Raw genomic sequence first — 288,358 nt, forward strand, 5'->3', positions numbered from 1 at the left:
GGGGGGTGGGGGTGGTGGGAGACATGGGTGGGGGCCTGGTGGAGGCTGCCCCTGGTGGCTGGGGGGTGGGGGTGGTGGGGAACATGAGTTGGACATGGGTGGGGGGCCTGCTGGCAGGTGCCCCACAGTGCTGGGGGGTGGGGGTGGTGGGGAACATGAGTTGGACATGGGTGGGGGCCTGCTGGCAGGTGCCCCACAGTGCTGGGGGGTGGGGGTGGTAGGGAACATGAGTTGGACATGGGTGGGGGCCTGCTGGCAGGTGCAGCACAGTGCTGGGGGGTGGGGGTGGTGGGAGACATGAGTTGGAAATGGGTGGGGGCCTGGTGGAGGCTGCCCCTGCACTGCTGGGGGGTGGGGGTGGTGGGAGACATGGGTGGGGGCCTGGTGGAGGCTGCCCCTGCACTGCTGGGGGGTGGGGGTGGTGGGAGACATGGGTGGGGGCCTGGTGGAGGCTGCCCCTGGTGGCTGGGAGGTGGGGGTGGTGGGAGACATGGGTGGGGGCCTGGTGGAGGCTGCCCCTGCACTGCTGGGGGGTGGGGGTGGTGGGAGACATGGGTGGGGGCCTGGTGGAGGCTGCCCCTGGTGGCTGGGGGGTGGGGGTGGTGGGGAACATGAGTTGGACATGGGTGGGGGCCTGCTGGCAGGTGCCCCACAGTGCTGGGGGGTGGGGGTGGTGGAGAACATGAGTTGGACATGGGTGGGGGCCTGCTGGCAGGTGCACCACAGTGCTGGGGGGTGGGGGTGGTGGGAGACATGAGTTGGAAATGGGTGGGGGCCTGGTGGAGGCTGCCCCTGCACTGCTGGGGGGTGGGGGTGGTGGGAGACATGGGTGGGGGCCTGGTGGAGGCTGCCCCTGCACTGCTGGGGGGTGGGGGTGGTGGGAGAAATGGGTGGGGGCCTGGTGGAGGCCTGGTGGCTGGGGGGTGGGGGTGGTGGGAGACATGGGTGGGGGCCTTGTGGAGGCTGCCCCTGCACTGCTGGGGGGTGGGGGTGGTGGGAGACATGGGTGGGGGCCTGCTGGAGGCTGCCCCTGGTGGCTGGGGTGTGGGGGTGGTGGGGAACATGAGTTGTACATGGGTGGGGGCCTGCTGGCAGGTGCCCCACAGTGCTGGGGGGTGGGGGTGGTGGGGAACATGAGTTGGACATGGGTGGGGGCCTGCTGGCAGGTGCACCACAGTGCTGGGGGGTGGGGGTGGTGGGAGACATGAGTTGGAAATGGGTGGGGGCCTGGTGGAGGCTGCCCCTGCACTGCTGGGGGGTGGAGGGGGTGGGAGACATGGGTGGGGGCCTGGTGGAGGCTGCCCCTGCACTGCTGGGGGGTGGGGGTGGTGGGAGACATGGGTTGGGCCTGGTGGAGGCTGCCCCTGGTGGCTGGGGGGTGGGGGTGGTGGGAGACATGGGTGGGGGCCTGGTGGAGGCTGCCCCTGCACTGCTGGGGGGTGGGGGTGGTGGGAGACATGGGTGGGGGCCTGGTGGAGGCTGCCCCTGGTGGCTGGGGGGTGGGGGTGGTGGGGAACATGAGTTGGACATGGGTGGGGGCCTGCTGGCAGGTGCCCCACAGTGCTGGGGGGTGGGGGTGGCGGGGAACATGAGTTGGACATGGGTGGGGGCCTACTGGCAGGTGCCCCACAGTGCTGGGGGGTGGGGGTGGTGGGGAACATGAGTTGGACATGGGTGGGGGCCTGCTGGCAGGTGCCCCACAGTGCTGGGGGGTGGGGGTGCTAGGAGACATGGGTGGGGGCCTGGTGGAGGCTGCCCCTGGTGGCTGGGGGGTGGGGGTGGTCGGGAACATGAGTTGGACATGGGTGGGGGCCTGCTGGCAGGTGCCCCACAGTGCTGGGAGCTGGGGGTGGTGGGAGACATGGGTGGGGGCCTGGTGGTGGGTGCTCCTAGTGGCTGGGGGGTGGTGGTGGTGGGAGACATGGCTGAGGGCCTGGTGGTGGGCGCCCCTGCACTGCTGGCGGGTGGGGGTGCTGGGAGACATGGGTGGGGCCTGGTGGAGGGTGCCCCTGGTGACTGGGGGTGCAGGGGGACATGCGTTGGTGGGCAGTAGTGCAAGTTGACATGTGGGTTGGCTGGGGGTCATGGCCATGGTGGATGGTGTGCCTGCAGGACATGTGCAGGGTAGGCCCCTGTGGTGTGAGCCACCTGCAGGGACCGTGGAGGGTGTAGAGGGAACACCTGGGAGGACCCACACGTGCAATTCACGTGAGGTGCTCCCCGCGCACCCCTGTAATACACGTACCCTGATGGAATCGCGTGTGGAACTTCCCACGCACCCCTGGAATACACGTACCCTGCTGAAATCGCGTGTGGCACTTCCTGTGCACCCCTGAGATACGCGTACCCTGCTCGCACGGGCCCAATCGCGTGTGGAAATTCCCGCGCATCCCTGAGATACGCGTACCCTGTGGAAATCGCGTGTGGCACTTCTCGCGCACCCCTGAGATACGCGTACCCCCAATTGCGTGTGGAAATTCCTGCGCACCCCTGAAATACACGTACCCTGCTGAAATCGCGTGTGGCCCTTCCTGCGCACCCCTGAAATACACGTACCCTGCTGAAATCGCGTGTGGCACTTCCTGCGCACCCCTGAGACACGCGTACCCCCAATCGCGTGTGGAAATTCCCCCGCACCCCTGAAATACACATACCCTGCTGAAATCGCGTGTGGCACTTCCTGCGCACCCCTGAGATACGCGTACCCTGCTCGCACAGGGCCAATCACGTGTGGAAATTCCCGCGCACCCCTGAAATACACGTACCCTGCTGAAATCGCGTGTGGCACTTCCTGCGCACCCCTGAGATACGCGTACCCCCAATCGCATGTGGAAATTCCTGCGCACCCCTGAAATACGCGTACCCTGCTCGCACAGGGCCAATCGCGGGTGGAAATTCCCGCGCACCCCTGAAATACACGTACCCTGCTGAAATCGCGTGTGGTACTTCCTGCGCACCCCTGAGATACGCGTACCCCCAATCGCGTGTGGAAATTCCCGCGCACCCCTGAAATACACGTACCCTGCTGAAATCGCGTGTGGCACTTCCTGCGCACCCCTGAGATACGCGTACCCTGCTGAAATCGCGTGTGGCACTTCCTGCGCACCCCTGAAATACACGTACCCTGCTGAAATCGCGTGTGGCACTTCCTGCGCACCCCTGAGATACGCGTACCCCCAATCGCATGTGGAAATTCCCGCGCACCCCTGAAATACACGTACCCTGCTGAAATTGCGTGTGGTACTTCCCGCGCACCCCTGAGATCCACGTACCCAGACAAATCGCGTGTGGAAATTCCCACGCAGGTACCCGGCCAAATCGCGTGTGGAACTTCCCGCGCACCCCTAAAATCCACATACCCTGCCAAATCGCGTGTGAAACTTCCCGCGCACCCCTGAGATCCACGTACCCAGACAAATCGCTAGTGGAAATTCCCGCGCACCCCTGAGATACACGTACCCTGCTCGCACGGGCCCAATCGCGTGTGGAAATTCCCGCACACCCCTGAAATGCACGTACCATGCTGAAATCGCGTGTGGAACGTCCCCCGCACCCATAAATACACGTACCCTGCTGAGATCGCGTGTGGAACTTCCCGCGCACCCCTGAAATATGCGTACCCTGCTCGCACAGGGCCAATCGCGTGAGGTACATCCCGCGCACCCCAGTGATACACGTAGCCCGCTTGCCGTGCTGGTACATGGTTAGCGCAGCCCTTTGCGCTGGATTGGGTATATTGATGGCTTTTCCCTGCGCGAGAAGCGTTCTTGGGGGCATAACTGGCGCTGCTGCAGGGTCGCTGCGCCACTGTGCGCCACGGCTGGTTTTGGTGGCTGGAATCCATGAATACGCTGTGCGCGGAAATGGATTTTGGCGCACGCGGCTGGCGCAGGGATTCGCACGCGCACACTGTGCGCCTGCCGCGTGCGCCACTTGTGCGCTGAATTCTATGAATTACCCCCTAAATGGGTTTTGTCAAGTGGGGGCTAGGTTGTGCATACATTTGACACTTTTGAAAAATAACACATGGGTGGATTTCCACAAACTTGTGTAAGGAGCATTGGCAAGGACCTGAAAGCATGGTTTTGCAAATGTGCCAGTGTTTTGTTTTTTGACAAGAGTCATAGGGCCTCATTACACGTTGTGCGCTAAAATCCGCATATTAGCGGCATGGCGCTATTAACGTGTCCGCCCTCGTAAGAGGGCGCTAATTACGCACCATTACGAGTACGCGGACACGAGCATAGCGCCATGCCGGTAATGACCCTACCGCCATGGCGCAAAAGTCCCCAAAAAGTCCCTTACCGGCATTGACGAAAGTGCAGATAGCACCTCCGCCCTCACGCTACATGCAAATTGCGGTCACCGCTATTAGCGGTCATCACTATTAGCGGTCATCGTTATTAGCGGTGACCGTAAAATAGCGGAAGCGGAAATAGCGTCATCGCGCCGGAACGGGAAAGAGCCCGGCGGCCATCTTCAAAAACACAATCCATTGCCATCCACTGCCCCCTGGACCTGTTTGGAGTGGCCTGCAGTTCGAAATCATCAGGGACACCCTCAACATGCCCAAGGCACTGAAGAAATCGAGTGACAGGCTGCGCAAAGAAAAATACACCAATGAGGAATTGGTGATGCTGACACAGACCCTTGCGGAGAATGCTGAGGTGGTCTTCGCAAATGACATGCGCCGGCCAACCCTGTTGAGGAAGAAAGCCATCTGGGAGGAGGTCGCAGCCAAAGTCAGTGCAGTGGGCACCAGCACGCGCACTGTGCGCGAATGCAGGAAGAGGTGGGACGACCTCAGGCTGCGGGTGAGGGGCATCCTGGCGGAGAACCACCGCATTGCCAGTGCTGGTGGAGATGGATCCCCAATCCTGATGAAGGAATGGGAGGAGACGTGCGCCAACATGATTGCCGTCGAGTCGATAGAGGGAGTAGGCAGCATGGAGCTCGGCGTGGGAACCACTTCTGATGGAGGTGAGTGTACACATGACAGGATGCGACGTGAATGTACTGTACCCCCCCATATGCAAGCACAGGCTCCTCTCATGCATGGACACACATCCACACATGCATCCATCCATCACCATGCCTGTGTCAGACAGACACACACACACACACACACACACACACATGCACACAACACCACAGACAAGTCCCAAACACTACCATGCATGGATGAGGCACTGAACTGGCACATCACCTGCATCCACAACCACTAAGTCCCAATTGCCACAACTGCATTAATAATGTAATCTGCATTAAGTAAATTGAAACGCAACCAATGCCATCCCCCATCTCGCCCCTGACAGGCTCACATACAGATGGGGAGGATGCCGCTGATGCAACACAGGCAACTGCTACATGCAAGAGGCCAAGGGCACATGAGCCGGCGGATACACCAACGACATCAAGGGGCAAGGGGGGCAGGCCGCACCAGACGAGTGCCAAACTACGTCGGAGTGCCACTGCCACGGCAGTAATAGCTGCACCACCAACTGCGGCCCCACCACCGGTGGTGAACCCACCCGCACCGATGCCAGCCACCGAGGGCCCACCTTCAGCTGCGGCAAGCTCCACTGGTGAGGCTGCCGCCACTGCCCCCCTATCCGATCTGGAGGACACCCTAGACCACGCCATGGAGATGCACACCCCAAGCCCCCCTGGATCACCAGAGCCAGTGCCATTCCACACCCCTGCATCTGATACCACAGTTGAGGACACCGTCCCTGCAATCATGTCCCCCATGTTGCCATCACCTGCTGTGGTGGATGCATCCGGGGGAACAGCCTCAAGTGCACACTCACCCAGCACTACCCACCAATTGTCCACCATCCTGCAGCGCCAACAAGACCTGTCTGTGCTGGTTGGGCAGCATGTTGAGGAGGCTGCCAATCGCAGTGACAACATCGTGGAGGCGCTGAGGCACTCCACAGAGCGGATGGATGCCAACACCAACAGGCTGTGCGATGAGATAGGGAGGCTCAGGGAGGTCCTGGTACGCATGGCTGACACTATGGACCGCCACATTTCCCAACAAGGCCAGTCTGCCCCATCCTCATCCTCTGGGTCGAGGCAAACAAGCCCCCTCCGGCGCTCATCGCGCACCACCAGGCGCACATCTGCCAACCCTCTGAATCCCCCTGAGGACAATTGAAAATAGGGGGTCGATAGGGATCCCTATGTGTGCATAGGCCAGGGCAAACCTGGCAAACACATGAGGGACTGTTGTGGGGGGTGTGGGGAAGGGTGTTATGGGTCTGTTGTGGGGGTGGGGGGAAGGGTGTTATGGGTCTGTTGTGGGGGTGGGGGGAAGGGTGGTGGGATGTTTTTTGACTTGCACTTTCACACCTTAATGTTACTCAATACACTGGTTTCCGATCTAAACACTGGCCTGGACAACTTCATTGTGTGTGTGTACTTTATTGGGGACAGGGTCCATTGTGTGCTCGTAATCATACACCAGTGCATGACTCCCCATTACCATGTGACAGTACGGAAACATGTTCCTCAGGATATTTGGTTGATCTGATACTGTCTCACAGCACGTCCCTCCTGCCCATCCCCTCTTGCAAGACCTGCATCCCCTTCACCTCCGTCCTCATCACCATCATCGTCCTCATCAGGTGCCTCTATTACTACGTCAGGGGGCAGTGGCACATTCCGTCTGATACACATATTGTGCAGCATGACACATGCCAAGGTGATCTTGGCCACCTTCTCATGTCCATACAGGAGAGCACCACCAGACCTGCTAATGCACCTAAAACGTGACTTCAAAAGTCCTGAAGTCTGCTGGATCACGATGCGGGTACGTGTATGTGCACGATTGTATTCCTCCTCGTGCCTGTTCTGTGGGTTCCGTACAGGTGTTGAGGAGCCAGCTCTTCAGGGGATAGCCCGCATCACCTGTATGGGGGAATGAACAGGGTCCTGTTACTGTTCACCTCATGAGCGGCCTGTTCACATCACGTTAATTGACATTGCATTGTGATTCAAGTACTGAATTGACAGCATACATGCAGATGGTCTGTGTGGCAGCTGCGTGCAAGGGGGAGGTTGACCCTGCAAGTAGTAAGGCAACATTAATGCCTCCACCAGCATTTGACATGTCCTGGGTGAGGCCAGGTCTTAGGTGTCCCTGTCCCAGGCAAATTTGGTACCACACTGCGAGTGTACTGTCATTCTGACACCAATGTGGCCATGCTGTGAGGCATCACTTCAGTGGCGCTATAGGTGTGTGGTTCAGTGCTATGTCTAGGGGTGATCCCTTTGCATTCATTCAAGGGCGCATTGCTGGATTGATGTTGTGCTGCGCTGATTGTGTATTACTATCTTGACGCCATGTTGCAGATTCTTGTGAGAAGTGGCGTGGTGGGATGTTCAATGTGGATGGATGTGTGATATTTTGCAACCTGCATTATTGTCGATGTTGTGCAGCTTCAAATTGCATGTGGGTTCATTCCAAGTACATCGTGGCCTTCCCAGATGCACATTGGTGTACATCTGTATGTCCTTTTCTCCTACGGACGACAGTCGACACCCTGTTGCAGTATGTTTCTCTCCCTCCCCCCCCCCCAATCACGTTGCCATGTGCTTGCCCTGCTACTCACCGAGTAGCCACAAACGTTGTCCAGGGTTTCGCTCCATGTAGCGTGGGATAGTTGAGTTCCGCTGGACCATGAATTCATGTGTTGATCCTGGAAATCTGGCACAGCAATGTGTGATCATCTTGTTGGCGTCACATACCATTTGGACATTGATAGAGTGGAATTGCTTCCTGTTCCGGTAGACTACTTCATTGTGATGTGGGACCACCAATTCCACATGTGTACAGTCGATGGCCCCAATGCAACTTGGGATGCCTGCCAGTGAATTGAAGCCAACTTTTGTGTTTGCATTCTCCTGGCCAGTCCGTGGCATGGATATGTGTTCAGGTGCATGCTTCAGGAGGGCATCGAGTACCTGGTTCACCGTGCGTGTGAATACTGGTTGTGAGATGCCATGCATCTGTCCCACTGTATGCTAGTAGGTGCCTGTGGCCAGGAAGTGGAGCACACTCACCACCTTCAGTTGCGGGGGGATGGCAGTTCTGATGTCTATGTGGCTCACGATGTCGTCGTGGATCATGTCCGGGATGCTGGTGATGGTAACCCTGTCCAGACGGTACAGGGTGTGTATCTGCTCAGGGGTTAGGTTGAATGGACTGGCTCTGACCCTGGGGATTGGTGGGTGCCTCTGTGGTATGCATAGGTGCCGTTGTGGTGCTTGCTGTGCCTGTCTTGCCCTCCTCCTCCTCCTCCTCCTCCTCCTCCTGCGTCTCCTTTGTGCTGCCTGTTGTAGTAGCAGCTGCGCTGCAATGAGGTCCCCCAGGCCATTTACTGCTGCCAGTATTGGGACCATCTTTGTGTGGGAAGGGGTGTGGGAAGGGGTGTGGTGTGCTCCTTTTGAGCTGCCACAGTCTCCATTGCCTCCACCTGTGCTGATTGTGTCCACCTGTGGCAGGTGGGAACACTGCTCATTCCTCTTAACGGGTGGTCCGCGATGCCGGTATTAGCACCATGGCGGTAAGGGGTTTGGGTGGATTTCCCATGCCGCTATTGGCATGTCCACTGGCCTTCTGATGCTGTGCTAATAGCGGCATGGCGTAATTTACGGGATGGAGGGTCGCGCGCACACGGACTGCCCGCTATTAGTGGCACCGTAATTTGCGATGCCGCTAATAGCGGTGTGCCGGGTCGTGATCCGCATGGGGATTTAACGTTACCGGTATTCCTTTACCGGTAACGGTAAATCCCTACCGCCATCCGTGTAATGAGGCCCATAATTTAGGTACAAAAAATTGTGATATACCTTTGGTGACTGAGGTGTAGCCTGTGGCCATGGGCAGTGGCCAGATTGTCTGAGTCATGGAATAAGGTCATGATCCTGACAATGTGGCTACTGGCCATGACCATGAGAGACAAAACATGGGGTTAAAGTGGCCATGTCCACCTGAGACTGGCTTTGTGGTAAAGTTATTCGAAATTAGGATAGATTTGAAAGGGAAGAAAAATGTGCTCGTGGTAATATGGTCATGGGGTTCTCTTTTTGCCTTCCGCAGGCTGCCATGGAAAGCGAAGAGGGGCCCTGTATGGAACCACGCCTTCCCTTTCCATGGTGGAAATCTTGGAAAAGGATTTTCCTTCCTGCGGCGTCCCGGTGTAGGAAGAAAAATCCTTTTTTTAGCATCCCAGGTTCCCGCTTTGGGAACCTAGGGTGCTAATGGCCTTCATCCCCCATAACAGGGGCTGGAATGGGGGGATAATGGCCCAGGCACCTCGTTATCCACTCTCACTTCACTTGGGCTGATAACTTGGGATGCCGGGCATCCAGGGTTCCAGTCCCTGGAACGGAAGATGAACGCCACAATATTCACATTAGCATAACACAAAATGCAAATGGAAATGCTGGAAAATCTTATTGAGTCTACGTACTTTACTGAGCAATATAAAGTAGATGGAGTATATACATTTTTTTTAGTTCTATTGTTTAACTGTGCAAGGTGGTTCTTAAAAGAAAATTTCTTTTGTTGTTTTTTTATGTATTTTTTTTTTTGGCAGGAGAGCTAAGAATAAAAGGTGGGGAAGGACATGAGGGAAGAGGCACCAAACACTAATATGGTGGGGGGGTAGGTAGAGAGGGGAACATGTTGCGCATGTGTTATTTCTAAGGTTCCTCAGTGTTTCTCAAGCTCCTTGATTACAGGACTGGTGGTGGCTCTTGGGGAAAAGGGAGGGCATTAGCTGATGCCATTTTAAGATAAATAGCAGTTTTGCTAAAAGTATGCACTGTGTACTAGATTGTTCTAGATGTTCTGTGTACTAGATTGTTAATGGATAATGAGTAGGAGGAATTGGTGTAGGAGCTGTGCATGGGAAATGTCCTAGATCAGTAGAAAATGCAGTTCCGAACTGTCCGCGAAGCACAGATCTTATCGTGAAGTGCGGATGGGTTCTCGGACACATCATCATGACACGCGCCAGTGATGGCACTGTATGGAAGGTCTGCAATGAAGTCAGATGGTCGTAGACGTCTACGGATGCAAAACTAGTTGAAATAGTTGCAAAAAGTGTATAAAAGTGTTAAAAATGATTCTTGAAGGTGGGAAATGGCAGAGTTTTAAAGTGACACTTTGTAAATTGGACACAAATATTGTTATATTGGGTAAGTATGATATTAGTAAGTTGTAGGAAAATAGCATGCACTGGTAAAAACCCATGAAATTCACTGAAAAAACTTTGTTAAAGGGACGTTCTGGTTAAGTTGGACTAATAAAAACCTATGCAGTTCAATGAAAAAACTTTGTTAAAGGGACGTTATGGTTAAGTTGCAGTAATAAAAACCCATGAAATTCACTGAAAAAACTTTGTTAAAGAGACGTTATGGTTAAGTTGGACTAATAAAAACCTATTAAATTGAATGAAAAAAACTTTGTTAAAGGGACGTTATGGTTACAAGTAAAACCGAAAACCCCCAGAAATTCGCCAGTTATGTTAAGCTAAGCAACCATAACTTCTGCCACCACCGTGCACTGCTAAGACTAACACCCAGGACATCGAAGATGACATTACAAATGTCATTAATGACATCACATGTGAAATACTCTTAGATGAAAAGTCCCTACAAGGAGTTGTGTTTATATTGTTGGTAAGAAGATGTCAGGGTTGATCGGGAGAACTATCATGAACTACTTCATCTATTAAATAATTTACTCATTTAAAATCATTGTATTGGAGTATTGTTGTTAATACAGAAACCTAATCATATATAAACAAAGGCAATGACTGCAGCAAACACCATAGAAGTACACTATTTATAATCTTGTTATTTTGGATAGTACAATAACAAATGCTACCTTATCAGAGTTTTGAGTAATGTTAAACATGTAATAACTAGCTAACAGTTCATGACTTACAACACTTGAGCTGGTACAAACAATACATATGAAGAACCACAATGCATACAAATCAGAGGCACATACAGGGAAACTAAAGTAAGGAAGAAAGAAACAGCATCATCAGAATATGTTAATGACATTAAAGTTTATCTTCATGTTTACAAATGAATTGTGTGTTTGAGGCCTGCTCATTTCCCTGTGTATATGCACCATGAGCTGAGACCAAACGCCAAGGAAAGTACTTAAAGAACATATTTATTTATTTATTGCATTTTTTTAAAGCGCTCACACAGCCCGCGGGCATCGAGGCGCTGTTACAGGAATTGTTTGTTTTTCAGTTGCAAATGTTTTTTTTTTGTCTTAGTTGAATGTTTATAATGTGCTTAAATAGCCAGAGGTTTCTAAGCGCGGACCAAACCTGTGTTGCTTCGTGTCGTCTTGCTTCCAAGGAGAGCATGTTGCCGCTGAGCTACCCTCCCGGGATATGACAAGGTTAACGTCTAGATATATAGCACCTTTTTCCATGTTAATATTCTGAATGTCAGTGAACAAAACCACCTGGCCTATATAGGTCAGTGAACAAAAACAAGTGTCCCAGATATGTGATGTCATCAGTGATGTCATCAATGACATTTGTGATGTCATCTTTGATGTCCTGGGTGTTAGTCTTAGCAGTGCACGGTGGTGGCGCGAGTTATGGTTGCTTAGCTTACCTGGTTTCAGTTTTACTTGTAACCATAATGTCCCTTTAACAAATATATATTGGCGTCACCACCAGCAGTCTATTCACTACATATAGCCAGCCTTATGATTACTTTGTCTACTTGTGTTACTGCATCTGTACATTAGTGAAATGTCTTTGCATTTTCTTCAGTGCTTCTCCGCATGTGCAATCTTAATTTCACTAACAAAATGTTGCTTAATTCGCTATTTCACCATCAGATTCTATAATTTCTATTTACTTTCTTCATTGGCATCTCTTCTGGGTGTGTTATCTCTACTTCATGTGATGTCACCAGTCTCCTCTTTCATTCATCTTCACACTTCTTCCAGAACCTCCTTCAGAAGACTGTCATTTCATTGCGGATATATATATATATATATAGTGTTTTCCCAATGGATACCTTGTTTCATGTACTCTTCGCGGTATAGGTATCATTACCGGCTTTACGCATTTCGCAATTTCCGGCTGCCAACATAAAGGCAAAATGGGTGTAGGACTTCCGGTAGAGGTTCTTTGCTCCTCCTCTACACTCCCCCCTCTGGTTGGTTTATCGACCACTCTCCCATCAGTCTTCACATCTAGACATCCTCCTCTGAAGAAGTGCTTCTTTGGAGTCCATATCTTTATTACTCCTTTCAGACATCCTGCTAATTTCATATGTTCATCAACACTCCAGGTCATAGGTCTACATTGTCCATTCGGGCTGCAGTAGATCCACCTTCCCACATACTTCGTGTGGCTTTTCAGATACAGGAATTTTATTCCCTCAGTTGCATGAATACTGGCCTATACATAGTTTCTGATTTCTTCATCTGTCAGCTCTTTCAGTCCAAATCCTGACTCGACATCTATCATGATCTTCATTCCTGTTACTTTCTTTGCCGTCTTCTTGCACTGTGTGATTATTATTCTGATCACACAGAATCCAAACATGATCATCAACAAACAAGGCTCCAAGAAAGTTGGAAATATTTGCCATCTATTGTGGAATACATGAGAAGATCGATTCAAACCAGCTGACGTCAGAAATGTCTTTTACTTCATCTTCCATCTTGACATGCAATTTCGTGAGCATTCTTATGGCCTCTGTCAAGGTGTCATTGTTAGGGAGAATTCTCTGTTTAGGCTGAATTTCCTAACCTAGTGAGTGCCCCAGCAGCTTTGCTGGATTTCTGGAGTTTGTTTTTTTCCATCCTGCCAAGAGTGAGACTCTTTTTCTCCCACTCTTGGACATGAGAGTGTGTAATTCATTTGAATGTCAATGTGTTCTATGGGCTATGGGGTCTTTTACTCCATAGGGTCTCATATGTTTTGCTATGTGTGTTACACTGCACCCTCCGTGCCATAGCACTGGGGCATCCTAGCGGACCTCCATCATAGACTCCATACCCGGGGACTGACTACTGTCTCCCCGGGCATGTAAAGTCACCATTGGCTTTACTAGACCTAAATTTACTAACAGAACTAGTACAAACCATCGTATTGTGGACGTACTAGTAGGGGTAATTCGATTACTCCTGGGTCTGTTATTCGAGGGGGCACTGTCCCGTCCCCCCTCGTCGAGTTTTGGCTGGTGGCAGTGGAAACTACTTGTTATGTTCGACCCCGAATATAACCCTATGGGATTCTTCCCATTGTTGGAGATTGATACTTTTCCTTGTTAATCTCTAACATACCACCGGTTTACTTATCTTAAATAAGTCTATCAATGGTATTTTCTGCCAGAACTCGGTTTTTAAAATGGCATCTGTGTTCGTCTCTGTGACTCCTAAACCAAAGGTTGAGCCCTTTGTTCCACTTTTGGCAGGCTTCTGTACAGAGACCCTCCAAAGTGGTGCCATTCTGTCTGGGTTACCACAGGGGTGTGGGAGGGGGTTTAGGCACCCTGGACTGAGTTGCCTTGCCAACTCCAGTCGCACTCTGGTGTGATTGGCCCAAGTGGTGAGCCACCCCGCTCACCACTTAGCGTGTTTTGATTGACAGCTATGCTGAATGAATGGGGGTTTTCTGCATAAAAGCAGGGCTTTTGGGACTGGATCTTCAGAAGTCGCCACAGGACCTAAGAATCCGACGAGGGTAAAGCTGAGCCGACCTGCAACGACGACACTTCCGGTGGAGCCCTGCGGAACCGACTCACCACTTCCCGACGATAGAGGAGATCTCCCTGCCGGAGAGTCTCTTCCCCTGACTGGTGAGAACAACCAGTCCCCTTTGCTTTTTATTCGCTCCAGGACGCAGTGGTCGAATTGCCCGTGCAGAGCACCTCGGCAACCGGATAGCCACTACCCCTGTACCGTGACCAAAAGGTGGTGCCTTGTGACGGAGCACTCGGCGGCTGGTCTCTTCCCTGGTGGTGCCTCGGACTTCACTTTTCTTCGACGACGAGATCATCTCTACTCTTAGCAAAGACCCGACATGCATCCACCACCAGGAACAACTGCCCCCGTCTCTCCGGTCCTAACGAATACTAGAGTACCATCTAGGTTAAAGCATACACCTCTGTCTGCAAATAAGTGATGCCGGTGTACCTAGACTTGTCAAACTATTGTTAGGGGATTGATCTTTTTCTTCGTATAGTAATTGTGATTGAAGTTGTTTGCCGTATTAGTGCCAGAGTGTTTTCCATAGATGTGTTGTTATAAATAAATACCTTTATATCTTTACACCGAAGCCTTGTTCCGTGTTTGCTTGTTCTACTGTGTAGATTGCCCTATATTGTATACTCCACATACTGCCTAACTCTTCTTGAGGGAAGTCTGACTGCTCAGCCACAGCTACCAAGTGAATCTGTGTGGTACAGACTGCTACCAAGTGGGTTTACTGCCAAACACCTGTAGTCCTAAATCTTTTGCAGTGGTCCCAGAGGGAACTGCACAGGTTTCCGCCTAACAGTCATTTAAATCATCATTAGAAGGTATGAATGTGCAACATGATTCTTCGATTTTGGCACAAACCCCTCCATCCATAGCCGTAATCATATCTAGGACATATCTTTTCTGAAGAGTCATCAGTCTTATCGCTCTCAGCTCTTCCTTGATAGCATTGAATCCCTTTATGGTAGTGTTAATTGTCTGCAGGAACTCCCATCTGGTTATCTGTAACCATCTGGCAATTGCCAGTGTCTGGATCCCCGGCAAGAAGATTGTCATGAATATTGCTGAAGTCTGGCTGCACAACTTGTGTTCATACGGAATGTCATTGAAAGGTTCTATCGATTTAACTGAAACGTAGTTCTCGCTCTTTGTTCGATTAAGAAACCCAACTGATTTTGGAAGCATCTGCTTTTGGAAATTCTCCAATGTTCAGGTCACTCTTCGGTATCACCAGTGCTGTATAATATGAACAATCACTATGGAACACAGCCCTCCTCAGTCTCTGGGCAGCTTAACGTATGCTCTGAACCCACAGGCAGCAATTTTTCAAGCTTTGGCCATAGAGGTTTGCATCCTTTTTCCACACAATCTATAACTGCTTTATGGTGTCCTGTTACTGCCACAGCTCTGCATGCCTTCATCCCAGCCATCTGGAGAAAGTACTGTTCACCAGATCTGCATTTGGCCTTTCTCCTTGCATCTTTGTATTTCTTCATTAGTGTTTCCTTGGCAATGGACTTTCTTATTTATCTCCCATCTGATTCCAGCTCATTTTTTTCCAGGCTGCTCATATATTGTCACTCTTGCTTTCGTCTTTAAATCTTGAACATAATCATCTTCTTCTGGAGCTCACCATTCAGTCACCCATACCAAGGATACTATTCGACCCTGGAATTGACCTCTTGTATAGCAGAGTGCAAGGTGGGTCAGGCAATGAGCTGTCTGGATGTCTATTTCTATAGCTATGAATATTTTGCATTTCCCCATAACATAAGGTAGGATTGCACAAAAATAGCAATCCTCCTCAGAGGTCCTCTTTCCTACCTCCTTCATGTGTTGATACCACATGCTGTTCCCCAAATATGCTGCACCGTCTAAATAATTATTTAACTCATAATCATCTTCCCGTGCACTTCTCTTGGGTCTCTTTCTTGCAAGGAGAATGCGTGCATAGCATTCATAATGTTCATGGAGTACATAAAAAAAGGACCATCCTACAGGGGGAATCATAGGAACATTTGTCAGAGAAATAGGTGAACTTACATGCGTCACTGGTGGTGGGATAATCACATATGGCATTGGACTCTTTGCAACATCTAACTCTGCATAGGTCACTGGAGTGGGACAAATCAAAGGGACTCCTACCATTCTAGGACCAGCAAGGTAAGCAGTGTGGATTAGCAAAACAGAAAAACAATGATAGATGCAGAGCATACATATATTATGCACCAATACATAAGAATGCACCACTGGCATCTTTTCACACATCGTTGAGTCTACTCACTTTCTGGAACTGCATTATTCTCAACGGTCCACATTGTGCCTGTGTACTACTTTTAAGGAAGGAAAACATGTTTTAATTAGGAAGCCTTATTAGATGCTCAGGTAGCTGCTGAAGTTTCTCAATTATCGCTGCATGTAGTCTTCTAATCGCAGGCCGATTCTTAGGATCCTGCACAAAAGTATGTATGTCAGTTCTACGCCCAAAAAGAGAAAGGTAAGCTTGGAGTATAAAAACAAAGACAGCGAGAAGGAGTCTATGGATATAACATCAGATAGGACCATGACTATACCCAAAGAGAAACTCATTGAGTAACGAATCAGGGAACTGCTCCCTTTTTCCAGTCGTCGTATATGAAATCAAGATCTGGCATTTTTTGCACACTAGCACTTTCTAAAAGTCCAATTAAAATGATTCCTATGGCTCAAGAATATTGATTTTGCACTCTGGCTAAAACATCTATAAAGAGTGTCTGAGGTGAGCCACAGTCCAAATGCACACTTGCATTTATTTAATCAGCAATCTTAGCACCCTTCTTCCTTGTTATCAATCAAGTCTGGAAGTGCTGAACTGCTTCTTCTTGTCTTGCTTCCGAATCAACGGGTGGGGGTGTATCGGTCTCACCTGCATACAGCTTCACATCGCCGAGGTGAACCCAGGTGCACCTTTCTTATACCTTTACTGCTGAGGGAGTGACATTCTCGACGATATATGGTTCACTAAAATGGGGCTTGTGCCACTTCCTTCAGAAGTTACACACTAAAACGGGGTCTCCAATGAACAACTTGTGTATAGATAGTATTTTCTCACGTCCGGTCACTAAATGGTCTTCATCTGTGTCCTGAGATCGACACCCCTTATGCTTCAGTTGATCTGAAATGGCAGAGATACTAGCGGTCATACATGTTATAGATGCACGTAGCTCATTTCATAATAATTCTGCAGTCGTCTGGGAATCACTTCTACTCATTGACGGAGGGGACAGGGGCATTCACATTCACCTTCCTGTCACTAACGCATGGGGTGTGAAGTAGTGATCTGACCCGGGCTGATTCCTTAATCCATATAATGCAAGCTGCACGCAGAACAGCCACCCCTGCTTCAATCTCAATTTGAGTTTAGCGATTCTTTCTTTGGGAAGACTGCTGAGTCTCTCAAATTTCCCGTTCACTTGGAGGTGATAAGCAGATGAAAACTTGTGTTTTATACTTAGCACTAGGCTGATCTGTTCCAATTCAACAATCTGTTCATTGACAAAATGGGGCCCAGTGTCGGATCTCAGTACCTCACATACTCCCCATCTAGGAAAGATTTATCAGACTAAAAACATTGTAGTGCAAGTGGCATCAGGGTGTGTACATGGACCAGCTTCAATCCATCTAAAAAAGGGGCACACCACCACTATCATATACCTATATCCACTACATACTTGCAACATATCAACATAGTCGATATGTAAAACCTGAAAAGCACTGCTTGGATGAAGAATCACTCTTCTGATTGTTCGCAGTGTGTGCCCAGTGGTAAACTTTTGACATATGATACAATTTACTACATAAAAGGCAACGTGTTCTAACAGGGTTGTTACAAACCAGTCCTCTGCAATAGATGCTGTAAGGCTTTCCCTAGTTACGAGCGCAGGGTAGTGCAGCTGTTCAAGCACTATCCTTATAAGGCTAGAGGCATCACCAGCTTTCCAGTGCTGTCCTGCCACTACAATGCTTCAGAGGGGGATAAAGAACCCCCTTCCCCTTCCGTAACTCGTTCTCTTCCTGTGGAGCACTATCTTGAACTTCCATTAGCTGTGTTCTGGACAAATGATTAAACCCTTAATTAACAATCATAATCATGAACACTGTTTCTTTTACATCTGGAGTATTAAAACTTGAAATATCTGGCAAATATGCAACCTTTAGGCCTCTTCGTCTGCGGCTTTGTTCCCACATGAAATAAAATTAGTTTTCTTCATATGTGCTGTGCATTTAACTATTGCAATAGCTACTGGGAGTTGTAGTGCTTTAATAAGACTGTCAATAATGCAGTGTGTTGCACTGCAGTGTCGTCCACTCAGAGGTAGCCCTGTGTGCACGGTTGATGACTGTACACTGCTGCTTCCTGCCCTGTGTGTTTCTCGAGTGTGACAATAAGCGCCACCAATTCTGCAGTCTTAGCCGAAAAGTGAGACGGTAGTCTTGCACTTGCTACCACTTCAAATTCCCCATTAGCTCTGTGCCTTACCACAGCTGAACCTGAATGCCTTTCCCCATCAGTTTGATACATTTTTGACAACCCGTTAATAAGGAGAAATCCCCCCCCCCCCCGGCTAGAGCATTCTCCTTCACCCTTAGGATCTCGTCATAGTACTCCTTGTAATTAGAGCAATCATGCACTTTCTCATCCTTTGTCACATGTTCGGCTACTAACGTGGGAGTGTTCACTATTTTACAACTGACTATTTTGATTGCTGGTTTCGATATAACTACCTCATATGCAGAAGCCCTCTGAGATGTCAGTGTACCTCTCCAAAACAGCAAACAAAGCATGCTCTCCAAATAAAGTCATGGAACACCCCATCAGAGTGCTTGTAGACTTCTCAATGGCAAACTTGGCTGCTGCCAGCAATTGTTTGCAAGGAAAGTGTCCTCTCATCACTGGATCTAAAATCCCACTATAATATGCCAGAAGTCTGTACCCAAGTGTAGTCCTCTTTGTAAGCACCACTGTCATAACTGTCCCATTCATGTGCGAAAACAGGAAGAACTCCTCAGAATAACTGGGAATTCCTAAAACTGGAGCTGTACAAATAGCTTTTTTCAATTCCTCAAACACTCCCTCCATTTCCTCAGTCCATTCAACTTTTTCCTTCTTCACTTGGGCTTTCTTTAAAGTCTGCAAAAGGGGTCTCGTGTATGAACTATAATCAAATACCCATGCTCTAACATAGTTGCACAATCCCAGAAACTGCTGCATTTGCTTGATCATGTGTGGTTTTGGTGTTTTCATAATCGCCTCAGCTTTTTCAGCTGTCACTTTCTTTCCTTCATGCGAGATTAACTGGCATATGTATAACACCTCTTCCTGACAATATTGCAATTTCCTCTTGTCTACTTTATATCCCTTGTCTGCTAGGATAGTCATAAACTGAATTGAATCTCGCCTACACTCATCTTCTGTCATGCTACAAACTAAAATGTCATCTACGTACTGCAGCACAACACTTTGCAAATCAATATTGGTTAGGTCCATCTGCAGAACCCTATTAAAGATTGATGGAGACTCACAATACCCTTGTGGTAAACGAGTACTCTTCAGCTTAGTCTGGTGAAACGTGAATGACGTAAGGTCTTGAGAGTCATTATCCAACAAGATTGAGAAAAATGCATTTTTCAAGACAATCACTGTGAAATATCATGCCTCTGTGTGGATACTACATACAAATGTCAGAAGATTCTGAACTAGAGGAAACTCTGCCTCTAAAATATGGTTATTTGGCCTCATGTCCTGAATTAATCTCCACGACCCTCCTTTCGATTTTTTCACAGGATTCACAGCAGTATTACACAGTGACTTTGATTTAACTAAGATACACTGCTCCATCATAGCTGATATAGTCTTAAAGATACCCTTATCCGCCTCTTGAGGCATCGGGTACTGTCTTGCTTGAGGTAAAATTGCTCCTGGTTTCAGCTTAATCTTAACTTCTCTCACCCCCCTCAATAGGCCTATGACATAGGTACCTGTAGTCCACAAAGAGGGTGGCATTTTTTCAATGTCCTCATCAAAAAATGCTGGGTGCTGCCGCACTATCACCATTTGCTGTGGGATTTCACTTCTCTCTATTCTGATCCAATATGTAATACACATCTCAAATACTACTTCATCATCTGACGGATCATCTCTAAACATATCTTTGTCTGTGACGTCAGTCAATCTATACCCTTCCCCAATGGCAATAACCATTCTCCATGGCCTGCCCTCATCATCGGTTCCCATGGCCAATTCCCCTTGCACTATGGCTACATGTAACTGTAGGGGAATCATCTGTCCCCCCTCTTTGTCCATAGGTACTTGTGGCCTGAACAAGAACTCATCAGGTATCCTCATAATTCTGCCACTGAGCTGGGTAGCCATGTCAACAAAATGTGCACAAAAGACTTCTGGCTCTAATGGCATCCCTTGCAGAGCTATTTGCTGTGTAAATGCCATTATAAATACGCCCATGTTTAGATAATGTATCCCTGTAGTGGAACACACTGTGGGCCTCATTACAGGTCGGGTGGTCCAGAAATAAAAGTGGCGGTAAAACCGCCGCCACTGTTAATTCCGGACCGCCCGATCCCGAGTCCTGCAGGCGGGAGGTGGCGTTGCAGCCAGGTCTGACCTGGCTGGTTTACCACCGCCCGCCTGCAGGCGGACGAGGAAACACTGGCACCATCACGAGATGGTGCCGGTGTTTCCATGATCCCCATTCCCATTGAGTCCCATAGGACTCAATGGGAATGGGGATTTACACCATTCCGCCTCCGGAATTCCTGGGAACCCGAGGTTGTAATGCCCCAGTAATTCCGGGAATCATAGAGGCAGAATGGTAATACGAGTCCGGCGGTAACAAGGCGGTTTTAGCACCTCGGTTACCGCTGGACTCACAATGCGGCCCTATACCTTCATCAGTAAAGGACATCTTCATATTTAGCTTTGTCATTAAATCCCGGCCCAAAATATTAACCGGTGTCTGCCTTGAATACAATAATGGAACAAACAAGACACACTCTCCTATAGAGACTGGTAATTTATTAGTGAAAGGAACTCTACTTGTAGCTCCAGAGAAGCCCTCAGCATTCATGGCATTTCCCAATAACAGAAATGTTCCCTCTCGTATACAAGAGCAAGTTGCCTCAGTGTCTACTAAAAATACAAAGTTGTGCCTCCTATAGTAACATCAACCCATCGTGCCTCTTAGGGGTCCGGTGTCACCGATAGTACTGAAAACATCAAGTCACCCTGTGAGCTGTCCTATTGTGGGTACATGCTTATCCACGTACCTGTAAAAGGACTTCCTCCTGCGAGAGTGACACCCCCTACTCTAGGTGTCAACAACTGTCCCGTGTTTGCACTCTGTTGTATCTGCATTGGTGAATGCTGTGACTGTCCTTTTGGCGGATTCAATGGTGCTTGCTGTGGTTTCAAATCCTTTTGAATTTGCAACGCTTGTGCTTGATACACTGTCTGATCTTGGGCAGACCCATCTCTATTTTGTGAGCTATATGCTGGAGGATAAACTGTCCCCATTCTTGAGAATTGCCCATTCTGTGCATACCCTTGGATCCCACATGTTCACATGATGTGCCCTGTCATGACACATGTCCAACATATAGAGCTTGTCTGATCAGAACCCCTTGATTAAAACCTCCTTGCACATTTTGGTTATCATTATGCATATTCTGAAACCTGCCTTGGTTATTTTGAAACCCACCCTGATTATTTTGGAAACCACCTCTTCCTCTGAAACCCATTCCTCTGCCTTGTGGCTTGATCTAAATGGCATTGATTATTTGCCTGTGATGTACCCACTGTTTGCTGCATTCGCAGCCATTCTCCGCTTTCAGTACCGCCCCTTCTATGGCTTACTTTGACAATTTCTTCTGTACTAACTTAGCCTCCTCAAGTTTCATAGCATCTTCCTTCTTCTTATTTTTCTCTTGTAGCAATCGGCAATGATGGGCAATAGTCAACTGCATCTCTGTCCATGGCTCCGCTTCCATTCCCACTAATTTCTTAAGTTGTCTCTGTACCTCCTCTGGCAATCACTGACACACAAAGTGGTAAAATACTGCCATTGATTTCCCCCAAGGCTCCCTCGTTTCCAAAGTCCACCATTCTTGAATACTTTGAATATAAGCAAGCAGATCTTGGTCATCTTTCATTTTACGTGCCATAATTGCACCCATATATGACGTATCAGGATACTGTACCCTGAGCGCTCTCCAAACATCCATTCTGCAATTATTAAATGGTGCTCCATCATGAGCTGTGTTCTGTGCCGTGACACTTGAATAACCTGCTCTTGTCCAAATGTCATCAGCCCTTTTCGCAAGAATGGCTGCTAGGAGACCTTTAATGTCCCCATTTGCTAGAATATTTCCTCCTGTCATCTTCTCTAGCTCATAAATTCATTTTCCTGCACCCACCGTTAAACTAGGGAGTTTACATCTAAAATTATCCTTATCCGTTTGGGGCCAGAGCATATACTGCGGTTTGGCCCCTCCTTTCTCCAATAAGGAGAACTGTGTCAACTCAAATCTGCAATTGCCTCCCATCGTCTGCCTATACATAGTGGGGAAAATGGTTCCTGATTGCCATCTACCTGGCAATGACCTCAACCTGTTCACACATGGTGGTGAGTCCCCCCTCGCGCAATGCGATCGTCCTTTAGGTCGTTTTGGGTGTGCCATGGGATCTGGCATCCTATCTTTAGGTTGCTTAAGATCAGACAATCTCACTTCCTTGTCTGTCTGCAGACGCCACTTGGGACTGCATGCACTTTCTCCCTCCTCCCCAAGGAAGGTTTCTCTGTCTTCGTCTGACATATCTAGTCCCCAGCTAGTCCTTTACCAGCTTTATCCTTTTCTCCTTTCCATCTCTTAATTTCATGCTCTATATCTAGAGTCACATTTGGTAGTTCTCTTTTCTCCTCTTTGTCGTGTAAGATCTTAAAGGTCTCTTCTTTTCCTTTAGTGTTTTCTGAACTATCATCACAGCTATAAGCAGGCAGTTCATGTATCGGATTTCTATATTCTGTCGCTGCCTTTAATTCCATTAATGGATACAACCCTTCATCTTTTGTACTATCGCCATTTACTTCAGGCGAGGTACCTTCCTCCCTTCACTGATTACGAATCCAGTGTTCAGGAGGAGGATCTTCCCGTTCCTTCTGGTATATTTTCCAGAGCTCTAAACTAGTTAGCCTGTTTTCCAATTTCTTCCCTGTGTATGCAGCATGCAAGTATGTGGTATTATGTTGCAAAACCGCTTTTGACAGCGAACCCCCTTGCAGCCATGACATGAATATTTTATCTGCTGTACCATTGACCAAATCCACACTATACTGTTTGAGCTTGGGTGCGTGTTTTGGAAGTTGCTTGCACAAGTGCATCAGTGGAGTAACATCCCCCATTGTGACAAGTCTTATTGACTGTCAATACTTACTGTTGATTTACACAAAATACGTTTCAGAAAAATATCAAATATGAGCGTGCACCACTCTCACTGCTCAAAGCCTCCATTTCTAAATTTACTCCAATCTACCTGTTCAGTCAGCGCCGAAAATTACTAAAAAGATAGATAACAACTTTTCATCTCTATTTCACACAGCCTGTCTTTGTCACTGTTTGACACTTCACTTTTTCAATACACAAACAGACAAACTAGTTGACTTTTACATATCTTGTCATGACACTCCTTTTCTCTCAGCACCTGAAATACTCCCACTGGAGTTTGAATCATTTCCTCTCATAGATCTATCTATGTGCCGCCTAAGCACCCACTTGGGGTTTGAAATGACTCCTTCTAAAGCTCCTTGAGCTAGGACTCTGGGCTCCTTTTTGATGCTCCTAGTCATATGTCTGTGACACTCCTTGTCATATATCGCTGACACTCCTCGTCATATATTAACCAAACCCCCTGTTACTTTATTCTTTTACCAAAATAACATTCCCTTATTTTTCTAGTCCCCTCTATCTACTCTCCATTCGCCTTTCAGTTCCAGACCCTCGGGATCGTCTCCTCCAATCAGCCACCATCGCCTCCAGTGCCTGTGGAAACCAGGAGGGATTTCGTGAAAGAGGGACTTGTCCCACCTGTATCTTTCTTTTCTTCCAAGATTTCTATATCGGCAGCTCTCCACAGGAAGCCTTGCGATCCTCTTGCACATTACACATTAAGCAGGAGCTCAGCTCGCTTCTCACGTTCATTGTATCTTCTCAAGTAGATTACCTTGTTCTTGGCGGCCCAGACTCTTGACACTGGGCCAGGCAACCCTTCTCGAATCTTCCTTCGCCTTCAGCTATTTTATTCTGCTGCACCTCACTTTCAGCCCTTCCATTCACGGGGTCCAAATTTGCTAAAATGTGTCATGGAACATCCAGATTCAATACGCACATATACATATTGGCGGCACCGCCTGCAGTCTATTCACTACATACAGTCTCATGATTACTTTGGGCCTCATCACAAGTTGGGCTGTATTCCCGGCTGTAATACCACCGACTGTAATATCCCTAGCACCGACCAGTCCGGTGGTATTACCACCGGATCATGGGTTGGGCCTTAACGGTAAATCCCCATTCCTGATTGGGTCCATTGGATCCAATGGGGAATTTTCGCTGCTAATACTTCAGGCTAATACAGCCGGCTGTAATACAGCCGAAAACAGGGATTTTCACCTCCAGAAAAAAGCTGGAGGTAAAACAGCCAATTTAGCGCCCAACTCGTCATAGGGCTAGCCCTTAAATGTGGTGTTAATACTGTTACCAACGCATTTAAGGGCTACAGCCCAACTCGTGATGAGGCCCTTTGTCTACTTCCGTTACTGCATCTGTACATTTGTGAAATGTCTTTCCAGTTTCTTCAGTGCTTCTCCGCACATGAAATCTTCATTTCACCCCCGAAATGTTGCTTAATTCGCTATTTCACCATCAGTTTCTATAAGATCTATATATTTTCTTCATTGGCATCTCACCTGTGTGCGTAATCTCTACTTCATGTGACGTCACCAGTCTCATCTTTCATTCATCTTCACACTTATTCCGGAACTTCCTTCAGAAGACCATCATTTCTTCATGGATACATATAGGGTTTTCTCAATGGATACCTTGTTTCAAGGACTCTTCGCGGTATATGTGTCATTACTGGCTTTGTGCATGTCGCAATTTCCGGCTGCCAACATATAGGCAAAATGGGGGTGGGACTTCTGGTAGAGGTACTTGGCTCCTCCTCTACAACTAAATAATGGGAAAGAAAGAAACCTTGTACAGTTCATTAACTTCAATCCCCTATTGGTCATCTATGGCATTCAATATCAATCTGGCCTTCTATACATTGGCAGCAAAATATGATAATGTAAACTGAGAATTATGGAACAACTATGGGCCATCAAGAACAAGGAGCCTAAATACTCATTGGCAATCCACTTTACCAAGGAACATCCAGATTGCAACCCTGATGAAATCTCTTTTTTGGCATAGAGAAAGTAACCTTGCCAGCCAGTGGTGGAAACAAAGAAGAAGTACTGAGAAGGAAAGAAGCCAAATGGATACATCTAATGGACACTTGCTATACTGGTTTAAATGAGGACAATGAAATGTACAATTACCTATAATTAGCAAAAGACAGACCATTGATCCCCAATTCCGTCATACACACAGCTGTAACATAAACAGCAGCACACCTATCCTCTAATCTTGTAGGACAGTCACTATTGAGTACAAATTATTCAAATGTTCTACAATACTCAACAGCAAGGACAACTATCGGTTATAATTTTACAGAAAAATATATTCATTAATAACACTAACTATTAACACACAATGAGTGCAATTAGTCACGCAATTACCTTTCTGCCTCTTAGTATAAGCATCATACAAAGATAGACAGGAGAGGATAAAATAGTAATGATTCAGATGTATTGTAGATCTAGATACAAGCTTTTATGATGACAGCTGAACCTTATCCATGTCCCCAACCCAAGTTGGCCGACTCATGCTAAAAAGTGATGACGTCACCGCGCAACGTAGCGTGATGATAACAACTCGCAGTGCAAATAAATACAGTTGCCATTTTGGATTTTCCTATCCAGAACGTGGATCGCATACTTTTTTGAAACTTTGACAATTAAATCCAAAACAGCCTAAAACCCTGCAACGGTAAAGAAAATGACCGCCCATCCTTGCTGTTCCATTGCTTCTTCATTATTGCAACTCTAATCTGCATCCCACACATGATTTAAAACCCTAATATTAAAGATACTTCTCCTTACTTACAGGACAATACATCCCTAATATAAGCAACAATAATTTCTACAGACTTACAAGAAACCTAGAAACAGGGTGAGTGTTCCTCAGCTTTATTTGTAAAAAATGTAATTCTTTGCACTGTACCAACAGTAAACAAGTGGAAATACATGCTTGCTATTACCAAACATTTAGTAGTATTATTACCACTAAAACCAGACCATTTTCTTTTTACTTTAGAAATTCTCTACAAATCCTCTTGATGATCCACTTTAGTTATAGTTGTGAAACACATGTTGGGGTTGAAATATATAAAGGAATGAATTGACAGAAAATGTTTTGAATACAACAGAGTTTGAAATAATTAGAGGAATGTATTGACATAATAGGTTTTGAATACAACATGTATGAGAAATAATCTATAGGATTACAAAGGATCAAAAGAGAAAAGAGATTCCGCTAAATCAAAATCAGAGACTACTCAAACACAATTTGAGAAAATATCAAATTGAATCAAATTACTGTATAGAATACAGAAGACGTTTTTTGAACCCAAGGAAATTCTGATTATTAAAAAAACTCTTTCATTTTTCAAAACAAACTACAATAAATAATAGTTCTTAACACTCCTAAAGATTGTATGAGCTTTATTTACAATACTTATAGTTTGCGCAATTTGGATGACCTAACCAACTAACAGCCAGGATTACACCTTGTCATTTCAGAAGCGGCAGGGCCAAACCTTCCCCCTGCCATGACCAGCCTAATTAACTAACAAAGGCTCCATGGATCCACTGTGTCCTTTTGTTTAGCTTTGTTGCTGGTAGCAGCTTTGCATACTAATCAGAGTTTAATTCAAAGAGGCCCACATGGGGACTGACTGAAGAGGTTAATTACAGAGACAGGACCTCCCCAACCCCCTTTCATATGCACTGTGGCAAACTGATGTCAGCTCTCGCCATCAGTATTGATTGACAGGGAAATGTCATGTCTGGGACTGCACGTTACAGCAGTCATCCCCACAGGAAGATCACATTCAGAAGGTACGAGTATGAGGATTGACAAAGATAGAAAGTCTTGTCTCACCGCAGCTTTAAGGGAGACCTGACGCTTTAATCGAGAACCACTGAGAGCTCCTTTGACCAAAGTGACCCTTTGATCCACAACAGACAAGTCGATGGGTGGGACTTAGTATTACATGTTTTCACCCCTTTACGTTTTCTGCTGCAAAGCACTCTGGTTATGACCTCATACATACAGGAGATTGTTGGTGGGGACCCATGATTGGTTCATTAAGGTAGCTTAGCCTACACCAATCCCTGTGGTCCACTTGGCTTTAAAAGATGGCAATTGGGCAGAACCTCTGAAGACCTTGCAACGAGTAGCCAGAGGAACTAACCATGGGGCCATGGCTGAAGGTACAGTCTGCCTTACATCTTCACATCTTCCGCCAGTGAAGGCCAGGACCTCCAAGAGGGAAGCAAAATCCCTCCCCTAAACATCTCCCAGGGAACAGAGGAAGAAACTGAATGCACAGGACCTTCCATCAGCTCCATAACCAGTACCCAACCAGCACACAACGGGCCCTACTAGGCTCTGCTGCAAGCTTCCTAGATGGGAAGTGCCAGAGAGTCTGAACCAGGACAAGGCAGCTGTCTGCAACACTCTAATCAGCTTTGAGCCATCTACCTTAAAGGATGACATGAGCCCAGTGAAGAAGCTTGGAGAAGTGCATCGACAAGCATCTACCAACATCCACCTTAAAGGACATTTTCTCGAGCCAGTCGAGCCCCTCCAGTGGCAACCGACTGCACCGCTGACTACAAGACTACAAGTGACAGTACACATTCACCTTTGGTACAAGCCTGTACTACACAGTAAAAGTGCTAGCGATGGCTGAGCAGCCAGACCTATCTCAAGTGCAAGTGAGCAGTATCAATAATTACACAAAGAACAGCGATTACTATGATTCAAACAAACACTGACTCAAGGTTTCTGAGTAAAAGAATATACATATATTTACACATTAGTTGTATAACATCTCACTAAAGTAAAGCAGTTTAAAAAAATCACACTCTTAATACACCACACCACTCCCAATAGTTTCCAGACAAGTTAAACTCACAAAATGAAGTGTGAGCAAAAAGGCACTCTAGTAATTAAAAAGGGAGGAAAAGACAAAGTTAGACAGAATTTGAGCAGCATCAAGAGGTAAGTAAGCAGGGCAATCTAGAAAGAGGAACTACAGTGATGGAATCAAATCAAATAGGCTTAGGGCCAAAGTCAATAGGAAAAAAGTATTTTGCTCAAGATCACACAGTTCAGGGTAGTTCGCGCTTAAGCCTTTGCCAAGAGTTCCGGAGGAAGTTGTTCGGCCGAAAAGTTAGTTTAAAGAGTAGAGAAGGACAAGCCCTCGGATTGACGAAAGGTGTCACACACCTTCACCGCAGCTGGACGAAACAAACAACCGGATTTGCACAGTACCTTTAATTGGAGAAGAAGCTATAGCTGAGACGGATGTTCCTGGCAGTTCCTGCAGACTCACGGTTCCTGAAGCGACTGTCAGACTGACATGAAGTAGGAAGACTGGAGGGTCCTGCAATGCTGAGGGAAGAAACCAGCAGCAGAGCAAAGCAACAAATAAAAGGTGTACTCCTTAAAACCCAAGCAGGTTCCGACGTTCCTGGCTATCCGGCCCACCGTAGCTCTGTACAGCGAATTCAACCAGAGGAGGGAGTCCTGGCTTGTAGTTTGGGTGAACTGGTTAGTCCCACCAGCTCAGGAGAAGAAGATTCCGGGAGGATCTTCTCTGTCGTTGGAGTTCGAGTATTCGGACCTGTGGCAGGGCTTGACCGGGCATTTCAGTCGTGGTAGGGGCCCTCTTCCGTCAGCTCCTTATTGGTTCTTTCGTTCCAGTGGCGACTCTGCCTTTCCAGACCAAAAGACCTGCTTTTTATGCAGTTTTCCCACATTCACACAGCCTGGCTGTCAATCACACAGCAGGGTGGCTGCCCTGTCCGGACAGTCACCTAGCCAATCAAACAGGAGTGCGCCTTGGGTTACCAAGGGAACCCATGGCAGGGGTCCTAAAACCCTCCCTCACATCCTGCCTACCCAGACTTTCAGGTGCCTAAGGAGGTCTTCTGTGCAGAAGCCTGCGAAGAGACAGTGAACAAAGGAACCAAACCTGGTTTGGCACGTAGAGAAAAACACCAGAAAGACATTTTCAAAAAGAACTGGCAAATAAACCCAGCCGGAACCGTATAAAAACATATATGGTCTAGCGGGCTTAAGTTCGAGGATAGCAAGATAGCCTAAAACAATGCCAAGGTTATTTCAGATAACCATGGTAGGAAAAATAGGGTAGTTACCACTGCCACCAGCCAAGTCTTGATGAAAAGGTAGCAAAACAATGCTCCAAGAGAAACAGACACAAAGGTATAAGTATTAACCCATTCAAGTACTCCATGTAAGGTGGTTTGTACTGGGTCTGTGGATTTAAAAAGACTAATAAAGTCAATGACAACTTTACATGTTCTGCGAGACAGTAGTCAGTCCCAGAAAATGGAGTCTGAGTTGGGAAGCCTGTCACTGCACTGAAGGTTCTGTGTAACACACAGCAAAAAGATGATGCCAGTGGAGTAGGTGAGGCTCCACAGTCTATGAACACAATCATGTTAAACACACACAGCAGATCGCATGTAAGAGTGCGAAAAAAGGGCTCACACTCTTACCAGGTGAAAAAATAAATCCTAGAAATCCAGCAAAGCTGCTGAGGGACTCAATAAGTAAGGGAAATTAGCCATTCCTGAGAATTCTCCCTAACACCCTGCAGCACCAATTCCCTTTCACTTCCGTGACCGGGAACTGGCTCTGCAGGATCCTTCTTTTTTTTACTTTTGACCGGATGAGCTGCGGGGGTGACCCCCGCAACCCCCGCTCACTATACTGTTATACTGTATAGTTTAGTGAGCGGTATGTTGCGGGGACAGCCCTGCAGCCCCCAGATTTTTTTTCAGTCGTGTAAGCTGCGGGGAGTCCCCCGCAATCCCTGCTCCCTAGACTGTATAGTGTAGTGAGCGGGTGTTGCAAGGGATACCCCCGCACCCCCCAGCATTTTTATTTTTATTTGTATTTTTATTTTCAGCGGGTCAACTGCAAGGGTGTCCCCGCAACGCCCACTCAATATACTAGACAGTATAGTGAGCAGGGTGTTGCGGGGGACACCCCCACAGCCCCGGCAGCCTTTTTGTTCATCTTTTTACCAACCCCACCAAAAAAAAAATACCACAAAAAGTTTAGGTAGTTCAAACTTTTCGTGGTATGCATTTTAGTATTTTGGTGGGGTTGATAATTTGGATACGGTCATTTTGACCTATTCTGTTATTTACATTATCATACGTGTTTGCAATAAAGTTTATATTGGTCCGACTATCAGAGAGCTACGCTTCTACATCAGAGAGCATTTAAATATGTCAACGACAACAGGGAGAAGACTGCCCCTACAAGAACATTGGGACAAGAGACATCAGATGGACAACAAGTAAGAAATGAAATTCACTGGAGTGAAATATATCCGTTCAAGCTACAGGCTCGGAGATTGTGAAAGAATTCTCAGGCAGGAAGAGGCCAGACTAATTTGCGTTTCAGACTACAGAGTACTATTAATGGGTTGAATCAGGATACCAAAATTGAAATATTCCTATAAGTAATTTCATAACTGCAAATCCCTATATCTCATAAGGAGCATCTCAAATGTAAAATTAATTGAATATATTTTATGTAAGGATCTGGTTCTGGTTGTGCCCTTTGACTGCGTCCAGACAGTAGGTGATATCACATTTTTTGATTCCTCAAATACTGGAATTAGGCCTTAACCGGATTGCATGTAGAAAGGTGGATGGTATTATACCAAGATGTGACAACTATCCCCCATATGTAGGAAAGGATTGTCTAGGATTCTCTTTCTACCAAATTCCTATATGAATCAAGCTTCATCTAAATCATTACAGTGCTAACACTAAGCAGGTTGCTAATATCACAAAATGGACAAGGTTCAACTCTCCTCCATATCGAGGAACTCTACTCAAGGGTTTGCATACGAATCAGGATGGTTCCTAAATAGAACCATTATGAAGCCTAAACCAAGTTTTCAGTTACTTAATCACTATTGTAAATACATATCCTTATAAAGCAATTAAGGCAGTTTATAGCACACATGCAGTTATTCTTACGATTATGCATATTTATATTCAAGACTTGTCAAGAGTCTTACTTCATAATTCGAAATCCATGCAGGGACAAGCTGGTATATTATGAGCATCCCACGTCCATGCACATGATGACGTCATGATGGCAATAATGTGATGACGTCATGACGCTCTCGGCGTCATGGCATCACAATGCGTAATGATGCGCTTAAATACAATTGCTAAATGGCAATAAAGCGCCAGAATAAAGGTGGCCACCGCGAGGAGCCCTAACTTACTGCTAAACAGGTATGAACTATAATAAGGCTGTAATTTCGGAGTTGTTTTGCACTGTATACATGCGTACAAATACTAGCTATTGTACTTTTACTTCACTCTTTTTTCAGCCATCCTAATTAGGAGAAAATGGAAATACCCATATAGTGCATGTGAACCACTAGGAATACTTTTGAAACAACATCAGTAGTACCTCTAATGTTTAAGCTTACAATTACTGACTATAGGTAATTACTATTTACCAAACAGCGTGACAGACCTGATCTAGGTAATCTACTCCAAATAGTTACCTTAGTGTTTGCTTCTTATAATTTTAGAAATCATAATTATGAAATATCACAAACCAATTCACAAGGAGTATCAACCTTCAAGAGGAATTTTGTCACAACAGTATTGTGAAAGATTATACCTATGGTGGAAACCCTATGACCAAAGGTAATTTCACTTATTAAGTACTTTAACCTGAATTCTAAAATAGGCAACAGAATTGGTAATGATCATATTTCTAACATAAGCATGCCATGCAGGTTCAGAGGGCTCCTGAATGGTACAGAGAGATAAATCCATAAATGAGGACTGTAAATGATGACTATTAGGTAGGAACCCAATCATAAGAGTTGCATTATTTGAAAACAGAATGTTAACAGTGACCAGTGTGGTCAGTAGACTTTAGGATATCCTGACTCTGGGCGTGGGGGTGTGGGTATGGGCCGAGCGTCTCCGTCTAAACCCAGATCCTCAGAAGCAAATGGCAGTTTAGAGGCAGATGTATCTGTATTTTTTATTGTTCAAATATGGAAAATATACTTTCATGTGTTTGTAGTTTTTGGTAGTAATAGGCTTAATGATGTTTTTCATTTTCTCATCCTCACTCCCCTTTTCCCCATTGTCTTCCTTCTTCTCAGACATCAGATAATTATCTGGATTATGCACCTAAGTGCTAATATGTATTTTACTTTGTATTAGGAAACTAGTTCTGTTAATAACCTAGACAAAGCCGGGAGGGGACAAAATATTGGCACATGCTTTACAATGAGTTATTGTTGGGTTTGCCTTGCTCAGGGGAATCTAATTTGTTTGATGCTTGGTTTCCTTTGTCTATGAGAATATCTTCCCAGTTATGGGGGTGTTTCTCGCTATGCCAATGAATGGTTTTTGATTATGGTTTTTGGATGAATATACATCCTTTACAGGGTTGTTTGTATTTCATAGTGTGCTAGAACTGTCTGTTTTGATAATAATAACATAGAAATGTGTATACAACCTTGACTGGACAGTCCCTTTTATCTTTGGGGAATAATTGTATTTTCACTATGTTGCAACCAACAAACGATTATTGACCTTTCAGAGATAAGCCTGCCGTTCCATCCACATTACAAAAATTGGGCAAGGAGGTTTACAATTTGCTTGTGTTTCCAATCTGTTTGGATCCATCTGGTGTACTAGAGGTATGGGGCTGATTAAAGGTTTAGAAACCATTATTCATCCCTGGACAACTGGTGCCCTAGAAGTTGATTAATCACAACCGGAAAAATGGCCATTCCATCAATGCACAGTCCATGCACAGGTCATCTGTGATGCCAAGAGAGTCATCATGCATGTGAATGCCAATTACCCTGGTAGCACTCATGATAACTACATTTCACCACTTTCTGCACTATACCAGGCCCTGGCTTCATGAACCTTCAGAAACACCTGGCTCATCGGTGTGTATCAACAATCACGCACATGTGGCACTCACATGACACACAGAAAAACAAGCAAGGACAATAAATGATAACAACAACCATCACCACCTTTATAGGGGACAGTGCCTACCTGCTCTCACCATTCCTGCTCACACCAGTCAAGAATCCTGCAACCTCAAATGAGGTAAGGTTTAAAACAGCACACATATCTACTAGGGGCATAGTGGAGTGCCCTTTTGGGGTGCTTAAGTCACTCTTCCACTCCCTTGACCACTCTGGTGGCACATTGAAATATACTCCTCCCACAGTATGCCACATCAACATGACATGTTGTGTACTGCGCAATGCTGCCACACGTCGGGGCATTTCAGTAGAGCTACAGGAGGTACATCGACCTTAGCCACAGGCACTACAGATCCCCTTAGCAGGCCAAAGGGCAGAGGGACATGAGACATGCAATCAGGTCATGAAAACATACTTCACCTGAATTGCAGCCCCTTTGGAGCACACACAGTGAAGCAACATATCTAATGCCCTTCAGAGATGAAATAGGGCTCATCCACATGTGCCATAACACCCTGAGAATGTGCGACTGGCAGTGGCAAACTGTGTGTGTCCATGCCCATCAAATCAAGTTCACAATCCACCAATACAATGATAATAATTTCCCTCTTCCAGGTTGTCCTGCTCCCCACCAATGGTTGTGCTTTCAGACACCCAATATGACACAGGAGACCAGAATTTGAAAGACACAGCATATAATTCAATCAGGAACCAACGCCTGGGAGGACTGCTCTGCCCACCTTTGGCGTGTCTCACCCTTATATACAGGTGGAGTGGCTACTACATTATCCACCAATAATCCAACTCATGAAACACATCACCATATGAAGAGCCACACAGACAGCGAAAAAGATAAGTTTGCCCCTGATAACTTGCTTCAGCTGTCCTCAGTCATGTAGCAATGTACTTTTCTGGAGATGCTGATGCCAGCCGAGACTGCCTAAGGTGTGGCATGCAGGCATTTTACAGCCCTATGTCCTTGCTCAGAGGCAACTGTCTTCCTGTGCCGAGTGCCACAGAAGAAAGAAAACCACAAGGCCAAATCTGGAAACACATCCCTGCACCCAATGACACCCAATGACACAGTGCCCTGTTCTCCCCTAAGTGTCGTGCAACAACTGCAACAAATAACTCACCTGCCTCCCATCTTCATCATGTCCCCCTGTGCAGTGATGCTGGTGGATCTGCTAATTTCAGGCCAATGCACATGAATACACCCAACACAGTGAACACAAGCCTGCCACCAATTTCATCCCGGAGTGTCCTGCAACAACTGCAACAACTCACTCACTTGCCTCTCATCTCCATGTCTCCCTCCACACCAGTGCTGCTAGACCTGCTCACCCCAGGCCAATGCACTGCAAAATACCACACAGTGACTACATCCCTGCCCACAACATCACCACAGTGTGCACCGCTGAGTGTCATGCAACACGTGCTCAAATTGACTCACCTGGCTCACATCATCATCTGCACTTGTCAATGTTTCTTAATGTTTTTAATTTACTGAGCATTTGTTAGGCATCCAAACAGCAAAATGGTGTCTCCAGTCACCACAAGACAAAATGAGAAGGGGACAAGGAGAATAAATAATAATGGCAAAACACAGTAAATATACAATTGTGGTCCTACTAGGCCTTGTGACATTCAGAGGTGCAAGTGCATTGAAGAGAAGTGCAGGAGCTGGGGGTGAGAAGGGGGAACAGCAAAGTATGGGTAAGTACTGGTGAGAGCTCGGGAGGGAAGTGAAGAGGGGTGCCAGGGAGGAGGCTGCTGGCAAAGTGCTAGGGTGGAGTTGTTCCAAGGGTGGGAGGCAGGCCGCCAAATAGGGGGCCGACAAGGGCAGTGTTGGGGGGTGTTGGTGTCGAGTGGACAGGGTAACCTGTGAGATTCATGAATATCCAGGTCGTCAGTCTCAGTGCCAGTGGGGTGATTAGCAGGTAAGGGAAAGCGGGAAACAGGTAGAGAAAAGCAGAATTATGAGACATTTCTGCAACTGAAGGAGGTCACGCTCAAGTCTGGGAGGGGCAGGGAGGCTGTTCCAAATAGAGGCACCAGCTGAAGAGAGAGATCTGCCCCCCACTCTCTGCTTGGAGAAGCATTAGACAAGCAGAGAGTTGGAGTTAGAGGAGCAGGGGGCTCTAGCAGGGAACTATTTAGGGAGAGAAATTTGGAGATAGCATGGTTTCAGACCCGGGAAAGTCTTGTGGATGATGCATAGGGTCTTGAATTTGATCCTAAGTGGAGAGATCTTAGGGCTGGAGAGATACAGCTCCTGGGCTTGAGGTCAAGGTTAAGATTTGCAGCTCTATTCTTGATTAGCTGAAGAGGGCATAGGAAGGAAAGGTGGAGATTGAGGAAGAGGGTGTTGCTATAGTCAGCCCTAGGGAGGTCCAGAGCTCAGGAAACATTGAGCTTCTGGGGAAAGGTGAGAAAAGGGAAAATGCATCAGAGGAGATGAAGCTGGAAGTGGGCCTTCTTGGCAAGGTCCAAGATGTGAGGGCTGAAGGAGAGAGACGAGTTGAAGATGACCCAGAGGTTTTCAGCCTCACAGGATGGAGAGGGTAGAGGGCCCAAGAAAGGCCACCAGAAGGTAGGAGGGAAGCAGGGCACAGGTGTCCCAATAAGAAGGATTTCTGTCTTACTGGTACTTAGACAGAGGTCATTCACCACACACCATGCCTGGACAGCAATCAGACAGTCGGGGATGAGAGAGTAGGAAGAGGAGGTAGGAGAGGGAAGTTTGAAGGAAAGCTGAGTGTCATCAGCATAACACTGGTAATGAGGAGAGAAGGAGGAGATCAGGTGAGCAAGAGGGGCGAGGTAGATATTGAAGATCCATGGTGCTAGGATAGAGTCCTTGGTGGCGCTACAGGTAGAGAGTGAAGTGGTGGAGGAGAAAGAGCCCACGTGAAACTGGGAAGGGCGGTTAGTGAGAAAATAGGTCAGCCAATCCAGTGCCCTGTCCATGATGCTGAGGGAATCACAAAGCCATTTTATGAGGATAGAATGGTTGACCATGTCAAAGGCAGAGGAGAGATCAAGGAGAATGAGAACAGCAGGAGAGTTGGAGTCAAGATTTGCAAGCATGTCTTCACAGATGTTCAGGAGAGCAGTTTCTGTGCCTCTGGATGCCCATAATCCAGGTTGATGTTCATGGAGGCAACCATAAAGTTCAGTACGAAGGATAAATTGGGGGAAGACCAACTTCTCTAAGAGTTTATCCGGGAAAGGGGTGGAGGAGATAGGGCGATAGTTAGCCAGGCAAGAGGGGTCAGCAAATGGCTTTTTTAGGAGAGGGTGCACAAGTGAGTGCTTGAGTGATAGAGGGAAAGTGCCAGTGGTGAAGGAGTGGTTACAGAAATCAGCAAGAGCTGGGGTGAGAGAGAAAGCTCTGTCCTTAATGGTTCAAGAAAAGCAGGGGAGCCCCTGTTTGGGTGAGACCTTCATAGAGCGGACAACTTTAGAGACCTCATCAGGTGCTATGGGCATGAGGGAGGAGAGTGCAGGGCTTGAAGGAAGGGGAGATATGGGAGGAAGGAGATCAGGAGTGGGAGTGGAGGTAGGGTGGTGGAGCGTGAGGACAGTATGTCTTGAGTTTCAGATGTGAAATGGGAGGCTAAAGCAGTGCAGAGAGCCCAGGAAGGAAGGAAAGAGGTGGAGACTGCAGTTAGATTGGCGAGTTCCTTACAGATTTTAAAATGTTCATCCTTGCTGTTAGTGGCTCCAGAGATGGAGGCTTAAATGTGTGGCCTCTTCTTGGAGCAGATAGAAAAACAATATTGCCTTTGGAGTAGGCAACAGGCCAGTTTGTCAGAGGATGAACCTGAGGTCTGCCACTTCCATTCAGCAACTCTGCACTTATGTCTCAGAAATGCTAGATCTGAGTCATACCAGCCATTGCAAATGGAGGGGGGCTTCAGGCAGATCCTCATGACACGGGGAAGGATGTCGAGGGTGTTGGAGTTGGAGAGGTGAAAGTTAGCAAGGACAGAGTAAGAGGGACAGTCAGAAGCAGGGGTGAGAGGGGGATGAAAGTGGAAGCAAAAGCAGCAACTAACACTTGCTTCATATGTCGAATGAAGGCGAAGGAGGCTGGCAGTGCGGGGGGAGGCTCAGACAGAGAGCAAGTGGAAGGAGAGGAGAGAGTGGTCAGACCAGAAGAGGGCGGTTGAGACTAGGTTAGAGATATGGATGTCTCTGGAGTTGAAGGCATGCAGAGTGTGTCCAGCTGAGTGGGCCGGGCTGTAAGGAAGAATAATGAAAGAGGGAGTCACAGAGGTCAAGGTACAGTGAGGTGGATATTGAAGTCACTAAGGAGGAGGAGTTTGGAAGAGGAGGTCAAGAGGGAGGAGGTGAGGTCAGCCCATTCAGAGAGGAAGAGAGAGATAGGGCTGGGGGCCTGTAGATTGTAGCGGGGGTAAGTGAGAGAGTAGGAGAGATCCCTAGCCTACAGACAAGGCATTCAAAAGAGGAGTATTAGCGATGATAGAGGCAGAGACCCACTCAGGGAAAATCAGGGCCACTCCACCTCTGGGCCGGTTGGGCCTGGGTTAGGAGAGGAGTTTGAAGCTCTCAGGAAGCAGAGTGTCAAGTGAAGTGACAGAGCTGCTATTGAACCACCTTTTGGTAAGAGCAAGGACATCAAGGTCAAAGTCTTCAAGAAGGAGCCAGATGTCAAAGGAGGGTTTTACACCAGAGCGAGCAGTACCTAAGTGAAGCCGATTACCACCTTTGAACATTTTCCGAGGAGGGGTACACGGCATGGTACTCCCATTGCTGGTGGTGGAGAGGTTAGAGGAGAAGAGGAAGAAGGGGTAGCAGGGGAAGGGAGGAGGTTTATGAGAACGGGCAGGCGCCGGTCAAGAAGGAGAAGAGTAGATTGAGAACATAGGGCCATGATAGTGCCATTGTGATAGACATTAATGATGCACCTATGATGCAACGAGTCGGAAGCGGCCTCTGAGAGACGGATAGACGAGAGAGGTGTGGCTTGATTCACGCGATTCCATGCTCTGAGGTTCTTTCCTCTAACCTCATCTCCTCCTTCCGAGAGAGAGCGTGTCGGGCTGTTGCTGTGTCCCTGTGTCTCCCATTTGCTTTTACCCGCTTCTGTCGCCTCTGCCCAGGGTCCGGGGGTCCGGGGAACCTGACCAGAGCTTGGAGCTCAGACGAGAGTCTGCAGAGAGGAGCATTGGCACAAGCCTGCAGGGGGAACACAAGGTACGAGCAAGGCAAGCCCTAACTGTGCTTTTTAGTCCATTGAAGACCGTATTCGGACTAAACTTTGTATAATCATAGGGGAGCCACCTGGCGTATCTAGGGCTAAGGCATCTCCCTCTAGTGGCCACATTTTCCTCATTGTTCCCACCGTTCAGCCTGAAGGCCGACTGTGACTGTGGGGCCAGGCCCTTTGAGCAGTCGAGCGAACCGTAACATGGCTGAACTACTAACGGTGGTTAATGTATATTTACCCCTGCATAGATATTGACTTTGTATGTATGAAGATTTGTATATTTCTTATTCCTGTAATTCTGATTATTTTTATTACTACTTCAAAGTGTATATTTCTGCAACATTGTAAGCTTCGAATTATCTTTTGCCTGTGCCCTGTTGCCCCTGGGTAAGGTGCGCCATACAAATAAATAAACAAACAAACAAACAAACAAACAATAATGTGAAGTTTTAGCTGCCGAGCTACAGCTAAATTGCTATTTGTGGTTCTTGACTGCGGGGCTATCCCCATTGAACGCGGTTGCACCCCCCTGAGGCTAAGTCTGCTATTGAGTAGCCCATAACCATCACCCTTAAGGCTGGGACCCCACAGATACCTCCCTCATGGATAGGGTAAGGTAAGGAGGGGCTATTGCCTTTGTAAAAAAATTAATCTTATAGGCTACCTTCTGAAACAACCAATTGACCGCGCCTGTTTAATTGCGCAAGTTACATGCCGTTCTACAGGCAAGGACCTCAATCGAATTATAATCTCTGGAAACGTAATAACAACTTCCCAGACACCGGAGGAAACAGTACAGTGGCCAACGCGAAATTAAAAAGAAAAGAACCTCCAGCGAAAGGGGCCATCACAGACTTCTTTCCTCCGAATGTCCTCCCCGAAGAAAACTCCACTAATTATGATGACATAGACAATGACTCACTTCTAGATCTCTGCCTGTCAATGCAGCGGTCTATGACTCCAGCACACCCACGACAGTCAGGCAACAACACAAAGAACCTTCCACCAAGTGCCCCATTCCCTCAGAGGGATCAGGCTGAAAGACTATCCATATCTCTTAATGTAGCTCTGTTTCAAGAGCCTTCTGTCCTCGGAACCAATAGCGAATCCAGTCGAGTCTCCACTTCAAGCACACCGGTCCTGGTCGAATTGCAATCCTCAGTGGCTTCCTTGCAGTTTGCCCTTAAAATTCTCCTGAAACTGTGTGGGCGTATTCTGGAGACTACTCTCACTTTTGCAGCAAAAGAAGGAGCCAAAGACATCCCTGGGGCAGAAGAAAACCAGATCCATAGGCTCACGGATAGTGACCCTGCACAGCCTCCTACTGACCCAATACCTGTATCTGAACCTTCAGATGAGTCAGAAGTGTATTTTTCACACAAACAAAGAAGATTGGCCAGAAGAGCAGCCATGAATAAAAAGCTGTGTGTGATAGCTTCTCCTCTACCTACAACTGCTCCGGCGGGGAAACTGTCAAAAAAGGCCAAAAAAAGAGCAACTAGGGCATCGAAACATAAAGCGAAGGGCCTTGGCTCTCTCACAAGCTGGCTTATTCCCGACACTGTGAATGAGTCGATGTGTACGGAAGAAAATGTACTTGACTTCGAATCATCATTTAAGAATGACCTGGAGAAGATCTCTTCTACTCCTAACAAAAGCCCAAGTAGGGCCCCACTGGCAATATGTATCCCTAATCCACCTACCATCAATGAGCCCCCACAAACTGATCATTATAACAACCGCATATGTATTATTAAAAACTTGTACCAGCAACATGAGCGAAACTGGCTCACAAGATCGGCTCTTATGACTAGGCTTCACTCAGTGCCTCAACTTCGTGTTCTCAGCTCCACAGACTTTGAATACATGGAGCCTCTCCATGTTACCAACGCTAATGTCTCTGCGGTTCATTGTACATTTTTGGTGACAGCTCAACTGATGCAAAGTTTCAAACAAAATCTGTTGGTTGTAGACATTGAGATCGATGCCGATCCTGAAATGGAAGACCTTAGCTGCCCACGTAAGGTGGTGTCTTCGCCGGAAAAACCTCCACTGGAAAAATCTCCCTCGCCCTCAAATCTACCCAAGGCGGACAAAGTTCAGAACGCTGATGTACAGAAAGTTTTAAGTTGGCTGGCTGAATCCCTCCCTCTAATTATAAACAATCAATGAGATCTAACCTTTGCCTCAAGGAACTGTAGAGGTTTTAACCATTTACTAACTTCTCAAGGATCAGTAGATATCTTAACAGACCATTTGAGCATTTGTTTACAGGAAACATGCTTGGTCTCCCCAGTGATCCTCAATGGCTATACATTGTATCAGTCTTTTGCTAAGAAGGGACTCAGGGGTAGACCATTTGGAGGGTTGATTGTGGGTGTCAGACATTCTGTCCAATCTTGCCGAATTACGACAAGCCAACCTGACAACATCTTAGCAGTTGAAATTATGGTCCCCCAAGAAGATGTCACTGAAAGGATCCTACTCATAACCTCATACAATCCACCAGGCGCTGTGTGTAGAGAAGAATTACAAGTGGCGGTCCATGAGCTACTTAGCGAATGGACCACGATACTGGGGAACAACCCAGTCATATTCACAGGCGACTTTAACTGCCAAATAAAGGGCTCGAAAGGCACTACCATCAATCCACTACTACACCCTAAGGGACTTATGCTTCACAACATAGAGGATCCTGAAGGCCTAAACTGGCTACACTTTTTTTTCAGACTGGGATTTGGAATTTATTAATTGGAGAACGCGAAACGATTATCCTAGTAAACATACTTGGCGTAACGCCTCTGTAACTAGTACTCTAGATTACATATTTGTTAGCCCGAATATAGCCACCAGAATTAAAGACATGAAGATCACCCCGAATACCTGGAGCGACCATAGCCTTCCAGCATTGACCTTAGCAGTTGACTGGTCAACTCCGAACCGCTGTCCCATGGGTAACCTGACGACAAATCAAGCTGGCACTTTCATTCGTTGGCACACAAAAAACATCGAAAATGTGGCTCGCTCAACACATGCTGTCCTTCTCTACGATATCCAAGCCTTTACCAAATTCACTCCTAATGATATTGAAACATGGATTGCGGCTTTTTCATCATCACAGGCTACCACATCTATTAGCAAGATGATACAAGATGGAAGGAAGACCATACCTTTTGACAGGGTCATCCGAGATGCCAAACAAGTTCTAAGGGCTTCCATTCGAAAGGCAAGGGCTGCCGCAGTTACACTCGAATCATTTGTGGCTCAGTGTAGAACCTTAAAGAACAAATATCGTGCCTGAATTAAGATGAAGCGAAGAGCAGAGAAGTTAAGCCGCTGGCAACAAATGGTTCAAGTTGTATGCTCCAAAAACACAAGAAACATCTGGGGTGTATTAAATGAAATGAGGGGCCCCATCCATCACACCATGAACAACCCGATAGGTGCCCAGCAATGGTCTGAATTTCTGTCTACACGTACCGCCCCGCTAACACCTACCCAGCATGGCAGCTGTGAATTGGTCCCCCCTGAGAAACCCATTATTGTGACCAACGAACAAATCCTTGCCAAAATCAAATCACTAAAATCATCTAGAGCACCTGGACCCAACGGCCTAGCCAACGTTGTATTGAAAAATAATCCTGATTTGTGGGCCAGCCTGATTAAGATCCAATTTGACAACATACTGGAAACTGGTAATATCCCGACTTCCTGGCAAACTTCCATATTGATCCCAGTCTTCAAGAGAGGAAACAGACTGGAACCAGGAAACTATAGACTGCTGTCTATGTTAGACTGCACAGGATAGCTATTTGCATTGTTGCTTCTAGACAAATTAAAGACATGGGCAGACAGAACTGGAATATTCAATCAATTCCAAAGTGGATTCAGGAAAGGCTATACCACCACCATGAACCTGGTGATTATTGATCTACTGAGGACCGGAGCCAAGACCAGTGGGAAACCTCCTCTGTATGCCCTGTTTATAGACTTCCAAGCGGATTTTGACACAGTCCCTCGTGACAAACTCTTGTCAAAATTAAAACTATTAGGATGTCCTGATGAACTTCTCTATTACTTAAGAGCCTTACATCGACACACTACAGCTAAACTCAAGCTGGACTCCCAAGGCCATATGACCACTCCAGTTTCACAGAATTGCAGAGTAAAACAAGGCTGTGTCACAGCTCCTTTTCTATATAATGTATTTACATACGACCTTCCCATAGCGGTATCTGCAGTGCACAATTGTCCTCCACGGATCGGATCTGAGCACTGCCCAGTGCTCACTTATGCAGATGATCTGATCATCATGGACCACACATTCAGCGGCCTCTCAAGATCGGCCACTGCGCTCTCGGATTATGCCCATAAAAATGATCTGGTTATTAACAGTGATAAAACCCAACTAATGGTATTTTCAGCAAAAAATAATTCGCCAGACCAAAGTTAGTTGTGCAGGGGATAGAGATAAAATATAACCCCATATACAAATACCTTAGGGTGGAGGTTGATGTTACAGGAGAATATCCTACCTGCATACAAACGCGAATCACCAGAGCTGCACAATTAACAGCATTAATACACCGCTTTGCAATAAACAATTGTGGCTACACTATGTGGGGCTTGCGCCAGCTTTAGCTGCAAATATTGGTTCCTATGGTTACCTACGGACTGGAGGCACTTCTAAACATCAATTTAAGCTGGCTCCAAGTCATAGAGGGCACATTTTGGAGGCGGATATTGGGCCTCCAGCAATGTATTCCAACGGCGATCCTAAGACTGGAATTGGGGCTAACTTCCCTGAAGGCCACTGTACTTAAAAGAAGAGCTGAGATCTACTCGAAGATGAATAACCAACCATTGAACTTCCTGCTAAGTTCATTACATTAGAAAATCTCAAGGGAGGCTACTCTCTACCATCTGAAAGCTCATATGGAAAACCTATACAAGGAGATTGGCTGGATTCCTGCACTGAGGGGCACACTCGACACATCAAAGAAAGCTCTTCCCAAATAAATAGATCTATGGGACTGGCTCGAGAACTTTGATCATCTGAGAAAACTTACAAAGTATCAATTTGTAAAGTATAGACTATATACCTACTTGAAACAACAGCTGTACTTTAATTTGAGCCCCTCTAGTAAACTTAGACGTTTCCTTCTGTTGCTACATCTTGACTGTTTACCGGTATTAGCAAATAAGTGGATAGACAACCATCTACTGTCACACAAAAGACATTGTCGAATGTGCAAGAACATTTCCACCAACGAAACAGCTATACACCTTCTAACAGCCTGCCCGTCTATGCTTAAAACTTATGAACTATGCTATGGGAAAGTGGATCATAATTTGGATCACATAGAGGCAACATGGTTCTGGTATCGCAGCTAAATTCGACCTCTATAAAAACTCACATAGCTATGTACAGTATATGGCTGAGCATTGAGAAATCTTTGGGCATCACCATCTAGCCCATACAATAACTCAATCCCGTCATAGCTTATAGGGCCAGCAGGTTACGTCCCCTAACATATGACATGTTGAGATCATTATCCTATTGGGGGCCATTGGTGTATGATACGTGACCCTGTGAAACTAATTGAAGATATTTACAATTCCACTGACTGAGGGAAGGGAAGGCTTTGACTTCTGAAAATGAAATGAAATGAAGTACACTTTTGTATGATGCATTGTATAGAACCTTTAACGGTACTTATTGCTCTATGCTCTATGTTCTTCGCTACAGTAGCATCACATTGTTTTTGTCATTGTTATGTAGAATGATTTCTATCCTTCTTCACCCATGGAAATCTCATGATTAGAACAACTATTTTTTTTATTTCTTTTTCTCTATTAATTTCAATTCTAAGTGAGGTTTTAGTCTTCCCATTTTTGCCTGTTTTTTTTTTTTTTTTGCCTGGTTTTATTTTTATTTCTATTCATAAATGTGTAAAGTTTATATTTAAATTGTTTTCACATTATTAAATGAATTGTTATTGTTGTTAAATGATGCACCTAGAGGATGAGAAGTATGCCAAGAGTACTTCTCATTTAGTGCCACCATTAATGGGTGAATAGTAGAAAGGGTTGGGAGTGGAGACCAGGTGGGGAGTCCATAGGTCCGGGAAGGGGACAGAAAAGAGAATATTGGTAATATTCTGCCTGGAAGTAGCATTGACATATAGTATCGGCTATAGGTACGCCTGGACTAGAGCTATTTGAAGCTTTTTACTTCCAGACTTCGTGAGACTTCGTGAGACAGATAGGATAGGTGATAGAGTAGCAGTTAGAGTAGATAGGGGCGAAAGAGAGTGCCATGTAAGTAGCAGGGAAGGGAGAGAGATAGACAGGGGAGCTGCACAGTGCACAAATAAACTTACAAGGTGGCCTAGCAGCCAAGCAGGCACAGATGAAGAATGTGCTTTAAACAAAAAATGCACAGGCTAGCAGATATTAAGTACACAGACTGGATGAGTGTTAAAGTGCAGCTAAAAACAATCAATGTGCAGGTTTAAAGGCCCATCTAAATTCTGTTTTCCAGCAAAGCACTAAAATGCAGCAGAAAACGATCAATGAGAAGGTTTAAAGGCCCATCTAAATTAATTTTTCCAGCAAAGCACTAAAATGCAGCAGAAAACAATCAATGCACAGGTTTAAAAGCACATCTAAATTCAACTTTCCAGCAAAGCACTACCATGCAGCAGAAAACAAACAATGAACAGATTTAAAGGCACATCTAAATTCAACTTTCTAACGAAGCAGTAAAATGCAGCAGAAAACAATCACTGTGCAGGTTTAAGGGCACATCTAAATTAAGTTTTCCAGCAAAGCACTAAAATGCAGCAGAAAACAATCAATGTGCAGGTTTAAAGGCACATATAAATTCAACTTTCCAACCAAGCACTAAAATGCAGCAGAAAACAATCAATGAGCGGGATTAAAAGCACATCTAAATTCAACTTTCAAGCAAAGCACTAAAATGCTGCAGAACACAAACAATGCACAGGTTTAAAAGCACATCTAAATTCAACTTTCCAGCAAAGCACTAGCATGCAGCAGAAAACAAACAATGAACAGGTTTAAAGGCACATCTAAATTCAACTTTCCAACAAAGCAGTAAAATGCAGCAGAAAACAATGAATGTGCAAGTTTAAGGGCACATCTAAATTCAGTTTTCCAGCAAAGCACTAAAATGCAGCAGAAAACAATCAATGTGCAGGTTTAAAGGCACATATAAATTCAACTTTCCAGCAAAGCAATAAAATGCAGCAGAAAACAATCAATGAGCGGGATTAAAGGCACATCTAAATTCAACTTTCAAGCAAAGCACTAAAATGCAGCAGAAAACAATCAATGCACAGGTTTAAAGGCACATCTAAATTCACCTTTCCAGCAAAGCACTAAAATGCAGCTGAACACAATCAGTGCACAGGTTTAAAACACAGAATTATTTAAGTTACAGGCAGTGCAGAAACTCAGAGCAGGCCAGTGAGCTACCAAGAGTGGAGAGCCCAAGGGGCGTTATCAAGTCCAGTGGATGATCGGCGGAAGATGAAGAAAAGAGTTTGCGGTGCCAGGGGCAGAGGACCCTGGAAGGGTGAAGATTGTGCAGGAAAGGACAGGAGACTTCCAACCTACAGTATGTCAATTGGATTCAAGTTACAGGCAGGAGGAGAAAGCAAGAGAGAGGCGGCACAAGTGAGGCTGTGCAGTAAGTGGCCCAAAGGAAGCCGGCTAATAGTGCAGGCCCGGTTATGGGCAGGAGGGGTGCTGGAGAGGGTACCAAGGCAGGTGAAGGCTTGAGGAAGGCGTCGGAAGCGAGATCATGGAGCACAGGTCAGGAGGGCATCATGAGAAGTGTGCCAGGCAGCTATATTACCCTTGCAGCAGGTGATGAGAGTGGGCGATTAGAACAGCTCATGGCATTAAGCAGAGGGGGCCTCCTGCCCTTGCAGCCACAGTCAGACAGGCCAGACAAGGGCTTTAGTGAGGGCTTGTGTCTGGTTCAGCCTGCTGGCTCTCTAGATTGCCTTAGGTGCAAGTCGTTAGCCAATCACTGCATCAGATCAAGAAGAACAAGTTGGCACTCTGATGCCCGTGTTGGCAGTGGTGGCCATGTTGGAAAATTACAACGCACCAATTTAAATACACCCCAACTTGGCATATCAGATGAAACGTTATCCAGCTGCTCCGCACAAGTAAATCCCAAAGGTGAGATTTAGAAACACACAGCACATTAGGATCCTGCTAGGGTGCTATTATCAGCAAACATTTAGCAAAATAATAGTAGCGCATTACAAGCCCAAGTGAGCTTACCTAGGTTAAGTGGCTGCATCCAAGATCGTCGGCCTCGTGATTGATAGAGAGATGAGGCAGCCTGCGTCCACCCTATCCCATTGTCATCTCACACAGGCATGTAGTTGATGAATTAAAAACAATTGGCTAGCCTTTAGGTGTCCAGTATGGAACAAGTAAACTTAACAGCCATGGTCTACCCAGTGGTGCACAAGGATGGGGCCTGCCCTCAATGGCTCTGAGCTTTGCCCTCCAGAGTGGGCAGGGGCCCCCATGAGTAACACTGCTGAGTAATATGGCTGGCACATTTACTGTCATGGAGCCTGGCCACAGACACATGTAGGAGACAGCTGTTCCAACTGTGACTCAGTCAATCCGGCCTGACCGCTATGGCCATATGGCAAGTTGGACCAAGCCAAAGGAACACATGGCCCGGGACAGTCCATCCAGGGGCTGGGTCTTAAGCTGCCATTCGCAACAAACACCCATCCTCTCTTACCTGGATCCCACAGGCTGGATCCTGCCACTTTGCCACCGGCTGGCCCAAGGTCATCTGGTCTGGTGCGCTCACTGGAAAAGGAGAAGAGTGCTCACCGCTGAACCCGTATCCCTGCAGGTGTACACATGGTGTGTGGCAGTATCCTGTACACATTGTAGCACAGCAGGAGGAGGAAGGACTGACAACCTTACGGCACCAGCACCAAAGATGTGCCTTTTAAATAACTGTGCCTCAAAGGATGAATCCCAGTAGATTGCAACGAGGTAGCTGCTCTGCTACTTACGAACGACTGACCCAGAATCAGGTTGTCATCAAATGATTATGCACCACATTCCTCACAAACATTTGTGCCATTATGGGCATGAGAGGTGCCCCCTTATGCCATACACAAGTCCTGAGTCAAGCAGCACCATGCAGAGGAACAGTCTGGCTATCTTAGGCCAACCGAGGCTTCACAGTGCTTTGTTAGCATCACAGTTTAGGGTGGATACTGACTCAGAGTAATTCAGCCAAAATCCTGCAGGTGGCAGTTCTGCCCCATTGGACCTTCAGCCATATAAAGTCTGAGAATAGTTTCAGATTGTTTTTGCTCCAAGACCACTAAACATTTGCCAGACCAGATTAATCTGGGAAATATGAGTGCCAGTTTTCCTGAGTGAAACCTCAGGGGGAACCAGACACTAGATGGTACGATTGCTCATCTGCCCTTATACCCAGGTCGGACAAACGATTGCAGAGTGGACCACTATGGACCTCCTACACAGTACCCTCTGGCTTCACCCTGCCCAGACATACTGCACAATCTCTCGGGTCCTATAACACATGCACATGCAACACCTCCCAACAGGGAACCATGTGCACGGTGCAATGGGATCCCACCTCAAATGGTGTATGCGAGCCTTCACTTCCATGGTGATACAGGATTTGGTCTTGCCTCCAACATTGGAGTGTGTTACAAGATGGGGTGTGTGGGTAACCAACATCATCTCAGACTCCTGGTGCCCTTTGTGGGCCTCCCAGTCTGGCGTTGTGAAGTGGTCGGGGTACACTGAGCACAATCCACCCCAGCTGACACTTGCACTGGGAGCAGGGGTTTCTGTCCACTGTCAATTCCCTGGTGACCCCCAAGAGATGCTGGGAGGGTTGCCAGAGGATGCCGTGCTGGTGGTCAATCTCCCTCAGCCACGTGGACATGTTGAAACTGTAGTCAGGGTCAGTGTCACTCTTCGCCAGAGTGAACAGGTACCTGCCCATGGCAACACCAGCCAAGGTGGAGCCAGTCCTAGAACACCACTTTGGAGGTAATGTGCCCTTGAGCATGTCTGTGGGTCAGAAGCAACAAAGCATTCACCCCACAAGCAATTGTGGGGGTGGACATGGCAACCACATTGGTACCGGCAAACCAGCCTGCATTGGGGAGGTGGTGGTGGAGGGGAAGAGGCTGGGCTCAGACACAACTGAAAGCATGAGGGGTCTCTCCATGTGTCACCAGTGGGATGGTAACAGGGAGGGTTGCCACCCCACAGAATGGTCTTTCTGAACCGGGAAGGGTGAACAGCATGGCTGAGCGTGCCTGAACTGGGGCTAACAGCACCCAACCCTGTCCACTTTGATTTGGCCACCAGTGAGCTTCCATGATGCTTAGCCTTGGGTCTGCTTGGGCTCCCATGTAAAGGGTCTCACCCAAGGGTGGATACCCCTGACACAGCCCCGAAGCGGGTGGATTGAATTTATATAATACTGCAGCCTGTGGATGTAGGAGGCAGGCCAAAATGTGCATGGTCGTAGGACATGAGGGGGTAGGAGGGAGGCAACAAATCCCCCCACAATTTTAAGTGGGGGGATATAATAGTTTTTATCCCCCCCAGATTTTGCTGCTCGCAGCGTGTGCAATACGACTGCAGCCTGCACTGCAAGCTGCAGTTGTCATGTGACTGTAAGCTTGCTTGCAAAAGTTAATGCTGCCCCACACCTGTGCATAATAAACGTGCCCAGCCCAGGCCTGGGAACAAACAATTGCACGTGCCCTGCCTGTGCAGTGCACTACTGCGCAGCCTCAGCCTTCTTTCACTACGAAGGAGAAGCCAAGCCAGGCAGCGACGCGTGCTCCAGTGAGTGAGTCGCTGTCTGACACTGTGTGTTAACTTATCGAGGGAGACAGAGCCACTTCCAATAGTGTTGTTTTACGGTGTGAATCTCCCGTTAGTACTGTAGGTAAGGTAATGCTCATGTTAGCTCATTTATTAATGACTTTGTTTATAAACTAAACTAGAGTGAGCCAGACTTTGTTTAATATCACTGATGCATACTTGTTATTAAGTTGCAACGTCTAGTCATATTCCTGTTGTTTAAATGTCCGGGTCTCCCAGGCCCATGCAGTTAGCATGAATGGCGCTCATTCTGTTTTTCCTTTCATGATAAATGCCCTCATTACCGCCCGTGTAATGTCTGGTGGAAAGAAAGTGTTTTGTTTTTGCCTGACCGCATTACGCCACATGCTGTTACCGCGTGGCAGCAACGCTCTCCTTTGTGCAGGCCAGTCCCTTCGGCATTCTTGCAATGGTGGCTGCACACCCTGGTGGTGGATTACATGGAAGGGAGCCGTGGGCGGGCATCTCGTGTAAAAAATACACGTGGCTGCTACCTTTGAGCCAAAAGCTCTTCCCCTTTTGGAAGTTGCAGTGTTGTTATCCTCGTTAGCAGTCGTATACACCTACAGAGTGTAGTTTTTTTGGCTTGAGTAACAGGCAATAGTGACTTGAATAACAGTTAATCACACACAGTTGGGCCATCTGAAACCCCCCATCTCTGGGGAAAACAATGTGTGTAGATAGCCTTATTTGTGCTTTATCACGCTACTTTTAGGGTGCTATAATATATATGCCTTCACTTCTGTTTCTTGTCGTGAATTCTTCTTCAACACAAGCATTAGCAAGCCAACACTTTGCCTTTAGTATAGGAATTCGGTAAGCGCATGTATCCGAGACTGCCATCATATGCCTAGTTAATCACACCATTTAAAAGCTGAGGTCGCCTAATCACCATGTAGTAGGTACAGATATTTGATTCCCAAAGTGCCAGTGCCCTTAAAAGGTAGACAGGATTTAAATAGTCTCACTAGAGCTTGTTTTTAATCTGGAGCGCTCAATAGTGACATCATCAATGGCATTATGCAAGTTTAGAACTACCTATCTCTGTTGTAATTAAATATAAATACCCCAATATTTGGTTCCTGCTGCCAAAGGTTGTAGTCTGTGTCACTTTATCCTGAGTGAGTTTGCGGGGCCCAAGAGTGTTAAGTCCTTGCGAGTGGGTGGATTTCAGTAAAGCGTAAATTGCAAGAGTGTCTCTCTGGGGTTATATAACCCTAGAGATTTCCCCCGAGATTGGTCTTTACTCCGTCCCCCATTATTGGCTCACTGCTCGGTGAACCCTTAACCTCGCAGAGAGGCAAGAACATGGGTGTAAGAAGAATCTTCACACTTGTCTTCAAGAAGAGTAGGAGTCAGGTCATTTTGCAGTACAGAGGTGAATAGACCATTCCCCCATAAAAAGAATGCCACAGGTTGCTATTCTCCACACATCATTATAGCATAGGCACCATGGAAAAGCCTGAAGGAACTGGCAAGAGCAATGCGACAGCAACAAGAGAAATGTTGAAGGCCACTTTAATTGTTTTGCTTGTAAATGTTTCAATGTTTGTGGGAAAGCTTGTAGGACTGGGATTACACCAATGTATCAAGTTATCTGCACCCCTATACTCTACACAAGCCGTGTTGCATATTGGTTGGCTGACATGGGGATTTCAATGACCCAGTCATGCCAGGGTATCCTGCGCCCTCACGGGGGTCGCCTATCCCAGATGAGATCTGTGTTGGAAGAGGCAAATGACTCATTTTTGCTATGCCTTTAGGCCCTTCTGGATCTTGAGTGACATAGCTTCTATCCCTGCTCAGTCAGTTTGATGGTAACGAGCAGAATCCTTTAATGAGCGTTTTTAGGCGGAATGGCGGGATGAACATATTCGGATAGGTAAGTAGAAACAGTTACTAAATAGGAAAACAAGGAAAGAGGACAGAGGGATTTTAAAAAAAAAGGAACAACTATTGAAAAGCGATAGGGAAGAGGGAGTTAAACACTCATATTTAAAAATGAATGATACATTTAAAAAAAGGTGAAGTTGTTCAAAAGGGGCAATTTCTGGCACATCATTAGTATACTGTCCTTTCGTGTGTGAACACACTGGGCCAGATTGTCAAAGCGTTTTTGGCAATGAGATGCCCAATTCACAAAAGGCATCTGATCAAATGCATCTTAGAGTCCTGATATGCCCAAAGGGCCAGATTCTCAAAAATTAACCCAAACTAAAAAAAGGGTAGTGGATGCGTTCTTTTCATTTGTGCTCATCGCTGAAATGAGCAGGTCACTTTATTCTCAAAGGTGACCTGCGAGTTTCAGGAGGGGCTCCACAGCGGCCCAGACATTAGTGGATGACAGGCTCCCAGCAACAGCGTTGTTCGTGGGAGCACATATCAAAGAGGGGTGCCCTTACAGAAAAAACTACCCCTGACAAATAGTTGCCATCTACAGCTGCTTGCGCACGATCACACAGAGTCCCATGTAATAGGATCCCTTTTTCTACGGCTTTCCAGCACAGCAAAAAATGGTTGCATATGTGGCATGTGACCTGGCTCTATGCCATCTCTTTTGGAGAAGGAGACTACTTCCTTGAGTCACAGGGAACAGAGGGGAAGCAGGGTAACCATCTGAGATCTGCAGATGCACGAGGTGAGGGTATTTCACTTACTTTGTTGGAGGTTTAAAAATGGGCCAGGTGTCCTGCATCACTTCACTGGTGTACAGCATGTATGCATAGTTGGACTGGGTTGCCCCCTCTGGCAACAACAGGCAGGTCACACCCAAGAGTGTGGGCACCAAAGAACACACCAAAATCAGAACCCTGGAACAGATTTATTACTGCCAGTGAAATAAACTCATTGCCGGCAGAGTATGTTTGGCACAGGGGGTTTGTGTGCCCTGGGCAGGGACCTGAGGAGGTGGTGCGGGGAAGGGTTGAAAAGGGAAAGTATGAGTCGTGAGGCTGCTGGGTAGGAAGAAAGAGGGTGACAGAGAATGGGGAAAGAGAAGAGAGAGGAAAGAATGGGTAACTGGGAAGCAGAGAGAGGGCAGTGGGGGAGCAAGGCAGAGATTAGCCAGTGGGGAGACAAGGCGAGATAATGTGGTTCATAGAGAGGGCAAGGACTGAGGGAAGGGGGGAGAAAGAGAGAGACAGGAGAGATAGAGCGAAAGGGAGAGAGAGAGAGAAAGAGAGAGAGAGAGAGAAATAGAGAGAGAGAGAGAGAGAGAGAGAGAGAAAGAGAAAAAGAGAGAGAGAGAGAGAGAGAGAGAGAGAGAGAGAAAAAAAGAGAGAGAGAGAGAGAGAGAGAGAGAGAGAGAGAGAGAGAGAGAGAGAGAGAGAGAGAAGGAAGCAGTGGCAGAGTGGGCAGGAGGCCCACTGATTGACAAATATAGCAGGTTGGGAGTGAGGAGGGAGAAAAATGCGAGAGGGTCAAGGACAGCAGACAGAGAAAACAGGGGTACTTGCTAAAGGGGGCTCCTCTGTCTCTCAGCCCCCAACCCACACGGTCAGCACACCCTGGCAGGTAACCCAGAAAGAGACCCAAGTCCTTGCTTCCTACGTATATAAGACTGTGACAACCCCACTCCAGAGTCTGCCCCACCGCCCACCCCTGCCCCTGGTGGACACAATAGGTCAGGGACAGAGGGACAGGTACTCACTCCCCGTCTGTCACATCCCCCTCATTCAGAGCCCACTCCCAGGATGATCTGGCCCTATGAATCATGGGGTGTCCTGCAAACACCTGCAGTGGAAACACATGCTGTGGGGAAGGGTGAACATTTCTCAGGCATGCACAATAATATATAGTCACATTCAGTGCAGTCACATACAGAGCATGTACAGCATAAATGTGGGGAATGAAAAGTAATGCAATACATTGAAGATGAAAATCACATACAAAAAACCAACAGTAAATGACAAGTGACCTAATGTCTAACACAGGTAAAGGTTGGCACGGGTCCACACGTAACAAGCAGTCCAAACCTTGGTGGTCTAAGTGTGCTAAATTGGCACTGTGGAGCTTAACGATGCATACAGGCAGACCACCCTGATATGCGTGTGCAAGTCAGCTGCAATACTCCTTTTGGCCAGGCACCAGGCTTGCTGTAAAAAAGCACCACTCACTGAAAAGCACCACATGCCTTACACTTACCACAACACTGCCATGGCCTGTCATGGTGGACCCACCAGGGCCAGCCGTGCTGGGACATTGCATGTGGAATGGACCTTGTCTGGCTTAAGGAGGGGAGCAGCCAGGTATTGAGTGCCTTCAGGGAGGAAAGTTGGTCCTCTGTGTGGTAGATGCTGATTGGGAAGGAGTTCCAAAGTGTGTGAGCTTGGACAAAGAAAGGGGATCCACTTATCCTGGTGGAATTGAAGGGAGGTATGTCATGGATGAGTGCAGAGCCAGATCCAAGGTTCCCGGTGGGTTGGTAGCCTGTGAGTCAGTGTTGCAGGAAGTCAGGGTCTGTCTTGTGGAGGGCACAATGGGTGATGCACATGGCCTCAGAGGTGGAGTGTCAGCCGATGTGAAGCCAGTGGAGCACTTTGAAGACAGCAGTGATGTGTACTCTGTGGGGAAGGGTAAAGGGAAGTGGGAGAGAAAGATTGCCAACATTGCTGTTACTCAGTTAGGGTAGGAGAGGAAGAATCATGTAAGCAAGTGGAGGTGTAGATGACAGGATCTACATACATTGTTGATGGGGTGATAGAGTGTTCTGTCAGAGTCCATGGTGTATCCCAGGTGCTTTACTGAGATGGATGACATGGATGGGGTGCCTAGGGAGGAGAGCCAGGGGGTGGGCTGAGGGAAGAGTGCCATTTATACACAGATCTGAATATCTGTTGTACCAGGATTATGGAGGCTGAGGAGAGCCGTCATACAGTGGTCCACTTCTGTGACGCACAAGTCGAGGTCAGGATGGGGAGAAGCTTGGATTTGAGTTTCATCTGTGTAGTAGTAGCAAGTTAGGTCATGTGAGTGGATAAGGGCAGGGAGGGGGCTCAGGTAGAGATTGAAGAGTTGGGGGGATCAGGAGGCCCTCTGTGGGGCCCCTTTGGAGACAGGGCAGGGGAGAGGGGAAGGGTGGGAGGAGAATGACTTGTCAATGGTCAGCGAGGTAAGAGGTGATCCATCTTAATGCAGAGTCCCTGAAGGCTTGAGAGTGGAGTCTGTCCATGAGGATGTTGTGGTTGATAGTGTCAAAGGATGCTAATAGGCCAAGGAGGATATGTGCAGCACAGCCTAATGAGTCTGCATTTCATTGTGGATGTGCAACCAGTAAGCCAAAGCACATGCATGGATGCTAAAGGAGACATTCACACACATGTACATGTAGGGCAAATCACATCTTCAGCGACAGTGACCATTCCCCAAACATCACCAAATCACATCATCTATACATACACCTACCTGAGCTGCCACTTGCCACTAATGGGGTGCAAATAACACTAGCTATGAGCATGATAGACAGTGCACAGCCTTACCTGCTGGTACAGCTGTTCTGCTGTGAATCCCTCACCACCAGTTGCGGCTGCTTACATAGGGCGGGGGGGCGCTGCCCCCTCCCCAGGGCACCCATAGTGTGTGTGCTGCAGAGTGCACACACTGAAAATATAGATTTTTTGTGATTTCTTTTTTTTTTGTTTTTTGCCAGCGCTGCATGGCAGCACAATACAAAAATATAAATAATGAATGACTGCCGCTCAGTCTGAGAGGCCCTAAGCCGAATCATCAACATTGCGGAGTACGGTCTTACTCAGATCGTTCTACAATGTTGATGACTGGGCCTGGCTACAACACAGGGGCGCGTCCCCTTTTACGCATCTTTTTGTTGTATTGTGTAGATGCGTGGAGCTACAAGCTCAACACAATTTAGAAGACTGGTGGGGTGCTAGAGGGGTGGCCCCGCCAGTATATAATCTGTGCGCAAACAACACAACACCAGCCAGCCTCTTATTTTAGAGTGGGGGCGGGCATAGGCTAGCAACAGGTATTTTGCAAATGTCATTGGCTGTTTGCCAGCCAATGACATTCATGAGTGTGGGTGGGGTTGGGTGATGGGCACCAGCGTGTTAGTGACGTAGGTGTTGCCACCAAGTGGTTCAGGCCCAACCAGGCCGGTGAACAGGACAATCGGTAAGTAAAAGGCAATTTGATGTTATCCAAAGGAAGTGTGGTAGAACATCTGCTTATATTTCATATTCAACACAACCATCTGGGAAGGCCATTCCCACCCGTTTGAAGAACACTGTAGTATAGCGTTGTTTGGTTCAGCCAGGGACTACCACCGTGGGGCCGGATTTCAGTGACGCCTTTGCACTGCACTGAAGGGGGCTAGCGCTTGGAAGCACTCTCTTTCCATACTTGCACTCTCGGCTGCTACACTTTCGTGTTGTCTTTGCCCCTTCGCACACTTTCTCTCCCTTTACCCCCTGCCCATATACCTTCTCCCACTTGTATCTCCCTTCTTCTATTAGTCTGAATACAATATATTAATGTTGAAAACCCTCGCTCTCGGCCACCTACTATTCTGCCTCGTCCCCTCTATTTTAATGTGCTACATTTGCAAGCCCCGACAGCTATTGGCAACCCCCCCCCCCCCCCGGCATGGGGAAGGCAGGGCCCGGGGGCCGTGCGCAGGTGGGGGGCATATCGGGTGCCACACTTTCTCCCCACCCGAAAGTCGCTGGCAATGGCTGGGCTAGAAGCTGCAGTTCACTTAAGACACCCCCACTGTAAGGACCCCAGTGAAGCTGGGTATTGATAGAGCAGGGGGCGTGCAGCGTCACTTTGCAGGGAGAAGTATATTCTGCATTGTCCTCTCCCCCATTATTCTACATGGGGCTGCTGTAGAACCTTCCCAAATAACGCAGTGCGGTTCCCAATCTAGATGTAGTAATGCACCAACGGGCCTCTTTCAGCCTGCAGGGGTGGGAGATGGAGTTAAGTCACAGGTGAGGTCGGCCATGGGTATATTGGGAGCCTTTACGAGCCTATGCATAATTAGTACATTTGGAGGAAAAAGAAAAACAAAGTCTATGTTTTTTTTTTTTTTTTCCTCCAAATAAATCTGAAGTTTAATCTAGGTGTCTCTTGAAGGCTTCAAGCACAGCAAGGGCCTTCTGCTGAATTGCATTCTGGTATTTTTTGTCTTCCATTCAAGGTGGGGTGATTAATGCCACAAATGTAAACTTTTTGCCTTGCATATTTCTATAAGGATTTATATATTTGTATGACTACCTTACCATGGTTTGTGTACTTTTCAAATTGTCTTTGTAAAACAGAGTATTGTTGAAAGCCAAGCATGTGAGTGAGAAGGGTAGCATGAGAGGGCAAGTGAGTCTTGACTATATTCCCAGGATGTGGGAAGAGAGGATTCAGTACTGGAGACTGGAGAGGTTTTATTCTCTCAGGCCCTGTGCTGATTTTCAGGGCACAAGTCGAGAGGATACATATGGGTGGACAGCGTCCACCCACTTTTTTCAGGGGGCGAACACAACCTCTTTTAGGCGTATCTGAGGCTAGCATTAAAAAAAGTTTGATCGCTCAAGTGTTCGGCTACTCGTGTTTTTCACCCCAGCCTAGCATGTTTCCAGTGCAAAAGCTGCCCTACAAGCCCACATGAAAGTGTCATCAAAGCACATGTCTACTATTTGGATTTTGTTTTCCTTTAAATATTTCAATATAAATTGTTGGGTTTAAAAGGTGTGTACTTTTTATTCTTTGCCAGCATAGTTATTGGAACACTCTCAGGCAGTGGTCGAAGTGAGCGGAAGCGGTTGGGAGCAGTGCCCCTCTACTTCTTTTTTTTAAGTTTACCATTCCTATACTTTTATTTTAAAACAAAACTGTTCCGGGATGGTTTTGTTTTAAAATAAAAGTATAGGAAGCAGTTGAAACTTGCACTTCAAGTGCACTGCACTGAACGTTCGCTTAAACACCATGTGCATGTGTTTGGGGGTTTGTATTGTGTGTGGGGGTGTATGGCAATGGGATTTTTGGAGAGCTGGGGCAGGTCAGTAGGGAACATAGTTCCACTACTTCTTTTCGTACACTTCAAAGGTTATTGTTCCAGTGTTGGTTACTTTTTTTGAAGGGCAAATACTCATTTGTGTTGTGCACTTTCTTGTAAAGGGAAAGATCAATTGAACTAAATGTGTATATTTCACTTTAAGATATGTTCACTTACAGTGCATATATTAATGGGTGGCAACTTTTGATTTTTGGTACGGGGCAGAGGTTACCACACAGAGTGATGCGAGGGAGCTGTACCCAGCCCCTGTCAAAACAACACATTATATAGCACATTTTGCAGCAGGAATAGAGAAAAGCCATATCATTTATAGGCAGGTCTAAACATAATCTCAGCAACAGTCACCTAACTTACTGAGTTGTCTTTGCAGCATTCTCCTATAGGATCGCCTGCCACTCCCTGACCCTCAAAGCAGATTGAAATGATGCTCTTGAATTGTAACCGAACCTGGAGTATTGGAAAACTTAATTCTTAAAAACTGCCTGTAAAATCAATACATTTGTACTCCTTTTTCTTTGAAAACGGTACTGCAAAATGCATACTTTTAACCCTTTTTTCGAAATGTTCATAGGGGGGAAAACCCCAGCAAACTCCCCTATTGTCGGTTCAGCTCGCACGCTACGCTCGCTCGCATGCACTTACTAATTCCAGGCTTAGCGCCCCACCACTTCAGAATTTCACCAGCCGCCACTGCTCACCACCTCCACCCAACACTGTACCTCCACATTGGGGCATGGAAGGCCATAGTCCAGCAGAAGGAATGGGAACTAGGGTGGAAAAAGGGTGCTGATTGGACTTCTCCGGGAGTGCGGGAACAGGACGAGGCAAGATACATAGAACAGCACAGGACATAGGTTTGGACCAGTTTTTTCCACTGGATCATACCTATCTGTATTGTGTTCTCTAATACCCCTGGGTGCTCTATCCCCACCAACATTATCCAGATGTCATTAAAATACATTTAGTGAAAAAAATGCAGTACGAAATGACTCTTATATCTGTTATAATGCTGGAATTGTGTGACCTCTCACCCTGAAATTTTGGTTTTGTTTATCTAAGAATCTACATGACCCCCACGAGGGTGCAATATGTGTAGCCAATCGGTTGCGGGCATGAGTTTCTTGTAGCAATAGGATTGTCACCCTGCGTCTTTGGGCATACACCGTGATCCTACAAGCTTTAGTATAATTCCCTATCCCCCTAACATTCCATGTAATTATTCGCAGCATCATGGTCTCAGGTCAATGTACATCCCAGCTTATCCGGGGCCCGGGGAACATCTCAACACCCCACCAGCAACCGAGTAGACACTGTATATGCAAAACAGTACCAATAAGTTCTGCTCTCCATAAACTCGTAGAACGCAGTGCCACCTCACCCATGCCATTTAGTATATAACAACTCACAACTTCCCCAAACCATCCCTCACCACCCATCCCGGCTAGCGGTGTTGGTCCCCGCCCATATAGAGAACAACTTATCCTCTGATTCCACCCAACAGGGGCAACAATACAATACCAACACAGTAGAAATGTTGCGATCGCAATGGGGTGTACTGCTACCGCGTGACCACCTCATGTGGGAAACAGAGTTCCCAGATCAAATAGTCTACATTTGTGGTGGTCCTCCTCGCCCCCTATCTGCATCAGAATAACAAGCTCGCAATACTTGAGAGCGCATCCGCGGTGTCCCTCCCCCGTGCAGACAGCTCTTCTCCCAAATACCTGTGCCCAGATTGAAGGTTTGAAGTGTAGGGTATTGGCCCAGAATACAAAGACACAGAGAGCCTGAAGATTGCAGATTCAAGCAGCTCCCACCTCCCGGCGATACACAGTCAGCCACAAGGACCATGCACCATCAAATGTCCAAAGGTAGATGGGGGCCCCACACAGCAGATCAACAGGCATACAAATTACCGCTCCACAATGTCGTGTCTCTTGGATAGGCATAAAAAAAAACGAAAAACCCAGGTCCTCTCAATAGCGCAGCTGTAGATGGTAGAACCCAAAACAATGTCCAGTATGGGCCAGTATCCTCACCACCCTCGTGGGTAACAGCAGTGCCAGATCAATACAAACATGAAAAACGCTGGGGCGTATGGCCACAGGCAAGACCAGTGGCATTTAGCAGCAAAAGATGGGTGCCAGGGCTGAACGTCCACTCCTCTCCCCGAAGGACCGGCCAGAGGCACAGCGTCTCCCACAGCCCAGGGAGAAGAGCCAACCCCACACTCCCACTGTGCTAACAAAGGATTCTTGAATGGCACTGCCGCACAGGGCCACTGCACTAGGCTGGGTGGGGGTTGTTGTCAGCCTTCCAAGAAAGCAGAGTGCAAATGAGCAGCTCTGTTATTGATGGTGTAGGCAGCTCCTAAAATAGCCTTTGGGCTTGTGCGCTGATGCTACGGCAGGTAAGTAGGTAGGTAGATAAGTGGATAAGTAGGTCGGTGTTCCTCAACCCCCGAGTCCTTGGAGAATGTGTTCCTGGCACTTCGGGGCATACACCCCATCCATGGCAGTGACTGTCTTCCTCTAGGGGTGCTTAGTGTAGGTGATGACGTCCCGGATCACGTTTCCCAGACAGACCTTGAGCACACCGCAGGTCTCCTCAGAGATGAGGCCGGAGTTGCGCTTGACTCCACCACGGCGGGCCGAGAACCCACCCCCAGGCTCGCAGGCACACAAGTCTGCAGTTGGCCCACTCACACGCCCGCAGCGCACTGCTGGGAAAAGGGTCGGGGGCTGCAGGCACCAGTCGGCCTCCAGGCCAGAAACAGCGACTCCTCACCGGGCGCACGTATGGGCTCGAGCAGTCCACAGCTACAGGCCATGCCTCCGCCTCTGCCGTGCCACCTTCCACCGCGGCCTGGGCGGCAGCACCACCAAGCAGCACGGCCGGCAGCCCCCACACAATCCCGGCACAGGGACAGCCTCCAGCAACTCCCAGATGAATCCCGGCTTCCTCCACACCAATTCCGTCAGCGCTGAGGACCCACCAGGCAGCCGCAGTGGGAGCCGGGTGTGCAGTCAGCACAGGCACTTCCAATGCGGAAGGAGCAGTCACAGTAGGGCCAGCCGTATCAAGCGATATGTCCTCAGGTTTCAGCTAATTTCCAGACCAGTAGTCACACGCACCCATGGTACAGACTTAAACCAAAGATTGGTCTTGCTTACACCTGTAGTCCTAATTGTGTGTGGTGGTCCCAGAGGGTACTGCATGCCATTCTGCCTAACACTGGTTCACAGGAAGGGTACTGCCAGCCCAAGGGTACAGGCCGACCTGGGGTTCATCAAGGTAATCAGTTAGCTCATCTATAACATGCTTTTTTCTAGGTTGCCCCTTCTCCTTGATCCGTGACCTCCTGACACATCCCCTTCCTCTGAGTGGGAGTATGGGTACTGCCAGCCGAACGGTAGAGCTTCACCTGGTGTTCCTCTGCATAATCTGTGAGGATTTTCAGCTTTCATGTGTGAAGCGCTTCTTCTTCGGTGGCCCCTTCTTCCTCACCTATGACTCTTCATGTTGTAATATTTCTTCATAGTGGAACTTGATGGTGCAGGGGCATCTGTAGGGTTAGGCTGATTATGTCTGCGTTTTTGTGCATGGTCACCTGTAGGCTTACGCATACTGTATACTCGTCCCGGTGCAGGGGCACATGTAGGGTGAGGCTGAGCACGTCTTTGTCCTGGTGCACATCCTTGTCCTGGTGCAGGGGCACCTGTAGGCCTACCACGTCCTCATCCTCTTCCTCTTGGAGCCGTCCCACTCATGGTGCAGGCAATCCGAATAACACACCCCAAAAAATATAGGCTATGTAATGGTCAACGTAGAAAGGTGGTGCAGCAAGGCCCCACAAGGCACCCCGAAAACAAAATAAAGGTACACAATGCGTACAAAGCCCTGCAACGCATCTCCAAAAAGAAATTAATGTATGCAATGCGCAAAAAAAGTAAAGTACAAAGCCCTACAAATCACTGCCAAAACATAATTAAGGTATGTGATTCATGGAGTAAAGTCTGTATGTGATGCGTAATGTAAAGTACAAGGCCCTGCAAGGCATCCCCAAAAAATAATTAAGGCACTCAATGTGTAAACTAAACTACAACGTCTGCAGGGCACACCCAAAACAAATGGAGGTATGTGATGCGTGACATAAAGTATATGACCCCACAAGGTACCCCCCCAAAAAATGAAGTAGTGTAAAGGCAACAGCTTGTGAAGTACCCCCAATGAAATGTGTGCCGTGATATGCATTTCTGCAATCATAAATCCTCTTTTGCCATACCTCTGCGTCGCACCTCTTAAATATCCCCATCACTGCTGTGGGACGTGTAGGTGTGCTGCTTGCAGTTCACCGCACGTAAATTACAAACTAGGTCCCTTACTCTTGTCTCCACACTGCCTCATGAGTACATGGGCCACAGAAGTTCCTCTTGCCTCATGCCATTGTTGTTGCCTCCTCCTGACCTGTATTGACTCCAAACTTCACCATCTGCTGCTGCCCGGTAGCATGCGAGTGCCTACTGACCACCTACACTGCCTTGAAGTGCCTGCTGTTACCTCATTGCCTGTTCTCCTGTGGCTAACCTGCACATATCTGTAACCAGCTCATCTGTTATCTTGGGACTTAAACCTCTCTATTCCACCACAAGAGCTCCACAGCACCTTCAGGACCCAGGTGACCCACACCTACCTCAGGGATTACCATGTCTGCTCCGTCCTTCTCTCCATCAAACGGCATCCCCAAGGCAAGGCAGAGGATTCCAACTTCATCTTCACTGAAGATGGCATCCTGGTTGATCAGTTCCTGGTGAACCATGATGCACTCTACGACCCAGCAATGCAGCTGGGAAAGGCCAGGCGTCTGAGGATCTGGGAACACATCATGGCTGACATCAACGCGGAGGGGGTGGCAGTCTGTACCGTGGAATACATTAAGAAGTGCTGAGATGACCTCAAGCACCAGAGCCATGAGAAGGCATAGGCATCCATCGAGGCAGGTGCCACCATGGAGGTGAACAGTGTGGGCTGCCATCAGATGACACACCTTCATCTCTGAGTCCTGGAGAGGTTCTACCCAGTGTTGAACACCGATATCCTTGAATGGCAGGCACAGCTGGAAGCTGCTGGGGAGTAGCCATGGGGTGCTCTGCTCTACAGAGTATGTGTGTTCTGCATGGGTATGCATGATATCAGGCACTCCATTCTGTACACAGAATGTGTGTTGCAAGGATCTACACTGGCATGCAGCCTCATGCCAATGCTGGACATATGTGATGGCAAGTGGACGCGCAAAACTATGTGTGCTGTCAGTTCTTGATGAGTTGGTGCACTTGTGCACATGCAATGTGAGTTGATGACAGCAAGTACTCTGACAGGTGCAGATGCCAGATTACAATATTGGGGCAGTGGGTGTGAGGGACATATATGCATGACACCTCTATGTGTTGCACATTTGCAATTGAAGATTTCATCATCCACACTCAGCAGCTGAGACTGACACATGTTTATGGATGTATGGAAATTACATGTTGGTGCACTAACCTCTCAGGGATGGCAGTGTGATCTTTCAGCTCGCTGCATGAGGAGCCAGAGATGACATGCCATCATCCCATTTGCTTGTGCTGGTAGAAACAGCATAGATGCTTGTACCTCAGCATTGGGTGCCTGTTTGGTCACACTGTCAGCTGTGCATATTGCTACACGTAATTGGCTGTACAAGTGCCCTACCATGTGTCGAAAGCCCTCTCAAATGGCTCGCATTGCCATGTTGTGTGCCATCACATAATGACTTGCTAGAGGGGTCCTGCATAGAACATGGTAGGTTGACAGATATGGTGTACCCAGTAGTGTAGTGCTCTATGCATGCCCGTGGAGGTCCTGCGTACCAGCTATGCTCCCATACACTGAGAGGTTATCCTCTCTACCAAGGGACCCACTGCCCACCCCTCTACCCCTGTAATCTGCCACCTGAGGCCCTGCTGCAGGAGTCAGGGGGAAGTCTTTGGCAGGAGCCCAGGGCCATGGGCCTCCTGTGCCCATTATATTACTTACATCTTCCGGTTGTCCGCTCTCCATGCCCAATCATCCGATGCTGGACCTTGGGAATGCATGGTAGGTCGAGAGGGCTGGCTGGGGTAGTAGTACTCCTATCGTGTGTATAATGAGGCATGATATCTTTGTCCAGTCCTCCTCCTCTGTCACCCAGAGTACACAGTTTACAAGTAAGCATAGTTGCCTTCCTCTCACTTACTGTTGACAATGTATATTGGTCCTGTCTGCCCTCCACTTGGCTCTTACTGACACTCCAGGCTCCACACAACCCCAAGACAGACAGGAGCAATGCCCCACACAATGTGCCAACATAGTTTTGCCTTCTGGGGGTGCTCTTCTGAGTTTCCTTGTTTTATTGCTACCCAGCCGGGTGCCTAGCTGACTAATGAAACTCAGATGACTTATGCTGCAGTGGCAGGGCAGCTTGTCTGTCTGGCTGCCTGCAATCCAGAGTTTCATTTTGCAGACTTGGTTCATCTGGGTTGGACAGCTTGTCCGGCCATGGCCATTGACACAGGCATTTACATACCACCTGCGTTGGGACGTTGTTGACTGAAGAATATGCTCCCTCTGGGAGTGCCCCCTTACATGGGTGCCTCTCCCCCCCAAGCAGTGCAGAGGCAGAGCAGGCCAGCAGTAACCCTTTGGTCACGTGAGAGTACAAGGATGGCTGCCTGACCACAGGGCCTGCTCTACACACAGTGGGTGTGGGGCCACGTGAGCCATGCCCTTGCATTTCTCAACCAAGCTTGTTTTTCAACTGCAGTCCAGAACGATGACAGTTTCACAGGGTGGCAGCCCACCCTTCACCACACTGGTGGTGTGGGCGCATGCAGCAGCCAATGCCTTCTAGCAAGATTAGTGCCTGGGCCCAGGCTATGCCTTCCACCATCCAGCTGGGCATTGGCACATGCGTGACCAACAGTGACCAGTACTGACCAAAGCCATGAACACATGGTATAACCGTAATCTGCACCTTCGTACTCTTCAAGCTTCATATTACCGACTGCCTGTGACCTTCACACCTGTCCGGCCGTCAAGACCGCCACTTCGCATCCTCACATTACGTTACGTTACCTCAGACCTAATCTGATACTAATTTTGCACTTTGAATTCATAAGTGAAATGCACAAGCCATCTCCTTAAGTTTCGCTATAACATGCTCTCTTGCATAGATCTATGACATACTGTTGCATACCAACCTTCTCTACCTCTACTGCTTCACTCCCTTGTCTCACACTTCCTACTACATTGTCTCTCAGCCAACCGTCCCCTTACATTACTGTGGTTGTTCCTTGCAAATAGAGGCACACCTAATATGCTTTACCTCGCCGATAATGTCAGAGAAATCTGTTTCATGTAATGACTTTACCATTCAATTGACATTTACTCCTTTTGCTCGCTTGCTTCTATCCAGTGCTCCATGCTCAGTTAGCTTCCTCCTATATATGGAGTTGACCGCCAACCACGTTATTTTTGTATTGCAGTTTAATCTTAACTCTCTGTAACAACTGATGTGCCTACCCATGTAGGTACTATGAGTTATAACTTTGCTCCTTCTCACGTAGCCTGTTGTAAGACATGAACTTTCTCATGTATGCACCTCTTGCACCTATTATGTCCCCTTATGTACCTGATGTAGTTCCCCATAACACAAGGCAAGCTTTCCCAAGTATATATCTATGTACCTACTATGTCCCCATATGTACCTGATGTATTTCCCCGTAACAAGAGGTGAGCTTTCCCAAGTATATATTTGCACACCTATTTTGTCCCAAATGTACCTGATGTAGCTCCACGCAACAAGAGGTGAGCTTTCCCAAGTATATATTTGCGCACCTATTATGTACCAAATATACCTGATCTAGCTCCACGCAACGAGAGGTGACCTTTCCCAAGTATATATTTCTGTACCTACTATGTCCCCATATGTACCTGATGTAATTCCCCGTAACAAGAGGCAAGCTTTCCCAAGTATATATATGCACACCTATTTTGTCCAAAATGTACCTGATGTAGCTCCCCAACAAGAGACAAGCCTTCCCTAGTATTTATTTGTACCTATTCATGACCTTTTATGTACCTTGTTGCAGCTCCCCAGTACAAGAGGGGAAGCTTTTCCTTGTATTTTTTCTCTAGTATTACCCAGGTCTAATGTTGGCCTGATTTATAATTATTGTAACCTTCCTGTCTATTGCACTTACTGTAACCATATGTTCGTAAGCTAATGCCCCTAGATGCCCCTGGGCTTTGTGCATTATATAAATAAATAAACTAAATAAATTAAACTAAACAGGGCCCGACAACCTGCAGCATTGGGCCATCCACTGACACTGAGGTGACATGGACAGGGCCAAGGGTGTGAAGCTCATCCCAAGGCCAGCCACTTGGTTGCCTGTCACCTGGCTACTTACTGAGAACCGACGTGGCGGACTGTTAAATTTAGGCATGTTACTTGAGTGGATCATCATTGCATGTCCAGGAATACCTTAGCCTCATCGAGTGATGTGGGAAGTCCACAGTGCACAGTGCGCATTTCACATCTGGCAGCAGACATATCGAATGTGGCGTAAAGTGGCCCACTTCCCAGCAGCGCTTAGGGGGCACTAGTCATTTTGACAGAGCTCAGCCCACAGACAGTGTTATGCCACTAGCAGACCCTAGAACAGTGTTTGTGGCTTAAGGCCAGACCCTGGATTTTGGCATTATGGCTGGCAGTGCCTCATGGCCACACGTCCATCTTTTCCTTCGGCCAGGCCCAACTACCCAGGTGGCTGGGTCAGACCCACCAGATGGCCTGAGTCGCAGCTGGCCCAGCTGTGACCCACATGTGTCTTCAGCCAGGCTCCATGGACCCCGCTTTGTGCATGCTTTGTGGTCTGTGGTAAATGTCTCCCTGTGTGACGGACATATGCAATGGGAGCTTGATGGGCTCCTCTGTGCTGGTACCGGAGCACCAGAGCAGGTGTATATAACTACATACCTGGCTGCTATCGAGGTGGTTAAGCATGCCAGAAGTTGAAGGGTCAGGCAGGACACGGTCTCTGGTAGGTGTCCCAGTGAAGTGTTAGTGGGGTACCATAAGGCAGTCATGGTTCCCAGGCCTCTCTGGAGAGAACAGCTCTAGGGCATCTATAGCATAGCCCCGGTTGTGCACATTGTGGCCCCACATGTGTGTGCCGCTGTGCAGGCCATGGTTGCCAAGTTTCCCTATCACATGCATGACTCCTCATGGCCATCCTGTTTGTAGCCTTTCCCACGCTGCATATCCATGCAAGAGGACAAGTTGATAATGCAAGCCATGCAATGGTGGTGTAAGAGGATTCAATTCAACACTACAGCTAAGTCAATGCCTAGTCTGGGATACTGAATGGAAACCCTTATTGATATATCTTTATGTCCAGTTCATGCGTTCTGGATGACTACCCCTATATAACACCCCTCTCTACTTGTCATTGGCCACTTCATCCTCTTCCCCTTGATTGGGGGAATGAAATGAAGTGTCATCATGATGAGGTCTGTTTATGGTACAGAGAACCCACCCCTGTCAAATTACACACAATCTATATTTTGACCCAAAAGACATATTTCATAGCTACACAGTGGTTTGAAATTACATGCACCCATCATGCATTTACTGATGGTAGCCCCTGTTCAAACTCTGCTCTTCCTGGGGGCTTGCATTCAGAAATGGCAACATATTTCACTTTTTGGTCAAGTTACCAATATCAGATTCTTACTCAAATTTACCCAAATGTGTGCAAGGCATGTAGGCATTGATTGATGAAGTATCAGACTTTTCACATGCAGACATTTTAAGTAATACCCTCTTAACTGCTAGTTTGCCCCCAGATCATGCCACCAGTTCTAAAAACCTCTTAAAATGTGGGCAGAAAAATCACAAGAATTATGGTATCATTTAAATAATGTTCACAAGTCCGCTCTATGAATGATCCATCTTTTTAGAGTTATGTTCTGGCCCCAAAGGGGTGTGGTTTCCCCCCAGCACAAGGTTGAATTTCTGGTTTTTCCAGTTCTGCCAAGCCAGCTTGCTCTCACAGGCAGTGCTCCTCCCCTTTACTTCCAGGAGGAAGCCACTTTTATGGCCCCCGTAATAAAACATTTGCATGAGTCAGGACAGGGCTTTGTTCAATTTCCTGCAGAGCCCAGGTAATTTAATCAGAGAAGTGTCATATCCCTTTTGGTGGGAGCAGCAAAAGGACAGCTAGGCCTGGGAACACAGCTGTTGTGCAAGTCTCATCTCCTGTCGGGGGTAGCTGGTGGGCAGAATTCAGTTCCTTAAGCCAGTCCCCAGCTAATGTCACTTTTTGTTACCCAGTTTAAGTCAAGACAATGTTTACATATGCAGCTAGAATGCTGATTCTAAGTTCAAAACTATGACATTTAAACAATTGCAACCTATGTGACACTCAAAAGTAGGTCACTCATTTCTTTTAAACATTTAGATTTTTAGTGTCTTTCAGTCCAAATTTACTTAAACTGCTGAAATCCACAGCTCAGCCAGTCTTGTTATAAACCTTCAAGTCACTTCAGAATATAACTTTACATTGTATCCACCTCTCAGTACGTCTTTCTTTGGCATGCTTTGGGTTCATCTATTCAGTTTTACACAAAAAAGTCTGGTGTTGTTAAAACACCAGCTTTCTGATAGTGGTGAGTACTGGTAATGCAACCATTTTTGGGATTTAAGAAAATAAATTCCCCAAAATTCTAGGTTGCTTTTGGCAATCAGCATTGCCATTCCCAATGGTTTCAGACTACTGTGTGGGTAGTCCAATGGTGGTTTTAGGCAGTGCCCTTCTGTGCCCATAACATCGGCAAACATGAGTGGCAGCCTATTCTTCATGCACTTCCCTGTGCATTTTCTGGGAAGCTCTGGCCATCATGATGTTTTCCATGTCAGTACTGCACAGTTTGTGAGGTAGGGCTCGGATGCATGGGTAAAAACATCCCACAAGCCCCCCTCTTGCGATGGCCATTCGGTTTCACTGATGGAACTCGCAAGATCTGGGATGTTTCCTCATCTTCTTCCAATAGATGGCACAGTTCAGCATCTTTTCCTCCATCCGGTCGGATCGATCGGTTCTCCTCTCCGGTCCTGATGGGAATATTGGGCGGTACCCCGGGCCCCTCGCGTCTCTGCTCCCGGTCTCCGGATCGTCCTCCTTGGCCCGTCTCCAGGTTTTCTTTCTCCTAGGACGACAAAGGAAGAGCGGCAATACCTATTCATGGACATTTCTCCCCCCATTGATATAATGGGGTGGCATATATATTTTAGAACTCAACAGATATGAACATGCACATTTTTTTTAAATTAAGAGACAGGAACACATAAACTTGAGAAACACAGAATTTGATAGGCGATATGTAGGACATTTTAAGTTAGAACTGAATTAATCTGAGACAGTACCCTCTAGGATTCCAGAGGATTCCTCCAGTTGTTGCAGAGTGTGCCTGGGATGGCAACACTTCAACTGGTTAATGTGGACCCACTTGTCTTCCCCCTCTGCCAAACCGCCTTTGGGGATGCGGATCTTATAGGCCACAGGGGAGATTTTGTCTATGATCTCAAAGGGTCCCTTCCATGTAGGCAAAAATTTTCGCTGTTTGGCCTGGTTCCTTTGGAAATTGTATAGATAGACCCGGTCCCCCACCTGATATTCCTTCCTGGAAGTCTTCAGGTCATAGTGGGTCTTCATGCTATCAGCTGATCTTTCTAGATTCGGCTGAGCATAAGCAAAAGCATGTTGAAGGTGTTTCCTTAAATTCTCCACATACTCATGAGTTGTGGAGGCATTTATCAGTGTCTGCTCTTGGGTCCTGTAGAGCAAATGCTGAGGAAGCACCATCTTGCGTCCAGTCATCAACTCAAATGGTGACATTTTGGTTGCAGATGAAGGGGTAGATCTGATGGCCATTAGGACCAGAGGTAATCGGATATCCCAACTTGGCCCAGAATCTGCCACAAACTTCTTTAATATGCTCACAATGGTTCGGTTATATCTCTCTACTGCCCCAGAAGAAGCTGGCCGCTAAGCAATATGCAACTTCCTTTTGACCCCCAGTATTTCCCACATCTTTGTCATTACTTCACTGGTGAAGTGGCTACCCCTGTCTGACTCAATCCTTTGAGCTAGCCCGAAACGGGAAAAGATGTCGTTAATCATCAGGGCAGCTGCTGTTTCTGCCTTGCAATTTGGGGCTGGGAGACATTCCACCCACTTGGTAAACAAGCATGTCACAGTCAACATGTACTTATTCCCCCTAGCAGAGCGAATCACGGGGCCTACAAAGTCGATTTGTAAATCTGACCATGGCAGTGTCATCCCCCTCTTTTGGAGAGCCGCACGGTGCGCGAGGGATGATGGCTGAAATTGTGCACACACAAGACACCCCTTCAAGTATTGGTCGAGGTCCTGCCCCATGTGTGGCCAGTATGCAACCTCTCTTAAGATTTCCAATGTTGTGTGAAACCCCCTATGACCGGCGGTGGCCGCATCATGGGCATGACTTAACATCAGGCTTCGGAATGAGGTAGGAACCACCCACTGATCGTGGCCAGCTTTGGATTTCCTTACCAGTAAACCGTCTTGGATTCGGAACATTTTTGGACATTTCATCAACACTCTTAGGTCCTCTTTCCCAGTGTAATCGGTATCCGTCACGGGAAAGTTCTCAGGGTCCTCAAGGTGCTGGTAAAATTTACCAATTATTGGATCCCCCTTCTGAGCGGTAATCAAATCAGCATCAGGGTTCTCCTTACTCCATTGTGCAATTGAAAGGTCGTTGTGAGCATTTGTCTGGGAGCTAGTGATAGCAGTGACCTGGATTTCCCCCAACAGGGACTCAATCTCAATTAGATCCCCTTGGATGGCCCCGGTTTTGGCCAGCTGATCAGCTAAGTCATTTCCAGTTTTGTCTGGTCCCTCAACTTTGGAATGACCCTTGATCTTTTTCCAATAGATGGTCATCTCATTCGAGGTGACCAGATCATCAATGTTTTGGATCAACTTCCCATGTTTCAAGGGTTTGTTATTAGCACATAACATGCCTCTGGTTTTCCAATTAACCAGGTGCTCCACGAACCCGTTCCGTACATAATCCGAATCTGTGATTATGACCAGTTTGTGGAGTTGATGCTGGACAGCAGTGAGGTTGGCCTGATGCACAGCCATCAACTCTGCCACCTGACTACTTCGGGGACCAATTTTGTACCCAGCGGAGGGTTCTGGGAACTCCTTCACCCATGCATTCCCTACGCCGGCCACCAGTTCTTTTTCCCCGTTGTTGTCAACATGGTAAGAGCATCCATCCACATAGACAGTGGGCATTCCCTCACACTTGTCCTCTTCAAAGACTTTGTGTGAGGAATTAAGGTATGCCTCCATGTTGTCCTTGATTTTTAGACTTTCGTCCTCGAGTCAGTTTTCTCTGGCACAATCATGCAAGTCAGCCAGACCTTGCGCGAGGGGACTCTTCTTGTTTTGGCCATATCTGACCTCCACAAGAAAGCCTTGCATTGACAGAATCCAGGAAGTAATTCGGGAATTACTCACATTCCCGGCTCGGATTCTGTCACTTTGGAGATATTGCAGAGGCTGGTGTGGAGTCTCCACTATGATGTGTTCCCCCTGGATAAACGGGCGGTAATTCTTCAATGCCCACACCGTTGCCAGGAGTGCCTTCTCACAATCGTTGAATTTTTCCTCCACAGAGGATAAAGTTTTGCTCGCATAGGAGATTACTTTATTGACCTTGTCATGCTTTTGGTATAATACTGCTGTCAAGCACGTATTAGAGAACCCCGTCTCCAGGAAGAACTCCTTGTTTCTGACAGGGTAAGCTAGGCAAGGCGCTTGTGAGAGGCTTCTCTTGAGTTGTTTTACCGCCTCGGCTGGTTCTGGACCCCATTCCCACTTGACCCCCCCTTCAGGAGAAGAATCAGGGGTCTGGTGATCTCTGCGTAGCCCTCAATGAACTTTCTGCTGTAATTAGTCAGCCCAAAGAGGCTCCTTAGTTCCTACAGAGTTGTGGGGTCTTTCAGTTTCTGAAGTGCTTCCACGTTCTTTTCTTGGGGACAGAGACCCTGAGGAGTAATCTCATGCCCCAAGAAATTAACACGGGTTCGACACCACTGTGCTTTCTGAAAGGAAAGTTTTGCTCCGGCGGCCCTCAACTGGGTCAGAACATAACGGATCTCCGCTATGTGTTCCTCCACAGATGAACTTTTGATGAGGACATCATCTACATAAGCCAGGTTACCCCTCGCACCCAGGTCGGGCATGGCCTTATGTAGGAAAATATTGAACTCATTACCGGAGTTAAGGTATCCGAAGGGAGTCCGGGTCCATGTGTACTGCTGGCCCCCAAAGGTAAAAGCCAGTTTGTATTGGTCCTCCCTACTGACCGGCACGGTCCAGTATCCATTGGTCAGGTCTATTGCAGTGAATACCTGTGACCCCTGAATCTGGGCCAGCCCTTGGTCAATGGAGGGAAGAGGCCATCGGGAAGTATGGACCCGTTTGTTGAGCTCCCTAAGGTCAGCGCAGAGTCTCCACTGGCCTTTTGGCTTTAATATTCCCAGCACCGGATTATTGAAGGTGCTGTGGATGGGACGGATTATTCCGCTGGACTCAAGGTTCTTAATTATTTCAGTAGGGGACTCCATGGATGCGAGAGGCAAGCGATATTGCTTCACAAACACGGGAGTCATGCCAGGGTCCGTGGGGATTGTTGTTGTGTGGATATCAGTGCGACCACAGTCATATGAGTCTACCGCAAAGAGATCTTGGAAATCCAAGAAAACTTGTTTCAACTTTTGCTTTTGTTCCAGAGTCACACAGGCATCAGCTAGGTTGACTCTCTCTTCCACCATCTGCCTGAAGCCTGGAAAGACTTCTGGTTTGGCTATCTCCGCGGCCTCCTCCAGCTGGGTGGAGAAGTCCCTGGTCAGAGTGCTGATTTGGACCGGAGGCTTCAGGTTGGACAGGCAGCCCTCATGGACCTGGAAAATCACCTCATCCCTCCTGAAGTCACAAGTCACATCTTCCTTACCATAGGGGCAAGAAGTGTACACCAGGAAGTTCCCCCCATGCCGGGTAAAAATCCTGTCTAGTGTTGTATTGTCATCATTGTCACTGTCAAAGCAGTCCTTGGGGATTGGCCCTAACAGTTCATTACCTAAATCTATGGAAAAATGTCGGTCATCAACCGCCATTCCAATAATGGTGCCTGCGGCTAGAGTAATACTCTTAAAGTCGCTGTTATCCACCTCTATTGGAATGGTGTCATGTTCTATGTTGACTAATGGAGTTGGGTTTACCCCTAACCCTTGCTGTTGGAGAGAAGCGTTTAGATGTATGTAAGCATCAGGGTTTTGCAGATATTGTCCTCTTTTAACTTTCACTTCCAGGGAGAATTGTCGGGTCCTTTCTGGGATGGTGACTTCCTCTTTGATCTGAATTTCAACTGCATAAGGTAGCAATTGAGCTGACTTAAATGTTTTTTCTGGATCATCAAAGCCCATGGGATTATCCGCTAATCGGGACCAAGCTTTGAAGTTTATTAGGTCCAAACTAATGGCAAAGCGATTGAGAATGTCACTGCCTAAGTAAAAGGCGGCAGTGACGTCTCGCCCGACCCAACAATTATGGACTATGCTCTTGTTGCCAATGGAGATTTTGAGCATACACCTGCTTGGCAGGAGATGTTTGGAATTAGGCGCTTCCAGGTCCATTTCCCATTTGTCTATCAGTTTGAATGTGGGAATGGCTGGATCTTTTGGGAGTTGGCGGAACATGGCTTCGCTGATGAAGCTCTTACCGTTGTTCACACACACTCGAGCGAGAACAGAGTCCTTCCCATCATTTAATTGGACAGGGATGAACAACTGCTCTCCAATTTGCTGAATATCAGCCAGGCTCTGAGCTGATTTCACATCTTTCTGGACTATAGGAGTGGGAGTTTCTGATTGTGGATTAGTATAGAATCTCAGAGTGTTTCCTTCCAGCGTGGAGTACCACTTTAGACTGGAAGGAAGGTTGATTTTCAGAAATAGAGAGGACCCTCCATCACCAGTCTGTTGTCCTACTGTTATTACTGTCATGTCTGGAATCTGGTTATTCTCGAAGTGGAATTCTACTTGGTCAGATTTTTGTTCAACCATGTGGCATGTGCCGTTTAAACTAACATGGTTGACACTCTGTTTTAATTTTATTGGTCGGCTAGTCTGGGTCCAGAGGACCTTGTTTACGCAATCTATTAAGGGTGACAACCTCCTCAGGAGGTCATTCCCCAGTAAACAAGGGGTGCCCTCTGGAGTCACTACTATGACTGGGTGTTTTAACTTGTGTCGCCCGATCCTAATGTCCAAGTCTGCAGTCCCCTCAACGGGAATTTCCTTCCCGTCAAAGTTCTGCAGTTGTCCAGGAAGAGAGGTGATAGGAATTTGATAATTCTCTCCCCTTCCTGCATTCAGTTCATCAAAGGCCTTTCTGGACAGAAGGGTAGCTTGAGATCCCGTGTCCACCAGCGCTGAAATCGTACCCTGCCCCTGTACTTGTACCGGGGCATAATATCTTCCCTCCTTCTCCTCAAGGGGGCACAGATAATGCACATTTTTGGACAACTGGTGGGCTAACTTTTTGGTTTTGGACATCGCTAGCGAAGAGATTTGGGCAGAATTCTATGGAGAGCCTTGGGAATCTGAAAGAAAAAGTTGGCAACTGGAGATCAGAGCCATTGTGGGTTCCCCTGGCTCCGGTTCTGGGCCGCGCCCCCCCCCCCTTTTTGGAGGCAGTCACCAGAATAGGTTTGAACCAGGGGATTTTCTTGCTGTTGGTTCTGGGATGAGATGGTGGGCGGCGGTAGCTCAGTCTCCCCATCTCCCCAGTCTGGATTTGCATTCCTAGGGACCCATTTTTCTTTGGGAGGAGTTCCCCCCTCGCTGAAGGAGAAGATACTTTTCCCAGGATCCTCTGAGGATCCCTCTCCCTCAAATTGCAAGATCTGTACCTCCTCCTCAAACTGAGTCTGTTTGGGTCTTTTGTTTCTCCTATCCCCCCTCTGCTCCTTAGGAGGCAGACTTTCAGGGGCAAGAGATTTTGTTTCCGGTTCCTGGGTTTCCAAGGGCTGTTTACAAGTGAGGAAGGAAGCTTCCTCCAAGGCTTTACACCCCCCTTCCCTTTGTGCCTCCTCCCTAGGAACCGGTGAGTTATCGGGGTGCTGCCCCCGTCATTGTTCTGGAGCACCAGGTCCACAGTTGGGTGGGTTCTGCGCCGGCATGCCGATCTGAGTGTTCTGCTGAGCCCTCAGTATGTGACCCAGATCCCGCGCCATGTTTTGAACCTGGCGCTCTAACTGGGAAACCCGCTCAGGCTGATACGGGGCCCTGTTTTCTCCCCTGGGCTGATCCCGGGAAGGGTAGCTATCCCTTCTTTGGTAGTACCCCTGGTTGGGAAGATTTGGATACCCCTCCACCCTTGGCCTCCCCTCTCCCGGATTCGGTTGTCTGGGCTCAGGGAATTGGGGAAAGAAGGGTGGAGGATTTTGGGGCTGGAAATTGGGTGGATACCTGGGGAAAAAGTTCTGCCCAGGATTTGGAGAATTTCTGCCCTCCTGTGGGAAGTTGGGAGGGAAGTTCCCTGGGTTAGGTGCTTGGCTGGATCCCCCCCTTGGGCTGGAGGAGTCCACACATAACCCAGGATGGGTCTGTTTCCCTTGTAACGGGGGCTTACATAATCAGGAGAGCGAGGGACCCCATTTGTGGGGCTGCCTCCCTGGCTCCCTGTCTGACTGGCCCGAGGACCTTCTGGGCCTAGCATTATTAGGTGCAGGTAGGTTTTTAGGCCCCCCCATCTCCAAATCCAAAACGGGGGTGACCTTTACCTCTGCCACCTTGGCAGCAGCAGGGGTGCTGTTGGTTTTGGGATTTTTCTGGTATTGCTTTTATTTTCTATGGGCTTCTGCACCTCATAGATCCGGTCGCCTGTTAATGACCCAGTCTAAAGATCTTTTCTCGTGAAAATCCCTCACGAGCTGGGTCATTATGTATTTGGGCAAGGCATGGAAAAACGTATTAATAAATTCTCTGCTGTCTGTGCGCACCCTTCTGGTGGTCTGCGCAAAGGCACGTTTCAGTTCCTGCACAAATTCTTGTGGGGCCTGATCCTCCCCACATTGTAAATTGTAGGCTGCCTTGTGAGCCTCTTGAGGATTTCTATGAGTAGAAAAACGTTTCAAGATGGCCGCCTTATAGGTGGACCATCTTAAATGATTTTGGTCCTCCAGCCCCGCAAAGAAACTGGAGTATTCTGGGGAGAAAGTCCACTTTACATATTGGCTACAGCTTTGGCTGTCCTTCAAATGAAAAGTCTCCATCATTTGCTCATAGAGCTCCAAGTGTTCCCAAACAGAGTACTTGGCGTTCTTATGATAAGGCGTGATGACGCTCCTGATTGCCTTAATCTGCTTTAAGGGGTCCTTAAGCAAGGCCCTTTTTGTCTTATTGGCCCTTTTGGTCCGGGTAACCCTGGTCCATTCATCTTCTGACTCAGAGGCACTGCTCCCAGAGGTTCCCGTCTGTTCTTCCAGGTTTTCCCGGATTCTGTGAGCCTGGGAATGGCTGGCAGAATGTGGGGACCTGGTCTCCTGTGTCCTGTACCGCTCAGAGGAGTCTTCAGATCCCTCCTTGCTGCCAGGATTTGATGGGTACCCCCCCCACTGACCTAACTGGGCAGAGGTTTTCAGGATGCCCTTAATGGGCCTATTCTCCTGGGGTTCCCCATCAAATTGCACTGTGCTTGGGTGCCCATACCCGGATGCCCGCCCCTCCATTCCTGGGTGGTACTGGCCTATGAGCCCCATGCTTCTGGCTGCATAGTAATCTGCCATCCCTGTGGCCCTGTGCTCATGTGCACCAGGGGACATGGGGGTGGCAGAGTCCAGGGACTGAGAGAGATAAAGGCCTCTGGTACTAGGGCTCCTGGTGTTATGCTCAGTGGTTTCTCTTTCCCAGCGAACCTCATCTCTATCCGCCCCTGCTCCCTGTTGCAATGCAAGAGCCTGCGCCTTCAGTTCCTCAGTTAAGGCCTTACTAGACTCTATCAGTCTCTCCTGCATCGCTACCTGTTGTTGGAGTCTATCATTGTGCTGGCAGAGAGCCTCATTCTCTCTCTGTGCCTCCTGATTGGTCCTGGAGCACTGGGCCAGTCTTTGCTGCAGGAGGGTTACCTCCTGAGCTGTCTCCATATTGGCCTGCTCCTTTCTTGCTAGAGCGTCCTCCACCCTCCTGGTGTGCTCTAACAAGTTCTGGTGTTCTTTTTGGAGGTCACCCAGTCCCTGGTGGGCCAGGTGATTTTCTTCCATTTTTCTTTTTAAGTGGCAGACTTCCTGGCCTAAGGTATCCCTTTCCTGACTAAGAGTCTGCATCTGTACCGTCAGGTCGTCCCTTTGCCTTTGGAAGGCACCAGCTTTCTGGCGCTCCTGATCAAACTCTGCCTGGGTATCCAGGTCTTTCAGAATCAGTTTATTGCTCTCTGCCTTCTCCCTATCTAGGTGGCTTTGCAGGGTGACTACCTGCTCAGCACATACCCTATTGAAGTCTAACTGTTGCTCCAGCTTTTTCTGGCTCTGCAGTAGGGAGTCCAAACCTTCTTGGTACTCCTTCTGCAAGGCCAGAAATCTGGTATCCTGGTCGGCCTTTTCCTGTTGCAGGATGTCCATATCCTTCTTTATTTTAATGATGTGCTGTCTACTCTCATTTTCTGACTCCTGGCTCCCCTGCAGCCTCTGCTCAGAAGAGACCAGGTCAGATTGGACCTTCCCTAACACCATCTGTCGCTTATTCGCCAGATCTTGGCTTTCAGTACATTTATCCTGCATGTCTCCCATATATAGGTACAGGTATGCCGCTATCCTAACCATCTTGTCTTGTTCATCCTTAGCTTTAGGAGCCATGTATAGTTCACTCAGGGCCACATGTAAGGGACCCTGATCTCTCCATATATCTGACCCTGTTTCCGTGACCTGTTGCGTGATGGCCTGCAACCAGACCATGCGGTCCTGGTGAGTCCACTCACCTCTCACAAATAACTTATGTAAGAAGTGCTCTCTGGCTATTTTCATGTCTACTAAGGTCGTCATTCTAGAGATTGGTCTCTGTCCTGACTTACAGAAATTAGTATTTTATTTTTGCAAAACAGACCTTTTTCTTAGAGCGTTCCTTTGAGGAGTGCTTTACAGCGTAACACAGCGTGTGCTCCGACCGGATATGTGTATCTGGTCAGCTGCCACGCTGTATTAATCTGCACAAGTGATAGATCTAATCCAAACGTCCAGCACGAGCCCCCAATTTGTAAGAGGATTCAATTCAACACTACAGCTAAGTCAATGCCTAGTCTGGGATACTGAATGGAAACCCTTATTGATATATCTTTATGTGCAGTTCATGCGTTCTGGATGACTACCCCTATATAACACCCCTCTCTACTTGTCATTGGCCACTTCATCCTCTTCCCCTTGATTGGGGGAATGAAATGAAGTGTCATCATGATGAGGTCTGTTTATGGTACAGAGAACCCACCCCTGTCAAATTACACACAATCTATATTTTGACCCAAAAGACATATTTCATAGCTACACAGTGGTTTGAAATTACATGCACCCATCATGCATTTACTGATGGTAGCCCCTGTTCAAACTCTGCTCTTCCTGGGGGCTTGCATTCAGAAATGGCAACATATTTCACTTTTTGGTCAAGTTACCAATATCAGATTCTTACTCAAATTTACCCAAATGTGTGCAAGGCATGCAGGCATTGATTGATGAAGTATCAGACTTTTCACATGCAGACATTTTAAGTAATACCCTCTTAACTGCTAGTTTGCCCCCAGATCATGCCACCGGTTCTAAAAACCTCTTAAAATGTGGGCAGAAAAATCACAAGAATTATGGTATCATTTAAATAATTTTCACAAGTCCGCTCTATGAATGATCCATCTTTTTAGAGTTATGTTCTGGCCCCAAAGGGGTGTGGTTTCCCCCCAGCACAAGGTTGAATTTCTGGTTTTTCCAGTTCTGCCAAGCCAGCTTGCTCTCACAGGCAGTGCTCCTCCCCTTTACTTCCAGGAGGAAGCCACTATTACGGCCCCCGTAATAAAACATTTGCCTGAGTCAGGACAGGGCTTTGTTCAATTTCCTGCAGAGCCCAGGTAATTCAATCAGAGAAGTTTCATATCCCTTTTGGTGGGAGCAGCAAAAGGACAGCTAGGCCTGGGAACACAGCTGTTGTGCAAGTCTCATCTCCTGTCTGAGGTAGCTGGTGGGCAGAATTCAGTTCCTTAAGCCAGGCCCCAGCTAATGTAACTTTTTGTTACCCAGTTTAAGTCAAGACAATGTTTACATATGCAGCTAGAATGCTGATTCTAAGTTCAAAACTATGACATTTAAACAATTGCAACCTATGTGACACTCAAAAGTAGGTCACTCATTTCTTTTAAACATTTAGATTTTTAGTATCTTTCAGTCCAAATTTACTTAAACTGCTGAAATCCACAGCTCAGCCAGTCTTGTTATAAACCTTCAAGTCACTTCAGAATATAACTTTACATTGTATCCACCTCTCAGTAAGTCTTTCTTTGGCATGCTTTGGGTTCATCTGTTCAGTTTTACACAAAAAAGTCTGGTGTTGTTAAAACGCCGGCTTTCTGATAGTGGTGAGTACTGGTAATGCAACCATTTTTGGGATTTAAGAAAACAAATTCCCCAAAATTCTAGGTTGCTTTTGGCAATCAGCATTGCCATTCCCAATGGTTTCAGACTACTGTGTGGGTAGTCCAATGGTGGTTTTCTGTGCCCATAACATCGGCAAAAATGAGTGGCAGCCTATTCTTCATGCACTTCCCTGTGAATTTTCTGGGAAGCTCTGGCCATCATGATGTTTTCCATGTCAGTACTGCACAGTTTGTGAGGTAGGGCTCGGATGCATGGGTAAAAACATCCCACAATGGTAGTGAGACATGTGCCCAGGTGCACTTTCCATGGCCCTCGCTGAGGTTACACTTGGGTCACTTTGGCATGTCAATTTTTCTTGCAATGTGATTGTGGCCACATTTCAGTGTGCTGGGTTGACATGTGATGTGCATGTCTCATGACTGTGACTCATTGTTGTCCATACACTTGTATTTCAGTATTCATGCTAATTTATGAATATGTGAGTGTGTGTCTGTATGTGCGTGTGTGGTTGCATTTGTTGGTTTACTCATGCTGAATTCATGGTACTGTTAATATAATGTTGTGTTTGCCACGCAAGCATTGTCACAGTTGACTGATATCTATGTTCTTTTTCCCCTTTAAAACAGTTGTTGCAGCTGGTGGAGAGGGTAGAAGCAGTGCCCTGGAGAGGAGGAGCAAGAACAGGGCCTACAGACCCAGGCACAAGCCAAACAGCTCACACTTGACACCTCCCTTTCCAAGAGCGATGTGGCTTTGCGAGCACCAGTCACCATCGGGCAAGGCTGCTGAGGGTAAGTTCCAGGATGGGAATGTTGTGGGGGATGCCTCAGCAGCAGTTAGCCAGCGTGCAGAAACTCAGGGACCAACTAGAACAGAGGGCTCTCTTGAGGCATCATTATTGATGGAGGTAGATGTGCAGGAGGAGGCCATTGCAGCCCTGCCCACAAGGTCAGGTGAGGACATTGTAGAGGCTGTTCAGGCTGCACCCCTGGCCCAGACACATGAGGATGTGCAGTCCACCCTGTAGGGTTCTGCACAACCTCCTGTCCCTGGGCCATATGCTGCAGCAGTGACCACCTTCCGCAATGTCTCCACCCAGACTGAACGCCCACTTGTGGCAGATGAGGCCATGCAAGTTTTTTGCGGCCCCTGCTGGCCGATATTGCAAGGCAGAAAGCGTCTACTTGTGATTTTGTACATGACTCGCGTGAGGATCTTGAACAGCATCACAAGCAGATGAGCTGCTTCCTGGGCCATTTGGGGTGCTCTGCTCTCAGGTGTTCTTTCTGGGCTGTCCACTGCAATTGCCCCCTCCTCCACTTCCTCTTATGTGACCCAGTCATCGTTTAGTCCGGGTTCTGTGCCACCTTGCACCACGGCTCCCTGTGCAACAGGCCAACCACCACTGCCCAGTCTGGTTGTGCCTTCATCCCTGCCTCAGGTGGAATTCCCTAAATCAGCACATGAGGAGTTCACAGAGCCTGCCCAGGTGCACACACATGGACATGCTATGGATGAACAGTAGGCATTTCTGGGAAGTGCAGTTGCCTTACTCACCTGACAACAGTCATCTGTTTGGAGCAGTACCTACAGAGCATGCAAAATGCCTGGCAGTAGCAGATGGTGACCGGGAGGAGGCAGTCGTGCAGGGCAATACCACCTGGAGGAGTCAAGCAAAAAGTTAGCCATTGTGTCAGAGGCATCTGGTAGTGGAGAGGTTGTGGAGAGGGAGGCAGTTGTGACGGTGGCCAGGGCCGAGGTGGTGCATAGGTGAGCAAAGAGGCTGGCTGCCATCCTGGACGACGCTTTCATTGCACATGAGGAGGAAGAGAGGCCGATGTTGGCCAGCCTGCAAGCCCTCCAGGCAAGAACAGAGGCCGCCTTCAGGCAGAAGCTGTTGATAGTGAGCTGGCCCTGGTCAAGGCCTTGTCCAACATTGACAATGAGTAGTCTGTGGCCATTGTATATATTCTCTTCAGTGGCCGGGACAAAGACTGATATGCAAATGGTTATTTCCCGCAAATGTGGCTGCGAAGTCTCGAGTGGGTACCTTCCCAATGAAAGGTCATTTAGCCATGTTCGCTCTTGCAGAGGGGTGCTTATGGACTATTTTTGTATTGTTTAAGGGACTTGGGTATAGTCACCCTAAGTTTCATAGGGTCATCCAGACATGGACCCCTTGCTCACTGTGCTCAGAGAGGTACAGCTCCATCTCAATGATGAGGTCCAACAAGGCTGAAATATGTGTCTGGGGTTACTGTTGGTACTCTTATTTTGAAGAGAATTGCCACAGCATTTCAGTGCTCGACTGCCCATGTGGGCGGGACAAAGACTGATATGCAAATGGTTATTTCCCTTCTGTGAAAGGTACAGTGAGCTAAGTTGTGGCTGTAGACTCTCGAGTGGGTACCGTCCCAAATAACAGGTCATTTGCCTGTGTTTTCTCTTGCAGAGGTGCACCTATGGACTATTTTTTGATTATTTAGTAATTAGTTGTGTTTATAGTGGGTGAGATAGTGGGGAACTGACAGCAGTAACAGAGTCTGAAAAGGAAGTAGAGGGTGAGTTCCAAAGCATCTGGGCTACTTATTCAGAGTTTTAAAGGAGTGCAAGAGCATGTATGGGGATATACAGTCCCTGTGATGTGAAAACCTGTACAGTATTAATCCTCATTACCCTACCTTAGGCCACTTTAAAGCAAAGTCTATTGCAGTAAAAGTGACAGTGCAACCATGAAGCAACCCTTTCCTACAAGTAAGAATGGGAAAGTGACAGTCAAAAGAACATTGTTCCCCAAAAAGGGCACATATACGATATGTTATCTATATATATATTCAGTAAAAAAACTTTGTTAAAGGGATGTTATGGTTAAGTTTCGCTACTTAAAACCTATGAAATTCAGTAAAAAATCTTTGTTAAAGGGACGTTATGGTTAAGTTGCGCTACTAAAAACCTATGAAATTCAGTGAAAAAACTTTGTTAAAGGGACGTTATGGTTCAAAGTAAAACCGAAAAACCCCTGAAATTCGGCAGTTATGGTAAGATAAGCAACCATAACTCGCGCCACCGTGCACTGCTAACACTAACACCCAGGACATCAAAGATGACATCACAAAAGTTTTTTTACTGAATTCCATAGGTTTTTAGTAGCAAAACTTAATCATAACGTCCCTTTAACAACGTTTTTTTACTGAATTTCATAGGTTTTTAGTAGCACAACTTAACCATAATATCCCTGACTTTAAATACATGTAACATAGAACATAGTGAACCCCTAGTTAGTGATTTCGATGTACGCGGACTACCACCATGTCCGTGGACATATCGAAAATCTGAGCATGGTGAATGTAAATTTAAATAGTGTGCCCGATTTCCCCTTTGAGGTTGGCTCTGAAAAGAGCCGTTTTTTTGGGGTTTTTTGCAGATGCTTGACAGACACCTGTTATTTTGTATTTTTTTTCTTCTTTTTTTCTTACTTTACTCCTAAAATCTTCACATAACATTCTCCAAAGCAACCCTTACATTCCAAAACAGCATGGCATTTCCCATAAAAGATAAGGAAATGCCATCTTCTTTAAAATAAACAGCATTACTGGAATCAATATTCTCATTATTACAGAAGAACATACCAGGCTCAAAGCATGAAGGCACACATGCCTCGGTTGATTACACACCTAGCATTGTTTTGCTGAGGACAAAAAACTGAACTATTGTCCCATATTGCACTAGGTAGTAATCCAGAAAAAATTACTTTGGCATTTGGAAGGATGTTCATTACTGCTTGAACCAAGTGTTCCAAATCTGCCAACAAAGTAGGGGCACTGACATAGCCCAAACGGAAAGCACCATAGTGCAAAACTACCACATGGGGACTGTTGATTCTGCCCATATATTCACAAACTTGTAAAATTCCCTGCACATTGCAATCAGGCACAGTGCTCCACACGACCTCCACTCCTTTAACATCAAAATTCTTTGCAACATGCCTGCATTGAGCATACTGTTGTAAACCATGCACAAAACATATCTCCGAGCACCAACACCCTGACTTTCTCCACTTCTGCCATCTTCACTACACACAGTCTCTTTCAACACAAATCCACAACCTCAACATCTGATTGGTTGATCCCTATAGTCTTCTTTCCATGCTGGATTTGCTGGAAAACCCTGGATGTAGCACGCCCTGTCCACGGACAGCCGCGGTGTCTGCGGACCGCGTAACTCTTGGACAGCTCTTCTACCATTTCACTCTCTGTGCCATTCCCTCATTGCATACAGCTAAGCAGTCACACAATATGGAGAACGTCCTCAGAACACCCCCATTTTGTTTATTTTCGAACATTTCAGGACACCGCGAGTGTTCTTATAACACATGCAACTTGCCAGCGAACAATACGGACAACGTCCTCAGAACACCCCCATTTTCTTTATGTACGAACATTTCAGGACACCGCGAGTGTTCTTCTGGCTCACTCTTTTTTCTTTTTCTGACATATCTAGGCCACATGGTTTTCTTCAGTAACAGTCAGAAACTAAAAATTGTATTTTATTTGTAGACGTATCCTACAAGTAGGTTCTTATAGTAATTCCCTTAGAGTCCAGTCACATCATATGAAACATATACATAGGGGAAGACACAAGCTTTAAAGACAGCATTATTTTCAAGCAAATACATGATGATTTCTCTGTTTCAAAGCTGCTATTTACCCTATGTATATGTATATTGGTATGTGTTCTTGTCTCTTTCTGTTTTCTCTATAGTAATGCAATTATGTAATACATGGGTTTTATTAGCTACTTATTACATATTTCACAGTACACAAAAATCTGTTAAGAAAACAATTATCATTTCATTATTCAACATATTAACATTACGAATATTATACCTTCATCTTGTACGCTGCACACAATGCTATGTTTCTGCATTAGTAGCTTAGTATACTAGATAGAACCCCATAATAGAATGCTATTTATATCAATGCATCGTTCAAAGCACTAATTAGGGTATGATATTTATTGCAATGGTCCTTGACACTTTTTTCGCAACATTATAAGAAGAATCCCTTGTACACATATTTCATGAAAAGTACATACACATGTGATGTCATCAGTGATGTCATCAATTACATTTGTGATGTCATCTTTGATGTCCTGGGTGTAAGTCTTAGCAGTGCACAGTGGTGGCGCGAGTTATGGTTGCTTAGCTTACCATAACTTGGGAATTTCAGGGGTTTTTCAGTTTTACTTGGAACCATAACGTCCCTTTAACAAAGTTTTTTTTATTAGCACGCAAACAATATACAAAGATGGAGTGTAAAAAGCAATTTCTCAGAGATGGCTGTACACAGAATGTTGCAAACTAAGAATTTATGGTCGTTTTCAGTGAAGGTCAGCTGCTTCCATTTTTTGCTCGTGTGCCGGAGAGGACCACAACTCGCTCTATAAGGTTCTATTGTTTTTTTACCTTGACAGACCGGGATCGTGCAAAACCACTTTTATATATTATATCACTATGAGAAAGACCGTTGGCACAGACAGAGTCGTATTTTGGGACTGCACTACGCTTAGACAATGGAAAATGCCAATATAATGTAAGTAATCCTTTAGATTATTTTATACCGGAATATAATAACAATAGCGTGGCGTTAAAGCCCGGTTAAGTTGTACTTGTTCCTTCAATGTGGCATAGTGTTTTCTACCGCTCACCATCACCGCCGAATTTGTCCCCTTTCGCTTAGAGGGCTCTGAGAAAGGCAGAGCACAGAGGGTGGGTTAATGGGAATAAGTTAACATACTCCGTTGCACTATCCTCGCTAGCAAATAGTTTCACGCCCTAATAAATAAAATGAATATTTTTAATGAAGATCGGCTGGTGAGACTAATTTATGTTTTTTAAAACAGGTATGTCCTCCCGTACTGTGAATGCCACGATTTTCAGACCCCGGCCGACGAACTTTTTAACTGCCAGGTGCAGCTACTTCTAAACAACTTCATGACCCTCACCATTTTATGGGACAATCGCCAAGGACCAATATGCCCTTACGCGGTACTAGCGGCTAGAAGCAACATACCAACCATTATGGTGGTCTAATGCCTCGTTGTTGGAACAGCCTTCCGATTATTAGTGCCACCATAGTGCTTATTTTATCATAAACCAACACCCTGTGTACCGCAAAGGAACAGCGCGTGACTCAAGATGAACTTTTGCGTATCGACAGCAAAGACAAATGCAAATCGCTGAATATTCTCTAAACATATGATGTCAAATAAAAGTACTTTACGAAATGTACAATCTTGCTGTTTGCTTTTAAATCACAGTTTCATATTCTGAATTGTGGCGCGCTGTGTTGTGAGATGATCTGTGTTGTTTTACGGGTTCTGTGTAAAGTCGCGTAGGAACCGCAAAGGAACAGCGCGTGACTCAAGATGAACTTTTGCGGATCGACAGCAAAGACAAATGCAAATCGCTGAATATTCTCTAAACATTTGATGTCAAATAAAAGTACTTTACGAAATGTACAATCTTGCTGTTTGCTTTTAAATCAGTTTCATATTGCGAATTGTTGTGCGCTGTGTTCTGAGATGATCTGTGTTGTTTTCCGGGTTCTGTGTAAAGTCGCGTAGGACTGGAGATGACTGGGCGCATTTGGCTACGCACCCTGTACCGTCACAGAGAGAGACGTGGGAATATGAATGCTTTGATAATGTCAGGCTTAGGGGCGGGAGATATGATTTAGTATCGCAAAACCAGGTCAGCCAGGTCGATGGGGCAAGTGATAGGATTATCACATAATGTCGACGCACAGCAGCCTGATTTATCGTTTGTTTAGTGGACAAAAAGTCGGGTAAGGGCCATAGGAAATTGTAATGTCAACGGACATAAGGAGGGTTCTTATATAAACTTTCAACCTGACAACGAACAATACGAACAGGGTTCTCAGAACACCCCCATTTTGTTTAATTGCAAACATTACCTCCACGTCCACTCTTCCTCGTTCCAGTACTTACTTCATGAGGCCCCTGCCTCCGACACAGGACCTTCTTCTATTTCTTTAAATTCCTATAACTCCTCCCCCACATCCACATCACTCAGTTTCATATTGCCAAGCCGGAGCATGGGACCTTCCCCGCAGGGAGGGTGAGGAGGGTCGTCAGTACTGTGACGAGGAAGAGTAGGACTAGGAGTAATGAAGATTACCGGTAAGTAATCAGAGCATTTCAGGACACCACGAGTGTTCTTAGAACACATTCAACTTGCCAGAGTACAATACGGACAGCGTCCTCAGGACACCCCCATTTTGTTTATGTACGAACATTTAAGGACACCGCAAGTGTTCTTAGCTCAATTTTGGCTAGCTTGCGAACAAAACGGACACATACTACGTCCTCAGAACACCCCACCATTTAGTTTATATAGAACATTTCAGAACAGCCATGTTGTCCGCAGACAAATCGAACACAACAAAAGCGTCTAGCATATAAACAAAACAGAACATTGAACCTATCTCATACACCCCCACCCTCCCCAATTACTCTTACACACCAAAACACTCCACTAAATACAATTTTTAATCCAAGTTTCACCGCGCTGTCCGCGGTCGTCCGCGAATGCAAGATGGTGGGCGCCACAGAAAATCTGACGCGCTTCACGCACCACGCCGTCCAATCAGCGAACACGTCGGGTGTCCGCGGACATCACACAAACCGCTCGGCCAATCAGGGCACTGTCCACAGAGCGAACAGGGCAGTCCGTCCGTGAAGCAAACAGAGATATCAGTCATTTTTTTGCCTTACATTTTGGTCATTTAAAAAAAAAATACTGAACGGATTTACACCAAATTTGCAAAAGCACGCTTTTGGGACCAAGCCCCCACTCCTGCCGCAAATTTGGTGTAAATCCGTTGAGCGGTTTGGGCTGTAGGCGTGCACAAAGTTTTTTCCCATTATGTCCATGGGAAAAAACAAAAGTTTTGGGACCCCCCCTATAACTTTGCCCCCCCTGGACCAAACCTCTCCAAACTTTGCAAAAAAAATTCAGAGTGGGCCATATACTTTGTTTTGCAAAGTTTGGTGAGGATTCGACCAGAGGGAGCAAAGTTATAAGCCACCCAAAAAATGCTCTTCCTATGGAAACACCAACTGAAACATAACTACATGGACGCTATTGCGTCCATGTAATTCACTAAAAGAAACGTTGTTAAGGGAACGTTATGGTTAAGTTGCCCAACCAAAAAGCTGTGCTCTTCACTAAAAAACCTATTCAAACGTGCCATTATGGTTCAAAGTAAAACCGAAAAACCCCTGAAATTCGCCAGTTATTATAGGCTAAGCAACCATAACTGGCCGCACCATTGTGCACTGCTACCACTAACACCCATCACAAATGTCATTGATGACATCACTGATGACATCACTTGGATATTTAATTTTCAGACACGGAGTTGTGAATGTCATGTTGGCAAAAAAGTATCAGGGGTTATGGGACATGTGTAAACTATATACTTCATCACGCAATATAGGGTTCTAAAGAAAATTCCACTGCAGTATTCTTTCTAATACTAAGATGGAACTGATCTTAGAATGCACCATCTGTGTAAGTTATGTGTAAATGAAGAGAATGGGGCGTGCTAAGGACATTATTGCTCTCCGTACGGCTCACAAATGAGATAAAACATGTTCCTAGAATATACTAGTTGGGAGGGATGTATATAAATTAACTAAACTGGAAGTGTCCTCAGGACACTATATCTGTCCGTATCGTCCACAGCAAGGGCCTGCAGAGGGATATACGGGTGAGGATGTAGAGATTGAGGAAGAAGAGGAAGAAGAGAATGAGGTGGAGGAACTCCGCTCTGCAAAAACTCGCTGGGAGTCATGGGTGTGGCGGTTGTTTTCCATTTGTGGGAACGTACCGAAAGCACGTGCAAACCTGGTCAAGTGCAACTAGTGCCAGTTGGTGCTGAGTCGCGGGAGACCTGGTGCGTACAGCTTTGGTACGACAACCATGAAGCGACACCTAAAGTCGTTCCACAGTGCGGACATTTGCAAGGTGGTGCCATGTGAAGAACGGAGTAGATTGAGTTCCTCCACAATATCCTCTGTGTCCGATCCTCTCACCACAAGAGACACTCCTGTGGGGGAGCGCATCCCTCCAGCTGCCTCACAAGCCAATCGCAATGCTGTTGACCCATACCTTTCGAAGGTCACAATATTGTGTGTGTACTGTGACACAGTACTCTGCAGGGGGGAGAGTCTTCGAAGTGCTTTTGAGGCTACGGTCACCGAGCACGAGAAGATCTTCCCCCTACCTAAGTAAAGCCCACTCTATATCTTTCTCTCTCCACCTGGCCCTTCTTATCCCCGTGGTTGGTTTTCCTTCCTTACCCTCCTTTGCCTTCCTCTCCTAGTGTGTCGGTCCATAAAAGCAGTAAACTGGAAAAGTACAAAAATTACAAAAAGGCTCTTTTCAGAGCCGCCTTTCTCAGTTTAACAATAGAGCTATGAAGTGACTGTCGTAGGCCCCCTCGCATTTTTTTAAAAGTCTGCAGACAGTCATGGGTCACACAAAAATGGAGGGTGGAAGCAAAGCAAAACCAATGTACTTTTTGCTGGGAGTAAGTGGTGGCTCTGAAAAGAGCCTTTCGGTGGTGTTGTGTGTGCTTCAAAAACTGTAGATTGGAAAAAACAGATTGCCAAATAGGTGACTATGATTCCAAAAAAAGTTGCAATGCATGTTGTACATTGAGAAGAAACATTTGATTGCCAGCATATGTGAGATGGACTCCATCTCTGCGAAATATGAAAGTGCTGCGAAACAAAATGTTTTCATTGTGGAATGAGGACATGCCAAAATCTCTTAGAAAGGCACAAACAGCCTTATTCACATTGCGCCTCGCTTTCTCCATTTGTGGGCCAAATGCAGATGAACGCAGCCACTTTTCTGTTTGTGCAATACGGGAAAAAACAATTTTACAATTTGGAAATATGTCGATGACTTTCGAAAGTGCTTCCTTCATTGCAAATTGTAAAGCAATTCCAGAAACATGGCCTAAACTGTTTCCTCCGCAATGAATGATAAGTATATCAGGATGACGCTCTGTCTGTAAAGTAGTGCATAGAGGTACCAAGTCCAACCACCTAATTCCGCGCACTCCATGCCAGTGCACTTCCACATTAGTAAATCCAAGATGTGTAGATAGACAGCAACTTTCTGCATGCAATGTATCCATGAGTCTCTGAAAATCCAGATAATCTGTTTTTGAGCACACAGAGCCATGGCTGCCTGGTCTCCTGTCAGGGAAAAGACATTCTGACTAAATTATCTCCATACAGAACATACCCACTGACCTTTACTGACCAATCCCTACCTTCGCACACTCTCATTTGCATGCGTCTCCACCCCAAAATCCCTGTTGGTAATAGGTGCCGCCTGCAAACTACTGCCATGTTCGCGGACACGTACAGGAGCAGAGCGTGACGACTGTACATTTAAATATTATTCCCCTTTTCCCCTTGAAGATGGGCTCTGAAAAGAGCCATTTTTTTTTTATTTTTGAGCAGATGCCTTACAGACACGTTATTTCTTTTTAATAGTTTTTGTTCTTGCTTTACTCCTACAACCATTACAGAACCTTCTCCAAAGCAAGCCTCACATTCCAAAAGAACATGGCATTTTCCAAAGAAGATAACGCAACACCATCTGCTTCAAAATAAGATGCATTACTGGGAACAATGTTCTTGTGGCTACAGAAAAACGTACCAGCACATAACATAAAAGCAAGCATGCCGCGATTAATGTTACACCTCCCAATACGTTGATCAGGACAGAAAACAGAACTATTGTCCCATTTTCCTCTAGGTAGTAACCCAGAAAAAATTAATTTCGCAGTTGGAAAGATGTTCATGACTGCTTCAACCAACTGTTCCAAATCTTTCAGCAAAGTACGTGAACTCACGTAGCCCAAATGGCAAGCACCGTAGTGCAAAAGTACCACATGAGGAATGGTCATCGTTCGCATCTGGGTGCAAACTTGGTGAAGTGCCGCAACATTTCGATCAGTCTCAGCGCTCCACACCACCTCAACTCCTCTCACATCAAAATGATGTGCCACATGCCTACTTTCAGCATAGAGCTGTAAACCTAGGACAAAAATATCTCCAAGGACCAAAACCCTGACCCTCTGCGCATCTGCCATCTTCAGTATACGCACCGTCTTTTGACACAAAGGAACAATGTGAACATCTGATTGGCTGATGCCCACAGTCCCTTTTCCATGCTCGATTTGCTGTAGAAACCTGTATGTGACACGCCCTACCCACGGACAAGCGCTGTCTAAGTGAGGCACATAACTCTTAGCAGTCCTTCTACCCTTTCCAGATCACTCGCAATTCCATTTCCTCATTGGACACAGCTAAGCAGTCACACAACCATCCACCAATCACATTACCCATCCCTACATCTAACTCTGTCATCAAAACTTTGCACTTCAAATGTACTATTGATCACTCTGAATGCAAGTTGCATATCATTGCAAAGCAACTACTTCAAAAAGTACTGTGCAAGTGTCGCAGATTTCTACGTACAGCTCCATCCATGCGCATATGCATGCGTATAAACTACAGGTATGCATATTGTACTCAGAGAACATGTGCAACTCTTATGATTTCATTTAAACAAAATAATACCACTAAATCTGCATAGGCAATATATACCAACGGTCGCCCTTTAAGAACAAGATGTCTGATTCTTCATTGACAAACCGCACTACTTCTTACTGTCTACCGCAAAACCTATACATACATTAGAACCCTCCCTATTTACTGGGAAACTCGACGTTCCATTAGAAAATGGCACAATTTTTTACTGTGTACCGCCTACATAAATGCTACTTCCAATGCGATCGTATGAGAAAAAGTAAACGCTCCCGATTGCTGTGGTGGCATCTCCCTTCGAGGGTCTCCCGACTTTTCCAAATCGTGCTTATAATATGAAAGTACAGAATTTTTCCACATTTACTATAATGACCTATTGCTTAGAAACCTCTCTGCTATAGATAACAGAGCTTAAAAGAAGCAAGACATTTTCGTATCCTAAAAAGTGCACTCATTTCTGAAGCACATACAATTGACATACTGCAAGTAACATAGAAAGGCAGCACATAGTGAAGTGAAATGTACACATGCACTGTGTTGAAATATCAAAGAAGAATACTCTGACGAAAAATACAACATTAACGTGTACAGTAACATCACAGCTTTAAACACACAAAGTTACTAACTTCTTTTTTTACATTCGCAGTGAAGACTGCTCTCCTGAAAATTAACAGCATCTACAGTGCAAACTACATATCCGAAGAAACCTGGTCATTCTGGAAAAAAAGTAAGTACAGTACGACCTTTATATTCTAACTGCTCCTCAAACAGACTGTATGGGTTATGTATTTAATTTGCGCACCAAAGCAAACAGTGATTTCTGAACCATTCTACCCACAAATCCCCATTTACTAAACAAAGAATAACAGGCAGAATGACTCACAAATCTCTGTATGTTTGGAACTCAAATAACATACAGATCCCTTAGAATGTTAGTACATGAAAAGAAATAGCTGTTTCAATTTTATGCCAGTACGTTCACTATTAATGCTTCTCCTCACCACTAGCCCACTTTCTACTGTCATCTGAAGCACATTGTAGTAATATGCAAACAAAAAAGTAGACTTACCAAATCATTGTAAGGGGCCAATGCACATTCACACACCACCACAAAGAGCTTGCCCATCAAACTCATGCATGCAAGCGCACAGCACACAGACATTGTACAACAGACCAAACCATGCATTCTTTTTTTCAACAGACCCCAAAAAATGCCTACCAAAAAGAAAGACCGTAGAAAGGAACGCAGAAGTAGAGCAAATAAAAATAAAAGTTTGCAACCTAAGCATCCATCAGTAGCAAAGTTTGTAGAAAATGTTGGAACAAAATGGCTAATACATTTGTTTACCAAAACAAAGGAAGCCTCAACTACTGAAACTTTACCTCCTCCAACAAAATGTGGCACGAAACTCAAAATTCTTCACAACAAATTGGCTACCAGTACTGCTAACAATGCTCCTATTAATCCTGAAAATGTTTCGCCACAGAGTCCTTCAGAATCTAATAAGAAGAGGACCAAAATCATCCTCACCCCTTAAAACCTACCGTAGAAAAACTATTCTACAAGCTCTCGTGGACAGTGCAATCATTCTCAAAAGGAAGTTGTTTGTATTGGTGTTAAATAGAATGAAACCACTAACAAAACTAAGTACTAAACTGCAAAATAAACATATCAATAAACGGAATGTGAACAAAAATAACTTCTTACATATTTATGGAGGTGAATGGAGTCACACAACAACCACAAAACCATATTTTAATGAAGAAGCATACAAACAAAATCAAACAAACACAATTGCCATCCATAGCAGTGGACGAAGGTATGAAAAAATCAATAATACCATCATGGAAGAAGAAACACTGCTTAGAAAAGTATCCACTGAAAACTCAGAATTACCTCTAGATTCAACTGAACCAGACCGTCCAGTATACAAATGGCCGTGCACGTCAGTGTGTGCCATTCCTAACAAATCTTTCAAATCTTTACGTCAGTTCCTCAATCAGTATGTGAAAGGAAAAGACAAAATTAAAATGAAAGTGCTGCAAAATATGGATACCTGTCCAGTGCGCAAATACACAGGACTAAAAGGATACTCATTAGCCTGCATTTCTGGACCTATTTGCAAAAGCACCTTCCATGATATCAAAAGGATATCAATACATCATTCAAATGTAAGAAATCTAGTGTATAAAATATACTATTCTAAAAGTGCAGCTTCAGAATTAGCCAATTTAAAACACTCTTCTGCGTGGTACACCCAAGTATCTACAAGAAGAAATTGACCGTATACAGAGGAAATATTTTGGAAGTGAAAGTCACTTACAAAATGCAATAGTTTTAGAACAGACTACCAACATTTCTGCACATAGCAACCTTCTATTACACACACACAAAAAAGAAATACTAAAATTTAAAAGTGTATCGCCTGAAATACCAAACCATGTTTGTGTGTGTTTCCGTAGAAAGTTTTACAAAAGGAACACAAAAAATGTAGACATAGCATACAAAATAGAAGGCAATGAAGATTCCAAATGGTTTGAATTAGCTCTCTACCTTTTAGCCGAAAACAAATATGAAATAAGTGAACCCCTAATATGTTGTAGTTACTCCACTTCAAAACTAGACAACAATCAAAGTCCTTCACGTGCTATCACAAATAATTTGGAATTGTTTCCACTACCAAAAACTTTGCAGCAACTCAATTTGTACGAGATCATCATAATTAAACAGTTCATTCATTTCAAGCAATTATACGCCTTCACCCAAAAACAGCAAAATTACCTCCCTCTGAATTGGTGAAAGGCATTTGTGGCAAAGTAGTTTATTTGCCATTAGATCTTACAGAAAATGTACACACTCTAGGAGTGCAACGTTCAATAGAGCATTCTTTAATTGTGTTGGGTAATGGTGTACCAACCAAAGACAAAAGAATTTGGCAACAACTGATGGACTTACATAAAGTTAGACAAGCCTTGCACTATCTAAAAGACGATAACGAATACTACAAGGAAATAAATATTGAAGAAAGCTTGAGGGAAACAACTGAAATAATTGAACAGTCATCAGAAACTGGACAATTTGAACTTCTGGATCCTGCTGCAGTGTCCACTCTTTGGACCAGTACATAATTCATCCATTGCATTCCAATGAAAGCATGGAAGATGCACTAGAAACTTTCCAAATGCGACAAACCAAAGGTTCACCAATGAGCATATGGGAAAAAAGTATAGAAGCACATGCTTTTCCACTGTTATTTCCTACTGGCAAAGGTGGCATGTATGATGATAGACCCACTCAGATTACGGCATCAGAATACCTACTCTTTGAAAGTGAACTAGCAACCCTATGTTACGGAGTTGCACACATATTGAAATGTGGAACCCACTTTCAAAATATGTCAGCTATGCAATTAATACAAAAAGTACAAGAAAAAGATGAAGGTTTACAGTCAAGTATAACAAATTTGTTTGCAAACATGCGTGCTACAAAAGAATACTGGTTCCGATGGCACAGAGACATACGTTGTATGATCAGAAACCTTGGACCACCGACTTGGTTTGTCACTCTAAGTTGTGCAGAATATGCATGGGAATATTTACATTAGTTACTACGCATATCAAACAACAACAAAGCCAACATACATTTATTAACACCTGGAGAACTTTGCTCTCTAGATCCAGTTAATGTGTCAAGATATTTCCATCATTGTTTCATTGCTATGTTACACTTTATTTGCAATAAAACTGTTCCTCCCCTCGGAGAAGTGCAGCACTTCTTTTGGAGAAAAGAATACCAAGCGAGAGGAGCACCACATATTCACATGCTTTAATGGATCAAAGGTGCACCTAAATTTGGTCACAACACTGATGCCACTGTTTTGCAGTTCATCCAAAAATATGTCACTTGGGAAATCCCTTCATAACGGACACACAGTGACCTGCAGGGGCAGATTTGACAATTTCAAAGATACAAATGTGGTAAATATTATCGCCGCAAATACAAAAACAAAGGGAAATGCTACACCAAATGCCGGTTTGGTTTCCCTAGACCAGTTACAGAGACAGGTGAAGTGAACAACTTCATGTCTTCAGTTCGACATATTGTGAAAGGTAAATCACCTAACAACACATACTACATAAAAAGAACTGAAGAATGTAAATATATCAATGATTACAATGCAATCATTGCCCTCTTATGGAATGCAAACATAGATGTGCAGTACATTGCAGACAATTCCACTGATGTTGCAAGATATGTTACAGCTTACTTAACAAAAGCTGAAAAAACAGAGGTTCAAGACCTGTGGGATGATTTATCATCAGACAAAACACTATCTCAGAAATTGGGCAGCATAGGCATAAAAATGCTCTCTCATAGAGAATGTGGCGCCTATGAAGTGGCAGGTCGTTTAACTGGTATTGCTTTGTACGGAAAATCAGACAACATAGTATGGCTAAGTCTTGCTCCTGCTAAATCTAGAAAAAGAGTTCTGAAATCATATGAGGACATAGACACAATTGCCAAAAATGATCCCAGCAGCCAAGACATGTTAAAAAACAATTTACTGGACACATACTATCCGAACAGGAGAAGCACTTTGGAAAGCATGTGTCTATACCACATAGCTCAAAACTGTTCATAGAAAAATAATATAAAACTCGATGAAAGCAAAGGCAGATATACAGTCACAGATTGTCAAGGCAGCTTAGTGAAACTTACAAAACAAGCTTAATTAATCATGTTGAATTGTCATTAAAAACTCCTCAACAGACAGAACTATATTACATGTCTCTACTACAACTTTTTGAACCATGGAGAAAAGAGGAAGAGATACTAGATAACTATGACTGCTATGAAGATGCTTTCAAAGCAAATGAAAGCACTATCACCGATGTGAACTTCACGCAGTATAAAGCAATGTTGCACAATGAACAGCAACACGAAGAAGAACTTCAGGCCCAACTAAATAAGGACTCTTCCGACAGTAGTCAACCTTCTGTAACAGGAAGTCAAGAACCAATAGGACAGCCACTAATAGCAAATGAGGCAGAATTAGCTGTGATAGAAGTGGAAAACACCATGTGTCACTATCAAGAAAATATTGAAGACTTAACTGTACAACAAGCAAAACTTAACAAAGATCAGCGCACCATTTTTGAAGACATAACAAAACAAATTGCACATGGTGTACAACACGAAAATAAAGACTGTACCTGCCACAATTACAAACCAATACTGCTGTACGTCAGTGGTGAAGCTGGGTCAGGAAAAACATTCTTAATCAAAATCATCAGCAAGTTCCTTCAGCAATTGACAAACAACAAACTGTCAGCTGTTGTAACTGCCCCTACAAGTTTAACTGCCTACAACATAGGCGGTGCCACTTTGCACCGATTACTACTTCTTCCAGTGGAACACCAAAACAAATTAAACTACTACAAACTTTCTGCAGAAGCTGCAATGGAACTACGCAGAGTATTAAAGCAAATGAAAATGCTACTAATCGATGAAGTGAGCATGGTCTCCAACCTAATGTTGGCTTTGATTCACCTCAGATTTAAAGAAGTACTTAAAACAAACTACGAAGAACTCTTTGCAGGGAAACACATTATAGTTTTTGGAGATCTTCTACAATTTACACTAGTGAAAGGTGAACCTATTTTTAAAACCGTAGGACACAAACTCTGCCGAAAACCTGTTGGAAGCATAGGAAATGTCAATCTTTGGCAACATTTACAATACAGAGAATTAACAGAAAACATGTGTCAATCTGCAGGTCTCACTTATGCCAACATCCTAAAAAGTATTAAAGTTGGTGTACTATCTCAGGAAGCACAAGCAATATTGAAAAACCGGCACATTCATGCACTTTATGGTGATAATGCATGTGCTACTGATGTTATGGAACAATTAGCGCACAAAAATGTCAATTGTATGGCCTTAATGCCAATTCTTGCAAGCTGTGTCAAATTCAATGAAACAATGTTAAATAAATATATGCAACCAATAATTGAAATTTGCGCCACAGGCAAACTAGACGTACATGGTATGACACTACCCATGTGTGAGCAAGCCACCACAAGACTAAGTAGTTTAGAAAATTCAATATCAAACACAGCTGGGTTGGAAAAAATATTAAAATTATCCTTAAATTGTAGAGTAATGCTGAAACATAACCTTGACGTGGAGCAAGGGCTAGTTAATGGGGCACTGGGTACAGTTGTTGGCTTTCAGTCATACCCATGTGACATCAACATTCAGTTTGTCAATATTCGCTTTGACAAATTTTCAGAAGTGAAAAGGATAGGGCGCTCAACTGCTCGATTCCTTCTGTCCAAAGACATGTATGTACGTAGAGAACAATTTTCTCTAACTCTTGCATATGCAATAACCATTCATAAATCCCAAGGTCTTACCCTAGACAAAGCATTAATAGATATAGGAAACACAGTCTTTAAAGAAGGCATGAGCTACGTAGCACTATCACGCTTATGTACACTTGACGGTCTATTTCTAATCAACTTGAAGCAAATAAAGTAACCACTGATATTCATTGTATTTTAGAATACAATAGACTGCGTTCACTGTACACCCCCCATCTGAAACAATATTCTGTTCCAAAAAATTAAAACATGGTAAAAGAAAACGAATTCAATCAGAAATGCAACAGAATCTGACAGCAAATCCTTCAAAGAAAACAAAAGAAGGAAAAGGTTTATCAATTACCACAAGCAAAGAAGAACCTATTAGGGAAAGTAAACCAGGTGCTTCTTCAAAGAAGGAAGAGCAAGTCCAAAAAAAGCACTCTGATACGGAACTAGCTGGTCCATTCAAATTTTGAAATGAAAGTGGTGTAAGTTGCTATGCAAATGTAGCAATGAAAATTCTATTTCAATTGCCACCAATGGTTAACAAAATGTACTTACACAGTACAGACCAATTGTGTTTGCAAATGTTAGTCCTTCATAGAAACTCAACAAAGAATCATGACAACACGTACAGTGTTTACAGAATAAGACAAGAATTGGACTACTGTGCTGGAATGGTGAGATTCTCTGTAAACACACAGGAAGATCCACAAGAATTTCTAATGTACTTACTACAAGTACTGGAAAACAAACACATACCTATAAATGAAATGTTCCAGATTTCATACATGTGGAAAATACATGCACTCTCTGTAGCAATGTCATACAGGAACAAATACCAAATGAGCGATTTGTGTATGTATCCATACCTAATTGTGAATCCATTCCATTTCAGCAACTGGTACAGAAAGCAAACCATGGCAGATTATGTACTATGTGCAATTCAGACAATCACTCCACCTTACTGATACAAACTCATAGTAAGTACATAATACTTATGCTGCTACGTTATAATGCATATGGTACGAAAAACAACTGCAATCTGACCGGATTCACACACGGTCAAGTGTCACTGGGAAAGAAAACCTTTACAACAGTAGGTATAATCTACCATGCAGGAGCTACAACCAATGCAGGTCACTACACTGCATACATTAAAAAGAAATGTGGATGGGTGGAATATAATGATAGCACAATTACTCTGAAGCAGAGATTGCCAGCTAATCTTACAAATGCATACTTAATCTTCTTAAAGCCAAAATGTAATTACTAATGTGTACTTCAACATTACCAAAAAATGAAGTGAAAGCCCGCATACAGTTAGAATACGCCAACAGGTATCTAACTGCCCAAGAGTGTAGAACAACAACACAGATACATGAATACCACAGAAGCATAACAACAAATGCACAGTTAGAATATGCCAACAGGTATCTAACTGCTGTTAAAAATAGCAACAAGGCTACAAGCATAACATAAATCAGAAAGAGCAAGGAAACACTCAAAGAAAGCAAAGAAATAGTTTGTAGCATAGCAAATGAAGGTTTTTTTTAATCCAACAAGGATTTATTTCTCCCAGACCCAAGGATTTCAAAAACAAACACAGAAACTGAGCACAATGCACAGTACACTGGTTTGTAAACTAAGTATGAGGGTAACAAAAAAAGCTAAACTGTCTATTATACAATGTGAGAAGTCTTCATAAAATGCAAACACTAACATGCTTTTTTTTATCACAGAAATTAAAAAAGGCTAGGTGCGTCAAGTACTCCAGTCATGTAAAACATGTGTGGATTCTCCACAAATTAAACAGTAAGTATAATTACAGTCATTTCATAGATATGCAAATCGACACGGCTAATCTATAGCAGTAATATCGTACAGTGACTGTAGGCTGGACCTAGCATCTTTGATGTATAACCCTCCACCTACGCCCTACGGGCAAGCAACCCACACTATAGGTACTACCCACAAACATTGCTACATATCAAAACCATGGTGTTTCTAATTTCTGTACTTTTAAGGTTAGTTTTGCGTGCGTGGTCTACAGCCATGCAACCAAGACACTAGAACATGTGCACAAACACAGCACCACACCACACCCATGTTCACTTATAACCTCACTCCTTATCACTTCAGTCTTGGGTGCATGGCCTGGGTCCTGGCCAAAAACAGTAAAGCATATTGCAACCATTGTGGCTTCTAATTTCACTACTTAAAAGTTCCCAAAGTTCCCTCCCACAACCACCTGACTGATTTTTCATAGTACGAGTGTACCTATCCCTGTTATATGCTGCAGTAGTTGTGGCCACAAGCTACAGACTTGGGTGTAAGGCCATACATTTTTGAATGTATAGGTATGCAGTGTATGAAATGCATAGTGGCTTACAACTGCATTGCTTATAACATTGTTCTTGGGTGCATGGCCTTTGGGCAAGCACCAAACACTCTAAGTCCTCGCAACAACTGCCACACCATATCACACCCATTGTGGCTTGTAACAACACTTCGGCCATGCAGTCAAGTCTCTACACTCTCCACAACCATTTGACCCATAAGCAATACTACAATTGTATCAATTTCTGTAATATGCTGTGGTGGTTGTAGCCAGGGCCTAGAGTCTTGGCAGTATGGCCTACGGCCTACAGCCTACGGCCATGCACCCAAGACTCTAGGCCCTGGCCACAATGACCACAGCATATTACACCCATGGTCGCTTACACATGAGTGACACACCCATACAATGAAACATTATAACTGTAGCATGCACTCAATGTGTACCCAAGACTCTAGGCCCTGCCCACACCTACCAGATTCATAATCGAATGTGTGGCTCAGATGTATGATTGTGATATCCTGCACTGCTTGTGGCCAGGGTCTACACTCTTCGGTGTATGGCCTACAGCCTGCAGCCATGCATCCAACACTGGACGTCCTGCCAACAAGCACCACAATATGTAAAATCCATGTTGCCTTATAACTTTAGAGTTCACAATTGTGTTCTCAGCTGCTTGGCTTCAGCCATGCACCAAAAACTGCAGATCCTCCCCACAACCAACAGAGTGATGCGCAGTAGTATGGGTGTATCGATAGTTGTAGTATGCTTTAGTGGTTCTAGGCAGAGGCTAGACTCCTACTTGTATGCCCATAGATATTACAATGTATGGGTGTGCAAAGGCTTATACCTCCAGTGTTTATAACTTTGTTCTTGGGTGCATGGCCTCTGGCCATGCACCCAACACTGTACACACTCCCCACAACCATCTAATTGATAATCGATACTGCAGGTGTATCTATGGGTGTGACATGCTGCGGTGGTTGTGGCCAGGGCCTACGGTCTTGGAAGTATGGCTTTCGGCCTACGGCCATGCATCCATGACTTTAGGCCCTGGCCACAACCACCGCAGCATGTCACACCCATAGCGGCATACTAATCAATAGCACACCCATAGGAAAAAATAATGTAAGAAGGACATGTACTCAATCTCAATGTTATATAACACCACACGTGTCCTTAGAACAGGTTCAAGGTGCCTGTGCACAGCATGGACTGAAATAGTACACCTATTAAAACCCTCATTTTCTCTGAGTGATGTGCAATGCTATAGACGTATCTGTAGCTGTGATATGCAGCAGTGGTTGTGGCCGGGGCCTAAAGTCTTAGATGTATGTCCATACATATTTCAATGTATGGGTGAGAAGTGGTTTATAGCTCCAGTGCGTATAACTTTGTTCTTGTGTACATGGCCTTCGGCCATGCAGCCAAGTCTCTACACACTCTCCTCAACCATTTGATCCATAATCAATACTATAGTTCTATCAATCTCTATACTATGCTGCGGTGGTTGTGGCCAGGGCCTAGAGTCTTGGAAGTATGGCCTACAGCCTATGGTCATGCACCCAAGACTCTAGGCCCTGGCCACAACCACTGGAGCATATTACACCCATAGTCGCTTATAAATGAGAGACACACGCATGCAATGAAAGATTAGAACCATAGCATGCACTCATTTTGCACCCAGGACTCTAGGCCCTGGCCACACCTACCAGATACATAATGGAATATGTGGGTGTGATGTATTAATGAGATATCCTACACTGCTTGTGGGCAGGGTCAGCACTCTTCCGTGTACGGCCTACAGCCTGCAACCATGCACCCAAAATTGTACGTCCTGGCCACAACTACCGCACTATGTAAAATCCATATTGGCTTCGAACTTTAGCGTTGACAAGTGTGTTCTCAGGTGCGGCCATGCACTAAAGAGTGCAGATCCTCCCCACAACTACCTGCGTGATGTGTGGTAGTAGAGGTGCAGCGATAGTTGTGGTATGCTTCAGTGGTTCTGGCCAGAGGCTGGAGTGCTACCTGTATGCCCATAGATATTACAATGTATGGGTGTGCAGTGGTTTATACCTCCAGTGCTTATAACTTTGTTCTTAGGTGCATGGCCTCTGGCCATGCACCCAAGACTGTACACATTCCCCACAACCATCTAATCGATAATCAATACTACAGGTGTATCCATGGGTGTGACATGCTGCGGTGGTTGTGGCCAGGGCCTACGGTCTTGGAAGTATGGCCTTTGGCCTACGGCCATGCATTCAAGACTCTGGGCCCTGGCCACAACCACCGCAGCATGTCACACCCATGGCAACGTACTAATCAATAGCACACCCATTGCAAAAATAATGTGATAACGACATGTACTCAATTTCAATGTTCGCTAACACCACGCGTGTCCTTAGAACAGTTTCAAGGTGCCTGGGCGCACCACAGACTGAAATAGTACCCCTATTAAAACCCTCATTTACTGTACGCACAAATATTCCATACAATATTGACACCTACCGCCTGAACAAATACATTTTTTCACCCATCTCTTACTGTGTGAACCACCCCAACCACTATGACACAGAAAATAGCATATTGCTGCTGGTCGCCGCTGCGCTGTCGGCGGATCCAAGATGTCCGGCGCATCCAAACAATCTGACGCACAACACGTCTCCCTGCAGCCAATCGGCAGAGACATCGTGTGTCCGCGGTCATGACGCCAGCCCCTTAGCCAATTGGTATCTCGTCCGCGGAGCGAACAGGGAAGTGTGTCCGAGGAGCGGACATAGATATCACACATGTTTTTACTTTATGTTTTGGTCATTTAAAAAAAAAACTACTGGACGGATTTACACCAAATTAACAAAAGCGCACTTTCGGGACCAAGTCGCCGCTCCTGCCGCAAATGAAAATCCGTCTAGCGGTTTGGGCAGTAGGCATGCGCAAAGTTTTTTCCCATTATGTCTATGGGAAAAAAAGACATTTTGGGAACCCCCCCTATACCTTTTACCCCCCTGTAGCAAACCTCACCAAACTTTGCAAAACAATTCAGAGTAGCCCATATATTTTTTTGCAAAGTTTGGTGAATATTCTTCCAGGGGGAGCAGAGTTATAGGCCGCCCAAAGAAGTGCTCTTCCTATGGAAACAGCAATTTAACCATAACTACACGCCACTATTGTGGCTGTGTAATTCCGGGCCAGGTGCTTAGACGTATTTGTGAAAACATAGCTCTATAACATAGAAGCATAAGTGTAAGTAGTTCCCTGTGTATGGTATCTTTAATTTGACTAAGCTTCTACATTTGCAATGAATGCTCAAACTAAGGAAAATAGAAAATCTCCCTGGAGCAATGTGAGGTGTTTTTAGAATTGGATGATGAGAAATCAGGAATGAGTGGCCTTACAGATACAAATGCTAAACTGAGGATTGAGCTGAAGAGAATTAAGGAAAATAAGTCGAAAATAGGGATGGGCTCCCCTACCTCAATGAAGCCCATTACTTCTTTATTTCAGCAACAGCTGAGAGTAGCCAAGGTAGTAAGGGGAGGCCACGAGGATGAATGACAAGGTGTTGAAGATTACTTTAGTGGCAGGTGCTAGCCATACTTTCACACAAGCTTTAGACAGAACAACACAGTTGCTTCCAGAAAATCAAGGCCCCGACCATACTCTGGTCGGGCATTCAGGTGCAGGTGGAGCCTCCTTTAGCACATGGCTAAAGCAAGCAGTTTTATTGTTAGTTCTTCACATACTCTCCCGGATGCTGTGTGTGGCAAGACTGGTGTACACATACACGAACCAGTATGGTAGCTACAAGGGACTGACACTTAGAGCACAGCACATTTTCCATGGACTCCTGGGCAGTTGAGAAAATTATCAATAGGATTTTCCAAATATTATGGACGAACCAGGCACATTTGCTGAATATTTTAAACTGTGGTACAGTATTACAATTCATCTTGGGCTGATATGAACCAATTGATGAGAGATATTATACCTACAGAAGTACACCTGATCTTAATGTAGGAGCTTGGTTGGCCAATACAACATAGAGGGATAAGAATGGAAACGACACGAATTAGGGAAATGTATCAGTTTAAATTCCTGTGGTGTGCCTCATAAGTTATGCAACATTCGCCCTGGGGGTGGCAGCATGCAGGACTCACACAGACTCCCCTCTTGAAGACAAGGACTCCCTTTCCAAGGAGGAACTCACTTTTTGTTGTCCTCAAATACCAAAACCAGTGCTAGCATATGACAGACACCAAGACTCCTTGTGTATGTAGTAGTGTAATGTAATTACTAAAGAAATAGATCATTGTGGTACTGTGAAGAGTAATATCACAGGAGTAGTGAAGAATGTCTGTCTACCAAATACTGTGATGAGGAAACCACACGAAGTAATACAGACCACAAGTCCAACATGGAGAAAGTCCAATGTTGACAGGCTGGGAAGCTCTTTAGAAAGAAGCGCCCATATAAGATTGGGGCAAGAAGAAGCTGGCTTCATAAAAAAAAAAGTCCTAAGGAATCCCCATAAATGTATATTTCTCTGGAAATAAAAGCTGGGTGACCAAGATTGACAAAGAAAACGAATCTGGCATCTTATTGTTTAACTCATCTCTATTCCTCAGTCCTCAGAGCACAGAAAACCTAACCAAAATGTGATCCAATGGAAGACAGATGAAACAATAGCAGAAGAATATAATGGGGTGAGTTTTGCATACAAGTCGGGTATTATTATTAAGAAGAAATAAATGACAAAGCCGAGACTGTAACAACTCCAGAAATGTGGATATATAATGCTGAAATAACTAAATACGTTGAAAGATACCGAATGGTTATGCACATAATACGAACATGTTTAATTAAAGGCTTCTCTAGAACTACTTTGTACAGCCTGGGACAGAAAATAAAGAATCGGTTAAGGGACCAGAAAATTAGGGATCAAGCTTTTGTTATGTATTAGTGTTTTAAGGAAAAAAACATGTTGGTGTTGTATCTGTAGTCACGAAAAGAAAAGACATTTCGGTGTTGGCAAAGTAGGATCCCTAGACGCTAAAAAGATCAATTGGTATTGGCCTGAATATTCTATAACCACCCATGTTTCTTCTGATCTACTAGCACCATGCACTGACTTCATGCCACCCTGAGAATTTTATTGAAGACTCTCAATTACATCACTGACCAATGCAAAATCTGCCTCCTCCGTTTATCTCGACAGTCCAATGTTACATTCCCGAGAGAGCCTATCATTCTCTGGGGCACTCCAACTGCCTATTCTGCTTATCAAGATTTAGGACGCGCGAGTGCACTGCCATTCGAAATTGGGAACATGTACGTGGTATTCCCCATACTGTTTGCTTAAAGAGGAAAAACACTATAAGACCATTCATTTCGTCACACCTTTGTAATTGCCAGTCTGTAGAGTTGATTCTAGGAACTTTAGTGCCAAAATTCCTGCATTGGGTGAATGTTGGCACTTTCTTATGTAAGCATCTATGGCATTATATAACATATAACGTAATGCCCGTTTCCAGGTGTCAGTACTCTGACCTCTGGAATGGACTTTCAGTCCTAAACTGGGTTGCCTTGTTGACTTTTGCTGCCTGTGGTATTGGTAAGCCAGGAATGTGGAGCACGGGGAGAACTGAATGGGATTTGCACTTTATCACTGGGGTTACAATAACTGTAGGAAACATCATGACCAGATCGAAAACATGGTAAAAAAAAAAAGCTGGAAAGAGTGCTTAGAAGTGACAGCGTTCTGAGGAGCACGCCGAGGAATAAAGGTGTACTTTCGTGAGAGCTACTTTCAAACACACGTGGATCTGTTTGTACGAGTGCTAAGAAACGCCACATACAATTAGCCCTTAGCTATACAAATACTCGTCCGTGTGTCACTTCATATTTTATTTAGATTTATGACAAACCATCAACGTCTTGACATTAGAAAATCATTTTAAATCAATGGGATATTCTCAGCTCAGCTGGCATGCGAAATTAATGACATCCTTAATGGATGACTTGTGCCAACCAATTAATTTCAACAGTAACCTGAGGGTTGGTAAATGCCCATGTGAGTGTATGTTTACACTTATGAAATTATATTTGTGTTTGGGTTAACATACATGCAAAGTAAAAGGTTATTGTGCCGTTCAATGTTACCAAATAAAGTAATTGCTGGGCACCCGGGATCAATGTAGGCAAAGGCATAGAAAACCCCCTGAGACTTAGTTGGCTTTAAGTGAAAATCTAATTCATAATTATGTCTGAAAACACAAACACATACACATACATGCAGATACAGATACGCACAACCCCCCCCCCCACCCGCCAAGAGAAGGCTGCTTAAACGTGATTTCAGAACGACAGGCATGTGGGTACTTGACTGTAAAGCATAGGTGCGCAGATGTAAATAGTACAAAAGGTAATTCGTCAAAGCATAGTTGTAAATAGTCACTACACTAATGGGACACCATCTCATGCTGCAATTCCTGGGATTTCATTCAACTAATTCATTATGGAAGTTATGTACAGCTGGCTACTGGACATATGATATGGGTGCCATCTTCAGTGTGTCTTGACTTTTAAGCTATTTGCACGCTATATGTTTGAACTTTTTAAGGTGCCTTGGTGACAACATATCACCTTTGACAAAGCCCCCTGCCTGGTTCTCTGGAATTGAAGCAGTGCGCCTCCTCAAGCTAGCAGATGTTGGTCCCAGGAGTGGTTTCGGGAGGATTTCCTGGTCACCGCCACAGAGTTCCCCTTTCAGGGCAAGGGACAGTCACATGCTTCCCACCAGGGATGGGCACCTTTAAGGTGTGTAGCTCTTATACATGGGGATCAGAGACCACATAGAATCATGGAAATCAGTATCTCCCCAACACCAAAGCACAGTGCTGGGGACCCTGTACCTACACATATTTTAAGGAGCTTGAGGTAGGATTTGTTCTAGTGGAGTTTCCTTCGCTTGGGTACATTTGTAAATTCCGATGGGATTCCTGTAACCACATGAGAGGAACTGAGAGTGTGACTGCTGTTGATTCGATGAGGCCAATGTCATTTGCATCACTTAAATTAGCAATAGAGTGTCTGTGCGTGCAAGAGTTTGAAGGAGGGTTCACGTATGTGAGTCTTTGGCGGTGTGAGCATGTATGTCTGGGTATTTGAGTTCACATGTGTGACTGACCGATTGTGTGTGTGCAAATGTGACTGCATGTGTTTGTTAGGAAATGGACTGCACAAAATGTAGCAAGAAATTGTATTACAGTGGAAATGCTGGTATATATTTTGGGCAGCGCATCATGAATGCCTTTTGCAGTAGCAATGATGCCATGGATTGTGGGTACAGAATAGGGGCATTTTTAAAGTGGGACTGCTTGCATACATCGGTAGGAGCATCAGGAATGTGTATTAGAGTACTACTGTAGGCTTGCATATATTGTGGGTGCAACATCATGAAAATGTTATATATATACCAATCATGGTATATATTTTGGGCACAGCATTATAACATTGTGGTACTTTAAAAATATGAAGCAGCATATAGTGTGGGAGCAACACAATGAAAATGTTTTTTAAAGTGGAAATTCTGGCATATGTTGTCAGCACAGCATCATGAATGTGTATTATAAAGGCGGTGTTGTCATGTATTGTGGTCACCACAGATATCAGATGGATTTCAGCAAATACAACAATCTCCTCACAGGCTACTATAGTAAACCAGTCATAGCTTTATGTTTACATTTTACCAAAGTACTGTCAAAAGGCCTTGCGGATACATTTAACAATTAACACCTTTTTGTTTACATTCAAAGGCATATCAAAGTTTGCATTGACACAATTGTGCATACCACTAGAGAGGTTTATATGATCATTAGTGTGTTTGCATTCTCAATCCAGAAATGTAGGGGACCTTTGACTTGTCATGTGGTATATGTTCCCATCCTGTTGGGATCGGCTGCAGGTTGATATGATTGATGTCCTCGTTTCTGGGTCTGTTTGCAAATGGAATGTTTTTCTTGCCTTGATTGAGTTTCGGAGTGTGCCCGCGGTCAGTGGGTTCTTTTTTGGGGCTAGGAGATGGGGTCCGGTTGAACACTGATGGAGATTTGTGTCCTGAATGGCCAGAAGGGATTGAGGATAGTGATTGCATCAAAATCCAAGTATTCACGCTGCACACCATTAGACCAACTTGGATTGGATGAATACATCCGTTCATTCAGTACGTGATTTTGGATACATCTACGAAAACCAGAGACATCTATACACCTGGTGGCCACTCACTAAACCTCACGGGCACCAGGCTCCTGCACGACCAGTAGCACCTTGCACTGCCTCCGGTCCTCCCACCCACTTAGGAACTGTAGCTGCAACCCTACAGTCCGCTGCTTTCCTGCACTTACTTGAGCCACCTCCCTGGCAGCACTTACTGTGTTTTTGCCACTGCACTCTCCCCCTCAACACCCTGGCACTGCTCCTCTTCCCTTCCCCTCCCACTTGCACAATCTGAATGCACAAGGCTTACTAAGATTGTTAGTTTTGATTGTTAGTTTTGTCCTCCCTCGGTCTACCCTCCTTTGTCTTGTCGCACCTAGAAACACTTCTGTACGTGTTATAAATGACTCATTGTATCATAACGGCAGCATGACAAGGTTGTAAAATGCTGCTATGCTGCTATGTATTGGTGGTCACCTGGATTGTACTATATATTGTCATGTGTTATGCAACAGAACCATTTGTACATTGCATGATCTTGTACCCTCAATTTCAGCTGTAAAATGTACCATTTCAACCCATTATTTAAAAGAAAGATCTGCAGAGGTGGACCCCCACAACGTCCTACTTTACTTTGGGCTATTTGACTATGCTCTGGCACTCATACTTATTAGGGGGAAATACTAATGTCTTTCAATACAAGCATGTTCACCAGCCACCTTGAATCACTGACCTTGAATCATTGGGAATGCTGGTTTTCCCTCAGGATCCACTGAATCAATAAGCACCAAAAATAGCCTCAGTCATTGCTAATAGCAATCTTGCTCTTTTCCTTTTACTCCCACAAACAAAACAACCATGTTATCTGTTTAATTGCAGAATCTGAAAAGCCAAGATGCCAGGAAAATGTCAGCATCTACAATCAAGCAAGACCCAATAACATAACTTATACATCTGGCTCATAATCACTGTTTATAAAGCTGGAAAATGTAGGTAGTACTAGGCAATTTCTGAAAATAGCAGGATTCTGTCTGTATATGTTCCATACCTTTCAAAAGTTGGGATGCTGGTCAGACAATCGAATTGAGAAAGTGGGACATTTTATACATCTCAAAATCAGAGGAGGGACTAACATCACATGCCCTTTGATGCCCTGATGATATCAGAAAAAGGTCACATTAAGGGTCATTTGTGCCTCATTGCTTTACAAAAGTGAATTCTGCAGCAATTGACCATGGCATGTTCACAGTAAGTGGTAATACATCCTTCATATTTTACACTTGAATGGCGTGAGGTGTCAAAATATCATGTTGCCAGCAATGTCCAGAGGTTCCGAACAGGTAACTAAGCAAAATTCAGTGCAGTTTGGTGAAATGGTGTGGAATTGTAGAAGGAACAACAAGTTGTCACAAACCCGCAAACACATTTTGACTTTTGCTGAAATCCGAGGATAGGGGTGGGGTGTCCAAATGCCATGTAGCCAGTAATGTCTGAAGGGTCCGAAAATGAAACTGTGCGCAATTTGGTGCAGATTGGTGAAACAGTGTGGAATTGAATAAGGAACAATGCTTCACCACAAATGGTGCCAAAAACAAACAATTTTTGACTTTTATATATATAGATATATAATTATTGTCATATCCAAACAAATGTGGTCTCCTGTATTATGGCAGAGAGGTCACTGCAACATTACTCAATCACAAACAACTTATGCCCAAAAATGAAATCGACATGCCTGCATGAATCTCACCATTGCCAATACACACATATACTTTCACTCCTTCTATAAGTGCTTCTATCTATGCAGTACAATATACTTCAATGATAGCATTTCTTCTTATCCGCCAGTGTGTTCACATGTAATTATATAGCATTTTTATCAACCTTTGCAACATTTTTTAAAATGATTGATTTTATCCCGTATTAAAACAAGTATTTTAGCAGAGAAACATTATTTTAACAAATTAGACTTATATGCACATATTCACATCACTTGTTTCTCCTAATTTAGTGCGAGGTTGTGAATGAATAATCTATGTGAAGGAGATTTAAATGTAGGCAAGAACAAATAACAACTGACTCCTACAGGTTTCAATTAGAAAAATAAGCCTCCTAGGGAATGTGCAGTCATCTCTGAACTTGTGGGTGTGCAGTCTTCACTGAAAGTGTGTGTGTGTACTCTTCCCCCATGTTGTATGCAGCTTTCAATCGACTTCTATTAATTTGCCTTCAGATCTATAGGTCTTGGGCTGGAGATGTAATTTACTCCAGTAAAATGTGCAATGTTAAAGCCCCCCCCCCCCTATACTGTCCCATCAAACATAGGTCTACCTGTGCATTTCAGGTTAGGGGATTGCATAGGATTTACGCTTTGCACAATATTCTGTGAATAAAAGGTATTGGGCTTTTTGGAAATTAAATCACATTTGCATTCAGTTTCAAACAGAGAACACAGTGTATTGTTATCTTACACTGACCCTGTCTCCCTCTTAAAACTAGGATAACCTTGATCTCCCAGATGCTCTTATTTTTGGAATCCACCATGGACAGTTCTATACGTAGAATATGGATTTAGATTGGCCTTCTTTACTTACATTTTAAAATATGACTGCTCATTTGGGGAATCAGCCAGGACCATCTCAGTCTGCAGTTACTCGATCAGCAAGGTCCCTTTCAGTCTGAAAACCAGTCTCCAATATGATTTCTCACCTCTTTCTGAAAGGGCTAATTTCTCAGGCCTACCTGAAACCAGTCCTCCTCGTGGTTTCAGTTCTTCTGTGTCAGCCATCTCCCTCCAGTAATATCCACATAAATCCTTTTCCTTTTTTGCCTATTTGTGTACTAGATATTTTATAATGTAAAACTCCTCCTCTAAGCTTGTGGCTGGCAAGATTCACCCATATCCGGTGACTGAAAATGGGAGGGGAAATTCACTCCTAATCTTATGGAGAGGCATTTTGTGTTGTATCATAACTTTTGTATGTGAATGTGCTTATTCAATACATAAAAAATCAATATGATATACAACTATGTAGGAACCATTGAAGATGCAACATGCCATTTTGTGATACAAATTTACAGAGATAATAAATTGTCATATTTATTTACACTTTTTTATTATACACTAGGCCAATTTCATGTTTGTCTAGCTATATATTGTGTATATTCCATTTACACCATAGTTCAGGTTTCTATGATGTTCCATTATAAAGTTATACATTTTTTGAAATTATATTTTTGGTTTGAAAAAACATACATGAAACATTTCTGTTTAATTTGACAAGAATTGTATGTTAAGTGATGCAGATTTTGGCCACACAATGTCACTTATCCCTTTTCTCTAGTACTGAAATAGGAAGCTCAAAATATGACTTTGATTCAATGTAAACTGTGTCTTGTGACAAGAGTCTAATAAAATGGTTTGCACAGGATATGCTCATCATATGATTCTTTTTTTAGGTAAACAAGCTCTTTCCTCATGATCTTGATCTTGTGAGAAATTCTTTCACAAGGATGCCCAGTAAAAGGTAATGCCAAGGGGGTGCTGTTGCACGCCGAGCTAAAATGGCAGACTGCAATTGAGCTGCATGCAGAGAGGAGACTTCTTTTACAGCTTTCTCTGGCAGACACCAATCCCTGCTCACCTCTTGCTGATATTTTGAAGGATTATTGCCTGGTGTATCGCATGGAGCACTGATGTGGGGTGGAGGCACATGAACAGCGATGGTGCCGGTGCTGATGCCGGAGGCTGTGATGGGCCTGAGCATCCTGTGGCCAGGAAGGGAGAGGAGGAGTTTGGCGGAAACTGGTGGCAGAGCACAGGTGAGCCAGCACAGACCCATGAGTGAGCACTGTTGGTGGGTGGAGGCGGCTGGCTTGCTTGACCGCTGTGACCCCCGAGACCACGTGCGGAGGGCATCATGCCCTCGGTGGTGGACGGCATTGGGAGTAGCACTGCCCAGGCAGCGGTGAGCAGCGGATAGCACTGCAGCAGTGACTGTAGGAGGCAGAGAGGGCCCACTGCTGTTGTTGCCACATTAGTCTGATTGCAATGGAGGGAGCCCATGAGCGCAGCACTCTTTGTGCTGGAGATCCTTTGATGTGATAATACCGGCAGTTTGTAGGAGTTGGTGGCCTCAGGTACTGTCAGCCCAGCTGGCACTTTGAATAGGGCTGCTCAATCTGAGAGGAGTTATCATTCACTTGATGGGTGCCAATCCCCTGCCACCTGGACAAAGACTTGAGAACACCTGTGATCTGTACAAGAGAAGATTACTGAAGGTTGCCGTAATTTAAAGAGCCATATGGAGCAGGGCACGATTTATGCAGGGCCAGCCGACGCTATAGTGACATGGGCACCTTTATTTTTTTGATCTGGAGTGGTACAGGGCACGGTGCAATAACCAGGAGCACCTCCTAGGCCCCATTACACCACGGACTGCCGTGTGATTGTGATTGCGAACTGCATTGCTGTGGGGAGGAGCACTAGCTGGTTGAGGCTGTGAGGTGCTGAGGAAGGGCCCATCGGGGGGCCCCACAGTGCTGATGGGTGCACACTCATGCAGTTTTGGAAAGCACAGTGACCAAAGGTTCGGGTGCATAGAAAGGTGGCACTATGGACCATTTTGGTAAACCTACATTGAAGGCCTCTGCAAGTGCAGGCGATGACCCAGTTGCTGTGAAAACAGCTGAGGTGCCTCAGGGGGCAGCTCCAGTTGACTGACATCAGATGCTGGAGACAAAGCAGCAAGGATTTGCCTCAGTTAACAACAAGCTGGGCAGCCTCACAGTTAACATCTCCACCATCCTTGCTCAATTAGAAAAAGAAACACAAAGCATAACGGAAGCTGAGCATCGGTTCAGTTCTACGGAGGACAATGTGACCACATTACAGGCAGCAGTCTCAGTATTGGCCCAGGACATGAGAAAGGTTCAAGCGAAATGCAAGGAACTCAAATCCTATCTCAAGGGAACAAAGTCTGCATTATCAGGGAACTGGAATACGCATTAAAGGGCAATATGAAAATAGAGGTTGCAAATTTACTGTGGGAACGGCTTGATAACCCACGGTGGTCACCGCATTTCACAGTGGAGTGAGCTTACATTGCACTGGCAGCCAAACCAAAGCCAGGAGACTACCCCCGAACAATAATCGCTCACATCATGCATTATCAAGAAAGGGACATGATTTTGCGTGCAGTACGAGAGAAGGAGCTAAACATGGTTTCTAACACTGTACACATATACCCAGAACAACACTGTATTGGTGCAACCAGAAAGGCGGACCTTTGTAGGTGTGAAGAAGTTGCTTAGAAAGGAAATGTAGCCTATGCCATGCTATTCCTGGGCCGACTCCGGATCAACTACAACAAAAAGTTGTTTTTTTTTCATGGTTCCCGATGAGGCTGTGTTGTTCATGGAGTCACAGATGCCAATGCCGTCTAATCGTGTAGTGTACTCCACCTGAACAGTCGGCCAGATACTGGCTGACAGCAGTAGATCCTTGCTTATGTGTAAATAGTATCTAATAGATTGTGAGTGCTGGAGTGAGTATAATGATAACTGCATGGTAACAGTTGCCCCACTATGCAAGTGTGTTTGTGTTGTTTAAAGTTGTGGGTGTGTAGGGGTGGGGGGTACATAGCCATAGTTTGGGGGGCTATGAGGGAGGGAGGGTGGGTTTACTTGTTGGTGAGTGGTATAATAAAAAGCACTTGGTGATAGTTTGGGTGAGAATGGGAAGGTCGAAAGGCAAGTCCACAGATTAAAGAGGCATAAGGGAGAACAGATGGCACAACGGAAAGAGTGAGTGCAGAACTCAATTTACTGAGTTGGAATGTTAGAGGAGTTGGGTGTCCCATGAAAGCCTGCAAGATACTAGTCAACGCAAACCAGTTGGGGGCAAATATCCTATTCTTGCAAGAAACCCATGTGCTAGGTCCGCAAGCGGAGCATCTGGGACCGGTGTGGGGGGCGAATAGATACTACACACATTTTTCATCCCTTGCTAGGGGGGTTATGATTTTGATACACCGTTCTCTCTCATTTGTTCACTTGGACTCTAAATCAGATGAGAATGGGTGATTTGTGATGGTTCATGGCATATTATGTGGGCGGGAGGTTCTTGTGATCAACATTTATGGCTCTAATTTAGACGACTCCGAGTTCAATGATGAAGTCTTCCATCAATGTGTACAATATCCACTGGCTTCAGTGATCTGTGGCTGGGACGTCAACACTGAACCTAGGGCTGGACCGAACCTCGACAACATCTAGGGCTCTTTCAAGTGCAGCTCACACTATCCTAGTACATATGGAAGATTTAAATTTAGTTGATGTCTAGCACGTGTTAAACACCACGTGTAAGGAATATACATATTATTCGATGGTTCATGATATGCATTCACGCATAGACATGTGGTTTGTCACAGGGACACTTTTTAACAAGATGGTGGGATGCTCTATTCTTCGCTGCACAGTTTTAGATCATTCACCAGTTTTGTTCAATTTGCAACTGTCAGAGCTTGGGAGGGGAAGTCGGAACTGGCATTTCAAGCCCACAGCAATTCAAGAACTTTCCTTCATGAATAATGTGCTTGAACATATGGTGGTGTATTTCGAGGCCAACACTGACTTGGTTACTTCTCCAGTGACATTGTGGCAGGCATTTAGGGTATGTTTGTTGGGTGATAGCGATGTCAACTGAATTCGGGGTGTTGAAGTGTATTAGGAGGGAAATGGGACGCCATGAAACAGAGTTGTGAAGGTTACAGCAGCAATATGTCAACAGCCCCTCGCCCTCGCTATGGCGAGATATGAAGAAGGCACTGGATGTGTTTAAAGATGTGGCCTGTAGGGAATTGTGATACTTTGACAAACCAGGGGCCGATCGGCGATACAGAGAGGTCAATAGACCCAATAGGTTGTTAGCCCAAACAGTGAACACAGAGAGGGGGACCACGCATATCTCCTGTCACGAGACAGAATGGCTCTGTAGCACATACAGATGCAGAATTAATAAAGTGTTTTTTTTACTTTTAGTCAGAGGTACACACTCCAAAAGGGCTAGCCACTTACTCTGACATAGATAGCTATCTGAGCAGGATACTGATGACCCTGATGTCCGATGAGGCTAGAACTACATTGGAAAAGCCTGTCAGTGTGTAAGAAATACCGGAAGCTATGAAAAGTCAACCTAACAGGAAAGGGCCAGAGTCGGACGGCTTTTGCTCTGAGTTTTGTAAAGAGTTTGGTGGGGCACTGGCCACCCCATTGGTTACAAATTTGGGAAGAAGCAGTCACGACAGGTATTCTACCCGATATGCTGCAGGAGGCTCTAATCATCCTTCTTCTTAAGCCAGAGAAAGATGTAAATACGTGTTGATCGCATAGACCACTGTCTTTAATAAATATTGATGCTAAGATATACGCAAATGTCTTGGCATCCCGACTAGCTCCATTAATGCAATATATGATTCATGAGGAACAAGCAGAGTTTATTCCAGGATGGTCAATGGCACTCAACAAACATAGGTTCTATAATATACTTGCACATGTCTCACAGGATAGTTGCTTCGTGGCAGTGGCCCTGGATATGCAAAAGGCTTTTGACACGGTCACCTGGCAGTTCCTGTTTCGGGTCATGGGTTATCATGGGTTATTATTGGTTTGACTCCAACTTAATTTCTTGGGTAAGGCTATTATATTCGCAAACGTTTGTTTGGGTATACATCAATGGCATGCTATCACCTATTCTACAGCTGGGAGGAGATACCAGCCAAGGGTGTCCCCTATTGCCCCTACTATTTGCATTAATAATTGAGCCACTGACCGATTTAATCTGTAACAGATTTAGGAGTGCTTAGATTCATTTGGGAGGGAATCTGAGATAATATCCTTATATGTCGATAATATTTTATTATAAATAATAGATCCAGAGTCACACCTGCGCCGAGTATTGGAGGCGCTGGTGGACGTCGGCAAGTATTCTGGTCTTCGGCTTAACGGTAACAAGTCTGAAATATTTCAATTAATAGAGGCCACACGAGAACTCCCGGACACACTGGGGTTGAAGTGGGCTGCTGAGGACTTTAGGTACTTGGGGTTAAGAATAGTGCAGTCAAGGGCCTTGACATTTGAGTTGAATTAGACAACGTACAGGGTAAGTTTGAAAGCTAAACTTAGCAGATGGCGTCGGGTCCCGCTGCCGCTTGCAGGTCACCTGGCATTGATTAAAATGACGATTTTGCCCCAGCTCCTTTACTTCTTCCATAATATCCCACTCTGGCTGGGGAAGGAGTTTTTCTCTGAGTTAGCAAATCTTTGCTTGTCGTCTCTCCGGAACGGACAGGTCAGGATGAAATGGCAGTACCTTGCCTGCCCCATTGAGAGGGGTTGACTGGCAGCTCCTGATTTTGAAGTTTATTATTTGGCCGTTCAAATACACTATGCCTCCTATTGGCTGTCTGAGCCGCCTACAACCCCTCATAAAACTGTGGAGGGGTTGCAGGGAGGGCCCAAATCCTTTATATTGCTACAAGTGTGCATGGGTATCGTCGGTCACACTGCCTTGATCCGGTACGGTTAACACACAAAGCATGGGCCAAATTGAACAAGCGTGCAAACAGGGTTGTGCCGTATTATGATGATGTACCACTGTGGGAAATGGCAACAGTGAAACCCACCATGGATAAGGCAGTGGTGAGGGACTGGGGAAGCGTTGGTATTCAGAGGGTGGAACAACGGGCCCATGAAAATGCGGCTGCAGCAGTCGCTGAGACTCCGTGCCGCCACCAGCCCCTCAGTCATGTCACGTGAATGACTATATTTTGGTTGGGCCTGTGACCCTGCTGACAGTCTACTCACTACAGACACAGGTTGGACTGGACTGGGGATGCAGAGAGAGCCACTCAGACTGGCAGTGATACCAGGAGCAGCCGTACAAGGGCCGCAGCGAGTCGACTGAGTCTCAGCCACTCCAACTGTGCAGGCTGTGCAGCAGCAGGCTGAGGCCAGGGGCCCAGGGCACACACACAGGCACACAGCCCCCGGACAGGCCACAGCCTGCCAGCGGAGACAAAAAGACGGCCCTGAGTTGAGGTAGGGACTTTAAGACCCAGTATTTTTGTGTGGTTTTTTGCTCTATTGATTTCAATCCATTCATAGCCAAGGGTCACGACACCAAGAGGGCTCTGGAGCCGCTACCGCCACTTTTGTAGGGCAGGGGCACGACGCCTACCAGTGCAAAGTGGCAGTTGGTAATTGTTACTAATCACGTTTTAAAAATGTAATATACTAATACCATGCGTAATACTCCTAAGTGAAGTGATCTATAGTTTTGGGGTGCAAGATAGCCTGAGCCTTGACACTGCGTAAGTTAACTCGTACATGTGGGGTCCCCATTGTTCCAAATTTGGGCACTTATTGGCCAGCATAGAGCCCCAATGCTGTTGCTGCTCTCGCACTTAGGCTCTCGTCGATGTGGGGTGTGTGGGGCCTGTTGAAGCGCAGAGAGCGGGAAGGAGCCCTCCCCCCACGTTCACACTTTGGGGCTGGGGAGTTCTCCACCACAGGGTCAGGCATAGCCTGAGTAATAGTAATCAGTGCCCCCATTGTCAGCTGTGGTAGGGTGCCACACTTAAAAGATGGGCTCGTGTTCTAGGCATTGTATAATGGGTTATTAGCACCCAGTGTTTAGAGAGGGCGATGGAATGCCAATCTAAGAGGGAATGGCAAGGTTCGGAGCTTGGTTTGGAAAGGTCCTTATTGTGGTTTTGTGTATAACAGAAATATGCCCCTTTTAGAGTTGCTGAACTTGCCTGGCACTCGTTCAATAACCCCCTTTTCCCCACTCACACTACACACCCCCCTCCCACCCCCAACCGCTGTTGTTTCAAAACTTGCTCAGGTGTGCTGTGCAGTCCGCTTTTGGGTATCGGAGACGGAGTGACACTTTCTTGGGGGTGGATGGGCAGTGTTCACCAAAATATAATTAAAGCGAGCCGTGCCGATATAACTACTCATGTGGCAAAATGCTGCCAGTCATTTATTCTGAGAGAGCAGATTGAGACCAACAGTGTATTAACTTCGGCTCTCTGGGGGGGGAGGGTGTGGGAGGGAACAAATTAACCCTCAGGGGAATGGATTATATACAGGCTTGCAATGTTGGCATGATGACATTAGCGGAACTCCCTTTATTTCCCCCAAAACTGTATGAGAGTGTTTTCAAAACCAATACTTTTTTCAAAGAAGATGCATAAAGTCGCAGCTGTGATATTTGAATATGTTGGGTTACCGCCTAAGAAGGCTGTACATAGATCACACGATAGTGATACAAAAGAGAGAAGACTGTGTGTTTATTGATGTGGGCGATATCAGTGCCACGATAGCTCAGGGGCAATCCGTTTGTTCTGGAAGCAAAACAACATGGAGCGAAACAGATTTGAATCCCGGCCGCACTTAGAAACCTCACATACGTACACCAACAAAATGCCCAGGTTGGAATCAGTGTTCAGGTGTGGCAGTGAAGTACACAATAGCGCACAATTCTGGCATAACAAAACAGCTTCTTATTTTAATGTGCTTCTTTTCACCGGTTACAGCATGAAGGCTACAGACAGTGCAGATTCATACATATTTTCGCTAAAGCAAATCAGGATATAGCTATGAGCATATTTTATTTTCACCTGACAATTTATCCCCTCAAAGTTTAAAACTAGAGAAAATAGGAAGAGCCTGGGATCATATCTTAGATGTTGAGGTGTTTGCAATTCACAAATGTCTCGGAGAGGATCACAGCATCTCCAGATGTTCCCAGTTTAAGGCTTTGCACATCTGTTTAGAGCCAGCAGGTGCATCAGACCTGCTCATGGGCATCTCCCGATTTACCACAGGGAAAACGTTTGTGGCTCACACCCTAGGAATCAAAGCACCTTGAGGCATATTTCTGGCTTTTAACATCCTACCTGCTTTTTACATCCAGCACATTTTGGTAAAATAATTCTTGCTTGTAACGTAATGCGCACTTGTTAAATCATAGTAATTTGTCACATCAAGCTTTTTTTGTTACAATAGGCCTGTTTGAGTCATGCTTGCAACACAACGTACACATGCATGTAAATGTACTTTGACAAAGTCCCCTGATGGTTGATGCTTTCAAGTGGGCCTGGTCTTGCCATTCTTGCCTTGCTGGGCCCAGGGCCAGAATGTGGAGGATCCACCTCTGGCCAACCCAACCAGGTGTATGGAATGCAATGGCATGCCACAACGGACCACAATGTGGCCAATCCCTTTAGGGGGACCCTTCTATGGCCAAGGCTGGCTGGAGTGTCGCATTTAGTTCACTCAGAAAGTACTAACTCCCTTCCAAAATGCCCAGTTATTTCCCCCTGCAAGCTGCAACTCTTCTGTCATCAGACTCTGGTGGCAGCAACAACAAATTGTAGGTGTCAGTAGTACTGTATACAGACTATGGGCCTCATTACAGGGTAGGCGGTAAAAATCGCCAATTACCGGCATGGTGTAATTAGCGTGTCCGCCCTCGCAAGAGGCCGCAAATTGCGTGCCATTACGAGATCGCGGGCACGAGCCTACCACCATGCCGGTAATGAGCCTACCGCCATGCCGCAAAAGTCCCCAAAAAGTCCCTTAACGGCATCGTCGAAAGCGCTGTTAGCACTTCTGACCTGCCGCCACATGCAAATACCGGTCTTCGCAAATAGCGGTGACCGCCAATAGCGGTCACCGCTAATAGCGGTTACCGTAATTTTGCGGAACCGGAAATAGCGTCATCGCACCGGAACGGGAAAGAGCACGGCGGCCATCTTTAAAAACACAATCCATTGCCATCCTCCTTATCCAGGACACCTTACCAGGAACCACGTTGGAAAATACACCAAGGACACCGTAAAGATGCCCAAGGCCGTTAAAAAATTCTTTGAGCGGCAACGCAAGGAGAAATTTAGCAAGGAGGAGCTCCTTATGCTCACGCAGACACTAGCAGAAAATGCACAGGTGGTCTTCAATAAAGACATGCATCGGGAGACCATTGTGAAGAAGAAGGCCATCTGGGAAGAGGTAGCCCACAAGGTCAGCGCGGTAGGCACCACAACCCGCACAGTTAAAGACTGCCGAAAGAGGTGGGATGACCTCTGGCTCCGTGTGCGGAACATTCTATCCGTTAACCGCAACCTGGCTACGGGCACAGGAGGAGGCAGTGAATCTCCAATCAAGCTCACTGAGTGGGAGGAGACGTGTGCATCAACTATCGGGGTGGAATCCATCGAGGGAGTTGGACAAATGGAGCATGGCGTGCCCATTTCGTCCGATGGAGGTGAGTGTATGCATCAAACAATGCACAGTGAAGTGTGATGTTCCCCCAATCATGTGTCCATATGAATGCCGTGGATCCAGCCACAAACAAACATGCATGCATCACCACATACCCGTACAACACAGAGCCATTAATGCAAACCCACCCAACATCCCCATTACCTGCATCCACACTAAAGAGCCCTAAATGCATAGAACGGCATGACGTATTTATTTAGCTCAAGGCAGGTCGACCCATGACTGATGGTTTTCCACATTTCTCACCCATACAGGATCACACACTGACACTGAGGAGGCACGCACTTCCACACCAGCTCCCACATCCAGCAAAAAACCCAGGAGGGATGCCGCAGGGGACACTGCCACATCCACAAGGGCAGCCAGGACGAGTGACCATGACCACAGGGACAAAGGCAGCTGGAACACCAGTTGCACGCATCCACAGGCCATGCCTGCTCCCGTCGTGGCACTCACGGAAGTGTGTCTCCCAGCAGGTGAAGGCAGCATTGAGGAAATGTACTCTGCTGCCACAAGCTCAACGGGTGAGGCAGCAGCCACTGCCCCACCTTCAGATGAGGAGGAAACACCTGCCATTGATGATGAAAGCCAGAGCCCCAGACCAACAAGCCCCTTACTGGCAAGCCCGAGGTTCTCTTCAGGTCCGGGTAGTCAAGGAGAATCACCCACCCCTGAAGGGCCATGGAGCCCCCAGGTATTCTCTCCTGATGCAAGTGCAATGGATCCAGGTGCATCAGCCATCTCACCAGCACCCACCATGCGACATGAACTCTCGTCCATCTTTCAGAAGCAGACCGAGATAACTGGCCTAGTAGGGCAACATGTGGCTGAGACAGCCCGCCTGAGGGAGGACATTGCTACACTTGCACAGCAGACGAGGGATGGCATGGAGGCATGCACCAACCGAATCTGCAGTGAAATGGCCCAACTGCAGCAGGCCATGAACCGCATAGTAGACGCAATTGAGCGTCGGTGCCCACTCACGGCCCAGGAAGAACCAGGCCCCTCCTCGTCTGGGAGTTCACGTCATACTAGTCCCCTACGCCGGTCTATGCGGAACCTGCGGCGCACCGCTTCACAACCACCAGATGACGATGCAGGCACTGGCAAATAGGGCCACCAAGATTCGGGTGCCACATGTGGCGATGGACACATTCACGCCATGAGACTCACATGGGAGTGTTGAGGGGGGAGGGGGGTAAGGGTGTATTTGGGTGTGTTGAGGGGGGAGGGGGGTAAGGGTGTATTTGGGTGTGTTGAGGCGGGAGGGGGGTAAGGGTGTATTTGGGTGTGTTGAGGGGGGAGGGGGGTAAGGGTGTATTTGTGGAGTTGGGGTAATGCACTTTTTATCACATTATGTTCAATATACACTGTTCTGAGTTTGAAACCCAAGCGTGGTCTCCATTATTGTGTATGTGCCATTCATTGTGGACAGGGTCCTTTGTGGGCCTCGAAACATGCACCAGGGCAACAATACCCGTCTACGTCCATGCTATTTCACCTTGGTGTCTGATGACATTCCAGAATCAGATGCTGATGCACATCGTGTGCCTCCTTGGCACTGCCTCTTTCATGTCCTGCCGGGGCATTCCACCCGCACTCATCCCCAGCCACATCATACTCTTCTGGTGGTTGCATGACAATTTCAAGTGGCATAGGCACATTCCAACATATGCACATTTTGTGATGCTCTACACATGCCATGGTTGTCTTTGCCACTTTGACACGGCCGTACAGGAGTGCCACACCCAGGCCGCTTAGGCAGCGGAGCACTGTCATTGGAAGGATGTGCAATATTGTTGTCCTCTTCCTGATGGTTCTGTGGGTTCCGTACAGGGGTTAGGAGCCTCCTCCTCAGTGGATAGCTGGCATCGCCTGTATGGTTTGAGGAATGGGTACCTGTTACGGCTCACCTCTGGTGCTGGCTGTTGTTGTTGGTGCTGCACTGCTATCATGTACTCCGGCCCATCATGTCATGCTGCTGCTATTGGGACCATCTTGGGTGTGGGAAGGGGTGTGGTGTGCTCTTTTGTGCTGCCTGTCTCCATTGCATACACCTGTGCTGATTGTGTCCACCTGTGGCAGATGGGTACACTGCTCAGGTCTCTTAATGGGTGCTTTTCGATGCTGTTATTTACGCCATGCCGGTAAAGGGTTTTTAGGTGTTTTCCATGCCGCTAATGCCATGTCCGCATGGCTTGTGATGCCCTGGTATTAGCGCCATGGCGCTAATTCCGGCATGCAGGTCGCGCGCCCGCGGCCTTTCCGCTATTAGTGGCACCGTAATTAACGGGTGTGCTAATAGTGGTGGGACCAGGTCGTGATTGGCTTGGGAAATTACCGGTACCGGTAATTCATTACCGGTACCGGTATTCCCTTACCGCACAACGTGTAATGAGGCCCTATGTACAGGTTTCCAAACAGATACACAGAGGGTAGAACTCCAGCAAACTAGCATGCCTGTGTGCATGGGTGGGAAAGAAAACCAAGATGTGGTCTGAGCCGTTTTTGGCTACCACACAGCAGAGACAATTCACCCACTGTTTTAGGTTACAGCACCCGTCTGCAGGATGAGCAAGGTTTTATTTCTTACATTACACGGCACAAAATAAATAAACACTGAAGCGCGTTTGCCATAGAAGTCATTTTAAGCTCAACATAATGAAGCTCACTTTATAGAGCTCAGAATTATGCAATTGTGTCTTGTTGACCCTATAGTATGGCCCTAATTCACAGAACGTTTTCCAGTAGGGTTTTGCCATTAGAACACGCTTCTGTGATTCTGTGATTCTGTGAATTAGGCCCAGCCCCAGTATCAGGATTTTGAACTGTGGATCACCCCCCCCCCCCGACCCCACTCCTGCGTCTCAGAGCTGTCGACCCTGTCACAGAACTGTATGCAAAGTTATGTTATTTTATGAGTTGTGTTGTAATGTAACAGACACATGAACCCTCCATAAGTAGCATTTTCTGTAAAGTCGTGGATTGACGCGATTCACGGATGATGGTTTGAGGGCCACTTTTTTTGAGGCGCGGGGTGGGACACTTTTTTTGAGGCACGGGGTAGCTCACTTTTTTGAGGCGAAGGGTGGGCCACTTTCTTTTGAGTGTCCGGGCCTATTTGTTGTCCCAGTCCGACCCTGCAATACCAGCCAAAATAATCTTCCTGGCCCCCAACGCAAACAAGCGCACAAACACATTCATACAACATTCACTTGCTCATTCACTCACTCATTTACATGTGCACCCATGCTTCATGCACTCGCTCATTCACATGTGCACCATCATCATACACTCATTCATTAGGCAAGCATCAGGCATACATATACAAACAAACATTTTGAATGGATGCTTACCTTCTGTCCGATCCTGATGCTTCTCACCAATGAACCTCCCTGGAAGTTCTCCAGCTTCCACGTAGCATGAACAGGAACTAAGAAGAAAGAGCACTTTCTGATTCCTTCACATGTGCGCAGGAGCCAGAGAACTCTCTATTCAAAGTGACCTGATATATTTTTATGTGTGAGGAGGTGCAGAAGCGCACTCTTCTGCATAGATATGTGCAGTTCCCCAGCCTGCATCTCCAATAAGCCATACATGGCTGGGGAACATAAACACCCTAAGCCTTACATAGTCCATTGGACAATTGTGCTGGGGAGCAAAAAATGTCAAAGGAAAATTGTTTCCCTTTGAGATTTTAAGCGAGCCCAGGAGTACTCCCTTAGTTGTAAAAAGCAACTGGTGGTGTGCTCATTGTTCACATTGGGCTGGCTCATCGGCTCCTCCATAATGGGTGAGCATTCTGGTGGGTTTGTGACCCTTCACCCATTATGGAAGAGCCACTACTGGTACAACATATTCTGACAGGTTATCATTCTAAGGGAAATGAAAAGGTTTATCATTCATCACTATTTCAAAATTGAGAAAATTGGAACTTTAACAGATGTGTTGATGTCAAAAGATTTGTTGGTCAGGTTGAACATATTGCTACACTTAAGGCACTCAGGAATTTCACACAGTTCTGGTGGGAAGTAATACTGTAACTGTTTTCTTTCCTCCACTTCAGCCTGTAATTCACAACCTGATCTTTCACTTAACTCTTAGAAGCACTTCTGTAATAGCATTTCTTACTACAATGGTCTGTGAATGATTATTTGTCTTAAAGGGGAAGTTCGCTCAAAAATGTTATGGTCCCAATCGTTCGGTCATGTATTTTTAAGCATACCGTAATCGATCTTAAAAATGTCCCTCTGCATCTTACCTTAGCTTCCCTCACTTTTACACATGCAAAAAAAAACGGGCTGGGCACCGCCATCTTATGCTAATCTTATCCGTTGATGCATTGCTCTAAGTTGAAGTGCCCTTGCGACAAGAACAGATCGCCCGCCCATCAAACTGACATCACTAGACACTTACGCCCCTTTTCACAATGCCAATGCACGTCTCGTGTCAACGTTTTCTGTGCACAAGCTCTTGATGTGTCTCCATGGAAATGCCAGGACGCCTCTTTCCCCGACAACTTTAAACAGAGACTTTCTGAGCAGGCAACATTGCAGTTGCTTTTCAATCGTCTCACTGTATTTAGTTTTGATCGCCCGTGACTCGTTTCTGCTCTGTTCAGCTATCTTCCTAGTACAACGCCCCACAAACAGGTACTTACACTAGCAGAACTGATTTATCTCTGTACTTGCATTTTATTTAAATATTTGTCATATTATGTACCAATGTCTTTACCTAACTTTATTTAATTTCGAAATGTCATACTTTGTGCCGATAATGCATTTATTTGCTCTATGGGTATTTTTTACTTTGCAATGTATTATCTTCTCCTTCTTTACCAGTAGTTGCTACATACAACAAAAACGTTTTTATTTTTCTAAATGTGGATGTTGTACTTATTACATTTTCAGGAACTATGGCAACAATACAGCCCTACCAGTATGAGCCTGAATATTCCGAAGAGGAACTAATTGAAAGAAAAAGAGAAAATTGTGGAAAACATACAGAATCGGGCGATAGTTGCAAAGATGAATCACCAGAGCCTGAGCATAGTCACATGGAAGACGTTTCAAACTGATGTACCTGCAAACATTGCAAGGTAATGCCAACCGAGGTGGAGAATTGCTACTGCCAAGAAAACTCTGGATGCTTGGCCTACATAGCCGAAGAAGGCACTCTACCACTATGCGTTACAGAGCTGCATGACTTCAGGGCAACCTGCCACACAAGGTCCGTGTTGTGGATTATGATGGTGTTTATGCACAAACTTCGCGTAACAGTTTGCCCTCAGAATCCAAGTAAAAAATAAGCATACTCTAGATGTGATGTAATTTTGTACCACTGAGACGACTAATATTTCATGTTGTTCTCCTACATTGTCGTAACTTCGATCAATCACTGAAAAATGAATTTAGTCTGTAAATTGAATACATTTCTCGCACTTATTGCAAATCAGATTGTTCATAGTTTACGTGACCTTCACTTTAGTCTAAAAAATAATGTTTGTTTATGGCCCAAACCTTTCTGGCTTCAATGCGTGTTCAGTTTTGCAATGTGTCGATACTTCAAAGCACAAGTAAATTTTTTCCGTAAGCTACTTTTCTAAGGGCAAATATGCCATCGAATTTAGGATTCATTTTCAAGTAAGGTGGTTAAAATATTTCTGTGCTCTTTCACAGGTGGTACAGGCTGGTGACCTGCCATTCGTTTACATGGTGGCTTCATGGGAGACTTGGATTCCGCGTTTGATGAGTAATACCCACCTGTGTCGCCAGTGATAGCGGACAGTGCAGGGGATTTTTAGACACTGTGCCGCAACCTCATGTATACAATTTGTAGTTTGTTTCAGCCATAAACATCACCATACTAAATAAAATACAAATTGGCTTATACTAATAGTTGTTTGAATTTTTCAGTGAGTCAAGAACAGGCCCAATCATCTATGAGGGTATTGAAAGAATGGTTGGTGCCCTTTTGTGCTTACCTATCCATCCCCCCTCCAGTATCAAAGGCAGTTTACACCTATAGCCCTGCGTTCCCAAGGGGGTTGGGTGGATGGGAAGGCTCAAGGTGCCAAACCCCATGTACAACTCAAAGGGATCTTCTGCACAGTGACCATTTTTCACATGCACGCCCCCCCACCCCAGACCTTGTTTCTCCAGACTCCCCTTTCAAGTCCCCGCACCAGCAATCAACATAAGTTTGTGTCCTTTGAACATTGTTCCAGGCCTTTTGCGCTCACCTCATGCCCACCCACCCCCCATCCAGTATCAATGGCAGCTCACACATGTGGAGTGCACTCACAAAGGGGGCTGGGAGGATGGGATTGTGCAAGATGCCAAACAACATGTACACTTCAAAGGGATCTTCTGCACAGTGACCATTGTCCACATGGCCTCCCCAGACGCAGTGTCTCCAGACTTCCCTCTTCAAGACCCCGTCCCTGCAAACAACATAAGTATGTATCCCTGGAGCAGTGTTCTAAGCATTTTGTGCTTGCCTCATGCCCATCCATCCCTGCTCCAGTATCAATGCCAGTTCTCACCTGTGGCCGTGCACTGAAAAGTGGGCTGGGAGGATGGGAACGTCTAAGGTGCCAAACAACATGTACACTTTAAAGGGATCTTCTGCACAGTGACCATTGTCCACATGATCTCCCCAGACCCAGTGTCTCCAGACTCCCCTCTTCTGTCATGGGCCACAATGATAAACATAGTATTCCAGTGCTGGGAAGGGCTCAGGAACTAATGACAATCAGCATCAGGAAGACGCAAGCCACTAAAAACAAAATGCTATTGTACAAAAGACTGTTGTGTCCTTTCTGCAGGAGAAACAGCTCACAGACCACATCTCCCAAGCACCCCCGGGCCAAGAACTACATGTTGAAGCCCACGTTGGGCGGGGCAGGCGCGCGCATGTGCACGTGTTTAACGAGAGCACGGGGCTTGTGCTCAGGACAGCAACCAGAGAAGACGTGTTCTTCGGAGCTCCGAGCAAGGGGAAGCTCACGAGGGGCCACGCCCCACTCAACCTCCACCCGGGCCCCTCAAGCCTTTCAGATAAGTACCGCAGACCACAGGCAGCGTAAGCAGATCTGGGGGAAGGCGCGCAGCGCTGTGCTGAATAATAGAGGGTCAGAGGATACCACCAGCAACTGCGGTCAGGGGCACGCGCAGTGGGGCTCCGCCCAACTTCCTCATGTTCCCCCCCTGCTCCAGCAAGCTAAGTGAAAGCCTTCAATTGAATATTAACGCCATAGTGCCTGCAATTCGATCTACGCGCAACTATAGAAAAACATGCAGCGCATAGTCGAGCATGTTTTAACCCACTAACAGCCATTCTTGATTACGTGGCTACCTGAGAGGCTACAACTTAAGTGTGACATACAACACGAGTTGTTGCTACACAGAAGCCTTTGGGGCAATACAGTTTGGGCAATAACGGACGCGGAGCCATGCGTGGCTGTAATCCGCTCGTAAAGGGGGAACATTAACAGCTGCATGTACTAAACTGCTTGAGCACTGAAGGGTGCATTAACTTCTAGTGCAAGAGTGAGTGAATGTAAACATTTGGTGTGTGATGTAACACGCAGATGGTAATTCCCACTCTCTTTTCAGCATAACACTGCTCCGGATTCTGGACCTGAGCGTGCGCAGGCAGGAGGCAAGCACTCACCCCTTGAGATAAGTCTCTTTCTGGTTATAACCCTTGTTGTGGTGTGTGGGGGGGAAATGTGCATGTTGTGAATGTGTGTAAATACAAACTATTGCTTTGTGTTATCCTATGTCCCCTTCCCTGACCACCTCCCCTCTCCCAGTCCTCTCTCCGGTTACCCTAACTACTGAACCTATCCAACCATCGAGATCCTAACCCTCTTTCCCCGCCCGGGTCGCGGAAGCTTGTGTAAGTCTAAACTTGCAGGCGCCAAGACCCTGGAGGGGTAGGTTGGTTCGTGCCACTCCTGAGCCTGGAAGCTGAAGCCGTGACAGATCTTCAAGACCCTGTCCCTGCAATCAACATAGGTGTGTGTCCCTTGAGCAGTGTTCCAGGCCGTTTGCGCTCGATTCATGCCCATCCATCCCCCCCTCCAGTATCAATGGCAGTTCACACGTATGACCGTGTGGTACCGAGGGGGCTGGGTGGGTGAGAATGCTCAAGGTGCTAAACTCCATGTACTCTTCAAAGGGATCTTCCGCACAGTGACCATTGTACACATGGCCTCCCCAGACCCAGTGTCTCCAGACTCCCCTCTTCAAGACCCCATCCCTGCAATCAACATAAGTTTGTGTCCCTTCTGCAGTGTTCCGGGTCTTTTGCTCTAACCTCATTCCCATCCATCCCCCACCCCCAGTATCAATGGCAGTTCACACCTGTGGCTGTGTGCTCATAAAGGGGGCTGTGAGGATGGGAACTCTCAGGGTGCCAAACTCCATGAACACTTCAAAGGGATCTTCCACACGGTGACCATTGTTCACATGGCATCCCCAGACCCAGTGTCTCCAGACTCCCCTCTTCAAGACCCCGTCCCTGCAATCAACATATGTTTGTGTCCCTTGAGCAGTGTTCCAGGCATTTTGCGCTTGCCTCATGCCCATCCATCCCCCCTCCAATATGAATGGCGGTTCACACCTATTACCGTGCGCTACCAAGGGGACTGGTTGGGTGGGAACGCTCAACGAGCCAAACACCATATACAACTCAAAGGGATCTTTTTCATGGTGACCCTTGGTCATATGGCCCCCCCAGACCTGGTGTCTCCAGACTCCCCTCTTCAAGACCATGTCCCTGCAATCAACATAACTTTGTGTCCCTTGAGCAGTGTTCCGGGTCTTTTGCGCTCGCTTCATGCCCATCCATCCCCCCTCCAGTATCAATGGCAGTTCGCACCTGTGGCTGTGCACTCGCAAGTGGGCTGGGAGGATGGGAACGTGCACGATGCCAAACAGCATGTACACTTTATAGAGATCTTCTGTACGGTGACCATTGTCCACATGGCTTTCCCAGACCCAGTGTCTCCAGACTCCCCTCTTCAAGACCCCGTACCTGAAATCAACAAATGTCTGTGTCCCTTGAATATTGTTCTGGTCCTTAGGTGCTCCCCTCGTCCACATCCATCCCCATCCGTAGTATGGATGGCAGTGGGCACCTATGAACAGGGTCATTCTGGGCCATAGGATTGTCATGGGGAACCAAAGAAAACTTGGACCACAGTTGGAAGTCACTATTCATTCCTTTTAGGACACTGTTTGAATAGTACCCAAGGGGGATCATTTTAAATAAATGGTGATGCAAATTGTGCATTAAAAAAAATATTTATTCAGCAACAGTGTTCCCTACTACCAGCCGCATATTGAAGTAACTCATCAAACTTACCCACATTTCCCCAAAAAGTGGGCCACTTTGATAAAAGAAAAAGGCCCACGCAAGCATTTTGCATATGTGGTTCAGCCCTGCACTATTGCCCTATAGGCAGCACGAGCAGGCCTATGTCTGTGCGCTTCGAAAGGGGGCTAGGTGGGTGGGTATGAGAGATGTGAACCATTGGCATCGAGGCTGAGTGGCTGTCAACAAACACGTCACACATTCACATACGCACCCACTTTTCTAAGCCTTTTTAAACACCTTGAAATTTACGAGGAGAACATCTCTGCAATCAACAAGGTATATCATCATTGAGCAACCTGCTCCCCGGCTACCTTTTCCACAGCTACTTGTTAAGTAAAGGTAGGTCACCTATTTGGTTTTGTATGTTCATTAATCGCTGCTCTAAAAGTTTCAATCGATTTCCACCTAATGTACACAGTATTCTAATGTTCATTTATCTCAAAGACTTCACCATTATCGATTGTCTGATTCATGTATCGTTTTCAGTTGCCCTTCTGTGAGCCCTGTCAAAACTCCAGGCACAGTCCTGCATATATTCCCAAAGCATATCAATGTAATAAGAAGATGGATTACAAATTGCAGATTTCCAGTGGATGAGATTGAAAGTAGAGCCAGGGCAGTTTGGGGAAATGTGAAGACCAATCGATTTCGCATCTGCACTTTACCGAAAAGATGTTCGAACAATCAAAGTACACAAAAAAGCGGCAACCCAGAATTCTTCGTAAATTGCTTCCAAATGCAATTCGGACTCAATTATGGCACACGCTTGCTCAGGTGAGTAGTGGACAATGATTGTGTTATGTTTGTTGGTATGTAATATAGTGGTCTTCTCAATGATATATCGATTAATTTAAAATTGTGTATTGAAAAGCTAACTTCATGAATGGTTTAGAGTTTTCAGTGTTTATTTGCATCAATGTTGTATTACTAAGGTTTCTTTATTTACCAGACTTACCCAAGTCTTAAAATGTTTCACTTTAGATGAATTTCTTTATCCCCGCTTTTGGGGCACTCTAATAAATCGGCAAAATGTAACCCTTAGTAAAAACATCCATAGTGCCTTTTAAAAGTCACCTAATGTTTTAGAAAAGTGTTGGTCGACATGTCCTTTACTTAGAGCTCACTGATGGAAGCACAGACCATCACCAGCGATGAAAACACTGACACGTCTAGTGTCCCAATGGTGAGACCCACCGACATGCACAAAGTGATAATTTAGAGCGTTGCATGTGGTCACATGTCTAATACTAATATACCTTTTCCTTTCTACTCTTTTCTGACAATGTACTGAAATTGAAGGAGCAAGATTCTTCATCAATTACTTTTCCGGAGACAACATCAACCTCACTCAACTATCAAGAAATTATATTGTACTAGTCCTTTATATGCAAATGAACAATACATGCATCTGTTATGCTTGGAATTTACACATATTGGAAATGATGTATAGTTTTGGGTATTCACACAAAGTGGCATGTATGGGTGTCTCTCAGTGTTTACCATTGTCTGCATCTCATGTTATCAGTTTAATTTTGCTTTTACATCCGTATTAAAACAAGTACTATGGAATAGGGGGATGCTGGAACTTTGACTACAATCACTTCCTCGTTTGCAACAGGTCCAGAGTCTGACGTATGCATACGTACAATTTCCTTGCTACAATGAAAGGAAATCCAAGAAAAGATATACTTTGAGACTGAAATGCATGTAACCTTGCACTGTTTCTGATTTTGGTTCTAACATTACACGTCCTCCCTAATGCAGAATACATTCAAAAGGAAACATTACAAAGCAAACTACTTTTGAAGGCAATATTATAATCACAATGATTTTCAGGGTGAACTCAGATCAAGTCCATGTGTCATCTCTGATGTTTATGAGGTGAAATCCGAAATATATTTTATGACCAAATCATGCACACAGTTTTCAAGGGTATGTTCAGACGAATTATCTATTTGTGTTGCAACAACAAACCTTATAGTATAAGGTTCGCAATAATTTGAAAATAATTTGTGAGGAAGTGCTCTCTGCGATGAAAGTTTGATTGACATTTAAGTTCAATTGACATTTAACTTTTTTTTAATGATTCTTCTCTCAAAGGAATGTATTGAAGATGTCAAATTTGTACAGGCACATGGACCAGAGCTATACATAACCTAATATGAAATACAATTGACAATCACATTGGATTAGGATTGCATTTTTATAATGTTGTAATGTTTTGAAGTCTGTCAAGTTGGTTCTGTTTGTAGATATGTACATATGTTAGTTTGAGTGAAAAGAAATTTGCTGGATTTAAACCATTAAAAAATGCTCATTTTTCAGCTTGATGTTGCGGTCGGCAATGCGAAGTCCATGGTTTCCAAGCAAATTAAGAAAACAATGTTTGTTTTGAAGAAGTTTTTAAGAGGATGTTTTAGTCATATTATGTTTTTAGTTGGAAAATTGTATCTTCTATATGTGTGCTATACATTGAGCAGGTTTTTCTCTAAATCTGTTAGAGGCCCAGAAGGAACAGTAGTATAAAGACTCAGACAACAACTGAAACCAAAGATGTTGATTGCCAAACGGATTTCACAATGGAGCAACTACTATTTGAGGCACAGAGCAGTCCACCCAATATTCAGACTAATGATGCATATGTCTAGTGCCGGAAAAGGAATGGAATCTCACCTGCGAACCATACAAAGTTACCATGGACCATTGCTCTTTTGTGGAAAATCACATGGATGAAACTGAAGACAAGGAAGATGCATTGCAATTGCTTGCAGACCGGTGGACTCAATCTACACCTTCTAAAAAATGTCCACCCACCAAACATTCCAAAGTTAACTATTTCTCCAATTCATTCGGAAATATCACAGCCTGAACTAACAGAGGCTGAAGCATCAACGCAATTGACAGACAGATTTGCTCATGCTCTCGACTTCAGTATGCCTAGTTTGGGGGAATTGTCCACCGCTGTGAAGTCGCAAAACACAGTACTGCAGGAAAATTGGCTATTAAAGTAGCAAACATACATTGTATTCAACTGCTGCCTGCTAGAGATTGTTCACATGATTAAATGTGTTCATGAATTAAGAAAGAGCATATGCGGGAGACATTGGTGAATTTCTCTTGTGTAATACAAGGCACCAATCTGAAAATCCAAGCCAGCTGTGTCCACCTCTATGACACATGTTCATGGTCTGCTCAGCCGATGCTCGGTAAAGTGCCGGATGGATATGTACTTTGTTCAGCAGCTTTACCGTTCAGCAGGTCAACTATCAGTAAAATTTCCAGTTTCTGTCAAATTTATGGGACTTGAGTTCCATGCTAAAACGCAGTACTAAAAATATCAGAGGAATTCTGTATTCCCCGCTATTAGTAATGCCTGGAAACTGAAATGGATGTCAATGGACAGTGCATTCTCTGGCAAAAGTGACAGGCTAGCTGGTGATGGGCAGTGTGACAGTCCAGGATTTTCCACTAAGTACTGCACTTACCAAGTTTAAGACATGGAAAGTAACAAAAAAAATGGTGAGTTTGGTCATTGTGCAGGTGTCTGAATGTACGTCATCTATGGCTATGGAGAAACATGGTTTCATTAAATCCATCAAACATCTGGAATCCAGGGGAATGCAAATAGACCTCATAGCCACTGACCTGGTACTTTGGAATTGCAAAGGCCATGCAAGAGCAGTTTCCACACATTCAGCATCAATTTGATATATGGCACGTTGCCAAATCAATCAATAAAAGAAATACAGCTGCTGGTAAAAAAAAAAGGGTTCGGAAAACATTTTAAAGTGATCTCAGTCTATCAGCAACCATCTTTGGTGTAGCTCCCAAACTTGTGATGGATGTGTAGAAATTCTACTTGAAAAACGGCATTCATTGATGCACCAATGTACCAACATACACTCATAGAGAGAAATCCAACATTTCCATGAATGTGCACATGGACCTTTCTCGAAGGAGCAGGAATGCAGGAAGAAGTGGTTGGTGCCATGTTCCCCTCCACGCACAGCAATTGAGAATATCATGTATGATAAAACGCTTTCAAGAGACCTGAGAGGACTCACCAAATTTTGCCACACTAGAGATTTGGAGGTGTTCCATAATATGTGCCTAAAGTATCATCCCAAAAGTTTGCATATCGGCATAGACGATATGGAGGCCCGGACAAGACTAGCTGTACTTGCGCACAATGAGAAAGTTTGGAGGGAACAAGCAAAAACTGCAGGAACTTTCGGGATGCTTCGTTACCTCATGGCCTTTACAAAATGAAGCAAACAATGGGTGTCCAAGCCAATAAACCAGGAATTGGATTACTCATGGAATGGCTTCTGATTTCATTCCCAGGACACATGCAATGCCACAGAACAGCCTTGTCCTCCAAAATTCCAACTTGTTGAAAGGTTGACTTCCATATTTAAATGATTTGTAGCTGTCTTCAAAATCTGCTTGATATGTTCCCTAATCTTTGGAAATTGGAAATTGTACAGAAACAATCTATTGGTATTACACTTACAATTTCAATGCTAGATAATGCATTAACAAGTATTTATTTAAACCAATATAATCAGGTTTATGATGCATTAATGTGTTTCTTTTACCTTTCCTTCTTTTACATTGCTTATCCTCTGTCTAGAAGACATGTGTCTAGGGTTGCTGTCGGTACGCTTGTTCAGAAGACAATTGCCCTAGCATTTCTGTGCTGGACTGCCCATGTGGTTGGGAGGAAGACTAATATGCAAATGGATATTTCCCATCTTTGAAAGGTACACTGAGGCTTGGTGCCTGTCAAGCCCTCTGGTAGACCCAAACCCCATTCACACATGTAATCCATGGCACTTGTGCTGATGGCCTCACCTTAGCAGACACAATAAGTAAGTTGTTCCAATAAGGGATATGTTTTTTATATGGACAAAGTGGAGGTGCATCCCCTCAACACTATAAGCTTGCTGAAAGGGCAATGGAAAGGGGTAAAAAGGACGTCATCGGAGACATAAAGTTTATCCTATGGCTCCAGTTGGATGCATGGATCAAATTCAAGAACCTCAGCAAATATTACAAACCGTTCTGGGTCCTGGGACCATGCAATCTCCTACTTTCCTTCCCTAAATAATACTCTCATACAGTGGTACGCCCCTCTACGCCCAACTCCATGACAGTCAAATACTTCTCCAATCTGAGTGTGGGTGGCAGGTCTCTCTAGCCCACATGTGCCTGCCTTCCCAACAGGATCCATGCCCCGGTCAGACTTTGGAGCACCCTCTACAGTTCTGCAAACTGGTAAAAACGGTACCTTTCTACACCGTTTTCCCTTGACCAGAAAAGACCCAACTGCCGCAGTTACCGCTGGTCTGATCCTCAAGATTCCCAAAGGTTCCCTGGCCCATCCTCCAAGTCAATACTGCTAAAACCTACTAGCGTCCTCAACTAAACTGGCATAGTTTGGTCCGGACTGTGCCTAGGGTCGGTGAGTACTTGTATCACTTACTGTTTTCCCCTTAGCAACCCAATACCTTTTTACGCACAAATATCCCCTATAGGTATTTTATCTTGGCTGGGTTAGCGTACGCTCCCTAACTATTCTCACCTTTTGAAAACTGTTCTGCCCCCAAGGGCAGATCCTACTCGAATAGTGGGAACCAATTCTTCATCGCCTCAAGCCCCTTCCTGACTTGCTACAGCCTTCGCAAGAAGACCTGCTTTTTGCTTCACCTGCGCGATTGTGCGCTTTTATGCAAAACTGTACTGTTGATTACAAGGCTCCCTACTTCTTAGGGCTGGACTAGAAAGTTAGGGAACAACTACAAATAATTGTCTAATGCTTCTAGTGTGTCAACCAACCCTTCTCTTTACAGGTTGTGGCTGTGTTTTCCTCATTTATCGCATTAGGTAACATATTGTATATATGCTGTATAGTAGAGTATTGTGTGTGGTAACTGTTTTCGCATAACTAGAGTTTACTTGTGTCTATTGGTCTGGTCAACAATAAATGTATAGATAACTTTTCAAAGAGTCATTTGTGGTTTGTTGCTCTCACCCCTCCTGAGACTTAGGGCCTCATTACACAGTAGGCGGTAACCATGGCGCTATTAGCGCCATGGTTGCCGCCGGTATTTTACCGTGTCCGTCTTGGTAGATGGCAGAATTACCACCCTACTCCAAGGTGAGCGGGGCCGGTAATTCCCCATTCACCAAGGCACTTCCCCATTCCCATTTATGTCCCCATAGGGCTCAATGGGAATGGGGAAGGAGCTAATTACGGTACTGCAAATTGCGGTACCATAATTAGAACCAAGGTCCCTTTGCGGGCCCGTTCCTTAACGGCTGGTAAAACCAGCCATTAAGGTCGGGTCCCGCAAGGGGGCCTCGTAGTAAGGCGGTAAGAGTTTACCGGTACCGGTGCCCTTACCGGTACCGGTAAACCCTTACCGCCTACCGTGTAATGAGGCCCTTAGTCTTGACCGCATGTCAAGCTACCTAGATTTTTGACCTGATGGACAAACTGAGTACATAAGTGACAAATATTCTCGTTTATGTTTAGTTCTGTTTTGTCTCCCTTCTGTTTCTCTTTAACTCTTCTATTCGTTTTTGAGGTATTTTATATTTAGTTGTATGAATGTATAAATTGTTTGTTAATTGTATACGTCCCCATATGTTGGGCTTCACTGTATGTAAATTCTTTGTTTTTCTCTAAAATATATAAAGTGTTTTTTTTTTCGATTACAACAAGTTTAAATGCTTTTCTTTGATTCTTTTGGTGTATCTTTTTGCTATGTAGAAGTTATAACCTTTGTGGTTATATAGGTTTGGACTAGGTAAATTGTTCCAAATTATTCATACCTAATAGGGCCAATCCTTAACGTACCAGTACTTCTCTTTTGTTAACATTAGTTATTCTCGCCCCCAACTGGTACGTCACCCCAGGGGCAGACCATTGCCACTGGATAGTGGCCTCCTTTTGTTGTATATGTTATTGGACAACTACGGTTGTTAATTGGTCGGGTACCCCACGTACAAGGGATCCACTGACACAATATCAAGAGCCACACTCAGGCTAATCGGAAAGGCATCATTTTTCTATCTTTGCCTTTTCTCCTCCCTTCAACATTGTTTTCTCCTTTCCCCATTCTATATATATTCCTGCATGGGTCCCGGCGCCTGCGCTTGTTCATAGTCCCTGGGGTGAGAGGGATGGAGATGGCTGAGAATGCGACTTTAAGTTATTCAGAGGAAGAAACCATTGAGTTAACTCGTGGTCCTTCCCTTTTTGACCCTCCAGATCCCAGTCAGCCTTCTACCTCATCTAGCACAGCTGAGGATCTTTTGAAATTCAAAAAAAAGACTTTTCGTACAGAACTCCACGGTCTCTTCCTTCGGGAATATTTGAAAAAAAGTAGCATACCCAGTGGACTTATAGTACGTAACGAACCACAATTATTTCTAGAAGATAAAGAATACACTTCTAACGTTAGTTTCATTGCAACTAAGTGCAGTAGAGACCTTATGGTCTTAACTATCTCCGCTGCACAACGCATCAGCACGGAATTGCAAAAAACCCTAGAGGCAGAAGAAACCAAGTTTAAGACTAATACCTTACTTACTGATATACAGGCACAACTTTCGGATATTAACAAACAGTTTGAACAATTCAAGGCTAATACACTTACTAAGAAGACTAATAAGTTGAACAAAGACATTAAAGATTTCAGGACTGAAGTTATCTATCCGTATACTGCCGAAGGCTATATTGATTCCCTTAAAAAACAAGGAGGCGCATCCCAATCCTCACCAGGAGGCAGACGAGGTAGAGTTACTTTCTCAGGGTCCAGCAGCTCTGGCTCCTCCGGGGGCAGCTCTAATGACAACTTTCCACCTTTTCAGCCTTATCAATTTTGACAACCTCAATTTCAGGGCCCACACCCTCCGCCATTCCCTTTTTTAGCCAGAGGAGGACAAGGAAGGGGGTGGGGCCCACATTTTGGAACATACCATACCAGGGACAACGGAGACGCCCCAGGCGACGGAGGCGCTAGAACCTACCCCTGGATATAGTCAACTACTGGTTTTCAACCTGGGTACATTTAATCTTTCATCGTGTCAAATCTCTCTTTTGGCCAAAGGGCTTTCCTTTGTACGAACCAGTGACACAGACTGGTATAAGACAGAGATGGAGATGTGTCGATTTTTTCGCAATTTAAAACTTTGGGCCTCATTACACGGACGGCGGTAAGGGTTAACGGTCACCGTTAATGGCAACGGTGACCGTTAACCCTTACCGCCGTACTACGAGGTCCCTTTGCGGGTTGGAGGATTTAACGCCTGCTTCTTGCAGGCGTTAAAATCCAACCCGCTAAGGGACCTCGGAGCTAATTACGGCACCGCAAAATTGCGATGCCGTAATTAGCGCCTTCCCCAGTCCCATAGAGCCCTATGGGGCAGAAATGGGAATGGGGAAGGGCAATGGCGGAAAGGGGATTTACCGCCCCTCCAACCTTGGAATGGGCGGTAAATCCCCTTTCCGCCAAGGCGGTGCCGGTATTTTACCGGCATGAGCCATGGCGCTAATAGCGCCATGGCTCACCGCCTACCGTGTAATGAGGCCCTATGTGTATTTTTCCAGGATCACAATGAACAAGATACTGATCCAGACATGGGTGTCATGATGGCCACTCCCGGGGAGCCGGTTCAAGCCCTGCGTCCCCGAAAGCGGACATCCAGTCCCCAAGGAAGGACCAAGCAACCCCATATAGGGGCCCTCTGGACAGTGTCCTGGCGCCTATGGCGCCAGGCTCATAAAAGACATCAGTCCTGGCGCCATAGGCGCCAGGCTCATTATGGGAGTGCTTGGGTGCACTTACCTGATGCAGACCATGCTGCAGGATCCCGGCCTCCTTGAGGCCTGAAAGGAACTACTTTACCTGTGGGACTAATTTACCATCCGGGCGTGGTCGGGGAAGGATACATACCTGATTGGAGGAAGGATACATACCTGGAACTTCTTCCAAGGCTATTTAAACCCCACCTGAACAGCCACACGTGCTTCGCGTTGTTCTGCATCTAGCAGCTGGACGCTCACCGTGTCTGCTCCTGCATCCTGACTTCTGCCACGCCTGCCAGCATCCTGAATCACCTGCAAAGGAAGAGAAGAAGAGAACAGAAGAAGGAAAAGTCCTTACCTGCTAAAACCGCATCCCTCAGACATCTCGCCGACAATCCTGAAAAGGAAGACTTTTATTTAAATAAATAAGTCGATCGCTGCAGCGCCGCATTCCACTCACCTTTACAGGGCGCCTCCATGTTCAGCAGCGATCATCCGGATTCGCAGTCTCGCCCCAGCGCCTAGGAAGAAAAAGACCAGAACAAAAGGTGAGAGAGAGAAGGGAATAAGGAAAGCTAAATCTCCATGTTAAGACTTACCTGCTGATTCATTCCCTCTCCTTTTCGGGTCCGCGACGCATCCTGGCATTTCCGGACCCCGGCCCCTAAGGGGAAAAAGAGACATCAGCGTTAATGAGCGAATGAAAAGACATTACCAAAAAACGCTCATTAAAGACTTACCTGATTTCTACAAGGGTTTCCCTTTTCATCTCGGGTCGGTGCCTGTTCCCCGGCATTCCGTACCCCGGCCCCTATGGGGAAAAAGACACTAGCATGAGTACATTAATGCATGGACACAAGGGGAACCTCTTATCAAAAAAATTACCTGGAAGCCCAGCAAGTTTGGTTCTCACCAATCCGAAAATCCAGTGAAGTAACTGGATACCAACGCGCCCCTGCATCAGAATCAGGATGGAGAGCTCGTCCTTCCAGACCCTAAGGTGAGACGCTACGAGGAATCACAGAAGGGTTTCGAGGAGGGTGAGAGGGGGAAGTGGGAGGCCGATTGCATTAGCCCGCAGACAGTTAATCCCCTATTTTCGCCTACAGAAGGACACTTCTGCGAGCCAGACAAGCCAGATTTGGGGGCCCGGTCCAGTCCGTCTTCCGAAACCTGCGCATCACCTTAGAAGAGGTCACAGCAGCGCGAACAAGGCCAGCGCCTCCGTGGGAGTCAGGTGAGCGTTACAACGGGTTTACACCCACAGTCATCCTTTACACCTACGGATAACCAGGTACCCGATGACCTACTCCCCTTTGAAAGATGTGTCCTGAGAGACATCAGACAGATGAAGAAGAATAAGAATAAATTACATCAGAATCTAACCAAAGCTGAGAGGCAAGCTTTAAAAGATTTATGCAACAAAACCTGCTGATAAAGGAGGTGGCATCGTCCTCATGACAAATGATCAATACACCCATATGATCATGGCTTTACTCAGTGACGGTGTCTGCTATCGGACCCTTAGGAAGGACCCTACCAGAGAAATTAAAACATTCATTTCTGAAATGGTCGCCTACGCCCAGGAAAGGAATTGGATAACTGATAAGGAAGCTACCTTCCTGACAACATCCTCCAACCGCACACCTTGTCTATATGCTCTCCCCAAGATCCATAAAAATACACAGGATCCACCGGGGAGACAATTGTCTCCGGATGTGGTTCAATTTTAGAACCAAATGGTTGTTTCATTGATCACTTCCTTAAACCTTTAAGTAGTAAAACCAAATCATACCTTCGAGATACGATGCACACCATTCAGATATTTGAAAATCTGCCTTTTGACTGTAAACAGCAACTCCAAGTAACAATAGATATTAAGTCACTATATACATCAATCCCACAGGATGCAGCGATAGATTGTATATATGAGCACCTGACTCGGGAATATGCCCAACCTCTTTCCACTGCAGGGGCCTCCCTCTGGAACAGCCTTCCTACCTCCCTGAAACTTGAGGAGAACCACCTCCGGTTCCGGAAGCACCTCAAAACCTTCCTCTTTGCCTCCGCTTTCTCTCCCCCTCTCCCCTGCTAAGATTACTGAAATTGCACTGAATCTGCAACTGGGCCATTCACGGTTCTCGGCCCAGCCACTCTCCCCTGCACTGCCTCCACGGCAACCCCTGCACTACGGGACTGTGTCTGTATCCATACAGCCCCCCTTCCCAGCACTTGTCTGCACTTACCTCGCACTTGCCGCCAGCTGGCCCTTGTTATTTATCCTGTATGCTGTATGCTAATAACCCTGTACTGCACTTTCCCCTCTCCCTTTCCCCCATGCACTTTTCCCTTCCCCTCTACCCTTGCACTTGCGCGATCTGAATGACACCTGGCCTAGTAAGATCATTGTCTGTCTCCCCTTGTTCCCCCCCTGCCTCGTCGCGCCTTGAAACACTTGTGTATAGGTGCGTTACAAATGCCTTATCATATCATAACCCGGTTCATACCGAGTACCACCAGAATTCATTATTGAATTGGCTACCTTTGCTCTATGCAAGAATTTTTTTCACCTTTGACACCCAGTTCTATCTACAGGTCAAGAGCACAGCAATGGGCGCGACATTCGCACCCAGCCTAACTATCCTATTTATGGCCTCGTTTGAGGATCAGTACATATACAATCAAATCAACAAGTGGAGCTCCAAAATCCTACATTGGCATTGTTACATTGACAATGTTCCTAATGAGCTGCCCATTAAATGGTCTGAGCTGCTCATTAAATGGTCTGAGCTGCTCATTAAATGGTCTTAATGAGCAGCCTCCCTCTTAATCTGTTTCCATCGGATGGATCAGACTCACACACCTTGAGCAGTGTCCTTTGATTCATGCACACCCCAGTACCTTTTTCACACATGGGGCGATTACTTATGAATACACTATGGGCTCTGCACCAAGTTGCTTTGGTTTCCGTGCAATCGTGTTTTCTATGCACCTTTGCACCAGAGGGAACCCAATCCCATTGAGAATACCACATAGCTTCCCCCCTTTTTTTCTTACACAGAGTTTGACATACCTCTTGGTTAGAAGATTTATTTCCAGACGGCATGGCACAACATCAGCCGGCTTCCATCACTGACTACCAACCTACGGCGTTGTTTGGAGATTCTCCTCCACGTCACTGTCCGCCCCGGGGCGGTCCATTGGTTGGGTTGCCTCACACCAATCAGGCAACACGACATGCACCCAACCCCGACGCACGATGGTGGAACATTGGGAACAGACACTACTCCTTTACATTCTCTACCAGATGCTCGAGTCATGTCCCTCGACATCTGGTGCTGTAGCAAGCCTGCCAGTAACTTTCCTTTGCATGATACGGAGCTTTGTTCCTCGAACTACCAGGTTACTGTTGGTTCTTCTGGAGACACCCCTCCACGTCACTGTCGACCCTGGTGATTCCCATTGGTTGCCTTACACCAATCAGGCAACACGACACACACCCAGCCTCTGCGCGTGACGTCGTCACTGTGGCAACGGACATAACACTTCTGCATTTTTTACTCTCCCTCGGATGTTCGAGTCACATCCCAAACACTGCACAGAGCTGGTCAAATACTTCCTTGCACTTGACAAGGAGCTTCACTCTCCGGATAACCAGGCAAGATTTGTCTTTTGTATGGCCCCGTCCTCATGGACTGCATCATACACGCAGACAGGTCACCATACGAGAATATCTATTCGTGTTTTATTCCCTCCCCCCCACCATTTTCTCTGTCTTTGTGCTCACAGAGATCTTGTGAAAACCGACATAGGGGTACGACACGTCTGTTTGGTCCACCCCAGCTTTCACCTGGAACGGGACACAGGACATCAACCTCGGTTCAGACTGATCCCATTGCGATTTCACTCGCAGAAGGCGAAATACAGGTATTTTCCTTTGCTCACCTTGCTCTTTTTTCTTAGCTCTTTTAACACAGTTACCTATGGCCATGCTGCATGCGCCTTTACTAACAATATAACGAATGTTGTTCTACTACCCTCACACTTTCATTTTTTCATTATTTTTTAGGCACAAATAATGTAGATGTTGTTTTCCATGACGTCCCACCAATGCGGTCTCTTCTTTTGCACGGGGACAGTGTATCCACTACGTGCACCAGGAATATTGTATTCACACACGGTACTTACTCACTGCCATAGGTGAGATGTTTTATTTCACTATGAAACGGCCCCTCTCCCCCATGACAGGCTCCCCTCCCCGCATTCCCTTCCATTTCCCTTGCATTGCCTCTCGGCTGGGGATGGTGGACTCGTGGGTGGCATCCTGGGACCTATGTAGTTTTTTGTAGAAGGGGACCCCAGACCATGATCAATATTTCCCCAGGGGTTCCATCTGTACTCTGCCAGACCATCCCCCGTACCTAGGAATTCAGACATGGCCCGGAGTTCATTTGCAGACATGACCCGGTTTATAGATCTGCAATCAGACAATCTAAGTATTCTACATTTTAAACTTGTATATACCAAATTTTACACCACGACAGCCCAACATTTAATCTTTAATTTGTTGCTTTCTTCTCCAACACTTCTTTATTTTTTCCTCCTCTTTCTCATAATACAGGGTCCTGCTATTTATTGCCCTGATGAAGGCAGAGTATTTTCTTCTGTTGTGAAGAATAAACTTTATTCCTCTACAACCGCCGAAACGCTTCCTTAAACCTTTAAGTAGTAAAACCAAATCATACCTTTGAGATATGATGCACCCCATTCAGATATTTGAAAATCTGCCTTTTGACTGTAAACAGCAACTCCTAGTAACAATGGATATTAAGTCACTATATACATCAATCCCACAGGATGCAGCGATAGATTGTATATATGAGCACCTGACTCGGGAATATGCCCAACCCGGTTCATACCGGGTACCACCAGAATTCATTATTGAATTGGCTACCTTTGCTCTATGCAAGAATTTTTTTCACCTTTGACAACCAGTTCTATCTACAGGTCAAGGGCACAGCAATGGACGCGACATTCGCACCCAGCCTCACTATCCAATTTATGGCCTCGTTAGAGGATCAGTACATATACAATCAAATCAACAAGTGGAGCTCCAAAATCCTACATTGGCATCGTTACATTGACAATATTATCTTTATCTGGGCAGGAGATGAGACATCCCTCAAACAGTTTTTGAATGGCTCAATACATGTACCAACAACATCCAATTCACAATGGAATACAGTAATGTACAGATACATTTCTTGGACCTGTAAATTTCATGTCTTGATAATAAACTTGCATGTAACCTATTCAGGAAAACTACAGATCGGAATACACTTCTACATTATCAAAGTGACCACCCTCAACACATCAAACAGAATCTTCTGTATGGCCCACTTCTGAGGATCAGAATAAACTGTACCTCTCTGGATGATTTTTACGAGAATGCAAAGACACTGGGGATGCAGCTGCGTACATGTGGATATCCTAAAAGACTGGTGACCAATGCGACCAAGAGGGCCAGATTCACCAATAGGGACTCACTTTTGACACCAAGGATGGAATTTGACCAACACAAGGAAGAAAGACTAACCTGTGTGATCACACATGGTCCCAATACCTTTGATTTCAAAAAAGTTATTCGCATGTACTGACCGATAGTTAGATTACAACTCATAGACGAACCCATATCTTGGTTTGCCTTCAAAAGAGTGAGGAATATTAAGGAACATTTGGTTCACTCCTAATTCATCCGAGATCCACCCTGCACAGGACTCTGGAATTTCCAGAAATTCACCGGCCACTACCCATGTGGTTTGTGCTTGGTATGTAAATTCACCAAGAAAATGCAAACATTTGCTATTGGCGATAGGCAATGGGTCCTCAAAAATCAGTCCAACTGTAAAAGCAGTCAAGTTACATACTGCATTGAATGCCCTTGCGGCGTCCATTACGTGGGCCAAACTATGCGTAATGTAGGTATCCAGATCTCAGAACACCGGTCCAGGATCTGGTGTAAAAACATCACCTCACCCTTGGTCACACATTTTCTGACAAGTCACCACACTCCGGAGGACATTCTCTGGTGGGGTTTGGAAAAGATCCAAACAGGTCAGAATATAGAAAACAGACTCCTATAACTGGAAAAGGGATGGATTTACAGACTTAACTCTCTAGAAAATGGTCTTAATGAGCAGCCTCCCTCTTAATCTGTTTCCATCGGATGGATCAGACTCACACACCTTGAGCAGTGTCCTTTGATTCATGCACACCCCAGTACTTTTTTCACACATGGGGCGATTACTTATGAATACACTATGGGCTCTGCACCAAGTTGCTTTGGTTTCCGTGCAATCGTGTCTTCTATGCACCTTTGCACCACAGGGAACCCATTTCCATTGAGGATACCACATAACTTTCCCCCCTTTTTTTCTTACACAGAGTTTGACATACCTCTTGGTTAGAAGATGTATTTCCAGACGGCATGGCACAACATCAGCCGGCTTCCATCACTGACTACCAACCTACGGCATTGTTTGGAGATTCTCCTCCACGTCACTGTCCGCCCCGGAGCGGTCCATTGGTTGCCTCACACCAATCAGGCAACACGACATGCACCCAGCCTCCACGCGCGATGTTGGAACCTTGGGAACAGACACTACTCCTTTACATTCTCTACCAGATGCTCGAGTCATGTCCCTCAACATCTGGTGCTGTAGCAAGTCTGCCAGTAACTTTCCTTTGCATGATACGGAGCTTTGCTCCTCGAACTACCAGGTTACTGTTGGTTCTTCTGGAGACACCCCTCCACGTCACTGTCGACCCTGGTGATTCCCATTGGTTGCCTCACACCAATCAGGCACCACGACACACACCCAGCCTCTGCGCATGAAGTCATCACCATGGCAACGGACATAACACTTCTGCTTTTTTTACTCTCCCTCAGATGTTCGAGTCACGTCCCGAACACTGCACAGAGCTGGTCAATTACTTCCTCGCACTTGACATGGAGCTTCGCTCTCCGGATAACCAGGTACGTTTTGTCTTTTGGATGGCCCCCTCCTCACGGACTGCATCATACACGCAGACAGGTCACCATACGAGAATATCTACTCATGTTTTATTCCCTCCCCCCCACCATTTTCTCTGTGTTGGTGCTCACAGAGATCTTGTGAAAACCGACATAGGGGTACGACACGTCTGTTTGGTCCACCCCAGCTTTCACCTGGAACGGGACACAGGACATCAACCTCGGTTCAGACTGATCCCATTGCGATTTCACTCGCAGAAGGCGAAATACAGGTATTTTCCTTTGCTCACCTTGCTCTTTTTTCTTAGCTCCTTTAATACAGTTACCTATACCCATGCTGCATGCGCCTTTACTAACAATATAACGAATGTTGTTCTACTACCCTCACACTTTCATTTTTTAATTATTTTTTAGGCACAAATAATGTAGATGTTGTTTTCGATGACGTCCAACCAATGCAGTCTCTTCTTTTGCACGGGGACAGTGTATCCACTACGTGCACCAGGAATATTGTATTCACACGCGGTACTTGCTCACTGCCATATGTCAGATGTTTTATTTCACTATGAAACGGCCCCTATCCCCCATGACAGCTCCCCTCCCCGCATTCCCTTCCATTTCCCTTGCATTCCCTCTCGGCTGGGGATGGTGGACACGTGGGTGGCATCCTGGGACCTATGTAGTTTTTTGTAGAAGGGGACCCCAGACCATGATCAATATTTCCCCAGGGGTTCCATCTGTACTCTGCCAGACCATCCCCCGTACCTAGGAATTCAGACATGGCCCGGAGTTCATTTGCTGACATGACCCGGTTTATAGATCTGCAATCAGACAATCTAAGTATTCTATATTTTAAACTTGTATATACCAAATTTTACACCACGACAGCCCAACATTTCATCTTTAATTTGTTGCTTTCTTCTCCAACACTTCTTTATTGTTTCCTGCTCTTTCTCATAATACAGGGTCCTGCTATTTATTGCATTGATGAAGGCGGAGTATTTTCTTCTGTTGTGAAGAATAAACTTTATTCATCTACAACCGCCGAAACGCATTGCTGTTAGAGGGAATTGGAGGTCCTGTACAGAGCATTTCATCTAATTTAGACCTCGGACATTTGACAGTCCACCAGTCGAAAGGAACACTTCTTTTGAAGCTCCTCTCGGTTTCCCCCTTTTGCGTTGGCAGACCCAACCCCAGTTTAAAACAATTTCCATTTTGGGACTCCATCTTAACTTAACATGAGGATGGACTCTCCACCCACACAAAATGTTTTTCTCCATTCTTTGTTTTCTACTTTGTTGTGAGGTAACAACCCAGTCAGAAACATTGGATTGTTTTTTAGAGAAGGCTCATTTTTGACCTGATGGACAAACTGAGTACATAAGTGACAAATATTCTTGTTTATGTTGAATTCTGTTTTGTCTCCCTTCTGTTTCTCTTTAACTCTTCTATTCGTTTTTGAGGTATTTTATATTTACTTGTATGAATGTGTAAATTGTTTGTTAATTGTATACGCGCCCATATGTTGGGCTTCACTTTAAGTAAATTCTTTGTTTTTCTCTAAAATATATAAAGTGTTTTTTTTCAATTACAAGTTTAAATGCTTTTCTTTGATTCTTTTGGTGTATCTTTTTGCTATGTACAACTGTATGTAGAAGTTATAACCTTTGTGGTTATATAGGGTTGGACTAGGTAAATTGTTCCAAATTATGCATACCTAATAGAGCCAATCCTTAATGTACCAGTACTTCTCTTTTGTTAACATAAGCTACCTAGATTGGTCTTGCTTGTCCAGAAAGTTCCCCTGTTTCACTAAACTGAGAGGGGCCTCCTAAACTTCTGCCCATCAGGTCAGAGTTTAGAAATGCATCTTAACACCTTCCTCCAGCACTTGTAGACCCATAGGCTCCTCCTTCCATACCATTCACCAGCACTTCTCCCCTATGCACTAACATGGCCAATTGGAACAAGGCCCAGTCGGAGCATGAATGTAACTTACCGTTTTAGAATTATTTTTCACCAACACGCGTTCCCATATAGGCTTGTGGCATTGAAATAAAATTTTGTTGTAGAATACGTGACACAGATGTTCACCTTGTGCGTCGTGTGGCAACTTGACATGATAAAGAACACACTGGAGACATATTTATTAGGAGCACACACTATCACCCAGTCTCACATGATGGTACAGAGGGCTGCTTCAGGTGTGCAAGGGAGCATGAACGGACATGCATGAATAATAGTATATGCCAGAAGTGTAAGTAGCAAATGATTCAAGAGTGGAAAAGGGACATAGTAATGAAGGGCGTTAGGTATTTAGGACACTAGGAGTAGGGGTATGCTCTGTGCCATGAAACAGTGTTGGACGAGGGAGAGGTGGGGTTTCGAGGTAATTTTCTTACAAAGATGATATATCTCCAGAGGTAAAAGTAACACATCATTTTCTGGATTGTTCTTACGTTCCTGTTGCGAAAAATATTTTGCATCACTGTTTGTAACTGTCCTTGGTTTTCTGAACCACTTGCCTGAAACAGCATCTCATCAAGTTTTCTTTTTTTGTGGTATTCTTTCACAAGATCTAAACCTGCTTGTCTCTGGCTTCAATCACTGAAAACAGGCTTGTATTGTTATTTGGCCTTGATCGTAAGTCAGCAACTGTTATAAGCACACAATGTGTCGAATACCCACAGAACATTGATAGCATTCACAATATTGAAAGTGGACATAAGAACATTTAGTTTCCATTTCTGCAATCTGTTGTTCGGAGCGGTTACTCACTGTGAACTTGAGAGAATGGAACATTCTGAAATTATATAAGCTTAACTATGCATAATATTTGTGCGATTAAAAATGGCACGTGTGCTGTATACATAATGACTAATTCAGTGACATGCCAATGTGCGATTTGACCAAAAGAATTGACACAGTGCGTTATGTTATGTTGAATGATATTTATAATGCGTACTATATAAACCACAGTGCGTAACTCATGTTTTTGTTTATCTGTCTAGTAATTGTTTTTATTTGTGTATAGTTTAAAGAGGTGTGAATAGAGGTATGACTGTTTTGGATGTATTGCTTACTGGCCTTGCCCACCAATATATTCTGTGCAGAGTTATGGGTTGTTAGATGGACCATATTGTGAGGATTATTCCTGTGTGGATGTGTTTATGATTAGGTTTCATCTGGTTCTTAATTATATGATAACTTGTTATATTTGATTAAAGAACGGCTACTAAATTATATTCTTTTTTCTGTTATCGACACAGCTATATTGTACCATTCTGCGCATGCCATAGTTTCCAGCTACCGTTGGATGGATTCTTCAATCAACATTGGCGGATAATCATCAACAGTGCTTATTTGATAACTATCATCTGGGACAACCGACAGGGACCAATCTGCCCTTTAGCGGTACCAGCAATAAGGAGCAACCTGTCAGCGTTTATGATGTAAAAACATGCTGAAGCAAAAGCGTTGTGCTTGAAAGTGCAAAGAATCCATATCTTCTCACGAACAGAACACCAGTGCTTCATTAGAAAGTTTTGCTGGTGTAACATAAGGACAGCCAAGAATTGGAGTACAATTATTGATTGATCTCTCATCGCAATCGGCATATCATGAGGAAGTTATAAAGAACATTCGAAGCGTGCAATGTTCGCTAGCTATAACTTGCATTGCAAAAAGATATTGTTCATTTCGTGGACTTAATCATCTATTGTGAGCATTTTTTGCTAAATAAAAGCACTTGTTACATTGCAGATATTGATGTTTTCTTAAAAATAAATGTTTTGCTCTCCTATTTGGGACAAGAAAGAAAACGTATGGACTGTGAGAGGATGTGCTTGTTTATCTTCCTGGTTCTGCGGTAAGTAACGTCATGGCGTGAGTGCTGACAGGGCACATTTGGCTACGCTGCCCACGAACATTATGAAAATAGGTGGAGCATGTCGTTTGGACTAGTTATGTCATTTTGAGGGGCGGGCGATCTGTATTCTTGCTGCAAGTGTACTTGAACTTAGGGCGATGCATCAACGGATATTGATAAGATTAGCACAAGATGGCAGTGCCCAACCTGATATTTTCGCATGTAAACGTGAGGAAAACTAAGGTAAGATGCATAGGAATTTTTTTAAGATCAAGTAGAGTATGCTTAAAAATACATGCATGAACAATCAGCACAGTAACATTTTTGAGCGAACTGCCCTTTGATTGATATCCTGCTAATGTCTAAGACAAAGGACTTAGTAGGTTACAGTTGCAGTGTACAGTCTCCCTTCATCAAGACTTGATTTTCTGCATCGGTTGGGGGAAATAAACTTGGGGATTATAGTGCATTACAATAGCTTTTATGCAGGTCCAAATGTAACACTATTTAAAGGGAATGCAAGAAATCACTGTCTCTTCCTCTCCTTCAAGGGAGGTGTTATCTGAATCATAGGATTGTCACCTCTTCCATTAAGGGGATGTGCCCACTACCTCTCAAATACAGTGCCTATCAGAAGCTAAATATCAGAAACTAAATGTTCTGAGGAATATGATATTCAGGCTGGGTCTAGCATTTCCAGCAAACCCAGGGAAGAGCCTGCTTGTTGGCTTAAACATGTGGAAGCCTGGAACAGAAGAGCAATTGTTTCGTTACCCTCAGATCTTCACTGAATGAGGTGCCAGCCTAAGAGGTTGGGGGCCAAGGTCATTTTGTCAGATACATTTTTGGGAGGTTTTTGCCAGGTCCTTTGCAGCCTACATGTTCATGAAGGATTATTCCATTGCATCATGAGCTGCCTTATTGACAAATGTAACCAGCAGTGTTTTACTTAGAGTGCTGTGGAGTATGCGGCGGATGTTAGTATGAGAACAGTTATACTGAATGGTGTCATAGTATCTCTGTGTTCTAGTTGAGTGGTGGTGTAGAGGGGAGAGTAAGCAAGGTGGTGTGATATGATGTGTTATATGCTCTTTCAAAACGTTCTCTGCATTCCAAACCATACTATATACGTCACGTAGTTCTATGCGCTCCAGTCCGTTCCATGCACTCCTATCCACTCCATGCATCCCAATCTGCTCCACACACTCTAGTTCGCTCGACGCACCCGCGCGCTCCAGTCCGCCCAGCGCGCTCCAGCCCGCCCAGTGCATGCACTCTTGTCTGCTCCATGCATGCACTCTTGTCTGCCCCACGCGCTCCATTTCACTCGTTCCATCCACTCTACACATTCAGTATCTCTGCGCAACTCGTCCGCTCTAGTAACAGGTCAGTTCCACTCTGGGCACTCGTTCGCTCCAGGCACTCGTCCTCTTTGTGCCCTCACACGCACTCTGTATTCACCTGTTTTGCTCACTCATCGGCTCTACGCATCCGCCCCCTCAATGCACTCGCCCCCTCTACGCACTCAGCCCCTCTACGCACTCAGCCTCTCTACGCACTCAGCCCCTCTAGGCACCCCTTTTTTCATATGCCCTCTTTCGCTCATATGCACTTGTCTGCTCTATATACTTGTAGGCCCTACATACTAGTCTGTTCTATGCGGCCCTCCACTCGATACCTTCTTCTGCTCAGCTCATCCATCCCGCTCCGCTCATCCATCAGTTCCCCGCACTCATCAGCTCTGCATGCATTCCGCACTCATCCGTTCTACATGCTTATCTGTTCTCCGGACTCACCCGGTCTATTTAACTCCTCTGCTCTAGGCATTTGTCCGCTTTATCCCCTCGTATGCACCATACCTTCATCTGCTCTCCGCACTCGCCCGCCCTCTGCACTCGCCCGCCATCCACGCACATCCGCTCCCCGCGCACATCCGCTCCCCGCGCATTCAACAGCAATATGCACTCATCATCTTTATAAAGTCATTCGCTAATACGCAGTAATCCTGTTTCATCTATTAATCCGCTCTATACACCCAGGTGCTCTATACACCAAGGCGCTCTATACACCCAGGCGCTCTGTACACCCAGGCGCTCTATGCATTTATCCCCTCTTCACACCCAACCGCTCAACCTGATCATCCATTTTATACACTCATCCAATTTACATATTAATTCGATTTATACTCATATTCAAATTATATAGTCATTTCTTCTTCCACTCGTGCATTCTTCCACTCAACGCATTCATCTGGTCCACAAGCTTCATCTATTCTAACTATTTCACCCACACCATTCATTTCGTTTGCTCCTCTTGCATTATGTCCATTTCAGGAGCTTAAGTCTCTTTACTGTTTCCGTATGATTTATTCTTATTAGCCACTTCATTGTTTTGATCTATTTTATTCGGTGAATTCTGATTGTCCTTTTAGTTTATATTAGTGGTTTACTGGCTGTCAATTTCTTTGCTTCAGATAGTTTGTTGGATCGGTGTCATTGAGATGCTGTTAGTCTGTTTGGGTTAGTTTGGTATGGGTTGATTTTAGGGGAAGAGCCAGGTTTTCAGCAGATTGCGGAAAGACGTTAAATCCTCAGTTAGGCGGATGTGGGGTGGGAGTGAGTTCCATAGCGTGGGGGCCAAGGCTGAGAATAAAGATTGCCCACGCTAACAGCTCAGGAAGTCTTCATTCTATTAAAGACGAGGAGGCGAGCATTATGCTTTTCTTTCTTTAATACTGCCATAATAGCATTTCAAAAAACATGACTTTTTAAACTTTAGCATTTGTGCTTTTCTGTTACAACAAAGAAATAGCCAAACTGAGGTTTTAAAAGTCCAACTAAAGTGATCCTTCCTTCAAGATGACTATAAAACTAAAACTCCCATGAAGCCTATGGGGTGTTGTAGTCCTGACCCTAACTCCTGCTCCAATCAGCTTATAGGTCAGTCTATAAGAACCTTGCCCCCCAGGTCCCTTCCTCTTTCTTTTGCGGTCCAACTCTCCGGTAACAAACTCGACAGTCTTATGAACAATCAACTCAGGATTTCCAATCTAACTGTGTCCCAGGTCCATGAACTGTAACTCTTTGCAACTCCTGGGCGAATAACTTGACTCCGCTCTGAAGACTCAGTGCTCGTGATCATGCTGCTTTCTGGTCGTCTCCTAGGGAAAAACGGAGAACCAATTATGAGGGTAGGTATCAGGACAAGTTGAACATCTTAAATAAATCTTACATTAGTTCAACAGTTGTCTTCACTTCGGGTGGGATATAATGCTCGCCTCCTCGTCTTTAATAGAATGAAGACTTCCTGAGCTGTTAGCGTGGGCAATCTTTATTCTATGACAAGACAGGAGGCTCGCATTATGCTTATTCAAAGCTCGCTACCACTCTATCAGGTATATTGGATACAGGTTTAAAATAAAATGTCTTAAAGGTCGATTCAGATGACCAATCTGCTGCTTTCATTATGTCTTGGAGTGGCACTCCGGCGGAGAAAGCTCTAGAAGCCATAGCGCCCCTCGAAGAATGTGCACCAAACTGGGATAAGTCAATTCCTGCCCACTGCATGACCTCGCGCACCCATCTAGCTATTGTCGCTGTCGCAACTGCATGATAAGGCTTCCTACGCGCTATTAGCAGCTGTGTAACACCTAGCGGTCTGTACTGCGCTGTGACGGTCTCGTAATCTTTGATACATTGCGCTACACATAATTTGTTGTTTCCCGTAAAATAGGGGTATGAGATAACACGTGAATCTGATTTCATTCGCTTGCTTATTGTAAAGGCCACTCCTTCGGGATAGAATATTTTCCTATCTATTTCTAATGCCTTAACGTCTGATACTCTTCGGCATGCCGTAAGACACAATAACATTGCTAGCTTGCATGACAGCTGGGATCAGGATAAATTACCGTTATCTGGCCATTCCAGGAAAAGTCGGAAGACCTCTTTAACATCCCACAGGGTTGTGTATCTCGGTTCTGGAGGCTTTTTCAACTTCATACCTCTCAGGAGTCGCAGCACCGTGGGGTGTTCGCCAATGGCGTTACCCTCTACTTGATCGTGCCCTGCTGATATTGCGGACCGTAATACTCCTATTGTTCTAAAGGCGTTGCCTTCCTGAAATCTCATTGCTAAGAAGTTTAGCTGTTGCACTACAGGGGCAGAAACGGGATCCACACTCTGCTCTGCACACCAGTGCACCCAACAGTTCCATGCAGAGTTATAGCTCTTAATCGTGGAAGGCGCCCACGAATCTCTGATACAGTCTGCAGCGAGTCGCGAAATGCCAGGCAATTCCCATTTTCTCCTGAAACCCTGCAGGCCATTAGTCGTTGAGTGCCCGCTAAGATTAGCGGATGCGCTCTCCCGGTCGGGTCGAGTAGAAGGTCCGGCTGGTGCGGAACAATCCTCGGAAAATCCGTAGAAAGTTCCATCACTACTGGAAACCATGGCTGAGATTTCCAGATAGGGAGCACCACTATTAGGTCTGCTTGCTCTCTGCGTACCTTCGCTAGAGTCCTCGTGATCATCAGAAACGGAGGAAAGGCATAATGAAGCGCCCCTTTCCATGATTGGAGAAACACGTCTGTGCCAGCTGCACCCGGGTCTATCCTCCAACTGAAATATGTCTGTGTCTGAGCGTTCAGTCTGGACGCAAACAGATCTATGTGTACTGGACCCCAAAGGTCTGTTAACGCTCTGAACACCCTGGGATGCAGTCTCCAATCGCTGGAATCCACCAGATATCGTGAGTTCCAGTCTGCTACTTCGTTCAGATTCCCTCGTAGGTATTCTGCTGTAACCGTTATCTGATTCTGCAGGCAATAATGCCAGAAATCTTTTGCTAACTCTGCCAGCATGCGGGATCTCGTTCCTCCCAGTTTGTTTATGTAACGCACTGCCGAGATGTTGTCCATCTTCAGCAGCACGCAGCATTGCACCTTGTCCTTCGTAAAGGCACGCACTGCGAACGATCCTGCTAGTAGTTCGAGACAGTTTATGTGTAGTTGTAATTCTTGTCCTGACCATTTTCCCCCTATCTCTACGTTTTCGCATCTCGCCCCCCATCCGGATCTGCTTGCGTCTGATTCTATAATGATGTCTGGAATGTCTCCGAAAATCGCTCTGCCATTCCAGGCTTCAATGTTGAGAAGCCACCACTGAAGCTCCGAAAGCGCTTCCTGATCCAGGGTTATCAGCTGGTGATAACCGAGTCCTCCCTGTAGATGCTTTATCTTGAGCCCCTGTAATGCTCGATAATGCAGTGGGGCTGGAAGAATCGCCTGAATCGAGGCTGCTAGGAGGCCTACTACTCTCGCTAGAGCTCGAAGAGAGATCATCTCCTTTGCTATCAGTACTCTGATCTCCTTCTTTATCGCTCTTACTTTGTGGTGTGGAAGCTCGAGTGTAGCTTTGATCGTGTCTATGTTGAACCCTAGGAACTCTATATTTTGCACAGGTACCAGCTGGGATTTGTCCAAGTTCACTAAGAAGCCCAGAGATGACAAGAGCGTGAATATCTATTGTACGTTCTTGGATAGCAAGGTTTTGTCTGACCCTAGAACTAGAATGTCGTCCAGGTAGACGATAATACGAATTCCTCTTTCCCGAATAGCCGCTGCTACGGGCCTCATGATTTTGGTGAAGGCCCAAGGCGCCGATGCTAGGCCGAACGGGAGACATGTGAACCGCCATATTTCCCCGCCCCAGCGGAACCGTAGATATCTCCGATGCTCCTGGGCTATCGGAATCGTGAGGTAAGCGTCTTTGAGATCTAATCTCGATAACCAGTCCCCTGTTCGGAGGAGGTCTCGCAGTAAATGGATGCCCTCCATCTTGAAATGGTTGTAAACAACCCTTTTCATTCAAACTTTTTAAATTCTTCACCGGACGAATTTTGTCCCCTTGGTGAACTAGAAACATATTGCTGAGGAATCCTGGTCCCCCCTGCGTATCTTTTTCTATTGCATTCTTGTCTGCTAGGCTGAGCAATTCTCTGTGTAACAACTCTTCTTCTCCCCGGGACACCTGGATGGGACGGGGTTCTGAGCCCTGAATGGGGTCCTGTATGAACTCTAGCTGTAATCCCGCTACTGCCTGCAATACCCATGCATCGCGCGATAACGCCTGCCATGCGCTCAGAAATTGAAGGGTTCTCCCTCCTACTTTCACGCTTATTACACTCACCTCCTGAGGCATTGGGTTGTCTGTGAGAGCCTCTTCCTCTACGGCCTCTGGGGAACTTGGCTCTAGACGGGAAGAAGGTGTCCTGTTGCTTCCCTTCCCAGTATTGGGCGCGCGGCCCTTGGGGTTTACGGGAATAATTGAAGCGACCGGACGTACGACCCCTGTAACGTCCGGTCCCGGAAAAAACTCGACCAGGGAATATCTTCTTGATTGCGCTTTGCGCCCTTTCCAGCGTGGAATACGTGCCCACAAATTGCGACATTTCCTTCGCAAAGGCTTCGCCAAACAATAGACCTCTAGCTCCTTCACCAGTCTCATACGAGGCCAAGTCACTTAGTTTATTATCTATTTTCAGAAGAACACCTCTCCTACGTTCCGAAGACATAGCGCAGTTAGCGTTGCCCATGAGACAGACAGCTCTTTGCGCCCAGTTCGCCAGAGCCGAAGCGTCTACTGGTGTTCCTGTGTCCTTGGCTTTTTCCGCCAGGTCCATTATCTTAGCTAAGGGACCTGCAATGTCCAGAAGCTTATCTTGGCACCCTCGCCAGGCCCGGTCTATTCCTTTCCGGATATCTCGCGCTGTTTTCGTCACAAAAGTGACCATCTTGGAGTCAAGCTCCGGTGTCTCCGCCAGTTTGAATGGCAACTCTGGTCGAGGGCATTCTGACCGCATCCTGGACCTTACCTCCCTGTCCAGAGGTTTCCTAATATGCTGCGCCATATAGTCTGCTACTCTGGGCGACGGGACCCAATCTGAAGATTTTGGGTGCCTGATCGCTTCTGGGTCAAACATATCGGTGGTACTGTCTATCTCCTCTGCATGTTGCGCTGAGTCAACGTCGTCTCCACCTTCGTCCTCTGGCATATAGCCTTCATCATCGTCCCCTAGATTGTTCACCCCTGGGGTAGGGGGTCTATCCTGGCTTTGCTTCTTCTTTTCCAGGAAGGCTCTTTTCTGCCTAGCGACAGGGTCATCTGGTCTTTGGGGAGCCTCATCCACCCTATCAAGATTGCTCGGGGGGGTCAAAATATGTTTAGTTTTCCGAGCTGCTTTCCGCCCCTTATGTTCAATCCCTTCAGAGGGATGTCTGGCTGACAGCTGATCAACTGACTCTTCTGCTTTCCTCTTATTGGCAAGCTGGGCTTGCTGTTCTTGAATCATGGCTTCTAGAACTTCAAGCCTCTGCGAAATAGGCTGCACACCTTGCGAAACCGCTTTCGATAATGAATCACCTAATACCATCTTAAAACTCTGTGAGAGATCCGCGTCCTGTTGGTACAGGCTCTCTCCCCACTCTTCCTCAGACCACTCCAGAGAGGTGGAAGGTGGAGCACCGGGGCTGTTGGATTGTGCCATCTCTAGTGTTGGTAATACCAACTTCTGGGCTGTCAGCAGGGAACAACAGCAGCTAGGCCCCTGTTCCACAGAGATATGCGTATTGCGGGGTTGTGCAGGGCTGCTTCCACAGAGCCTGAAAAGAAGTATCCGAACTTCTTGCTCTAGCTGTCCCCTAAATAGCACTCCGTTATTAGGTTGTTGTTTCCTCACTGTTTGCTGCAAAAGCAATGAAATCACTTGCGCACGCGCGCGGAAAGGCCCCGAGGGAATGCTGGGAGACTGAACTTTCCTTCCGTTCCCCTGGGTCCTACCGCCCGACTTGTTCGTCGGCGCGGAACCTCGAGGAGCGGGGCCGGGTGCCTGAGGCGAGCGCGTTCGCTCGCGGCGCCGGCCCAGCCTCCTCGGAACCTGAACAATGCAACGCTGCTGAACAACGACAAGTGAAATAATATTCAGAATGTCCGAGCGACACGGATTACTTACTATATTCTCTTCAATTGTAAATATTACCTTATATATATATGTACGCTCTAATGTCAATGAAGGACACACTCATATATATAAGCGTTCTATATACGCTGCGCTGGGGATTATGAACCTACGCACACAAATATTCTAAAGAGAGATAATGTGAGGTACTTATCTTTGGCAGCAAAAAAGAAAGAGGAAGGGACCTGGGGGGCAAGGTTCTTATAGACTGACCTATAAGCTGATTGGAGCAGGAGTTAGGGTCAGGACTACAACACCCATAGGCTTCATGGGAGTTTTAGTTTTATAGTCATCTTGAAAGAAGGATCACTTTAGTTGGACTTTTAAAACCTCAGTTTGGCTATTTCTTTGTTGTAACAGAAAAGCACAAATGCTAAAGTTTAAAAAGTCATGTTTTTTGAAATGCTATTATGGCAGTATTAAAGAAAGAAAAGCATAATGCGAGCCTCCTGTCTTGTCATAGAATTATGATCCGCCTAACCTGAATGAGTTTGTCTTAGGTATGACTAACAGGCCGGCTGAGCTTGATCTTAGGGTGCGTGGGGGGTGGGGGATATTGAGGTCCGGTTTTATGCAGTGCTCGATGGGAGATGCATAATGTTTTGAAGGTCACCCTTGACGCTACAGAAAGCCAGTGCAGCGTTTTAAGGGCTGGGGAGATGTGGACTCTTGGGCCGAGCGCAAGTAGCATTTTGGCTGCCGCTTTTTGTGCCCTTTGGAGTTTATTCAGTTGGTAGGCGTGGATTCCAAGGTATAGGGGGTTTGCGTAGTCCAGTCTTGAAATAACGATTGATTGGACCGCAGAGAGTCTGTTGGGAAAGGAGAGAAATGGAAAGATGCGCTTAAGGTTTTTAAGGTGGCAGTGGCTGGACTTTGAGACATTGTTGACTTGGCGCAAGAGTGTTCGGTCAGAGTCAAGGGTGCATCCAAGATTTTTCACTGAGTTGGAGGGGGTCGGTGAGTTGCCCATGACGGCTGGCCAGGGTAGTGGGTGCAGAAGAAGATCGGAGTTGCCACAAACCATGATTTGCATTTTGGAGGGGTTTAACAAGAGGTGGCTTTGGGTCATCCAGAGTTCTATGTCAAGGAGGCAGGAGGCCAGGTCAGGTCGGGAGTTGGGTTTTGAGTTCAGGAGTTTTAGAATTAGTTGAGTGTCATCGGCGTAGTTGTAACACAAGATGTTGTGTGAACGAATTATTGGTGGGAGGGTGATCAAGTAGAGATTAAAGAGGAGGGTGAATAGGCATGCTCCTTGTGGGACTCCCATGTCGACCGGTCGGGCTTGGGAGGTGTAGGTGGAGAGTATCGTTATTTACCCATACACGCGTTCATAAAAGTGTTTGGTACATGGGTACTCTCAGGGAAATATTGATCGTTTAGTACAGAATGAGTGCATGTTCTATTCTTTTCCATCTTTGTCCTCTCACACCTACCAATCATTCAACTTCTATAATATGGCTAATGCATCACTTCACTGTTTGATGCTCCATTGGCCTGCAGCCTCCCATACATTCTTTTGTAAGTTTTAAAGGGAGTATACCTTTCCAAACCTGCTAGAACTCTGGTCTTCGGGACATTATTATGGTTTTGTCATGTTTAGCAAATTAATTGTATTGATTTATTTTCTGCATTTATAGCAGCACACAAAGCCCATAGGTATCTACGTGCTAGTTACAAGAGGTAGAGAAGATCAATAGCATACAGAAGTTAGGGGAACAAATGGGTTTTGAATTTTTTTCTTAACAAGAGGAAGGAAGGGTCAGAATGATGGAGAAGTGGTAAGTTGTTCCAGAGGGTGGCCGCACAGGCTGGGAAGCTGGACCTGCCCGATTTCTTCTGGTGAAACCTTGGTGGGGTGAGGCAATGGCTGTGTGAAGAGCATAGTCGTCTGGCAGGTGTATGTCTGTTTAGTCTCTGGGCCAGGTATGATGGTGCATCATTAGTCAGTTGTGGGAAATGGAGAGGACCTTTCCCTGACAGGAAGACAGTGAGCGGCTCTTCTGGCATCAGAAATATGGGAATGCTTCCTTAAGTCCAGTGCAGCTCAGATAGCGTTTTCCGTGCGATTTGAAGTTTATGTAAGTAATTTTCAGCAGTGCCAGAGAGGAGGGCATTACAATCGTCTAATTTGGAGCCAATGACGGCTCGAGCGACTATGAGGCGATTGTCAGAAAAAAGGAAGGATTTGCTCACATGGATGAGCTTCGTGCCGTAGGCTAAAGTAGAGGTAATGTGGTTGACATGTCATGACACATTGAGTGTAGCGTAGAGGTAGACACATAAGGTTTTGACAGGTGGTGTGACAGGGATGATGTGGCCATCGACAGTGAAGGAGTTGTATGCATTGTCAAGTTTGCCAAAGCGGGTACAAGTTCCAACAAGGAGGAGCTTGTTTTTTTGTCATTCAGACAGAGGAAGTGGACCACCATCCAGGCTTGGATTACTTTGTAAATGGCTTTGACTTTGAGGCTATGTGCGGCGTAGTCACCAGAAAGGGTGACAAGAATTTGGGTATTGTCTCTGTAGTTCATATAAGAAGTGCCAAGAGAGTCATGCTGTTTAAATAAAGGTTTGGTATAGACATTGTAGAAGGTGGGGGAGGTGCAGAAGTCTTTTGGGCAGCTACAGGAGGTAGGTGTGGGTGGTCCAGTGGTTTCAACAGAAAAGACTCTAGAGGTTCTGTCCACAAGGAATGAGGAAATCCATTTAGCGGCTTTAGCTGAGAAATTAGCTGAGGGAGTGAGATGGTGGCATTGAGTCTGGTGGTCAACGCGATCAAAGGCGGCTGTGAGGTCGAGGAGCAAGAAGAGGGAGATTTTACCTGCATCTTTGGAGTCATCTAGTTGTTTTTTTTTTAGGTCAGGGAGGGCAGTTTCAGCTCAGTGGGCCTGATCACGACTTTGGCGGTAACCCTTAAATCCGGCAGTAGCGCTATTACCGCTGGATTTAAGGGTCCACCAAATCAGGACTTCGGCGGATTTCGCCCCAGCTCTGAGCTGGGGGGAAATCCGCCGAAAATTTGCACTATTACCGCCGGTGGGAAATCCGCCGGCGGTAAGAACGCACATTTTCCCCATTGATCCCAATGAGGAATGGGGCATTCCCGAATGGGCTCAATGGGGAATGGGGAATTACATTACCGCCGAACTCGTGATCCGGCGCTATTAGCGACAGGGAGTTTGGCGGTAGGGCTAATACTGCCAGCGGTAATACCACCGGCGTTACCGCCAAAGTCGTGATCAGGCCCAGTGTCTTGGACATAAGCCAGATTATAGAGAGCTGAAAATGTGGCAGGTTTCCAAGAAGTTTTGGATTTGGAGACAGGCAACTCTATCATTTTCAATAGGAAGGGGGCGGTGGTTATGGGCTGGTAATTGATGGGGATAGCTGGGTCCAGCAAAGCTTTTTTGAGAAGTGGGAGATACATGATTCTTTCGGAGAAGAGGGTACATGGCAAGATGCAAAGGATGTATTGACAATCACAGTGATGAAAGGTAGCAGGGGTTCACCACATTCTTTTACTGGTGAGGCTGGGCAGATGTCACCTTTGCACCATGATGGTTTGAGACCTTTTCTTATGCCAGCAAAGTAGTAGTCAGTGATGGGTTGGAAGTTGAAGGCTGGAGTGTGGGCCAGTAGGTCTGGTGAGAGGGTAGTTACCGAGGTCGCAAGTGTGGGTGGGGGGGATCTTGGTTTTGATTTTCATTTGTAGTTGGGCGATTTTTCCAGTGAGGATATTTTGTTTGTTGTTGCATCAGTGAGGGCTTTCACGATGGTGGATAGGGGGAGGGGGGTGACAGGAGATTCTAGTTCCTCGGAGGATAGCAAATAGCTATTGGGAGCTAGATTATGCAATGCAAATCCTCTCATTGTAGGTGGCTGCTTTAGTGGTATGGATTGCTTGTCTGTAGGTTTGAGAGATGTCAGAGAAGGTGTCTTTGTTTTTAGGTGTGGGCGCTTTTTCGCCACACAGATTCTGCTGCCTGTTATTTTAGCACGGATCAAACAGAGTTCAGTGGTAACCCAGGAACTGTCATGCATATTGTTTTTGGCTTTACGTGAGGCCAAGGTGTTGACTGCATTGACAAGCAGGGATTTGGAGTGGTTTACAAGGGAATCAGTATCCTGGAGAGGAGGTAGTGGGTAGTTAAATAGAGGGTGCAGGTTTGCACTGGTGAGGTTGCACATGCTGCTGGCTAGTGCGGGGGTAAAGGGATTCTGATTCTAAGGTGCATTTTATTCGGACTAGGGATGGTGAAAGAGATGGTGTTGTGGTCAGACCATGGACAGGGTTGGTTAAATGAGATGGGGGAGGTTGTGATCCAGGAGCCAGTCTAGGGTGCGACCATGCAAGTGGATGGGATTCAGGATAGGCTGGGTGGAGGTAGAGTTTGCATGGACAGAGGCATTGGTATTTGGGAGGCTGTTGAATATGAGGTTGAGGTAACCTAGGATGAAACATTGGGCGGTGGGATGAGGTTAGATGAGATGAGTTGGATGAGCTGTTCTTCGAATGTCGCGAGTGGAGCTGGAGGTTCAACTTAGCTGAGGTGGTCTCACATAGGGAGAGCAATGGCTGCATACATCATCTTGGTCAATGTAGGAGCTCTCTACCAGGTTGATAACACTGATGTGTTTTCTGTCCTTCGACAGGGCGTTAGATTTTAGTGCACTCGACGAAGCAGGTGAATATGTTTCGCCACATGTGTCTTTCAGTGCTTCTAGATATAACAGATAAGGTTCCTCCTGTATACTTTTCCCCCTTTTAAGGGGATGCCATGCCTATGTGTGGTATGATGTCTCAAACAGTACGACTTCCGAACAGCCACTTAGATGAAGTCAGCAGATCATCTGTTTCCTTTCCCACTTCAGATACGTGGGGTCTGTGAGCCATGGTTCAGTGGATATTTCCATTTTCAGGAATCATTCTGGGTAGGCCATGTCATCCACGGTATATTGGGCTGGTGCTGGGTTTGAGGACCTCCTCCAAGCATCTGATTGATAAAATAAAATGGCATTTGATACTTTTTACACTAAGGCTATTATTATGCATGCTGCTTTACCGTTATGTGTATGCTTTAAAATTGCATAATATTAAGCCACTATGCAATGAATTGTGACAGCGAATTAGGATTCTATTAATGATCATGGAGGTGTGTGCTATGCATTAAACCTTTATTTAACTTTATAAAGCAGTAAGAAACAACAAACTTGTATAGACTACTCCCACAATCGCCTCTGCCCAGTGATTTTGTCCATCTGCCCATTTGCTTTCAGAATGTGCTTATATATAGTTCCCACCTGCTCTTAAATATCCTCTTTTCAAACTTCCTCCTGCAACATCTCCTCCATCAATCCTGGTAGAACCCCCAAACATTCAATGACATTCAACACTCAATGGGTACCCGGCCAAAAAACAACCAATCCCACGCATCGATCAAAATAACAGCACCACTGGGAAGTTGTTGGCTGATGAAACACAAGAAAACCAGTGGGTCAGATAGTAGCGATAATACAACCCCCCCCCTTCTCATTAATAGAACCTTGACTATCATAGTAACATTCGGCATTTCTACCATCTTCATCAATATTGTCAAATGCTTACATTTTAAGGCAAACACAATTAATCTCATTCTCAGCACATCAGAGCATCCTCAGACAATAACTTGACCTTTTCCAACTCGACATGGCACTGTATTCTCTGGAGGATCTCCTGCTGTGAATGACCTTGGCAGCCAGCGTTTGGGAACACATCACAGAACAGATGTGTGTGCCTTTCTTTCCAGCACCAACCAAGGGAGGACGAGGGAGTACATTCGGCCTTCATAACAGTCGAAGCCTCATGATGGCCGTAAAACACCCAACATCGGTAGACGAACGTATGAATTAGTGAGCACACTCGATTTAAACGCACTCTTTCCTAGATCATTTTTATTTGAAATGTTGCCATTGTTCTGAAAAAATCGTGAGGAAACCCCTGTGGAAAATAATTCCCAAAGAGAAAACACTATTGCACCTAAACATGCTTTTTTCAAACTGATCGGGATACTACCTGTTTGATGCAGAATGCAAACATTCCATTTACTCCCACACTTCAACGGAAACATGCAGCGGTCAAAAAGGTTGCCCACAAAGCGTTAAAAAAGCTCCATTGTACTCTTCATAAAAATCATAAACCACTTTTTAAATGTCTGCTATTCTTTTCTGTTTTACTTTACGCTTTACTCTTCAACTTTTCTCTTGATCATTCTGAAGTGTGACACACAACATGTCAAAATGTGCGACTAAGTGCACGTTTCAAAACTATGACACCAATGTATTCATGCATGCCAAGGATTCGGTTCAGGGAATGAACTTTAGAGCAGGTGATTGATTACCCTGCTAAAAGTTCATTCTTTGAAAGGAATATTAGTATGCATGAATTAATAGTTAGTAGCGTGTGCTTGTAATTAAGTTAAGACAGAAAAAATTTAGCTTTATTCAGAGAAGTACAGCATGTCAAAGAAAGTCACTTATTGTGTCGTGAACATCTTATTATGCAGTTAACTTGCTATGTTTTAATGTTTCCAAATAAAGATGTGCTTTCATATAAAGTTCGGGATTTTACAGCAAAGCACACAGACTGCAATTATACCATTCTTTCGTCTTTTCCCACAGCTGACAGATTGTAGCTTTAATGGCCAGGATAATGGCCACGGCCGATAATGGTCTGTTAGTCCGAGCTGACAGGCGTGAACATAGCCTATAGGGCGGGCCTTTTCGGAGTGAGCTGGGGGGGTTTGGGGGGAGGCGGGTTAGGACATACAATCCCTATCCTCGACCGTTAATGTTATTATCAAGCCAACATCACGTTTGAGACACTCATATTGTTTCTTGCCCGCAAAAAAGTTGCCTTTGATCACACGTTTCTGTGCCATTTCATTAGAGGGAAGCATATCCCAAAGAAAGATGGCCACCATGGAAATGCAGGAGTTGTGCCGTTAGGAAACTCAGGAAAGACAACTGAATACAAAGAAATGCAGATGTACGGATGACAGGACCACTTTCTTTGTTTCTTTACGGATGTGTCCACACTCTTCCTTGCTCCTCCCCTTCCTTCTCTCATTCCTTCTCCCTTTCCTTCCTGTACCTCGTGACCTAATTGTTCATAGAGAAAGGACACAACAATCACCCCTCCCCCACTTATCTTTAGTCTACTCCATTGCTTCTATGAGTTTGTGCTTGCCTTTGTACCACCATTCAGCATCCCCTTGAAACAGTGGACCGTCCCCTGCCATGCAAGCCAGCACCCTGGCAAAACTGCAAACTGCCCCTGCAACGCAAACCGGCCCCCTGCTGAAAGTGCAAACCGTCCAACGGAATGCAAGTCAGAACCCTAACAAAATGGTGAACAGTCACCCCACAATGAAAGCCAGCACCCTCTCAAAACTACAGACCATCACCTCTAAGTTCAAGACAGCTACACTGCCGGCCCACGTCTCTAAGTCATAGCAGCCTCCTCAAGCCCTCACACCTCCCACCAGCCCACTCACCTTGGCCCACTATCCTAGGCTGCACCTCAAGTCCTCACACCTCCCAGCACCCCCACTCACCTCGGACCACTACCCCAGGAAGCCCCCTCAAGTCCTCACACCTCCCACCACCCCCACTCACCTCAACCACTAACCCAGGCTGCCCTCTGAAGTACCCACATCTCCCACTATCCCCACTCATCTCCACCCACTACCCGAGGCTGCCCCCTCGAGTCCTCACACCTCCCACCACCTCCACTCAACTTGGACCACTACCCCAGGCAGCCCCCTCAAGTCCTCACACCTTCCACCACCCCGACTCACCTCAACCACTACCCCAGGCAGCCCTCTTAAGTACCCACACCTCCCACTATGCCCACTCATCTCCATCCACTACCCCAGGCTGCCCCCTCAAGAACTGACACCTCCCACACCCCCCATTCACCTCAAATCACGACACCAGGCAGCCCCCTGCAAGTTTGCCCTCTACCAACCACCCCAGCTCACTTTCACCAACTATCCCAGGTTGCCCCTCAAGTCCTCCCACTTCACCACCACACACACTCACATAAAACCAGTACTTCAGGCAGCCCCCGGCTAGTCCACCCTCTTTCCACCATCCCCACCTACCTCTGCCCACTTCTCCAGGCTTCATGTGACCACTGTGACCTCTCCACACCACTCCCCACTTAACCTAAGCCCACTACTGCAGACTACACACTCATGTCCTCACACCTCCAACCGCCGCCACTTAACTGGGACCACTAACTCAGGCTGTCCCCTGCTAGTCGGCCCTCCACCAAACACCTATGCTCAACCACCACTCACTACCTTGGGCTGTCCCCTGCTAGTCCGCCCTCCACCAATCACCTATGCTCAACCACCACCCACTACCTTGGGCTGTCCCCTTCTAGTCCGTCCTCATCCCACCACGCCCAATCACCTCCACTCACTACCTGAGGCAGCCCCCTGCTAGCCCACCCTCCTCACACCACCCCCACTCACCTCCACCCCCCACTACCGCATGCAGCCCCCTGATAGTCTTTCCTCCTCACACCACCCCACTCACCTCTGCCCACTATCCCAGGCTGCCTCTTGAAGTCCTCACACCTCTCACCACCCCCGCTCCCCTCAGACCAATACACCAGGCAGCCCCCTGCTAGTCTGCCCTCCTCCCACCACCCCCACTCACTTCTGCCCACTACCCCAGGCTGCACCCTGCTAGTCTGCCCTCCTCTTATCAACCCCACTCACCTCCACCCACTGTTAGGGAGAATTATCCAATTGTGCTAATTTCCCTTACCTTTTGGGACCCCCAGCAACTTTGCTGGATTTCTGGGATTTTATATTTTACCTGGGAAGAGTGTGAGCCTTTTTTCCCACTCTTCCATGTATTTTGTGTGTGTTTTACTTGTGTGTTCTTAGTTATAGAGTTTTTAAAAGCAACTCCAGTGGCATCATCTTTTTCTATATGTCACACAGCACGTTCAGTGCATTGGCACAGGGGTGTCTTTCAGACTCCCAAGGTCTAAATACATTCCCCAAGACTGACTACTGTCTCCCAGGGCATGTAAAGTTAGATTGACTTTATTAGTGTCTTTTAATTTACTGACCCAGCACACCCTATCTTACTATAGAGTGCTGGAGGGGTTGCTTAGCTTCCAGTGAGTCAAAACACTCATGTAACAGTAAAATGTTACCTTGTCCTATTTTAATTGGCTGGTGGCAGTGGTTTAGATCAACTACCGTGATTTTTCATGACCGCTGACAATGGTAGTTCAAAATCAGGGGTAGCCATGTTTTTCAATATGCCGCCCCAGACCTATCTGTAAAAACAGACTCCGGTCATCTTTTTTCGCCATTTCTTGTAGGAAAAGTAGTTCTTGTGAATAACTCTGCGTGCCAAAACAAGTTTGGTCCCTTTGTTCGTGCCCTTTGGCGGGCTTCTGTGCTGAAGCCCTCCTCTGGTGCCAGAGTGTCTGGGGTGGACAGGATGTAAGGGAGGTGCCCGAAACTCCCTGTGCTGAATCTCCTAGGAGACCTAAATGCACAGTGATGTGATTGGCTGGCTGACTGTCTGGCAAGGACAGCCACCCTTCTGGGCTCGTGACAGCCAGGCTGAATGAGTGGGGGGGAAAACTGTTTAAAAGCACGTCTCTGGGACTTGGAAAGCAGTGTCAACCACTGAAACAAAAGAACCGAAGAGGAGAGGAAGGAAGACGACTGCTGCAACTCCTGGATGACCAGTGAAGCTCTGCTGCAGGTCCGAATTGCCTGAAACTCCGACGACAGAGAAGCCCTTCAAGGTTAACTTCTTCCCTTAAGTTTGGTGGGAACAACCAACTCGCAAGCCACCTGGACACCGACCTATTCTGGTCGAATTTTCTTCAGAGTGCTGTTGAAAACCGGATAGCCAGAGGGAAGGAAACCAGGGGGACCTTAAGGCACTCACACCTTAAACCGACGTCTTGCTACAGTTTTTTACCTCTTCCCTGGGCAGTGCAGGAACCTCCCGATGTCCTCCTTCTTATCCCCACGACTGAAGCATAGGAACAGCGAGATCTGCTCGAACTGCCAGGAACAACTGCCTCAGATACAGCTTTCTTAATTTAAAAAGGTACTGTGCAAACTCGGTCCAGAAATCTTTTCAGCCATCGAGAAATTGCGTGAAACTTTCCTCAACTACGAAGGCTTGTCCTTCCCTAAACGTTCGTCAAACTTTTCGCCTAGCCAATTCTTTAAAAATCTGTGGCAAAATCTTAATCGTTATTTATTAGAACTGTGCTAGCCTATACAAAAGACTCTGAACCATTGACTTTGGCCAAGGCCTGTTGAGAATAATTGCTGGTTGTATTTAACTGAACCCTTTGCCCTGTATATGAATGTATTTGGGCTGCCTATTCTCATAACCTTGTCTTTTCCTCCCTTTTCTGAGTATCTGAAGCCATTTTGCTCCTACTTAATTTTTGAGCTAAACTTGTTCAGTTACTTACCGGTTGGATTTTTGTGGTGTATTAGTGTGTGATATTGAGCTGCTTATGCTGGTGTAATGTTTTATAAACGATTGAGTAAATAAATGTATATTCTTTTACTAAGAAACCTTGAGTAAGTGTTTACTTGAATCACTGTATTGGTTGGTCCTTTGTGTAACTTGTTCTACTGCTCACTTAAACTCTTGAGATAAGTCTGGCTGCTCAGCCATCGCTACCACTTTACTGTGTAGTACAGGTTTGTGCCAAAGTTGAAATTTTGCTTACACTTGTAGTCCTAATTGCCTATAGTGTTCCCAAAGGGGACTGCAGGTGCTTCTGCCTAACACCCACTAACCAAGGCAGCCCCCTGCTTGTCTGCCCTCCTCACACCACCCCCACCCACCTCTGGCCACTACCCCATGCTGCACTCTGCTAGTCGGCCCTCCTCCCACCACCCCCACTCACCTCCGACTACTACCCTAGACAGCCTCTTGCTACTCCGCCCTCCTCACATCACCCCCTCTTATCTCCACCCACTGCACTAGGCTGCCCCTGCTAGTTTGCATCTTTGTTGAATGTTGAAAAACAACTTACCTCAACTCCTCTGGCCTGCCTCCAACAGGAACTACACCTGCCACATATCCTCCTCCAAAATGAACAACTGGGAGCACTTTTGTTGAATCCATGTCCATGGCTCCTTACTGGAATCCCTGGCAATCACACTCAGTTGCAATGCACATCAACAGGACAGCATAATTCAGCACAAACTACACTTTGAGCACTCCCTGTACTTGTGACACAGTCGTGCATTGGAACGCAATCTTGCATATTATTACACCCATGTGCCATTGCAATGGCCTCAACTCGTTGTAGGTGAATGCCCTTGGAGGACCCAAGTCCAAGATACCAGAGATTGTTTTGAGTCATCTGGAATGCGTGTGTTCGTCTTAGCCTCTAGAAATGAAGGAAGGTAGGTAGGTAGGCAGGGGTGACAAAGTCCCTGCAAGTGACTGAAGTAGAACAGGCTTGTGGTCGGGTTATATGAAGGCTGTCAGAGAATGTGCAAGTCAAGGAGATGGGTAATGTGTACAGCCAGACAGATAAATCAATAATCTGAATATGCAGCATTTGATTGGCAGATGTGTAGCACAATATGAGAGCAGGTAGTGGGGGATTACAGATGTGTGCGGGTAGGTGGCCATGCTTTGGGAGGAATACAGCTACTGAATATCGAGTGTACAAGCGATGAGTGTAGACCACACATCAACAGTGAGCCTCCTACCCACATCACAGTCATGGAAGAAATGCTTTTGGATAACATGGAGAAAGTGATTTTGCACATGGACAAAGACTGCAATAAGTCTGCTATCAAGAATCATAAACTTGTATTCAAAATATGTACACTATAATTATGAAATATGGGGAAGGGTAAACATGTCCAGGGATGAAAATAAAATCAAATTCCAGATTTGAAACCGAACACTATACAACAATCTTTTCTGGCAGTGGGCTACTCCTCTGAAATGTCTTGGAGTGCTTCCACCAGGGCCGAGTCACTCTCCTCATTCTCTGCCTGCAGGCAGACCTCTGTTCAAGGCAATAGTTGCTTCCCTAGCCAACAACCTCAGACACACACCGTTCCACCTGCTAGAAGTTCTTAATTTGTCGCCTATTTTGCCTCTTTAGGATGGTATGGGCCTGTATTAACTGCCTACCCACACTCCTTGCTGCCTGGTAGAGTGTTGCTGTGTAGGTACCTCCTCCCACTTGATGACAATTGATAGAGGAACACAGCTCCTGCACTGTCCTGAAGTGCCAGCTGTGTCACCACTGCCGGTCTCTGTGTAGGTGCCTGTGGCATTCTTGTGACTTTCATCTCATGAAGGGAAGTAGGCACAATCAGACTAGACGGTTTTGTTAGGACTGGTGCACAGGGGGCCATGTTGGTATGTGGCATGGAAGACTCCCTGGAGGATGATTGGGGAACAGAAGAGGAAGTGGTAATGGGGCAATTGCATGCACCAGCGCCCAGAGACCACCCAAGAGCAGTGCAGTTGCCATCTGGCTCAGGAAGTGGCTCATCTGCTTGTGATGCCGAACCAGCTCCTCCCAAGAAGCTGAAACAGTATCACAAATAGATGTGGTCCTCCTCATGAGACCAGCCAGCAGGGTCTGCACCACACCTTGGATGGCTAACTCGGTCTCAAGCATGACAACAATCTGGGTGGAGGCATCCACAAATGTGGTCAATGCTGCACCAGATGGCCCAGGGACAGGAGGATGTGCAGAAACCTCCATAGTGGACTGCACATCCTCATGTCTCTGGGCCAGGAGTGCAGCCTGAACAACCTCCTCGATGCCCCCCTGACCCTGTGGGCTGGCCTGCAATAGCATCCTCCTACACTCCACCTCCAGCAACCCTGAAGACTCCAGAGAATTTTTAGCCCTTGATGGCCCTTATGTGTCAGCACCCTGTCCCACAGCTGTTGAGCTGTCCCCTCCACAATCCACTCCTGGCACATGCTCTAAGCAGCCTCAACTGTTAGTACTGGCACTCCACCAGCTATGTGGTTCTGAGGATGAGATGTCAACAGTGACTGGCTGGGGTTTGCACCATGATCTGGAGGCCATGTCCCTACTTCTCCGCTCCACTGCACACCTTCCTCCCTCCATGCGAGCTGCAACAACTGTGGACAAGTGGACAAAGAACATTGACATCAGTCAACAGTGACATGTGTGGCATAAACAACCTTAACAGTACCATTAAATCAGCACAGGTCAACCAGCAACTGTCACACACACATACACACATGTGCCTATGCAGTCAGCATGAATACTGACACATGAGTGTAGGGACAATGATGACGTACAGTCATGACACATGCACATGTCAAACCAGTACATTGATATGTGGCTACAAAAACATTGAAATAAATGTAAGGGGGCACTCCCATAGGGGGCATGCTCTTAAATCAACACTGTCCCTACACAAGTGGCATGTACATGCATTCCTCAATGGCCATGGCCATACAAGCAGTCCAACCGGAGATGAGCCAAGTGTGCAAGATTGACCTGTGGAATGCAGGGAGCCAGACACATGGACAGCCCTACGGATGCAGTGAAATTCATTGAGGTAATGTGATAGGCAGGCACCCTGTTGGGCCACAAAAGTACTCGCCCACTCAGTTCTCCCAGAATGGGACTGCCCATTGTGTGGTGGGTGGCCCTTGTTCGTCCTGGGTATGCGCGTAGCCTGGGTGTGTCTGCGAGTCCCAACTGGAGGCCAGAGAAGCCCCTTCACACTATCAACAGTGAGCCAGAGGAAGGTGCCTAGGCTTACTTATAGACTGTGTAACCTAGGTAACGATAGAGGAGGAGGACTGGAAAAAAGTGTCATGCCTTCTCATGGACACAAAAGTAGTACATTCCAGATCATGGCCCATCCGGACCTAACATGCATTCCCAAGGTACAACATCAGATGACCAAGCAGTCCAAAGGATCACAACAGCCTAGTCCTCTACACACCCAGGAGAAGACTACGATCAGAAGGAAAGTGCCTCCTGGTCGTACCCAATTTCAAATTGAAATCGGGGTTGGGTAGATCTTTTCTGGTACTGGCACCTAAATTGTGGAACAGCCTTCCCGATTCACTGAGGTCAGAAGCAAACCACCTTGTATTTAGGAAACGGATGAAGACACTCCTCTTCAGATAAGATCTCTAGCGCTAGTGGCTGTCAGGTCTTCCATGCCAACTGTTTCGCGTCTCTTGATGCCTGCTTTCTTCTCTTCTATGTTGTAATGTTCAAGCGCCCTGATGCCCTCGGGCTACCGGCGCTTTATAAAAATATATACATACATACATACATACACAATGTTTTGACCTGTAAGCATTCAACATGTAAAAGCACACATTGCTGAGGAGTATGCACCTGTGCTGTTGCACCCAGCCCAAACAAATGAAATGATCACACATCATCTCTGGCTCCCCATGCAGTGGGCTGACAGATCACACTCCCGTTCCTTAGAGGTAAATGCCCCAAGATGACATTCGCAGACATCCATACACATGTCAGTCTGAGCAGCTGGGTGTGGATGTTGCAATGTTCACTTGCAAATGTGAAACCCACAGAGGTGTTGTGCATACATATCCCACATACCCACATCATCATAATCTGCCATATGTACCTTTCAGAGCAAGCATATATCACCAACTCACATTGCATGTGCATGAAAGCACCAACTCACCAAGAACTGACAGTGTACATGCTTACGTTTGGCCACTTGACATATGTCTGTCATTAAATTGGCCCAGCATCCACAGGAGGCTGCTAGTCAGTGTAGATCAGTGCAACACACATGCTGTGTACGGAAGGGAGAACCTGCCATCATGTATACCCATTGACGATACACATACACTGTACAGCAGTGCACCCCATGGGTACTCACCAGCAGCTTGCAGGCATGCTTGCCAGTCAAGGATCTGTGTGAGCTCTGGGTAGAAACTCTCAAGGACCCAGAGCTGAAGGGCTGAAATCCAATGGCGGCCCGCACAGTGCACCTCCAAGGTGGCACCGGCCACAAGGGCTGCCCTCGCCTTATCCTGGCTCTGGTGTTTGAGGTCTTCCAGCGCTTCTTCCAGGGATGTCCTTTGGGGATCGCCGCGGGTCCCAGTTGCGACCCCTGAGGTCTCCCTGCAACTTTTTTATCAAATGTGGCTCTGTGTTTCTGGAGTGGCTGCCTTACCTCTTAAAAAATAACAGGGGGCTACACAAGTGTAACACTTTCGAAAAGTGGCCCTAAATAAGAAAGAATAGGAATAAGAAATAATTTGTCTTTGTGCAATTCTGCACAATAATTGCTAGACTCATTCAAGGTTTATTTTAGGGACACTTCAAAGGGCCAGTGACTGATTTAGTCTTTTCTTAAACACCTCAATTTCACAAGGCAGTTAAAAACTTAGAAAAAGCATTTATAGTAGAATAAGCATCCATTTTGGACTATGTATTTTGCTTTTCTCAAGTTTCAGGTATAGAATGTTTTCTTCTGTCGTTGTCTCTGTTACAATCATCACAAGGCATCTCATCTCAGTGTTTTAAGTCACTTGATAAAATCCTTGTGCCTAAAAGCTTGTATACAGTGTAGAAATGTTTGACCATAGCACATAAAGAGGCCCTTGATTTCATTGTGCCATATTGAATGCTTTATTGTAATGTGTCTATTTTTCCTATCTCCCTGGCATGCTGTTCAGGATAAGGTAACAAATGCCCAGAGTATGGGATACGGGTGTGAGTGTGCTGCTTTCCTTTTGCTACTCTAAATGCTTTAATAAACAGTTAGGAACCCTCCCAATGGTATGCATTTATCCAACCTCTGGAGCCTGAAAAGTAGATCAATGCAGGCTTGACATGTGGCCAACTTTGCACCAGACCTGCAGATGAACTGGGCTGCTGTTAAATATCAATTACCAGTTTAATGGCCTGTATTACAGAGTGGAATTTGCTTTCTGACTTTGAGAACATTAAGAAATGTAATTGCTCATTTTACTGTAGCGGTAAGATAGCTATATCCCGTAATACAGCTCAGTGGGTTGAACTCTTGCTGCTGCAATCTGTGTGTGATCTGTATGTGTGATCTGCAGGTTGCCGGTTTGAATCCCAGCAAGGCCAACTCAGCCTTCCATCCTTCTCAGGTTGATAAATGAGTACCAACACACGTTAGGTGACATTGGGCCTCATTACACGGACGGCGGTAACCATGGCGCTCTTAGCGCCATGGTTGCTGCCGGTATTTTACTGAGTCCGCCTTGGTGAATGGGGGAATTACCGCCCCATTCCAAGGTTGGCGGGGTAGTAATTCCCCATTCACCAAGGCCCTTCCCCATTCCCCATTCCCATTTGAGCCCCCATAGGGCTCAATGGGAATGGGGAAGGAGCAAATAACGGTAACGCTATTAGCGGTACCGTTATTTGCCCTGAAGTCCCTCACCGGGTCCCTTCCTTAACGTGTGGTCTGGCCACACGTTAAGGACGGGACCCGCTGAGGGACCTCGTATTATGGAGCTAAGGGATTACCGGCACTTGCGCCGGTAATCCCTTAGCGCCCTCCGTGTAATGAGCCCCATTGTGTGTATATTTGTTCTATATTAAGCACTTAAGCATAAGTGCTATATTATAACACATCATTACCATTTGGCCTTTGACATCTGCTTGAATTCACAGTAATTTAGTAATATGGGCCTAAAAACACTGATATTAACGATACATGTGGTGATCCATTCTTGTGTGAAATGTATATCATATTACAGTGACACCGTACCCATATTTTTCATAGTGTACTTAGGAACGATGCTATGTGATGCGACTTCCTGTTTTGTTAAGGGGTGAAAGGTCACGTTCCATCGCTTCTCGTGGTGGCACTTTGGGGTGGGGTCAAATGAAATCACAATGTGTGATGTCATCAGAGTTAAAGGGTTACGTGATGTCACTTCCGCTACCCCTGGCATTTTGGTGAAGTGACACCTCCGGCTTCTTCAGGTTCTTGGTGGAACCCTGCGTGTTGATGCCAGCCATAATGTTATCACAGATCCTAATACATCGATCTGAGCCCAACTGCATTGGTAGATTGTAGAGGGAATCATATTTAGGCTGGACCCGATCCACCAGGATGCTGACTTTTCAGTAGGTGAAGTTGGCAGCCCTCTGCCTCACTGCCATGGGGGTGCTGCTCAATGCCAAGGAGGAGCATGGTGCATGCATGGCAACGCCTGTAATGGTCTGGGCTAGCTGGTTCCTGACTATGTGCTGTGAAGCTGAGGTGGAAGTCACAAGTCGCCAGATGAGGTGGTCTTAGGGCAGACACAGGAGAACAGACAATGGCAGAACAGCTGGCACTGCAAGGCAGTGCTGGTGGGCATCAAGCACTTACACTCTATGAGGCAGCAGCGGATGGTGAGTTTTGGAGACAATTAAGGGCAGAAAGAGACAAAGGGCCTCATTACGAGGTAGGCGGTAACCATGGTGCTATTAGCACCATGGCTACGCCCTTACCGCATTCCGGGTCCGGGTTCCCGAAATAGGGACTTACTGGGTCATTCCAACCTTGGAGGACCCGGTAAGTCCCCATTCCGAGAACCATTCCCCTTTCCCATTCAAGCCCCCATAGGGCTCAATGGGGATAGAGCTAATAAAGGTACCGCAATTTGCGGTACCGTTATTAGCTCTGAAGTGACTTAACGGGTCCCTTCCATAACGCCTGGTAAAACCTTGGAATAGGGTGGTAAGGGATTACCGGCACCAGTGTCCTTAACGGTGCCAGTAAACCCTTACCACCTACATGGCACAGAGGCAGGAGGAAGTTCTGTGTGCATGGTGTCGCACCTGAGGCAACCAATAGAAGAGTAAAGAACCTTAATGCATAAATTGCATGCTATGTAATGCATGAAGCATGCCTACATGGTACACAGCAGTGACAGGGAGATTTAAGAGGTGAGATGTGCATTACCAGTTGTGCACGAGAAGGGACAAAGGGCCTCATTAGGACGTAGGAGGTAAGGGATTACCGGCACCGGTAAGGGTGCCGGTGCCGGTAATCCCTTACCTCCATATTCTGAGGTCCCTTAGCGGGTCCCTTCCTTAACGCCTGGTCTGACCAGGTGTTAAGGACAGGACCCGCTAAGGGACTTCAGAGCTAATAACGGTACCGCAAATTGCGGTACCGTTATTAGCTACTTCCCCATTCCCATTGAGCCCTATCAGGGCTCAAATGGGAATGGGGAATGGTTCTCAGAATGGGGACTTATCGGATCCTCCAAGGTTGGAATGACCCGGTAAGTACCCATTCCGAGAACCCAGACCCGGTATGCGGTAAGGGGTAGCCATGGTGCTAACAGCACCATCGCTACCTCCTACCTCGTAATGAGGCCCATAGACTTTATGGTTACCACATTTTTTGTGTTTGGGGTGCCAATATGGCATTGCTCACACATGTATTGGGTTGAAGGGCCCTTTATGCATCGTGTACCACCTTTTGTGGGTTTGGGATGCCAATATGGCATTGTCTATCCATTTGTTTGGTTGAGGGGCCCTCTAAGCATCACGTACCACATTTTGTGGGTTTGGGGTGCCTATATGGCATTGCGCATGCATTTATCTGGTTAAGAGGCCCTCTACACATTGTGTACCACATTTCCTGTGTTTGGGGTGCCTATACGGCATCATGTACGCATTTATTTGGTTGAGAGGCCTTCTATGCATCACATATCACATTTGTGGGTTGCCTTGGAGCCTTGCAGGACCACTCATCTATGCTGTACATCATGTAGCCTGTATTTCTTTTGTGGTGTGTAGTTTGCTTTTCAGTTTGCCTGCACCGTGAGTGGTAAGGCTCTGAAAAGGAGAGGACAGGGATGTGGTGAGGACACAAATGCACCAGCCCCAGGAGGAGAACATGGTGAGGACAAACGTGTACCAGCCCCAAGAGGAGGACGTGGTGAGGACACATGTGCACCAGCCCCCCGGGGAGGGGGCGTTGATAAAACATATGTGCACCAGACCCAGGAGGAGGATGTGGTGAGCCTCATCCCACAGGTTAACCTGCACCAGGACAAGGACATGGTCAAAGGGCTTCGGTGGTCCAGCACCACCAAGGGCCACTGGAGCCAAAAGGGGACCCATGTACATCAGAAAGAGGCACCATCCTATGATCAGGCACAGGTGAAGAAGAAGGGTCCACCAAGGAAGAATCACTTCACCAATTATGAGCTGGAAATCCCCACAGACAATGTGCATGAACACCACATTGACCTCTACCCCTCAGCTGGCAGCACCATACTCCTGCTCAGTGAATGAGGAAGTTTCAGGAGGTCACAGACCTCATTAATGCTTGTGGTGTGTAGAGGCACACTGCTAAACAGGTCACCAGCAGATGGATGACATCATTCATAGCACAAAGGAGAAGCACAGTGGCAAACAGACTCTGCCCAGGCCACTGGAGGGGGGCACCAATGGAGGAGGAGCTGACTCCTTTCATAGAGGTTGCAAGTGGAATGATTAGCAGTGAGAAGGTACTTGGTGTGGGAGCCATGGATGCCTATGTCAGCGTCATCACATCTGATCAGTGGCATTTGTGCGTATTGTATGTGCTGATATTTTTGCATGACATGCTCATATTTGTGTTGAGGTACAGTTGGCTGTATGAATTGTATGAATGCTACCTTGTACACTTCCATCACCTGATATGCATGCAGGGAGGTGCTTGTGTGGTTTCTGTGCATGGTACATGCTATTGTCACAGTCCACATCACTGTTCGATGGATTTCACTGCTGGGCCACACACATTTCATTGTAAACATTCACAGTGTCATGGATGCACATCGCCTACAGGAAATGCTTATCAGGACTCAGGTAGAATCACAGCAATGTGTGTATGATGTCACAATCATTCATTCACAGGCACTGGCTGCCAGTTGACATGTTTCAGCAACAATGCCTGTGCATGGACACATAAGGCCATCTGCCAGACAGGACAAGATGTGGATGGTCAATGGATGTTTCAGTATAGTACATTCCACATTCAGAGTGCAAATGGTGCTTTGGTCAATTCCATGTCACAGTCTCCTCATACATGGTTTCAATGCATGCGATTGGGACCAACCACGTATCTTGTGGGGGAGAAATGTTGCAATGTTGGTTAGGGAGATTGTGGCAACACATATGCCTGCATGCACATTTGGGTCAGCAGATGTACAGATCACACTTCCACATGTTGCAACAATAATGGTTTTATGTAGAGTAAGGTTTCACTGATGATGCACAGACCTCCATCCTTCCACTTGTATTCCGCGACCCCTGGTCGGCCCTTGAGATGGATGGGGGTGCAGATTTGTTACTCAAGCACCAATCAATAAGGACAACTCAATGATTTGGCAAAGGGAGTCTGTTTAATGACAAGTACAGAAAACGGGGAGTCATGGATATCAGCAGTGATGCGATCATCCTTCTCGCTTCAACTCCAACAAACTTCATACAAGTTGTAACATTTATACTCAAAACTCATCATAATTGATGTGTAACACTCAAAAGTTAATAAGCACTTCTGTTGGTTAGGAAAAGGTAACTTTAATATAGGTACTATATCTGTATATGGTAACGGAGTGAGGGGATTGGGTAACTCTGTCAGGTGGGCATCTTAGCCCTTCCTTCGACAATGACTACTGTAGACGTAACTAAAAGTATGACGTCTCATTGGTCCTACTGACTATAGGACCCTAGATTATTTGGTCCATTGTGATTGGTTTGGTATCAACCCCATGCATACTTTTCCACTTTGCTTAGCAGCACACAGAAGGATCAGCCAGGTGTGAGGTGCCCCTTAGTTACCCGGCCTTTCTCCACTTATGGTCACAATCAATCATCTCTCTAGTAGCTATGTGTCAATTAGTTCACTGTGGTTGGCCTCGAAACTGCATCTTCTGTCTGAAAAAGTTCAGATATCTCTGCCTGGTATGGTGCCAAGCATAGGTGTGAACCCTAGCTTCTTCTTGCTCGGCTGGTCCCGTGCTTCCCACACCGTGAATTTGTCTCTTTTCTCTCAATTTGTGCATTTGATTCTAATTTAGCCTGCCACCTGCCTACGTCTTCTTATCTCAACCTTTCAGAGGCAGGATATTCTGTTCTTAGTTTTAATTAAATATAGGTACTGTCCACCTAGTCTATTGGTATGACCTTGGCTTCCCTGGCACGAGTTGCCTCTGATGAGTTTCGATTCAGCTGTCTCTTCTCGTTTCGCTTGAATATGAAACTTTTCTTGTTTGGTCTTTAGTAACCTGGTTTGATGCTGCTTCTTGTGCAAAGTAGAAATACACTGATAATACTGCGCTTCGTTTTGAGATAGATTATGTATAATGGTGGTTGCCGCACTATTCTTCTACTTAGCATAGCAAGCCACACTGTTTTCTTAGCTTTCTTGCAGTTCCAAGCATATTTACAGGTGTAAACTGATTACTATCTTCATCTTGCTTACAGCTTACTTCTTGTATTTTGACATCGTCCTTTCACTTTAGGTTCACGATATCCTTATTCCTTGTGTTTCGTCTCTTTGTGTCATTCTCGGGTCGTCATTTCTTCTATCTGTGAGTCAGTCGGGGTTCTTGTGATGTCACCATTCATCTTCCATTAAGACCTTTTTGGTTTCTTCCGGGACTGTACTTACACAATCATCATTTCGTCGCATTTGTTGGTAGGGTTTCCTCACTGGATACCTTACTGTCTGTGGTTTTCTTGGTACTGGTACTTCAATAGGTGCTGTTTTTCTGATAGGCACTGGGCAGAGCCCTACTGCGGCTCTCTGGTGGTTTATTTGCTCATCATACGTTACGTATCTTGTTGTGAATTGTCCTAGAACTTCAAAATGGATGATTGGAGTGCAGGCTTTATTTGGGACCTCCTCTACACACCCGCCTCTGGGCGATTCATCGAACACTTTCACTTCCGTCTTTGGATTCATCTTACTCAGTTATTCTATATTCATCTTCACTTCATCGCCTTTGTTCATTCCTTCTTCATCTTCTGAATCTATACATGATGGTTTGAAGAAGTTTCTCTTTGAGTCCATCTTTATTACTCCATTCAAGCTTCCTATGGTCTTTACATGTTCATCTTTATTCCATGTCATCAACTGACATTGTCCATTTGGGCTGCAGTAAACCCATTTTCCCACATATTTCCGATGTTTCCTGGGGTAGAGAAACTTTGTTCCCTCTGGTGCGTGAATGCTAGCCTTCACAAAGACTCTTATTTCTTCCTCAGTCAGGTCTTTGCGCTTCCATCCTGGCTATATGTCAATCATGATCTTCACCCCTATGGCTTTCTTTGCAGTTTTCTGGCATTGGGAAATGATTATCTTAATGACACAGAAGGCTAGTAATATCATTACTAGCAGGGCTCCCAGGAACTTGAATGCATCTGCCATCCATTGTGGGACCCATGAGAATAGTGATCCAAACCAGCTGTCATTGTCCACTTTGTCAGTTTCGTCAATCATCCGGTTCTGCAGTTTTGTCAGCATACCTATGGCTTCTGTTAAAGTTCAATTTTCCTCATCATGAGAAGGTATAAATATGCAAATTGATTCTCTGATTTTTGCACAAACTCCTCCATCCATAGCTGTGATCATGTCGAGTACGTATCTGTTCTGGAGAGTCATCAGTCAGATGGCTCTTAATTCTTCTTTGATTGCGTTGAATCCTTTTATGGAGGTGTTGATGGTCTGCAGTATATTCCATCTGGTTATCTGCAACCCTTTAGTGTTTGCGCCGACTTGGACTCTTGGCATAAAAACAGTAGTGAACATTGATGAGGTGAGGCTGAACAGCCTATGTTCATATGGAATTGCATGAAAGGATTTTTCTGATTTAGGAGCGAAATAATTCACTCTCTTCATCAGTGTTAGTAGTTCCACAGATCTCTTTTTCCTTAGGTGAGCATCTCCTTTCGGGAAACTGTCAATGTTCAGGTCACTTTGCGGGATCACCAATGCTGGAACGCGGACGTTCACTATTGTGCATATACCTCTCCAGTTTTTCAGCAGTCTGATGTATGCCTTGGATCCACATGCAAGTGGAGTCCCGGGCTCACAAGGCAGTGCAGCAAGGCCATCATGCCTTACATTGGAGAGCCACAACCATGGCTTCCCCCCCCCCATCAAGGAGAAGATTTGTGCTATGGAGGGAGTTGTTTCCAGTCACCTGCCAGCAAAATCAAGTGTGAAAAACGCAAGTACCAGAATCCTCAGAGCTAATTAATTTGTTACACCTGAAACAGAAATGCAGACCCGCCTGAAAAAACACAGAAACTCAGCCTCCCTGAGGATTGATGAAGTCATGAAAACGTGCGTTAGGAGGAGAAGATAAAGACTGGTAACAGAGCGCCTGCCTTCACATCTTTAAACATTGTTCCAGGAGTCCCGGGCTCACAAGGCAGTGCAGCAGGGCCATCATGCCTGACATTGGAGAGCCACAACCATGGCTTTCCCCCTCCCCCATCAAGGAGAAGATTTGTGCTATGGAGGGAGTTGTTTCCAGTCACCTGCCAGCAAAATCAAGTGCGAGAAATGCAAGTACCAGAATCCTCAGAGCTAATTAATTTGTTACACCTGAAACAGAAATGCAGACCCGCCTGAAAAAACACAGAAACTCAGCCTCCCTGAAGATTGATGCAGTCATGAAAACGTGCGTTAGGAGGAGAAGCTAAAGACTGGTAACAGAGCTGCTGCCTTCACATCTTTAAACATTGTTCTAGGAGTCCTGGGCTCACAAGGCAGTGCAGCAGGGCCATCATGCCTTACATTGGTGAGCCACAACCATGGCTTTCCCCCTCCGCCCATCAGGGGGAAGATTTGTGCTATGGAGGGAGTTGTTTCCAGTCACCTGCCAGCAAAATCAAGTGTGAAAATTACAAGTACCTGAATCCTCAGGGCTAATACATTTGTTACACCTGAAACAGAAATGCAGACCCGCCTGAAAAAACACAGAACCTCAGCCTCCCTGAAGATTGATGCAGTCATGAAAACGTGCGTTAGGAGGAGAAGCTAAAGACTGGTAATGGAGCTCCTGCCTTCACATCTTTAAACATTGTTCCAGGAGTCCCGGGCTCACAAGGCAGTACAGCAGGGCCATCATGCCTTACATTGGAGAGCCTCAACCATGGCTTTCCCCCTCCCCCCATCGGGGAAGATTTGTGCTATGGAGGGAGTTGTTTCCAGTCACCTGCTGGCAAAACCAAGTGTGAAAAATACAAGTAACAGAACTCTCAGAGCTAATTAATTTGTTACACCTGAAACAGAAATGCAGACCCGCCTGAAAAAACACAGAAACTCAGCCTCCCTGAAGATTGATGAAGTCATGAAAACGTGCGTTAGGAGGAGAAGCTAAAGACTGGTAACAGAGCGCCTGCCTTCACATCTTTAAACATTGTTCCAGGAGTCCCGGGATCACAAAGCAGTGCAGCAGGGCCATCATGCATTACATTGGAGAGCGACAACCATGGCTTTCCCCCTCCCCCCATCAAGGGTAAGATTTGTGCTATGGAGGGAGTTGTTTCCAGCCACCTGCCAGCAAAATCAAGTGCGAAAAATACAAGTAACAGAATCCTCAGAGCTAATTAATTTGTTACACCTGAAACAGAAATGCAGACCTGCCTATAAAAACACAGAAACTCAGCCTCCCTGAAGATTGATGAAGTCATGAAAACATGCGTTAGGAGGAGAAGCTAAAGACTGGTAACAGCACGCCTGCCTTCACATCTATAAACATTGTTCCAGGACTCCCGGGCTCACAAGGCAGTGCAGCAGGGCCATCATGCATTACATTGGAGTGCCGCAACCATGGCTTTCCCCCTCCCCCATCAAGGGGAAGATTTGTGCTATGGAGGGAGTTGTTTCCAGTCACCTGCCAGCAAAATCAATTGCGAAAAATACAAGTACCAGAATCCTTAGTGCTAATTAATTTGTTACACCTGAAACAGAAATGCAGACCCGCCTGAAAAAACACAGAAACTCAGCCTCCCTGAAGATTTATGAAGTCATGAAAACCTGCGTTAGGAGGAGAAGCTAAAGACTGGTAACAGGGTGCCTGCCTTCACATCTTTAAACATTGCTCCTCCAGGAGTCCCGGGCTCACAAGGCAGTGCAGCAGGGACATAATGCCTTACATTGGAGAGCCACAACCATGGCTTTCCCCCTCCCCCCATCAAGGGGAAGATTTGTGCTATGGAGGGAGTTGTTTCCAGTCACCTGCCAGCAAAATCTAGTGTGAAAAATACAAGTACCAGAATCCTTAGCGCTAATTAATTTGTTACACCTGACACAAAAATGCAGACTCACCTGAAAAAACACAGAAACTCAGCCTCCCTGAAGATTGATGAAGTCATGAAAATGTGCGTTAGGAGGAGAAGCTAAAGACTGGTAACAGGGCGCCTGCCTTCACATCTTTAAACATTGTTCCAGGAGTCCCGGGCTCACAAGGCAGTGCAGCAGGGCCATCATGCCTTACATTGGAGAGCCACAACCATGGCTTTCCCCCTCCCCCCATCAAGGGGAAGATTTGTGCTATGGAGGGAGTTGTTTCCTGTCACCTGCCCACAAAATCTAGTGCGAAAAATACAAGTACCAGAATCCTCAGAGCGAATTAATTTGTTAAACCTGAAACAGAAATACAGACCCACCTGAAAAAACACAGAAACTCAGCCTCCCTGAAGATTGATGAAGTCATGAAAATGTGCGTTTGGAGGAGAAGCTAAAGACTGGTAACAGAGCGCCTGCTTTCACATCTTGAAACCATAACTATCTCACAAATGTTCTTTGTCTTTACTTTTGCTGCTTTGCTCACGCATCCTTCTTCGTTATGGATCTCATCTGCATGTGCTGTGCTTCTTCCCCATTGCTCGTAGTCTCCTTGCGTGGGGTGCAGGCAGGGGGCCTTGTCTGATGTAGGGTTTGATATCGCCCAGGAAAATCCAATCTCTCCTGCCTTGTAGTTTTACTGCGGACGGTGTGCAGTCCTCCACTGTGAAGGGACTGTTAAATCTTGGCTCATCCCACTTTTTCCTCATATGGTTCCTTACAAGGATAGTATCTCCAGGGAAAACGGATGGCACACAAAGTCCTTGAGCTGTGTCGGTAGTAGTATCTCCTTCTGTGTTCCGTGCTGCCCTGCAACACTTTCGTCGTCGCTGCAGCTGGTCTGAAATTACAGTAAGGCCAGATGTCATGTAATTCAGGCAATTTTCCATTTAAGACCCTAACATTTCTCCTGTCAACTGGGCATCCCATCTAGCTCTATCTCTGGATGTCTGAGGAGTATGCATTCTTCTTCCTGTGGCTTTCTCGTGTGGCGTAAGATAATGGTTGGAACTTGGTTGATTCCTAAGTGCTTATAGTGCCAAAGGAAGGCAGTGCAACCATCCCTTTCTTAGAGTAAGCTTTAACTTGGCTATCCTTTCCTTTAACAAGCCGTTGAGCTTCGCACAGTGCCCATTACCTTGCAGATGATACACCAACGAGAACTTGTGCTTTATACCAAGCAACAAGCTGATCTGTTCAAATACTGTATTAACAAATTGAGATCCATTAGCTGATCTCATAACCTTGCACACCTCCCACCTGGGGAACACTTCTTTTACTAAAAATTTGGCTGCACAGGTAGAGTCTGCATGTGTACAGGGACCTGCCTCAATCCATTTAGAGACTGGACACACCACAACATTTAAGTATCTGTACCTGTTACATACTTGAATCATGTCGATGTAATCAACATGCAAGTGCTGAAAGGGCTCATTTGGCCTGGGGATGACTCCTCTTATTACTTTTAGTGTGTGCCCAGCTGTGAATTGTTGGCGGATTACACAGTTTACCATAAAGAATGCAACATGCTCGGTCAAATTCGGTATAAACCAGTCTTCTGCGAGTGTTGCTGCTAAATTCTCTTTTGTCATGTTGGCTGTGTAATGCAGCTGCTCTAGCGCTATTTTTAATAGGGCTATAGGCATGACTGGTTTACCAGTTCCGTCTTGTCACCACAAGCTGTCAGAAGGGTTTAAAGAACACCCTTGTCGTTTCCAAAGATTTTTCTCCTCCTGTGGTGCCTCCCCTTGGAGCTCCATTAACTGTGTTTGCCCAAGATTGTTATATCCTTCAGTTGTTTTCCGTGCAACCATCATTCTTTCATTGGTAAAGGTGACTTCCACTTCCATAATCATCTCACTTTTGGAAGCCACATGCTTGGCTTCCATGTCTGTCGCTTATTTTCCATGTGATATCAAATCTCTCCGCTTCATGTGGGCGATGCATTTCACGACCAATATGCCCACTGGGAGCTCTAGTGCCTTGATCAGCTTGTCCAATAATGCTGCGTGCTGTACTGGCATGTCGTCCGCTCAGGGATAGGCCCTCCTTTTCCAGCGAGCTAAGCTTGCGTGCACTGTTGACATCACATAGGCGGAGTCACTGTACACCATTACTTCCTGGTCTGCGTTATTCTCAATGGCGAGTATCAGCGCCAATATTTCTGCGGCCTGTGCTGAATAATGAGATGGTATTTGTTTCACTCCAGCAACGCCTGTATATCGTTGCCCATTGCTTTGATCGATTCTTGGTGAACCGTCAATAATGACAACTTCTCCTTCCACCAAAGCATTTTCTTTTACTTTGGGGATTTCATCATAGAATTCTTCATAGTTTTTACAGAGTCATGGATTGGTTTTCCATCAGTGACTGGCTCCGCTATGAACATAGCTGGGTTCACTATCTTGCATCAGACTGTCTTAATTAATGGATTCAGTATGATCACTTCATAGGCCAAAGCTCTCTGAGATGTCAGTGTACCTTTAGGTTTCTCTAGGCCAGCAAATAGCTAGTGCTCGACGTACAACGTCATTGAGCATCCCATTACAATGGTCGTAGCCTTCTCTACAGCGAACACTGTGGCAGCTAAACTTTGTTCGCACGGGAAATGGCCCTTCATCACTGGGTCCAAATTTCCACTGTAGTATGTCAGGGGCTTGTACCCCAATGTAGTTCTCTGTGTGAGCACTGCCGTCATGACGCTGCCATTTGTGTGCGAGAATAAGTAACATTTCTCTGCATAATTTGGGATTCCTAAAACTGGTACTGTGCAAATTGCTTTTTTAAGTTCAGTAAATCCTTTCTCCATGGTCTCAGACCATTCAATCTTTTATTTCGTCAACTGGGCCTTCTTTAGGCCCTCAAGTAAAGGCTTGGTGAAAGAGCTATAATCGAAGACCCATGCCCTAACATACCTTAAAAACTCTGCATTTGTTTTATCGTATGTGGCTTAGCTGTGTTCAATATGGCTTCAGCCCTTTCCAGGGTAATTTTCTTTCCCCCATGTGAGATCAGCTGGCCTATGTATAACACTTCTTGTTGAAAATATTGTAACTTTTCCTTGTCAACCTTATATCCCTTCTCAGCCAGTAAAGTCAATAGCTGGACAGAATTGTGCCTACATTGCTCTTCTGTCATGCTGCAAATTAAGATATCATCCACATATTGCAGGACAACACTTTTTTTAATGCAATATTGCTTAGCTTAAGTCCATCTGCAGGATGAAAGTAGATGGAGACTCACAATACCCCTGGGGTAGTCTTGTGCTTTTCAGACGCATCTGTCATTGTGTATAGGCGCTATATAAATAAACTATCATATCATATCTAACATACATGACGTCAGATCTTGTAAGTCACGGTACAACAGGGTTGAGAAAAATGCATTTTTCAAGTCAATCGCCATGAAATATTTTGCCTCAATAGGTATATTACATAGGATTGTAGCCGGGTTAGGGACTAAAGGGAACTCAGCCTCGGCAATATAATTTATTGGGCGTAAATCCTGGATTAGCCTCCAAGACCCTCCCTTTGATTTTTTGATTGGATAAACTGCAGTATTGCATGACGATTCTGACGTCACTAACATGCCTTGCTCTATCATAGCTGAAATTGTCTTAAAAATCCCTTCATCTGCCTCTCTGGACATGGGATATTGTCGTGCTTTGGGTAAAATTGCTCCTGGTTTTAGCTTAATTCTCACTTCTCCAACCCCTTTTAAGAGGCCTATGTCATAGGGTCCTGTAGTCCACACTGAGACAGGCACCTGGGCCAAGTTGTCATCAAAATATTCATTACGGTTTCGTGCCAACATCATTCTCTGAGGCACTTCTCTTTTGATCATTCTCACCCAGAAAATGAGACGCACTTCCACCATTGTCTCTTCCATGTCTGTTTGCTCTTCTAACAGATCGTCATCAGTGATGTCAGTCAATCGATATCCTTCTTCAATGGCGTTTACTGCACACCATTGTCGACCCTCGTCATCATAACCATCAAACTAGGCCATTCTCCCGCGTACTGCAGCTGTGTGTATCATCAAGGGAAATACTTGTCCCTTCTCCTCGTGCATAGGTATTCTTGGTCTAAATAAAAACTCATCTGGGGTTTTCATAATTCTGTCTGCAAGGCCTGGCAGCTCTGCCATTAGTATTCGCATACCATATGGAAATATTTCTGGCTCCAATGGTGTAGCCCTCATGGCTGTGTGTCCTGCGTATGCTCTGATTATTTTGCATACATTTGAATAGTGCATTCCCGGAGTTGAACATACTATGCCCTCCTCTGTGAAGGAGATTGTCATGTTTAACTTTGTCATTAAATCTCGACCCAAAATATTTACTGGGGTCTGGTGTGAATATAATAAAGGCACATTCATTTCACATTCTCCTATAGAGACTGGAAGTGCTTTTGTGAAGGGAACACGACTTGTGGCTCCTGTGAAACTCTTGAGTATTTATGGCCTCGCTGGACAAGGAAAACTTGCCTTCACGTATGCACAAGCATGTTGCACCCGTGTCAACTAAGAAGGAATATTCTTTATCCCCTTTAATGACATCCACCCTAATTTCCCGGTAAGAGTCTGGTGTCACTGATCGCTTCATCTGCCTCTCTGGACATGGGATATTGTCGTGCTTTGGGAACAATTGCTCCTGATTTTAGCTTAATTCTCACTTCTCCAACCCCTTTTAAGAGGCCTATGTCATAGGGTTCTGTAGTTCACACTGAGACAGGCACCTGGGCCATGTCATCATCAAAATACTCATTACGGTTTCGAGCCAACATCAATCTCTGACGCACTTCTCTTTTGATCATTCTCACCCAGAAAATGAGACTCACCTCCACCATTGTCTCTTCCATGTCTGTTTGCTCTTCAAACAGATCGTCATCAGTGATGTCAGTCAATCGATATCCTTCTTCAATGGCGTTTACTGCACACCATTGTCGACCCTCGTCATCATAACCATCAAACTAGGCCATTCTCCCGCGTACTGCAGCTGTGTGTATCATCAAGGGAAATACTTGTCCCTTCTCCTCGTGCATAGGTATTCTTGGTCTAAATAAAAACTCATCTGGGGTTTTCATAATTCTGTCTGCAAGGCCTGGCAGCTCTGCCATTAGTATGCGCATACCATATGCAAATATTTCTGGCTCTAATTGTATAGCCCTGATGGCTGTGTGTCCTGCGTATGCTCTGATTATTTTGCATACATTTGAATAGTGCATTCCTACTATACCCTCCTCTGTGAAGGAGATTGTCATGTTTAACTTTGTCATTAAATCTCAACCCAAAATATTTACTGGGGTCTGGCGTGAATATAATAAAGGCACATTCATTTCACATTCTCCTATAGAGACTGGAAGTGCTTTTGTGAAGGGAACACGACTTGTGGCTCCTGTGAAACTCTGAGTATTTATGGCCTCACCGGACAAGGAAAACTTGCCTTCATGTATGCACGAGCATGTTGCACCCGTGTCAACTAAGAAGGAATATACATTATCCACTATAATGACATCCACCTAGGTTCCCGGTGAGAGTCTGGTGTCACTGATAGCATAGGACACATCAGGGCTCCCAGTGAGCTTTCCTAGTCCATATAGAATTTTGTCCCACTTTGTGCTTGTGGATTCCCCCATTCCCATTTGTACTTCCCATACCAGGGTTCAGGATCTGTCCTGTGCTCACTGTCGGTGACAATTGCAGTGGTGATTGTTTGGACTGCCCTTGTGGAAAATTCACCACATGTTGAGGCTGTGAGTTTTGCTGAGCCCCTGAAGTTTGCTGTTGAACTGTGTGATTCTGTGCAACTCCCTGTTGTAAAGCTGCAGGTGGATTCACCATTCCTACTCCCATACATTGGCTGTTCTGCACAATGCCTTGATTTCTGCATGTTCGTGCCAAATGCCCTGTCATCCCACACAACCAACCTACTGTGGTGGTCGGATCATTTGCCCATTTGACATATCTTGATTGCCATTTTGCATGTTTTGGAAACCTCCTTGATTATTCTGAAAACCTCCCTGATTACTTTGCCATCCCCTTCCCCTAAATCCTCTTCCCCTGGGGTAAAATCCAATATTGCCCTGATTATTCTGTTGTGTTCTATTGACCTGTTGCATGCTTGATTCAGCTGTGCTAGTTATCATGGCTCCCTCAAGAGCATATTTTGACAATTTCTTCTGCAACAATTTTGCTTTCTCACCCTTCCGTGTAGCTTCCTTTTTGCGATTCTTTTCTTGCAGTAGCCTGCAATAGTGTGCGATGGTCAGCTATATTTCTGCCCACAGTTTCGCCTCAACTCCTACCAATTTCTTGAGCTGTTTCTGTACTGGCTCTGGCAGCCCTTGGCACAATATGTGGTAGAACACTGCTATAGATTTCGTCCAAGATTCATGAGTCTCGAGTACCCACGCGTCTTGAAAATTCTGTATGTAAATTAATGGATCCTCAGACTCATTCATTTTACGTGTCATTATAGCTCCCATTTGTTTGTTTGTTGGTTTGTTTGTTTATTTGTTATTGTGCACCAAACCCTTGGGCATTCAGGCGCAGCAGAGGTCAAGACAACTTAAGCTTAGTTACAGAGTACGTACAATGAATCATATAATATACAAAACAGTTGGAGAATAAGTGCTGCCTGTATAGTTACGATGGTGGAAGGAAGCACGGTAAGAAACATGCAGCAGAGACAGCACTGCAGGTAACGAGAGGTAAGCTAACAGTCATTCGTGCGTAGCCATTTGATTACATTGAGTCTAAATTTGGGATAAGGCTGTTCCTTTCTCAGGTCATACGGTAATGCATTCCAGGTTTGAGCTGTAATAACTGGGAAGCTAGATCCTCCAGATGTAACACGTTTAAATCTGGGTACTTCCAAGGTATGGGCATTGGCTGCTCTTGTTGGGCATATGGACGATCTTCTGTTTATCCTATCAGCAAGGTAGGGTGGGGCTAAGTTGTTTAAACATTTAGAGGTGAGGGAGGTGGTTTTTAGGAGTATCCTATCAGATATTTTTAGCCAATGAATCTCTCTTCTAGCATCCAAGATGTGTTCTCTCATAGGGATATTCAAGGCTGCTCTTACGGCATTATTTTGTATTCTTCGTAATTTGTTGATGATATTTTTGTTGTACCTGAGTAGAGAGCATTACAATAGTCTAGTTTCAACATTACGAGAGCATTGGCCAGGGTGATGCAACTCGAGGTATTGAGGAATGGTCTGCATGCTTGCATAAGCTTACAGGTATAGGCTGTGGAAGATGTGAGGGAATTAATTTGTTTCTTGAGCGAGAGAGTGGCATCAAGATAGAAACCTAGTGTCTTGACCACTGGCATCACTTTGATGAGATTGTTGTCAATATTGAAGGTGGTATAGCTAGGGATACGTTTTTTATGTTTGCTTCAAGGCCTAGGATTCGTATCTCAGTTTTATCGTCATTCAGGCAGAGGCCATGAGATGCCATCCATGCCTGAATGAGGAGGTATACTTTGTTTACTAAGGCTGTGTCCTCCAAAAGTTGCCTGAAAGGGGGATAAGGATCTGGGTATCATCTGCATAATTTTTGTAGGTGATACCCAGTCTGTCCAATTTGTCAAACAGAGGCTTAGTAAAGATGTTGTACATAGTAGGTGAGACACAGGAACCTTGGGGTACTCCACAGGCGATTTGAATTGGGTCAGCAGCTGTTAATGGGGAAAAGACTCGCATTGTCCTGTTAGCCAGGAAGGATTGGACCCAGGCTATGGCTTCCCCTGAAAAGTGCGCCGCCGACCTAAGGTGGTTACATAAGACTGCATGCTCCACTAGGTGGAACGCTGCAGAGAGGTCCAGGAGAAGTAACATAGCAGTTTGTCCCTTGTCCTTCAACTCGTCAATTTGAGTCTTGAGGTCTAGCAGGGCAGTTTCCGTTCCGTGGAGTGGGTGGAAGCCAGACTGTCGTGATCCTAGTAGCTGATTAACTTCTAGGTATTCCTAAATTTGAATATATGCCACCCTATCAATAATTGTGAGTAGGAAGGGGACGGTGGAGATATGTCTGTAGTTAGTGGGGATAGTGGGGTCTAGTGTTTGCTTTTTAAGCAGGGGGAGGACCCAAGATTCTTTGAGGTTATTGGGTACTGAATTAGTTTTAAAAGAAGCGTTAATGAGCTTGGAGATAAACAGGGCCAGGTCTCTAGCAGCATCCTTTATAATTTGTGCCGGGCAGCTGTCGCCCTTGCAGTTTGAAGGTTTTAAAGAGAGAATGATTTTTTCTGTGTCAAGGATAGAAATTTCTTTAAAGGTAAATGGTGTAGTTGTGCTACGCCCTGTGTCAGGTGATGGATGTTGCTCAGAGGAGGGCAGAGAGGCCTTTTTATTTGCTATTTTCTGCTGGAGCGTAGTAATTTTATTTAGGAGGGCTTTTTGAATTGCAGTACACCATGGCTTACCCTCGGGTATAGTGTCTGTGGTGGAATTGGGGCTTCCATTTCCCGGAGGATGAAAAACCGTTCCTTAGTATTGGAGCTAGCTTTTGCAATTCTATCATTGAATATGTTTTTTTTGTGTTGGTTATTTCTTTTTTATAGTGTTTGGAGAGTTCTGTTAATTTAGCCTTAATGTCAGTAGTCGGGGAGTGGCGCCAGATAATTTGCAGTTTTCTTTTCTGCAATCTTAGCTCTTTGAGTTGAGGTGTGAACCATACGTGAGGTGGGATTTTTGTCTCGCTTTGCACATTTTAAGTGGGGCGGTGGTGTCTAAGGCTTGGGTCATGGCCGTATTGAAGATGTCTTCTAGGGATTTAGGGTCAGTATTATTATTGACATTGTTCAGGGATGGGAGGAGGTAGGGGAGTAGTTTATCTGCTGTGATGTACTTTCTACTTCTTGTAGGGAGTGGGGGTGCCATCTCCGCGATTTTAGGACTAAGGAGGTCGAGTGTGGCTGAGAAGGTAATAAGGTGATGGTCGGTCCATAGTTGTGGTGCATTATCTGTAATAACAATGTTACAGTTAAGGTCAGCTACCCAATCTAGTATCCTACCTTTGATGTGGGTAGGGGATAGGACTTTTTGTGAGAGTCTGTGGTCTTTGAGAAGTGTGGTTATGGCTTGGGTGTGTTTGTTTCCAGCCTCATTAAAGTCGAGGTTGAAATCCCCCAGTAGGAGGGTTTGTGAATGGTTTTTAGCGTTGCTGGCTATGATATCTGTGAGGTCTTCCTCAAAGATTCCTGATGGCCCAGGGGGTCTGTATATCAGGTGAATTGTTAATGTACGGTTATTGGATAGTGGAAGTGTAGCATGAGGGATAAGTAGGCGGGGTGGCAAGTCTAATGGAGAGGCTAGTTTTGGAGATAATGGCTAGGCCACCACCTCGGGAATTAGGTCTGTCCACTCTGAGTATCTGATAGCTTTCGGGTATAGCTATCATGAGGGAAGGACCTGCGGCGTCATGGAGCCAGGTTTGAGTTACAGCTAGTAAGTCTAGGTTCTCATTGTGTAGTGTGTCTGCAATTTCAGCAGCATGGGCTACTAAGGATCTGGCGTTGATAAGTGATCCAGATAGAGATAGTGTACCTTTATTTGTATAGTGAGGGGGAAATTTAGTTTATGGTTTTTTAGGACTAGCAAGGTTTTTTTTTACTAAGTTGGTTGGAGTCCGGTAGTAAGGGGTGGGTAGCACTGTGCGGTTGTTGGTATTTTTAGGATCATAGAGCTGGGATAGCCTGGATCTCAGTCTCAAATTTCTGTCCAGAGGAGGGCATGTTAGGAGTGCGGCTTTGGACATAGTGACTAGGATGCTGAGTGTAAGAGTTAAGGATTGGCTTCTCAGGTTGGTGAGCATGTTCAAGGCTATGCTGTAGAGAGTCTCTATTGGTGTTTATGGTCAGTACAGTACAGTTTGAGATCTACCCTAAAAACCACTTTGTAGGCTAGTAGCAGGCTAATGTAGAAAGTACATCAGTTGCTTTAATGGACTGGGGTTTGCAGAAGTAATTGCACAGGTGGGCTAATATCAAAAGCACAGGTAGGCTAGTATCGATTGTGCAGGTAGGCTAACATCAATGGCACAGGTAGGCTAGTATCAGTTGCACAGGTAGGCTAGTATCAATTGCGCAGGTAGGCAAACATCAATTGCACAGGTAGGCTAGCATCAATTGTATAGGTAGGCTAGTATCAATTGCACAGGTAGGCTGGTATCAATTGCACAGGTAGGCTAGCATCAATTGGCCAGGAAGGCTAACATCAATTGTATGGGTAGGCTAGTATCAATTGCGCAGGTAGGCTAGTATCAATTGTGCATGTAGGCTAACATCAATTGCACAGGTAGGCTAGCATCAATTGGCCAGTTAGGCTAACATCAATTGTATAGGTAGGCTAGTATCAATTGCACAGGTAGGCTGGTATCAATTGCACATGTAGGCTAGCATCAATTGGCCAGGAAGGCTAACATCAATTGTATGGGTAGGCTAGTGTCAATTGCGCAGGTAGGCTAGTAAGCAGATTACAAAGGTAAGTAGTAATACATGTAAACAAGCCTAGGACAGTTACCTGCATCATTTGTATGAAATAGTTGCATGTGTGAGATGTTTGGGGTTATGAAGGCGATTATCAGGTCATACTAGTGGTGATTACAAGAGCTAGATGGCATAGTCATTGAAGTTCAATGGAATTGTCTGGCTGGTTCACTAGGGATGGCTGAGGGTCAGGATTGTAAAGTAAACACAGGGTGTTTGATGAGTATGCGGCTCAGCGTTCGTGACCGCACGTTAGTAGTTTTGGATTGCTAGCAGGGAGATAATGGACCAATTCTCCGTCCTGCATGCATATGTTAGTACATTTGTGGAGCGGACACAGGCAAGGTAGGAATCAATGACAGGGTAAAATCATACCTTAGATTGTCGCCAACAGAAACGATGCACATCCAGCGCATAACAGGTGCAGAACAGGGCCTTTTCATGCCGGGCCTTCTCTTGTGAGGGCCGGCGTCCGCCTGCCGGCGGATATTGCTGGGTACAAAGGGGCTCATTGTTTAGCAATGGCGCACGGCCTCGGTCTGGGCCCGCGTTGCGCCGGCCATTTTAGGATCAGGCTGCTGTGTAAAACAGCTGATCTGGAGCTGATCAGGTTTGCACAGAATACGATATTTGAACACGTGTGCTGGTTCAGAATATGCTCACCAGTGCGATTAGGAGGTGCATCAGATCAGGATGGCTTCTCTTGTGCAAATTGCAGTCCATCACTCGTGGAAGGAACTAGATGAATTTTAGGCGGGGAGCGGGAGAGTAACTGCTGATGGTGGGAGGAGAAGGGCTCCTGCCCTCTCCATCTCGTTGGGCAGCTGCAAGTGGCGTCCTGGCGCAGAACAGGGCCTTTTCATCCCGGGCCTTCTCTTGTGAGGGCCGGCTTCCGCCTGCCGGCGGATGTTGCTGGGTACAAAGGGGCTCATTGCTTAGTAATGGCGCGGCCTCGGTCTGGGCCTGCGTTGCGCCAGCCATCTTAGGATCAGGCTGCTGTGTAAAAAAGCTGATCTGGAGCTGATTGGGTTTGCACAGAATACGATATTTGAACACGTGTGCTGGTCAGAATATGCTCACCAGTGCGATTAGGAGGTGCCTGCTTGTGTCCACACGTTGTCTGCTCTCTCACCAAGTATGGCGATTAGGAGACACTTGATATCCCCTATAGCTAGCATGTTTCCTCCTGTCATGTTTTCTAACTCATGTATCCACTTTCCAGCTCCCGATGTCATCATTGGAAGCTTGTTTTTCAGATGTTCTCGATCCATGTGTGGGAACGAATATATTGCAGTTTTGCTCCCCCTTTCTCGAGTAAAGTAAATTGGGTTGAATAGTTCTCTTTCTCTTCTCTCATTGTTCCCCTGTCTATTGCAGGGGTAATATTTCCTCATTGCCACTTGCTGGGCAATGTCCTAAGCCTGCTCACATAGGGCAGTAGAGACACTCCCTCTGACTGTGAGATACTTCTTCGTGTCGGTCTGACTGTGTGGCTGACTCCAATGCCCTTGGCACGGATTCACTAGTGTTGGACCATCATATCTCTTTCTCCCTTGAAAGTCGTATTTCACTCCTCACTTCCTCATTTTCCTCCTGTTCCTCCCCTGCTGAGTCAGACATCATCAGTGCCCAACTCCTTCCACTCTGTGTGTCTTCTCTGTTTCTACTTATTTCAAATCTATCCAGGGATAGTTGTCTATTCCCACTACTTCGGGAGACATCCTCAGTGTCATAGAGCTGAGTGCTCTCTAGGCGTTTGTCTTCCCCCTCCCCTTGAGGTATTTGCTCTAGTCCTATTTCATCATATATTTCTATCGATCGTTTCTCTGATGCTTCTGGTATCGAAGTCATCTTCCATATTTGCCCTTGGTCGTACACAGAAAAGAACTTCTCAATTTCTTCCCAATCTACTACTGGAGCAGGTTTTTAACCTCTCTCCCCAGATATTCAAGATCGCGTGCTCTCTGTCTTTTTACGTTCTATATCGTCATCAAATTCTTTGCGTTTCCTCGCCTCTTCTCTGATCCTATCTTCTTCCTTTTACTTTTCATTTCTAGGTTAATCTGCCCTTCGGACCTCCTCATCCCTTCGTCTCTTTATTTTCTTCTCTTGTATTCTTTGCTCTTCCTCTACTCTTATCTGTTTCTATCTGTCGTGATCATTGGCTGCTCTCTGTTTGCGATTGAGCTATCTTTCTTGCTCTTCGCAATATAGCTGTTTTCGCCTTTGTCTATCTTTTTCCTTATTCTTTTATCTCTCAATTCCTTCTCATTTTCCTTTCTCTGTACATTGTCTAGCCTCCATTTTTGTTTTGCATCATCAATGCCTTTGCCATCTAGTTTCAATAAAATGTGCCCTCCCGAACGTTATCTCATCAGCTCTATCTTGGCTTCCTTTCCATCGTTTGCCCTCTCTCTCTTTTTGTCGAGAGATGCACTTGTCTGTGCCTGGTCCTGTCTCTCTTCATCTCTTCTCTCCTTGTCCCTTGGGACTGTGGAGGTGATATCCTTATCCTTATCCTTTTCTATACCTTGATTTTCATCACTACTTTGTGTAGGTGACTCATATATGGGGTTGCTATACCATGCAGCTGCTTTAACTTCTCTCATTGGGTATAACCCTTCTTTCTTATTGTCAGCTTTTGTTTCAGGCGGGGTGGGTGGTGCGGTAGGCCTCTCACCCTCCTCTGTGCATATGTTAAGTATCCAATCTATTGGTGGCTCCTCTTCCTTTCACTGTTCGTTCATTTTCCAAAGCTCAAGAACAGCTACACATTTGTCTAACTTCTTTCCCGTGTATGTGGCATGCAAATATGTTGTCATGTGTTGCAAAACAGCTTTAGATAGGGACCCACCTTGTGGCCATGGCATAAACATCTTGTGGGGGGGGCCTTAGCCCACTCTGTACTACATTTTTTTAGATTGGGGGCCCATTTCAGCAATTGTTTGCATAGGTGTGCTAATGGAGTTATGTCTTCCATGCTTAAATCTATTCTCTTTCTACTTATATAACACTTGTCAACACTTCACATGACTTAAACAACTTCTAACAGTATGAGTGAGCACCAAACACTACAAGCTCCAATCCCGATTTTTTCTGCAAAATTTGATATCGTCTATTTTACTCAAAAACCATCCATTTGCATGCAATATTATCTTGGCTATTCAATTGCGTAAAACAGTTTTTTCAAGGAAAATGTTTCGACTTAACATGTAAGACAGATGTTCAACAGACTAGATGAACAACAGCCGGTCACAGATATCTTTGCCTCTAAATATTACCCCGACATGGAGTTTAAACATACCCCTTTCATGGCGTCTTTAATCGCTGTGGTAGTCTATTTGTTCCCCCTTTAGTTGGGACTATCGGTACACGTTTCTTCTAGTCGCTTGTATTAAAAGCGTAGGAATAAGGTGAATCCTCTTACTTCTCGGGTGTCCTCCCCGGTATCTTCTCTGTTTGCTTAATTATTCTCGAGTCATTATCCCCTTCCCCTTATATATATACATTCTTCTCTACTTCTGACTATGTTTTGTTTTTTCTTTCCTGCCTCCCTCCGTTACATTTTCCCTTTACTTGTTCTAAAGCATGCACTTTTGCCAAAACACTCAGTCTTTTTCACTCACCGTTCCCATGGTTCCTCCCTGGACCCTCGGGATCACCGGCTTTGTTAATGCCTCCTTCGGCTTTTCACCCGCTCACCTGCCCGTAGGAATGGTAAGGGGTTGTGTGGGGAAACACGGGTTCCTTCAGACCCTAGTCTGCAGATTTTTCTTATGCTACCACTGTCTACAAGGAGCTTCAAGGTTTACTCAGCCGAATGGCAAAGGACTTGTGATATTGCCGAATACCTAGAGTTACTTTATGTCGATGGTCAATGGGTGTCTTATCCTGATCAATAATCGATAATCGATAATCGAAAAACCATCAATCTCTGCTACCAAGTGTATTCCGAGACCCCTGGCCGGCCCATAGAGCCGAGGTTTGCTCAGAAATACTTTAAGATGAGATAGCTGCACCCTTGAGATGGAAGGGGGTGCAGATTTGTTACTCAAGCACCAATCAATAAGGACAACTCAATGGTTTGCAAAGGGAGTCAGTTTAATGACAAGTACAGAAAACAGGAAGTCATGGATATCAGCAGTGATGCGATCATCCTTCTCGCTTCAACTCCAAGGAACGTCATACAAGTTGGAACATTTATACTCAAAACACATCATAATTGATGTGCAATACTGAAAAGTTAATAAGCACTTCTATTGGTTAGGAAAGGTTTGCTTTAATATAGGTACTATATCTGTATATGGCAACGGAGTGAGGGGATTGGGTAACTCTGTCAGGTGGGCATCTAAGCCTTTACTTCAACGATCACTACTGTAGATGTCACTAAAAGTACAACGTCTCATTGGTTCTACTGACTATAGGACCCTAGATTATTTGGTCCATTGTGATTGGGTTGGCACCAACCCCATGCATACTTTTCCACTTTGCACAGCAGCCGCAGAATGATCGCCAGGTGTGAGGTGCCCCTTAGTTACCCGGCCTTTCTTCAATTATGGTCACAATCAATCATCTCTCTAGTAGCTATGTGTCAATTAGTTCACTGTGGTTGGCCATGAAACTGCATCTTCTGTCTGGAAAAGTTCTGATATCTCTCCCTGGTCCGGTGCCAAGACTAAGTGTGAACCCTAGCTTCTTCTTGCTCGACTGGTCACGTGCTTCCCACACTGTGAATTTGTCTCTTTTCTCTCAATTTGTGTATTTAATTCTAATTTAGCCCTCCACCTGCCTACGTCTTCTTATCTCGACCTTTCAGAAGCAGGATTTTCTGTTCTTAGTTTCAATTAAATATAGGTACTGTCTGCCTCGTCTATTGGTATGACAGGCTCTGCCAAGTTTAAATTCAGCCGTCTCTTCTCGTTTTGCTAGAATATGAATCTTTTCTCCTTTAGTCTTTAGTAACCAGGGTTGTTTCTGCTTCTTGTGCAAAGTAGAAATACACTTATAATACTGTGCTTCGTTTTGAGGTAGATTATGTATAAAGGCGCTTGTCGCACTATTCTTCTTCTTAGCATAGCAAGCCACACTGTTTTCTAAGCTTTCTTGCAGTTTCAAGCATATTTACAGCTTACTTTTTGTATTTCGACATCGTCCTTTCACTTTAGGTTCACAATATCCTTATTCATGGTGTTTCATCTCTTTGTGTCATTCTCCGGTCGTCATTTCTTCTATCTTTGAGTCAGTTCAGGTTCTTGTGACGTCACCATTCGTCTTCCATTAAGACCTTTTTGTTTTCTTCCTGAACTGTACTTAGACAATCATTATTTCGTCTCATTTGTTGGTAGGGTTTCCTCACTGGATACCGTACTGTCCATGGTTTTCTTGGTACTGGTACTTCAATAGGTGCTGTTTTTCCGATAGGCACTGTGCAGAGCCATACTGTGGCTCTCTGCTGGTTTTTTTGCCAATCATACATCACATATCTCAGTGTGAACGCTCCTGTAACTTCACAATGGACGATTGGTGTGCAGATTCTATTTGGGACCTCCTCTACACACTGATGGGAATCACTCTCAATCATGTTGGTGTTTATATATGTAAGCTTGATCCCACAAACAATGCCATGTTGCATGGCCTGATATGCTGAGCCATAACTTCACAGGTCACTGAATGCCATTCATCTGTGTCATTCAAGTCACAGCGTCCTCAGTCACAATGTGTGATATATGTGTGTACGGCCATTTTCTGTCTTAATGCATTGAAATGCTTATTTGCATGTCTGATAGGTACTCATGCCTCAGAATGTTTTTGTATGTCTTTGTGCATGTGATGATGCATCAGATGTAGAGTAGGAAGAGCAAACGGAGGGGGATACATGACATACCACCAGTGGAGGCCCAGGTATCAGACCCTGTGAGAATCCCCTGGTGCTTCCGGCATTAAACAGTAGGATTGCAGACTCTTCTCCTGAATCATCACACTCTTCACATGAAGCCACTGCACTGAATAAGATGTGGAGGACTCACTGAGGGATATGGAGGGTTCTCCAATGGGCAATCGGGCTGTTGAGTAAGAGGGTGTGCGGGAGTAGTTATGGTCTTGTCATTGGTAATCCCTGCATCTACAGTGGTTGCAGCTGCAAGATTGCTTTCACCTGTGTTCTAATCAGCAACAGGAATTGTTGTGCAAAGGAGGTTTGCAGACCTGCAGCCAAGTACAGGGGTCCCACTGTGATGGGCCTGGACCCTGGCATACTCCTCCTTTTCCTTGTTCACCCCGACAATGTTTCTAGACAAGGCCGATCGATGAAAGTCTTGTCATGGCAGGTCCTCCACTGCTCATCCAGAATCATTAAGGGCCACATTGACACTCTTGCTCCAGCCTTGGCTGATTTCTGCAATCACTGCAATGTTGCCACTGGAACATTCCCCTCACCCCTAAATGACTCCCTTGTGCACCCCCTCCTAAAAAAGCCTTCTGCCGATCCTTTCTCTCTGGCTGACTGTCACCCAATCTCCATCACTCCTTTCCTAGGCAAACTCTTTTAAAGCTGGCCATCTCCTGGCTTAACTTGCAAACTGAATCTGCTGGTTGTCTCTATGACCACCAGTCTGGCTTCAGAGCAGCCAGAAGCATGGAATCTGCTCTCCTGAACACCTCTGAAGACCTGCTCTCCAGCCTTGACTCAAATGTTCCTTCTGTCCTCATTCTCCTCAATCTATCCTCTGCTTTTGATATGGTCAACCATAACATCCTGATCAACCGTCTCCGAGACAACCTGGGTATCACTGATCAGGCACTGGCCTAGTCAACCTCCTTTCGCATTAACTAACCCTCCCATGTCCAATTGGGGACCTTTCTATCCTCAATCATTCTCTCTACATGTGGTGTTCCCCATGGGTCTAACCTTTCTCCCTGGCTCTTCAACTACTATCTGGCACCTCTCGCTGACCGCATCACTTCTTTCTGCTCCAACTTTCAGTGTTATGCGGATGACACCCATCTCTATTTCATGCTCCCCTCATCTACCTTTGCTCCTTCTCTCATACTAGACTGTTTGGTCGTATTTCAGGAGTGGTGTGCCACCAATGATCTCTGTTTTAATGCCAGTAAGACTGAGATCCTCCTCATTAGGGCACCTGCACCCCCCTTTCCCCTCTCTCTCTAGCTGCCCATTCTTGGCCACCTTCCTGCTCCTTCTTTTGAAGGTAAGAACCTTGCTGTCATCTTCGACTCCACCCTCTCCTTCTCTCCTCACATCTCTGACGTCTCTAAGAAGTCAAACTATTAGCTGCACCCCCTCAGAGGTATTCTTCCTTTTCTCATTTTGCCCAAGAAGCTCATTGTCTGCATAGAACTGTACCTCTCTGGCTGAACTATAGCAACAGCCTCTTTCTAAATCTGCCTGCCTCTACTCTTCGACCTCTACAACTTATCCAGAACAGGACTGCGAGACTTGTTCGTGGTGACAAGCCCAGGGATAATGAATCTCTAGCTTTGAAATCCCTCCAGGGGCTCCCTGTGACAGCAAGGATCACATTTAAGACCCTTTGCATCTTCCACAAGGCATTCTTTTGTCTGGGACCTCTCTACCTGTAGCTTTCTCTTCCTAAGCATCTTCCTTCTTGAGCTTTTCACTCATCTACCTCCAACTCTCTGAGCATCAGATGCTTCTCCAAGCAGAGTGCGGGGGGTAGATCTCTCTTCTCAGCTGGGGCCTCCCTCTGGAACAGCCTCCTTGCATTTCTCAAACTTGAGCAGTACCACTTCCGGAAGCAACTCACAACCTTCCATTTTGCTTCAGATTTCTTTCTTCCTCTCGCCTGCTGATGTCCCTGACTGCTCCGCGCACTGGTCACTTAACTAGCCTCTCAACGTGGGCCCAGGCTCCTGCTGTCCAGTTGCCCTCGGACTTCCTCCAGGCTCCCCCGGCACTTAAGGACTGCACCTGCAACCCTACAGTCCCTTTTTCTGCACTTATGAGCCACCTTCTGGCAGCACTTATTAGTTTCCTGCACTTATGAGCCACCTGCTAGCCTCACTTATTATGCACTTGTGCTTCTCCAATCCCCCTTACCTCCTGGCACTTCTCCCCTCCTTATTCCCTGCATTTGCGTGATCTGATTGGCACTAGGCCTAGTAAGATCATTGTTTTGTCCTCCCTTGTTCTCCCTTCTTGGCGTGCATTGAAACACTTGTGTATAGGTGCGTTATAAATGCCATATCCTATCATATCATATCATCGGCACTGCCTACGTGGTGGACGTGTGCATGACCACAGTCGGAGTGGGAGCAGCAGATGCTGCCTGCAACCATCCAACCTGGCAAGGTCATGCAGGATATGCCCAGGGACATCCATTGCATGGCTGAGAACATCTCACCAGCTGCATGGGATGCACAGCATTTGGCTTCTCTGGACCATCAGCAGCAGTTGATGGAGAGCCTGATGAGGACAATGCATGCTGAGATGTAGTCCTCAAGTGTCTCCCACAAACTGGGCATGGGGTCCAAAATCAACAGTCAGCAGGCTTATCTGGCATCTCTGTGGGATTTCCTGCATCGAGATGTGGTGGCACAGAGAAAACAAAATGCCTGCAGCTGGAGATGTTGGCATCTCAAACCTCCCATTGCTCTGAGAGCTTTAGGGATTCACTGCATGATGAGCTTTAGGCTACAAGGTCCCACCTCCACCAGAAATGGATGCCTTGAGGCAGATTCTCTCCCAGAACTCTGATGTGTCACGAGTGAGTGCACATGCAGACTCTGTGGCACATCAGGAGGAGATTCATTGTTACTTCTCTGCCATATGGGTTACTCATGTATGCATCTGTGGCCTGAGTGCCCTAGCCAATGAAGACCAGGCTTTGGCATTGCATGAACAGGATGCAATGCCACCACCCACACCACCACCGGAGGATTCACCAAACAAGTCCAAGACCACCCACGTAACCTCTACCACCTGTGACCTGATGCCCATGAGCCTATGGAGTGGGTATGATGTTTATGTTTTTTCTGTTGATTTTTCTTTACTTATGTGGGCAACCCCATGCCACAGGGTGGACATATTTTGTTTACCCTCTTCCAAGAGGGGCTCTTTTTCTTTTATCTTTTGTTCACCTTGAGTGATGTGCCATTGCACTCTCAAGCCCTTCCTGAGTGGAGGACTGGACATGCAGCCATGATTAAGTGGACTGCAACAGCCTCACAAATACAGGTGCAGATTTCAATCTGCATTGATTTACACATGTGCAATCTGCATGAATTATTCCTTAAACTGGTCCGATCCAATGGCCTATGTTGTTATGGGTATTTTGCCTCATCCAGTACCTGCACTCCCTGAGAAGTCCACCCAACACTCTTTTTCCACCCTACTCCCCATACCCTCTGCTGCACACTGGCCCTCGATGTTTCAAAATAGAGTTCAAGCAGGTTGATGGTGGAGGACTTGGGCAAGCCTAGGATGTAAACATTATTGCGTCTCGAGTGGTTTTCAAGATCATCGTTCATGACCTGTATTACTTTGAGTTCTGCTTGTAGAGTTTTCACTGCAGATTCCATTTGTGTCTTTGGATTTAGAGATTCTGTGCTCAGCTTCAGTCATACTGGTATACAGCTTTACGATTTTTGCATTAGAGGTGTCAACTTTTGCATCCTGGGTCTATCTTGTCAGAGATAGTTCCAATGCCATCCTGTAGTCTGCAAAGGGCTGCTGCAATGGTATCCATTGGCGCAGTCTCACCTAAATCACCATCATCAGTGCGTTTCCTCAGACCCGCGGAGGCCTGCACCATTTGGCAATTTCTTGGTGAATCCATCCAATTTGGCTTGTTTTCTGGATGCGTTAGACTTTCCCGCCATGACTTCTGGCCCTTTTACAGGAGACTCCACAGCCCCCTCAAGGTTAAACCAAATGAGAGTTCCTCAGTGCGCAATCAGATAGTCAGTGATTCAGAGGCAGTTAAATCATCAGATTACAACTATGCCAACTGCTCCTGGCAAGAGGCAAACATCAGTCAACCTGTAAAGGACTTCAGTATTGAGATATGGATGTTAAGATGTCCACTTGTAAATTGCATAGTAGGAAGAAACACTCTGTGGCACCACTGTTCACCATGAAGCCATATACACAATGCATGTATGTCTCCTACTCCATGGCGCCCCCACGGCTCCTGAGGACATATTCACAGACAGCAAGCATCACAGTGATGCAACACAGCGGATCTGCATTACAACTGCCCATCAACACAGCCCCAGCTGTGAGAAAGGATCTCCTCAGATTATGATTTCATCACACCACCACTGCCAGCAACATGTCCTATATTGTAATTTGACCCGATCGGATGCTGCAACCGTTTCAGTCGCCCATAGCGGGGCAGTGCTCCGAAAAAGGTGAAAGCTCAATGCACGGTTGCTGCACCGCTCCTCTGTCAGTGCCAGCTGAGGACCCCTCACTTTAAATGGCACTGCAAGCTGAGTGCATGCCCACCACCGCACAACTATATACACCTGAGGGTATCCAGGGCGAGGGTCCGTCCAGCAGAAAGCAGCGGCAGCAGGAGATTCTGATAGGATATTTACAGCAGGATAGGGAACTCTACTCTTTGGCAGCCTTCTTCGTTACCATGCAACAGCATCCCAATATACTCCTTTTTATAATGAGGAGTCCTCCTTGTGTGACCATTGGAGCCCATTAACAGGAGATGCAGGGACAATATTAAAGTTGTATGTCCCGGTCTTTAAATAACGGCTTTCACATGGACCTAGATCTGCACATCTGCACATCTGCAACTCCCCACCGTACCTGAAACTGGGTGATCTGTTCCTCACAGTTTCCTCACCTGGTTGTTTGTAGATCCCTTGCTGCCAAATTGCCACGCTCCCCTGATGACAGCTCCCCGCTCCCTGTTTCCCTGCTTCATTCACCATGTTCTTCCTCCTATGAATGCAAAGCGCTCTGTTGCTTCCCAAAGTTAGGTATGCTCTCAATAAATACCCTAATAATAATAATAGTAATAATTATTATAATCATTATAATGATGCTAATAATAATATTAAGGCAGTGCCTTTCATAACAGGATGCCTCAGAGAGTTAACCACTGCTGCAGATTCAGAACTATGTTCCCAAGTGGTTAAAAGTTACCCAAAATCAGATTGCTCCAACATTATATGTTTCTCCTTTTTACATACAGTTACTTGAAAGTGATCAGACCACATTTTACTGACAGATATTGCTCAGGACACCCATTGACGCCAACATACATTGAGGTAACTTCAAAGTGTTCCTTCCTAATGGGCCATGCCTCCCTAGTCTCCTGTACTGTAGATACTATAGATAATGTACTGACATTATCTAACTTTATTTTAAACTGCTCGGTGGGTCGTCGTTCAAAGGTAATTCTGTTGTCCCTCCTGCCACTGGCCATGGTGCAACACTAATTGAGCCAAATGCTGCAGAAGGACTGCGGTAGAGGGAGAGCTTGCTCCCCAATTAGGCTGAAGCTCAATGGTGACAATACCTGCCATTTGGTGGGTGCAATGGCTCCTTTCTGTTTGTTCAAGTGCATGTTGCCTTAGAAACATTACACCTCACATGCCAAGACAGTATAGTTACTTCCCAGTTTGTATATCGTGCTTCTTAAGATCTAAAAGCACTCTACTTACATTTTAGCGGCTTATATGTGTCACCCAATGGGTTGCCCATTCACAGTCTGATGCAGCTCCTCCAGCCTCGTCCCTTTGCTGCAGCACTTCATGTACCCTGTGGTGCAGCAGGGCAGAAGAAGGGCAGATTGGGCTGTTTTACGGTCACTGGAGCAGCATTCTCTGTCTTGATGATTACCTTCCATGGCATTTGGTGGGTACACTGGACTCTTGGTAGCATCCTGCTCACTGAGTTTGGAGAGACTTTCACTTTCTTATGGATACTTCCCCAGGTATATGGTGGGTTCACTGGCTCCTTTTGTACATCCCACTTCAGGCTCATAGGCTTTAGCTCACATGCCCCACAGAGTGAGGTGCCAGGTTGGATTAATGTGTTTTTGGGGATGTAGTCTGATGGTTTGGTAGACACTACACAGCTGCAAATGTTTCCCTCATAGCTAAATAGCTGTTTATCAATGTTGCACGCAGGGTTTACTCATAGGAGCAGCTTAATTCTAGGGCTGTTCATTCGTGCAGATTTAGACAGTGCATGGTACAGCATGAGTATTTTGCAACTTATACAGTTGATTTCAGACACCAGCCATTCTTCTGGTTACACCTCAGCTTCAGTTAAACCCATCCAAATGCTACTCATAGAACCTGACCACAGGTGACATAGATGGAATTCCATAAACAATCCTGTTGCGCAAGTGGTGCACAAGTGGTGTTTGTTTGTATCGGCAATGAAAGAGCTACAATTTGACTGCGGGCTACTGGTCCTTTAAGCAGCCGGAGGCGGAGCTGCTGAACCGTGTGACTGGCCGCTGAACAAACACCTTAAAAGCACCACCCTCTGTGTAAGTGGTGCGGAAGTGGTGTGCAAGTTTTGTTTGTTGATGTTCGTCAGAGTTCGTATTAACAAGTGGAGCTGCACAATGATGAAGAGCTGAAAGAATCAGATGACGGAAGGAACTGAAACCGCTGGGGAGCAAACGGAAGAGTTGATGGGCACCAGAACCCGACAGCAGGTGAGACAGCGAATAAACTTGCTTCCAACTTCGCTTGCCCACCCTATAGGGTTTACTCATAGGAGCAGCTTCATTCTAGGGCTGTTCATTCGTGCAGATTTAGACAGTGTATGGTACAGCATGAGTATTTTGTAACTTATACAGTTGAGTTCAGACACCAGCCATCCTTCTGGTTATACCTCTCATTCAGTTAAACCCTTCCAAATGCTGCTCATAGAACCTGACCACAGGTGACATAGATGGAATTCCATAAACAATCCTATTGCGCAAGTGGTGCACAAGTGGTGTTTGTTTGCATCGGCAATGAAAGAGCTACAATTTGACTGCAGGCTACTGGTCCTTTCAGCAGCCGGAGGCGGAGCTGCTGAACCATGTGACTGACTGGTGAACAAACACCTTAAAAGCACCACCCTCTGCGTAAGCAGAGTGGATGTGGTCCGCAAGTGGTATTTGTCGGTGTCGGCATTGAAAGAGCTACAATTTGACTGCAGGCTACTGGTCCTTTAAGCAACCGGAGGTGGAGCTGCTAAACCGTGTAACTGGCCACTGAACAAACACCTTAAAAGCACCATCCTCCGTGTAAGTGGAGCAGAAGTGGTGCACAAGTGGTGTTTGTCAGTGTTGGCATTGAAAGAGCTACAATTTGACTGCGGGCTACCGGTCCTTTAAGCAGCCGGAGGCGGAGCTGCTGAACCATGTGTCTGGCCACTGAAAAAACACCTTAAAAGCACCACCCCTTGTGTAAGAGGAGCGGAAGTGGTGCGCAAGTGTGTTTGTCTGTGTTTGTTGGAGTTCGTATTATCAAGAGGAGCTGCACAATGACGAAGAGCTGAAAGAATCGGATGACAGAAGGAACTGTAACCGCTGGGGAGCAAACGGAAGAGTTGATGGGCACCAGAACCCGACAGCAGATGAGACAGTGAATAAACTTGCTACCAACTTCGCTTGCCCACCCTATAGGAAAAAAAATGCCCAAACAATCTCATCTGCCGTTCGTTGCCCGTGATACCCCGCTCACTGCAGACTTAGGGGGTAATTCATAGAATTCAGCGCACAAGTGGCGCACGCGGCTGGCGCACAGTATGCGCGTGCGAATCCCTGCGCCAGCCGCGTGCGCTAAAATACATTTCCGCATTTCCACTCATTTCCACTCATGTCCAAATCATGTTCCCCTGCACCCCCACCCCCCAGCACTGTGGGGCACCTGCCAGCAGGCCCCCACTCATGTCCAACTCATGTTCCCCTGCACCCCCACCCCCCAGCACTGTGGGGCACCCTCCACCAGGCCCCAACTCATGTTCCCCAGCCAACATGTCATCACAATCTAGATCCCTGGTCCCTATGGTCAGCCTCCAAATGCAAAACACCCAACCAAGTATTTCATCCACCCACTTAGAAATGGCAATAACATGATAGAACACCAATTGCAAGTTTGGAAACAAACACATCTCCCTCACATACACCCAATGGGTGTCAGTGAATCTCAAAACCCATATCATGATATGCATGAAACCAATGAGATGATACTACACATTGAAGTTTGCTAAAAAAAAATGTATTAAAGGAAACATGAATTGAATCAAAAATAAACAAACAGAAATGGGAATGTAAAAAAATAAAAAGAAGCATGTCCGTGAAAAAATGCAAAACCAAAAATCATGATCCAAAGGAATGGTGTCCAAAGTCACAGTCCACAAAAGAAAATCCAATGGGAAATTATAATTGAAAGCCATTGCTCCATGGGTAAATTGTAAAATGAAAAGAAAATCCATCAGTGAACTATGTACAGATGAACAAGCCAGGGTCCATGATCCCAACAAAAGAAATGAAACCTATCTAACAACACTACCTAATAAAAAAAACTATATACAAAAATGTGGCCCATTGTCCAAAAGGTCCAAAAAAAATGCAAAAACAAAGGAAACCTAACACTAACTACATAACTATTTACAAGGGCAGCGGGCTAGTCCAACGGCTCACTGGATGTTGTCATGGGCCAGGGCATCATCGAACTCCTGTTCAATGGCTTGGAGGCGGGCATGTTCCCTGGCCCCGAGGTCTCGCAGGGATAAAGCAGTGTCCAGCTCCAACTCCCTGCGAAGACCCTCGAGGCACTCAGCCCGCCTCAGCGCCCTCCGCATGGAGTTCTCCGCCCTGACCATTTTGAGCCGTTCCTCCTCTGCCCGCTGCCGCTCCGCACCTATCTGCTGGCCCAACCGCTCCCACACGGAAGCCACTCCCATTCCAGGGTTCTCCTGCCCTCCGGCCGATGCCTGCACCCCTGATGTTGATGGCCCCGAGCCATGATGTCTCCCACGTCGAGCCTGCTGCTGCCTCCGACACAACTGCCTGTGCCAGCACAACGGCATCCAGGCTGATGGAATCCACCGACGCCGTCGTGCACGTGCCCTGCCCGATGATGCCGTCACATCCTCCATCTGCTGGGGTCCAGTTGCTGGTGTGCCCCCCCCCCCCTGCTGGACCTCCGACTCCCGACTGTGGCAGGGATGGGATCCCCACCGAGCTGGCTGCATTGGTCGGGGCAGGTCCACAGGGGGCCCTGGTGGCATCTGGGCCGGAAGACGGCATGGAGAACGACTGGTGCATAGTCTCCACAGAGGAGGAGAGGGTCGCCAGATTGGCCGACACATGTAGGAAACCCCCGACCATGGCCGATCCCAACTGGGCCATGTCGGCATGGTGCTCTTCGTGATGACGTGCATGCTCCTCCCGGGAAGCACGCACGTCATCACGAATTGCACCTGTGCGCAACGCGACACCAATCAGGACCTTCTCCATATGGCCAGGGGTCCCCTCGTCCGCAGGTGGAGGGGAGTCAGATGACATGGACATCCCCCTACCTGCGGACGGGCCTGGGATGGGGCATCCCTGCTGGTGCATGGTGGTGCAGTCACAGTGTCAGGGACAGTGACATGCACAGGCCCCTCCACGGCGACCTGTGCTGCCTCCTGCCCCTGCCCCTGGACTGCAACACTTGCACCAGCAGGGTTGCCCCCACCAGGCCCCATGTGCGCCTCAGTAGCGGCCTCCTCCTCCTCTGTGCAAACCACCAACCTGGATGGCTCCACCCCGTCTTCCGCCGTTGCAAGCCCCTGTGGGGGCTCATCCACCCCTTCCGCTGCAGCCATGGGGGCATCCCCGCCGCTTTGCTCCACAGCGCCGTCTCCGCCCTCTTCTTCACGTTGCACTGTGCAGAGGGAGACATAGAACACAAGCATCAGGGTACTGTACAATGGTCCCCTAGACAGGAAGCAATAGCAGATGAGTGACACTGTCAAAGATCACTTCCATCATGTCCATCCACAACACATTGGTCAGTGCAGGTAAAACACATGCGGTAACAGGCATGGCGCATGCTATGGACATTAGCATACATGTCCAAGGGATTCTTGAAACATACAATGTTGTTTTGGAACTCACATGCATCATGGGCCATGCCTATCACATGCACACACTTCACCCTAGTTTCATCCATCTGGCCTCGTACACCACAGACACAGTGGATACAAGGATGACTAGGCTGCATCAGTGAACCTGAACATTGCGACAGACATGTGTCATGCATCCCTGGCATTCACAAGTCACAGACACCCAGGTCAGACACACAGACATGGACAGCATACATGTACATGGCATCAGCACCCATCCCTCACCCCCACCCATGTCCAGGAACAGAAACTGGCATGCTTTCATGTGGCCATTCCGCATAGGGCAACCCATGTTGCATTTGAACACATGCACCAACTGTGTGGTTCACACATTACTGGTCTCACATGCATGACGTCCCTGCACACACACATGCATACATGGCCTATGTCACACATACAGGCAAGTATCAGACAACCAGCACACTGCGACATGCCCTGTCTCACACAGCAATGCTTGGCCACTTACCGCTCAACTCCAGACGGGTCTGCCTCTCAAGGATCTGGGCGTGGAGCGCTGGGCCTACGCGTTCCAGGACCCTCATCTGGATGGTACTCATGCGGCCCCGGCCCCCCTCCACGAGGCGCCGGGCCTTCAAGAGGGTCCTGGACCTGCAGTCATCCCAGCGCTTCTTGACATTTTGGTATTCGTGGACTGCCACCCCCTCCGCGTTGATGGCAGTCACGATGTCCGTCCAGATCCGAGTCCGTCCTTCCTTATTGGCGCGCTTACTTCCGAAGAGGGCATCATACTGCCCCAGGACTTGCTCCACCAGGACACCAACTTCGGTGGCAGTGAAGCTGGTGCCCCTCTGCCTCTCTGGCCGGGGGTTGCCAGTGGTGCCAGATGTTGCAGTGCCCGACATGGCAACCCCAGAGGCAGGAGTGGGTGAGCAACTGGGTCCTGGGGCTGGGCTGTGGAGCGATGGTATCCCAGTCGGGAGTCTTCTGTTCCAGCAGGGGTGGACACAGCAAATGGACCCCTGAAGATGGCTGATGTGCAGGCACCAAATGGCAGGGCACGGTGGCAGCAGGCAGGCAGGCAGCAGCAGATGGCTCGTGGGAGGCTGCTCGGGGCTCTGGGGGTCAGTAATTCGGCCTTTTGGGCAGGAGCGTGGTCTTCCGTGTGCTTACGCGTGGCCAGCTTGATACGGAGTGATTTGGCACGTGAAAATCGTGCACGTCTGCGTGTAAATCGAGGAAAGGCCCTTAGCGCGTAAGCGCGTCAGCACGCATACGCGATTTCATTGGACCAAAGGCCCTTAGCGCATAAGCGCGTCAGCACGCATACACGATTTAATTGGACCAAAGGCCCTTAGTGCGTAAGCGCGTCTGTGACGTTTCGCGCACGGGCGTTTCCCTGGCAGGGCTGGTAGATCCCACGTGCCTTTACATTGCTCTGTACGTGCTTTTCGTGGGGTGTGGTGCGTGTGTTTTCCAGCCGTTGGGGTTCACACGCTATTACTTCACAGCGGGTGTTGGCTACGTGTTCTTCTACACGCAAGGCAGACGGTGAGTGGTAGCCCGCTCCCCCAGGCCCGATCGCGTGAAAAACTTCACGCGAACCCCCGTAATACACGTAGCCCGCTCCCCCGTAATACACGTAGCCCGCTCCCCCAGGCCCGATCGCGTGAAAAACTTCACGCGAACCCCCGTAATACACGTAGCCCGCTCCCCCAGGCCCGATCGCGTGAAAAACTTCACGCGAACCCCCGTAATACACGTAGCCCGCTCTCCCAGGCCCGACCGCGTGAAAAACTTCACGCGAACCCCCGTAATACACGTAGCCCACTCCCCCAGGCCCGATCGCGTGTTCACGCGATCCCCCATAATACACGTAGCCTCGCGAACCCCAGGCACAACAGCAGTATGGGACATTCATCATTGCTGTATATTGGCGCTTTTGTGATGCGCAGGGACGCTACCGCCTGCCTTCGTGTGGCGGACGTGTTTAGGCCTGTGCGTGTCTTTGGCCGTGCGCGGCTTTGCCCTATTCGATTCCATGAATACGTGTGGTTCGCGTGTGTGTGGGCGTTCCGTCTGCTTCCCAGCAGTACATCCCAGTTACGCCCTTATTTTCACGCGTTGTTCCCCATTCCACGCGTTACGCCCCGTGTTCCGCCCCCTTTTTGGTGTGTGCGCCGAGGTTGTGCGCTTTCACTGTGCGCGTCGTGCACACCGTTCGGGAGGTTTCAGTGACGTGTGCGCCATGCACGGGTTTGGCGCACATCCCGAGGAAAATACGCGCAGGGACTTCCATGAATCGCACGTGTGCGCGTGCGCCTGTTTTTTCGCGCTTGCGCCTGCTTGCGCCTGCTTGCGCCTGCTTGCGCCTGCTTGCGCATAGATTTTCGGCGCATGTTTGTTCCATGAATCGGCCCCTTAGTCCTGCTGAAAACCCCGCTCGAAATGCAAGCTGAGAGCAAGCTAGCTAAGAAGAGGGAGGGATAAACAGAAGAGCTGACAAATCGAGAGGTGATTGTGTTTGACAAGGTTTTCGATGACGCCCTGATCCACTTGACCCCTGTGACTCAAATGAATAAATTAAGTGAGCAGGAACAGACGGCTAGTATGGATCCGAGCTGCCAAGTGAGGACTCAGAAAAGCTAAACACCTGCAGAGCGAAAACTCTAGCAGCTCAGGAAGCTGAAGAAGGAAACATTCACAAATAATCTGAGGAAATTCTTGCCGCAAAATCTAAACAGCTGGAGAAAACAAACAGTGGACCGGAGGTACAACAGGAAGATTCACCGACCCCCATTGACCTGACGGAGGAGAATAGAACTCTGCCACCTCCCATAGAGAATTCACCTAGAGGAATGGGGGAGAAAGCTAATCTGGTAGAGGACTTGGGGGATGGCGAACCCTTGAACATAGTGATGCCCCTCCAACCTAACCTTAATATAGATCGATCTACAAGGGGGAGACCTGAAGCGGAGAAAAGGTCCAGGATGCCACACTGGAGGGAAAGGGTGATTTGCACTTAGGGCAGCTGAAGAGTGCTGCCCCACGAGGCCCCCATACCCCTCCTTTTTTGGATCATAACTCAGCTGAAGATCGAGAGCATGAAACCAACCAACCCTAAAAACCAACAGGGCAGAAAAATAGGGAGACATCTTTTTTTTTTAATTTAATTGAATATAGCTGAAAAATTCAACTTTTACAATAATTATACAAAATTCATTTAAACATTAACAAAATAAATACATTAGAACATTTTAAAAAAATGAAGTCAAAGGAAGTAAAAAGTAAAAAGGAAGAACAGAGTACTTATACATCACATAGTAAAATCAATCATAATCATTTCTACTAAATTAAATATAAAATAGTATAGAACTCCTGTTTAGAAACTGAAACCAATTTACCTTATAATGACTCTGTGCAACCTGTGCATCATCGACACATAAAACATCCTAAAAATGAAATGGCCTCTGCACTCAAGCGGACAGTCAGCAATCCGCAAACTTGGAAACCTTATGCTTCCATATGAGTCTTAGACAATGTACTTGATTCTATCTTTAAGGCCAGTAATAGATTGTGAGTAGCAATTCGAATGGCTATAGAATTAGTAGATAAGATTATAGACCATCGAGAGTCAACTTGTATGCCAGCAAAGTAAGGCATGTGCTTCTCAAAAAGTCTATTTCTTAGATTACTTACGGCCGGACATTCAGTTATGATGTGTTTAAGGGTTTCCTTTACTGCAACATCCTGGCAAAACCTACAGTATTTCTCCTTTGAGACAACAAATTTCTTCTAGAAAGGACATCGCGCGTAGGAAATAGATTAAACCGCATGCCTAAACTGGATGTCCTCATTTGCGGGGAGGGAGATTGATTTAAATAAGGCGCCAGCACTTTGAGTCTTTTATGTTCAAAGGCTAGTACTTGATAATCTTTATACGCGAGACACTGAGCTCTCGTATCAATCCAGTCCGCACTATGAATTTTTATCTGTGCTCTTGTAGGATTTGCAATGAGAGTTTCCATAGTGATGTCAGCTCTGGCCAATATTCTATAAACATAAGTAACCCACTTTTTGACAAATACTTGTTCGGAAGACAGCACATAGACAGATAGTGTTGCTAATATGCTGTTAGTTTTTTTAAAGGTCACACACTTAGGAAACAAGGCACATAGCCTCCACTGATACTCCGCATTCAAGGACGTCAGGCCCAGCTCATGACGTAGCCACACGCCAGGCACACAATGCGGAAGGTGTAGCACGCCTCTCCAGAATTTCGACTCTAGTTTATGTAAAGTTGCAGGTAGTATAATCTTTTTGGTCTCAAGGCCATATAATATTGTAGGTAATACTTTTTGGTGCCAATAGATCATAGCGGGCCTGATGGTGATTTTCCCATATTTATATAGTATTATTCTTGTTTGGGAAATGGCAGTCATGAGCATGTGTTCTAAGGTCCTGGAATGCAAATCAATTAAAGATGAGCCATCAAATGGAATTCCCAAATAAACATACATTGAAACCACATCCACTAATTTATCACTAATTTTCCAGTCAAATAAGTTTCTTCTAGTGGGACTTGGAGCATACATAACAATGTGTGTTTTATTAAGGTTGATTATTAGCTCATTTGTGTCCAAGTATCCATTCAAGGCAGACCGTAATTTCTGCAATCCTGCCGGAGTTTTAGAAAGTAACGCCAAGTCATCTGCGTACCACAGGGCTTTAATGCTTATAACATTCAACTTTGGGGAGTCAGAAATAATTTGGAGAAAGGTTTGTCTTACATTGTGGAAAAACAAATTAAAAATGGCCGAAGCCAGAATGCAGCCCTGTTTCAGTACCCTAAAATTTGATATTGCCGATGATAACAGGCCAAGAATAGATATTCGCACCATTACAGTAGTGGATGAATGTAAACCATAAATGATATCACACAAGGACTCTGGACAATTTGCCAACTGTAATTTTTCCATCAATTTGAGTCTAGAGACAGAGTCAAACGCGGAATGAAGATCGACAAAAGCCAGATATAGAGGTTGCTTTGTCGCTTGGGCCTGAGCTTTTATGGCGTGAAGAGTCAGTAAGTTGACAGAGGTTCCTAAGCCTGCCACAAACCTAGTTTGACAAGGGTCACGTTGGTTGTGGTTCCCAGTCCAATGGGTACAATCCCTCAAGACCAGCAGCGGAGCATCCAGCAAAGCAATGGGGCGATAGCTTGCTGGGGAACCCCTGTCACCTTTCTTAAAGATTGGAACAAGTAAGGACGACTGCCACAAGGGTGGAATGCTTTTTGACCAAATGATTTGTTGAAAAAGGTTCTTCAATATCAAGGCCCACTTAGCTGGATCCTGTTTAAACATGTAATTATTTAAACCATCGGGCCTTGCTGCATGTGAGGACAAAGATTTCTTTATGAAGTCGTCTATGATGTCAGGCGAACATTCTAGGTCCCAGTGCTCTAAGATCGATTCAGAGTATTTTAATGCAGCGTATTTGGTGTCTGCGTATAATTTTGAAAAATGTTCAAGCCATTGAGTTTCAGACACACCACACAGTTGATTACAGGCTTGCTATTGATTTAATACATTGTTCAGCAGGGTCCACACTTGGGCCGAACTTTTGTTTTTCACCGATCTCAAGAAGGCTTCACTATCCTGTTGATAGAGGGTAGCCCTTCTTGCCCGATACCAATTTCTGTATTGGCATTTGACTTTTCGACGAGAACACTCTTGAACACTCACCGGCAGTTTACATATCACACGTAATTCTTTCCTATAAAGGCTTTCACTTGTTGGAGAGTCTGATCGTTTTGATGCTTGTGATTTAGCACATAGGGGAATTTTCCTAGATGTAAACAACTGAAGAAGGGCAAACTGTCTGTATAAAAATCACCCTTTGAAAGATCCAAGCCTTGAGTGGCAATATTGAGAGCATTTAATGAAGCCTTGGACCATTTGAAGCACGTTTTTGCAGAATTCACATTCAACACCTGTGTAGACCAACACTGTTTTGACAAGGTGTGATCACGAGCTCCTTGCCACACAAAGGTTAGCATATGGTGATCACTAACCGCTTGTGTCAGAATTTCGAATTTGATAGCACTGTGAAATAAGCTCTCAGATGTAAAAACATAGTCAATGAGGGAATGGGAGCAACCTCTCTCCCACGTTGATTTAGGTGGCATATCCCCCACAATAGAACCATTAGCCATAAAAAGGTTGTGTTCTTTGACAAAATTAAGCCATCTCATACTCGCAAGCTTTTGGCAAGTTTTTTTAGGCCGTAAACAGTCAAGGTTTAGGTCTCTCACCAACAATATAGCATTAATAGACTGGTCACAGGTTATCTGTTCTAACACCATGGACAAGTCTTTGTAAAAGATATCATCTGCCACCCCCATCAGATTCCGATAAAAATTAATTAAAGCTAGTGTCTGTGAAGCACCAGTGATTTTCACAAGTTGAATGAAATTATTGGGGGCCGCCCACTTGCTGATTTTTAGACCTCTACTGGTTTTCACCGCCACCAACAGACCAGACGTTGGTCTCCCTCTGGTCGCCATTTGAGCTGGTAATAAAATAACCTCATGGTCATCCCATGATGGGGGGTTTCACCAGCCAAGTCTCTTGAAAGACCACTATATCATAATTATTAATACCATGTGGTGAAGACCATTGAAGATGAGAGAGGCCTCTGGTGTTCCAGGAGACTAAGGAATAGTAGGCTGGTGAACACTCTTTTATCAGGTTATGCCTGAAAAGAAGTGGTTTTAGTCTGGGGGGAAATCACTATCGGGCCACAATAAGAACAAGTGCACACCATAGGACATTTCAGGGGAAACCTCGGGGATTGGGGCTTTTGGCATTCCTTCGCCTCTGCTGCAAGGCGTTTAGGGTCTTGAGCAATCAAAAAACCCATTTTGAACAATTCCATTTTTTCCTTCCATATTGAGTTTAAAACTAAACCAGATTTAATCCACAAACGCACAATTGCTAGATTTTGATCACATACAAATTCGACTTGATCGATATCACTAGAGACAATATCCTGCAAATTATTCACATCACCAAAAATATTGAGAATGCTAGTTCTGCACAAATCATATTTGTCAAATGGAGCATCTCTACATTCGAGGATTAGAGAATGAAAATTGGAAAAAGTGTTTTTGGACATTTGAACACCTGTATGAATACACAACTTCTTGTCTGTAGGTTTCAATGGCTGAGAAACATTCTTCAATACAGCACTCTGACATGTTTGAAATCTTTTACTATGCAGCTCATTTCAAGTTTTTATATTGTCCCTCATTGTATCACTATTAGGGTGGGCTGAAAACTTGGTAGTTGGTTGATCAAAACTCGACACAGTCATTAAATTAGAGGAGGAAATTGAGGCTGAATGCTCAGTGAGGTAAGCATCTACTGCAGCCTTTATTTGCATCATACAATCTTGTACATCAGCTTCATTGGAAGGAATACCACTTTCGGAACTAGGAGATGCAGCTTGGGGGTTTTGAAAGGGGCCCCTAGGGGTCCCTAATGTCTATGGAAACAAGGCGAGTCACCACACACGATAGATACGCCAGACACAAGGTTGTATTCCCAAAGCTAGGGTTTATTGCAAAGCAAAAGTCTCAGTTGGCCAACTCGGTCTCACGCCCCGCAACGTGTATCTCTAGACTTCGATGGACGCTAGAGAGTGAATTTCGTACATCATTTACATATATACAAAATGCATATCAAACAGCTATGACATGTTTAACACCACCCCCCCCTTCTATTGGGTTATTTTGAACTTGGTGTGATGATGGACATCTCCGACAACTATGACACCTTCAAACATCTATTCTAGTAACAATTTGCAATTTGTGAGTGCGGAGGCATCTTTCAGTTGTTGAATAGAACACAGCACTTCTGCTCTTGGAAGCGAGCTACATACGGGGGGAAGAGTTGCATTCCGGACCTTGCTATCTATTAGGTGCCATTCGTGTCCTGGGAGCCGACACGCTCTAGCGGGGCTCAGCAAAGGGGGACCATAAGAAAAGCATAATTCAAGCCTTTAGCTGTATTATTCTAACATATTCTACCATATAACGAGACTGGTTGGCAGCTGCGAAAAGATTAAATGCCCTGCAGCTCTGCTTCAAGGCTACATTCGTGAGGGAGCCGGGCATTCTTCCTGGCACTGCCTACGTTGCGTTTCAACGAACTCTAGTTATCCTCACGGCCCTGCGGCCTTGTCCTTTTTATGTGCAGACAACAATGTTTTACAGTCGAGCAGTGTAAGCAGAAAATATACTGCGAAGCAATAGGAACAGAAAGCAATGAGCAATGGTTAGAAAACAAAATGGCCGTTAACTGGCAAGTTCGAAAACCTATATTCTGTTATATCGAGCATGAGACGGTTGTCCCATGGTTACCAAAATATGTTTGCGGTCACAAATTATAGGTATCCATTTTTCTAGACTGACAAACCCTCCTTTGGCCGTATGCCAAACATCTCATCTATTTATTGAAACCTCCTCTAGTGATGATGAGTCTGAAATACTTATGTCTGAATCTTGCATGCTATCGTAAACATTATCGTCTTCATCAATATCTATTGCCATCAACTCTTTTACTGTTTTCATTTCTTTTGGGTCTTGGTCATCTCGACCATGAGGTTGTTTTTTCTTTGTCATCATATGCATACATCCTTCCTTACATCCCTCAGTTACCTCAGCGCAAACTATTGGTAGGCAATGTATGCAACAACAGCATGTTAGGAATATTCCAAACACCACTACTAATATTAAGATCAACTTCCATCCCCAAGAATGTAATATTCCCCAAAACCAAGATCCTATTCCCCAGCTTTCTTCTCCAGTAGGGAGTTCAGAGCTTAGGACATGCATTTTCTTTATTGCTTCAAAGATCGTAGGGGAATAGTCATCAACATAAACGCAACACGCTGATCCCACTATTTTGCAAATTCCCCCATGATCAACCAGGATCACATCGAGAGCCATTCTATTTTGCAGCGTCATTAACCTGATTCCTCTTTCTTCCAACGTCATGTTAAATAGTATATCTGTTGTTGTGTTTATGGTATTTTTTAGGATTCTGGACAGCTGCCTTATATTATAGGAGTTCACTATCTGCCCTAAGAATGGAAAGAATGATTTTGCTACATCAGTTGCTATCAAAACACCCTTGTCAGTCCTTTTAACTCTAGTTCTGGCTAGTCTGGCCATGCCTGCTGTTTCTAAGAGGAATACTCCTGGGAACAGTAGACCTAGGTAACATGTACCTCCACAGTTTCTGGGCAACCAAGGATATGCTTTCTCTCCACATATAAAATAAACTGGATCACCTACGTATACTGCTTCTATTTCCCATTTTAATACCACTGTATTCATGCATCCAGGATATGTTCCGACTGAAAAAGAGCCTTTCTTTTTTAGACAAAAAGGGACAGTTCTTGGGCTATAATTCACCGTGTAGGATGGGGGGATTGCATCTTTGTCCCCTTCTGTTCTTACACGAAACGTCATTACAGATATCTTTTCTGGTGGGGACAATCTATCTCGTCTATTTTGTCGTGTTATCTTTCGTGTACTTTTCCTCGTGGGCTCTGGGGCTATTACTCGTGCTTTATGGAAAATGGAACAACCCACAGGTTTCATTATTATCTCATCAAACTCATTCATGTTGGTTCTGTCTAATTGACTCGTACTACTCTCATTCCATTTCCCATAGAACATTGCACCTAAAGATGCACTACAAGCAGAACTTAATGGTAATGGCTGTACATACCACCCTATTCCTTTCCCAGCATGCTGTGGTAAATGGGCACATACCCAGCAATTTGTTTTCTTCAGAATTGCATGCGTCATGTTCATGATTAATAATAACGTATTATTCCCAAAGCCTTCCCTGTGTCTTTCTTCCATTGGGGGCAGGGTATAGGTAATCACCTGAACCGGGCTTTCATTAGTGGATATATTAATTATTGGTAAAAACATTTCTAATGGGTGTATCGGTTCCACATACCATAATATTAGGGCTGTCGATATTGGTGCTACCACGCTCATAAAGCACATTATTATTGTCAGTGCCCGCATACAATTCATTTTACCATGCGTTTTTCTTAAGCTTCCAGTCTTTATAATTGACTCATTCTCAGCAGTGGTGGTTCAGGAGGAGGCTGGAAACGGTCCTGGGATGTTTCTCGTCGTCCTTCTTCTTCCTTATTCAGTTCGTCGTGGATATCTCTCTTCGTCGAGCTTGCTCTGGTGTCAATAAGTTCAACGGAATTGTCACAGTTCAGTTCTGCCTGTCCTTATTAGCCTGGATTTGTTGGACGAGTCTTGAATTGTCCGACTTGCACAATTCTCATGCTTCTCTCGTCTACACCTCTAGTTCCTTCTCCGTCCATGAGCTGAACCAGAGGTTGACATAAACATCAAAGAGAACTGCGGATCACTTTGTCTTTCGAGGCCGCAAGTTGTATCGCCTTACTCCTGGTATCGTGTGATCGGTGAACAGTGCCGGTGTACTTCCAGATTCAGGCTTAAAGTCAGCCTGTGGTGCTACTGCATGTGCTGGTGTGCGCCGCGCCAATGATGCAGATCCGTTTTTTGTCGGGCTGGCAAATGCTGGTGGGCGCCAAAGGGGTAGACGATTTGTTTCTGCTGGTGTTTGCAAGGCAGATTTCGTGTCGGCCAGCAGTGATGTCGATTCTTCTGGGCAATGTTGGGGCACTCTTTGCCCTTTCCCCCCCTTTGACAATCGTTTCTGGCTTTGTTTCGAGTTTCACTTCTCGTTTTGGCAGATTTGGTGGCTGCTTACTGGCAACAGTTTCTTCCGTTTCTGGGACCGCTGTCTCTTTCCGGTCATCTGGGTCAGGCAAATCTTTCAGTGCAGTTGTAATCTTCTTGGCATGGGTGGCATGGATCCACGACTTCCTTCCATCCACCGGTATTGCCGTTTGCGTCGCCAAGAGCACTTGGTAGGGCCCGCACCACCTGGGTGCTAACGATGACTTTCTTTCAAAATTCTTTAGCAGCACCCAGTCGCCTGGCTCCAGCGCGTGCCCCGGACCGGTGTATCTCACTGGTAATGCCTCCTGCAACTGCTGATGAATCAAATGCAATTTCTGCATCAAAAGGCCACAATAAGTAGTAAGCACAGGATGTTCTACCTCACTAAGTCATTTTGGCTGTGGTGCGCACCATACATTTGCCGGCCTCCCCATTACGATCTCGTACGGGGAGAGCCCAGTTTTAGCCTGTACAGACGTACGCATGCATAATAGTGCTAATGGTAATGCATCTACCCAACTCAACTTGCTTCCCGCACACATTTTGCTAATCTTTGATTTAAGAATCCCGTTGTGCCTCTCCACAAGACCGGCAGAACTCGGATGCCTTGAACTATGGAATCTCTTATCAATCTGAAGGCCAGCACATATCTGTAACACCCACAAAATGTGGTCCATTATCAGACCATAGGACACAGGACAAGCCAAATCTGGAAAAGTATTCCTTAAGCATTACTTTTGCCGTGCTCATTGCTGTGCAGTCCTTCAAGGGATATGCCTCCACCCACTTACTGAATGCACAGATCACCACCAAGACGTATTTTAAGTTTTGGCATCCCTCCATCTCTATGATATCAAAATGGATCACCTCAAATGGCATAGAGGGCGGGCCAAAACTGCCTGTTGGAGTCACTGTTCTCTATCCTACATTGTGTTGCAAACACGTGATAAAGTTCTGCACCAACATCTCTGCATTCTTTTTTATGTTTACATTCTGCCATACTGTAGAAAGGTGCTGTATTATCTTTTTCGCACAGATGTGAGTAGGGCTGTGGGCCATTGTGACCATTGCAGTCACATAGGAATTTGGCAACATCCAGTTTCTAGTTCCCTTGTCCACCCAACAACCCTCCAGATTTAACTCAGCAGAGCCCTCTGCCCACCCCTGTATTTCATCGGCCGTAGCTTCGGCCTGCATTTCTTTGACAGGGGCAACTCCATTTTCTATCATACAGGGTACTTCCTCTGTCTGAACCGTCATCATTTTGGTATTTAAATCAGTGCCAGTTTGTTTTGCAATTCTGTTTGCAAACGTGTTTCCCTCTCCTACCTTGCATGTTACCTTTTTATGTGCCTCGCATTTTACTATTGCTAGGCACTTTGGAAACGTGAGTGCAGACAGCAATCGTACAATCAAAGGGCCATGTTGAATTCTGGCGCCATGTGATGTCAAAAAACCTCTCTCAGCCCAGAGTCGACCAAAGTTATGAACCACCCCAAAAGCATACTGCCTATCAGTATATATATTCACTTTCAAATTTTCAGAAATCTCGCAGGCTCTGTTTAATGCTATTATCTCTGCGGCTTGTGCCGAATTGTAGGGAATTCTTTTACTTTCTACAACACTCTCTAGGGTAGTGATAGCATATGCAGCAGTTGTTGTGCCATCTGGTAATTTAAAACATGAGCCGTCACAAAATAACTCTCCATCTGGCTCTTTCTGTGGGGTATCACTTAAATCAACTCTCCCCTTGGTTTCTTCCTCAGTGACCATTAAGCAATCGTGGGGGGGTGATTCATTTCTCCCAATTTCTTTTATGGGTAGTGGCATTAAGTCTGCAGGATTCAAAGTGCTACACCTCATAATTTGGATATTGGGCGCGAACAAGATAATCTCATATCTTGTCAATCTGGCAGAGGTGAGGTGTTGCGTCTGTGTCCTATTTAATAGAACGTCTATGGCATGTGGCACCATCAGAATTAAAGTGTGCCCCAATACCATCCCTACCATTTGTTTCACTGATGCAGCAGCCGCCGCGACAGATCGCAAACATCGTGGTAGTGCGCGCGCTACAGGGTCCAGCGCAGAAGAAAAATAGCCGCATGGCCTATTTCTTCCACCTTGTTCCTGTGTCAAAACTGCCAATGCACATCCTTCACTTTCACACACAAAGGCCCTCATTCCAACCCAGGCGTTAAGGGTTTAACGGCGCAGTCGGCGCCGTTAACCCTTAATGCCTGATTTCCACCTTAACGCCTGCCTTTAGCAGGCGTTAAGTACCAATGCACTAAGCGTCCTTGGCGCTAATTACGGCACCGTAATTTACGGTGCCGTAATTAGCGCCTTCCCCACTCCCATTATGCCCTATGGGGCAAAAATGGGAATGGGAAAGGGTAAATGGGGATTGGGGATTTACCGCCCCACTCACCTTGGAATGGGGCGGTAAATCCGCCATCCACCATGGTGTAAACAGAGTTTACACCATGGTGGTAAAAAGGGAATTTACCACCTGGGTTGGAATGAGGGCCAAACAGTCTAAAAACCTTCTCATAATTCGGCGTACCCAAAACTGGAGCCGAGCATACTGCAGTTTTCAATTCATCAAATGCTTTGACATTCCTCATTCCACTGTAACGGCATGACCACATCTTTCTTTGTCAAATTCACCATCGGTTTCACAATTAATGCAAAATTACCAATCCATTGTCGGCAATATGAAGCCATGCCTTTTATGGCTCTGACTCCTTTTTGTGTCTTTGGAATAGGCATACAAGAAATACTTTCTATGCGTTCTGGCATTAGCCTTCTCCCTTCTTTTGAAAGTAGGTAACCTAAATAGGCCACCTCCTATCTATTATGTTGAAATTTCTTCAAACTAGATTTATGGCCATGTGCCGCTTGGTGTGACAGTGGTAATACAGTGATTTCTTTACAAATTTCCTCTGTGTCTGCAGCTAACAATAGATCGTCTATATATTGCAAGAGTACACAACCCACTGGTAATTCTAGCATGTCTAGCTGCTCTTTTAATGCTCTACTGTAAATTATTGGACTTTCCGTGTAACCTTGCGGAATCCGCGTGAATGTAAATGATCATCCTCCTAATGTGAACGCGAACAAATATCTGCTGTCCTTGTCCACTGGAATGCTGAAGAACGCGTTTTTCAAATCTACTACACTAAAATATTCTGCTGAAACAGGTATCATTGTCAATATTGTAGTGACATCTGGCACTAGAGGAAATTGTGGATCTACTACCTTGTTTAATGCACGCAAATCAATTATAAAACAGTATGGTACTTCATTGCCTCCTTTTTTATAAACTGGAAGAATCAGGCTGTTGCATGTACTGCCTGTAATTTCCTCGATTACCCCTAATTTTACCAAATCTGCAACAATACTCTTCAATCCTTTCTCACCAACAGCCGAAATTCTGTATTGAAGAATTCGCGGTAGGGTAACACCTTCTTTCAAAATGATCTTTACTGGCTCTATCTTCAAGCATCCTACATCATTGTCATGCATTGCCCATATACAGGTTGGTACTTTACTTAGTTCTCCTGGTAAAGTTTCAGACATGAATTCTGACACAGGGGCATCGTGTGGCCAAATCGTTAAGAACACTCCGTCTGCCGTGCAATGTATAATGTAACCTAATTTTTTCAACAAATTTAGTCCCAACAAGTTCTCCCCACAATTTTCTGTTAAAAGGAAAGGACAATGTTCGATGAATGGTCCTATAGTAACTGGGACTGGTTTGGACACTGGGTTTATGACTGGTGTACCTGCGAACCCTACGGAAACATTCTTTTGCCCTGACAGTGGTATATCCGGAACCAAGTGGTGGTCTATTGAATACTTCTGCGCTCCTGTATCTACAAGAAAGCAGTGCTCCTCATTCCCGACTCTCATTTTTACGTAGGGTTCTCTCTGATTCACGGGAATAGACACTGGTTCCGACCCCTGTCCTGGGCTGTCCTATTGGGGAAATAAAACATTGTCCGATGTGTAATCATTGCTGTTACTGTAATACGTGTTTGGCTGTGTATCAAAAATGTTCCCACTCTTTCCTCTATTTCCCCCACTCTGATTTCCATACTGTTGATTTTGCTGTCCCTGACTCTGGTTTGGGGCATTTTGGTTTTGGCCTTGGTTTCGATTACCTCTGTTATTGTGGTGCTGCTGCATACAATTCCTATTTGGTCCATTCGCTCCTGGGGGTCCTCTATGCTGTCTCCTTTAACCAAACCCATTTCTATTCTGCAGATGCAGACATTGCGCTCGCCAATGTCCTTCCTCCTTACAATACGCACACTGATTTGGTCCCACTGTTCCCCCATGCATGTTCGAATTACTCCTTCCTTGTGCGTTCCCTCTCCCTTTATTGTGTCATGCTACTTGCTGCAGTAGTACCCGTGTTTTCAGATTCACCCTATCCCTCTCTTCTTTCTCTTTTCCCGCAGTCACTCTGTGCTCATAATATTGGGCCATGTGTAATACTTCGCTCAACGTTTTTGCTTGCCATGCACTTTCTGATGTCATTATTAGCTCCTGGATTGGAAGTTTTAACCCCCTCACATATTTGTCAACAAATAACCTCTTCCCCGCTTCCGAGCCCACATCCTGCCCACTGAAGTCTGTGAATACTTATTCAAATCTATTAAAATAATCTGTAGCTAACTCATCCTTGCCTTGTACACATGCAGTCAATTTGTCCCATTGAATTATTTTCTCTGGGACAATTTCATTTAATTTCTGCACTATACGTGCTAGTAATGCTACCAGGTTTGCTCCTGGCATCCCTCCAACCGCTTTATTCCTGTCTTCTATTATCAAGTCCGCCCATGTGGCGCCAAAGGCCGTTGCGCCATCTATCTTCCTAATTTGTTTCCATGTGTCTGCTGGCAGAGTCACCGGGAATATTAGGTCTATGTCACCCATGGTCAGCACGGATGATTGCAGGCAGGACTCTACTTCCTTGTAAAACCCTGCAGGATTCTTTCTTATATCAGGAATCGTCTGCTTTATGTTGTTCACCTCCTGTATGGAAAAGGGGACATGCACGTATTGGGTGGTGTAATGGGCTGGTGTTACCTGCGCCGCTACATTGCCCGCTGCGGGAACCTCTACTTTGGGCACAAAGGTAGGTGGGACCTCTCTCATAGGAAATGCCCCACTCACTGTCCCTCCACCTTCTCTTAGGTGTAACAATATTCGCAGATCCAGTGATAGGGCTGTTTCTCCTGTCCCTCGCTTTAGTGCTCTTCTATATACTGCCATTATTTCGGGTGGGCTGGCCTTATCGTTTTTTATATATTTATCTAATAAATGTTCAGCCATTGCCTGTAGTGCTTTTCTTTTCATGGGCATGGAATATTCATCAAATATCTCGTGTATCTCCATTGTAGGAATGCTAGGATCCGACATCCATCTAAACGCTTCTCGTATACATACTTTTAATTTGTCGCTCCTCTGTACTGACGACATTGAATGTCATCGTTGTATATACGGCTCTACAGTTTCCTTCCTATGTCTCCCGATATCCCTACTCCTGTACCCAGGTGTAACATACATTTCAGCATAATCATTATCTAATTCATCTTTCAGTTCAAAAAGTCCATATACATGTTCTCTCACTTCTTCATCCCTCTCCCTACAGCGTGCTAATGCATTCAAATCTAACAATCGCTGCGGTGGTAATTTCCCAATTAACTGTTTCCATTTCTCCACCAAATATTCACCCATGCATTCCAACACTACCTGTCTTTCGTTGCTTCTTCGGAAATCATACATCGAAGCCAACGTTGCCGTCCCATCATTCCCGTCTATATACATCTCTGCCTGTTGCTGCAATTCCACCTTCCTTTCTTTGCTGATCGCGCTGCGAGTTACCTTCGTGCATCCCCGTTGGTTAGTCCCGCCTCTTTCAACTTCAACCCCGGGAGGAACAGACAGTACCGAGTCTGTATCTGAGGCGGGAGGTGCGGATGGGACAATGGGAACAGGGAGTGTCTGTTGTGGGCCTGGTTGGCTAATAGGAAGTGCTACGTGCGCGGTCTGTGGCTGTGGGAGGGCTTGAGCAACCGGAGGGAGAACTTGGGCTACGGGCGGGGTTTGGGCAATAGCTACTGACGTGTCTGGCCTCACTTCTGATCTTGGGCCTTGTTTTGCATGGGTCAATATGTTTTCTATCAATTCATCTGCTATGTGAAATTCTCTCTGTGGATATATTTTTTCTATATTCAACTGGCCACGCCTACCTGCCCTTCTTAGACTCTCAGCCCACTCTTCCTCTTCTTTCTCTTCCGCTACTTCACCTTTCCATTTATGCCTGTGCGCATGCTTCGCTCTGCTTTCTTATCAACACCCTTTCCAAGTTATCTATTCTCGCTATCCATTAATCGGCCACTGATGGTCTTGTTGCTTTCTGGTTTGCCTATGCCAAGTCTCACAGAATATTATCGCACCCACTCCATACTTTACATACATCTCATACGCCGGCGTTCCCCCGGGTGGTACAATTTGGCCATCTTCCAAATATTGTCTACAACAGCGGAAAAACCCTGCTAAGGTGGACAATACCCCAGGCATGTTTCAACCTTCCCCCTGGTTAATCAACCTTACCTAGGGCGTTTGATTTTGCAAAGTCAACTCTCAACGAATATCAGGATTACTTTGATTCGGGGAATGACTCACCTGATAGATCAAGTCGTCTGTATACTGACGCACCAAATGACGTTGTGTCTGCATTTCTTGGCTTCCGCCTCGTTTCGGGACCCTCGCCTCCTTGTTCTCTAGCCAGGCTCGTCGATCAGATGTCTGCAAAGGAGTCTCATCACTTTTACAGGGCGCCCCAAATACCTCTTGATCCGGGCTCGATCGTCCCGTCCTCGCCATTCTCCGCCTTACTCAATTACAACGTTATGCGATGGAACAAGTGGGGGAGGGTCCCTATTCGGGCGCCATCTTGAAAGGGGCCCCAAGGGGTCCCTAACGTCTATGGAAACAAGGCGAATCACCACACACGATAGATACGCCAGACACGAGGTTGTATTCCCAAAGCTAGGGTTTATTGCAAAGCAAAAGTCTCAGTTGGCCAACTCGGTCTCACGCCCCGCGATGTGTATCTCTAGACTGCGAGGGACGCAAGAGAGTGAATTTCGTACATCAGTTACATGTATACAAAATGCATATCAAACAATCAGCTATGACATGTTTAACACCCCACCCTTCTATTGGGTTTCTTTGAACTTGGTGTGATGATGGACATCTCCGACAACTATGACACCTTCAAACATCTATTCTAGTAACAATTTGCAATTTGTGAGTGCGGAGGCATCTTTCAGTTGTTGAATAGAACACAGTGCTTCTGTTCTTGGAAGCGAGCTACGTACGGGGGGAAGAGTTGCATTCCAGACCTTGCTATCTATTAGGTGCTATTCGTGTCCTGGGAGCCGACACGCTCTAGCAGGGCTCGGCAAAGGGGGGCCATAAGAAAAGCATAATTCAAGCCTTTAGCTGTATTATTCTAACATATTTTACCATATAAGGAGACTGGCTGGCAGCTGCGAAAAGATTAAATGCCCTGCAGCTCTGCTTCAAGGCTACATTTGGGAGGGAGTCGGGAATTCTTCCTGGCGCTGCCTACGTTGCGTTTCAACGAACTCTTGTTATCCTCACGGCCCTGCGGCCTTGCCCGTTTTATGTGCAGACAACAATGTTTTACAGTCGAGCAGTGTAAGCAGAAAATATACTGCGAAGCAATAGGAACAGAAAGCAATGAGCAATGGTTAGAAAACAAAATGGCGATTCTTGTTACATCAAAATGGCCGTTCACTGGCAAGCTTGAAAACCTATATTCTGTTATATCGTGCATGAGACGGTTGGCCCACGGCCACGAAAATATGTTTGCGGTCACAAAGTAGACGTATCCATTTTTCTAGACTGACATATTGGCCCTCATTCCAACCCAGGCGTTAAGGGTTTAACAGCGCCGTCGGCGCCGTTAACCCTTAACGCCTGATTTCCACCTTAACGCCTGCTTTTAGCAGGCGTTAAGTACCAAGGCCCCTATGGGGCAAAAATGGGAATGGGGAAGGGTAAATGGGGATTGGGGATTTACCGCCCCACTCACCTTGGAATGGGGCGGTAAATCTACCATCCACCATGGTGTAAACAGAGTTTACACCATGGTGGTAAAGTAGGGAACTTACCACCTGGGTTGGAATGAGGGCCCTTGTCTTTTTATATTGTCCCCCATTGTATCACTATTAGGGTGGGCTGAAAACTTGGTAGTTGAATGATCAAAACTATCATAATTATTAATACAATGTGGTGAAGACCAATGAAGATGAGAGTGGCCTCTGGTGTTCCAGGAGACTAAGGAATAGTTGGCTGGTGAACACTCTTTTATCAGGTTATGCCTGAAAAGAAGTGGTTTTAGTCTGGGAGGAAATCACTATCAGGCCACAATAAGAACAAGTGCACACCGTAGGACATTTCAGGGGAAACCTCTGGGATTGGGGCTTTTGGCATTCTTTCGCCTCTGCTGCAAGGTGTTCAGGGTCTTGAGCAATCAAAAAAAAACATTTTGAACAATTCCATTTTTTCCTTCCATATTGAGTTTAAAACTAAACCAGATTTATCCACAAATGCACAATTGCTAGATTTGGATCACATACAAATTCGACTTGATCGATTTCACTAGAGGCAATATCCTGCAAACGATTCACATCACCAAAACTATTGACAATGCTAGTTCTGCACAAATCATATTTGCCAAATGGAGCATCTCAACATTTGAGGATTAGAGAATGACAATTGGAAAAGGTGTTTTTGGACATTTGAACACCTGTATGAGTAGACAACTTCTTGTCTGCAGGTTTTAATGACTGAGAAACAATCTTCAATACAGCGCTCAGACATGTTTGCAATCCTTTACTATGCAGCTCATTTTAAGTTTTTATATTGTCCCCCATTGTATCACTATTAGGGTGGGCCGAAAACTTGGTAGTTGGATGATCAAAACTCGACACAGTTATTAAATTAGAGGAGGAAATTGAGGCTGAACGCTCAGTGAGGTAAGCATCTACTGCAGCCTTTATTTGCATCATACGATCTTGTACATCAGCTTCATTGGATGGAATACCACTTTTGGAACTAGTAGATGCAGCTTGGGGGTTTGTGACGCCTCTGCTGCAAGGCGTTCAGGGTCTTGAGCAATCAAAAAACCCATTTTGAAAAATTCAATTTTTTTCCTTCCATATTGAGTTTAAAACAAAACCAGATTGTATCCACAAATGCACAATGTTAGATTTTGATCACATACAAATTCGACTTGATCGATATCACTAGAGGCAATATCCTGCAAATTATTCACATCACCAAAAATATTGAGAATGCTGGTTCTGCACAAATCATATTTGTCAAATGGAGCATCTCTACATTTGAGGATTAGAGAATGACAATTGGAAAAGGTATTTTTGGACATTTGAACGCCTGCATGAGTAGACAACTTCTTGTCTGTAGGTTTTAATGGCTGAGAAACATTCTTCAATACAGCACTCAGACATGTTTTCAATCCTTTACTATGCAGCTCATTTTAAGTTTTTATATTATCCCCCATTGTATCACTATTAAGGTGGGCTGAAAACTTGGTAGTTGGATGATCAAAACTTGACACAGTCATTAAATTAGAGGAGGACATTGAGGCTGAACGCTCAGTGAGGTAAGCATCTACTGCAGCCTTTATTTGCATCCTACGATCTTGTACATCTGCTTCATTGGATGAAATACCATTTTCGGAACTAGTAGATGCAGCTTGGGGGTTTGTGACCCTAACCACATTTGCTGCTACGGCCTGGTCCATTGATGAGGTTGCTATGGCCGTGGTGGTAGGGGTTTCAATCAAATCAATGAGCTCTGTCAGAGGAGCATAGTTAACCGACCCACAGGGGAGAGGAGCCCCTAAAGTAACTCCCTGTCTACCTGTGGCACAGAAGACATATTCTGTTGATTTCCCGTGAAAGCAGAAGGCAAACACTGAGAAACTCCAACGGGCAGGGACAGGGGTATTTTCACTGGTAGCAACGATACTGCGTGTGGGGTTATAGATTGTTGGAACATCTGCGATTGACGCACCATGCACGCTCTCTTTTGGACGAAGTTTTCACCTTAGGCACATTAAATCTACGTCCTGAAGCCTTCGACACGTTTTGTAAATCAATACTGATAGTTCTCACGTTCTTGATAGGTCGAGATTTTTTAGGACTTCTATCTAAACTAATCCAGGAATCATTGACATGTATGGCCTTTGAAACCGGAGAAAGGACAGGACAGATGATGTTGGCAAATGAAGGAAGTGCTGGCTGATGGCTGCTCGCGCCCCTTGGGACCTTTACTCCAATCAGGGAAGAGCTAGGACCAACTGCCACGTCTACCATACGAGGAGACTTAGTTTTGTTTAAGTCGGTGGTTGATAATTTTGCTATCCCTTCAGCTATTAGCTGAATCTGGGCAGCTTGGGTCGAGATTTTTAACTCAAGGGATTCAAACAGTTTGTATAAACTGGCTGCAGTAGTATTTACCACAGCCAGGGTAATCTCAATGAAATAGTGAAATTTAAGTTTGTAGCCAGCTAAGCTCTACCTTGGCGACATCAAATGAGTTATAAGAATGGACGTTAAAAATGCAAGACTGTCAGCATGAGCATACCCATACATTTGCGTGGCTACTGCACAAGCTAAATGCAATAATAGGTTGATATATGGGAATAAGGTTAATCAAATGTGCCAGCTCATAAGGAAATAAAATGTTTCTGTATGGTGAGTCAGGTTTATTCACTTGATTTTCAATTCAAAAATCAATTATCAATGTTATCTTCACATTGGTTCCAATAAATTCTTGGATTTTGTTTGCAGAAATCAATTCTCATGTCAAATTAAATCAAATCTCAAAAACAAATCTCGACACGTGTTTCCCCATTGACAATTACAATGGTTCATCAGGAGAAAGTGAAATAGTATTGTTCTCTGAAAAATAGAAAAGGAGAAAAAGAAAGAAGATGTATTTTAGCAAATGTCTCCCTAATCTGTTACTGTTTCTTTAAAGAAAAGAATCGTAATGACTCACCCACTTGAAATGGCCGATTGCTTGTTATAGGTTGTGCTTGGGATCATAAATCAAAGGTTGATATATTTGTCCCATAAGGTTAATTTATGCTTCAATATTATTTTTCAAATCTTTTCAAAATAAATGTGCTGGGGGAAGAGAAATGGAAGCAAACAAAGAAATAAAAATATTTAACTTATTTTCTTAAAAATCTTGTGACTTAGGAGAAAAAAATAAATTAATAAAAGTTGAGTCACCAAAATAACTATGTTTTGATGAAGACTTAATATTATATTAGTTATATGTATAGTTATTAGTTATATGAGAGCATAAACGTCTTTCAAACAGGAAGCGTGAAGACCTCTACCCAGATGCAGGACCTTGAATGCTACATGAAAAATTGGAACAAAGATTAGATAAAGAAGTGGAAACTGCAAAATCATGGCCAATCTGCCTTTGTGCTATTGCAAGAAGTGAAATGAATGATAAATTCCTGCTTATAGAGGCGGTCCTAGAAAATTGCAAGTGGATGAGACACTTGCATAAAGAGACGGAATCAAAACATATTCTGCAAACAAAATTGAACGAGGTACTAATGGAACATGTTCCACAAGAGAGAGAGAAACCGATGCAAAAGGATAATCCCACCTCTATAAGAAAAAATAAAGAAGGTGGTAAAGCCCAGAAGAACCTGGACATCACAGCGGGAGATGTACCCAATGGGTCGAAACGATTAGCAGAAGTATTAAAGACTAATCAGAAAGGAAGTGGCAGGGGCCTCCCAAAATCACAACTGAGGATGGATAATGGGAAAGCAAACTTTTCAATACTCCACAAAATGGAAACACCAGTGAGAACAAAAACTATGGATAAAAAGGAAAATGTCCCAGCCACGAAAGGAACGAAAAAAATATGAAACTACCAGCAAAGAGGAAGTTAAATGGATTTAAGTCATTCCTCAGAAACATCAGAACACTGCCAAGATTCAAACAGACTCAATGTGCAAAGAAAGCGAGAAGGGAAATGATCATATCGGAGGAACCCGAGGAACTGCTGGTGTTGGAAGATTCATTAATAGTAAGTGAATATGCAGCCGATAGTGACTCTAATGATGATGAGTCAGAAGCTGGTCTAAGTGACCTAATCGAGATCATTAAGAAAAACAAGGAGGAGGAAGACTGGGAAAACCTCAGCCGCATGGAGAGGGAGGAAATAGAAAAAAAGAACAAGAGCCTCAATCAAGGGAAAAATACCAAGTTGAAGGAGAAAACTACAGCAAAAATCCATGGCACATCTAAATTAAACCAAGTCAGAACAATGGAGGACAAAAGGAAGGCTCTTACAATAATAATTAAATTGCCATGAATAATGAAAGAAGCTGAATTGCAGAATGACAGCAGAAATTTAAACCACCCAAAGGAAATACACCACCAAGAAACAGGCAAATGGGGCCCACAAAACAGGAAAAGAAAAAAGATGAGGAGGGGTTCAAAATAAGACTGGAAAGAACAGAAAAATATTAAAAAAGGATTATCCTAAATAGGGAAAAAGTGATGAAACTCCTTCAACAGATCCCGGCAACAAGGTATATATTGTCCGATGATATTTAAATAGTTGAATTTGTCAACGAAAGAAGAAAGGATTGGGTAATCACTCTTGGAAGCACAACATAAAATAGCCCTCTTGGGATATGCAATGATTGACCTGGAAAAAACAAACTGGATACAACGATAAAACCCCAAAGACCAAAGGACGGATAATACAAAAAATAACAAATGAAAAAATGAGTAGGGTGGAGGGTAATAAATCAGATATGAAGAGCAATACACATACGGAGAAAACAGCAAAGAAAATGGGCACTGATCAAAGAAGAACTTCGGAAAAGAGAAGATTGAACTCACTGCAAAAGATGATACGCGATGAAAAGGACGTTTATTCAAAGGACCGAGAAGCCCTGGGGCAAAGCCTACGTTTTAGCATTGACAATTCAAGAAAGCAATTAAAACCAACAAAATTAAAGCAACAAGGGAGAGAACAAAACCAGGACTGGTCTTGGATGGCGGAAGTAAGAAGGGGTGAGACTTACCTGCGCCTCCTGGAATACTTGTAGATTGAAACACCTGTATTGAGGAGAAGATGACACACACATTCAATATGAAATCTTATGCCTGCAGGAGACATGGGTGAGGAATAAGCCTCTATGTGAAAACCATGAAGTCTGCATAAGTCCAGCCAGGAAAGGAGTTCAGGGAAGGCCCTATGCAGGACTCATGACATTGTTAAGAACTAATTGCGGCCTAAAGATGAAGGAATACAGCAATCCTAATCCGTATGTAGTCACTTAACATCACTAAACAACCAGAGGATCAAGAAATCAAAATCTTAGTAATTAATACATATTGGAGTGAAAATGTGCCTGTACCAGAGACTTACCTGGATGATATAATGAGAGAACTGGATAAATAAATGTTAGAGGAAAAAAAAAACGAATCTTGATATGTGGAATCTTAAATATCAAACTACTTACAAAAAAAGGGAAGCCGAAAACTGAGACCCAGTAAGAGGGGAGAGCCCTGCGATGGATAAATGAAATGGCAGTCCGTGATATAAGGATGCTAAATGGACAAACAAATGGTGACGTCCAGGTAGCAGATACCTGTGGTAGAGGAACAAGTCGAGCATGTCTGGATTACTGCTTTGTATCCAAAAAGACTGTAAAATGGATAAGATCATTTGACGTATGATCTGTTAAGGATAGAAACAGAATTTGCACTACATTGGCACGGAAAAGGGATGCTTGATCCAGTGGAAATAACTTGGTTGTTAAACAAGGAAGACTGGGAAAACCTCAGCCGCACGGAGTGGGAAGAAATAGAAAGAAAGATTCAAACTCTGACAGAAAAAAGGAACAAGACTCTATTCCATGCAAAAAGCATGAAGGTGAATAAGAGCCTCAATCAAGGGAAAAATACCAAGTTGAAGGAGAAAACCAAAGCAATGATCCATGGCACATCTAAATTAGACCAATTCAGAACAATGGAGGACAAAAGGAAGGCTCTTACAAAAATAATTAAATTGGCGCGAAAAATGAAAGAAGCTGAATTTCGAAATGACAGCAGAAATTCAAACTTCCCAAATGAAATACACCACCAAGAAAAAGGCAAAGTAGGGGCCAGAAAACAGGAAAAAAAGACAAGGGGTACTTAAAATAAGACTGGAAAGAACAGAAAAAGACTCAAAAAGGATTATCCTAAGTAGGGAATAAGTGATGAAACTCCTTCAACAGATCCCGGCGAACAAGGTATATATTGTCGGATGATATTTGAATAGTTGAATTTGTCAGCGAAAGAAGAACGGATTGGGTAACGGTCCATTTGAAATCCCTATTGATTTAAAAGTCACTCTTGGAAGCACAAGATAAAATAGCCCTCTTGGATATGCAATGATTGACCTTAGTAACTCGGAAAAACAAACTGGATACAACGATGAAACCCCGAAGACGAGAGGAAGGATAATACAAAAAATAACAAATGAAAAAACTAGTAAGGTGGAAGGTAATAAATCAGATATGATGAGCAATCCCCTTATGTCGAAAACAGCAAAGAAAACGGGCACTGATTAAAGACGAACTTCGGAAAAACAAAGATTGAACTCACTGCAAAAGATGATACGCGACGAGAAGGAAGTATATTCAAAGGATCGAGAAGCCCTGGGGCAAAGCCTTCATTTTACCATTGACAATTCGAGAAAGCAATTAAAACCAACAAAATGAAAGAAACAAGGGAAAGAACAAAACCAGGACTGGTCTTGGATGGCGAAAATAATCAGAGAGAAAAAGAAGGAGTAGAATGAGAGGAAGGAAGAAGGGATGAGACTTATCTGCTCCTCCTGGAATACTTGTGGAGTCAAACACCTGTATTCAGGAGAAGATGACGCACTTGGTCAATATGAAATCTTATGCCTGCAGGAGATATGGGTGACGAATAAGCCTCTATGTGACAACTATGAATTCTGCATAAGTCCAGCCAGAAAAGGAGTACAGGGAAGGCCCTATGCAGGACTCATGACCTTGATAAGAACTAATTGCGGCCTAAAGGTGAAGGAATATAGCAATCCTAATCCGTATTTACAGTCACTTAACATCACTAAACAACTAGAGGATCGCAAATTTAAAATCTTAGTAATTAATACATATTGGAGTGAAATGTGTCTGTACCAGAGACTTACCTGGATGATATACTGAGAGAACTGGATAAATCAATGTTAGAGGGAAAAAAACAACTAATATTAATATGTGGAATCTTAAATGTCAAACTACTTACAAAAAAGGGAAGCCAAAAACTGAGACCCAGTTAGAGGGGAGAGCCCTGCGATCAATAAATGTAATGGCAATCCGAGATATGAGGATGCTAAACGGACAAACAAATGGTGACCACCATATAGCAGATACCTGGGGTAGAGGAACAAGTCGAGCATGTCTGGATTACAGTTTTGTATCCAAAAAGAGTGTAAAATGGATAAGATCATTTGACGTATGATCTGTTAAGGACGGAGACAGAAATTGCACTACATTGGCACGTAAAAAAAGGATGCTGGATCCAGTGGAAATAACCTGGTGGTTAAACAAATTGAGAAAAATCAGAAAGAGCTACCAAGACTTACTAAGAGTTTTCCAAGCCATGTGTGCAACAACCCACAGGGTTTTGAGTACACGTGACTTTTAAAAGAATTTGAAGTGAAAAGAGATCTGACTAACAAACCTAGCATGGACAGAAAACATGCATACGATAAAGATGTGGTGAAAAAGAAGGAAAGAATACAGATCAGAGCTCAGAAAGCTGCAAAGAAATGAGGGACAAAATAAGCTGGTGAAGACCAAATGTAAACAAAAATATAAAAACTGGATCAGTGCAACTGGGGGAAAATGTGCACAATCCCACGCTGAAGAAATGCTAGCGGTGGTATGTGCAAAGAACGCCAGAAATCTGTGGGACATAATTAACAAGCGAGATGACTTTCAGATAGCCTTTACGGCTAGCCAGGTGTCGGAAGAATGCTGGGTTGAACATTATACAACACTATTTAATAAGAAGTCAGAATTCATGTGTGGGCAAAGTGAATCATATGCATGGAATATAGACTTTTACAAGGCAGAAATACTAACAATAACCCAAAACTGAGTACATCAAGGGCTGCTGGGCCCGACGGCATTTCAAATCAAGATCTGAAAATGAATTTAAAAAGCTGGGGAGACCTGATTATGTTACTATTTACACAAATACTTCGAACAACTACCATCAACCTGGAAGGAAGCAATAATAGTCCCCATATATAAAAAAAAGAGATCATGGGGACCCCCCGAACTACCTACCAATTTCATTCTTGGATTCAATAGGCAAATTATTTGCCTCTTTGTTATTGAGGGATTTCAAACGCTGGGCAATTGAGGCTGTCATACTCGATCCCATGCAAACGGCATTCCTAGCAATAGTAGGAACAGCACTAAATCTATTGATCCCGAACCTGCTAAAACATCAGGCAATTGACACTATTTGAAAAATCTACCTGGGTTTATGGACCTTGAGCAAGCATTCGACAGAGTCTGTCGCAAGAACTTAAGGGCAAAGTTGACAAAATGGAATTGCCCAAAAGATCTGAGGGAGGCAATCTAAGCACTATATACGGACAACTCTATAAAGATACGCCCCATAAGAGACTGCTCCCTTTCAAGAAAGATCTCCAAATGTAAAGGAATAAAGCAAGGATGTGCACTGGCCCCATTACTGTTTGTTCTTTTTATGGTGGACATGGATAAATCTCAAGGGATGATTAGAGCATTTCCACCAAAAATAAATGAAGGAGTGATCCATAGGATCCTATATGCAGATGATCTGGTCTTTATTGACCAGACGGCAATAGGTCTGCAAAGATGCCTGAATGCATTTAAAGCCTATTTAGACTTTAAGGAGTTGAAGGTCAATGTAAAAAAATCAAAGGTTCTGATAATGAGGTCAGCTCGTGGGAGGAAGAAAAACAAAAAACTTTCCTCTGGTCTATTAATTATCACAACAAATTCAAACCTCTGTCGGAAGCGGCTGTCTCACTGCTTAACGATTCAGTGCGGCTTGACGGAGAGACGTGGTGACGAGCGTTGGCGAGGGTCCGTTCCTCTAATTGACGAGACGAGACGAGGAAGGGGAACCGCGGTGTTGAGGACCGCGGTGTTGAGGACGTTGGCATTGGCGCTGGCATTTGACTCCGGTGCCGGTGCCGAAGGGCCGCTGGGTCTGTGTGTTGCTGTCTGTTGCTGCTTACTACGAGCTCATCAGCAACGACGGAGCGGCCACGGAGCGACCACAGAGCGGTTTAGGAGTGGAACCGCTGAATCACCGAGACAGTGCGGCTCACAGCAGAGGCAGAGTGGGTAAGATCCGTACGCTTGCTATTCTAGCTACTCTATCCACTCGACCCTCTCCCCACTCTCTCCCTGCCATTTTTTTTTTTTTTTTTTAATTACTTGCAAATAGAAAATAGCATTTATAAGGTGCTCTTTTTACCTGCTCCACCCTGCTTTCACACGAATTTCGAATTCACGGCTATCTATTGTTGGAGCTGCCGCCCATTGCAAACAGTGATTGTGAGTCACTGAAAAGTCACTGAAAAGCCTTACTGGTCTACCGTAGCTCTCGCGGCTCACGCTTTGACCAAATGACTCGTGGCCCCCAAACGTGCCTCAAAGTATTGCAGCTGTGCCGTAACTTGACCAATAGTTTGGAGTTACAGATAAGCATTGCTGCAAACTCCGATTCATATGTTGTCCCATGTAAAAAAGACAACTCAGCAATACCGTCATTACAATTACTGGCAACAGTGGCAGCAAAAAAGGCAGACCCCCCTGCATTCCAGGACCCCCAGATAGTGCAGGTGCATGAAGCACAACAATGTCAAGACAATCGATTACCTGAAACAGGGAAACCAGCCGGAACCATCACACAGTGCGAGCTATCGGAAACGACTAAAATGAACAAAACATCAACAGCTGTAGACCCAGTTCTACCGTCGCCGTCAGTCTATATCGACGCGAGCGAATCACCCTTTGATGTAACTGACTCCGAATTGCTAGCGCTACGAATGACGAGCGAGAACAGCATTGAAGATCCTTCGGCCACGTTCACCAACGCGGCACCAACAGCCAGACTCTCCATCGACCCCGGCTGCTTAACGAACGTACAAGCCGCAGGTGTGCGGGAAGCCCTTGAGGCAGGCCAAAATCATGAGCCTGACGTGTCTACACTCTCTCAAACCCGTGGCTCAAGTATCCCAACTCCCTCGATACAAGGCATTCCAGCTAACAGGAATAACCGTTTATACACCTCAGATAGCTTGAGAACTAACGTAGACCTACTAAGTGACCCCAGACTCCTAAAACAAACGTATGTCGATGAAATAAAGCACAAAGACTCCCCCGTTAAAAAACAAGCAAAGCTTGACCCAAATAATGAATTGACTAAAAAAGTCAGAGGGGGCCCTGGTTATGCGGCCGCTCATGCGAATACAACTCCAAGGCATAAGGAGCCGTCTGCATCAGAGTTGGCCGCGAGAGAAGCGCGCTTAACTGAAAGACTGAAAGCCGACTTCCTAACGATGCGTGAGAGATTAGAAGAGAGCTTCATTCAAAAATATGGAAAACCTTGTGATAACATTTACGGCGGAAGCAGAGCTAGCCCGAATCCGCCGCTCTCTAACACAAGTACACCCCATACGAAAACTCCTGCAGGTTGCAGAATGGCCAATGACGACAGAAGGAAATCCAACGCTTTCGTCAAAATAAACGAGACTTCAAAAGAGTGCTTACAATCTTTAGACGCATCGTCCACCCTTGATAGTGAAACAGACTCTGATGCCAAGAACAAAGCTCATTTGTCTACTGCTGCTGGTGTACAAATTCACAACAACGTACTAGCAGCAACGTCGATCGCCATGATTCCATTCATGAAATTATACGAAGCCCTGCACGACTCTTTAAAAGACCATCTTTCAGTGCTGGCTACACTAAACACCAAAATGTGTACGCTGGAAACGCTTGCGCAAAATATCACCAAGAGACTCGATTATGAAGCCGATGCCTCACGATGCTGGCAATCGCGCTTAAGCGATATTGCAAGACAAGAATCAAATGATAAAGCCGATTTGATGCAGGCCGTCATAGAATGCACAAAATGGATGCGACATAATACGACATCTAAACATGATCTTAGGGTGGAAAAGGCGTGTAGTTCGACTGAACTAAGATCGATAATGAAGCTAGTGCCAAATCCAAATGGGCCTATGCACAACCCTAAAGAGTCCTCGATCATTGAACACATTGAAATGGAAACTGCAACACAGTCGCTTGCATTGAATACACCCGTAACCAAGCATATGACTTCAAAGACGGCACCAGCCGCATCAATGGGATCGAGTCCTGCACGTGAAGAGAAGGAAACCCTCGATCCAACTTCAACGAGCAAGACAGCGAATGTCAAATTGTCAGAAGAGACTGAGAAAGTATCGATAAAAGAAACTATATATCCAAGCACGTTCGATGCTCAAGCTCATACTAACCCAGACGTGCACGACCTGACTACCAAATTGTCCTTTGGCATTTTTTCAGGGCAAGCAAAAACGATAAAGGTAGCAGACGGAAAAAAATCCCAAGCTGAATCTAAGCCAATAGCCAAATGTCCTAAAGCAAGAACTGAACCAAAAGCAAAGAGACCACGATCTAATGAGGCAAAAAGATTCATAAGGAATATCACAACTCCTCCGCCCCTCAGTATGTTCAATCAAGCGACGAAGAATGGAAACCTGTTAAACGGAAAAAACAAAAAAAGAGAAGAGGAAAACAAATCGAATACGGAGGCAAATACGGCCCATAAGAGAGCGAGAGAAGAGATAAGTGATGAAGAAGAGTCCAAGAGTGAGCAGTCGATAGATCTTTGCGACATATCGACCTACTCAGTGGACGACGGATCCGAGGAACCCATGGCAAAAATTTGGGATAACAAAAATAGAAAAAAGGATGCGGCCACATTAATTGAGACAACAGCTGATAAGAGACCACAAAACCCTCGGCCAACTAACGCAGAAACGAAGGGAATAAGCAGTAATTCCCAGGTCGTAGCCGAGTCTGCTAAAGCAGTTACTACAGATAAACACTGTAAAGAACAAAATCGGCGAAACACTTCCCCTTTACCAGGAAATCCAAATCCTAAACAGACAAGAGCTCAAAAAGCCAAATGTGATGGGCAAAACAAAACAAGCTGCCACCAATTTGTCAAATCAGTAAAGTGCAACAGCTGGAAACTACAACTCGAAAATGTCTTAAGTGACCAAAATGAGGTAAACCTCAATCGCCGCAATATCATCAAACTATTGCACACAATACCTACTTTACGCACAATTGATTCCGACGACATTGTAGTCGTGGAATACATGTCAGAGGCAAGATTAGACTGGGTTACTCTACACCTTAAGTCAAAATTAATTGCCAGACAATTACTCGACGCAAAAGAGGATCTGCTATTTTTTGGCTTTGTACAGTTCTCAGACGAAGGTGCCCCCCATCAACGAGACCTAAATTCAAGCCTACTCGCCCAACAGAACGATGAGCGAAAACGCGCTGATCTACGAGACCAGTTAAGATCTTCACCCACGTCGGCCCAAACAGTCTCTTCAAACTCACGCTGGAATTCCAAAGCTTTGAAGAGAAGGGACCTCTAGGAAACGATCCCCGGAAAGATCGTCACTCACCACTTGGTCTCTTGGAACACAAGAGGATTCACCCATTTATTCCAGGAGAAATGTTCACAATTTGATGATTGTACGCTTATATGCCTACAAGAAATGTGGCTCAGGCTTAAACCATCATGCGATGGATACACAATACTGTTCAACGCCGCGGGCAAGAATGAGTCTGGTCGACCATTCGCTGGGCTCATCACGATGATCAAAAACAACTTAAACTGGGCCATTATAAAAGCCATAAACCCGAACCTCTTCATTCAAGCAACAACGGTAAAATTACCGATGATCAATAAGGGGCCGGGAGACCACATGTTAATCATCAACGTGTATTGGAATCCAGCGATGATCTCCCAAATCAAATTTATAACTACTGTCGCTGCATTGATCGATGATTGTTTAATCACTTACAATGAACCAAGAATAATCATTTGCGGTGATCTAAACTACTCTTGGTTCACGGAATGCAAATCACATCAAAAAACAAACATCCTGTCAGCTGACGATGCAATCGACAGAGGCGCTCGCTGGATGAATGAGATGACGACAAGAAACTGTTCGATGCTAAATGGTTGCACAAATGGAGACATCCCTGCTGCACCGACATGGCACCGTGGATCGAGTAACAAAACTCTAGATTATATTTGGACATCGAGAAATCTATTAAGCAAAATCATTCACCTGACAACAGTAAAATCGACAATAAGTGATCATGATGCATTAATGATGACATGGCACGATATGGCGGTGCCACGACTAGAAGCCAAATATACGGAGCCGATTACGACAAACAACTCAGGATCAAGGCTGAAAATTAACGCCAAACAACTGTCCACGTTCACTGAAAATTACGTGACAACCGCTATAGCGACTCCAAATATCAACTATAGCCCGCTCCTGATGCAGTTCAGAGCAGACATCGCTAATCAAAAGACCCATCATGTAATCAATAGACATCCTTTCAGCGAAATCCTGTGCTCAGCTAAGAAACAACTACGCAGCGATCTAACAAAGATAAAGAAAGGAAAAGGCAAAAAAAGTGCCGACCAAATGAAAAAGCGGCGGCTGCGCTATAGAATTTGGCTAAAAGCATTCAACACCCAGCGCGATCAGGAGCAAGCGGAAGTCATGCTGAAGACCATTTTGCGAAAAGACGGACGTCAGTTATGGGAAATAATAAATACTGGATCAGTTAAATCTGCCTATGATATGGCGAATGGGGTAAATGACGCAAGATGGGTCTCCCATTACACAGCAGTCTTTGATATACAAAATAGCAAATGCACAAAACCAGCAATTGGGAACTCTTGTAATTGGCCCACTCCTGAAACAGCGGAGGACATCAAACGCGCCATTCAAAAATTAAATAATTCCAGAGCCGCTGGCCCAGATGGTATTTCCAATGTGATGCTGAAAACAAATAGTTCTCTGTGGGCAAGATTCATCTCCACATTGTTTCAGAGGATCGCTACATGTAAAACCCTACCAGAATCCTGGAATACAGCAATTGTTGTGCCAATTTTCAAAAAAGGAGACCGTAGCGATCCAACAAACTATCGCCCCATCACGTTGCTTGATACCATCGGAAAAATATTTGCCGCTTTCCTTAAAAAAAAACTAGCAATCTGGGCTGACCAAGCAAAGATAATTGACAAACGCCAAACAGGATTCACCAAGGGAGTCGGCGTAGAAGTGAATCTAATCATTCTAAATACCATAAAACTGGAAGCCATCAAGAGTGGCAATAATGTGTTCCTCGCCTTCATAGATCTGAAACAAGCTTTTGATACCATCAATCGTCAGAAGTTATGGGAAAAATTACTATCATGGTCTTGCCCTCTTGAGATTCTGCTACCTATCATGGCATTGTACACAAACACTTCCTTCCGGGTTAGACTGAATGCAAAAGGAGACCTCTCTGATACAATCCTTACAAAGAGAGGAGTAAAACAAGGTTGCCCTCTTGCAGCTCTACTGTTCAAACTTTTTATATCGGATCTATTTATCACCCTAACTGAACCAAGGACATAGCCCCCGAAGATAAACAACCATCATGTATCCTGGGTATTATATGCTGACGACATAGTCCTCTTAGACACCACACAAATTGGACTTCAACGTTCTTTAGACGCTCTTCAAAAGTACTGTAACAACAATGACCTGCTAATAAATACCAAGAAATCAAAGATCATGGCAATTAATAGCAGACATAAAGGGAGCAAAAAAAATTTCAGTTGGTCTCTCAATAAAGAGAAAATAGAGGTCACAAACTCTATTCGATACCTTGGAGTGCAATTCAATGTCTCAATTCGTGAATGGAATTGGACCCAAGACCTATTAACGCGAACTACAATGTTTGCCTTGCAAGGGCTGAAACTCCATGCTGCATATGGCAAATTTACGCTAAAACCATTACTCTCCTTCTACCTGCAAAAAGTTGTGCCGGCCCTAACGTTTGGCAGCGAGGGAGGTTGGAATATACCCGCAGATTTCTGGTGTAAGCTAGAGGGCAAGTTCTGGCGGAAAGCACTACGTCTTCCACAGAAACTTTCAATAGTAGCGATCCGCTACGAACTGGGCTTAGAGCCGTTATATGCCACAGTGCTATGGAAGTCTATCTCGGCATGGCGGAAAATGAGAATGGCCCAAGTAGCCGGTCCCTATGAAATACTGCAAAAAAACACCAATTCCAACAAGTCGGATCTAATCTGCGTGTGGGAACGTAAACTGAATGCAACTATGCGATCTGCAGAGTTGAAAGAAGAGCTAGTGATAAATATGCCACAAAGGGCAAAAACAAAATTGAGCCGTTGGAATTGGATCCAAAATGAAGCGAAGCGAAAAAAGTTGAAGTCTATACAAGACCTGGGAACTTCATCGCATGGTCTTGGTGAAACCTTGGTGAAACTCCGAAATACTTATGTAAATTTCCTTCGTGATACCATCGCAATAAATTCATGAGACTTCGTCTCAACCTACTTAAGACCAAAGTAGTTCGAATGATAAATCGGGACCCTGACATCACGGACATTCTTTGCAGATACTGCAACAACGCTGCCGAATCAGAAAAACACCTAATAATCGAATGTCTAGCCATCCAGGACGAAAGGACATTGCACCTCGCAAGATTTGCTCCAATAGATGACGATCTAGAACAATGGTGGAACTATATAATCTCCGGAACCAACACACAATTAACATGTGCAGTGATAAATTACATGGACTTAATCCTGCCAATAATCTAATGAGACTTTGACCAGAGTAAAATGTGCAGCAACATGATGGATTGTCAAGAAAAAGATAGAGGGAATTGTGTAATAAAAAGTTTGTTTCTTTGTAAATTAAACTAAAAATTACAATAAAAAAAAAAAATAAAAAATAAAAAATTATCACAACCTCGAAATTGTGAATTCTATTATCTATCTTGGAGTCAGAATCAACAAAAACGTCAATGAATGAGGCCAATATCAGCTGATTAAAGATAAGCTAACAAAGCAGACGAACCAAGGGAGAGCCATCCATAATCATTATGGAGCCTTTTCAATGATCCCTATTTTAACATTCTACAAACAAAAGGTGGTGGCAGTCCTAACGTGCATAGCTGATGCCCTACTAAATATGTCATGGAAGACGTGTGCTATCTGCAAGGGATTCTTCTGGAGAAAGGCTCTGAGACTGCCAAATTGTCTCCCTGGATACATGATCATATACAAACTTAGACTCCAATCATTGACGTTGATAACCATATGGAAAACCATCTCTCTATTTTGGAAATGCTTAATAGATTCCCCTCTGGTGCCACTTAACATCTTGAGCAACCAGATGGAGGATAAAGATAAATATCTCAAACTTCGGAAAAAACGATGTAATTACTTTTTAGAGGGAAATTACATCAAAAGAGAGACCCTGATGGTTAATCCTGGCAAAGTAAAGAAAACACTCCAGAGTGTTGAGGCAAATAATCAGAGTGTTGAGGCAAAATAATCAATTCTCTACCAACATTGTATGGGAACTGAAGAAGTTAAACCAGCCTCCGAAACTTCTTCAAAGCTTTCTGTCAGCCCATTATCGAGATTTACTCTTGAGATGCAGAATGAATATTCTGCCCACGAGGGAGGTCATGATTATGCGAAAGCAGATTGAGCGTAAGGAAGCATTTTGCCGCTTCTGTAAAAAACACGAAACAATGGAGACACTAAAACATCTAATAAAACATCTAATACTATCTTGCCCTGGACTCATGGAGCAACGAGTTAAACTCTTGGGTGAATACTCTTCTGAGTACGACATTTCTTCTGAAGAAAATTGGTGGGAGGGGATAATGATGGCTGAAAAAATTGGTTTAACGATTGTGGCATTAAAACTGGTGGAGAAAGTACTTATGGGAAAAGACCACTTGCGATCTATACTGCCCATACAGACATTTGACCATATTATGAAATGCACTTTTTTTTTTTTAATTGAACTTTTATTGGTTTTTACACATTAGGAATGAGCATACAGGTTATTTTCACATGAATACATCATAAGAAGGAAAAAAGTAAAACCTTTTCACTTCACCTGAACCGCAATTTAACAACAACGTGCCTTGCCCTAATGGAAAGAAGATTTATACCCTTACCCCCATCCCTGCCGCCACCATAACAGTGCCCTTAACCCTTCCAAGTCCGTGGCGTTCTTTGAGGTAAGCTGTAGTGGGCGACATGACGTATATCGAAGATCATCGTTTGGGTTATGAATTAGAAGAAAGGTTTGTGACAGGCATGCTCGACTGGTGGAGTATCTCGTGATGTTCTGTTCATGCCAGGGCAGGGTGCTTCCTAATGTTCTTGGTGCTTCGGGTCACTCGCCGCTGAGCCGGGGATATAATGACTGGCAAAGCCACCCCATGCTTCCTCGTGTCGTGCAGCCTTGTCGTGAAGGGCTGCCGTTATTTTCTCCATTGTGTATATGTTCGTGGCAATCTGTATCCAGTCCTTTTTGTCCGGAAGACGTGGGTATTTGCATTTAATGACTAGGCCTGCTCTAGTGGCTAATAGTAGGGGGGATACCATTCCTCTAATCCTGATCAGTTCATCTGCTTCTTCTTCAAAACCAAAAACAACCAGGAGGGGGAAGGTTCCCTTTCTATGCCATCTAACTGTTTGATCCATCCCAGCACTTCTTGCCAATAAATGCGAACTTTGGGGCAGTCCCACCACATATGCCAATAATCAGCATCCATCCCACATTGTTGCCAGCATCTTGGGCTAGAGGTCTGAAACCTTTTGGATAGCCTGTGTGGGTCATAATGCCATCTTTGAAGTAGCTTTATAGCGTGTAGCTTATACTGGGCAGGATTTGATATTCTGGATGGCGTTTCACAGATCCTGTCCCAAGCCTGCTGATCAAAATCTCTACCAAAGTCTTTTTCCCATCTCTCTTTAAGGCGGGGGCTTGAAATTTGTTTCTTGCTGATCAGGGCGCTGTACATGTGTGCTATTAGGCCTTTGTTTGTGCTGGTCGTGTCCAAGATTGACTCGAAGGGCGTGAGCTCTATTTGCGTTTTGGCCTTCCACTCGTTCTTGGATAGTACACCTTTCAGTCGCAAATACAAGAAGATTGGGATTGGGTGTAGTTGGAGAGCCTCCTCTAGCTCTTTAATAGATATGAATTTTCAGTTTCTCCACAGCTGGCCAACTCTCTCAAGTCCAGCGTCAAACCAGGCTTGGTATCTGGCGTGTTCGGGGATGTCTTCCCTGATCCCGGGGGACCAAAGATGGCTCAGAGGAGAAGGCCACGTGGTGACTCCAGACATTCCTTCCCTTTCTTCCATATGTTCCACATTGTGCCCAATATTGGGTGGACACGCAGTTGTCTTATGAGTTTCGATCTGGGAACCCCGAGCCATTCTGCGAGAGTTTCGGGTGTTAGGTTGTTGTTATCTAACTGGACCCACTGGAGGCCCTTTCTGTCATGCAAGTGCGGAATCAGGATTCTGAGTAGTGTCGCCTGGTAGTATCTCTCTATATCCGGGAGACCCAGTCCTCCCTGGTCCTTCGGTACTATCAGGGTATTATAGGGTATCCTGGTTTTTTTCCATTCCACAAGAATTCAGAAATGACCTTCTTAACTTGTTTGAAAAATTGGTTGGGGATTGTGATGGGCAGAGCCTGGAAGGGGTATAGGAAGCGTGTGAGGCTCACCATCTTGATAGCATTTAGGCGTCACATCCAGGAGATTGTGAGTGACTTCCATTTTGTGAGGTCAGCTTTGAGAGCATTGAGGAGCTGCTGAAAGTTTGCTTCGTACAGGTGTTCGAGGTCTCTTGTCAGATTGATTCCCAAATATCTCAGTGTTGGGCCTCTGATAATCAGTCCAAGGTGCTCAAGGTCTATTTGCTGGTCCGGGGAAGGTTTGTGAAGCGGGAAGAGGATGGATTTGGTTTTATCCATTTTGAAACCTGAGAGTGCACTGTATTCCTCTATCAAGTGAATCGCTCGGGGGATTGATGAGGTCGGATTTAGCACATGGAGCAGGATGTCATCTGCGTACAAGGCCAGTTTGTATTCTCTGCCGTTAACTCGCATCGCCCCTATGCCGGCGTCTGCTCGAAGCATTTGGGCAAGTGGTTCCAAGGACAGCGCAAAGAGTATTGCCGAGAGGGGGCAACCCTGTCTTGTTCCTCTACTGAGGGGGAACCATCGGGAGTACTGAGAGTTCACTACCACAGATGCTCGTGGGGCCGTGTAGACTGCTTTGATCCCTCGTCGGAGAGTGGGGCCTATTTTCTGTAGTGTAGCCTCCAGGAAGTGCCATTCAACTCTGTTGAACGCCTTTTCAGCGTCGATTGAAAATAATGAGGGCATGTTTGGCAATTTTTTGGCCTCGTGTATCAGGTGGAGGGTCTTTCGGGTAGAATCCGCGCCTTGTCTACCAAGGATGAAGCCCACTTGGTCATTATGAATTATTGCTGGCATGTGTGACTCAAGCCGTGCAGTGAGGACTATCGTATAGATTTTGGCATCGGCATTTAGGAGGGAAATTGGGTGGTAGGAAGCACACTGCTTGGGATCCTTACTGTCTTTGGGGATGACCGTTATTAGGGCTTCTGAGAAGGATTCAGGTGCCAGACCGGATTGGAGGATGCTATTGAAAAGGTCAACCATAAACGGGAGGAGGGCGCCCTTATAAGTCTTATAGAACCCAGCTGTATAGCCATCATTTCCTGGGGCTTTCCCTGCTGGAAGTCTTTTGATCTCCTCCTCGATTTCGTCTCCTGTGATAGGAGCATCTGTGGCTTGAACTATGTCCAGCGGGATGGTTGGCAGGGATACCTTGTCCATATATTTTGTGATCGCCTCTGGGTGCAGGGCGGCATCTGAAGTGTATAGTTTCTCTTAAAAGTCAGCAAAGACTTCGGGGATGCCAAGGAGGCGATGCTCGTGAGGTGCTTCCTCATTGTGTATCATTGGGACCCATCTCTCTCTTCGTTGCCCACGGAGTCTTGCGGCATGCAGGGCACCTGACTTGTCTCCCTGTTCATATTGCTTTTGCGTTAAGATATTGGAGTTTGCGCACAATGCTACCAGTTTCTAGTTGCTACAGTTCCTCCCTTTTGTCGTTGGTTTGCTTGATTTTTTGCGTTCTGTCAGGGTCCGATGATTGGGCAGCGAGGTCAAGTTGGGAGTTTTCGTTTCAGAGTCTATTTTCTATTAGTAGGCGTTCTCTTTTCTTCCCTGCCCCCTCTTTAATGAGTATTCCCCTCCAAGTGGCTCTGCCTGCTTCCCATACTGTATTTACAGAGGTTTCGCCTGTATTGTTTTGTTCAAAGTATTGGGTGATGTCCTGCTCAAGCTGTTGCCGAAAGATCGGATCTTTAAAGAGGGACTCATTACATCGCCATTTAGAGTGCTTCCTGGGGAGAGTCATCTGGTCGATGGTGACCGTGACCAGGTCATGGTCCGACCATGTTACGGGAGATATACTGGATTCAGATATTGCCCCGGTGAGTTCTGGTGTTAAGTATTTATAGTCAATTCTAGAGAACGTAGCATGCCGTGTCGAGTAGAAGGTGAAGCCCGTTCGGTCGGGGTTCATATATCTCCATGCATCCTTGAGGTTATAGGCGTCCAGCATGTCTGCGACCTGTGAGCGTGCGGAGCTTGGTGGCGGGGATGTAAGTGGATTGCCTGCTTGCCTGTCCTGATTTGGGTCCATCCGTGAATTAAGGTCACCTGCTATGATCACTTCGCCTTCTGCTTCATTCATGACTTTAGGGACTATTTGTTGTAGGAACCTGGACTGTCCAGTATTGGGTGCATATATAGTGGCGAAGGTGATGATGGTGCCCTGCATCTTGCCGACCAGTACAAGCGCTCTACCACTTACGTCAGACCAGGATTTTAAGAGGTTGAATCGGATAGATTTGTTGACTATAATGCCGACTCCAACTTTCTTGAGTGTGCCTGAACCCCAGTATTCAGAACCTAGTTTGGTGTATGTGACCTTCCTCTCATCTCCTTTGCTGTATCGAGTTTCCTGTAGAAAAATTATGTCAAGCTTCGCCCTCTTGAACTCTCTGGACACTAGTGACCTTTTGGTGGGAGAATTAAGCCCTTTGACGTTCAGTGTGCTAACTTTAAGTGTGCCATGCCTGTCACTTGATTCGTCATGACCGTTGATCAGTGATGCGTTCCGTGGATTTGTTTGTAGCATCGTGTCGCCAGTCGCGGAAAGTCGCCACAATGGAAGTAAACTGGTGAATGCCTCCACCCAACTGAGGCATTAAAATGTTTGCCTCCCTCCCCCCTCCCTCCCCTTCAAGGTATTAAACATAATGCCCATTGCCCTCAGTTGTAGCTCTTCGTCCTTTGCTTTACCCCTGAGGGTCTGTGTCCCGGTTCAGTGGCGTCCGCATTGGACTGGGTGTATACAGCCAGCCCGCTATCGGACCACCAGTGGGAGTCGTACCGACGCAACCCCAACTTCAGCTATTATCGCCATAGCATTTTGAGCCCCCGCCCCTTTCCTTTAAACATCATGTTAAAAAAAACTATAATAAACAACAACAACTTCTACTGTTAAATAATAAATGTGATGATACATGCGGCTTCCGGATATATCGTCCACCAGCTGGTGGTCCTTGCGCTTCAGGCAAAAGGCCCGTTATGAATCGAGCCCAGCAGCGGAAGCAAACCAAGTTCCGGAGCACAGGTACATTTCTAAACATTGACATCAAAGAGAACATCGCTTAGAGGGACTTAGATGAGCAGTATCATTTTTTGCTGTCCGGCGTGTCGTTGGGTCGTCTGTACTTTCTGGATCCCTTAACTCTTTTCCTCCTCGGGCCCCGGAGCTCCCAAAATGCTCTGTCCTGCACAGGTTCCTCTTGTGCACCTTCTCTTGGGCCGCTCCTTAAGAGGTCTGAAATACTCACATATTTCTTCTTCGGAGCAAAGCCTTATCTTTCTGCTTCCATGTTCGAACGTGAGGGAGAAGGGGTATCCCCATCTGTATCTTGTACCTTGATCTTTGAGCCATTTCGTTAGGGGGCTACAGAGCCGTCGCAGAGCCAGGGTGAGTGAGGACAGATCCTGAAAGATGGTGATCTGAGCTCCTCCGAGAGTGAGGGAGCCGCATGACCTGGCCTTCATGAGTATCCTTGTCCTGTCTTGGTATCTATGGAATCTGGCGAGGACTGACCTCGGGCCACCCGGTGGGCCACCACTCTATGTATTCTCTCAATTTTGGGTTTGTCGATATTCTCATCCGCTATGATTTCATGTATGGTTTGTTCAAGGTCTTCTTCCATTTCCCCCTCTCATTCCGGGATCCCGAAAAACCTTAGGTTATTTCTTCTTTCTCTATTTTCTAAATCGTCTTTCTTCAAACGAATTTCGTCCTCCCTTTCTCTATATTGCGCATTCTGAGGTCCAATTGGGTTTTTAGAGTATCTATCGAGGCTTGGTTGTTCTTGACGCCCCCCAGTCTTTCCTCGATATTGTCCAATCTCTGGGTCATCTTATCAATATTGCCGCCGGGGTTGGCTCCCATGTTTCAGATTTCACTCAGGAGGGCGGCGATGTCTCCCTTAGTGGTTGAAACTCCCGTCTCTGAGGATTCCAATGACATTGTGGTTCTTGTGTCTCGGTCAAGATACACCGGGGTATATGCGTATTTGGCCAACTTACTTTTGATGCTTATATGATGGTTGGGTGCGAGGAGGCATACGCCCCAAGAGTGGGGACCCTACCCTCAGCACTTTTATGATATACGGTTCTGGGAGTGTGCTGGGAGACGTTGCACAGTGTGTTCCGTGAATCAGGCACGTAGGGATGGGAGGAGGCACACGCCCTGAGTCCAGGGGCCCTACCCTCTGTTTAGGTTGGCCTCTTTCGATGAGCTCAAGGCATTGTCCGGGAACTTCAATGTTGATGCGAACCTGTGTATAGGCACTGAGGGGGTTGCGTGAGACAGATGTGTTAGCGGGAGGGTGAGGCTCTAGTCAAGGTTCACGGGAGGACCCGGGTGGATATTCCATTTCAGTACGTCACTGGTCCACCTGGCTAGTTCTTGGAAGGACAGAGGACTGACAGTTACACAGAGGAGGGAACACATCTCTAAGGTGGGGGCCCAACCCTCTGCGTTGTCCCCGATGCAGGCACAGGCTCTTTGTTTTGTTTGGTGTAGACTCTATTATTGGATTCAACTAGGATTCAGGGAGTAGTGCCACTGTCACCCGCGGTGGGTCCAAGAACACTTGGTGTGGGGTTGTGGTTGAATGGACAGGGACAGCGCCTGATGCGGGTTGCTCCCAGAGCGAGGGCGCTTCACATGAGAGCTGGGGGGAGACACTTGGCTCAGCGCTTGTTGTTGCCCTTCAGGGGGAGCCAGGAGACCTTGGGTCCTCTTATAGTGAGGCCTGGGGGGAGCAGCGCCTCTACTGGGGGTGCCTCAGGCAGCAAGAGTCGCTTCGGGAGGCGTGGCACTAGGTGTATTGCGTGGCACCTATGGTTGGAGGCAGTTCACGGGTGCATGGACTTCTGCTGGGTGTTGTCCTGGGCCAGCACTGGGGTTGTAGAAAAATGTCTGGGCCACAGCAGGGGCAACGACTTCCACCAGGTGTTGAGGTGTCCACCTTAGGTAACTTATATTGCGTTTGTTCAGGCCTCCTGGGCCTTCTGAGGTGGAGATGCGGGAAGAGGCTGGCTCGCGAGTGTCCAGCCTGGGGGGCCCACATGGCGAGTCCTACTGCGGGTGGAGGCATCCTTGATAGGGGGCCTAAGCCTGCCCGCGCACCGCCTGCCCCTGAGTCTCCAGGCCGGTCTTCATTTGGGAGGTGGAGGGCAGGGGTCATCCCTCCTCCGCAACTGGGCCCGCGCCACCTGATCGCGGGCCCTGGGCGGGAGACGCTCTGCCGGAGGACGCCTCGGGCAGCGTAGCCCCGGAGGGAGAGGGGTCCACTTACCCACTCTGCGGGATAATTCTGCTCGGCAGTGCGCCAGAGGTTGGAGCCGTTCAGGCAGCTGCGCGGGGGTTGCGCCCACGGGTGCTGGCGCCGGGTGTGCAGCGGCTCTGCAAGGATTTCAATACAGGCGGTGAGAAGGAGACCACTGAGGGAAAGCCGCAGCGTGATCTGTGCTCACCGCCGGGAGATGGTGGGAGGGGCTGGGCGCCTCGGGGTATGTGCTGGTGCAGCCTAAGCTCCTGCTGCTGCGTATGTAGCGTGGAGGGGGAGACACGGGCCGATGAGCTTATCTCCACGTTGGATCTTCCTTTTTTCACCAGGATTTCGCCCGGTCGAAGGGGAACCGGTTCATGCTGCTTGGACAGCTGTTGTTGTGCGGGGGGGGGTCAAAAGTTGGGGCTCAGATCACTTTTTGGGCCCGTGGGTCTGGAGCTCACACAGAGGTTCTCCTCATCTGTGCGCCCCCTGGTGGCCAACCATGAAATGCACTGTTAATTGCTTGATGGAGAAATGTTAAAGGTTTAAAATGTATAAAGCAATAAATCAAAAATAAGAACAAAATAAACAGTCCTGCTTCCCGAAGCCAGGATGGCGAATGAAGGATACAACTGTGGACTGTGGTTGGACAAACGTGACCTGTGCATTTCAGTGGGATGTCTGGCAGTGCAAATTAGCATACGCCTGACAATAATGTGGACAGTCTTCCAGCAACCATGTGGGTACTGGAGTTGCACTTCACAATGATTAGACCTGATATGGCAAGTAATTGTGAAATGTTAAAAAACGTGTTTCTTCCCCTGCTTGAGGAAAGGCGTGCAAGTGGAACAGTATTGCTCTATACTGCTGTTATTCCAATTAAAAGGACATAAAAGACAGGATCAGCAAAGACCTTGCCATGCATTACGCATCCCCCAGCATCTCTTCCAAAAAGGTGCAGGGGAATGTGACTATTTAAAGAGCGTTTCAAAGAGAATTACATTACATTTGTGGATTTTCGCTGTGTTTTAAAATGGACAGGCACACGCCTTTATGTGCAAAACGGGTCAAAAAGGTCAATTGACGGTACAAGTGATCAGATACACAAGCAAATCACATATCTTGCACCAAAAATATTTTAGGAATCTTCCCCATCTTTTATCAAAATCCCATTGGATTTTAAATGTTTATTTTCCCAATTTGAGCTATAGCGCTATATGGTCCGAATTGGGTCTAACCGGTTCGAGGCAAATCACATATTTACTGACTCGTCTCGATTTGACTTGCGAAAATTTGGAGGCTGGAAAATCTCGAGCTGATTCAAACCTTTTCTTCAAAGGTGTGAACAAGCATTCGAGTCAAGCACTTTAAGGCTGGCCCATTCCTACAACAGAGAAATACTTTCCATTTTACCCGGGCTCCGGGAATTAGATGGTTGAGTTTTGGTTAATGTAAAATGCTATTCTTTTATTTTGCTGCTGGAAGTTGCAGTCAGCAAAGAAAAGCATGATTCTGCTTTGAGTGTGTTTAAAGAATTATAACTCCTTCATATCATTAAGTGTGAGGAATCTGCATTGTCACATGTTGAACTTTATAACATTGTTTTGCTGGGCCTGCACAGCTAGGTACATTCAAAGGGAACATCAGGCCTTTTCTCGCTTTTTATGTTTTCAGTTTAAAAGCCTTAGTTAAGCAGCCAGCTCTGGAACCATAGATGAGGCTGCCATCTTCAGCAAGGAGAGCCGTGTCACCACTTAAGAGTTTATAGACTTTTCCTGGCTTATAGAATACATAGAGAGGAGGTGGTGCTGCTCACACCATCCTACAGGATTTCAGGGCTAAACTGGCCCTTTCTGTGAAACAAAACTGGCAACACAGAGTGCTGCTTTGTGGATGATGTTTGGCACTTGTTCTACGTAGATAGTGTTTTGAAGGTTTGGTTGATCTCCAAAAGGCTTTTGAAAAACTGGCTGCTGGACCCCTTCAAAGAACCCTATGGATGCATTCTCTCATTGCTGCTGTGTGAATCAATGACTGAAAATGCAGCAAATGACACTGCAAAAATATGGCGAGAGCTTGTGTTTAATCCTGTGATGTGTGCTTCACTTTGCAGTAGGATCTCAAAGCAACAATTCCAAGAAAGCTTTGGTATGATGGGTTACCAAAGTAGTTCCCTTAATTACCTTTACTGAAAACATTTAGTTAAACGTTGTGCCTTATACCTTTCATTAGCACCCTTGGCAGGGAAGCCAGCAAATCAGGTGGCTAGGAACGCAAGCTGGCACAACCAGTGAAAGCCAGGCCATTAGGCGGCATAGAACACCACCTCATGGCCGGCTCCCCTGTCAAGAGACCCTCTCGAATTCCGCAATGTGAATTGTTGGTTCACACTGCTGCAATTAGGAAATTATGTTGTATATCTTAAAGACCAGGGCTGCCATAAACTTTGGTGGAGGCTGGTAATAAAACGGATGTACGTGATATTTCGAATACGAACATTTCAACGACAAATGTTCGTATTCGAAAGAATCACCCCACTACAAAATGGGCTTTCAACACCCCGCTCCCCCACCCCCTGACTTACCTTTTGGCAGCACAACTCGCTGTGTGCCACTAAGTCCCTGAAGTGCCAATTCCCCTCACTTCCGTGGATGGGAACCAGCGCTGCAGGGTCCTTTTCTTCTTCTTTTTAACACTTTTTTGTTTTAGATGTGGGGGACACCGCTGCCACCCCCGATTCCATTATTCGCTATAATGAAACCAAATTATTTGGCTGTATGTAATTTTGGTACAGCCGAAATCTGAAGATTTCAACCATTCATTTTTTTATTTACAATACTTTTGGTAATTGCCAATAAAACTGTCCCAAAGCTGTACGGGTAGATGCAATATCGAATGTGTTTGAGGCTGTCACAAATCTTTGATAGAGGTTGGCACTAAAGCTGTCTCACAGCTCCAGTGGTAGCTGTGCTGTATGGTATGTGAGGGGTGGGGTGGGTTGTAAGCAAGCTATAGCTCATTTCAATATGAATAATGCAACTGGGGTGGGAATTGCTGCCCTTTAGCTCAACTAAAGATGGCACAGTCCCGGCATACCTATACTATAGTTGCATCACACTATCGAAAATGGAATTGTTGCACAGCTAAAACACAGCTAAAATGCAGTGACTTTGCATCCTTCACCACAGCTAAGTTGAAGTCTTCAAAATGTGGGCATGGACAGGTCTCCAAATTAGACCAAGATGTATCATAATACCAACTGGATCCAGTAAACTTTACTACAATATGCAAAGCAAGAGAGGAGAGAACCAGTCAGTGGAGGTGGAGAAATATAGAGAGGATATTTTATGGGGCAAAAGGGATCTGACATAGTATGTATTGATAAATCAGGAGACTAGAGTAATAGAAACAGGCGAATATATGCCTAGACAAGTGCAGTCAGGTTGACTGTTCAAAGGAACAGTGAAAGAAGTGGGTGAGTGGGTCATATGATCAGTGGCAAGTCAATTCACATAGTTAATTCTGTTGGCTTTTCATGAAACAATATCTGTATTCAGATCTAGCAACTGTTGCACAAATTAAAAAATCATGGAAAGGCTGTTACTGATTGGGGTGGATGCAATTTCAAAAAGGTGCATGTGAACTTGCTGATTCATTAAAACATGTTTGTCTTATTGTATAACCTCACTTTCATAACGCACTCTTTCATGGATAGTGAGGCACTGTGCTGCCACTGTTGATGTTCTCTTCAGGTAAATGCATTATCTATTTTGTTAATCAGGATTATGTAAACCACACATACTGGTAGTGTGCATCTGTACCATGACATCTGTCTTGATCTTTTTGCAGCACTTCATTGTCACTGCACATGTTGATGGGATACCCAACATGACAATTCTTACCTTATATACTCTGTAAGACTCACACATTTCCCATCTATTTGACAATTTTACTGCACCTTTCAACAATACAGCTTTGGTGTTTTTTACTAAATGCACTACCATACCACCTGTGCTGGAGTTTTTTCCACTTGACAATGTTGTGTAACTCTTCATGTTTCTTGTGCATTTACTAATGAGACAAGTATTAGTATTCAATTTCGAAGAACAAAAACACATCTGGCCATGACATTGCCTCTTTATGTCGTTTTATTATTGATGCCTATTAATATATTATGTATAGTCTTGTTTTGTAAGGTTTGCTTGTGGAAATCCCAAACTGTTCTCACTTAATCTACAGACCAAAACCATTGTGAAGTTAGAGAGAAAGATGTGACCTCCATCACGCAATTCCCAGTGATTTTTTACATGGAGGTCCAATCTCAGCTTAATTATTTACTGGAATAGAGTTGGCTGGGCCTCTTGGTATTGCAGACATTAATTCGCCTGTTAGAGATGTATTTTATGGACATGCTACAGTTCGGAAAGGCCAAACCTACATGAAACATGTTATGTGGAAGGCAGTCCCAAATCATAAAGCACTAACAAAGCGTCACATGTTTCTCATGGCACAGTCCCACACTCTGAAACGGAGCATTTTGCAATGTGTCATTCAATGTTTTCCCTTCTATTTTTCCAAAATTAGCCTTTATTGCAGTGAATGCAGTACATCAATGTGTTTTTGAATGACAGACGAAAGGCCTGGATTTAACAGATGGCCTGAATATATGTACTTATGAATAACACCTCTGGATTCAAGTTACGCTGTACTGTACTGTACTTACTTAAGAACAAGTCCACACAAGAACTTATCTATGCACAAGACTATTTGTAATGCAAGTAAATCCAATATATACATTAATTCTAGAAATCAAAAATAGAGTTGTTATATTCCTGGTTCATTGAACAGCACACATGCCCTAATTTACAGATACATCACAATTTCTATAATGTAACATTTGTATAGAAACTTGACAGCACATTGGATTATGGAAATTAACATGATTTATAATTCACTCTTGGTTACCTCCATAATTTTGACAAAGATACATATTCCAATAGTACAAGCTGGCCCTTCACTTCATGGAGTTTGTAACAATTCTTGAAGAGTGTGCAGCTATAGAAGACCAGACCATTGGTGTTTTTTTTCCTCATATGTATCAAACATACATTCCATTACCCTTAGGTAAACGTTATTTGTCGTTTCCTCACCATGTGTTTGGCATGGAAGATAATATAATGAAACATCAGTATGCAATTCACATATTCTGCACTATTTGCAAGGAAATGGCATGTTATATAGAAATATATATATATATATCAGTAAGGCCCTATCCCAACATCTCATGTTTAAGTTAAGCAAACTGGATTACATTTCTAGAATGTTCTTATTTGTCGCAGAACTTTAGCTGCTGATTCCAAAGTCAACATATTTTCTTTCATGTCATAATGTATTAGTGTTATCTATTTCAATTATCATTTGTTGCTAACTTTGTTCTAGTTGTTTCATAGATTCGATTAGAGTGACCTAGCTACTTTTGAATGCCCTTGTTTTGGAGGTCTGGTGTGTTTTGTAACTCATCATTCAAGACACATTGTTCTTCCTTGCCATCATGTGACAGCGAGCCAATTCTTTCTTCAAGTATTCAATCGCCAACACTGAATCATCAAGTACTTTGTTAGTTGTTCTGATTTATCTCCAAAAGTCACATTATTGTCTGTTCATTACTCAACCTCTTATGAGGATGCCATACTCTGCTCACCTTGTGCATGTGCCAGTCTCAATTGTAAGGTGAGTTGCTGTATTTCCTGAATACAAGCTTTTTTGAGCTAACGGTTTGATTATTTGCATATACTGATGTAATTGATCAAATACAACTCGCAAATCTACATTCTTTACAATGAGATTTGCATATTGAGCTTTGCAGCTGTTTCCTGATGCTCTATGAGTTGTGTTTTTTAATGTTCACAATGTCATCTGAAGACATTGGTATAAATATCTTGATCATTTAATTTGCATGACTGTTCTGTTTCTGAAGGAATATTGGATTGTCATCCAGAGACTCATTTAGCTGTTACATTACTTGATGTATTAACACAAAAAGGAGGACAACACACAACTGTATGTAGGTACAAAAAAGGGCAATGGGAAATCCCTCAAGTGAAGTGACACTTCAGACAGCGATTGTCACGTGGGGGAGGCCACAAATTCGTTCTACCTGTACCATGAACAACCTGTTATATGTTTTTTTATGTCTGTCCCATGCTCCGCCCTACTATCTAGTACTCCTCTAGGACGGGCGATGTGGGCAGTGTTTGTCTTCATTTAAAAAAAGCTAGCTCACCCATACTAAGGAGTACCGTCTGCAGTATATCAGTTACAATCTGCAGCTTTGTCTTGAGCTTCCTTATTAGTTCTTAATCCTGAGCTAACCTGGGATGTCCCGACTAGTCAAAGGGATATTAAAGTACTGTTGACCCAGAGTAGACCTTGTTTTTCAGTCCTAGGTGTAAACACTTTTCTAACACCCCAATTTCTACATTGTTTTGGTTTTTCAAAAATGGCTTCTCTTTGCCTTCTTTTCCTGTTGCCGTTTTTGTAAGCGTTGCACCAGCGCTTTCTAAGGAAAGTTTTCCTATGATTGGGATTAGACAGGGACAGGAAGTTGTTTTCCATATATCCTTCTGTCCTTCCTACTGACCCAGTATCTCCCTGGTCACTGTACATGCACCTGTCACTTCACTTGAGGGATTTCCGCATTGCACTTTTTTTGTACCTACATACAGTTGTGTGTTGCCCTACTGTTTGTGTTAATACAATGCACTCTGTACATTGTACCTCTGGTGTCCCCTGGGTTATTACTCATTTCTTGATGTCACTGCTCATTAACTTGCTGAATGCAAGTTCATTCTGCTGATGTCTTTTGAGCAGATTGTGTGATTTGCTGCATGTAAATCTCTTTTTCAACCAGTCTACCCTCAACCATCTTGAGGAAGAAGAGATGGATGGGTGGAAAGATTCACAAGCATCTGCCTCTCCTACTTAGAATTAGTGGTCATATATCATAGCTTGTTTTCTACTTACCAAACATCTATTCCTAATGTCTCCACACTTTCCTTCAATTTGTCTTTCCATGTCTCAAGATCCTGCTTCACCCATTGCCCATAAGGGACATAAATAGTGAATTAATGGTCAAGAGTCACCTTTGAGTCAGCCCTGATGTCCTTTTCAAAATATTTCTCACTTACAAATGACACTATTCTCTCAAAGCACAACTTCACAAACTGTATGTCAAATCCCATTTTCTATTATTTCTATAATATTTCAAATCAGACTATGCAGTGGGGACTATCCAATCCAACACAGTAATGAAACTTCACACATATATGTGATCTAGAGCACAATTTGTGTTACACGATACATCTGAGTGTGATGTTAGTTAGAATTCTCAAGAATGTGCTAATTTCCCTTACCTTTTGAGACCCCCAAGAACGTTGCTGGATTTCTAGGATTAACATTTTTACCTGGAAAGAGTGTGATCCTTTTTTCCACTCTTTCATGTATTTTGATGTGTGTTTTACTTTTGTGTTCTTTGGATATGGGGTTTTAAACAACTCCATAGGCATCATCATTTTCTTGTGTGTCACACAGCAACTTCAGTGCAGTGGCACAGGGGTGTCTTTCAGACTCCCCCAGGTTTAAATACCTTCTCTGGGACTGACTACTGTCACCCAGAGCATATAAAGTTAAATTGACTTTGGCAGTCTTTTTAAATTCATAGACCCAGCACAACCTATCTTCCTATAGAGTGATGGAGGGGTTGCCGAGCATACCCTGTGTCTAAAACACTCATGTAACAGTCAAATGTTACCCTTTCCTCTTAAAATGGCTGGTGGCAGTGGTTTTACAATGAACCACCATGATTTTTCCCGACCGCGAACACCAGTAGCTAAAAATCGGGTCAGCCATATTTTTCAATATGGCGCCCATGACCCCTCTGTAAAAACAGACTCCGGTCATCGTTTTTTGCTGTTTCTTTTAGGAAAGGTTCTTCTTGTGTTTAACTCTGCGTGCCAAACCAGGTTTGGTGGGCTTCAGTGCTGAAGCTCTCCTATGGCGCCTGAATGTCTGGGGTGGACAGGATGTGAGGGAGGTGCCCACAACTGCCTGTGCTCAGTCTCCTAGGAGACCTGAATGCACTCTGGTGTGATTGGCTGGCTGACTGTCTGGCAAGGACAGCCAACCTTTTGGGTGAGTGACAGCTAGGCTGGAATTAATGGGAGAAAAATGTTTAAAAGCAGGTCTCTGGGACTTGGAAGGCAGAGTCGACCAATGGAACGAAAGAACCAAAGATGAGCTCAAGGAAGACGACTGCTGGAACTCCTGGACCCTTGGTTTGCCCGGTGAAGCCCTGCTGTAGGCCCAAATTGCCTGAAACTCCATCAACAGAGAAGCCCCTTCAAGGATGACTTCTTCCCTTGAGCTGGTGGGAACAACCAACTCGTAAGCCACCTGCACACCGTCTCCATACTGGTCGAATTTTCATCAGAGTGATGTTGAAAACTAGCTAGCCAGTGAGAAGGATACCAGTTTGAGGACTTTACAGCACTCAATCCTTAAAACTGACGCTTAGCCAAGCTTGTGACCTCTTCCCTGGGCAGTCCAAGAACCTCCTGATGTCTTCCTTCTTGTCCCCACGACTGAAGCTCATGAACAGCGAGATCTGCAGGAACTGCCAGGAACAACTGCCTCAGCTACAGCTTTTTTTCATACTTAAGGTACTTTGCAAACGTGGTGTGGAAATCCTTTCTGCCGCAGTGAAAGTTTGTGAAACTTTCCCAACTATGAGTCTTGTTCGCTCCTAATCCAACATATAACTCTTTTTCTTGTAAACTACTTTTAAGAACATTGGCAAAGACTTAACGGTTTACTACCAGAACTGCGCTATCCTATAGAAGACACTGAACCATTGACTTTGGCCCAGGCCTTATGAATTGAATTGCCTCTTTTAGCGAACTGAAACTATTTGCCCTGTGTATGATAGTAATTGTGCTTTAATTCTTTTAACCTTTGCCTTTCTTCCCCTTTTGAAAGTTACTGAAGTGCTATTTTGCTCCCATTTCAGGGGAGACTAACTTGTTCAGAAACGTACTGATTGTGTACTGTAGTGTATGAGATTGTGATATTGAGCTGCTTCTTACTAGTGGAATGTTTTTCCAACTGACGGTGTAAATAAATGTATATTCTTTTACCACGAAACCTTGAATAGTGTTTGTTTGACCTACTGTGATTGCCAGTCCTTTATGTAACATCTTGTACTGCTCACATCCCTCTTGAGATAAGTCTGACCGCTCAGCCACAGCTACCACATAACTGTGTCGTACGGGCTTGTACCAAAGGTGAGATTGTGCTTACACCTGTAGTCTTAATTGTGTGTAGTGTTCCCAAAGGGTATTGCATGTAATTCTGCCTGACAGTTGACATCAGTGATGTCATTTCCACAGCATTCCTGAGCAAGCGCCCAAGTTTCTGTCAAGTATTTTTGATAACATTTTGAATTCTGCTGAGGTTGCATCCTCTTATCTAACAACCCTTATTACTCAATTCCACCCTGAAATTCTGGGAGTTAGAAACATGTTGCATTTGGACGTAATATTCAGTTTTTTTGTAAATAGTAATTCAAAAGCAAAGGTGGTCCTCTCATTTTCTGCTGGGGAAGTCACCAACAATATTATGCAGTTTGCAGACAGTACGTCTTACAGAAAAACAGCATGACTGTTAATCTATGTATTTATGTGTGAAAATATATGGGTTTGTGGCTTGGTTTGTGGCAAAGCATTGTTCCTTATACAATTCCACAGTGTTTCACCAATCTGCACCAAATGTTGCATAGTTACCTGTTAGGACTGTTAAGGATTTCAATCAGGCACACACCCGGGTCTTTCCTAGCATGTAGTGTGTAATGAAATAGTTATGTATTGTGTCTATAGGTTCAATATTCTGAATGATATACCACTCATATCACACCCGTCTCAAAATACCCCCCAGGTCGCAGTGGACCAGGAATCATGCTAGTTTGTAAAGGTAAATATTTATTTAATATTCAAATTACACATAAGTTTTAATATTACATGGCCACGGTAGTGGCCATGTAGTTATGGTTAAGTTGGTGTTTCCATAGGAAGAGCTCTTTTTGGGCGGCTTATAACTTTGCTCCCCCTGGACGAATCGTCACCAAACTTTGCAAAAAGGTATATGGCCCACTCTGAATGTTTATGCAAAGTTTGGTGAGGATTCGTCCAGGGGGGGCAAAGTTATAGGGGGGGTCCCAAAACTTTTTTTTTCCCATAGACTGAATGGGAATTTTATTTTGCTTGCGCCTACAGCGCAAACCACTGGACGGATTTTCACCAAATTTGGACCAGGAGCAGCGGCTTGGTCCCGAAAGCGTGCTTTTGCACATTTGGTGAAAATCTGTCCAGTAGTTTTTTTTAAATGACCAAAAAGTAGGTCAGAAAAAATTAGTGATATCTGTGTTCGCTTCGCGGACACACTTCCCTGTTTGCTCCGCGGACAAGACGGTGATTTGGCAAGCAGCTTGCGTGATGTCCGCGGACATCGGACAAGCTTTTCTATTGGCTGCCGTGAAGCGTGCAGTGCGTCTATTTTCAGAGACTCCCGCCATCTTTGTTTATCGGATCAGGATCTGCTGCCTGCACAGTTTTGATGTGGGCTGTGTCGGCCACGAAAAGGCGGTGAGGCACAGGCCCTCGTGTCTCTCTCTTGTTCCCCCCACCCCCTGCTCATGGCCCGTGTCTCTCATGTTCCCCCCCTCGCTGATTCTATGTGTGTTCCTCCCGCCCCCGCTCATGCTCCATTTCTCTTTCCTTTTCCCCCTGCTCATGTCCCGTGTCTCCCTCCTTCCCCCCCACTCATGCCCCGTGTCTCCCTACTGTTCCCCCCACTCCCCTGCTCATGCCCTGTGTGTCTCCCTCCTTTCCCCCCACCCCCGCTCATGCCCCGTGTGTCTCTCCTCTTCCCCCTCACCCCCCGCTTATGCCCCGTGTCTCTCTCCCCTTCCCCCCACCCCCCGCTCATGCCCCGTGTGTCTCCCTCCTTTCCCCCCACCCCCGCTCATGCCCCGTGTGTCTCTCCCCTTCCCCACCACCCCCCGCTCATGCCCCGTGTGTCTCTCCCCTTCCCCCCTGCCCCCCGCTCATGCCCCGTGTGTCTCTCCCCTTCCCCCCAAGCCCCCGCTCATGCCCCGTGTGTCTCACCCCTTCCCCCCACCCCCGCTCATGCCCTGTGTCTCTCCCCTTCCCCCCAACCCCCACTCATACCCTGTGTCTCCCTACTGTTCCCCCCACCCCCTGCCCCGTGTGTCTCTCCCCTTCCCCCCCACCCCCCGCTCATGCCCCGTGTGTCTCTCCCCTTCCCCCCCACCCCCTGCTCATGCCCCGTGTGTCTCTCCCCTTCCCCCTTCCCCCCACCCCCCGCGCATGCCCCATGCGTCTCTCCCCTTCCCCCCCACCCCCGCTCATGCCCCGTGTCTCCCTACTGTTCCCCCCACCCCCTCATGCACTGTGTGTCTCTCCCCTTTCCCCCCACCCCCTGCTCATGCCCTGTGTGTCTCTCCCCTTCCCCCCCACCCCCCGCTCATGCCTCGTGTGTCTCTCCCCTTCCCTCCCACCCCCTGCTCATGCACCGTGTCTCTCTACCCTTCTCCCACCCCCCGCTCATGCCCCGTGTGTCTCTCCCCCTTCCCCCCCACCCCCCGCTCATGCCCTGTGTCTCCCCACTGTTCCCCCCACCCCCTGCTCATGCCCCGTGTCTCTCTCTACTTCCCCCCCACCCCCCGCTCATGCCCAGTGTCTCCCCTGTTCCCCCCACTCATGCCCCGTGTCTCCCTACTGTTCCCCCCACTCCCCTGCTCATGCCCCGTGTGTCTCCCTCCTTTCCCCCCACCCCCGCTCATGCCCCGTGTGTCTCTCCTCTTCCCCCTCACCCCCCGCTTATGCCCCGTGTCTCTCTCCCCTTCCCCCCACCCCCCGCTCATGCCCCGTGTGTCTCCCTCCTTTCCCCCACCCCCGCTCATGCCCCGTGTGTCTCTCCTCTTCCCCCCCACCCCCCGCTCATGCCCCGTGTGTCTCTCCCCTTCCCCCCTGCCCCCTGCTCATGCCCCGTGTGTCTCTCCCCTTCCCCCCAACCCCCCGCTCATGCCCCGTGTGTCTCACCCCTTCCCCCCACCCCCGCTCATGCCCCGTGTCTCTCCCCTTCCCCCCAACCCCCACTCATACCCTGTGTCTCCCTACTGTTCCCCCCACCCCCTGCCCCGTGTGTCTCTCCCCTTCCCCCCCACCCCCCGCTCATGCCCCGTGTGTCTCTCCCCTCCCCCCCACCCCCTGCTCATGCCCCGTGTGTCTCTCCCCTTCCCTCCACCCCCTGCTCATGCCCCATGCGTCTCTCCCCTTTCCCCCCACCCCCTGCTCATGCCCTGTGTGTCTCTCCCCTTCCCCCCCACCCCCCGCTCATGCCTCGTGTGTCTCTCCCCTTCCCTCCCACCCCCTGCTCATGCACCGTGTCTATCTACCCTTCTCCCACCCCCCGCTCATGCCCCGTGTGTCTCTCCCCCTTCCCCCCCACCCCCCGCTCATGCCCTGTGTCTCCCCACTGTTCCCCCCACCCCCCGCTCATGCCCCGTGTGTCTCTCCTCTTCCCCCTCACCCCCCGCTTATGCCCCGTGTCTCTCTCCCCTCCCCCCACCCCCCGCTCATGCCCCGTGTGTCTCCCTCCTTTCCCCCCACCCCCGCTCATGCCCCGTGTGTCTCTCCCCTTCCCCCCCACCCCCCGCTCATGCCCCGTGTGTCTCTCCCCTTCCCCCCTGCCCCCCGCTCATGCCCCGTGTGTCTCTCCCCTCCCCCCCAACCCCCCGCTCATGCCCCGTGTGTCTCACCCCTTCCCCCCACCCCCGCTCATGCCCTGTGTCTCTCCCCTTCCCCCCAACCCCCACTCATACCCTGTGTCTCCCTACTGTTCCCCCCACCCCCTGCCCCGTGTGTCTCTCCCCTTCCCCCCCACCCCCCGCTCATGCCCCGTGTGTCTCTCCCCTTCCCCCCCACCCCCTGCTCATGCCCCGTGTGTCTCTCCCCTTCCCCCCACCCCCCGCTCATGCCCCATGCGTCTCTCCCCTTCCCCCCCACCCCCGCTCATGCCCCGTGTCTCCCTACTGTTCCCCCCACCCCCTCATGCAATGTGTGTCTCTCCCCTTTCCCCCCACCCCCTGCTCATGCCCTGTGTGTCTCTCCCCTTCCCCCCCACCCCCCGCTCATGCCTCGTGTGTCTCTCCCCTTCCCTCCCACCCCCTGCTCATGCACCGTGTCTCTCTACCCTTCTCCCACCCCCCGCTCATGCCCCGTGTGTCTCTCCCCCTTCCCCCCCACCCCCCGCTTATGCCCTGTGTCTCCCCACTGTTCCCCCCACCCCCTGCTCATGCCCTGTGTCTCTCTCTACTTCCCCCCCACCCCCCGCTCATGCCCAGTGTCTCCCCTGTTCCCCCCCACTCATGCCCCGTGTCTCCCTACTGTTCCCCCCACTCCCCTGCTCATGCCCCGTGTGTCTCCCTCCTTTCCCCCCACCCCCGCTCATGCCCCGTGTGTCTCTCCTCTTCCCCCTCACCCCCCGCTTATGCCCCGTGTCTCTCTCCCCTTCCCCCCACCCCCCGCTCACGCCCCGTGTGTCTCCCTCCTTTCCCCCACCCCCACTCATGCCCCGTGTGTCTCTCCCCTTCCCCCCCACCCCCCGCTCATGCCCCGTGTGTCTCTCCCCTTCCCCCCTGCCCCCTGCTCATGCCCCGTGTGTCTCTCCCCTTCCCCCCAACCCCCCGCTCATGCCCCGTGTGTCTCACCCCTTCCCCCCACCCCCGCTCATGCCCCGTGTCTCTCCCCTTCCCCCCAACCCCCACTCATACCCTGTGTCTCCCTACTGTTCCCCCCACCCCCTGCCCCGTGTGTCTCTCCCCTTCCCCCCCACCCCCCGCTCATGCCCCGTGTGTCTCTCCCCTTCCCCCCCACCCCCTGCTCATGCCCCGTGTGTCTCTCCCCTTCCCTCCACCCCCTGCTCATGCCCCATGCGTCTCTCCCCTTCCCCCCCACTCCCGCTCATGCCCCGTGTCTCCCTACTGTTCCCCCCACCCCCTCATGCACTGTGTGTCTCTCCCCTTTCCCCCCACCCCCTGCTCATGCCCTGTGTGTCTCTCCCCTTCCCCCCCACCCCCCGCTCATGCCTCGTGTGTCTCTCCCCTTCCCTCCCACCCCCTGCTCATGCACCGTGTCTCTCTACCCTTCTCCCACCCCCCGCTCATGCCCCGTGTGTCTCTCCCCCTTCCCCCCCACCCCCCGCTCATGCCCTGTGTCTCCCCACTGTTCCCCCCACCCCCTGCTCATGCCCCGTGTCTCTCTCTACTTCCCCCCCACCCCCCGCTCATGCCCAGTGTCTCCCCTGTTCCCCCCCACCCCCGCTCATGACCTGTCTCCCCTGTTACCCCCCAACCCCGCTCATGCCCCGTGTCTCCCTTGTGTTACCCCCCACGACCCCGCTCATGCCCCCTGTCTCTCGTGTTACCCCTCCACCCCCCGCTCATGCCCTGTGTCTGCCTTGTGTTACCCCCACCCATGCCCCGTGTCTCTCCACTTCCGCCCCACCCCCCGCTCATGCCCCGTGTGCCCTGTTCCCCCCAGCCCGCGCTCATGACCTGTCTCCCCTGTTACCCCCCACCCCCCGCTCATGCCCCGTGTCTCCCTTGTGTTACCCCCATCCCCAGCTCATGCCCTGTGTCTCCCTTGTGTTACCCCACACCCCCTGCTCATGCCCCGTGTCTCCCTTGCGTTACGCCCCACCCCCCGCTCATGCCCCGTGTCTCCCTTGTTTTACCCCCCACCCCCCGTTCATGCCCCGTGTCTCCCTTGTGTTACCCCCCGCTTATGCCCTGTGTCTCCCTTGTGTTACCCCCCACCCCCCGCTCATGCCCCGTGTCTCCCTTGTGTTACCCCCCACCCCCCGCTCATGCCCCGTGTCTCCCTTGTGTTACTCCCCACCCCCCGCTCATGCCCCTTGTCTCCACTGTTCCCCCCACCCCGGCTCATGCCCCGTGTCTCCCTCCTTTCCCCCCCACCCCCCGCTCATGCCCCGTGTCTCCCGTGTTCCCCCCACCCCCGCTCATGCCCCGTGTCTCTCTCCTGTTCCCCCCCACCCCCGCTCATGCCCCGTGTCTCCTGTTGCCCCCCCACCCTCCGGTCATGTCCCGTGTCTCCCTCCTGTACCCCCACCCCCCGCTCATGCCCCATGTTTCCCTCGTGTTCCCCGCACCCCCCGCTCATGCCCCGTGTTACTCCCCCACCCCCCGCTCATGCCCCATGTCTCTCTCGTGTTACCCCCACCCCCGCTCATGCCCCATGTCCCCATTGTGTACCCCCTCACCCCCTGCTCATGCCCCATGTGTCTCCTGTTGCCCCCACCCCCTGCTCATGCCCCGTGTCTCCCTCGTGTCCCCCACCCCCCACTCATGCCCTGTGTCTCCATCGTGTACCCCCTCACCCCCGCTCATGCCCTGTGTGTCTCCTGTTGCCCCCACCCCCGCTCATGCCACGTGTCTCCCTCGTGTTCCCCCACCCCCCGCTCATGTCCCGTGTTTCCCTCGTGTTCCCCCCACCCCCCACTCATGCCCCGTGTCTCCCTTGTGTTCCCCCCACCCCTCGCTCATGCCCCTTGTCTCTCTCCTTCCCCCCACCCCCACTCATGCCCCATGTGTGCCCTATTCCCCCACCCCCTGCTCATGCCCCGTGTGTGCCCTGTTCCCCCACCCCCTGCTCATGCCCCGTACGTGCCCTGTTCCCCCCACCCCCTGCTCATGCCCCATGTGTGCCCTGTTCCCCCCACACCCCGCTCATGCCCCGTGTGTGCCCTGTTCCCCCCACCCCCCGCTCATGCCCCATGTGTGCCCTGTTCCTCCCACCCCCGCTTATGCCCCGTGTGTGCCCTGTTCCCCCCACCCCCCGCTCATGCCCCGTATGTGCCCTGTTTCCCCCACCCCCTGCTCATGCCCCGTGTCTCCCCTGTTCCACCCACCCCCGCTCATGCCCCATGTCTCCCTTGTGTTCCTCCCCACCCCTGCTCATGCCCCGTGTCTCCCCTGTTCCCCCCCACTCGCTGCTCATGCCCCGTGTCTCTCGTGTTCCCCCCACCCCTGCTCATGCCCCGTGTTTCCTTCCTTTCCCCCCACCCCCTGCTCATGCCCTATTTGTGCCCTGTTCCCTCTCACCCCCCGCTCATGCCCATTTGTCTCCCCTGTTTTCCCTCCACCCCCCACTCATGCCCTGTTGTGTTCTCTTTATACACCCCGCCTTCCCTTTCCATGGTGGCGGTGTAAGAAGGAAAATCTTTTTTTTTTACCACCCGGGGTTCCCACTTTGAGGACCTAAGATGCTAGTGGTCTTCATCTATTGAAAAGGATGTTATGGTGACGTTGCACTAATAAAAAACTAATAAATTCAGTAAAAAAAAAATGTGTTACAGGGACGTTATGGTTAAGTTGCGCTATTAAAAACCTATGAAATTCAGTGCAAAAACTTTGTTAAAGGGATGTTAGGGTTAAGTTGCGCTACTAAAAACCTATGAAATTCAGTGAAAAAACGTTGTCAAAGGGACGTTATGGTTCCAAGTAAAACCGAAAAACCCTTGAAATTCGCAAGTTATGGTAAGCTAAGCAACCATAACTCGCGCCACCACTGTGCACTGCTAAAACAAACACCCAGGACATCAAAGATGACATCACAAATGTCATTGATGACATCACTGATGACATCACATGTGTATGTACTTTTCATGAAATATGTGTACAAAGTTTTTTCACTGAATATATATATATATATATATATAAATATATATATATATATATATATGGGGCAGCAATCACCAGGTGGTGACAATAAAATTCAGAAATAAGTAAAGCAATTGAATTCACTTATAGGAATGCAGAATAAAAAACAAAGGGAAAAGAACAGTTTTGGTTTGTGAATAGATAATGTTTAGGTTAATATTTCTCCAAAGTTCTTAAGGCACAAATGAGCAATCCTACACAGATCTATGTAAGCCGCAGGTATTCAGGAATGAAAGACAATGTCTAGAGTTTAAATGCAATCTTCCCTCCCCGAACAAGAGAGAAAACGTTTTTTGGGAAATTGACACTTTTAAAATGACAGGTGAAAATGGCTTTGTGACACAATGCAAAAGGGAGCAAAAATGCTTCAATTGATAAAAAATTCTTATGAGAGCAACACTAAACAGGTCCTAACAAACATGAGCTACAAGATAAGCAACAGTACACACTTTAGATCAGAATGGGAGTGTGGAAATACTTTGAATGAGAAAAAGACACATGGGACTTTTGAAAAATGTAAATTTGTGTCAAAATTTCACTATGTGATTTTTGATAGAAGTTTTAGTGAGAGGCATATTTGAAAAAATAGAACAGAGAAAAGCAGAAATTTGATTTAAAAAAAATGTCACATTGGTTTTATTACACGATATTTATGACTGTGAAAAAGAGAATGCCACCCGTGAATCTCCACAGTTAAACACGGGCGCTTGTAACTCTTTTGTGTGATACTCTAGTTGCCGTTCGGTATGGGAATTACTTTATTTAAGCCAAATCACTAATGGGTTATGGTTTAATGACACAAAATGAGAAGAATCAGCGCAAGAATGGTTCTGACAATGGTAGATGTTCTAAAGTTAAAGATGGGATAGGTTGAGATTGGGATAAAACAAGGCAATATCCTATGGGTGACTATTATTCCTGTTGATACTCACAGTCCATTGAAATTAAAATTGGACCATCAGGGTTCTGGTCATCGGATCGGGTCTACCGGCATCAGGGCACTTCTGGAGGGATCGGTCAGATGGGCGGTTCTGGTCAATTGAACTGGCAGCACAACTGGATTTGGAATGGATTGGCTCTTCTGGTCACTTGCATAGTAGATTAGCATGATGGCAAGTTTCAGCAGGCTAGCCTTAATGATAGCAAGCCAGACTGGATCAGAATTCATTTTCCTTAAATTTGGGAACAAAGCGCTGTGCGGAAATCAGGATGTGATCAGCAAGCAGTTTGTCTATGTGTGGTGAAGTTCCTATATTTATCCTACTAAATGACATCACAAAGTTTATGGTATGGGCAGAATTTAAAATCTTACCCCCACGGCTGTGAGTGGCCAAAGGCACATGCCTTTTTCTGGTTGGCAGTCAGAACAGAGCTGTCATCTTTATGATGGGATTTAGGAACTCCCACATTGATTTTGACCAAAACTTAACTTTTGCACAAATGTACATTTCTAAAATCATGCCCCCTAATAAAATCGGAGATGTACATTATGTATTGGATGGGTTATCTTTACATTCAATCCCCATCTCTGTGAGAGCTGTCTTTGTCATTCTGTGGAATTGTATCAATTTTAATCAAAACAGTTTGGTCTAATAATTTCTAATTCAGTACATATCTGGGCGATTATCACTAGAGCATGAATATACAATATTAGTTAATAGTTTTGCTAAAATTAGGGTTTTCCTGTAACTTCTATCCCTTAGGTAGTACATGGTTCATTAATGTCTTCAAAGCAAGGGCCTAAAATTAGATTAACATCTATCCATGTTTTGATTTGTCCTCCTTCAGGTTGCACAGTTAAAGATTTTCAAACTTAATCACAAATAAGTATTTTAACACCAAATGTTCTGGCCATTTTTTTTTCTTTTCAACAGGCAACAGCTGTCACATTTCTTTGATCAGGGAGGTGTGTTCTCTTCCTGGAGAGGGAAGCTCCTCTGTAGAGATCAGTAGGCAGCCTGTCATTGTCCTTGGCTAGGCCAGAGATGAAAGTCTGATGCTTTCTTTGTTGTCAATATGCGGGAACCCCCAGCATCCATTAAGGCTTCCTGAAGTGCCAACTGAAGTGTCATTTTTCCCAGGCTGGGCACTGTCAAGTCATAATTAAGTATTTACTTATTTCCAAACTGGGTTACTTTAGAATTCACTTTAAGGTCTTTCATTTAAAACATATAAACATAAGCACAGTTTTAAGCCCTTCACAAAAACAAGCTGTTAAATAGGCACATTTTGCAATTTCTTCAGGGAAAAAGCACATTTAAACTGCTTTTTTACATCTAATTTTCTTATGTAGCACACACACATTCAACTCAGCATTATTCTGTCTTTGAGTGCTGGAAATTGTCTGCAACCTGGAAGTAAGTATTCAGTTTATGCTTGGAGTTTTCTCTGCACAGCTGAAATTGATATGTTAACACTTTCATCCGCATTTTTCCTGTTTAACTGAAAGCAAATTGTTGCTGGACTGGTGTTTCATAAATACATTTCTTAGCTGCTGTCAGTCAATGAGGCCCAGTTTCTTCTGACTGCACTGAATGATATGTGGTTTCAGCACACTTTTCATTTCAATAGTTCACTTGGAAAATGACTGAATTTAGCACTAAAACAGCACTTTGAAGGTTGCAATAGATTGGGAAAGCTGCATTTTAAAGGCATTTTGGTTTTTAGGCCACTTCTGTGGCCTTGCTTCATGTGACATATAACAGCACCCACTGGCATTCTCCTGCAGTGAGATCTGTTTTGACACCAACTTTGACTGTGTGTGGCAGGGGTGTGCAGCCTTTTGTGATTTATGAACCATGCACAGTTTTTCAGATTTGGTGCGCACAGGTGTTAGCGCATCCATTTCTGGCTGATTCTTCCCCCATTGGAAAAAGGGTGCATTGGGGCGCATTGGCATGGGTAAAAAGATCCCACAGGTCCCTACTGGCTACATGCAAACAACTCCAGGCTCATGTTGAAGAACACAAGATCCTCGGCACTCAACAGTCAGGTTATAGGGCTCGGCATGGTACTGAAACATCCATGCTCTACCTTAAACCCACACTGGCGAGCATTGCTGACAAGAATCAAGCCGCACTAATTATGCTTCTTGACCTTTATGCAGCCTTTGATCTGCTAGATCACAGCTTACTAGTGACAAGGCTCTGAGAGGTCGCAAATTGTTCCTTGACGTCATCTAACTGGATCATCTCAACTCTGGGCCCTCGGATGGTTAGGGTTTGTGTAGGGAGTCACCACCCCACTCCTATCTCTCAAACCTGTGGTGTCCCACAAGGCTCCTGCTTGTCGCCACTGCTTTTTAATTTGTACATTGGCCCTCTCTTGGACCTCTTAAACAAACTTGGTGTTTAGTATACCAACTACGCAGATGACACACAGGTGGTCATACAGCTTAGTGGTCAGTACAGAAATGATGTTGAGGCCATCAATAACATCTACAAAGCCATCCAGGATTAAATGGCTTGTAACTCTCTAACCTTAAACAACAATAAAACCAAACTAATGATAGTATCGTCCAAGAACACCCGGAGCAAACTAGATACTGATTACTCCAACTTCCTTATTGCAGGCAACATCATCACAGTCCAGAGGAAGGTGAAAACTCTGGGAGTTGTCTTAGACGACAAATTATCCATGAAGCCGCATGTCTCTTACATCAGGTCTAGCTGCGGACTGATCAATAAGAAAATCAATTACATCCATCCATTTCTAACAGCCGAAAACTGTGCTCTTCTATCCACGGTGTTGATAAACTTCAGACTGGACTATTGCAGTAGCCTATTGTCTGGTACTACTTCCGCAAATATGCAATCCTTACAAGTGGCCCAGAACAATGCTGTGCGGACCATCTTCACTCAATCTCGTCGCTCCCATATCTCCATCTTCAGGAAGAAGCTTCATTGGCTACCAGTCAAACATTGCATTACACATAAAATGCTCACTACGACACATAAATGCCTCTTTTTCAGCAGTCCCATCTACTTGTCTGAACGCATTAACATCAAGAGCAATGGAAGAAATCTTCGTTCATCCTCTGCCACAGTGCTTGCTTCCCCCAGATTTAAGACTGCTAAATTTGGAGCCACCACGCTTGACGTTCAGGGCCCTCTACTTTGGAAAGCTCTGCCAGCAGGGCTACGGCAAATCAAAAACTACCTCCTATTTAAAAAAGCCATGAAAACCTACCTTTTTAACATGGAGTAATCCTTATGACCCCTTTCTGAACCTGCTTGCTCTCTCTTGTTGTCCTCTCTATGGGCCTCATTACGACCCTGGCGGAACGGGTTAAATGGTGCCGTAAAAAGGCTGCGGCGCCGTTCAACCCGTTCCACCACATTACGAGGTCCCCTCGCGGGACACGTTAAGCACGCCTGGGAAAACCAGGCGTGCATACCGGGTCCCGCGATGGGAAGAGGGAGCAAACAATGGGCCATCTCGTAATGGCCCGTTGTTTACTCCCGCTCCCATTCCCATTCAGCCCTATGGGGGCTGAAATGGGAATGGGGATGAACTGTGTCCGTGTCCTCGAGTGAGGAATTACCGGGCCATCCGAACTCGGAATGGTCCGGTAAACCTCATTCCGAGCACACGGATGCGGTGGGCCCTATGTCTTTGTTTTTTGTGTGCCCTGAGGCCTACAGGCATGCGGAGCGTTATAAGAATTAAAATAAATGAATAAATGACATTTGGACACCTTACCCCATTTCCCATTTCAGTACAAGTCAGTCAATATTTGTTTATGGGTTTGTGGCTTGGTAAAGTTTTTTTCCTTATACAATTCCACACTGTTTCACCAATCTGCACCAGATGTTGCATAGTTACCTGTTAGGACCCTCCAGACATTACTGTCTACATGACATGTGTAAACCCCACCCCTTTACCCAGATTTCAGCAAGACTTTGAATTTGTTTGTGGGTGTGTGGCATGGCGAAGTGTTGTTCCTTATACAATTCCACACATTTTCACCTATCTGCACCAAATCTTGCAGAGTTACCTGTTCAGACCCTCTGGACATTACGGGCTACATGACATGTGGACACCCCATGCCTTCTCCCAGATTTCACCACAAGTCATAATTTGTTTGTGGCTTGGTGAACAGTTGTTCCTTATACAATTCCACACTGTTTCACCAATGTGCACCGAATTGTGTATAGTTACCTGTTTGGACCACCCAGACATCACTGGCTATATGACATTTGGAAACCCCACCCCTTTCCCCAGATTTCAACAAAACTTTGCATTTGTTTCTGGGTGAGTGGCATGGCTAGCGTTGCTCCTTATACAATTCCACACAGTTTCACCAATCTGCACCAAATCGTGCATAGTTACCTGTTCAGACCCTCCGGACATTACCAACTACATGGCATGTGGACACCCACTGCTTCCCCCATATTTCAGCACATTTCATAATTTGTTTGTTGGTTTTTGGCCTGGCAACGCTTTGTTTCTTATACAATTCCACACTGTTTCACCAATATGCAACAAATTGTGCATAGTTACCTGTTTGAGCCATCCAGATGTCTATGACATTTTGACACCCCATCCCTTTTCTCAGATTCTAGCAAAACTCTAAATTTGTTTGTGGGTTTCTGGCTTGGCAAAGTATTGTTCCTTATACATTTCCACACTGTTTCACCAATTTGCCCGTTGTTTTGCATAGTTACCTGTTATTACCCTCTGGGCATGATTGGCTACATAAAATGTGGACACCCCGCCCCTTTCCACAGATTTCAGAACCTTCACACATGAGACAGTTTCCTGAAATCGACAAAACATCATTATGTTTATAGAGGGACCAGTCCTCAACCCTAAAATGCATGATTTCTGGGACATTTGCTCTGCAATACACTGCAACAAACGGCACCACACCAGAGTAAGGCAACTGGTGGGGAGAGCACAGTAGGCCCTAGTATGCAGCAGCACACCAACTCTCACCTCCCCCCAAAGTCTTCTATGGGGTATGTCAGCGGGCCACACACCCATTCTCAATGCAGTTTACCTCAGAGTGTAAGGCATCTCAAGTGATAAGTGAATCAGAACAGTGACCTACAGGATCATTGATAGTCAACATTTGTTTAGAGTGTTGTCATTTCTGTCCACAGAACCTGTTCGGAGAATGGGTACTTTTTGCTAGTATCTTGCTAATTTACAAATACATACTTACATTTGTATCAATCTATATATAAATATGTCTCCAAATATAAATAAGTCTCCAAACAACGATATGCAGTTCAGTTTCAACATTGCCGTTGTTGGGCAGTGTGAGTAAAGGATTTCCATTAAAAAATAGGCAGATCAATTTTACTTTAATTTTGTTTAATGACTGATTATTTAATGTATTATTTCTCTTATATCAACAACATATGTTGCAATCAGTGAAAGAAATGAACTTTCGATTTGACTTTCTCTTATGGTACGGTATACATATTTGGGTCAGAGAAAATCAACATCAAATATATATATATATATACATATGTATATATATATATATACATTTTGGAGAGCACAGAATATTGATACTATCAGAGAAGATAGGAACATGACATAATTTACTGAAGGAAAGAATTTATGTCCCAAACTTTACTTGTCAATGTAGGTGTATCTAATAAAGTTTCCTCTCCCTTCTTCACAATGCCATTAGAGAGATTGTAATGTTCATGTTAAATTGCATAATTTTCTGAGAATGGAAGTGGACAAGCTACTCTTGCTGTCAACCCACTAGACTGGAGTAGGGTTTCTCAGAATTTCTCTTTTTAAATGACTTTGACTTCCAAAGATTGAAATGAATTAACTTACTGTAAAGCTGTGAAACGATATAAGGCAGTCCACTGATTCCATTCTCAAAATACACCTATGAAAACACTGGATTCATTTTTACTTACCTATTGCCAAAAGACAATGCACAGTTTGTGCAAATGCTTTACTATTCTATTTTAAATCAATTTCCCAGTAGTTTGGAATAGGGCACAAAACTAATACATTTCAGACTGAAATGCTACAGGATTAAATCAGTTCACGTATGACGTCCCTTCTAGTTTCACCCCATCAGTGGGTCTACAGTGGGTGTACACAGGATTTTTGAGGACATAGGTCTAATTGCATTGGGGCTTGTATAGTAACTTCCAGGTTTTTCTCTTAAGGTGCAGAACCGGCATGGCACCTCATAGCTCCAAACAGATTCAACCAGTTGGATAGGACCCCTAATCTCTGCTTGCAATGTGTCTCAGAGAGCGTTTTGCTTCAGGCTTACTCTGGACAAGGACATGGAGAGTCTTCTCATCATTTCGAGGTATCATATCACTTCAACACCAGCCTCCTTGGCTGGAGTTCGCCTTACTGCAGACTTTACATAATCCAAGTGCTTTCTCTACTTTCTATCTGTGTGAGCTTATATAGATTCTACATTTTCCTTGACAGTCTCATCTGACATGATCATTTTTAATTGGTTGAGCCTTCCTATTGGTTCTCTTAAGAGGTTGAAACGCCAAGAGAAAACAACTGTTTACTTGATAGATCCAACATATTGTAGGCATGCGACAAGGTGGTTCTGTTCAATTTTGCACTCATATACATATTTCTCACATAACATGTGTACTGAATTGTTCTCATCATTAAAGTGCATATGTCAGAGATCAGAGTGTAGACCTACACCTTCAGACATGTTACATGTATCTGTAGCATGCAAGATGATTAAGTAATTACAATTATATACTTTTCTTAATGATTGATATATATATTAATTATAATCATGTTTATTCTTGTTTTGTGGGGTGTACTCTCCTGATTCCAAAATGGCTTTTGCTATCTCTTCATACCAAATCATTGCAGTTAGAGAGAAATGTGTGCTCTCCATTATCTAGTGCATTTCAGCTTATTCACTTGAAAAGTGATAGGGGGCTCTATTGGGATTAAAGTCTCCCATCAGTCATGCAAAGGCCACCGAATTGGAGCCAACTTGATTTATTTATTTAATTTATTTATGTATTGCATTCGTTAATACGCCCAAACCCGGAGGTATCACAGCGAAGGTTACATTATTCTGACAGTAATTGCTGGTTACAGAAGCAGGAAGTGAATCCTTAAAACAATAAAGCAGTGAACATTATGGTTATAGAGAAATCGGACAGAATGGTAGGATTTGCGACATTAGCAGTATCAGAGTTGTGCAGTTAGTGTTACATCAGAAAACAGTTACACCAGCCTTGTAGTGATGGGCAAGCCTAGTGAGGATAGATTAGAATGTATTGAACAGCCATGTCTTTAGGAGTTTTTTGAAGTGGGAGTGAGACAGCTCGTTACTTATGTTTGCAGGGAGTGAATTCCATAATCTGGGAGCTGCTACTAGGAAACCGGATACCACTGTTCTGGTATTCTTCAAGGGGGGATGAGTAGATGTGTACCAGTGTTCAACCTAAGGAGTCTGGTCAATGTTTCTCAGGTGAGACAATCATTCAGGTAGGTGGGGGCCTTTGGAGAGATGTATTTATGTGTGGTGGTAAGAGTTCTGTGAAGCATTCTAGCTTGGATGGGTAACCATTATACCTCTCTCCTGGATTGTGATATGTGGTCCTTTTTTTGCAATAATTGCAGTTTGGCCAAATTTCTCTTGGTGGTGCTTAATAAGAGTATATTGCAGTAGTCTAATTTAGACATGATAAGAGCTCTTGTAAGTGTGATGCAATTCTGTGTAGTAAGAAATTTTCGACTGAGGGAAATTAGTTCAGCTGTGTAAGCTGTGGAGGATGTGAGTGAGTTGATGTGTTTGCTGAAAGTAAGGATAAAGTCTATATAAACTCCAAGGGTCTTGACTTGGTTGGATATGGGAATAGGGGTCCCTTCTGTGACAATAGTGGTGTAGTCCTGATGCAGTGTTTTAAGTTGGGCTGGGGATCCTACAATAAGAATCTCTGGGCCTCATTGTGAGGTATGCAGTAGAGGGATAACGGGGCCCATAAAGATGCTGGCCCCGTTATCCCTCTAACACTCCATTACGATGTCTCCTCATGGGACCCGCTAAACCAGGCATCCTTAGCGGGTCCTGCATACAGACCAGGAGGCAAACAACAGGCTCGTCATTAACGGGCCCGTTGTTTGCATCCTCCTCATTCCCATTGAGCCCTATGAAGGCTCGAATGGGAATGGGGATGTACCGGGTCTGGGTTCCCGGGAAGGGGGATTACCAGTCCCTTCAAGGTCGGAATGGCCCGGCACTTCCTCATTCTGGAAACCCAGACCCGGTACCCGTATGGGGGTAGCCATGCCGCTAATAGCAGAATGGCTACCTACACACTTGTAATGAGGCCCTCTGTCTTTTCACTGTTTAGGCAAAAGCTATTGACATCCAGTTCTGGATGAGCAAGTAGATTTTATTTATGAGAATGGTGTCTTGTGCTTAATTACCAGTGATTGGGATGAGTAACTGTGTATCATCTGCAAAGTTGGTATAGATAACTCCCATCGCATCTTGAGCTGCGAATAGAAGTTTTGTAAATACATTATAGAGCGTGGGGGAGAGACTTGATCCTTGTGGTATGCCTATGGTTTCTGGTATCTGATCTGCCACCTCCTCGCCTATGGTTACTCTGGAAGTGCGATCTGAAAGGAATGTTTTGATCCAGGCAGTTGCGTTTTGTGAAAATGGAAAGTTATTGGATAATGTTAGGCATAATTTGTTGTGGTCCACTAAGTCGAAAGCGGCGGATAGCTCTAGTAATAATAGGATGCACAGCTTAACAGAGTCTCTGACAGCGTACATCTGATTTTTCAAAACAAGTAGAGCTGTCTCTGTACTGTGTTTGGGGCGAAAGTCAGATTGCCTGTTGCCTAGTAAGTGGTTGTTTTCTAGATGTGTTCTTACTTGGGTATAAGCAATGTTGCCGATTATTTTAAGGAGGAATGGAACTCTGGTAATGGCTCCATAGTTAGTGGGTATGGTGGGGTCTAGGGTGGGTTTTTTCAGGAGGGGTGTGACTCAAGTTTCTTTAATGTCTGATGGGACCAAATTGGTGCTGAAAGAGGCGTTCATGAAATTTGTGATGATGGGAGCTAACGTTGGTGTGAAGGCCTTGACTAGTTTAGCAGGAAGAGCTATCACTGTAACAGTGTGATGGTTTGAGGGAGGAAATTGTCTTAATTACTTGCTCTTGGGTGACTGGGGAGAAGTTGAACTGAGTTGTTGATTCGGAACTCTCAATCAAGACAGCTGGTGCAGTATCAACACTCTGGATCAGTAATTTTCTTTTTGTAATAATTTTGTCTTGTAGGGATTTGATTTTGGTGGCTAGTGCATTCTGTATCATAGTGCAGTATGCTTTATTAGCAATGGCTGGACTCAGAGAAGGGATGGGTGTTACCAATTCCTAAGGAATGTATAAGAAGTTCTTTGCTGTTTGACGCAGCAATGGTGATATGCAAGTTCAGGGTGCTAGATTTGTGAGTGATGATTGCAAGTTTCTATTTGTGGGATTATAGCTGTTGTTCTTATTTGGACTCTTGGAAGGATTTTTTCTTGTGAGATGTACTAGTGCTCTTTTATTTCTTCTGAGTTCAATGAGTTTATCAATAAACCAAGAGTTGCTATGTTTAAGTGTGGGAAGTTTAGATTTGAGAGGGGCTGGTTCATTGATGGCGGTATTCAAGCAGCAATGATAGCAGTGGGATATGCTCTCTGGGTTGGCAATCATTTTAGGCTGTGCTTCAAATATTTTGCTGAGGATATGGGTCAGAATTTCTGGAGTGAGCTTACGTGAGTTTCTTGCCAGTACTGGCACAGGTGGTGGCGTGAGTGGTTCTTGGTGTTTAGTTATAGATACATTGAAACGAACTAAGAAATGGTCTGACCAGGAGATTTTTATATCTTCAAGTAATACTTCAGTGTTAAAGGTTAAAATCCAATCTAGGATTCTGCCTTTGATATAGGTGGGAGCATTGGCTATTTGGGAACATTGCATTTCTTGTAATGCAGTGTGTAAAGCTGTAGCTTTGTGACCGCGGGTGTCATTGAATCCCCTGTTTATGTTGCCTAATAGTACGCATTTTGGGATTGAGTAGTGGGGTAATGAGTAGCAGGATGTCTGTATCTGGATGATTGGAGGAGCTAGGTGCTCTGTGAAATAGGAGGAAATTCAGGGTTGTTTTAGGGTCAGTGGATAGTTTGAGGGTAAGGAGCTCGTAGCCATCTATACTGTCTATGCTGTAGGCTCTGAACTGTAAGGAGGATTTTTCAATAATGGCTACTCCTCCTCCCAAATTATCCTGACGGTTGGTTCTGAGGATAGTATAATCCGGTGGGTTGGCTAATGACAGTAACGGACTTGAGGATAGATGGAGCCAGGTTTCCATCAATGCAAGGAAGTCTAAATGTTGTTCCAGTAAGAGGTCATGTACATCAGTGGCATGTGCACCTAGGGATCGTACATTTAGTAGTCCTCCTTTCAGGTGAGTATTGGGAGCATAGTTGTGTGGGCAAGGAGAGGGGGGTGAATCTACGAGTACTGTGTTGGTAGGTTGTGCTTTGGGGTCATTCAGCTGGGAGTTGGGTTGACCTGACGGGGTCAACGTGGTTAACTTCAGGGGAATTGTGGAGCGTGTCCTGATTGGGTAGGGATTAGTAGTCAGGGTAAGTGTTGGTGATGGGCTGCACTGTTCCTTGGTATCGTGCAGGCATTGGTGGGAGCGTGAGGAAAGTCTGAGTCTCCTGATTGCTCCTAATATTGGTTTCGTGGGAAGTGGGGTGTGAGCTGGGGTTATTGTTCTTAGGCACAAATGGCATGTGGATCCTAGTCATGGAGCGGTATGATAGCTGATTGTAGGAGTATTAGTAGGTCTGGCTAACATAGGGAGGTGTGAAGGGATGGTAGGAACTGTGACTAGCATACCTATACATGAGAATTGTGCTGTGTTGGCGGTTTTATTGAGTGGGCTAAAGAATGTGTTTACTCCAGGGGGGAAGGCTGATGGTTTGGGCAGAAATGGCGTAGGGCAGGGAATGGGGTGATGTCTTGGGCAGCAGATATGGGCGAGACCTGAGTCTTGATAGACGAAAGTGCCTTTAGCGCATATAGATGTATAGGTCAGGTTAAATAACAATCTTGTGATCTGTAGAGAAAGCGCTGTCCAGGAGGATATTGGTTAGCAATGATTTAGAAATTGTTAGACAACATATATTTTTTTCTGGGAACTATTTATTAGTTCATCATTAAAGGCCTGTGCTGTGCCGACATGTGTTTCGACCGATTTGGTCCTAATCAAGGCGGGGCCTATTTACAAACTTTCATATTTTGATCCAATCAAGGTGGATGGGTCAAGATTAGACTGACAACCAAATGTTGTTACAAAGGATATATGTACAGAGCACATTAATATAATGTGGGTCAAACATGATTATGAAACATACAATAGTCATACGATCCATTAGTATATAGTAAAATTGAAAAAACAAAAAAAGAAAGAAAACAAACATAGACAATTCATTAGAAACATCTGTCCTGCTGACATGTTGAAAAAATATAGCTATGTATATATGTCCAAAAGACTTACAACTCCATTCAACGTCATACTACAAATGTCTTTAGTGCCGTGTCCAAAGTGAATCTGTGAACAATGCTTAGATGCATGAAAAATACGTACGTAGAAGGTAATTACATGAATACCCAAAACAACCGAAGTGGGGGACAGCGAAAAGGGGTTAAGTGGCACAAATTGTAATAGTGCTATTAGTGAGCATGCTGTCCTCATTGCCCCAATATTTGAAGCAAAGGTATCTCAATAGTCATGCATTTGCTATTGTTAATAAGAAATTAAACATAATGTGAAACACAAAAAATCACCTGATTTTTTCGTTCCAAATAGAGGTACCTGCAATGTTAGAACATGTTGGTTCAGCTGTTTGCTGATATCTTTAATGTTTAGGACCGTAATGAAATGCACGTGCATAATTACCTCGCCGTGATTAGGCGGTTGCAGAAATTTCCCAATATGGTATATTGCTGACGTCTAGTATTCTTGACTCAGCTCGTTTGGTAAATGTTGCTTATAATCACCTTTGAACATGTAACAGTTCCTAGGATTCATATCAAATAGCGGATGGTACACTGTTAGAGTACATCCCCTTATCAAACTGCATTTAACATAGTATACTTGGTAATGTATGCTTAGAGACTGAATTCCTTACTGTTCCTATAAACTCTGTCAGACTTCATTGGTTGAGCTCGTAATGCTCTGCCATGCGGTGATCCGCCACACACATCATCACATTAAGTATTTGTGCTTGAATGTGCTTAAATATTCTTCTATACGAATCTGAATGGTTCTAATGAGAATGGTTGTTATGGGTTATTATTACCGATATTAGGCGAACTGTGCCAGTGAAAAATAATTACCATTTACCTGTTGTACTGTTCACGTGAAAAAGTAACAGGCTCCAATGCCTCGTGTCCTGTCCTATTGTCGGCGTTCAAATAAGAGGGACCGTTCAGCTTTGCTACTTAAATGTCACCTCCTTCTGCATAGGAACGTGCGTGTTTACGCATCGGTTCTCCTACTTTCTGATAGGCTATGTGTTCTGTCTGTTGACAACTATACCATATATATCTTAATAGCCATGATATTCACCGGTTGGCGTTTTGACAAGTCTAGTGTGTGCAAATTCGAAAAATGTGTGTCATTACTGTTAGACCATCAAACCCTTCACTATGTATGTCCTTGTCTCATGTGATCTCCATTGATGGAAATACGCGGTAGATAAATTGTGTGTTTTTAATGCACCATGGAAAGTGTTTCCTGACAATACTACTGTATATGCCATAATAGCCGTGTATCCTTGGCCATATGTGATTTGTTCATTTAATATCATGAATGTGGAGCATTCCCTGACAATTATCAGTTAATGAATGTATCGTGGCAATATTTTATTCAGTTCCCGTACCATTTCATGGTTATAATCAGCAAAGTGTAATATAATCAATATCCACAGTTCCAAAAAAGTTATCCTGTGATATGTTTTACTATTATTAGTCACCTTGTTAGCATGACTATACAATAGAATATGTAAAAGACAATTGCGATGCATTGGGTCCCTTTAAATTCCCATATAATGTAACTCCAATGTGTGCTTCCCCTCTATTTGGCTCTACCACCAAATGATAATACATATATTTTCTGATATTCTAGACAGTGAGTAACATCTTGTGCCCACAGGGTCTCTTGCTCATATTTACATTTAACCTTATTGCATGTCGTCAAATCACAGGAATACATTTAGTTCTTGCTCCCAGTTAAGACCATCAACTGTACATCTAAGTTTATAAATCAGTTTAGCTTCAAGTTGACGTAAAAGCAGTTGGCAGTCTCCACCTCTGGCATGTGCACGTGCCTGCTGTAGTCCAACAAACCGGATATCCTTGGCATTGTCTGATTGATGCTTCTGCTGCCAATGCTGTGCTAGCAGTAATTTAGGATCTTGACTATTTAAATGAGCCAGGTGCTCCGAATATACGTATTCGGAGCTCACAAATGGTGCTGCCCACATACATTTTCTGGCACACACACTGTATTGCATAGACTATAAATTTTGATTTGCAATTGATAAAGTCAGAAATGTATACTACCACCCCTGATTGGAAACTGAATCCCTTTGTTGGTGATTAGGCATATTTACAAAAATTGCACGTGCCACACTTGAAGAACCCAGAGGGGCCGCTCTTCAGCCATTCTTTATAAACAGGTCTCTCTGTGATAGGTTCAAGGAAAGAGGGACTTAATTTATTCTTAAGTGTTTTGTTCTTGGTAAAGATTAGATTGGTTTGGTCCGTAATATAAGGATGTAGATCTGAATCTAAGTTCAATAGATACCAATGTTTCTGAAGTATTCTGTATAAAAAGTTACTGTCTTGTACATATTTGGTAATAAAGGATATCTTGTTACTATCGCTGACAGTTTTGGAGCTGTTTTGTAGCATATCATCCCTCATACCATGTTAGTTTTGGACAACGCCTTTTGTAAGCATTGAGTAGTGTACCCTCGTTCCTTAAACCTATCTAGTATTAAAACACATTCCTTCTCGTATGCTGCCTGCGTGCTGCAATTTCTTTTGGCTCGAAAAAACTCTCCTCTTGTGATATTGGATATTACTGATTGTTTGTGGCAACTTGCAGCATGCAAAATTGCATTCACTGGTGTTGGTTTCCTGTGTGTCTTGGTCTGCAATATATTGTTATAGATGTCAATCTGCAAATCTACAAATTATTACGTAGTGCTGCTTATAGTGCCTGAAAATTCTATGCCAAATTTGTTCTTCTTCAAATAAATTAAATTAAATGCCTTAATTCCAAATGGTAAGAACGTCATCTATGTAACATTTCCAGATGACAATTTCTGACATGAATTCATGTTCTGTATTGATGTGATGATTTTCAAAATAACCCATGAACAGATTTGCCAGCGATGGTGCATACTTCTCACCCATTACAACTCATTGTGTTTGTAGAAAATATTGCTCATTGAACAAAAAATAATTGTGCTGAAGTGTCAACTCAAGGAATTCTTTGATCATGTCTATGGGCCTCATTACACGGTAGGCGGTGAGCCATGGCGCTATTAGCGCCATGGCTCATGCCGGTAAAATACCGGCACCGCCTTGGTGGAAAGGGGATTTACCGCCCCATTCCAAGGTTGGAGGGGCGGTAAATCCCCCTTCCACCATTGCCCTTCCCCATTCCCATTTCTGCCCCATAGGGCTCTATGGAATGGGGAAGGCGCTAATTACGGCACTGCAATATTGCGGTGCCGTAATTAGCTCCGAGGTCCCTTTGTGGGTTGGATTTTAATGCCTGCAAAAAGCAGTCGTTAAATCCCCCAACCCACAAAGGGACCTCGTAGTAAGGCGGTAAGGATTTACCGGTATTTTACCGGTACCGGTAAATCTGTTTCTTATAATATGCAGAATGATTATGAAACGAAAAATCTATGGTCTCCAGTGCAAATGTGTGCTGTATCGATGTAGATAAAGATTTGATCGCCAAACTTGCCAATTTATACCCAGATTGCCATTTAATGGAATTCAGTAACATTAATGTTTGTGTGGTGTCCTTCAAGTAAGCAGGTAGCAATACCACTATATCCTTAAATGCTGTATCTATATACTGTGAGAGTCCCTCCGTGGCCCACCCCATGCTGCTCTTAATAGGTCGGCCTTCAGGTAAGGCTTGGTATTGCTTATGCATTTTGGGCAAGAAATACATGGTCGGTATGACCGGCTATGCCCTGACCAAGAAGGTCTTTTTCTCATCAGACAATGTACCTTGTGAGTGCCAATTTCCTATTAGAGTCTTAAGTGCTGTGACTGTTTGGGAGGTAGGATTACTTTTTACCTGTTGATAACAATCAGGTGTGCTCAAATGCTGGTTGGCCATTTGTATGTAATCTGTTGTATTAAGTATGACTATGTCCCCCCTCCCCCTTATCAGCCTCCTTGATTACTATTGATTTATCATTGACCAACTGAGATAATTCTCTACGTTCTGCATATGTGAGATTAGATTTGGTACTTGAGAAGCCGAGTTTCGCATGATCTATGCTTTGATGAATTTCTTTGGTAATAGCCTGATAGAATGTCTCAATAATGCTTTCATTAGCTGTCGGAGGAATACATCTGGACCAATCCTTAGGCTCTAAAATGTCCATATTACGTTGGTGTATCCCCAATTATTCATGCAAACTAGCTGTTTGTTGGTGTACTATCAGAAGCTAAAGAAAGAGCAAACTTGGTGTTCTCTATATCCAATATAATGTGAGAACTGGGTTTATCCCGTCTTTCTGAAGGAAGGACAATTGTTAACTGATTGTGGAAGAACTATTTAAGCTTCAGTTTTCTTATCGACTTGTATAGGTCTATCTGAAATTCAATTAAATCAGACCGGACACTCGGGGCAAAGGAGAAACCTTTATTTAGAAGAGATAATTCTGATTGATAAAGAACCCCGCTTGACAAGTTACACACTAAGTTTTGAGGATGAGTATCACTGGAAGGTTCTTGGCTCTGGACCTGGTTAATCTTGCATTTACGTTCCTGTTGGAATCTGATCTTGGACCCTCTTCCCCTTCTTCATCGGAAGATGATGTTGCCAGTTCTTCACTTCCCCGTGTCCTTGCCTCCTTGCCTTTGGATACACCGACCAACACAGTCAACTCATCATTTATCATCTTTGGACAATAATATTGCCTAATGCCCCATCCTGCATCACTATTTCCAGTCCTCAATTCCACTTTTAGCTGCCATACATGCAATCCAATACTATTACTGTCTCCTCGCTATCCATTACCTTTATGAGTGCCTTCTGCTCTTGATTATCTTGTCCTTCTTTACACTGCACGATGCTGTAATCATACTAAAACTCAGTAATGTATCTACCCAGACATACCTCAGATCCTAGAAACCATGACACAAGTAGTAGTCACTGTATACATAACATTTACCTCATTACTCAAAGGTCAACATTATGCTCGCATTAAGGGAACTGTGTGTTGCTGAGCACCTAGTGCCTCTGCATACTGTTGTTGGTACAGTATCATCAAACCTATGTACCATACATTACTTTTTTCGCAGCCTGCTCCATGCAAATATTGGTCACCTTCTGTCTGATTCAGAAATTTGCCATACCCCTCCCACCTCCGTCCCATTGTCACACTGCAGCTCCCACCTCTTTCATAGTCTGGCTCTGTCAGACAAAGCAATTTCCACAATTAGATTCCTATAACATTGTCGGATGTGACACAGGTTGACAATGCTGGGCTGAAATGTGCACTCTGCACACACATTATGGAAATATACTTCAAAGGTGTCTTTTTTAGTATGCTTCTCCATTGTCATTGATTGAATGAAAATTGCCAGCTGTGCGTAGACAGAGTCCATCTCTTTTGGAAAAGAGCACAGAGTATGCTTCCTTTATCTGGTAAGTAACTAAAAGAATATGCCCACCGCTGCAGTGAAAACATAATGTGAAAACTTTAGCATCAATGTCTGAGTTTCACTGAACAGTTTTAAAAAAAAAAAACAATAGCAGCTTTTAAGCATCAGATTTAATGGCTGCCTACGAATGCTTGCAAGAAAATGGATGTTTCCAAGGACCAGCCATCCTGGCATCCTTGTAGTCAAGATGAAACACTGACTAACCTAAACATATCATTGCTGTTTGCGAGCAGTTGTGTGCACACTGTATAGCAAAGATAGCTCGACGTTTGGCAAAACAGCACACTTGGGTTTTACTATGTCAGGCATACATTGGTGCTGGCCATAGGTAGTGTAAGCCACCTAATAGTCTAAAAGTATAGATAGGTTTGACATATCCATAAGTGGAGCTGCCATCAAGAACTTGCACAGACAAAACTTGAATTCCCTTGTGAACACGTATATCTAATTGCATGACTGTGGGTTTCCTCATCCACTGTTAGGGAGTATTCTCCAGAATGGCCAATTTCCCTTACCTACTGAGTCCCTCAGCAGCTTTGCTGGATTTCTAGGATTTATTTTGTTCACCTGGTAAGAGATTTCAGACCCACTCCCCAGACTTTGGTTCTTTAACAACTTTTCAATCAATTCAGACATTTTGGCTTTGGCAGAGAGATTCCTTTCTCTACACATATGTTTTAAATAATCCACAGTGTAACTAAGGGATGTCTCCTGACTGTAGCTTTCTATATCAGACATGATTAATATTGCTTTTTAATGATGTTAGCCTTCTGGTTAGTTGATCCAAGGTAATAGCAGAACTACGTGTAATTACTATACTTGATCCTCACCGTTGTACACCAGTGTTAGGCAGAATTATACGCAGTACCCTTTGGGAACACCACACGAACACCACACACAATTAAGACTACAAGTGACAGTACAAATTCACCTTTAGTACAAGCCTGTACTACACAGTAAAAGTGGTAGTGATGGCGGAGCAGTCAGACATATCTCAAGAGCAAGTGAGCAGTACCAATAGTTACACAAAGGACAGAAATTACTATGATTCAAACAAACACTGACTCAAGGTTTCTGAGTAAAAGAATATACATTTGTTTA

This window comes from Ambystoma mexicanum, chromosome 10, assembly GCF_040938575.1.
Source record: "Ambystoma mexicanum isolate Mex_15411 chromosome 10, UKY_AmexF1_1, whole genome shotgun sequence".
Classification (NCBI taxonomy): Eukaryota; Metazoa; Chordata; class Amphibia; order Caudata; family Ambystomatidae; genus Ambystoma; species Ambystoma mexicanum.